Source organism: Saccopteryx leptura, chromosome 10 (assembly GCF_036850995.1).
Source record: "Saccopteryx leptura isolate mSacLep1 chromosome 10, mSacLep1_pri_phased_curated, whole genome shotgun sequence".
Lineage (NCBI taxonomy): Eukaryota > Metazoa > Chordata > Mammalia > Chiroptera > Emballonuridae > Saccopteryx > Saccopteryx leptura.
In genome coordinates this window covers 273,576-554,724 of record NC_089512.1, presented here as the reverse complement: position 1 = coordinate 554,724, position 281,149 = coordinate 273,576, and the positions used below count along the sequence as shown (strand labels likewise).

General features: G+C 58.3%; 2 protein-coding genes across 4 annotated transcripts; both read left to right on the top strand.

The window, feature by feature from the left end:
* The first annotated feature begins 99,549 nt into the window (after positions 1-99,549).
* LOC136382419 (uncharacterized PE-PGRS family protein PE_PGRS54-like) lies at positions 99,550-103,066 on the top strand. The gene is made up of 4 exons (XM_066351618.1): positions 99,550-99,788; positions 99,899-101,737; positions 101,905-102,010; positions 102,860-103,066. The coding sequence occupies exons 1-4, from the start codon at positions 99,550-99,552 to the stop codon at positions 103,064-103,066; spliced, it is 2,391 nt and encodes a 796-aa protein (XP_066207715.1).
* A 32,923-nt stretch (positions 103,067-135,989) lies between these two features.
* Positions 135,990-274,311, top strand: PDZRN3 (PDZ domain containing ring finger 3). 3 transcript variants are annotated; one of them, XM_066350616.1, is made up of 10 exons: positions 135,990-136,317; positions 149,636-149,722; positions 156,102-156,209; positions 257,440-257,687; positions 259,427-259,514; positions 266,133-266,231; positions 267,379-267,441; positions 269,505-269,606; positions 271,389-271,505; positions 272,050-274,311. In XM_066350616.1, the coding sequence occupies exons 4-10, from the start codon at positions 257,623-257,625 to the stop codon at positions 273,517-273,519; spliced, it is 2,004 nt and encodes a 667-aa protein (XP_066206713.1). In that variant the 5' UTR covers positions 135,990-136,317; positions 149,636-149,722; positions 156,102-156,209; positions 257,440-257,622; the 3' UTR covers positions 273,520-274,311. The 3 variants fall into 3 exon arrangements, with proteins under 3 accessions (XP_066206713.1, XP_066206712.1, XP_066206714.1); XM_066350615.1 differs by lacking the exon at positions 135,990-136,317 and adding an exon at positions 136,705-137,588; XM_066350617.1 differs by lacking the exon at positions 135,990-136,317 and adding an exon at positions 138,157-138,235.
* Positions 274,312-281,149: the final 6,838 nt, after the last annotated feature.

Here is a 281,149-nt window from a genome sequence, read left to right as displayed (position 1 = left end):
TGGTGGGGGTGGGGGTCAGTATTGGAAGGGAAGCTGGAGGGGGACACTCAGAACTAGAGGGTCACTGGCCATCTTTGCCGGGGGGGGGGGGAGGGACGGAGTAAACCACAGGGGGTGAGAAATGGGAGTGTTTTGAAGATGTGACATTTGATAAACTCCCAGAAAGGTGTGAGGAAGGAGGTTTGCCTCTGTCTCCACAAAGAGAAACAAAAGCATTCGACTGGGAAAGGCCAGACTGAGACAAAAGAACAGTACAGTTTCTCACGGACACTAATTCACAAGTGATGCTGACCAGCATGACCAACCAGGGACACCGCAGCTGAGGAGAAGCCACCACGGCCGGAAGACCCCGTTCCGGGGGACAGAAGCGCCAGTGGGGACGACAGCAAGGATCGGACCCATTTCATGATCAGCAGCAGCTCGTTAGACAGGAGTGGCGTGTTCCGTGGCTACAGCTGACGTGAAACCCGCTCTGATTGGCTGTCAGGCACCGGGCAGGGTTTTCTGTTCGCTCTCACAACCACCCTGTGAAATGGGCTTTACTGGTTTTGTTTTACGGAGATGTCGATGGAGGGAGGCTCTAGTGCAGGGGTCCCCAAACTACGGCCCGCGGGCCGCATGCGGCCCCCTGAGGCCATTTATCCGGCCCCCACCGCATTTCCGGAAGGGGCACCTCTTTCCTTGGTGGTCAGTGAGAGGAGCATAGTTCCCATTGAAATACTAGTCAGTTTGTTGATTTAAATTTACTTGTTCTTTATTTTAAATATTGTATTTGTTCCTGTTTTGTTTTTTTACTTTAAAATAAGATATGTGCAGTGTGCATAGGGATTTGTTCATAGTTTTTTTATAGTCTGGCCCTCCAACGGTCTGAGGGACAGTGAACTGGCCCCCTGTGTAAAAAGTTTGGGGACCCCTGCTGTAGTGTTTGGCTCTCTTACCTGGTGGGCCTGGTGTTTTTATTCAATGTTAGAGATTTCTTAGCTGATAGAAAACTTTAAGTGAGGATCTATATCCGTACACGTGCTTGGTCACATGGGGGCGGCCGCCGTACGGAAAAGCCCCCACCCCCGGGGTCCTGAGACAACTTTCCATAGATGGTTCTCTGCAGAGCCGGGAAGCACAGCTTACCTCAATCCTACGCCCAAGCTTCAGTGTGCACGATGCCCCCAGCTATATTTATTGACAAAATAATACTTCTGAGTCAAAACACTCTTTCGAGCACAAGAAAACAATGCTGTGAAAACCCACATCTACCGATTTTACTGACATTTTGAAAAACAGACGACCGTGCGCAAACGCGTTTCCAGCGCCTTCGAGAGAAACGTCACGCCAGACTCCAGAGGCCGCAGCAGCAGGGGTTCCTGTCACTTCGGCTTTTTGGTTTTGATGGGAAGCTTCCAGCTCCCAGCCCCGCACGAACACCGAGCCTGGCCCACGTGCAGTCGGCCCGGAGAGATTTCATTACAGTTTTTATGAAAGGGCAGAGAAGTCAGCTTCATCGCCTGCAGACTGAAGGCCTGAGCTCTGATACAATCTCTAAAAAGATATTGAATTCTTTTTTGACACACGGGCAAAGTGAATTTTGGCTTTGTGTTGGGGGGTTGGGGGGGCGGAGGAGAGGTCATGAGAAATGGAGAGAAAGAGAAAGCCTGTCACGGATGGTCACACAGTGTGCACAGTGACCGCCCGTGTCCCCGAAGCCATCGTCCTCATAAATCCCCAGCTTCCCCCTCGGCCTGGACTCTGCCGATCGCTCACAGATGAATTTGCGTGGAGACCGTACCCTTGACCTTCGAATTCTAGAGACCAAGTTTTACAAGGACCCACATTCCACGATGGGCCGCTTAGCCTGTGTCCCCAAGTTCTCACGTCGTAGCCACAGAAAGCGCAACATGCCAGCCCTTCCCGGGAGCAGGAGGGGGACACCCTCCAGGCGGGATACCACCCACACTGTCCAGAGACCGATGGAGGTGGACCACCCACGCTGTCTGGAGACCGATGGAGGTGGACCACCCACGCTGTCTGGAGACCGATGGAGGTGGACCACCCACGCTGTCTGGAGACCGATGGAGGTGGACTTCGGCTTCCCCTCCTCCCTCCAGGCCACCTGTTTGGATTCTGCCTCCACAGGTGTCACATGTCATCGTAGCGAGATGGGTCTTCAAAGTCAGAGTTACAGAATCGTTTTTCTCTCTTTAAACCCTCTGTGCAGCTGGTCGACCCTCCTCCCTTCAAAACACATCTCGAGAGAACATCGCGTGTCGGCACTAGCTCGCGTGCAGCATTTTCTTAGACCTTTCCGATGACTTTCCTTTTTGTAATCAAGCCTATGACAGGCCCACAGGGTCGTGTTTAATTAGAGCCTCCCTCCCCCCTCCCCCCTGTGCTGAGGATTTGGTTGCGTGAAGAATTCTAGATTATACGACCTCAGGATGCTGAGGAAGGAGTCTTCCCCAAGAGGAGTCCTGTGCACATTCAATAACGGTCAAAGCAGGTACATCCCACACGTGAGGGCGCATATGGAAGAGAGCTGTCCGCACACATCTTTCCACGCCTGAAGAGGATGTGTCGAATCGGTTTTACTCAACGTTTTATCTACTGAGTACATTTTGTGACGATTCTTGTTGGCATACTTAATTCTGTAGCTCCTCAGCTCACCGACTCTGTCCCAGTGGAATGCCGTTAGTCAGTCCCAGAGGCAGAGCTGGTTTCCTACCTGTAGGAAACTACGGACGTAGCCTTTGAAAAAGGCTTAGGGCATTTGTCATCTCAGAACGTGGGGATGAACCCTGGCCGTTTCCATGGAGAAGTGGAGCTCGGATGGGCCACCTGTGGCGAGAGCCTGAGTTTCCCTGGATCACGGAGAGAAATGGTACCAACGGGCATCGTAGGCGCTCCAGTGAGCTCAGACGACCTTAATCACAGTTTCAGAGAACAGACGTGTCTAAAGAAAAATCTTAACGTCAAAAGAAGAAGACTGGACTCACAGAACTGTCATCACCAAAACATGGTGCCTGCATCGTAATCCCCTAGGAGGGGGAGAAGTGTTAACAAAGCCATGTAGCAATATTTAAAATATAGATGATGATGCACTTGGAAAATTTTAACACACTCATACACACTTGTATTAGGGCGATAGGATCAAAGAGGTTTTGATAGACTATGAAGAGGTCAACCCTGTCTCAGGCGGGCGGTCAGCAAACAGAGCTCAGATCAGAAACGGGTCTCCTGGTTTTCTTGCTATTTAAAAAATAAATTAGCCTGACCAGGTGGTCCCGTGGAGGATAGAGTGTCGGCCTGGGGTGCTGAGGACCCAGTTTCTAAACCCCAAGGTCACTGGCTTGAAGCCCAAGCTTGCTGGCTTGAGCAGGGAGGGGGTCACTTGCTCTGCGATAGCCCCCCAGTCAAGGCACATATGAGAACGCAACCAATGAACAACTAAGGTGCTACAACGAAGAATTCGCCTCTCTCTCTCTCACACTAAAAGAAAAAAATATTTTCCAACGTGAAAGATAAAATAAAAATATTGCCCATAATTTCTAGATTCCTAATTGATCTCAAGAAACACTGAAGTCCGACTCCCGCGTGACCGGCGGCTCCCTCCCCGATAGTCAGAACAACTGGGTCTCTGTTTTGGCCGAATCTGTCATCCTTCATTACATCCTGCCTGCTCTGCGTTATGTCTGCCTGGCTCTGGTGCATATTTAATCGTGTAGCATAAATTATTCCTGACCGAAACCCACAAACCACAACCACAGCCCGGCAGGTGCAAGGCAGAGACCAGACGGCTGTTCACCGCACCATGCCAGCCTCTGCTCCCGACACCATCGAGTGCCTGGCCCCAGGCCCCTGCGCAGCTGGTGCTGTTCCGGTCACTGAGCTCTGTCCCGTGCAAGCGGAGTGTGAACCGGTCTTGTTTGTCCCCCTGCGTCTGATGGCTGGAGTCCAACAACCTGAGTCACGCTGGAGGCCGCCCCGTGCGGACCTGTGAAGACTCCCCCAGCCTGGCTCCCGGGCCACCGCTGGGGACAGTCTCCCTCATCCTTCCTCATCCTGAACTGACTGATGTCTAAGTAACTGACCCCGAAGAGTCACTTGGAGACTCCGGCCACCCCCACAGGTCACCTGGCTGACTCCGGCCACCCCCACAGGTCACCTTGCAGAGAGTCAATCTTGAGGAAGACAGAGAAGGGTGAAGTGGAGGAGAGGGTCTCCATTCTACTTTCTCTCCCGCTTGACCGGCTGGTCTTTGATGGCGTCTTACTCCTCTGCCTGCCTCACTCCGTACTGTGTCCCCGAGGCTGTGGTTAATCAGGACGCAAGTTCAAACTGGCCTGAGGAACGTTTCTGGCTCCCAGGGTGGGGATGGTGCTGAGATGGTGGGCTCTACGTACAGTGGGGTCCATTTCCCTGTAGCCTCTGCTGTCCTCTGATTTCCCGGGTGGGGGTGAGTGGTTCCCAGCTCACGTCTGCACCACACGTCCCACGGAGCGGTAGAAACTCTCTCTTCCCTTCATCGTTACATTAGAAGTCCTGACTCGTCTCTCCCTGGACCGTTGAAATGAGGTGTTCACCCTGGACCAATCACCGCGGCTCAGGGGTGCTTTGTGCCTGCGAGTGCGTCCCTGAACTAACACTTCGTGCAGGAGAAATGGGCGATGTCAATTGTTTTTGTGCCGATATAGGAGCTGGTCAATCCCACAAGTGGCCGGCTGATGTCAGGGGAGGAAGAATGTCCGGTCCAGGGCAGATGGGGTCCGAGATGGAGCAGTGTCAGCACCCAGTGAGCCACCTGCCACGGCCACTAACTCTTAACAGGGCGCCTTATGTTTTTCCGGGACTTTATACTTGCCTAAGATTTATAAGTATGTGTCATTAACACGAGTTCATTTATAACTCTTTGGGACATATAACACATGTTTTTATTACTTATTACAAACACAGGAATTTTAGGCTGAAAGTGGTTCAGGAACTCGCCCAGGACTGCAGAGTAGCTAGTGGCAGAGCTAGAATTCAGTTCTCTTACAGTTTGGGGAGGAAGCTGTCATGCTCTATCCAAGACCACCTCTGCCCTTTCTAGGTGCTCATCAAACACGAGCTAGATGAAGGTGATCTTGTAATCGGGCTTCTGGTTCAGGAAATTAAAACCACCACGAGAATAATTGCCCCCCCCCCCATAAAACCCTACTGTGACTGCTCTTAGTTTGAAATCGCTCAATCCTGTGAGTCCAGATGGTCAAGTACACCTGCAGGTAGACACCTTACCCACAACCACAAAGCCCCACGGAAGGGCCAGAAACACCCCACCTTCGTTGTGATAGAATTCTAGGGTTAAAGGGGAATACACAGTTATAATTAAGAAGGAATTCTTCACGCTCTCCGAGAAGTCAGGGTATTACGGGTTGAAAGGGGAGGGGGTTGTCTGGCCGCACAGAGCACAAGGCTTCGATGAGAATGTCATCACGCCCTGGCCGGTTGCCTCAGCGGTAGAGCGTCGGTCTGGTGTGCGGGGGACCCGGGTTCGATTCCTGGCCAGGGCACATAGGAGAAGCGCCCATTTGCTTCTCCACCCCCCCTCCTTCCTCTCTGTCTCTCTCTTCCCCTCCCGCAGCCAAGGCACCATTGGAGCAAAGATGGCCCGGGCGCTGGGGATGGCTCCTTGGCCTCTGCCCCAGGCGCTAAGAGTGGCTCTGGTCGCGGCAGAGCGACACCCCGGAGGGGCAGAGCATCGCCCCCTGGTGGGCAGAGCGTCGCCCCATGGTGGGCGTGCCGGGTGGATCCCGGTCGGGCGCATGCGGGAGTCTGTCTGACTGTCTCTCCCCGTTTCCAGCTTCAGAAAAATACAAAAAAAAAAAAAAAAAAAGAATGTCATCACGTCATCATTCATGGCTGTCGTGCGGCAAAGGTGGACAATGACCCCTCCCAGAGCGCAGAGCACAGCGGGCCCACAAGGACCTTTGGGGGCTCCCAGATTTCAAGTACACAGGCCGGACTCCCCGCCCCCTGAAGAGAAGACATCACAGCCTGGCTAATTCATCGTCTTGAGCAGAGAGAGGGGTTTGCCGGCAGGAGAGGGAGGGAGGCGCTTTCGCTAGGCGTCACGTGACCTTGTTCAGGGTGAACCTGTCGAACCACAGGCGGGTTTATCCGATTCTGACTCCACATCCAGTCACGGTGAACAGCAACAAGAAGAAGAAATATACAACGAAGAGAAGGTGTTCCCTCCGGGAAAGCCGCTGAAGGAACAGCTGGAAGGGAAGCAGAAACCAGACAGGACGTGCAGGTGAGGGCTGCCGTTCAAGCAGAAGGACACAGCTCGTCCCCGAACCCGAGGCTGCGTGTTAACTCAGAAGGGAGAGGGTTTTAAGAAAGCCACCTGACCAGGGAGCTAGGAGTCCTGGTTTCTCCCCACAGCCACTCAGGATCTCTTAGGAGGACAGGCTCCTACCTCCCGTCTGACTCCTCTGCAGCGGAGACCAAGCACCTACGCCCCTGCAGGTCCCGGGGTCTGGGGGACACTCACACCCTGTGTTAAAGCCAACGTGCATTTCCCTGCTGGCCACATCCAGCTCCGAAAGCACCACGTGCAGTGCACGCAGACTCTGATCTTCTTATTAAGGAACCACTGGTGATTTGTGATCCCTGTTGAGCCCCAGACGTGTTTCCGTCTCCTGTGACATTTGCGTTATCTTTCCACACTTAACTAGGCCTTGGCCAGGTTGTAGGTTTGGGTCTTTCCGGTAGGGAAACAAGGAAGCCAGAACTCTCCATCCGGTTCTTTTCCTGAGAATGGGTAGCTCCGTCCTGGTCCCAACCCAGGTCCTCTGGGGCGAGGAACAAACACGGATTCTGACTCAGGCAGAGGGGACGTATCAGAAGTACAGGAGGGCCGGAGATGTTGAGTGTGACAGGAGCCCGGTGGCCCCTGGGGCGTGGGTCTCGGGGATAACAGCCCCTCACGGCGTGGGCATGGCGACGAAGTCTTCCCTGGTTTCCCATCTTTGTGCAACGTCCCAAAGAGTCTAATTCCAGGAGATACGCTCTCTTCAGCTCAGCTTGGACCGGCCTAGCAAAGGGGAGTCAGTCCCACTCAGGAAGCAATGGGTGTCCGTGCACGGGGGGTGGAGGGGGTTGTGATTCTCCCTGGGGAGGCCTGGGCGGGGCCAGCCTCGCGACACAAAGGTCCGTGGACCCCCGTTCTGATCTCATTGCATCCGGTTTGTTCTAGAGCGCACCGTGGCAAGCATTGGTTCATTCACATGTGTCCCACCATCACCAGTCAGGAGAAAGGATTTATCTCTAACTGGAGACTCTTTGCTGGGACAGCTCACGGCCCGCCATTCTCTGAGCGTGCCCTGCAGAGGTGCACGCCCTGGGAACTCCCTCCCCCGAGGTGAGCAGAGATCCAGCTACGGCCCGTCTGAGACTCAAGGGGACACAGCACCTTAAAACAACAGACCTGTGCGGACCGCCTAAATCCTACCCGGTGCCTCAGAACAACAGCCAGTGACTCAACATGTTTCAGACACCAGACGACTGATTTCAGTCATATGTGGAATCTGAGAAACAAAATAAACTAGCCAACTAAATAGAAAGAGACTCACAGACACAGAGAAGGGACTGACAGCAGCCAGAGGGGAGGGGCTGGGGGGGCTGGTTGAAAATGGTGAGGACGAACAAGTACAGCCTGCCAGTGACAGTAAACGCAGACACGGGGACGTAGGGGGCAGCACAGGGAATGTGGTCAGTAATTCTGTAATAACTGCGGATGGGGCCAGGCAGGGTCTGGACTGAGCCGGTGACTGGTTCCTAAGTTACATAAATGTGTGACCACTACACTGGACACCTAATGCGAATGTAATGCCGTATGTCGGCTCTAATGGAAAAAGAAATATGTGCAAACGACAGGAGCCCCCAGATCAATCCATAAATCAATCGCCGGGATTCACTCAGGGTCCAGAGTGCTTTGCAAACAGAACAAGCTCTCCGAAGACCAGACTTGGAAAGCGGCCCTTGTGTTAACATGACTCTTGCTTCTGGTGGGGAGTCAGTCTGATCTCGGGGAGAGGAGCAATGAGACCTTGTCACACAGCCCTCTGTCACCGCCAGCAAGGATTTATGAGAGATTATAGAAAAACAAGCAGAGTAACAGTTTCCAATAACCCCGCCCCCCAGAGTAAGAAATCAGACCCCCTCCTGCTCTTCCTCCTGTGTTGTCCCCTCCCTCCAGTTCTGTCTCTGTCTCCTGCTGTCCCCTCCACCATCAGTGCCTTCATTCCCCAGGGAGCACCCCACCCCACCCCACCCGGGGCCATGCACGGTCCTCCACACCAGTAATGAACTTGACAGGCCGTTGTGTGCTGTCCTGAGCCAGTTAACTGCCCCGCTGCTCACTAAGGCGTGTCCTCCCTCTCTCTCTCTCTCTCTTTCTCTCTCGTGGTTCTACACCAGGGGCACCCAGCACAGCAGCCGTGGGTGCCGGTAGTTGAGCTAAACCCTCAGTCTGACCACAGAGTGTCTGTCCTCTGACCGACGGCAGGGTCTGGGGAATTATGGCCCAGAGGCTGGAGCCCACCGGCCGCATCCTTCTCTGCGCCGCTGTTTTCTTGGCGAACAGCCACGCCAGTCTGTGCCTTGTCCGCTGCGAAGGGCAAGGTCATCGTGACACCAAGCACGTGGCCCGTAAAGCTGGCATACTCACACCTGGCCTTGCCCAGAGCAAGTCCACCGGCCTCTGGCCTGGGGCTTTGCTGAGTGTCCGGCGAAGTGAGGGGCAGGGCTGCTCATCCTCCACGAGCACGTCACCTGCCGACCGGGGATGTCACAGAGGAGGTCTCGGCAGGGTGTGGAATCCAGCAGGTGCCCAACGGGCGCCGCACTGACGTCTTTCTGTAAATAATTCCGGGAGGGAGGAGGCCGCCCCCGGGCAGGGAGCTCCCAGACGCGGAGGGACATCGCGGAGTGGCCGGACCGGCCTCGGGCTCCCAGACGCGGAGGGACATCGCGGAGGGGCGGGACCGGCCTCGGAGACTTTCAGCCGGAGAGGCGCGTGAACGCACCTGCTCCAGAGGTTCCCTAACAGGGGCCACGGCCAGTGTTCATCGCGATGGGCTTTCCCTAATTACCAACAGAAAGAGAGGAAAATTACAAGTGAGATGTGGGTTTGAGGCAGGTGTTCCCATCCCGACCCGACATGGATCACGTGTCACGCACGAAACGCTTCTCGCGGCTACACCCGTCCATCCGCGCACGTGCGCCTTCCCGCTGCGCCCGGCTCCCCGTGGATGGCGCCGCGGGCTGCGGGCGCCGCTGTGGCTCCGGCATCGGCGTCCTGCTGGGCGGAGCAGAACTCGAGCCCCGGTGTTTGCTCCCCAGGGTCCTGTGTCCTCGGTGCCGGGGAGTCCGGGACACCCGGAACCACGGAGCCGAGCAGGTCCCAGTCCGGGGCACACAGCTTCCACAGGGGCCTCGGCACGTGCGTGGTCACGGGCGGACACGTGCAGGAAGGGGGCCCAGTTTCGCCAGAGGTTAAATTGTGTCCATTTGCTTTGAACTCGGGGCCTCACTTTGCATTTCACTTGGCCTTTGCCCCCCTTTCCCCAAACTCTCCAAGCCGGAAAGCACCCACTCGACTAGGGATCGCTCCGCAGAGCCTTCCGGGAGCGAGGGGTGTCCCATCGGTTTGAGCGAACATCACACTCCGGAGCCACCGCGGTCGCCAGCGGCATCAGCTGCCAAGCAGGTTGGGATCCAGAATCCGAGGCTCCCAGAGGGCGGGGCAGGCGTTCTGGGGAAATCCAGCCCTGACCCTGCGACGTCATCGTGGTGACGTCATCACGGTGACCCGGACCCCTCACCCCCACCCCAGGGGATTGCTCAAGTGCAAGCACACCGCGTGGGGCAGGTGTGGGCACACGCCCGGCCCCACGGGAGCCAGGATCTCCTGTGACAGCGGCGTGGGCGGGTCCCAGGGCTCGTGCTAGGGCCCAGTGGGGGAGAGGTGCTCAGTCCACCTGGGAACGCCCACAGAGGGGACGTCCGGTTGCAGACGCACTGCTCAGGGCCTAAGTTAACCTTCTGATGTGCAGTCATTTTAGCCAGAATCCTGATATGATTAGCAATGTTGCCTAGCAACCGTGAGGTATTACCTTCATCAGGTTCCCGGGGGAACAGAGCTAGAAAATTAACCGAAAGGTTATGTTGTGCAGAAGAGGAAAGGGTTCTTTAATCCTTCGTCCACAGCTGTCTTCTGAGCCCCCAAACAGGCAGACATCAGGATGTCCCATCAGAAAAGAGAGGAGTGTTGACGTGTTCCCCTCAGGCTCCAGAGGGTCTGAATTACTGTAATAACATGAATCAAAAGCCGTCTGAGTAGCCACCACCTTCTAATTCTCAACCCCTCTACCCAAGTACCTCCTCCTCCTGGAAGCCCTCCATCACTGCCTCCTGGGTTTCTTCTTGGTGCACCTTCCACGAGATGACAGTGACTTGATAAAGGTACAGCCTGGGTCCTTCTGGGGTCTCTCCCTCGGTTGCCTCTTCGCCGCATCCTCTCAGACGTCCAGTTTCCCGTCTGGAAGCCTGTCCTTGCTTCAGACCCGGGAGCACCTGACGGAGAAGCGGACGAACGCAGGCCAGTGCCCTCGGCTGAGTCTTCACGGGCCTGAGTCCGCGTGCAGCTTGTACGCCGAGCACGCCTCTCACTTCAACTAACGGTTGAGGGTCGTGGGGCGGGAGCGCTCTCCCCTGAAACTCAGACCTGGACCTCTGACCAGTCCCTGCCGCAGGTCCGAGAGAAAGTCCTAGGGAACCTTGCTGCCCACGCTCCAAACCCTGCGGTTTCATTCAGATGCCGTTTCAAATGCACAAGGACCTCAGCACCCCCCGCGGCTGGGACAGGCCAGTGTCAGAGTCACTGGGTCAGGGAGACCCAGCAGCAGGTTGGCACCTGGCGTACAGGGACAGCTTCTCTCTTTCCGTGCAGGTCACATCCCAGAAATGAAAGGGAGACATTGTCCCCCTTTGGTCCAAGGGAAAAGAGGCCCTTCAACAAAGATCTAAAAATTTAGGGGTCTACCTAAGAGAGTTTGCAAGCCAAGTAAAGAAAAATATGTCTTTCCTTACGAGCTGTTTTCACTGCGGCCTGCAGTGTCCGGCAGACGGACGCATGAAGGCGGCAGTTCTGAGCCGACGCCCGCACTCCCTCCCGCAGGCCCGGGTGGTGGGCCTCACCCCCTCGTTCCTTTGATGCCATTCTTCAGTTAATGAATTTTTAAACTGCAAGCAGGAATCGGCTTCCCGAAATGAGAATCGTCTAGGGGTTTTTGCAGCCAGAATTCTGCTGTGATTCGGGGAAAACTCACACAGGTGTGAGGACATGCTGGGCGCAGAGAGCGGGCCCGGCGATCCCGTCCGGCTGAGGTCACGAGGAGCCCGTGCTCACGGGACAGGCTGTTCTGAGCACGGGTCTCGGACGTCAAGGGGCTGAGCTGAACACACACCACGGGCAGGTTGGCCTCGAAGCCGAGAGGAAGGGTCTAGAGGCTTCCTTTAATGTGGCTTAACATTTCTTACTCTGCCCGTGTGTGCTCTGGGAACAAAAGGAGGGAGGGAGGAAGGAAGATGTATAAAACCCTGGCTGTCCGGGCTCCTGCTTTTCCTGCTGATAGAGAAGACAGAGCTTCATACAGGTGACAGAGGTTCTACGTGGCTTCCCGAGCTCAGAAGCAGGTGGCCCAACGTTGTGGGTGCTGAGAACTTGTCACCCAAGTCCCAGGCGGGAGGGAGGCCGTGTCAGAAGCTGCTCCTTGTAGGGTGGCTCACTCCAGCGCTGGTCGTGTGACCACAGGGGTGTGCGGTGTCCTCCCCAAACAAGACATCGTCGGGCATGCAATGATCCCATCATCTGCAAGGATGACTGCTTCGTGCAGCTGCATTTTCACAGAGACCAAGAGGGACAAGTGGAATCCCCTGTGGTTCTTCTACCAAGTCCTTCTCCGCAGCCCCTGAGAAGAACCACAGTAAAGAGGAGGGGCTGAAGCAGATGTTGTCAGGAAGGGACCTGACTCGCAGCACCGTGGAGATGGAAGCCACAAGGACACAGCACCATCTAGCCCAGGGGTCTCAAACAACTCAGCATGTGGGCCGCAGAGCAAGATCACAGCCGTTCGGCGGGCCGCACTAGGTCTACAAGAGGCAACTGTTACGCAACACTTTTCAGTGTCACAAAATGACCAGAAACTATAGTTCGCATCACAACTGCTGTTAACTAAGCTAATATCTAGCTAGGATGCTAGAGAAATGAAAAATACAAGTAGGCCCCTAGGCTTACTTAATTTTATCCAAAATATTTTGAACTTCGTGGATTAGTCTGCGGGCCGCACAAAATTGTTTGGCGGGCCGCATGCGGCCTGCAGGCCACGAGTTTGAGACCCCTGGTCTAGCCCATCGGGAGGGCTGGGAGCAGCGGGTACTGTCCTGCACGTACAGACCTGACGTCAGGTCTCAAACTCAACAGAAGGAAGTGATGTCACCGAGGTGTGTGTTCCCAGAGGTTCACGAGTGTGTCATTTATTCTACATGTAAGTGGAAGCTAAGTGGCCGGAATGCTGTGTGGCCACCCTTGAAGCAGAAGTAATAAGCCACCGTTGACCAGGTTAAGATCGGGGTCCCCTCCTAATGTGCCAGGTGCTGGTCAAGGGGACAGATAAAATCTGTCTTCTGGCCCTGGCTGGTTGGCTCAGTGGATAGAAGGTCAACCTGGTTTACGGATGTCCTGGGTTCGCTCCCCAGTCGGCACAGGGGAGAAGTGACCATCTGCTTCTCTTCCCCTCCCTCTCCCCTTCCCTTCCTGCAGCCAGTGGCTCAGTTGGTTTGAGCATCAGCCCCGGGAGCTGAGGATGGCTTTGTTGATTCAGGCATTGACCCCAGATGGGCATGCCAGGCGGATCCCGGTCGGGGTGCATGTGGGGAGTCTGTCTCTCTGCCTCTCCGCCTCTCACTGAATACAAAAAAACAGCAGTAGCTCAGGCATCAAAGCCCCCAGACCGCATCCTCGCCGCCAGAGCCAGCGTGGGCGAGCCTGGGGCTGGTGTCACTGCGGATCCCTGCGCCATTTCCTCTCAGAAAAAGGTTTTCTCTTCCCTCTCTCCTCCCTCTTTCTCTGGATCCCATTGAGACGATGGAGGAAAACAGGTAACAATCGTTTCTTCAGAGGCTATTTTCATGGGCTCAGAGCTCAGACTCTTCCTGCCAAGACCTCATTGTGAGAGCTGGCGGGTGACTCCTGCCTGTGTGGAGGCGAGCCCCCCCTCGAGGGCCCAGCAGAGCCAGTAACTTCTGTGCATTTTTTCACGAAAAAGAATGTCCTATGTCCTACCCCGTTCTTCCTGCCTGGGTCAGGAGGGACCGTTTGGATGGTTTATGGCTTCTACCAGCCAAGAATACAGCGCCCAGCCTGTGGGCGACACGCCTTCTGTGTGTTTGAATTAAATCGCACTGTCCTCTGCTTAATTCAGAAGTACCGCGTGTGTTTACCACCAGGCGTGTTGCTCCCCACGGACGCTTCTGGGGACAGAGGTTCTCTGAACACAAGCCCCTTTCAATTGTATTAGGAAACAATTTCTCATCTTATTTCTCTCTGCTGGGGGAGGAGAGATGATATAAGAAGACATTTTTGTAAGTAAAAAATTGTCACTGGAATAAATGCACTGAATTATAAAGATAGAAAAATGATGTGAAAACCCTCACCTTTGGTGAACACGGCTCTGAGGAATGGTGGTTAGATCGGCTCGGACGTTAAGTTCCAGTCCAGTGAAAACACACACATTTTTAATAGAGTTCTGAGCATCCTTCGCTTGATAGAAGAACATTTTCAGCTATCAGTTAAGCGTTCCCAGAGTGTGCTTGCCCACACCCACGCCACACCCACGCCCACACCCATGCCCACACCCATGCCTATGCCCACGCCCACACCCACACCCATGCCACAACCACGCCACACCCATGCCCACGCCCACGCCCACGCCCACACCCACGCGACGTCTTGGATCTTTTGAAGCCCTGCTCCCCCCCCACATCCTGGCTCTTCCCGGCCGGCTGGCTCACACCAGCACTCCAGCTCGGCACTGGTGCTGGTGTCGGGGTGGGTGAGCATGTAGGTTCTGGAGTCAGACATGTTCCAACTCAACTACTGAGTGACCTCGGACAGGAGACTCAGACTGGGTCTCCTCACCTGTGCGTTGACGACAGTCCTCACACCTACGTCACAGGCTGGACACATTTGAAGACTGTCTATGTCTCGTGTACAACATGCGCTAAAAGCAGAAATCTGGTGGTGGGGGTGAGAGGGTGGAGCGGAACTCCCTCCACAACCCGAGCGGTGGTGCAGTCACAGATCTGTGCACGTGTGGTGGCTGTGGGGGGGGGAGGTGCCATCATAGGAATAGACCGTGTGTGTGATGTTAATCAGGCTACCGTGGCGTGCAATAACATTTCTTCCACTTGCTGTGTACTGGACTATTCACTTCATCTCGCCTCAGTTGTCCATCTATAAAATGGGGATAATTATAGTTCCTACGTCTTAGGGTTTTCTTCAGAATGAAATCTGACTCACACATTCCCGTGTTGGTTCTCAAATGTATTATTTGAGACATAACAGTGTCTTCATCTCTATAGGAGGAAAGATTATTTCTAAAAAAATCACTTGTTTCCTCCCCCCCACCCCAAGTTTGCGAAGTTCTTCTGAATTTGAGAATAAAACAGAGACCCCCCCCCCCGACAGCCCTCCCCCAGGACAAAACACAATTTCCAGGGAGAGCCTTTGTGTTTCAGGCTTAGGGGCTCTGAGTTACTGTTATTGAAACCGAGGCCGTAGAAATCTATTCCGTCCCCGTCACTTCTGATGAAAACTGCAATTTATGATAAGTTTCATAAAACCTGCTTAATTCCACCTTTACGAGAGACCCTGAGGATGGATGGCGGGTGTGGAGATGGAGACCTTTCTCATCGGTCATCTTGTGGAGAAGCCGGAACAAGCCCCAGGGGCGTGGGGCTGGCGGGGGTGTGTGTGCACATGACCGACGAGAGGTAAATCAGTCGATGCTTTAGAAATTGAGATACAAAACTCTTGATCTGTAATAAAGGGGGCAGGGCTGGACAGGGACGGGGGCCACTCAGTGGGGAGCAGGACTATGACCTACCCTGAGCTGGGGGTCTCGGGGCCCCTGCGGAGCTTCTGTGAATCACTGATGCCAGCTTTCTCTCCGTTGTGTCCATCTTCCCAGGCCTTTGGGGAGTGATGAAGTCCTTGCCTCATGACCTGATGGGCCCCCAGGCAAAGTCAAATTCTCTCCCTGCATGAACACTCTTGCTTGGTCAAGCCCTCCACCCCCGGCATGATGGACAGAAAGACGCCCCCCCCAACTCTAACTAAAGTTTGCACAGCCCAGCCCAGGGCACACGGGCAGGTTAGCGCCTCCATGCGTGAAATCTCGTCCAGACAACGTCTCCTGCCAACAGTGGGGAGCCCTGCCCAGCCCTGTGCTGTCCATTATCACTTAGTTCCGTTCTCCCACACGATACCCCCAGGAGCCTCCCCCCCCCCCCGCTGATGTCCCAGTAACCCTAGAAACCCCCCGTCCTAGTCTCCTTGGCCACAGTGACCCTGACCTGCCGTCAAGTCCTCATTTGACAACTGTAGCTACTTTCATTTTAATTCTTAAGATTTTTTTCTGTGGGGCTCAGGATGAATAGCAAACACTCTATCAGGCCCCCAAGGTACAGACCCCCGATGTGCCAGGTCTCCTAAGGAGCAGAGGATGTCCACCAGGACCTGAGCGTTGACCCCCATCTATCCTTACTCTCAGCGTTGGAGACCAGCAGTCAGCAACTCAAAGCTGCAGAGACCCTGAGAGTAAGGAACATGGACTGAGCGGCGTGTGCGCCGATGAGATGTGGCAGAGTCTCGGTGAGGCACAGAGCCCGTGCGCCGGGTCAGAACCTCAGGTCCCGACTGAAACCGAGGTGCTGACCAAACAGCCGTGTCTGTCCCGCTGGACCCAAGGCAGCCCATCTGTGGCCCCGATCACAGACAGTTTCTCCAGCGAAGAGGCAGAGACGAGGGTGGTGTCCGCTGGACCGGGCTCTGAGACCCCTACAAAAGAAACCTCTTATTGCAAAACCTCGGCTACCCTTCACAAGCTGAGGAATTTGGGGTCAGTTCTTACATCGTCCTGAAACCCAGGTGTGTTCTGAGTTTGATTCTGGGTTTAATTCTGGTGATATCTGCACAGTGAACAATGAGTGAATTCCCACCACACCTGAGAGGACACAGGTCAGACAGAAACTTCTTCAGGAGGCAATGCGAGTACGAACTTACCAATTGCTTGGGAATCAGAAGATTTTTTTTTTCCTCCACTGTTCTCTCAACAAAAGATGCTTGCAGTGGGTCAGCCCCCAAAGAGAGAAGTCTCTCACAGGAGGGGTTAATTTTTAGTGGCACGTGATGGGTTACCATACCCTGGCCACTTGCATTCGAGAGGATTAAATCCTGTCACAGAAATTCAGTGTCCTGTCATTCTGGTCACAGTTCCTGGTGACAGTGTGATTATACACGTCATGGTGTGGCTGATGTTACTAACTTTGTTTTTTTTGTTTGTTTGTTTTTTGGGTTGTTTTAGTGTACAATTGAAAGGTTTTTGGTCTACTCTTAGGGACATCTAAATATCATCACAGTCCATTTTAAAATCCTGTCATTACCCCAGGAAGAAGCCACATACCCATTAGTGGTCATTCCTAAACACCCCACCCCAGCCCACAGCTCCAGGCCACTGGCAGTCTCTGCTGTGTCTCAACTGGCCGTTCTGGACATTTCATATGGATGAACCATAAATCAGTGGTCTTCTGTGACTAGCATCGTCCCTTACGGCTCCCTGAGCCCCGGTGTGGTGTTCTCAGTATCTGTCCGTGTTGGAGCTGGTCTCTGTCTTGTTCCATTTTTATTGTTGTGTAATAGTCCACTGTCTAGAGGTCATGCGTGTTATCTGTCCACTCATCAGCTGATGTAAGTCTGGGTTGTCCGACTTCTCTGTATCGTTTGACCTTTAGATTGAATACGTCCTAGTCAGTATAAATGGTATTCTATAGTTTTGATGTGTGTTTTTCTGACAGCCGGTGTAACTTAATTATCATTGAAAACAAATACCATGGAAGATACTAGAATAAAGTGTGCACATGTCACACTCTGACTTGATTAAACCAGGGATTCCAGAAAAGACGGAAAGATTTCGAGGGGAGCAGAGCCCCTCGTGTGGCCTGGGTGCTCAGTCTGCACCACAGACACCACGGATGTTTCACAGGTGTGACCCCATCCCCTCCCACAGGTCCTGTCCTGGGGACTTCTGTGATTGCCGTTGTGTGGATGTGGGGTCTGGGGCAGGTGAAGGTTGTGACATGGCTCCAGACCCACCACACCGATGTTCGCCCTGCGTGGACACTGGCTTGGGTCAGCTTGCCTCCCAATGATGCGACTTCACTTCTATATGGCTCTTCTCGGACTTCTGAGCGAAATTTTACAGGTAGAAGAGAAAAGCAAGTGCCGCTTACTGGTTAATCACGCAGCGGTCATTCACGTCACGAGGGCACAGCCGCTGCGGCTGTGAGCGTGACTGTCACGTGGGCTGTGAGCCCGAGACTCAGAGTGCAGGAGAGTGATCACCACGTCCATCCTGGGTCTGACGGAAGCTGCATCGACTTGTTCACTTACCTCCTCTACATGGCGGAGACTAAGCCCAAACCTCCAGGTCCCACGTGCATGGCGCTCTTTGGACTTTCCATGGGTTTTCCTGGGTTTGTTTGCCGTAACTTAAATGTAAATTATTTCTATGATGGTCACCAAAGCACAATGAAATCTCACTTCATATAGTTTTAGTGCTGAACCCACGAGGTTACCGTGTATTTATAGGCTCACCTTCGGACAACCTCTGTCCCCAGTCCACAGCCCCGAGCGGGAAGAAGATTTTACTCCGATGACCAGTCTGGATCTCCTTCTTGGGGGTCCCCGTGCCTGGTTCTGTCAGCCGAGACTGTGACCGGCTGGTCTCCTTGTTCTCGCACAAGCTGAGTGGAGGAGAGGTGATGACGTCCTGCAAACACGGACTCTCCTCTGGCCAGGACCGGAGGGCGTGTGAGGCTGCCACCCCCGGGCGAGTATGCCCACGGCGCTCCGTCCCTTTGGCGTTCTACACCGATGGGTGTAGCTCTCAGAGCCTTCCCCTGGGGGCCGTGGCCCGGTGGTCTCTCTCTCCAACGGGAAAGGGGTCTCTGCTGGCCACATTTCTAGCGGTTTTCATTGTCCCTTCTCTAGCTTCTTCCCGAGTGTCGGCTCTGGGTCCACTCGTTTGAAGAACCCACTGCCTGCTGAGGCTTCTCTTTGTCCCGGTGACGGAGGTAACATTCTTTCAGACGTTTAAGAGGCCAGTTGCTAAAAAATAACCTCAGTAAATGCTTTTGGGAGGTCAAGCATGTTTTGTAACAAAAACAAAATAGAATAAAAAAACGCTGGCTTATAGACAATCTACTTGCAACTAAACTTTACATTTTATTTTTCACTATTATCGTTCCATTCCACACTTTCTATAACTGTTACCTTATTGCTTCTATTTTCCCGTGAACTGATTGCCCTGGGTCACGTCTGTGGTCAGAGAGACTCAAATTGAATTAATAAAAATGTCAGTTTTGCTCAAGAGCTTCTCATGAGTGTATGGCTTTTAACAACGGGTCCGTAGCTGCTCCTGTGAGTAAGCAATGTCCATGCAGGATCCACGGTGGGGGGGGGGGCTGGCTAGTTCTTCCCCCCACCCCACCCCCGCCGGAGCCCATTGGGAGGGAACCATCCCTTCTACACATGTTCCAGGGAGGGCAGCTTGGTCAACAAGCCGATCACCCACGCCTTTCTCCATTTTGATTGTTTAAAAAATCATAGCAAATACCGCATCTGTTAGGGACCATGTTTAAGCGACATGATCAAGCATGATGTCAGAGTTCCCTGCCACAGCCGTGCGCGAGAAACAGCAGGGAGAGGCGGCACTCAGCGTGCTGACCCTGGGCCTTTCCCCGAGTGCCGTCCAGTAAAATGTCCTGATTTCCCTCCGTTCTGAGGAATACGAGCATTTCCCCGTATTCCTCGGCGCGTCAATCAGCCTGTACCGTTGGTATCACTGGAGACTACGATAAGTATAGGAGAAAGGAACCCACCCAGAGGAAGGACGGGGCGTGGAGAAGGTGGACCGCACAGAGGCACAGCTGACGTGCGCCGAGTTGGTGAGCAGAACAGTGACCCGTCTCGTTCCGTCTCAGTCAGAAGTGCCCTCTGTCTGTAGCGAGCGCCCCGGAGCCATGGGACGATCGTGAGGTGCCTGTGGGTTCTTGAATGCAGATGATTCACGAAGCTACTTCTCCTAAACCAGAGGTGGATTTAACGGCAGGTGCACCAGGTACGTGCCCTGAGCCCCGACTTCTGAAGGGCCCCACAAAACCCCAACTTGACACTTTTTTCTAATGACACCAATTTTGGTTTCCTATGTACAATTTTAACATGAATAGTACATAATATTTTTTATGTATTTAAAAATATGTTTAACATGTATTTTTATTTTCCCTGCCTCTCTCTCTCTCTCTTTTTTTTTTTTTTTTGAGAGGACGAATATTTTCTTCTGCACCCAAGTTCTCAACTGACTTTAATCCTCCGCTGCCTAATCCCGGTCCAGTTCTCGTGCCCCAGGTGAAAACATGGCTGGGTGCCTGACCAGAGGTCCCTGGCCTCTCCCGCCCGGTCACAGAGCACGGTGTTTCCTCCCCAGGGTCCTAGAGCGCCGTGAGCACCCTCTGACCAGGGACGAGCTGGCGGTGTCCGGAGTTCACAGCAGCTGCTATTAGGATATTAGGACTGCCCAGTCTCTCTCTCTCTGGACATCGTCATCGTCCTGTCCAGCTGGACATCTCCTTTAACCCAGCATCATCGCCGTGTCCGGCTGGACATCTCCTTTCCCCCAGCGTCATCGCCGTGTCCGGCTGGACATCTCCTCTCTCCCAGCGTCATCGCCGTGTCCGGCTGGACATCTCCTCTCTCCCAGCGTCATCGCCGTGTCCGGCTGGACATCTCCTCTCCCCCAGCGTCATCGCCGTGTCCGGCTGGACATCTCCTTTAACCCAGCATCATCGCCGTGTCCGGCTGGACATCTCCTTTCCCCCAGCGTCATCGCCGTGTCCGGCTGGACATCTCCTCTCTCCCAGCATCATCGCCGTGTCCGGCTGGACATCTCCTTTCCCCCAGCGTCATCGCCGTGTCCGGCTGGACATCTCCTCTCTCCCAGCGTCATTGCCGTGTCCGGCTGGACATCTCCTTTCCCCCAGCGTCATCGCCGTGTCCGGCTGGACATCTCCTCTCTCCCAGCGTCATTGCCGTGTCCGGCTGGACATCTCCTTTCCCCCAGCGTCATCGCCGTGTCCGGCTGGACATCTCCTCTCTCCCAGCGTCATCGCCGTGTCCGGCTGGACATCTCCTTTAACCCAGCGTCATCGCCGTGTCCGGCTGGACATCTCCTCTCTCCCAGCGTCATCGCCGTGTCCGGCTGGACATCTCCTTTAACCCAGCGTCATCGCCGTGTCCGGCTGGACATCTCCTTTAACCCAGCGTCATCGCCGTGTCCGGCTGGACATCTCCTTTCCCCCAGCGTCATCGCCGTGTCCGGCTGGACATCTCCTCTCTCCCAGCGTCATCGCCGTGTCCGGCTGGACATCTCCTCTCTCCCAGCGTCATCGCCGTGTCCGGCTGGACATCTCCTCTCTCCCAGCGTCATCGCCGTGTCCGGCTGGACATCTCCTCTCTCCCAGCGTCATCGCCGTGTCCGGCTGGACATCTCCTCTCTCCCAGCGTCATCGCCGTGTCCGGCTGGACATCTCCTCTCTCCCAGCGTCATCGCCGTGTCCGGCTGGACATCTCCTCTCCCCCAGCGTCATCGCCGTGTCCGGCTGGACATCTCCTCTCCCCCAGCGTCATCGCCGTGTCCGGCTGGACATCTCCTCTCCCCCAGCGTCATCGCCGTGTCCGGCTGGACATCTCCTCTCCCCCAGCGTCATCGCCGTGTCCGGCTGGACATCTCCTCTCTCCCAGCGTCATCGCCGTGTCCGGCTGGACATCTCCTCTCACCCAGCGTCATCGCCGTGTCCGGCTGGACATCTCCTCTCCCCCAGCGTCATCGCCGTGTCCGGCTGGACATCTCCTCTCCCCCAGCGTCATCGCCGTGTCCGGCTGGACATCTCCTCTCCCCCAGCGTCATCGCTGTGTCCGGCTGGACATCTCCTCTCACCCAGCGTCATCGCCGTGTCCGGCTGGACATCTCCTCTCCCCCAGCATCATCGCCGTGTCCGGCTGGACATCTCCTCTCTCCCAGCGTCATCGCCGTGTCCGGCTAAGGATTCCACTGGTTCCTTTTCTTTCCCCTGTGATAATCAAGGCCCTTTAGAAGTCGCGGCTCGCTCTCCCACATAATTAGATGCGAGGATTAGAAAGTATCTTACACAGCCCTTCGCCTCTGATCCTTCCCGTCTCCTCTGGCTTTAATTAATCTGTGTGGAGTGATCGGGCTTTTCTGCCTTCGGGCCTCTGTCCGTGTGGGTGTGGGGGTCAGTCTGTGTGCGCGGACACGCAGCCACATGCGCGACGGTGACTGCTACCTTTCCACCGAGTGTGTCCAGGGAGAGTCCCGAGGAGAGAAGCCAGGAAAATACTCTGTAGGTGAAAATACGTCCGTGCAGGAGTGAGGACACGGCGAAGTCGCCTCCGGTCCTGGACCTTCGCGTGACACCCTCTCTGTAGTGACCAGAGCGGGAGAAGGGCGTGGGGTCGAGCTGTCTGTACTGACCAGAGTGGGAGAAGGGCATTGGGTGGAGCTGTCTGTGGTGACCAGAACGGGAGAAGGGCGTGGGGTCGAGCTGTCTGTGGTGACCAGAGTGGGAGAAGGGCGTTGGGTGGAGCTGTCTGTGGTGACCAGAGCGGGAGAAGGGCGTGGGGTCGAGCCGTCTGTGGTGACCAGAGCGGGAGAAGGGCATTGGGTCGAGCTGTCTATGGTGACCAGGGCGGGAGAAGGGCGTGGGGTCGAGCTGTCTGTGGTGACCAGAGCGGGAGAAGGGCGTGGGGTCGAGCTGTCTGTACTGACCAGAGCCAGAGAAGGGCGTGGGGTCGAGCCGTCTGTGGTGACCAGAGCGGGAGAAGGGCGTTGGGTCGAGCTGTCTGTGGTGACCAGAGTGGGAGAAGGGCGTTGGGTCGAGCTGTCTGTAGTGACCAAGGCGGGAGAAGGGCGTTGGGGTCGAGCTGTCTGTGGTGACCAGAGCCAGAGAAGGGCGTGGGGTCGAGCTGTCTGTGGTGACCAGAGCAGGAGAAGGGCGTGGGGTCGAGCTGTCTGTACTGACCAGAGCCAGAGAAGGGCGTGGGGTCGAGCTGTCTGTGGTGACCAGAGCAGGAGAAGGGCGTGGGGTCGAGCTGTCTGTACTGACCAGAGCCAGAGAAGGGCGTGGGGTCGAGCTGTCTGTACTGACCAGAGCGGGAGAAGGGCGTTGGGTCGAGCTGTCTGTACTGACCAGGGCGGGAGAAGGGCGTGGGGTCGAGCTGTCTGTGGTGACCAGAACGGGAGAAGGGCGTGGGGTCGAGCTGTCTGTGGTGACCAGAACGGGAGAAGGGCGTGGGGTCGAGCTGTCTGTGGTGACCAGAGCGGGAGAAGGGCGTTGGGTCGAGCCGTCTGTGGTGACCACAGCGGGAGAAGGGCGTGGGGTCGAGCCGTCTGTGGTGACCAGAGCAGGAGAAGGGCGTGGGGTCGAGCTGTCTGTGGTGACCAGAGCGGGAGAAGGGCGTGAGGTCGAGCCGTCTGTGGTGACCAGAGCAGGAGAAGGGCGTTGGGTCGAGCTGTCTGTACTGACCAGAGCCGGAGAAGGGCGTGGGGTCGAGCTGTCTATGGTGACCAGGGCGGGAGAAGGGCGTGGGGTCGAGCTGTCTGTACTGACCACAGCGGGAGAAGGGCGTGGGGTCGAGCTGTCTGTAGTGACCACAGCGGGAGAAGGGCGTGGGGTCGAGCTGTCTGTAGTGACCAGAGCCGGAGAAGGGCGTGGGGTCGAGCTGTCTGTACTGACCACAGCGGGAGAAGGGCGTGGGGTCGAGCTGTCTGTAGTGACCACAGCGGGAGAAGGGCGTGGGGTCGAGCTGTCTGTAGTGACCAGGGCGGGAGAAGGGCGTGGGGTCGAGCTGTCTGTACTGACCACAGCGGGAGAAGGGCGTGGGGTCGAGCTGTCTGTAGTGACCAGAGCCGGAGAAGGGCGTGGGGTCGAGCTGTCTGTACTGACCAGAGCCAGAGAAGGGCGTGGGGTCGAGCTGTCTGTGGTGACCAGAGCAGGAGAAGGGCGTGGGGTCGAGCTGTCTGTACTGACCAGAGCGGGAGAAGGGCGTGGGGTCGAGCTGTCTGTGGTGACCAGAGCGGGAGAAGGGCGTGGGGTCGAGCTGTCTGTACTGACCAGAGCCGGAGAAGGGCGTGGGGTCGAGCCGTCTGTGGTGACCAGAGCGGGAGAAGGGCGTGGGGTCGAGCTGTCTGTGGTGACCAGAGCGGGAGAAGGGCGTGGGGTCGAGCTGTCTGTACTGACCAGAGCCGGAGAAGGGCGTGGGGTCGAGCCGTCTGTGGTGACCAGAGCAGGAGAAGGGCGTTGGGTCGAGCTGTCTGTACTGACCAGAGCCGGAGAAGGGCGTGGGGTCGAGCTGTCTGTGGTGACCAGAGCGGGAGAAGGGCGTTGGGTCGAGCTGTCTGTGGTGACCACAGCGGGAGAAGGGCGTGGGGTCGAGCCGTCTGTGGTGACCAGAGCGGGAGAAGGGCGTGGGGTCGAGCTGTCTGTGGTGACCAGGGCGGGAGAAGGGCGTGGGGTCGAGCCGTCTGTGGTGACCAGAGCAGGAGAAGGGCGTGGGGTCGAGCTGTCTGTGGTGACCAGAGCGGGAGAAGGGCGTTGGGTCGAGCTGTCTGTACTGACCAGAGCCGGAGAAGGGCGTGGGGTCGAGCTGTCTGTACTGACCAGAGCCGGAGAAGGGCGTGGGGTCGAGCTGTCTGTACTGACCAGAGCAGGAGAAGGGCGTGGGGTCGAGCTGTCTATGGTGACCAGGGCGGGAGAAGGGCGTGGGGTCGAGCTGTCTGTGGTGACCAGAGCCGGAGAAGGGCGTGGGGTCGAGCTGTCTATGGTGACCAGGGCGGGAGAAGGGCGTGGGGTCGAGCTGTCTGTGGTGACCAGAGCGGGAGAAGGGCGTGAGGTCGAGCCGTCTGTGGTGACCAGAGCGGGAGAAGGGCGTTGGGTCGAGCTGTCTGTAGTGACCAAGGCGGGAGAAGGGCGTTGGGTCGAGCTGTCTGTGGTGACCAGAGCGGGAGAAGGGCGTGGGGTCGAGCTGTGTCCGCCGCTCTCTGGTCTTTGTGGTTTACTGCCAGCAGGTGTTCCTGAGGGGAGCGTCCCCTCGTTATGGAGAAATGCAGTGTGAGCCCCTCTTTTCAACCGGGGGGGGGAGGCTGGCGATCAACTGTCCGCCCCTGGGAGTGTCGACAGGCCACATGTGTGAAGTCCCCACTGGAACGGCCAGCACAGGGCCCTCCGGGTGCTGGTGACGTCACAGATGCCACACCTCAGTGGTTACTTTCAATTTACAGTAGAAGAGAAGTCGTCCTCATGAAAAATAAGGGTGAAAAGAAAAGTACAAGGAGGGAGCCAGGTCCACCCCCCGAGCCTGAGACGCGGTGTGTCGTGAAGCTCGCCGACGCTTCCATCGGCCAGAGCGATGAGCTCCCCCTGCTGCTGTGGAATGACCGCTCCTCCTCTCAGGCCGCCTGTCGTCCGAAGGGCTGTGAGGCGGGTCCTCGCGGGATGCTCCCACAGCAGGAAACCGCCGCGTGTGAGCGTGACCGTGTACGGGTCACTCCTCTTTCCCACGAGAGATGCCGGATCCCGCGGGCGAGTGTGAGGCCGCGTGGGTGGCGGCCTGGCCCCCGAGCTCCTCGGCTGCTGGTGGGACTGGACTGGGGGGATTCTGAGAGCCGCCACCAGCCCACCAGCTGGCGAGGGATGAGGCCAGAAGTATTAGGAGATCAGCTCAGTGACGCCATTAAGAAAAGCAGAAGAGACGTCCTTGTTGGAGTAAAGATTTACAGAGCAAAGTGGAGAAGAAAATACGACGGATGCGTCCAAGGGGGAGGGTCCCCAGTCCACGGTGCCTGCCGGGTGTCTGCATGTGCCCAGCTCTGCGCCAGGTGCCGAGGGCAGGGGCTCCTACGGGGACTGGGGGGGGCAGAGCCGTGGCTCTGAATTCAGTGCAGCCCATCTGTGGAGTCGAGCACAGCGCCCGCCGGTCACTCAGGCATTAGTCAAGGGCTTGGGAAGTGGAAAGACAGACCCCTGCCCTCGGACACCTTTCTGTCAAAGGTGGTGGACAAGCACCACATGTGTCTCCTCAATACACAGCGACCAGTGTGACCCATTCCAGCACCTAGGACCCCACACAACCCCCCCCCAGGGTACGGTGAGCAGGAAGCCACCTCTGCCTGTGACCGTCTGTCCCTGGAGCCGTGGCACAGAGTGAACGTGTGGTCAGCCTGAGCTGCTACAAACTCTCACCAGGTCATTCTGATATTATGACAGAGCCCCTTCCCCTTTTGGGGGGCATTATTATTATTATTATTATTATTTTAGTTTTATTGAGGCATCATTGGAAAAATAAAAATTGTGTACCTCCAAGGTGTACACCATGGTGTTTGGATCTGAGTATACATTGTGAAGTGATTGTCACAAACTAATGAACGTTTCTATCACCTCAGACTGTCACCTTTGTGTGTGTGTGGCGGGGGGACATTTAACGTCCACTCTCTCAGCAGATTCAAGGGCACGTCCCAGGACTGTTAACTGCAGTCACCGTGCTGCACCCTAGGTCACCTGGAACTACCTGTTCTGCACTGACCCTCGTGCCCCTGGGCCAGCACCTCCCTTCTACACCCACCCCCACCCCAGCCCGGGCAGCCACACTGTGTTCTCTGCTTCTCTGCGTGGGACCTTCTTTTTTTTTTTTTTTTTTTTTTTTTTTTTTGTATTTTTCTGAAGCTAGAAACGGGGAGAGACAGTCAGACTCCCGCATGCGCCCGACCAGGATCCACCCGGCATGCCCACCAGGGGGCGATGCTCTGCCCCTCCGGGGCGTCGCTCTGCCGCGACCAGAGCCACTCCAGCACCTGGGGCAGAGGCCAAGGAGCCATCCCCAGCCCCCGGGCCATCTTTGCTCCAATGGAGCCTTGGCTGCGGGAGGGGAAGAGAGAGACAGAGAGGAAGGAGAGGGGGAGGGGTGGAGAAGCAGATGGGCGCTTCTCCTGTGTGCCCTGGCCGGGAATCAAACCCAGGACTTCTGCACGCCAGGCCGACGCTCTACCACTGAGCCAACCGGCCAGGGTATGCATGGGACCTTCTAAAAGTCCACGGGCAGTGAGATCCCAGCACCTGTCTGACTGGTTCATGTCACATACGTCCTCCAAATTCATCCATGTTGTTGCAAAATGACACGGTTCCCATCTTTTTAAAACCCGAGTGATTTCTGTCACACGTACACAGACACCTCATTTTCTCTGCGCCACGAGCCGTCGTCAGACGGGTGAGCCGTCCCCTAACCTGGCAGCTGTGAGCAACGTTGCCACGGACGGGGGTGCAGGTTTCTGTTGGAGACACCAATTTTGTTTCCTTTCTGTGGACGCCCAGACGTGAGATGGTTGGGTCATGTGGTACGTCTGTTCCCGATTTTTGAAGGACTGCCATCGTATTCCATAACATCTAACCCCGATTTACACCCCCACCGACAGTGTCCAGGAGTTACGTCTCTGCGTGCTGTCAGCACTTGTTGTCCTTTGTGTCTTGGGCAACAGCCACTCTCCCAGGTGCCAGGTGACATCCCACGTGGCTCCGGCTTGCGTTCCCCTGGGGAGGGGGTGGCGAGGCTCTTTCCGGCAGCTGCTGGCCATCTGTACGTCCTCTCTGGAGAAGTGTCCACTCAGGTTCTTGGCCATTTAAATCAGGTCCTTTGTTTCCTGGCGACTCCGTTGTTGAGCTCCTCACACGTCTCAGCTGTTAACCTGAGCAGGGTGCGTGCGGAGGTCTCTCTCTCTCAGTGTGTCGTCTCTCCACGCCGGCGCTGGCTCCCTGTGTGCGCAGGGGCTGAGCCACCTCGAGATAAACCCCTCAACCGTGGTGCACATGGTCCTTCCGGTGCCCCTGGTGCCCGGTGGCCTCCCTGCTGCTAGTCCTCAGGGGAGGATTTTTGCATCAAGAGTCATCAGGGATATTGACCCGTAATTTTCCTTTCTTGTAGCGTCCTGAATCTGGCTGGAGTATGTATCAGGGTGATGCTGTCCTTGAAAACGAGAAGTGTTTCCTCCTCGTCGGCTTTTGGGAAGAAGTAGCGCTGGATTGGCTTTAATTCTTCTTTTTCGTGTCTGACAGAATTCACCGGAGAAACCGTAAGGGTCTGGACTTCTCTTTGTTGGCAGATTGTGTGCGCGTGCGTGCGTGATTCGCTCTCTTTCGAGTACTCTTGTGTCCAGATTTTCTGTTTCTTCACGACTCAGCCTCGGTGGTTTGCCAGTTTCTGAGAATTTGCCCCTGTCTCTTCGGTCATGCAGTTCGTTGGCATATAATTGTTCCTAGTAGTCTCTTCTAATTCTGTATTTCCGTGACCTCAGTTATTTTTCCTCTTGCCTTTATAATTTTATGTATTTGAGTTTGCTTTTTTTTTTTCCTTATTCTTGTGAGAGGTTTGAACGTTTTGTTTCTTTTCAACACAGCAGTCAGTTCCATTGATCTGTCCTTGTAGCTCCTGTTTCATCTCATTCCACGCTCATGTTTAGTGTTTCCTTCTGCTAACTGTGGGCTGAGTTTGTTCTCTGTCTACTTCTTGTTTATCCGAGATCTTCCTCTTCCCCTAATGTGGGCGTTCGTCAGCATAAACTTGCCTCTCAGAACCGCCTTGCTGTACCCAATAGGTTCTGGTACATAGTGTTTCCTTCTTTATTTGACTGTTTGATGTCCCTTTTGATTTCTTCTTTGATCCATTGGTTGTCTAAGACTGTGTTGTTTAATTTCCACATATCTGTGAATTTCCCGATTTTCCTCCTGTAATTGATTTCCAGTGTCATGCCATTGTGGTCAGGGGAAAAACAATACTTGCTATTACTCCAATCTTCCCACATTTGTTAAGACTTGTTTGGGGGGCTCGGCTGTGATCTGTCCTGCAGACCACCCCCCGCGTGGGCGGGGCGAGAATGTGTATTCTGCGGCTGGTGGTGGAAAGTTTTGTGTATTCCTGTTCGGTCCCCTGGCTCCAGGCTGTCATTCAAGTCTGCTGTTGCCGTATTGACTTCCTGTCAGCGTGATCTATCCATTGTGGGGAGCAGGGCATTGAAGTTCCTTGCCATTATCGTGTTGCTAAGATATGACTCCCCGATGCCAACAGACACCTATGTCAACGCTTGTAATCGCAGAGCCTGGATGTGGTTGCCACGGTTACTGTTTCTCTCCTCGGGCGTCACGTGTGGGTGAAACGATGCTCATTGCCCCTGTCGCACTCCCGAGGTGGCTGCTGGTTAGAATCACTGGCCATGTCTCCTCTGAGGTTAGCAGGGCAGGAAACAATCTCTCAGACCGAACACCAACATTTCCCTTCCGTGTTGCATGGCTTTGAGGAAGTGAGTTCACGGATCACCTCTCCTTCTATCCTGACAGTGCATTATTGGGGGGGGAGGCTCTTTGCACTTTCCTGCACCGTAGTCATAACCAGAGCTATCCTGAGTGTCCTGACACTTGAGTGTCAAGTCTCAAAACATACGAGGTCCCCCCAGATCGAGGCTGCCCTGTCCTCTGTGACGCCGTGGACCCTCCCCTCCCCCTCCAGGCAGCAATTGCAGGCTTCTCCTTCCCACGAACACGTGAAACGAGCGGTAGACACGTGAGAGTGTAATCCAGCATTAGTCACGCAGGGCAGACGGTGAGTCTGTCTGGTCCTCTTCTGCACCTCAGCAAGGGGAGCTCTGCCCTGCGCGCCTGCTCCACAGCCACCAGCACTGTCCCTCAATCACATGGTCACTTGACCCGAAAGACAGATGAGCCAGGTGGGAGAAGCGGAGGCAGAGGGAGGAGGGGGCGCCCCCTGCAGGGCTTTCCCATGGGGCTTCCCTCGCAGGCCCTAAGGGGCGCGGGCAGGCTGCACGCCCGCAGGTGCAGTGAGTCTAAGGGGCGCGGGCAGGCTGCACGCCCGCAGCTGCAGTGAGTCTAAGGGGCGCGGGCAGGCTGCACGCCCGCAGGTGCAGAGCGAGTCTAAGGGGTGCAGGCAGGCTGCACGCCTGCAGGTGCAGTGAGTCTAAGGGGCGCGGGCAGGCTGCACGCCCGCAGGTGCAGAGCGAGTCTAAGGGGCGCGGGCAGGCTGCACGCCTGCAGGTGCAGTGAGTCTAAGGGGCGCGGGCAGGCTGCACGCCCGCAGGTGCAGAGCGAGCCTAAGGGGCGTGGGCAGGCTGCACGCCCGCAGGTGCAGAGCGAGTCTAAGGGGCGCGGGCAGGCTGCACGCCTGCAGGTGCAGTGAGTCTAAGGGGCGCGGGCAGGCTGCACGCCCGCAGGTGCAGAGCGAGCCTAAGGGGCGCGGGCAGGCTGCACGCCTGCAGGTGCAGTGAGTCTAAGGGGCGCGGGCAGGCTGCACGCCCGCAGGTGCAGAGCGAGCCTAAGGGGCGCGGGCAGGCTGCACGCCTGCAGGTGCAGTGAGTCTAAGGGGCGCGGGCAGGCTGCACGCCCGCAGGTGCAGAGCGAGCCTAAGGGGCGTGGGCAGGCTGCACGCCCGCAGGTGCAGAGCGAGTCTAAGGGGCGCGGGCAGGCTGCACGCCCGCAGCTGCAGTGAGTCTAAGGGGCGCGGGCAGGCTGCACGCCCGCAGGTGCAGAGCGAGTCTAAGGGGTGCAGGCAGGCTGCACGCCTGCAGGTGCAGTGAGTCTAAGGGGCGCGGGCAGGCTGCACGCCCGCAGGTGCAGAGCGAGTCTAAGGGGCGCGGGCAGGCTGCACACCTGCAGGTGCAGTGAGTCTAAGGGGCGCGGGCAGGCTGCACGCCCGCAGATGCAGAGCGAGCCTAAGGGGCGTGGGCAGGCTGCACGCCCGCAGGTGCAGAGCGAGTCTAAGGGGCGCGGGCAGGCTGCACGCCCGCAGGTGCAGAGCAAGTCTAAGGGGCGTGGGCAGGCTGCACGCCCGCAGGTGCAGAGTGAGTCTCTAATACATGTTTGCAGGTCTGAGTCCAACTGGCCAAATATGCCATGGTTATGTAAATATGCACAGGAGATGCACCCTGCCATTTCATTTTAACCTAAATATTTGAAGAATGAGGCAAAAGAGAAAAGTAATGTAAAAGAAAGAAGCTAAGTAATGCAGACAGCACCATCCAATCAGCCCGTGTCTCAGAGCGAGCGGCCCCGGGGGAGGCGTGCCTGTCCACCGGGCCGATGTCCTGGTCCCCGAGGGAACGCTGTGGTCACAGTGACATCGTGCTGAGCGTGGACCTGGGACCCACTGCGTGCATCGTGCACATGCCGTGACTCAACACGAGTCGGCTCCATCGTCTGCTGCTCAGCTGCAGAAGCCCAGGTCGAGGTCAGCGTCGGGGGAAGGCTGGCCGTGTTGGGCTTGCTGAGAAATCCCAGGTCAGTTCCCGGGGCGGTGAGTGCGTGTGGTTGCCGCAGAGCGTGTGTCCCGCCACCCAGGATGTGAAGAGCAGAGCTGTCGAGCTGTGGTACCCCGCAGGGCTGAGCGGTCAGGGGCGAGATGGGGGGGCACCCGGCTACCTGTGTCCACCTCACCCGACGCCTTTAGCCTGGGCCCCTGAGGAAGACGGGCCTCCCCGTGCGCATGGTGCTGTTCTCAGTCTGAGCTCCGAACATGGCGCTCGCGAACACGGACCCCCTTATTTCATTGTAACTAAATTTGAGACACAGAGCCCAGCTGCACAACCAGGAGCTAACCACATGGGCTCTGTGTCTTCATCCGCAAGACCAGCAGGAGGGGGGGCTTTCTGATCACTGGTGTCCACTTCTCATTCTGCACACATTAAATCCTGCTCCAGCCTGACCTGTGGTGGCACAGTGGATAAAGCGTCGACCTGGAAATGCTGAGGTCGCCGGTTCAAAACCCTGGGCTTGCCTGGTCAAGGCACATATGGGAGTTGATGCTTCCTGCTCCTCCCCCTTCTCTCTGTCTCTCTCTCCTCTCTAAAAATAAATAAACAAAATTTAAAAATAAAATAAAATTGTAGTCACACATACATAACAAAATTAAAAAAAAAAGAATTAAAAATAAATAAATAAATAAATAAAATAAAATAAAAAAAGGCCCTGGCCAGTTGGCTCAGTGGTAGAGTGTCGGCCTGGCGTGCAGAAGTCCTGGGTTCGATTCCCGGCCAGGGCACACAGGAGAAGCACCCATTTGCTTCTCCACCCCTCCCCCTCTCCTTCCTCTCTGTCTCTCTCTTCCCCTCCCACAGCCAAGGCTCCATTGGAGCAAAGATGGCCCCGGGCGCTGGGGATGGTTCCTTGGCCTCTGCCCCAGGCGCTAGAGTGGCTCTGGTCGCGACAGAGCGACACCCTGGAGGGGCAGAGCATTGCCCCCTGGTGGGCAGAGCATGGCCCCTGGTGGGCGTGCCGGGTGAATCCCGGTCGGGCGCATGCAGGAGTCTGTCTGACTGTCTCTCCCCGTTTCCAGCTTCAGAAAAATACAATAAATAAATAAATAAATAAATAAATAATCCTGCTCCGTGCGCAGAGGGACCCTAGCGGGGGATGGTTGGGTGACGGCTTTGTTATGAGAGTCCGAGCCAGGAAGCCATTTTCGGACGTGTCACAGTTAGACGGAACTGGGCATGTGAGCTCACTGAGGGAATTATTGAAATTAGTGCTAAAGAGACTCTGTTTTGATGAGTTGTCCCTTGACAGAGATTCTTAAATAAAGACACGGGACTCCCTTCTCGGGCACAATGCCCCGCACAGTTGGCAGATGGAGAAACACCTGTGTTGAACTGTCCTCTTGTCGAAAGTCTTCTACTGTCCGAGCGATGAGAACCTCATGATCATTTTTGATTAAAAAAAAAAAAGAAGAAGAAAAGAAACAGTTCTCATTTGTGGCTAAGGGATTAACTGGAGGACATGTTAGAAAAATAACTACAACCATTTTTATGCACTTGAAGAATTTGCTGGGCACCTCTGAGACCCCTTTCACAATGAATGCAAGAGGAGTATGAAAGGGAAGCGTCATTTCTGGTTCCCCCCTGGGGGGCACCGGGACCGTAGCCCTCCCCACACGAGGTGCAGCGGAAGAGCCGCGCTGCGGTCACATGTTCTGCTGCTCCCATAAGACGCTTGCCAGAAAGTCCCGACATGCTTGCCGGGGACATGTCGGTGTCTGCACTGATACAGGGCTGTTGAATTGTACTCTTGCTATGGAAGAAGTTTCCATTTCAATCTGGGTCTCAACACTGCCTAGACTTGGAAGGGAAGACTGGCCGTCATTGGGGGGTTGGGGGTGGGAAATCTCTCCCAGTTAAACTCTTAGCAAAACATGCTTTTCTGGCTGCTGTCAGTCCTGCCTCTTCGAGCAGGCTTAGCTGCTCTCTTAGCGGCCCCTTTGCCCGTGTTCCTGTAGAGAGCTGGGAGGAATTACCGGGGCGCAAGGTTAACGGGAAGGAACAGGACCGATCCTGAGAATGCAGGTGATCGTAGAATTAGAGCTGAGGTCATCTGTGTGCAACCGGCCAGCGTCACGCCGTCTTCACCGTGTGGCTTTCGTTCCCAGCATCTATCCTCACTTCCTGGCCCGGCCCCCTGTTAAGACCTCCTTTAAAAGTGTTTTCTACTCAATACCTCAGAAAAAGGGTGACTCAGAGGAACCCAGCATGGTCAGTGTTGGGCTTTGCACTTTCAAGAAGCATGATCATTGTTCTGGGCAAAGGTGACTGTGTCGTGAGAGGGCGTCCTGACCCGTCTAGCGTCCCCCAACCCTGTCACCACCCCAGTGCCCCGGGGCCCCTGAAAGGGAAGTGGAACTGGGTGGGGGAAGGGGTGAGTGGGGGTCACAGAGGAGCCCCGAACCCTCAGACCGCGTCCCGAGGCGAGGACAATGGGGAACTGAGAACAGGGGGGCGGGCCTGTCCCTGGTGTAGCAGAGCCCCCCGCTCCCCCCCCCCAGCCCACACACCAGATTCATTTTCTCTTTTCTTCAGCGATGAAACATGCGACTTTTCACTGTGACACGGCTTCCCAGGCAGAACCTTCTGATCGCATGACTGTGGAAGGCATGGCCGTCCTTCCTCTTGACCCGAACGAAGAAGAGTGGTGAACACTGGGCACAGAGGGGAGTGGCCGGCGGAGGAGGCCGCAGGCAGGTGAAGCCACCTGGCCAGGGCAGCGCGCTCTGCCCTCAGCCGTCACCCCGGCACAGAGCACAGCACCCCCCGCCCCCCGTACACGAGAGGAGACGAGCTGTCCTCTTATCAGGGATGTCCCTGTGACGTGTGACGAGACAGCTCGAACACCGTCCTCACGGACCAGGTGAAACCCGAGAGGCCCAGACGTTGCCTCCGCCATGCAGCCCAGAGTGGATGCAGAAGAAGTTCCTGCAGGACATGTCATCGCGCGAGACTGAGCCGCCTCAGAGTTTCCATGGCTACCGCAGAGTTTGGGAGGCAGCGCGGGAACGGAGACACCTCCTCCCAGCGCTGAGTGTGGCGCAGGGGTGGGGACAGCTCAGCCTGTACCCCGAAATGACAGACGGCAGAGGCTTGGGAAACGTCTGCCCGTTGGAAACAGCGGAGCCTCTCACGAGCCACGTGGACTGATGACCAAAATCCAGACAGGACGAGAGACCCCAGGAGACGCAGCGTCCACAGAGGGACGACCGATTAGCCGCGCACTCGGAGCTCACGTGCCCTGATGCTAATGACCCCCCTGGAAGGTCAGCAGCCCAGAGAGAAAGGGAGGGAGTCGGGGATCCCCAAATCCATGGAAATGAACGTTTCCCTCTTAGAAAAATAAAACACTAACATTCTAAAAACTAAAAATGTTCTCCGTTCTTAGATTTCTTGGTGAGTTATCTGAGACTTGTACTCGCCGCCCAGAGCAGTCAGTGGGCGGCAGGTTTTAATTTTATTAACATATTTTAATATTTTACTTACATTATTACCTATAAATATATACTTATTCATCTGATTGTTTTAATAGGAACAGCTGCGGGATATTGAGTTTTCTCAGGCACTCACCACGCTGTCTGCTGTCCTGAAATGTCTGCCAACGTCCTGAGCACTCCCGTGTTTTACGTATTTGGTGAATTATTCTCGTCCGTTGACGCCGGGGTTACATAAGTAAATTGTGCTCCATAAATCTTACAGGTAAATTTTAAAACAATTCATCTCATGGATTGAATAGGTAGATGATACTACCTAACGTTCCGATGAACATCCTGTGAGCTTTACACCAACTCAGCCCTTGAAGGGACACAGTCCCCATTTGGGCCGATTTTGGAAACGCTCTTACGTTTCGGTGACAACATTGGACAGAACTTTTCTAAGCTCCTCGAGTGGTGTTCTGCAGATGACAGATGTTTTAGTGTGGTAACCACCATCCGGAACCTTCCGATTCCCCTTTGATCACCTCGGAGCCCGTGCCTCGGAGCCGTGATTAATCCACACCAGCCTCCTGAGTGCTGCCGGCCCTGGCCGCCGGGTGACCCTGGCCAAGGCCACTGACAGCCAGCCCCGTGAGTTCCCTGCAGTCCTGACAGGGACACAGGTGTCCAGCAGAGGACGCCACCGTCTGAGAGACCCGACAGCCGCTGCATTGACGCTGGTGCTGATGGGACACAGACAGGGGAGGGCGAGCGGGGGCCAAATATTCCAGAAGAGGGACGGACACTGGACGCCTCAGGCAGAGCAGAGAGAACTGGGTCTGCGGAAATCCAGACTCCGAGCGCCCGAGTCACAGCAGACGGGGCAGGAGGGGAACAGCACGGAAGAGGCGTCAGTCACACCGAGGCAGATCCCAGGAGATCTGGGCCTGAAACCCCTTTTCCCAGAAACCACTGCCGAGGTCTGTGGGGCAGAGACCTCATCCTGAGGCAAGAGTAACGAGAGCAGAACCTGTCGGACTCCCGACGGGTCTTCCTGACACTGCCTGTGTCCTCAGTGTCCTCAGCGTCCTCAGCGTCCTCAGCGCCCTCAGCGTCCTCAGCGTCCTCTGTGTCCTCAGCGTCCTCAGCGTCCTCAGCGTCCTCAGCGTCCTCTGTGTCCTCAGCGTCCTCAGCGTCCTCAGCGTCCTCTGTGTCCTCAGCGTCCTCTGTGTCCTCAGCGTCCTCAGCGTCCTCTGCGTCCTCAGCGTCCTCTGCGTCCTCTGCGTCCTCAGCGTCCTCAGCGTCCTCTGCGTCCTCAGCGTCCTCAGCGTCCTCTGCGTCCTCAGCGTCCTCAGCGTCCTCAGCGTCCTCTGCGTCCTCAGCGTCCTCAGCGTCCTCTGCGTCCTCAGCGTCCTCAGCGTCCTCTGCGTCCTCAGCGTCCTCAGCGTCCTCTGTGTCCTCAGCGTCCTCAGCGTCCTCAGCGTCCTCAGCGTCCTCTGCGTCCTCAGCGTCCTCAGCGTCCTCAGCGTCCTCTGCGTCCTCAGCGTCCTCAGCGTCCTCAGCGTCCTCTGCGTCCTCTGCGTCCTCAGCGTCCTCAGCGTCCTCTGCGTCCTCAGCGTCCTCAGCGGCCCCGAAAGCTGACGCCCGGGAAGGCGTCGACCCAGGAGTGTGTCCAGTCGGGGGCGTTCCCACCTACCGGTCACGTTAGAGGAGCATGCGCGGTGCGCTGTGTTGTTCACGACTTACACGAGGCCCGAGCTCAGAGACTCGCGGTCCTGACCCGTCTCGGTGCGCTGCGTGGTCCTGACCCGTCTCGATGCACTGCGGGTCCTGACCCGTCTCGATGCACTGCGGGTCCTGACCCGTCTCGATGCACTGCGCACAGTCCTGATCCGATGCACTGCGTGGTCCTGACCCGGCTCGGTGCACTGAAAAGGTAGAAAAACAAGAGAACACTGTATGTGACGTGACCTACGTGGTCACGCCCTTGGGTGCCGGGTCTCAGCCCCCCCCCCCCCCGGGCTCTGAGGGTCCCGTGCTCTCCTCTGGGGTCTCTGGAAACTCGTGCACTAGTTGCCTCCAGACACAGGGAGGAGGAGGCGCCCCACACATTCTGGTTCTGGGCACAATAAAGACAAACCCAGCGCCTTCTGTACTGTCTCTCACGGGTGCCGGTCACCTGGTGTGCAGCTTCTGACCCGAGAGCCAGTGGCCCGGAGTCCTCCGCCCAGCACGCTCATCACCCACACAAGTCTCCCGTGGGGCCTTCGACCGGGAGGGGTCACTACCCTCATTCACAAGAGGGAAACTCCCGGTCAGTTCCCCTGTCCAGGGTCAGGCGTCCAGGCCTTGGCGGACCTGGGACTCTAACCTGAGTAATCCAAGGAATTAACCGCTTAGAAGAATCGTGCGTGTGAGGAACTGGGAACACTAGTGATACCGGGTTTTATCAACACTGCATAGCTCTGTAAAAGATTCCGTTGCGTGGCCCTGGCCGGTTGGCTCAGCGGTAGAGCGTCGGCCTAGCGTGCGGAGGACCCGGGTTCGATTCCCGGCCAGGGCACACAGGAGAAGCACCCATCTGCTTCTCCACCCCTCCCCCTCTCCTTCCTCTCTGTCTCTCTCTTCCCCTCCCGCAGCCGAGGCTCCATTGGAGCAAAGATGGCCCGGGCGCTGGGGATGGCTCTGTGGCCTCTGCCCCAGGCGCTAGAGTGGCTCTGGTCGCAACATGGCGACGCCCAGGATGGGCAGAGCATCGCCCCCTGGTGGGCAGAGCGTCGCCCCTGGTGGGCGTGCCGGGTGGATCCCGGTTGGGCGCATGCGGGAGTCTGTCTGACTGTCCCTCCCTGTTTCCAGCTTCAGAAAAATGAAAAAAAAAAAATAAATAACAAAAAAAAAAAGATTCCGTTGCGCGTGGCGTCTTACCCCGTAGAGCTGCGGACACCTGTATTTGCCAGACTTGCTTGTGCAGGGATGACGGTGCCTCCTCCGTCTCCCTGTGGGTTTGTGACATGGACACGCGGAGGCTGGTCCTCGGGACATTTGTCTGCGCTGCGTGCCACGTGGAGACACGGGTTGGTGAACACACAACCCAGGCGGTGGCACTGAGTGGCAGGGACTCCTGTGAGACACGAGCCCCCTCCCTGAGCTCCCGGGGGGATGGGCTGAACTCTCCTCTCCCAGGACGCTGCTCAGCGCCTCAGACACGCGAGGCTGCAGAGCTGTCCTGCGGTGCCCCCGCCCGGGCTGTGCCCATGCCGCGGCTTCTCCTCAGCGTGTGCCGGGAGAGAGAGGGGCACGGACCAGCAGAGGCGCGCACACGGGCAACCTGCAGAGAAAGGGGCGTCGTGAGTCCCCACCGCCTGTAGCGGCCCCCACAGGCGTCCTCAGAAGGCCGCCTCTGTTCTCTTCCTCCTGTGGTGTCTGCTGCATTGCTCCCGGATCTGGTTTTCTTTTGTAATAGACCTGACACGCATTTTCTTGACGCCTGGAAAATTAGATGCAACCCCACAGACCCCCCCCATCCACCCTCTTTTCCTGAAACTTCCATGACAAACCCTGGACTGATTGGCCCTCAGAGCCCAGAATGCCCACGGCCTCATCCATCCAGCTCATGCATCCAGTGCAGACAGGAACGACCCCACCACCGTCTCTGCCGCGGCGCCTGCCCGCACCCGCCTCGTCCTGCGAGGGGTTGATGTGCCGTGCATGGCTCTGCCTGCTGCCTCCTTCACCTGATCCCCCGTCTTTGCCTTTTTATTCCCCGTGCTGAATTCCTGCTTCCCCGGTGATTGCTCCCAAACCCTCCTGTATTAACCTTAGATTTTAAACTTTGTCATAAAGGCTTTATTGACCCATTTTTATTACACGGGAAAGAAAAGCATATTTGGGCTTCAAACCCCATTTGATTATAGGATTTAGCCGTTTGGTTTTAAAGTGGAAATGCATAGAAAGGGTATTTTATTTTATTTTATTTATTTTTAGGGATTTGAGCAATTAAAAATTTTTTTTTTGCAGCCCAGTGGTGGGGAGACTCTTGCTCAGGTTGCTAAAGGGAGAATGTCACAGCAGAACTTCTCCCAAGCAACAAATCATATATTTTTTTTAATTTTTAAAAAGTTTTAGCCCTGGCCAGTTGGTTCAGCGATAGAGTGTTGATCCAGAGTGTGGAAGTCCTGGGTTCGATTCCCGGCCAGGGCACACAGGAGAAGCGCCCATCTGCTTCTCCACCCCTCCCCCTCTCCTTCCTCTCTGTCTTTCTCTTCCCCTCTTGCAGCCAAGGCTCCACTGGAGCAAAGTTGGCCCGGGCACTGAGGATGGCTCCATGGCCTGCGCCTCAGGCACTAAGAAGAGCTTGATTGCTGAGTAACAGAGCAATGCCCCAGATGGGCAGAGCATCTCCCTCTAGTGGACTTTCCAGGTGGATCCCAGTCAGGGCACATGCAAGTGTCTGTCTCTGCCTCGTCGCTTCTCACAAAAATAAATAAATAAAAATAAAATAAACAAACAACATTTTTGGACATCCTCAGACTGTGACCCCGGAGTTGACCCTGCTCAGCTGACAAGTACAATCTACATTCGTTCTGAAGTTAGTCAGCATGTTTAAGAATATTGTTCCTCTTCAAGTCTAACACTGAGGTTTCCTGGGACAAGTCCCTATTTTTAAAAGTGATTGGATTTATTTTTCAATAACATAATGAATCAGAGTTCAAAATATAACCATAGTACTTTTATTTGGGAATATACCTTGTGGCAGATCACAGAAAAACCTACCCTAGTGGCTTGAAAACCTGTTTGGGTGGGGCGTTTCGTGAGGCGGTGGGTGGGGCTCAGGGTGGGGCTCAGGGATGTCAGCAGGCACACAGGCTGGTCTGTCTCCCCCACCTTCATCTTGGGCCTGCATCTTTGTTGGTTTACCTCATGGTCACAAGAGGGCTGCGGTGCCACCGGCCTTCAAGTCTGCATTCCAGGGAGGCAGGCAGGAAGGGGGAATGCAAAAAGACACGGGTTATCTGTTTTCCTCAGTGAGATGCTGCCTTTATTTCAAACCAGAAAGTCCTCCCAAGAACTTTGACCTCAGTAGCAAAGCTGATGTCATGTGTCCAGCTCAACACCTCCTCAGAGCCAGGGGATTGAGTATTGCAGGGTGGTTGTGTGCACAGTGACAGCCGACAGAGGTGAGCAACGGAGAGTGACTTCGGAGTGTTCCATCCGCTGTCCTTCCGATCGGTTCCTACTTCAGGGCCTAACAGATGACCTAAGATACTAAGAAAGACAAGAGGGTTTTTATAACATCAACGAGAGTAAGATGTTCAGGATGGGCGTGGCGGAGCGTGGCGGGCTCTGGGGTAGGTTTGACCCTATTTTGAAAACCGATGGCGAAGGGGATTAAACTTGGTCCTGTGGACGGATAGTCCCCACTGGGTGTTACATTAGAATCACTTAGGGTTTGTTTTTGTTTTTTTATTTAATATGAACAGCCAGATAAATAAGAATTTCTAGGGGTAAGCATTAACTATCTGTACTTAAATTTTTCTCTGAGTGATTGTAACGTGCAGCCATGGTTCAGAGAGGTGTCTCTGAGCTTTCTTGGGGTCAGGGGATGGAGATGACAGAGCAAACTGCAAATACCGTCAGCCATTTATAGATTTGTTCAAAACACAGATACGGGGGGTGAGGGCGGATTGCCTTGTCAATCAACGTCCTTTATCGAAGACTTGTGTAAACATGAGTGGTCCCCAACCATGAATGGAAATTTGTAACTTCTCCTTAGAAGTTTTATCTGTAGTGTTCACGTAGTGAATCGTGAAGACCCTGGCAGCTCAAAATACAACAGTGTCAGTTGTGAAGGACGTGTTTTTAAAGAATGTCTGTTGGAATCCTGATTTGTTTTAAAAACCTGAGGTGTTTTGATATGTGCCATAGAACTACAAACTTGGTGAATTATCTATTGAAACTTAATATCCGATATAACATTTGAATTGGCCAGAACAGACTCATGTCTCTAGCAAACAACCCAGAATCAGGGGCTTTGGAAACAGTGATTTAGTCTCCAAAACAAGGAGGAACGGGAGCATAGGGAGGCCGGGCAGTTTCGGGGATGAGGCCTGGACTGGACCCTGGTCCATGTCTCGCCCACCTGCCCAGGACCCTGAGCAACACCGCCACCCATGCCCAGAGGAAGCGAGGCCACAGGCAGGAACCACGGGGAACTGTGTCGGCCACAGCTGCTCAGACACTTGGAACTGAACCTCTGAACAGCCTAGGAAGAGCCAGGTACACTTCCCCAGAGAAATGCACAATATCACCTTTTTTACGTATCCTTTCAAGTGTTTTATGAATTCAGCTTTGAAAGTCCACCACTCTGTGAACTCTCTTGACTCGCCTGGACCCCTTTCCATAACAACAACAAGAAAAGTTATTCGACAGTCCCAACGGTCATGAAATTCTTTGTACGCTACTCCATCCACCCGTGACGTCAAGCAGGCGCTCGCTCTCTTCCTGAGAGGCGTGTGCTTACCATCGCTCCACATAGGTCGTCACGGTGTTTGGAGAATGTGCTCACGGCCCCCATGGGGACCAGCTTAGCCCTGCAGACAGGTGTCATTCGGGCTGAATAACGTCACAGTTGCTGTTTTCTCACCTGGAGCTTGAAGATTTTCAGGTCAGGAGTTCTGCACTGATTCCCAGCACGCTGTAGCTTTTGGCCCAGTGACGTCCTTCAGCTCGGTTCCTTCAGCAGCCGAGTTTGCAACCGTCTGCTGGGTGGCATATCTTTCCTGTGAAATTTAGGGGTTGTGGATACACTGTGGTTCAGCAGGCTCGCCTGGGGCGCTGACGTGAGCAGGTGTCCGAGGTGTGCCCACCCGGGTTCAGCAGGACTTGTCCGCCCTGGGCAGGAGGGACGCAGGGGTATTTGTGCCTCACTTACGATTCCGTGACCCTCACTCACTCTCCCGACAACCGTCTCACTTCTGGGCCTGGCTTTCCCTGACTGCCCAGTTTATCAGGGAACCTGTCCCTGTCTGGTCCCACAGACGGACGTGAAATCCACCTGAGCTATGACACCTCCTGGGGTGAAATGGGAGGGGGCCCCCGGAAATCGTTCTGCTAATTCAGCTGCGCCGTGCGGTGACTCTGTATCACACCTGTGGTTTCCCTGTTTCTATGCGTGATCCTCACAGAGTGCGGACGGCACCTGCCTCTCCCAGCGCCATGTTGTGTGACGTAAAATATAATCAGAAAGCCTCTCCTTCATCTTGTTAAATATCTCTCCTGGTTTGTTCCAACCATCTCCTCCACCCATGAAAATCTCTTTGAATCCTGTCTTCTCCTAAGGTATATGCTGTCTGTCCTAACTCTGAACCTTTTATCAGTGTGTTTACACAACGTGAGGACTGTTGTCTCAGGTCACGGGGGTCAGAGCACACCGCGCTCAGCGGCTGGCTCAACCGGGTGACATGCGTGGACGCGGGCTTCCCTGTGCTCGGTGATGGTGTCAGCCCTGTCCTGGGGCAGCACCTCCTCGTGGTCAAAGGTGCCCGCTCAACAGCGGAGACAGCACGCACCCCCAGCGCCTGTCAGACGGGGCGCACCGTCTGCTCCAGCGACCCCTCCCCTGAGGACGTCTGTCCATGGTCAGGCTTGTGTTTTGGCCGGTTCTGGGTTCAGTGACCTGTCAGCTCCTGGTCAAGGTGGCGTTTCTCCACAACACCTTCTCTCAGCCCCCTTTCCTTCCTTTCTGTCTCCCGCTCTCTCTGGACCCTCCCCGGAGCCACCGCAGCCACGTGTGGGGCACCCCATACACTGCAGTACAGGCCACCCCCCACTGCTGGTGCTCTTTCCTTTCCTGGGACCCCCACAAAACTGCAGGCTCCCTGGAGACAAGACCTGCCTCTCGCTGTGACGTTCCACAGCACGTGGCCCCAGCTGACGATCAGTAAATGTTTACTGAGTACGAGTCATGCTGAATAAGAAAAGAAAACACCACTTGGCTTTGGTGGTCACACCACTAGAATTTTTCCAAATTATCATGAATTACTCCAGCAATGGTAAATATGCTCTTCCAAAGACGGGCCGTCCACGGAACCAGAGCATCCCCCGGCCCGATTCCCACCAGAACCCCACGACTGGACTTCCGCTGAGCTGGGCTCTCGCCTGCCTCCCTCTGGAGCTTGTCAAATGCCAGAAAAGGAAATTTCTTTCTGGGACCTGTTCTCAGTAAAAGGTATGTTGGTTTCTAAGGTTACGGATGCTTTCATTTGATTCCTAAATGTCCTCAACAGGCCATTTCGTTAATTAAACAAAGAAAAGAACCAAATGGGACTGAATCTAAATCTAAACCCAATGCCGTGGTCCGTGGTGTACGGGAGGGCCAGACATAGGTGCCGCGGAATGGCCGACCCTCGTCCTGGGGTCACCTGCCCATCGGGGTCTTACCATCCGCTGGGGCTACTTTCTCAGTCCTGATCGGCACCCCTGGCCCCTCACAGAGTCGGGGACCCCACCTGCTGTTCCCTGGGGAAAATCCAAAGCATGTGACAAACGTTCTGTTTCCCTTTTGTGCTCGAGTCTTCCTGGGTTTTTCTTGGCAAGGCTAATTTCCGGCGATATAAACTGAAGTTTCACGTTCCTACAATACAGCGCATGAACAGGAAGAAAAGGGACCGAGAAAAACGATGCTTTCACGGAGCCAATAAACAGCAGACAGACGGGCCCCGCATCACCCTGCCGGGCGTCCGCGAATAAATCTCACGGCTCGGACGCGCTGAGGGAGGATCTGTCTTTGTCTCTGTGGTTTAAGGGAGATTTTGACAAGAAATTTAATAACACGAAAGAGTAAGTGCGATGCAGCACACGGCGGTTTTTTTCACGGAAGAACTGGATGAGAAGGCTGCTGGGTCTGAGTCACTCTCCTCCACGCGTTCTTTCGAATCCGTTGCGTCTATTGGTGAGGACGGTCCCCACTCCGCCTCCACGACTCGTGCGTTTCCAGTCAAGAGGAAGGGCGACCCACTTCCCCAGACTGCTAGGTGGACGGTCAGAGCCCACCAGCACCAAGCAGACACATCAGAAATGACCACCCCATAAACACAAGACATTCCTATGAGCTGGACTTAAACATAAATTATTTTCTCATCATCAGATTTTGGATAAGTTGATGAAAACTAAAGGCTCATCTTTTCTCTGGTCCACCCTGCTTTTCCTGGTCTCGTTGGCACGCTGCGGTCTTGGCCTCAGGACTTCTGTTAGCAGTGAGTTCTGACCTTCTGTGGCCACTTCCGCACAATGGGGAGGAGATGAAAACATCACACACCTCGGCCCACCCCGCAGGCCGCACTGGTCACGTGTGTGCGTTGTGATCACACGCACACTTCACGGAGGAACAGTGACTTCTCCCTGAGCTTGTGCGAAATTAAACGTGTCCGGGGAGAACGCGTGGTCCGCACAGGTGAGAAGCACGTCCACGGTGTCTGAATCCTGCGTGCCCGCTGTGGTGAATGGGACCACTGTCCCCCGTGAGCAGCGTCACTGAGTGGACATCAAGACCCGGCTCAGAGTCTCGCTGCTCCGCTGACTCGCTCCTTCTGTTCGCTGAGCTTTAAGCGAAGACCAAAATGAAGGCGGCGGCCTGTCGCCATGGAAACCGATGAGCGCACAGGTGCGGATGAGAGGGAAAGTGGTCTATGCAAGTGTCACCGGACACCTGAGAAGATGGGGGGCTCCTATCCTCAAAACCCACCGCCCCCGGGTGCAGGCAGGGGTCTTAGAAGGAGGAGGAGGAGGGGAAGGAACAGACGAGAACAAAGGAGCCCAGAGGAGGGGTGGGGCGTCTTTGCTGGGGGGACTCGGATCACCGGGGGAAGGCCAGCGCGTCTCCCGGAGGAGTGGGCGGGTCTGAGGGTCAGGACGTGTCTCCTCGGTTGTTACGGGCGCTGAAGCTGGCCTGTGAGGTATAAGCTAGGGGCCGTGTCCTCTGGGACAGGTGTGCACAGACTGCCACATCGAGGCTGTCCTCTTGGCCTTGAGCGAGAATCAGAACTGCCCGCCTCAGCGTGGTGGGGGCCGTGGAAGGAGGGGGGCACCTGTCTCTGCTTCTGCTGATGCTGCTTGCTCCGACGTTAACCCTTGATGTGCGTCCGCCCACGGGAACATTCCCCTGATACTGTAACAAGACCCTGGCCAGGGGCAAAAGCCCAGGACTGACTACAGACTTCTGATTCATTACAGAATAAGTCACTGCGATCACTAAGTGGTGACATTGAACCACGGTCATCAGAGCAACAAACTGGACTGAACGTTTTACAGAAATTCTTTTATAGGCTGACTTTGTTCATACATTCTTACTTAGCTCTGTTGTATAGCTGGTTAGACTCGAATCAGTTAATCAATGATATATTTATTCCAGGTTACAATACCAGCTTTGCAACCTTATTCTGAGGATTTGAGATTACATGTGAGGGGGGATGACCCCAACAAGCTAGACATGCTCGTCATAGGTTTATAGGTTGAACTGCACCCCATGCAAGACTCCTAACCCCAGTTCTCCAGGACGTGGCTCCATATGGAGATAGAACCTCACAGAGGTGATGCGTTATCATGAGGTCACTGGTGGAGGGACGAGTATGCCACTAGGACCAGAGCACTCATAACACCCGGAAATCCGGGTGCAGAGATCCGTGCAGAGGGCAGACCGTGTGCGGGAACATGCCAGCACGCGTAGCCAGCGAGGGGACCCGCGCCGTCCACCCTCACAGCCCAGACAACCCCTTGACCTTGAACTCCGGCCTCTCGACTGTGAGAAGATGAGCCTCTGTTGTGAGGCTCCCCCCCCACCCAGTCCTTTGCTGCAGACGCCCCAGTGGACAAACACGTGGGTCAATAAAACTGGTGTTTCCCACACGCACCCTCAGTGTCACTGTCACCACGTCCGAGGACGCCTGCTAGGAAACGGGCCTGGCTCTCGTCCACCCTGAGCTGTGGCCAGCAGAATTCACCGTGCCCGTCCCTCTTTGCACCCGGGCCCTGCTGACTGTAGGCCCAGGAGGTGGCTCCAGACAGAGTGAATGCCCCTGGCTGGTCTTGGTGACCCGGAGTAAGCTGGGGGTCACAGTGACTTTGTCAGGGGCCCCCGCAGTACGGCGCCGCCTGCCTCGAACTGGCTTCATGTCGAGGGCGGCAGCGGAGCGTGGGAACGCAGCGTGTGTTCAGCTCGACGTGGCTGGACCAGGTGGGAACCAGGTGGCCTGCTGTTCTCGCTGCCGCGCGGGAGCTCTAAGTTCCTTCCCGCACAGGTCTCAGCATCACGGGTGCCGTCACCCCACCGCCAGGGCCTTCCTCGAGTGTAAGGACGAGACGAACCATCGCGCACAGACTCTGGCCTCACGGAGCGCCGTGCGTCCACACTGCGTGGACAGCGCTGTCAGAGCCCCAAGTTGAGACCCTTCAGGCTGCTGCGCGTGGCCGGGGCGGAAGCGGGTCCCTCCCAGGAAGTAGCGCAGGCGCCCGTTTCCATGGTGTTGTGTGCGCGTCCTCTGGCTGGGGGCCCAGCCCCCCTACCCCCCCCAACACGCGGGGGCGATCCCTCTCTGAGCCCGTTTCCATGGTGTTGTGTGCGCGTCCTCTGGCTGGGGGCCCCGCCCCCCTACCCCCCCCAACACGCGGGGGCGATCCCTCTCTGAGCCCGTTTCCATGGTGTTGTGTGCGCGTCCTCTGGCTGGGGGCCCCGCCCCCCTACCCCCCCCAACACGCGGGGGCGATCCCTCTCTGAGCCCGTTTCCATGGTGTTGTGCGCGCGTCCTCTGGCTGGGGCCCCGCCCCCCTACCCCCCCCCAACACGCGGGGGCGATCCCTCTCCGAGCCCGTTTCCATGGTGTTGTGTGCGCGTCCTCTGGCTGGGGCCCCGCCCCCCCCGCCCCCACGCACCGGGGAGGGGGCAATTCCTCTCCGAGCCCGTTTCCATGGTGTTGTGCACGCGTCCTCTGGCTGGGCCCCCCCCCACACACACACGCGGGGCGATCCCTCTCTGAGCCCGTTTCCATGGTGTTGTGCACGCGTCCTCTGGCTGGGGCCCCCCACACACACACACACACGCGGGGCGATCCCTCTCTGAGCCCGTTTCCATGGTGTTGTGTGCGCGTCCTCTGGCTGGGGGCCCCGCCCCCCTGCCCCCCCCAACAGGCGGGGGCGATCCCTCTCTGAGCCCGTTTCCATGGTGTTGTGCGCGCGTCCTCTGGCTGGGCCCCCCACACACACACACACACACACACGCGGGGCGATCCCTCTCCGAGCGGCGTGTATGCGACCCACTGGGTATCTGACCCATGGCGGCCCGCGGCCCAGGCGTGAATGCCGCCTATTTGGGGGACAGCCTTCTCATCTCACCTGTCTCTACTCTCTATCCCGTGATTTATTGTGATGGGGTTTGACTGCAGCCGGCCGAGCTGTTGGTTTACAGCCTCCTGTCCTGTCCGACCCACTGGAGGCCAAGACCAGGGACGCAGACTGCGATGGTGGCAGCAGAACACGTTCCTGAAACACCGGCTGCAGATCTGCAGTCAAACCAGGTGTCGGTGGAATGGCTAACGGGTGAACGTGGTTTTCTTCCCTGAGGTCAGCCTCACGCCCGTCTCCTCGGACCCGCAGAAAACTCCGCGGCTGCGGCTGCCAAGAACTGCACAACATCTTCTTGCCGAAAGAATTCTCTAGGCCCCGAAGAAAACTCCGTTCCGCAAGCTAAGTAAGCTCGAGTCAGCGAAGCAGGTGCCCACCACGGGCGCCTGGCGCCGAAATACATTTATTAGACTGAATTACGGTTCAGAAGCAGACTGACAATGCTTCACACAATTTTCAGTCATCTAAATCACTTGTATTATCTCTTTTTTAAATTCGTATCTACGTAAAATACAGATAAAATACACATACACAGAAACTCACTCTTCTTGGAGCTCTTTTTTTTAGTGTCAGAGACAGAGAGAGGGACAGATGGACAGACAGACAGACGGGAAGGGAGAGAGATGAGAAACATCAACTCATAATTGTGGCTCCTTAGTTGTTCATTAATTGCTTTCTCATACGTGCCTTGACCAGCCGAACCAGTGACCCCCTTGCTCAAGCCAGCGACTTTGGGCTTCACGTGTCTATGACCCCGTGTTCAAGCTGGTGACCCCACACTCAAGCCGGTGGGTGACCTTGGGGCTTTGAAGCGGGGTCCTCAGCATTCCAGGTCAACACTCTGTCCACTGCGCCACCGCCTGGTCAAGCTATCCCTTAAATCCTTTCATCTCTTTATCTTTAAAGACTCTGTTTACAGAAATGTGTTTAAATGTTTTCATGAATTCTGGGCTTTTCTTAAAGTCCGCAGGGGCGCCCTCGCCCTGTGCGTGGTTTGCAGAGAAGCCCCGTGTCTGGTCAGCCCGCCGAGGCCAGGGCAGCGTCTCTGGGTGCCCCCGTTAACCTCCATGGCGGGGCCAGCGCCCTGAGCCTGCGTGTGTGATGGACGACGTCTCCAGCCCATCTGGACGCAAGCTTGCGACGGCAGGAAGATTTAGTGTCTCCCGTGCGCCCTCCACATAAAAAAATGTGCTGGGCTTGTGGGAGCAATTAATCTGAGAAGAATAAATTTAGAAATTCTCGCGGTGACTTCAGAGGGTGGAATTCGTTGTGGTTTTACTTCACATGCGCGTTCTTCCCGAACGGGCACAATTTGGGGGCGAGAGGTGGCGGCCTCGGGCGCAGGGACACAGCGGGCTTCTGTTCTCTGCGTGGTTTCTCCGCACAGGTGCGTGTGAGCCGTGCGCGCGGAGGACACCCACCAGCACTGGGCGTTGCACCTGTGGCCTGTGGCCCCCACCGTGAGCCCAGCGCGGAGGACACCCACCAGCACTGGGCGTTGCACGTGTGGCCTGTGGCCCCCACCGTGAGCCCAGCGCGGAGGACACCCACCAGCACTGGGCGTTGCACCTGCGGCCTGCGGCCCCCCACCGTGAGCCCAGCGCGGAGGACACCCACCAGCACTGGGCGTTGCACCTGCGGCCTGCGGCCCCCCACTGTGAGCCCAGCGCGGAGGACACCCACCAGCACTGGGCGTTGCACCTGCGGCCTGTGGCCCCCACCGTGAGCCCAGCGCGGAGGACACCCACCAGCACTGGGCGTTGCACCTGCGGCCTGTGGCCCCCACCGTGAGCCCAGCGCGGAGGACACCCACCAGCACTGGGCGTTGCACCTGTGGCCTGTGGCCCCCACCGTGACCCCAGCGCGGAGGACACCCACCAGCACTGGGCGTTGCACGTGTGGCCTGCGGCCCCCACCGTGAGCCCAGGGCGGGGGGCTCGGAGAAACCACCGAGCAAAGCGCATGGAGGGCAGCAGAGGCCACGCTCCTGGGAGCCCAGGGATGGTGGCGTCTGGCTCTCGCATCAGTGAGTCAGGTGTCTTTCCCCTTCGCCAGAAATCTGTCGTGTGCTCTGCTCCACAAACGGCCCAGGTCCTCACGCCCGAGCCCACGTCCCTTTTCCAGGGACACTCCCCAGCATTCGCCCTCGACACGGCCTCCCGACCCCGCGATGTCTCCGGGCGAGGCTCTGTGTGGGGAGCCCGTCCCTGGCCTCCCAGGCACATCCCTGCTTAGCACACGCCACAACACGCAGTCCGCCCCGCGGGTCCCCAGGCCTGTGTCTGTGCCGGCATCTAGCCAGCCTCTCTCCACGAACGTCAGAAACAAGCGGAAAAGGACGATTATCAATGAACTTCAGTGTTTGTATTGGATTCGGCAGGCCTCTCGGCGCCGTGGACGTGGGTGTGTTCCGTGGTCAGCGTGTGCGATCTGCCCTGAGATGAGGGTCATCGCTGAGCGACTGTGAGCCACACAGCCGTCACGTCCACTGTGGGGGACCCTCGGGGCTCCTGGGAACTGGGGACGCCAGCGAGAGCAGGGACGTCATGACCTCTGAGTCTCCTCCGAGCTCAGTCTGGGAAGCTCTGAGTCATGGACGGACGGGGGACACATTCAGTCTGTGGACGGGGCTGTGGTCAAGGCAAGTCCTCCGTCCAGTTAGAGCAGCAGTTCTCAACCTGTGGGTCGCGACCCCGGTGGGGTCGCCTAAAGCCATCGGAAAATACATAATGCATATCAGGTATTTACATTCCGAATCATAACTGTAGCAAAATTACAGTTATGAAGCAGCCACCAAAATTATTTTTTGGTTTGGGGTCACCGCAACATGAGGAACTGTATTGCAGGGTCACGGCATTAGAAAGGTTGAGAAGTTAGAGGAAGGTGTGATCGTGGGGACAGGAATGTTGTCACCCAGCGCCCTCCAGTGGCCACAGCTGGAGTTTCCGGCCAAAGGAGGTTAAAAGTGTCCTACTCCGTCTCAGGGATGGGGACAGGTGAGCTGGAGCGTTTGGGGCGCCTGACGCTGAAGAACAAAACCCCGAGGCTTCAGACGGGACGCTGCTTCACACGAGATTCGCCCTGAGACGCCAGCCAGTGAGGGTGATGCGCCTGTCGGTCCTCGTCCCGGGTTTGGAGAAGTCCGGGAGCGCGTGTGCACCCGGGCTTGTCTGTGACAGTGACGTTCACTCGAGGGCCAGCAGGAGGGAGGGGCCGGGATGTTGTCGGTGACGCAGACGTGCTCATCAGTTCCAGCCTCGGTGGTGAATGCGTTTTTCTTATGCATCCTTCTGAAGCAGGGGAGGGGCCTCTGCTGGGTTTACCCCACCTCCTCTGAGACGGGCCAACAGCGCCCCGCCCAGGGAGCCTCGGGGGCTCGCTATGGCACCTTCCTCAGGCTGTCACCTCCCGGGGCCCTGGCACCCAGGGGAGAGCCGACTTCGGTCAGCAGCCTCAGGCAGGGTCAACTCGAACACAGAACGCTAAGAGGGACGTCGTGGGCTGGCCCTCGTTTCACACACCCAGGACCAGAGCTGCGTGCAAAGCTTCAGAAGGTGCTCGGAGATCCCTGACCCGCTGTGGAGAGGGACACACGGGAGCAGCTGCAGAGGGGGCCGTGCAGGCGCAGGTGAGCTGGGCTCAGCTCAGCGGGTCCACGTGGCTCAGCCTCCCTTTCCTCGTCTGGGAAACGGGCCAGGAACGCCTACTGCGTGGATGTCTGACAAGGTCTGTGTGTCCCCCTGAGCACAGTGCCTGGCCTGCTGTGGGCACCTCCTGACTGTCCTCAGGAGCAGGGCGGTTGTGGCCGATCTCTCTGCTGCCCTCGCAGGCCGTCCCGACATTTCTGGGAACTGCACTGGAAAGTGTGCTGGGTTTCGGGCCCCTTCGCAGGGTCGGAAAACACTGGAGGTGTTTCTTTGCGACTGCTAGATGTCCCGCTGCTGATGAAAAGCAGGAAAGCATTCCCAGACGGCCGCCACGGAGCGGCAGGGTGTTCTCAGACAGAGCACCTGCCAGAGTTTGCCAGAGTCCCCACCTGGCCCTGTGGCCTCACCCCCGGACACCGATGAGCTTGCATTGGTTTGCTGGTCCCTGTTACCACTGAGGATTGTCGCCCAGACACCACCCGGTGGTTCTTACACCAGCGTGACCTGGGGAGGGTTTAGGAGCAAGAGCGGTGATTAAATTCCAGAGCAATTAAACCACAGTGTCTGTTTATGCCTAGATTTTAAAAAATAAAAACTCTCCAGGTGTTCGAAACCACAATCGGGTTAACAAGAACAGCCGGGCAGCGTCCTAGCTCCGAGCTTGTTAACCTTTGTCCCAGTCTGACCTAGATGTGGAGACCACTGGATCCGGACGCTACCTGCTCAGATACAACGACACCTTGATGATTCACAGCAGACGAGCACCCCGTCCCATCTCCAGAGTCTGGGCCCTGGGTGGACTCGAGGTGACCACCACTCTGCTTCTTCCAGAAACAACCCTCGTCCCAGGAAAACACAGCACACACGGCCTTTGTCACTCCCGCCTCCTGTCTGCATCTCATTAGTCACCAGTCCTCTGTCCCCTTAGGGGAGGCCCCACTGTGTGTGGGTTCCATCGCACTGACTGGGGACAGGACTGCGACCCATCCCCGCCCTGCGGTCAAACCAGATAGAACCGTTAATTCCATCACGAGGGGCGTCGTGTCCAAGCTTCGAAACATTTCTTTCCTCCTCTCTCTGCAGAGTCAGGGGTCTCGTAGACGAGTGTCGTCTATCGACAGCTTCTGAAAAGTTCATTTTGATGCTCAACCTTTTAAGTTAAAAAGTTTAAAACAGGTTTGACTTCCTCATGTTCATTCACCTGTTGCAAAATTTTGTATTTCTGTCAACTGTGCTGTCTAGAGAGTTTGGGGTGAAAAGAGCAAAGCAAAATTAACTGGACATAAATCAGGGAGCGCCCTACCCTGGGGACATTGGGCGTTGATGGACCTTTCTGGCTGTCTCCTGGGGGGGAGGGTGCCGCTGTGCCCCATGGGCAGAGCTCAGGGCTGACCTTGCATAGGACGAGCCCACCCAGAAACCTGCCCTGAAGCTTTTCCATGTTTGCTCTTTGTGTGGATTTGTGGGATTCAACCCCTCGACCACCTGAAAATCAGCAAGGCTTCAAAATGGGCATGGTCATTTTTTCCCCCTCATCTTCAAAGTCTTTTGTGCTCTGAAATAAAGGATTATGTGCAAATTCTGGCCACTTATTCTGTGCCGGGGAGAGGCCACGGTGCTGCAGGGCCTCAGGCGGGGAGACAGCCCCACCCGTATTGCGTGATAATTCTGCTGACGCTCTGCACTTCATCCTTGTGGACACAGCAGCTCCTCCCTCGTGGGAAGCCAGCCCCTGGTGGGGGGGGGGCGGCCAGTGCCTGTCGCTGGCACATGTCCAGGGGAGTCGGTGCCTTTACGGTGATCAGGGAGCGCATCGTGGACAAAGACGGGGAAGAGCGGCCCAAGTCTGGCACAGGGGACGCCGCCACCCCCAAGGCCCAAACCCTCTGGTTTTGGGAGGTCCCAGGTTGGCGCTCTGGGTCCCAGAGTGGGAGTCCTCACGGCCACGGTGATGCAAAGTCCAGGGCTGTGTAGAAAAAGGCTGCCTTTGAAATACGACGTAAACAAGGTGAAACCCTCTTGTTTGGTCAGATCTCGCTCTAAGTGTTCTTGGTGAGGGGCTCCTGTCTCCCAGTGCCTCCGCGCGGTCCCCAAAGCTCAGGGCACGTGCCTGGTGCAGAGACCGCAAACCAGAAAGCGCGTTCAGGCTAAAATTACAAGGAGGCAGAATGAGTAAGACGTTCCAGGGACCAGACCAGACAGAGAACATCCCTGGGCACCACCTGGCCCACCGGCCACCCGCTTGAACCTGAAGGACAAATGAACTCTGAAGTCACTCCACTCCAAAATTCCTGCGGTGGGAGTTTTAGTGAGAACACTGTCCATCGCTGGGCATGTTTCCAACAGGCAGGCTTTCCCCCCGTGTGACGGAAATCCGCGGTGACTCCCGTTCTTCAGACGATGCTGGACTCTGAAGTCCGGCCCGAGCCTCCCATCCCCTGACGTCCCAGCGCCACCGGACCTCTGGTGGCCAGGAGGCACCTGCGCCCGGCCTCTGTCCCTGCAGACAGCTCGCTCCTGCACCATCCTCCTCTCCCCACTGTCTTCTCTGCGGCCCGTCCTCACCCCCCCCCCCCCCGGGAGCTGTTCATTCACAGCCCCGGGGTGAAGCGGCCAAAGGGGACAGGTCTGGAAGCCAGGGCCACGCCACCAGCCTGTCCCTGTGGGCAGTCAGTGTGACCTGCTCCCCCTCCGCGGCCTCTCCTCTGATGCCTCTGTCACCACAGTGTCTGCCACCCGCGTCCACTGCGTGGAGGGTACAGGGTCACATGAACTAGTTCACAGACTGGGTTCTGCAGAAACCCCGTCACGCCATGCGTTTCATACGTATGTACTTTCCTGGAACACCTGCTTTATACACGCAGTGCGTCCACCTTCGAGGTTCCTGCCTTGGGCCCTCCTGCCCCCCCCCCCCCCGCGTCTCCGCCCCCCCCCCCTCCGCATCCCCGCCCTCCCCCCGCGTCCCCGGCCCCTCCCCCCATCCCCTGGGCGTCCCTCCCCCTGTGTCCCTTCATGCCCCCCCCCGCGTCCCCGCCCCCCCCTCCCGCGTCCCTGGCCCCTCCCCCCATCCCCTGCCCGCCCCTCCCCCTGCATCCCTTCATGCCCCCCCGCGTCCCCGCCCCCCCCGTGTCCCCGCCCCTCCCCCATCCCCTGCCCGCCCCTCCCCCTGCGTCCCTTCATGCCCCCCCCCCGCGTCTCCGCCCCCCCCCTGCATCCTCGCCCCCCCCCCCCCCCGCGTCCTCGGCCCCTGCCCCCATCCCCTGCCCGCCCCTCCCCCTGCGTCCCTTCATGCCCCCCCCCGGGTCCCCACCCGTCCCCACTGAGCGCCGCAGCCCCACCTTCGACACCCTCTCCGCCTCCTCAGCCCCGAACACGCAGACGTCACTGTCCGTCTGCACAGCCGAGCTCGCCCCCTGTGTCTAGGACAACAGGACCTCCCAGAAGGTGATGGAAAAATCACTTCTGCTTTTGCATCAGTGATAATAACAGACTGTTGTTCTCATAGGAGAGGAGACGTGTAGCACGTATGGGGCATCCCGACTGGGGCCGCGGTCCTCACACCCTGCTGGGGTTGGTCTGTCTCCTGGCAACGGGGAGCCTCCCACCTGACCTTCGGACGCCTGGCCCCACGATCCTGTCCTGCACGCTGGGTCTCCATCACGTCGCCGGGGCGCCCGTCTCGTGCAAGCCAGGTGTGCCAGACACCTGCGGGGGCCCCAGCGGCACCTGGCTGCAGCACCAGGCACCATAATGCCGAAGCCACGGCAACAATAAATGCTACTTGCCTGTCGAGCGCTTTGCAGGTCGCCCCTCGCTGTAGCCGTCAGAGGGGACCACAGGCAGCCAGGAGTGAGACCAGAGCCGGGTCAGCCCCAGTCTGAGGGGCGCCCTGCCTCCTGGGAGGGGCTTTGCTGTCCCCGCTCAGGTCAGCCACACCTGAGCCCAGGAAGCGGGGGAGGGGTGCAGCACGCAGGCCCCACGGGTCCTGAGTGGGGAGGACGGGTCCAGCCTGCACACGTGACCCCGTACCCTGACCTCCGGCCTGCGCCACGGAACCGGGTCCGCTGGGCTCTGTTGGCCTTCAGCCGTCAGAACCAGGTGAGAGACACGTTTCTGAGACCTGTTTGTCTCCCCGGCGGCTTCGCGCTTCCTGGTGCGCGGATGTGCTCGCGCTGTTTGCGCCTCTGCGGTGAGTTTTAGGCTAAAGGGGTTTAAACTCCCAAACGTGTCACCTGCTTTGTGGTGTGAAAAACCCCGAGTTCCTGGCAGGTGCGGGAGCAGGACTTGATCTCAAACCCACGTTTGCAAATAAGAACCTTCTCCGGTCCTCGTGGGTGTTGGGACCGTTGATGGTGCTGCCCTGCCTGTCTCTGCTCCTCACGGATGTGACTGGCAGGACGGGAGGCTGGGTCCCTGTAACGCTGAAGGCCTTGTGTTTCCGGTTGTCATGTGCGTGAACCCAGTGTCTGGACTGGGCTCATCTGAGGAGTGGTTTAAATGAACAGTCATGTGTGTGAACCCAGTGTCGGACTGGGCTCAGTCTGAGGAGCGGTTTGAATGAAGGGAAACTAGACAACCATCTAAGCCAGCGGTTCTCAACCTGTGGGTCGCGACCCCGGTGGGGTCACTTAAAGCCATCGGAAAATACATAATGCATATCAGGTATTTACATTCCGAATCATAACTGTAGCAAAATTACAGTTATGAAGTAGCCACCAAAATTATTTTTTGGTTTGGGGTCACCGCAACATGAGGAACTGTATTGCGGGGTTCACGGCATTAGAAAGGTTGAGAACCCCTGATCTAAGTCGACATTTCCTTTATTTCAAAGTCCCGACGGGAAAACTGGAACTGGCTGGAGAGGTGCAGACAGGACGCTGCCCGCTCAGGAGGCCTTTCATCAGAAGTGAGCGCGTCAGTTTGCCACTGAGGAGCCCGCGGTGGGCGGTCTCTCTCACGACCCCTCTGTGAGCACCCCTCCCCACCCCCTCTGGGGGTCCCACTTCCAAGCCGGGACCCCTGATCTCAAACCACAGGGTGTGAGAACCGCCAGGTCAGCTATGAGGGCCCAGGGCCCTTTCTGACCCAGAGGTGAGATGGAGACAATTTGCATTTCTATCAGGGGCCCCGGGGCTGATGAGGGGGGAGGTGTAGCTGGCAAAGGGGACATCAGTGATCAATAATCTATTCCACGTTGAATCTGTGCCTTTTCTGAAATGCAAACATCGGGGTCATGGGAGTCCAGCATCGCCGCTCTGATGTCCGATGGAGCATCAGCTGACAACCCTCCATCCTGAGAGGGCCGCAGTGCTGACCGTGGCCGGAGTCTGAGCTGGGCCACACCCCGGGCTTGTCCTCATCCTTGTCCCTGTCCCTATCATCCCTGTCGTCCCCGTCCCTGTTCTCCCTGTGTGAGCTGCAGTGCCCGCCGGTACCAGCAGGTGGCAGAACTCCCCAGCATAAGCCTCACGGTCCCTGTTTATCTGAGATGATGGGAACTTCCGGAAGGATGTATCAAAATCGCTGAGTGTGGAGCAAAACTAAAGTGAGGCAAACATCTCAAGGTGACGGGTCCAGCCCCCTGCCCAGGAGAACGGATGCCCCATGCCCAGGGTGACGGCAGCCCCTGCCCAGGAGAACGGATGCCCCCCGCCCAGGTGTGACAGGTCCAGCCCCCTGCCCAGGAGAACAGATGCCCCCTGCCCAGGTGTGACGGCAGCCCCCTGCCCAGGGTGACGGCAGCCCCCTGCCCAGGTGTGACGGCAGCCCCCTGCCCAGGAGAATGGATGCCCCCTGCCCAGGAGAACGGATGCCCCCTGCCCAGGGTGACGGCAGCCCCCTGCCCAGGAGAACGGATGCCCCTTGCCCAGGGTGACGGCAGCCCCCTGCCCAGGAGAACGGATGCCCCCTGCCCAGGAGAACGGATGCCCCCTGACCAGGAGAACAGATGCCCCCTGCCCAGGTGTGACGGGTCCAGCCCCCTGCCCAGGTGTGACGGCAGCCCCCTGCCCAGGAGAACGGATGGCCGCAATACGGAGGCTTCATCTGGCAGGTCTTGATAAAGCAGCAGTTCAATCATAATGATCTCAAGTGGCATTCCGTGCTGGCTGTGCGGTGGGCTGTGTGCCCCTCCGTCCTCAGAGCCAGCCTGTCTGATCTTGATCATCCGTTCACGAGAGGAAAACCCAGGGCTCAGATTCCACGTGTCCTTCAGGTTACTGGTCAGGCTTCCCGAGCCACGAGGCTGTTCCCAATCTCATCACGCGTGACGCATCCGCCCTCCACCTCCTCCCCGGCCTCTCCCGGCGGTTTCCAAGGTCCTGGTACCTGGCATCGTGGCCTATGTTCCTCGTTCACAGGGGTGTCGTGATCATTGAAATTTTAAGTCAGACGATTATATGAAAGCAACTTGTTTGTTTTAAGCCATATTGCCACCACATACTGTGTAGTCAGCTGAATGGTGGCCCCCCCAAAGGTATGTTCACGTCCTACCACCCAAAACCTGGGAGCGTGGCCTCATTTGGAAAGGTCGTGGCTGATGTCGTTGAGGTGAGGAGGTGGTGATGAGCTCACCGTGGGTTACCCCCGCAGGGGCCCTAGGTCAACGGGGACATTCCGAGAACTCACAGGGCAGTGGGGCCGTTGAGGTCGACACTCAGCTCCCCGGCCTGACTCCAAACCTCGGTCTCTCCACCACTTTCCACACCTCCCATGTTTATAGCAATAGACACGCCTTCCGTGTAGCGCCCGGGGCCACGGCTCCTTCTCTTAATGGCAGGGTCGCAAATTGCGTCTTCGCTATAGTAACGGGGAGAGATGTGTTTTTGGTCTCTACAGAGGATAGAGATTCTGTTCAGACACCGCCCCTGGGATGTGGGGAGGAAACACAGACACGCAGGGAGCGTGTACGGCCTCCGTGTGTAAGAACACGCTCAGAATGACAGACACGCGGGGAGCGTGTACGGCCTCCGTGTGTAAGAACACGCTCAGAATGACAGACACGCGGGGAGCGTGTACGGCCTCCGTGTGTAAGAGCACGCTCAGAATGACAGACACGCGGGGAGCGTGTACGGCCTCCGTGTGTAAGAGCACGCTCAAGATGACAGACACGCGGGGAGCGTGTACGGCCTCCGTGTGTAAGAGCACGCTCAAGATGACAGACACGCGGGGAGCGTGTACGGCCTCCGTGTGTAAGAGCACGCTCAGGATGACAGACTCACAGGGAGCGTGTACGGCCTCCGTGTGTAAGAACACGCTCAGAATGACAGACTCACGGGGAGCGTGTACGGCCTCCGTGTGTAAGAGCACGCTCAGAATGACAGACACGCGGGGAGCGTGTACGGCCTCCGTGTGTAAGAGCACGCTCAGAATGACAGACTCACAGGGAGCGTGTACGGCCTCCGTGTGTAAGAGCACGCTCAGAATGACAGACTCACAGGGAGCGTGTACGGCCTCCGTGTGTAAGAGCACGCTCAGAATGACAGACACGCGGGGAGCGTGTACGGCCTCCGTGTGTAAGAGCACGCTCAGAATGACAGACACGCAGGGAGCGTGTACGGCCTCCGCGTGTTAGAACACGCTCAGAACCTCGCATTTCTCAGATGAGCTGCTTTGCTTTTCATTTAAGACACTTCCTTCCGGAGTCTTCTTTTCCGTCAGTGCTCCTCACACGCGTCCCCCCCCCCCCACAACAGCCCCCACCAGGTCGGGCTGTGCGTCCTGAGCAGGTGCCCAGCTGCCCACGGAGCTGGATGGCCACGGCCCCGACACAGGTACGCATGTGGCAACTCTGGGTTCGTAGTCGGTGGATTTTGGTTCAGGTCCAAATGCCAGCTTAGTGACTCTGTGAACTTGGGCATATTCAACCCCAGAGCCGGGAGTGGAGGGTCTGGCTGGTGTGTGACGGGGAGATTTTGACGAGAGAACTCATGGGGTCGGGGGGAAGGGGAGGGTTAACCCGCAGTGTGCTCACAACACGATTTCACCTACCCCGTCCACCTGACCTTCGTGCAGGATGAGCTGGGTCTGCTCTGCCTGATCGTGGCCGAGCTGTCCGTCCGTCTGTCCGTCCGGGACACTCACTGGGCTGCAGGGGAGGGAGCCCCATCGCTCCTGTGCAGTTAATGGCACGGGACTCCCGGCCCCAGGGGGGTGACTCCCGTCCCCAGTGGGGTGAGTCCTGTCCCCAGTGGGGTAACTCCTGGCCACAGTGGGGTGACTCCTGTGCAGTTAATGGCACGGGACTCCTGGCCCCAGGGGGGTGACTCCCGTCCCCAGCGGGGTGAGTCCTGTCCCCAGTGGGGTGACTCCCCTCCCAGCCACAGTGGGGTGACTCCCGGCCCCGGTGGGGTGACTCCCATCCTCAGTGGGGTGACTCCCATCCTCAGTGGGGTGACTCCCAGCCCCAGTGGGGTGACCATTTGCCAGAAGATGTCCCCATTAGCCTCCTCGCCCACATCACAGACCGCTATGTGCCCTGTTCTCTTTGCTCGGTTCTCTCCATACGACTTAGAACAGTTACGACTTGCAAATGAGTGTTTGCAGGACCGACCTGTGCCGGGCTGCGTTTCACAGTCTGGGCGGCCCCTGTCGGCGAGCGTCCTCGGGAGGAGGCGGCTCCTTCTCACACAGGGAGCCGGGATCCGCGTGTCCCCGTGCATGTGACGCTGCCTCCTCCTTCCCAGTCGCTGTGACGGGACTCGGTTCAAGGACACGCGGCCTCGTGTCTGCTGCGAGCTCTCAAAGTGCGTTCCCAGCCCTGAGGGTCAGCTCGGGCGATCCAGCAGCCGTCGGCCAGAGCCTCCGTGTGGAGCCAGCGCCAGCCTGGACTCAGACGGGACTCCCGCGGAGCCTCGGGAGGGAGCACCTGCCGTTTCACGGACGTTGGGCAGGGAAGACGCATCCCGGCGTGAAGTGGGGGGAGTGGGGACCCGCCTGAGAGAGTCCCCCCGGTGTGAAATGGGGGACAGTGGGGACCCGCCTGAGAGAGCCCTCCCCCACCCGCCGTCCTGGAGAAAACGCCCGTTCCTGCCCAGCGGCTGAGCCGTCCACCTCGCACGCCGTCCCAGCGTGCCCAGGGTGTGTGTTCACCCTGCTCCACGTTCCTGTCATGCCCCCCTGCTCTCTGCCTGGGGGGCTCCCTCTGCCCGGGTTCAGCGTCACCTCGATGCCCTGACGTTGATGCCCAGGGACCCATCTGTCACCTGGCGGGCCGAGCTCCACTGCTGTGACAACTGACCACCTACTGGCTCCCGCTGGCCGGACGCTGTGCCAACCCTCTGCCCTCGGAGGAGAGATCAGGGTGTGGTAGTTACCATGGTGGCTGCTGGGGTCCAGAGGCCCACAGTCTGGGTCTGAGTAACTCTGGGCAGGTCGCCCATCTCTGCTGCTCTGCTTCCCTTCCCAGAAACGGGTGAGCGGGCGGCTCCTGAGTCCTGTTTGTTCTTTTTCTTCTTTTTCAACTGAGAGGAGGGGAGGTAGACAGATTCCTGCACACACCCCCAGCACATCCACCAAGCAACCCTTGTCTGGGGCCGACGCTCTGCCCACCTGGGGCCATGCTCTCAACCAAGCTAATTTTAGCACCTGAGATGGAGGCTCCATGGACTTCTCCTCAGTGCCCACAGCTCATGCGCTGGAAGCAATCGAGCCTTGGCTGTGGGAGGGAGACAGAGAGAGAGAGAGAGAGAGAGAGAGAGAGAATCGAGAGGGGGAGGGGTGGAGAAGCAGATGGGCGCCTCTCCTGTGTGCCCTGGCCGGGAATCAAACCTGGGACTCCCACAAGCTGGGCTGACGCTCTACCACTGAGCCAACCAGCCAGGGCCTGTTTGGTTTCTGTTTGGAACTGAATAGCAGATTTTGTGAAGAACACTTCACACAGCATCATGCTCATGGTGAACTTCCTACCAGCATCAGTTGTCATAATTAATTGTTATTCTTACTCTCATTTTTATAGATGAACACACTCTCTTGGATGGAGTTGCTACTTTTTCCAATTCAGCAACATACCTGCGTTGTTGCTCACCTGGCGAGGGCCTCGCTCGGCTGTGGGCTGTGGGGACGAGGCCTCGTTAGGAAAGGTGCCCGTTCTCGCCTCGCACTAACACACACACACACACACACACACACACACACACACACACACACACACTCGAGAAGCCTGGGAAAGCACGGCAGTGTCAGGAAGAGCCGTGCGAGCTGGGGACCCCACACGTTGGTCCATAGTGGACCCCTCGCCTGCATGCAGGGCACAAGCCACAGTCCCCCAATCCGCCAGCGTCCACCCCACTTCCTGCCCTTCACCCCCCGGGTCCACATCCAGAGCCTCTGCTGGGAGAGGTGCACGCAGGTGACGGTCCCCGTGAACAGTCCCCCACTCTCTCCGTCTGGGACGGGATGGTGGTGCCTCCCCCCCCCCCGCCCTCTGCAGCCTGGCTGTGTCCAGTCGGGACTCGGGCAGCTCGTGGGAAGGGTCCACTTGATTTCAAGGGTGCCGCCTCCCCCCCTCCCCACCCACAGTTGCAGATTCCTCTCTCCTCAATCACCACTCCCGCCTCGGAGAAGCGGACGTTGTTGCTGAAACCTGTCAGGAGCAGCCTCTGGCGGGCAGGTTGTGTCATCACGGGGTCCGCCTCACAAAGCCCCGGGGCCCCCCGGTCTGTGGGGACAGCTGCAACGGTCACGTCCTCAGTCACCAGAAGCCCAGGGCCCTGTGTGCGTGCGGGAGAACAGCACCCTCCCGCCCCCGAGCACCCTGGGGACAGCACCCTGGGGACAGCACCCTGTCCCCTTCCGCCCGGGTGACGTCTGTGTCGGGGTGTCAGCGGGGCCGCGTCCTCCGGCAGAACAATCGCTGGCTCCCTCTCCCAGCCGTCCCGGGAGGAACGGCCCCCGCGGCGGACGGCACGGAGCCCGGCTGGCACGTGGCCACGGCCAGACCCCCCCTTCCGGAGGAGGCAGATCGTGAATCAGGCTCCCTGCCGGCACACTGCCCTCCCTGGGTTGAATTTCACTCTGTTTCCACGACTTTTCCTGAGGGCCCATCCGGCTGCTCCACTAACAGGCTTAGCAGACGCCCTTTCGCTCGGGGGCCCCCTGGCCGCCCCGCGATTTCCCAACGTCCCTTTCCCTCGGTTCCTGGCGAGGACTGGAGAGTCTGAATGGCTTTCAGCTGTTAGATTCCCCAGGACAGACACGGGCCGGGGAGGGGACGATGACGATGAGGACACCAGGCATCACGTTGGTCAGACTCAGAGGGAAGGAGGAGGAGGAGGGGAGGAGGAGGAGGAGGAGCAGGAGGAGGAGGAGGAGGAGGAGGAGGAGCAGGAGGAGGAGGAGGAGGAGGAGGAGGAGTAGGGGAGGAGGAGGAGGAGGAGGAGCAGGAGGAGGAGGAGGAGGGGAGGAGGAGGAGGAGGAGGGGAGGAGGAGGAGGGGAGGAAGAGGAGGAGGAGGAGGAGCAGGAGGAGGAGGAGGAGGAGGAGGAGGAGGGGAGGAGGAGCAGGAGGAGAAGGAGGAGGAGGAGGAGGAGCAGGAGGAGGAGGAGGAGGAGGAGGAGGAAAGGAGGAGGAGGAGGAGGAGGAGGAGTAGGGGAGGAGGAGGAGGAGGAGCAGGAGGAGGAGGAGGAGGAGGGGAGGAGGAGGAGGAGCAGGAGGAGGAGGAGGAGCAGGAGGAGGAGGAGGAGGAGGAGGAGGAGGAAAGCAGGAGGAGGAGGAGGAGGAGGAGTAGGGGAGGAGGAGGAGGAGGAGTAGGGGAGGAGGAGGAGGAGGGGAGGAGGAGGAGGAGGGGAGGAGGAGGAGGAGCAGGAGGAGGAGGAGGAGCAGGAGGAGGAGGAGGAGGAGGAGGAGCAGGAGGAGGAGGAGGAGGAGGAGGAGTAGGGGAGGAGGAGGAGGAGGAGCAGGAGGAGGAGGAGGAGGGGAGGAGGAGGAGGAGGAGGGGAGGAGGAGGAGGAGGAGGAGCAGGAGGAGGAGGAGGAGGAGGAGGAGGAGGAGGAGGAGGAGGAGGAGTAGGGGAGGAGGAGGAGGAGGAGGAGCAGGAGGAGGAGGAGGAGCAGGAGGAGGGAGGAGGAGGAGGAGGGGAGGAGGAGGAGGAGGAGCAGGAGGAGGAGGAGGAGGAGAAGGGGAGGAGGAGGAGGAGCAGGAGGAGGAGGAGGAGCAGGAGGAGGAGGCAGCTTTCCTCCTGCAGTGAGCACTGCAGTCTCTGGACAAGGACGTCTGTAAGACTTGCTGGACAACCCGTGACCAGCAGCGTCCGAGCAGTGAGAACACTGAGGCCCCGAGCTCAAAGTGAGAGGCCCGGCCTGGGTCCAGGGGGTCCAGACTCAGTGCCCCCCCCATGGGAACAAGGCAGCGGTCTGTGGTGAGGAGACGGGATCTCCAGTCAGCCTTTAATGCCATAAACTGGAACAGCTCAGTTTATCAATTCTAATAGCAAACCCAGGGGAAGTTTTAGGTTTGGCTACATAGAAAACACACATACACACACACACACACACACACACACAGGCGGGGGAACCCACGGCCATCCTGACTGACAGGGAACCAGCCTCCCTGGGGACCAGCAGGTGTCGGGCTGCCACGCCCAGGTGTGACGGGGACCAGGCAGGGCAGGTAGATAAGAAAGCCACAGAGTCCCTTGTGGTAGAAAGTGGAAGGGAACAGGGCCCAGCCGCTGGACCCGAGCCGAAGAGCGTGGGGCTCCCCTTGCCAGCCCTGCGACTCTGCAGAGGAAGGGGGTGTCGGAGACTTCCCTTGTCGGCTCAGACCCTGTGCGGGTGGCAGGCCGGGCGGTGGCCCACCTCGGTCTGGGGGTGCAGTCCCCGCTCCGGCGTCCTCTGCCTCGAGTTCACAGGCAGTTCCCCGCCTGCTGGCCGTGACCCAGATTCAGAACTCATGCCTGACGTGACATCGGGGTCTCAGTGATGCTGTCTGTAAAATGGGTTCAGTGGGAGAAAACTGCTGGTTTACTGGACTCTGCCCGGTAACGTCCCGTATGTGCACAGACCCATCTTATGTGCACATTTCACAGCTTTTAACCTCTCCCTGCAAGTCCTCCTAGAAGTCAACGTGAAGGGTCCGGGCTCTGGGTCGCCTCAATTTCCTTCCAGCAGAAAAGGCACGCCGTGTCGCAGGAGGGATGGCACCTCTGTCCCTGCCGGGGGGTCTCAGCACCTCACCTCCCACCTGGGGACCCCGGCTCTTGTCCCTGCCGGGGGTCTCAGCACCTCACCTCCCACCTGGGGACCCCGGCTCTTGTCCCTGCCGGGGGTCTCAGCACCTCACCGCCCACCTGGGGACCCCGGCTCTTGTCCCTGCCGGGGGGTCTCAGCACCTCACCGCCCACCTGGGGACCCCGGCTCTGACGCCATCGCTGACGCTGTGGTCACATGAATGACGGCTGCAGACGCTGTCTGATGTCTCAATGCACGACGCCTGCGGCCTCGAACTCCGCGTTGTATCAGAGCGAAAGCTAACCTCGGCGCATGCCTCCTCTCCCTGGCTTGTGCGTTTCGAAGCCCTGATTTAATTCCAATGGTCGGAATTCTGTTATCTTTGGCTTTCATTGGCTTCTTAATCCAAACCATCGATGCGAACCTGCTTTTAAAAATCCTCTTTCAGAAACCCCCCTCCAGACCGAGCCCCTGCGGTGCCCACATGGGTGGTTCCTGCTGAGTCTTTGGAATAAATCTCGGTCTGTGGTCAAGTTGTCAGCTCCAGCCCGTAACTCCTAGAAATCCGTCCAGACAGGCCCTCGGATGCCTTTCTCCAAAGGAGCCATTGTAGTATCGGCGGGGCGAGAGCATGAAATGACCCGAGGGCACATCAGATAAAGAGGCCAGATCCGTGCGGGTGAGCTCTGCCATGTCCCCCTCGAGAGGGGTGTTGTCAACCCCTCAGCGGAGCCTTCCGCTGCCTGTCGGCCATAAGCGGGGAGTCCCTCCCACTTCTCGGGGTCCTAGGGGGACGAAACCGTTTCCTATGCAAACCCCTCGATGTGGCTGGAGTGAGAGAAACTTCCACTAGACAATCATTCGGCCAGAATAAAATGTGCCGTGGAGAGCAAGGCAGACGTTAAACCCGCACGTGCAGCCAACAGGTCTCCTCTTGGAACAAACTGGAATCGCGACAGTAAACCGTGCAGGGCGGGGGGCGGGGGGCGGGCGGGGCGGGCCCAGGGACATGTGATGAGCGGTCACAACCCAGGCTGGACAGCCAGAGAGAGACACCACGCAGCTCTGAAGTGTGCGTGACACTGCTGCGCGCAGGGCCACCGCCCCACGCCGCGCCAGGGTTCTGGAAGCAATCTGACTCCTAGCCGCCCTGCCAGCCCAGCGAGACAATCTGTGCTCGCTCGTAGCTCATGGTGTTGGAATGTGTGTTCACTTCCGCACACACATCCAGCAGGCTGGCGGGCTCCTGAGCTCACAGGGCTCCCCCGGCACGGCCAAATAAGGAGCTCCCGGAGTGGACGTGCGGGCCGCCGACCTCTCAGCCGTTCAGGGCGCTCTATAAATACACGCTCCCGGGCCCCCTCCCACGCCAACACAGCCAGTCTCTCCAGGGGTCAGAGCAACACTCTGTACTTTTACCACATTCATAAAACGCACCCCAATAAAGAGTCGCTGGGGTCCGACCTGGGTCAGGACCTCTCTCACTCTCCCTTTGTTCTTTTTAATTATTTTTTTTACTGATGGATTGATTTTTTCTAAAGGAAGGGAGAGAGACAGGAATATTGATCTGTTCCTGTATGTGCCCTGACCGGGGATCGAACCTCTGCACTTCCGGACGACGCTCTAACCAATTGAGCTCTCCGGCCACGGCAGGACCTCTCTGTGGCAAGTGGCTGATGACACAGGGAACCGGTCCATCTGAGGGGTGGCACGGCCAGTCTGAGGGGGGGAGGGGCGGGGGAGCTTCAGGCACAGCCAGACCTGAACACTCCAGCTGTGTGCCCAGGGGCGCAGGGCTCCCTCGCTGTGGACTCCGCTGTCCTCGGTGCCTCCGCGTGGTCCTCGGAAACGTCAGAAGTACTCCGTGCGTTGCAGGCACACGAAGCCTTCCCTGTTTGCTCACCTTGACTCAGCGCTCACAGCAACCCTGAGGCAGGAATCCCAGCCTCCCTCCCACCTGAAGGGACAGAGGCTCAGAGAGGCGGAGCGACTTATCCAAAGTCACACAGTTGTTGAAAGAGACGGAGAGGAGACTTGAACTCAGGGCCGTGTGAGTGCAGCGCCCGCTGTCTTTTTCTTCTTACGGGTCCGGAGGTGACGCAGGCCAAGGATCGGTCGTTAAACACCACGTGTCGGGAGGAGGGTGTGGTGTGGTGTGAGGGAGGGCATCGGGTTTGCACTCAGAGATGCAAGAGGAAGGAGGATATGAAACAAGAGGACAGCTGTTGAAAAGGAAGTGACAGGTGACAATGAGTCCCAGATTTCTGGCTTGGACTGTCTAGAGACACATGTAGACACGACCCCACGGGCCTTGCCTCCTGGCACCCCACCCTTGCGGGACCCGGATGACGGGGTTCCGTCCACGGGGAACACAAGAAATGGGACGTGAGCACAGGCTGGGCGTGCACTGGCGTTCCGGGGCTGGTCCCTGGACCCCTTCTGCCGGAACGCCACCTGGGAGCTCAGGGTGGCCACGCGGCAGCGAGCCCGGTCCCCCGGGAGCTCAGGGTGGCCACGCAGCAGCGAGCCCGGTCCCCCGGGAGCTCAGGGTGGCCACGCGGCAGCGAGCTCGGTCCCCTGGGAGCTCAGGGTGGCCACGCGGCAGCGAACCCGGTCCCCTGGCCCTGGCGAGCTTCCTGACACCGTGTAACCGCACGTGTGACCTAAGCAGCAGCAGCCAACCCACGGACCCGGGAAAATCGCGTCACAAGGTGTGGGGCTGGAGGGGGTGCTTAGGCAGCCAAGGACGCCCGAAACGAACTGGAAAGCTGTCCTCCAGCCGGTGACGGGACCCGCCGTTCAACCCGCCGTGCGCCCCTGCCCGGCTGGCGGTGTCTCGGCTGCGATCGTCCTTCGTTGCCGGGTCCTGTGGTTCTTCAACCAGGAACTCCCATCAGAAACCATCGGTTCCCCTTCGGTTTCTGCCTCTGACGTTTATCGATTGGTCTCATCGTATCTGCCCTTTTGTTTCAAACTGACTGTAATTATTATTAATGTGGTCAGGGCATGCACCAGATAGATAAGATTCGTGGTAGATAGATCTAAGGATGACCAGTAAGGGGAGAAAGACAGTAAGTACCTATTAATGTGTCCACATTCAGCAGAAGAGGAAGGCATCTCCTGACGCGCTGCAGGACGGGTTCTGAGACAGGCACAGGCCTCCTGCTGTTCCGTTCTCCCAACGGCTGTGGGCAAGCACCCTTGCCTCCCATTTGACAGGTGAGAAACTGAGGCACAGAGTTCTTGTGGCTTGTCCGTGGCCTCCCAGCGAGCCAGTGACCGCTCAGGCCACCCGCTCGGCTGCCCCGCCCGAGAGCCCCCACGCAGACTTACAGGGGACGTCTTCAAACGCGTTCTTGTTTCTCCTCACCTGCTTAGTTATCTTATGTGAAATCTGAAATAGATGGGCTTCCGAGTACTTTGAACGGGAAGAGCCGTCACCAGGTTATGGAACCGCTTTGTAAAGGACAAAAGCAGGAAGCCGGAGATGAAGCCGCTGTTGCTGAGCTGGACAAACCTGCATTCCAAGGAAAATGATGGTTTTCTCCACGTTAGAAACAGAAACGCAACACCCGGCTTCCGGCGCCACCATCGCCGCCGTCACCGAGGTCACCATCCCGTAAAAACAAGACCACACCGCTCGCCTGGTTCTGTCCTTTTTTATTTATTTATTTATTTTTATTTTTCTGACGCTGGAAACGGGGAGAGACAGTCAGACAGACTCCCGCATGCGCCCGACCGGGATCCACCCGGCACGCCCACCAGGGGCGATGCTCTGCCCACCAGGGGGCGATGCTCTGCCCACCAGGGGGCAATGCTCTGCCCACCAGGGGGTGATGCTCTGCCCCTCTGGGGCGTCGCTCTGCCGCAACCAGAGCCACTCTAGCACCTGGGGCAGAGGCCAAGGAGCCATCCCCAGCGCCCGGGCCATCTTTGCTCCAATGGAGCCTTGGCTGCAGGAGGGGAAGAGAGAGACAGAGAGGAAGGGGGGGTGGAGAAGCAGATGGGCGCTTCTCCTATGTGCCCTGGCCAGGAACCAAACCCGGGTCCCCCACACACCAGGCCAATGCTCTACCGCTGAGCCAACCAGCCAGGGCCTGATTCTGTCCTTTGATGGTTGCGTTTCTTCCCAGTGTATACTCTCAAAGACGTGTCATGCTTGTGTAAGAGTCCTTCTGAGATGCTGACGCACGCTGACCCCTGCACAGACGAAGGTGTGCGAGCAGGTGGTCCCTGAACGCCGTGCACCCAGCATGTGCCCCCGCTGCCGCCCTCGGAGCGCTCCCAGCCCAGTGTCCACGCCCACGTGTGCGCTGGACGGACGTTTCCAAACACTCCGTGTGACCAGCGTCCCGTTGCCTGTAGACCGGAGCAACTCACTCAGATCTTCACCCTTTATTTTCACACGAGTGCAGAGTGGGAAGCGAGAGTGTTGATTTTAAAGATCAAGAACTTTGAAGGCTCCTTAGAGCAACGAGGCTGGAAGGTGAGGGGGGTGACAGAGGTGACATTTTAGCCTCAGAAAGATGGCGTTTGCTGTTAACTGGTCGGCTCAGAAGGGGAAGGCCAACATTTTAATGTGTGGGATGGATGTGCTTGGGCTTTGAACCTAAAAGGCAAAAAATATCATTCAGAATCTTAGAATTTTTAGTTTTTACATTAAGAATGGAAAATTTGGAATCACAGAATTTCTTTTTGAATTCTAACTCAAAATTAAACAGCATTCATAAGAGATTCAAAATCACATTTTCAGTTTAAATGCAGGTTCAGTCTCAGACTGTTTCTCCACTGGAGAATTTCCTGTCCAGTGGAGAAGCGTCCGTGTAGGACCTTCATCCCCTGCACCCTCACGCACACCCTGGTCAGAGACAGGACCCTGGCCAGGTGCACTGGTCAGCTGTCTGCCCAGATGAGTCCAGTCCGGGAGACGGGCTTCCAAGCCCATGAAGCCGGCTTGACAGGAAGCAGCTCAGAGTGTTTGTTGGGAGCCCAGGCTCTCCTGGGGCTGGGGGGGTCCAGAGTGGACACCCCCACTGGGGCCTGTAGAGGTCACGGCTCCCGCGCCTCCGGGCTGCACGGGGCACTTCTAATGGCATGAGTACAAAGCTCTCCACTTTGTTGTCGTTTAGCTAGAGAAAGAGAGGGACAGACAGGAAGGGAGGGAGATGAGAAGCTCCAGTTCTTTGTTGCAGCACCTTAGTTGTTCATTGATTGATTTCTCCTATGTGCCTTGACCGGGGGCTCCAGCACTGACCCCTTGCTCATGACAGCCGACCATGGGCTTCAAGCCAATGACCTTTGGCTCAAGCTAGTGACCATAAAGTCATGTCTATGAGCCCAGGCTCAAGCTGGCAACCTCGGGGTTTCAAACTTGAGTCTTTGGTGTCCCAGGTTGACGCTCTACCCATTGCACCACCACCTGGTCGGGCAAAGCTGTCTCTCCTTCCCAGCTCGTAGATGAGACGCACGCAGACGGAAGGCCTGTGGCAGTGGTCCATTCACGCCTCTCTGACGGTGGTGTGTGAAGCAAACCTTTGCCTCCCAGACCTAGCCCACTGCAATGCTGTCACCAGCAGGGCCACGGCCCGCTGGGCAGAGTCACAGCCTGGCCACCTGGTAAAGAGCATAGTGTTCAGACCTGCGAGTGCTAACGGGGGTGGCAGACGCTCCCCTCGGCGTGTCCTGCCTCGCTGCCTGGTTCCTCTCTGCATCAGTGGTTCCCACCGCCTAGGATCCCATGTCCCGGCTGGATGCTCACCCGTCTTCCCAGGAACAGGAAAATTCAAAGCAGGAGAAGATGGTCCTGTCTTTCCCCACCCTCTCTGTGCCTCTGCACCGGGGGGTAGGGAATTCAGGAAAAGTACGAAAGCCCCCCCAGCGTGCCCGACAATGTTTGCTGCGATCCCAGGATTCAAACCACAACAGAGAGTTGCTTCAAAGTCGCCCCTCTCCTGAGTTCTCAAATTTTACTTAATAACAAGGCTTTGCCTCCCCTGAGTCCACTGGGTACCAGGAAACTTTTCTGTAATTGAAAAAAAAAATTACATTTTAAGTATATGTTCTTCCCCACGCCGCCAAAATATAATTTACTCTTAAATATAATATTTGAAGAGAAAACAAAGATAGACTCTCAGAACTTGGTGGTTTTTTATTTTTTGTGTTTTTTGTTTTTTTTTCTGAAATGGTTTTGGAAACTCACAGCTTAACTCCGACCCCGCGATGTGGAGATGTTGTGCTGGAAGGGAAGTCGTTGACTAGAGAGGAACTCTCTCTTCTGAAGTGACAGGTCCTGCGTGTCGCACTGACGGGTTTAGAGGGAGGAGAGGGAGTCCTGACACGGCTCTGGTGCAGCTCCGTGAGACTCCAGACCCGGGCGGGAACGTCTGTGCGCTCACGCGCCACAGAGGTGGCGGGGTGGGGAGGGGACGTGGGGAGGGTCTGAGCCGCAGACAACCGCAGCAGAAGTAACGAAACATCGAGGTGACCGTGGGGAGGGTCTGAGCTGCAGACAACCGCAGCAGAAGTAACGAAACATCGAGGTGACCGTGGGGAGGGTCTGAGCCGCAGACAACCGCAGCAGAAGTAACGAAACATCGAGGTGACCGTGGGGAGGGTCTGAGCTGCAGACAACCGCAGCAGAAGTAACGAAACATCGAGGTGACCAGCACACTGGGCGAAGGTCAGAGAAGAGGAAGGTGATTTCCCCCAGCCGTTGACGCCTGTCAAAGCAAATGCTATTTTTATCTCCAACCGAAGCGCTTTATTTCTTCCTAAAACTTTTTTCTCCCAAATCGAGTGCGACGGCTTTGTCCGGTGGAGGAGAAAGGGAAACACAGCCTTGTCTGCTGACCTAACACCTCCGCTCTCCCTGTCTGACCAACAAACACCTCTACTCTCCCTGTCTGACCACCACAGGCAGCGGGCAAGCTGCGTCCCCCCCCCCCGCCCCCCAGCTCACTTACTTACCTTTGTGAGGAAAGACAGAGACAGTGTTGTCCGGCCAGCCTGGGGGACAGTGTGGGGCTGCTGGGGACTGTGAGGAGGACATGTGGGTGTCGTGTTGTGCCGTCCTGTTCTGTCCCCTCCCAGGGCCCCCATGGCTGCCAGGGAGCTCCTTTCCCGCCCGCCGCCAACGCCCCTGCTTTGGACCCTGGATGGTGTGTGTTCACCGAGAAAGCCACGTGGAGAAACGGGAATGTGGGCTTCAGTCCCCTCTGCCCCCTTTAGCCTCGTCTCATCTGCCAGTCACTTCCTGAGCCACCGCTGTTACCGGGGAAGTGTGATTTCTAGTGGTGAGGTCATGGGACGGCCGCTCCCCTACTGATGGGAAGCTCCTCTTGGGATGAGAAGCCAGGAATGGCTCAGAGCGGCTCCTGGTCCGAGAACATCTCTCCACTCAGCGCCTGAGGCCTGGGACCAGTCCCAGCAGCATGGAGTGAAGGGAAGGGGACGTGAGAAAGCACAGAGATGGGACAGGACAACCGGCCTGGATCCAGAAACCCTGTGTCAGGGACAGCCTCCCTCCTCGACCTCACGTCCACAGCGTGTTGGTGGCTCAGCCTTGGTGACCACACAGTGTCCTCTTCAGGGCTGACCAGCAATGCCACCAAAGCCTCCCACACTTGCGCTGAGTCTCCTGTCCGTCCAAACTCTACTGTTTCTTTACTCCACGGCCCACACAGCTCCTGCTCTCACCACGGGACGCCCTGCACACTCGCGAGCGTGTGCCGTTCTGGGCTGCTGGGCTCTGTGCGGCCCCGTGTGCGGCCCCGTGTGTGGCCCCTGCAGAAGCGGGGGACCCACAGGCCAGAGACCAGCTCACACCACACAGGCTTCCTTCTCTTTCGTGAAGGCATCTGGAGGCAGCTGTACAGTGCAGGCTGGGGGGGCTGTCTCCCTGAGGGGCTGAACACCGACGTGCATTTCCTCCTCTCCGGTGACTCCGTCACCCGCCCTGAGGTTTCTCAGCCACCTGGTTCAAGGCGACCCAGGCTGCACACCTGGGGTCCAGTTTGCAGGAAGGGGTGGACACATAGTGCTCTAACGGAGTGTCTCAGCAGGAACACCCACAGCCCTGCCCTTACCTGGGGCTGAGAGTGATCCCAGGCCTTGCCCAGTCGCTCAGACCCTAGGGATACGTCTCACCAGTATGTGGTTGCAGGGGTGCGTGCTGCTTGGGTGATGGGGGCAGGCACACTTCCGGTGACCACTGCGTACGTCACAGGCCTTTCTGGGAGAGCTGGGATACAGAGAGTAAGACCACACATACATGCACACACGTGCACACATAAACATAATGCACATGTGTACACATGTGCACATACAAATGCCTACATACACAGACACATGTGCACGCACAAACACAATGCACATGTGTACACATGTGTGCAAACACATGCATGCACACATACATGTGCACGCAGACAGTGTACATATGTAACATACACACAGACATGTGTGCACAAATACAGCACAGACATGCACACATGTGCACACACAAACACATGCACGCACACACAGACACACACATGCACACACACACCACAGCCACCACAACCAGGGAATTTTATCTATAGCCCGCAGATACTCCTTTTCTTACTGCACCAAACAGCACACCGAGATGAGGAAGGGGCTGCTGGTCAGCTGGGGGCTCGTCGCCAGACTCTGGCTTTCAGAACCTTGCCACGATCTGTTCCCAGGACGGGCGAGACTTCTGCCTTCTTTACCATGGAAATTACACATGTTCTGAAACGTTCAGTAGGAAGAAATCCTTCCTTACTCAATTTTTATCTTTAAAAAAAGTTTGTGCAAAGGCCTGGCTGGATTGTTTGGTTGGTTAGAGCTTCATCCCTAAAAATGTTTGTGCAAAAAAACCCCTGAAACCCCATGTCATTATGCCCTACATGTATGTATGTGTGCATGCATTTGTGCGTGCACTGTGTCCATGTGGGTATGCCTTTATGTGTGTGTGCATGTGTGTGCTCTGTATGAATGCTTGTCATGTGTGCATGTATGTGCATGCCTATATGTGTGCATGCACTGTATGAGTGCTTGTGTGTGTATGTGTGCAGCCTGCATGTGTATGTAATGTGTGCTTGTCATGTGGGCATGTATGTAAATGCCTATATGTGTGCATGCACTGTATGAGTGCCTGTGTGTGTGCACGTGTGCAGCCTGCATGTGTATGTGTGTAATGTGTGCATCATGTGGGCATGTATGTGCATGCCTATGTGTGTGCGTGTACTCTATGAGTGCTTGCGTGCACATGTGTTTAAGCATGTGCACACGTGCATGCGTGTGTGTGGACTGCACGCCCACTGGGAGAGTGCAGAGAGGAAGGCGTGCTGCGTGGTGACCTCCCCCAGGGGCTCCCAAAGCTTTGATCAGAGCTGCTTGGCGGGACTCAGCCCTGCGGCCCCCCTTCCAACGGAGCCCCTTACACACACCATTTACTGCTCAGAACTTTAAAGCTTCCCCCTCGGGTTCTAATTCCACTGGAAACTTTTTAAGAAACTTTGCGTTTAAAGCCAAGTTTTAAGATGGCTCAAAGAAGGGCTTTATTTACTGCTCACAAGGGACCATCGCTTTCTTCTATTTTTCAAGCCTGTGCTGGTCCCAGAAATCTCGTTTTCAAGCAGATAAAATCTCTGCTGCTCTGAATGAGGGAGGGTGGGGGGGGGGCCTGGAACTCTGACCACTGACCCACCCTGCCGCCTCCCTGAAGTCCTCACAGGCTGTTGGAGGAGCCCCTGCCTCCCTTTGAACACCGTCTGACAACCACACTTCATCGACTCTTTGTTCAGGACCTGGGGTTCAAGACGGGGTGGGGGACACCCAGGGAAACCTGCCCCTTTCCCGTGTAGTGCCCAGTCCTCTGTGCCGACTCCGTGACCTCCGTGTGGCAAGGAGAGAGCAGGAGGCCAGCGCCGTGCAGACAGTGGGGGCGTCACTGGGAGACTCGTGCGAGTGTGAGGGCCAGACGGGCAGTCCCCGGTGCCCAGCCCTGCTGACCTGCGTCCTGCTCCGCTGTGAAGTGGATGTTGTGCTGGGACCCAGTGGGGTCGTCACCGCCCACTAAGGGGCCGCGGGAGCTCGGTGTCCCTCTGTGAAGGGAACGCGCCTGCTGGCTCCGTGCGCGCTCCGGGCTCTGGCCCTCCACCGTCCCCTGGTGTTCTCCATCCCTTCACCTGCATCCCTCCATGCGGCTGGTCTGCATCCCTCTCCCACCAGAGCCAGCGTCCGGAGGGCAGGACCTTTTACTCGCTTTCGTTTGCTGTCACCCCTGGAGCCTAGGTGGCATGGAGTAGCCGGGCCGCAAAATGAGTGTTGAATGTCTCAACAGCTGCTTGTGGAGAAGGAGGGACGTGTGTGAGGAGCCACACGCGGTGCCCGGCCGTGGAGGGTCCTCCACCCACTGTGTTGCCTGCACCGGGTTGTCACGTCCCCACAGAAAGTCGGGTCACCAACATCGTGACCTCACCAGCTCCGCTCGTCTCAGGGGTCTCTTCAGCATGCTCCCGTTACCGCAGGGAGTCCTGCTGACCACGGGGCACGTGGGCTGGGGACACACCCCGGCTTCTTTGCGGGGAGCTGGCAAGGTAGAAAGTCACCCAGTTAGGGTGAGGCAGGAAGATGCCTGGAGAGGTCTGTGCTGCAAGCCCGGCCGGCCAGGCTGCTGCAGCCACACAGACCTGCGGCTCGGGGGTTACTCAGCGCTGGCTGGACCTGCGGGTTGTGCTGGCACTTACGTGGCGCCCGACGGCGGTTAAACATCAGTCTCTTCCAGCCGGTCTGCTGCTCGCAGGACAGGGGGCTCCCGAGGTCTGAGCAAGAGCAGGCGAAGACTCAGGTTTCTTCCCAGAGCCACCACACGGAGGCCCAGAGGCAGCTGGGGGGGGCAGCTGGCCCCTCCCTGACTCATCTGCATCTGTCTCCTCAAGGCCGCTTCTGGGGGGGGGGGGGGCTGAGACACTAGAGTCAAGTGTGTTATTCGTGAAATCGGAGGCGCTGACAGAACGTTGTTACCAGAGAACCTTTTCGAGTTGGGAGGATCTTTAGAAAAATCTTACCTGACCTCTTCATTTTGCATAAGAGACACAAGAAAGTGGAACGAGCGTGTTCAAAGTCACACAGTGAAAATCACCGGAGCAGAACCCAGTTCCGCGGCTCCCAGACCCACCATGATCCTGTCGCGTCCCCTCTGTCCCGGTTACTGCCCTGGTCCTACCCACTCAGCACCGCCCCTGCAGGGAGGGCTGCCGCCTGAAGTCCTTCCGCCCAGCTCCGGATCCCTGCGCCCCGTGGGGGGGCACCCTTCTCCTGGTCCCGTCCCCCCTCCGCCCCCCGCCCCCTGCCCTACACCCAGAGGCAGTGGGATTCCATGAAGCCTCTGGGACTGAGTCACGTGGTGATGGGCCCAGGCCCGCCTCCCCGGCCCCCCACGCAGAAACATTCCTCCCCGCCCGCGGATATATCCGCCCCCACCCGCGGAAGCATCCCTGGCATGGGGGCCATGACCACACTAGACAGCAGACTCCTGGACTCCGGTTGAGTCATGGGGGGGCAGGAGCCCCTCCTCCCCCGAGACCCAGGAGCGCACAGACAGACAGAGAGACAGACGGCCCATGCGGGCACCGAGGACTCGGAGGCTCCAGCAGTGTCAACTCAACGGCACTTTTCAAATCAGAAGCGTTCGCGCAGACGCCAGAGTATTGCTGGAGATCAGTGTGCGGCTCAGGATGACCTCACCTTGCACCGCTGCCCGAGGGGTTCCGATGGGGTGAGACGTTACACAGAGCACCCGGCGCTGCCAGGGAGCGCGCAGCGTGCCAGGGAATGTGAGCCTGCGGCCCGGGGCCCCCTGCCCGGGCCGGCGTCCAGCAGGGCGGCCCCAGCCTCCGCCATCGCGCCTGCGCAGCCTCCGCACGCCACACACACACACACACACACACACACACACACACTCAATACACACAGGCACACACTCATATATACACTCATAGGCACACAAACACACACTCACACACTCAATGCTCTTTTTAAACTTTTGCCAACAAATACATGCATCTCATTTCCTCCGTCTCCAGATGTGGTCTTTTAAACACTCTCTAGGGCAATGACTGCGGGGGGGGGGGGGGGGGGCGTACTGTGGAAACGGAGGAGCTGAGTGGGGGCCGGCTGTGCCCGCCCTCACTGCCGGGGCGGGTGCTGGGGACCCAGGCCGCCGCTCTCAGGGTCTCTCTGCCCTTGGTTCCCGCCAGAGACCTAAGTCCCCCCCCCCGCCCCCCGCACTCAGCTGGGGGGGAGGAGGGAGAACACACGGAGAAGACCTTGCACAATTTCTGCCCACGCGGCCCGTCCTCCAGCCTGTGGACGGACGCCCGGGCTCACAGCTCTAGTGCCTCTGGAGTTGGAAGTGGACTTGGGACATTGGGCGGACTCCTTCGCGGCTGGACAGATGGCGTTTCACAGTGTCGCCCGCGATGGGATGGGAGACCCTGTGCGTGGCGCCGCGGTGTGAGCACGGGAAGCAGCACCGGCCCCGGCGCAGAGCCGCCGCCTGGGTTATTTTTAGCGCGTCCACGTGACATGACTCATCGTCAAAGCATTTCTCAGCGTCGGAGCCGAGCCCTTCGCGGTGATTGATGAGGTCGTGGCGTGCGCACGTGACTCTTGTGTTAGAAACCGCAGTGTGCGGACAGGACTGCGTTTCCTCTCCCGCTCGGTTCCCGCCGCCCCTGGAGGCGAACCCCGAAGGCCGTCCCGTCCCCCGCACTCTGCCGTCCACCTTCAAAGGCCGGCCGTGCCTGGGTGTCCGCGGTCTGCGCGCGGAGGTGATATTCTCACAGAGACAGATTATGTGCAAACATCTGGAAGTCATCCTTTCTGCGCACATGTGGGCGTTTTGAGGAACGTCTGCAAGAGGATCAAAAACAAGATTAAACCCCATCTGTTTGGGTTTAAACGACATTGTCTCCGTAGTTCAAAGTTGTTTCCCTTTGTGTGGAAAGCCCTGCCCAGCTGTTTTCTATCCTCCGAGCTCCACGTTATCAGAAGGGTGTGCACGGGCCGCCCAGCGTCGTGTGTTCGGAAGAGGGTTCGGGAACAGGAACTAGGCCTTCTTGCTCTCGTCTCTCCTCGCAGAGGACGGATGTGGGGCCTGCCCCCTCTCAATAGAAACAGTGTCTCTGCTGTGTGTCATCGTGCCGTACGTCAGGTCTGCGCCGTGTCGGCCAGTAGCTGATTACAACTGACACTGATACGAAGCGTCAGAGGCAGAGACTACAGAATAGACACGTGACCCTGAGAGTGCTGGACTGTCCGGCAGGGGAGTGCGCCTGTCAGAACGTACCTTGCTTAGTAGAGACGCGGGCGCGGAGGGTGTCGCCTGGCCACCTGCTTCGGTGGGACACCCGGCACATCAGTACGGCGACAGTCCCACCTGCTCACGATGCTCTCTGTTTTACGGGGCGAGACTTATCTGCACAGGAAGCGCTGCTGGTGTGTCAGAAGGAAAAGTGGGAGCAGGACAGGAATGGAGGGGCCCCTCCCAGTGGCTGCGTCGCTGCTGTACGGTGACGCCGTTCCTCCGCAGTCCCCAACTGTTTCGGGAGGCAGCCTTCTACACGCTTGTGAACAGCCCGAAGGTCCCTCTGAGGACCTGTTCCTATTGTCACACTGGCCACAGGAGCATGACACACCCCGGAGTGTGGTTCTTCCTCACCAAACAAACTGCTGTCCACAGTTGGTGTTGAGGAAGCGGTTTCGAGGGCTGTCAATACGCATCCTGAGACCACACCGTGAGCCGTGGGCGTGGCCTCAGTGTCCACCGCCACAGTTCCTTATCGGTGGATTCTGTCTTTCTGTGTGAGATACCAGCTCCGCTCGGCGCTCAGTGCTCAGCCCCGGGACCAGGGTCCCGGCTTCCCTCTCCGGTTTGGCGCTCACATGGAATCGCTCTGGCTCCTTAACCCCCGTTTCTTCCTCTACAAAGTGGGGCAATACTGGCACCAAGTCGCTGGCAGAGCCCAAGGAGAAAAGACACTAACAGCAGCGAGCTGAGCACCCAGCTCACAGTCACGCTCAGAAATAACGTTTTCATTGTTGGCGGCCCATGGCACCCCCACTCCAGGGCTGCCCGAGCGCCCAGACCCTCAGGTGCGCAGAGCCGCAGGTGCGGGGATGGGCCGCGTCTCCGTCCTGGGCCGCCTGCTCCCACCTGCGCCCCCTCACACCTCTCCTCGCTGAGACCAAGGCCCCATCCCTGGACAGAGCTCACGGTGCCCCCTGGAGGCCGATGGCAGGATCCTCACGGCCACCGTGGCCCCAGGACGCAAAGGGGAGCGGGTAGCAGGGGTGGTACTCTCGGTCCTGCCATCTTGCCTCCTCTGAGCCCGGACTCGTCCTCTGTTGTCTTCTGTCACACTGTCCTGCGGCCTCTTGGGACCCTTAACATGACGTCCCCATCGGCCTCCCCTGTCGTTCCCTCTGACGGCCGCCATGCTCACGCCCTCAGCTGCTCCTTCCCAAAGCCTCCGTCGCTCCGGATGCAGGGGAACCCCCTCCCTGCGGCTGACGCAGGGTCAGGGTCTCTGCCTTTCCGGGGACAGAGACAAGTCATCTTAGCAGATACAATGACGGGCTCTCTGTGTGCTGGACGCTGGGCTTGCCGACGTGCCCATTCCTGTCCGGTCATCACCAGAGCCTGTGACGGGCATGCGGGAGTGGTCGGCAGTCCTGCGGCTCAGGTCATGGCTGAGTGTGGGCTCCCACGGCAGCTTTCTGTGCAGTGCTCCCCTGGACGGGCAGTAGAGGGGTTCTCGGATGACAGCAGCGGTCCCGTGTTCCCGTGTGGACTCACAACCATGCTGTGGGGTTTCCAACACCGTTTCTCTTCCTGCACAGAGGTCTGTCCCTTTATAACTTCCAGGCAGACCGACCTGGACGGCGCTTTTGAGGTTTTGGACAAAGGTGACCCCGAGGCTCATGGAAGAGATTTGAGCTTTCTGAGAGCTGAGGGGGGCGTGGCACGGAGCCCACAGGACATGGCGGGGGGCTCTGCGTGTGGCTCCGCTCCACGAGGGGAAACAGAAGTGGGCACAGAGGCACTTCCCGCAGGCTGAAGGGACCCCCATGGTGTCCTGAGAGGACTTGGGTCTCCAGGTCCCAGGAGGGTTTAGTGAGCTGGACCCTCCGAAGAGAAACACCGAGGACACCGGGCGGCAGGTGGTGGCCATGGGGCGAGGGGACAGACAGGGTCCAGCTGCCTCTCGGGCTTCATCCTGTTCCTCTGCGTCACCGGGTCCCGTCTGCTCCCGTCCACTGTGGGTCCCGCGTCTCTGCCCGAGGCGTCTGCCTCGATGCTGCCCCGGCCCCAGAGCAGGCCTTCCCTGGTGCTGCTGCCCCTGTCCGCCCCCCGAGGGGAGGGAGCAACCCGCCCCCAGAACACAGGCCCTCTGTTCACCGGAGGGCGTTTTCTGTGAGCTGAGTGTTTGACAAGGAACAGCGGGAATGGATTCTGAGGGATCCTTGTCCCCCCCCCCCCAACTCCTAAACGTTGAAAAAGAATGGATAATTAAACAAATGAAGGTTGACACTTCCCTATCTCTGCTCAGGGCTGACCCTGAAGCCAGGCGGTCTCCTTAAGATGCACCGTTCCCACGAGCTTCCCCTCAAAACTAAAATCCAGCACCGCTCCAAATTACTCACTCCTCGTCAGGTGGGGTGCTGGTGGGTGGCTTCGTATCAGAAGAAAAGCCGGCTTTATCGTTTGGAAATACTCTGTGGATATTTATAAAGGAAGTAACCAGGCAGAGTGGGTGGGGACAGGGAAGGAGATGGACCGTGAGCCAGCTTGATGGATGAGGGGGTTTATTTTACTGTTCTCTCTACTCTGTTTATTTGAGTTTTTCCATAACAAGAATTTAAGATAATTTAAGATGTGAACACACAGCAGCCCTGCCCAGCCTGCGGCCTCAACGGATGGCTCAGTTCTGTCCTGTCTGACGTTTCCAAGCCCAGAGCTCCCAACTCGTCCATCAATGTGGGGTCCCCCCCCCACCGTGGTAGAACACGCTCCCGGGGGCGGGCAGTGGGCGGCATCAGGGGTCTCGGTTGGGGACCAGGTGACAGAGGGTCTGATCCAGGTTTCCATCCCAGATGCACCGTTTTCTCACCGGGACACCGGGGGGGGGGGGACATTGCCGGATTACCGACATTGTTGGGTCCCGGTCCCCACTGAGGCCAGTCAGGGGACGGGGAACAGACAAGCCCAGTGGCACATTCACTTATTTTAGCTCTGGCTTGGCTTGTGTTTGGGGACACTAGCTGATAGGACATTTGACTCATGTCCGCCCGTTGTGACCACCGGACAGTGTAAGCTCATTCTCCTCCCTCCATACACGGATGGAGAAAGAACAGCGTCTGTTCTGACGTATCTATGAATTTCTTCCTGCCGATTTCTTCTGCGGAATTGAAAACCAGCCAGTGCGCTCTTCCAGGCGAGAGAGATTGAAAACGATGTGGACCCCACAGAAAACGCCGGGCCAAATTTTATAGAAATCCAAAGCGCCTTTGAGGTATTCCCCGCCATCCTCAGGCCTGATGACCGGCCGGCCGGCCTTTCCTTTTCTCTGATACATAATTCCACGGCACTGCTGTCCGCCGAACGCCATGACGTGTGCTGCATTCATCCTTACCCAACCGTCGTAAAAGAGCGCGGAGCAGGACACCTCCCAGCTGGGGAGACTTGACAACCTGGAGATACAGCAGTTCACTTTCATCTGGGCGCCGAGGGCAACCGCGGAGTGGGTGGGTATCTCGGGGGAATGTTCCTACCTGCTCCTTTGAAGTTGGGGACAGTGTTTAGAAGCTGACAGGGTGTGACTGACTGTAGAGAAAAATCCAAAATGAGGTCCCTGGCGTATCTGCGGCCAAGGGAGGAGGAAGGGGACGAGAGAGGGACGTTCTGAGCAGAAGACAGCCAGAAATGATTTGTCTGCGGTTAGATTTTTTTTTTTTAAGGGAAGCCTAAGCTTAAACTTGAAAATCCAAGGCGAAAGCAGCACCATGGAAACCGGGGAAGCCCAGCCCCTCGGCGGCCGGAGCACAGACAGATCCGCCAGGACACGCAGACACCCCAGATGGCAGGGCTCTGAGGACGCCCTGTGCCCCGCAGCGGGGCCGCCAGAGTCATCCTGCCAGAGGGCACGCGCACACCACACACACACACACACGCGCGCACACCGCACACCACACACACACACTTACACACACATACACACACACACACACACACACTCACACACACACACACACACACCCTGAAGCTCTTCTCTGCAACACAGACAGAGTAATTACAAACCACATCCAAAGCACAGGTGCTTATGAAGAGACAGCTTGTGGGCGTGGGCGGGCCCGCCACCCCGAGGCGCATGGGGCAGTGCGGTGACAACCCGAAAGTGCCGCACGTGGGTGTGGCGGCCATTCTGGCTGGCGGCCGGTTGCGTAGGGACCCGCGGAGGTATTGTGGGAAGGTCCCGCCCACCCGCTCCAGATGAAAACTGGGGAGTCATCCCCACGGCTCCTCCTCGGCCGTTTCACTCACAGACGCCATCGCCACACGCTTGTTGCTCCAGCTTCCAGAGGACACCCCAACCCCCCACCCTGTGCCAACCCGCCCAGGCCTCTGCCTCGATGACGGCACCCATCCGGTCCTTTGAGGTCATTGTCCTCATGTGGAGAGTAAACTCTTCAACGAAGGTCAGACCCGGCCCCTCTCCTGCTCCGGTTCCGGGCGGCTCCCGTCTGCACCAGGAAGAAACTCCTCTCTCTGGCCCTCGGCCTCCCGCTCCGTCTGCTCAGTCTGGCGTGGTCGCGCGGGAGGAAAGAAGTCATATGTATTGGGGGTGACGTTCAGCCTCTCCACGTCCCTGCAGACCCGCTGACGTAGGTGAGGCCTCCCTGAAGCCCAGCCCCGCGTTGGATAAACCCGTTCCCGGTTCCTTTCCCAGCACCAAACCCGCCGGCCCACAGCGCGCGCATGGTAAACGTGGGCGTGGTTTCTGATCACGGGTAAGTGGCTCTCCCGGGCCGTGAGTGTCACAGGCAGACGCCACGTCAAGTGTATGCCACATGTGGCATCTGGCACGCGGAACAGGGCGCAGGACGCAGCAGCCCTCTGCCCAGGCTCCTGAGGGAATGAATGAATGAAACCCTCCAGGGTGGGTTCAAAGCCTTGTGGGGGGGGCGGAGTCACGGGGCGCACCTGCTCTCCTGTCCCCACCCCGGTCCCCACCACACGGACTCACTCAGGTTAGGGGCCCCCGGTCCCAGCATCACGGAGGAAAATGGCCTCTTCTGCTGTGAACCTGCGTGCACTCGGCCAGGGGGCAGACGCCAGGAAGAAGGGAAACGATGAAAAGTCGTGGCTCAGAGAAACTCAAATCAAGTGACTTACGATAAATCCAGATGTATTCGCAATCACGGTCAGCGGTGGACAAAACCCGCACGGGTTAAAAGGCACAGGTGCTGAGCTTTACATACAAGTAAAATAAAAGGCAGAGTTTACAAAAGACATGGGTAAAACGTAATGATGCAGAAACTAACCTCGGCCACGTAAGAATACAGCCCAGGACAGCGGTAACCCAAAGCAGGGAGTTAGCGGAAAACACAGGCATCCCATAAGACGGACGAGGAGAGCGTCGTTGTGAATAAGCAGGGTGTTTGTCAGGAAAAGAGCTGGGTGTAGACTGGCCCCCGTGGGCACCGTGCAGCGTTTCAGAACTCGTGTCCGACAGGGACATAATGAACAATAGGGACGACCCAATCTGCACCCCGTGGAGGGTCTAGCTGACGGGGGTCTCGGGTTACCACACAGCTCCCTTTCTATGAAGTGACACGCCCTAGCCTAAGTCACTTAACTGTCGTCACACACTTGCACTTTGAACAGTCCCAAATGGCGTAGGTGCGCGTATTGGGGGCGCCAGCTCCCTTATCCGTACCCCGAGTTACCGCGTTTTCTTCCCCCGCCCACGACCCAACTAGCTCGCCCACGTAGCCCGTACGCATGATGCTAACAGCGTGAGCCGAGAAGCGCTCACATCTCAGTGTTTTAAAAGTGTTCATGGAAGTGAGCATCATAAACCCAAAACGTGGTGTGTCGAGACAGTGGTAACCCCACGGCCCTCAGGTACCAAAAACTGATAAGGAAATGGATTCCGAGGACACCAGCAGCAGCTTGGTCTAAGGCCTGTTTAGAACCCTGCGCCCGAGAAGATAGTGCTGCTGGTCCTCTCCCAAAGGACATGCAGCACAGAGCTCTAACTGTAGTGTGCATGAGGCACAGACATTGAAAACCTGGGTCACACGGGCATCAAAGTGTCCAACATCAGAGGGTCTGCATCACACAGACGCAGCCACAAGCAGGATTACACCAGAACTCGGCAAAGCGGGCAGGCACGCCCCCAGGACGCACATCTAGAAATGTTAAACATTCTGTGACCAGCACTTAGAAGAGAAGAAAGCGAATCACGCCCCGTGTGCAATGAGGTAAAGGCCCCGTGTGGAGGGAAGCACCCCTGGAAAACACATCAGAGGAGTGGGGGGCTCAGGAACCGGAAGAGCAGCAGAGAGAACGGAGGCCACGGAGGGAGTGGCGTGGACACACTGTGCTGGGGACAGGGACACACAGACACGCAGCCACGAGGGAAGCACCCCCTGGAAAACACATCAGAGGAGTGGGGGGCTCAGGAACCGGAAGAGCAGCAGAGAGAACGGAGGCCACGGAGGGAGTGGCGTGGACACACTGTGCTGGGGACAGGGACACACAGACACGCAGCCACGAGGAGCCCGGAGCTGGCCCTCTGAGGCGCTTGCAGATGAGACACACTGGTGGCCAAACACAAGCGGGAGACGGGGGCTTTAGGAACCTGACACGTGGGTGACTGGCCAACCCACGGTCTGACTTGGATGATGACGAGGAGGTTGGAAAGGGGTCCCGTGCTGGCAGCTTGGCGGGAACCCAATAAACCATCTCTGGGGGACTGAGGACAGTAGGCTAGAATGTTACCAGTGTTTTGTGGTTTGAGGCTGAAAATAGAGGCTCTGGACTTAACCTGACCGAAAAGGAAGCTTTGGCAAAGCCCAAGAGTCAGGCTGCAGTTTCTGTCGCTGGTTGGTTGCGTGTCTGAGTCCTGCTGTGCCTTCTGAGCAAACGGTCACATTGATCACAATGGTCTCATGGGCTCTGATGATTAAATCTTGAAATCAGAGCCGAGAGGCTTCAGGAATCCCTTTCCTGCCACAGTGAGTTTGTCCAAACAGCAGACAGACAGAGCTCCACGTGGTCACCCTGGGAAGGGAGCTAGGAAGCCCTTTGCCATTTCCAGAGCAAACCTCCAATCAGGAGGCAATTTCCATCGTCGGGGACGTCAGTGCAAAGACCTTCGGAATCGGGGCTCAGCTTCTCCCGCAGTCTTCAGTGTGTGGGAACTAGATGGACCGTGAATTTTATTGCAGAACTGACCGCCATTGCGCAAAGCCCATCGTCAATTCTCAGTACTGTGTCTGTTGAGATGTTTCCCCAGTAAATGTGTGGGAAATATATCATCCCGGCCAGTGGTGACCCTGCCTTCCCTCAGCCTGTCCTTGCCTTTCTACATGTGGACAGTGTGTCCCGAGAGGGGCCGCTTCCCGGCGAAGAGCAGGCCCCGCGGAGCTGCAGGACTGTGTCTGCACTGTGTCTGTGTCTGCACTGTCCCTCTAAAGAGAAATAGTCAAGACCATGAACTTGGAGACCGGGAGAAAGGCTGCACTGTCTTTGGAAATCTGTGCCTTTATCCTGAGGGCGCCCAGCCCCCAGACAAAGGCCAAGAAGCGTCCATCTGATAAACAGTCCCGGGGACACGGCCGGTGAACACAGGGGAAATTGTTCAAGATTATTAGTCATCCGGGAAATGCAAGTTCAAGGCACAACGGGATAGGGCTGTGCTCAGCGGGACAGTGCCATCACAGGGACTAGCTGTAGCACATGTCACAGAGGGTGAAGACCTCCCTTACACGCAGGTCAGACCCTGACCTGCTGGGACAGCTTTGGGAAACAGTGTGATATCATTCACCAGGTTCTGTATGCGGGAGCTCTGTGACCTGCGTGTCTATGCCCTGGTGTGCGTCCGAGAAATGTATTCACACCTGCAACAAGAAGCATCCGTGTGTGAGAACATCTCTAGCAGCATTATTTATAATTGCTGCCAACTGAAACTGATCAAGTGCCCGTCAACTATAAAAGGTCAATAAATTTCTGCAATTAATTCTACAAGCAACGCACGTGAACAAACCACGAATGACACGCGTGAGCCTTGGGAACGTAGCGTCCAGTGAAGGAGGCCAGACACGTGATGTGGTCTCACCATGAACCATCACGTGGTCCCGACAGGGAGCCCAGCCCAGGAAACACTGGTCCCCGTCTGCACTGTCCTCTGGGTGCCAGTGGCAGCTGGAGCACCGACTTCTGCAGCTTGTCACCTACGAGGTGGCTCCAACTGGGATTTCCTCAATATGTCTGTAAGATGGGAGACTGACCAAGCTGTCACCAAATCCCGGAAGTTGGTCCTAACCAACCACGCACCTTCTGGTGTGGCCTACAACACTGGCCTAGACGGACATGATCTAGACACAGAAACTCTGTGAGGCCTGACGGGGGCCCATGACCGAGTCCCCACAGAACACGGCCTGGTGCCCCCGTGTGTCGGGAGGTCGGGTGCGAATCCCAGAAAAGCCAACTAAACTGCCATTGAATTGGTTCAGCTGGCAATTCGACTGAAAGGGGGTGTGTATGAAAATTCCAGATGGTTGTACTTCAAATGTGGGATAATTTTGAAACTGTTTTAACTTGTACAGCTAAGTAATGGCAGATGGAAACAGCCGGTGACTATGACTAGCCGCTGGGTCCCAGGGCTTTGTAACCCTGAGCACCAGTGAGCGAACAGCCCACTGACCAGCAGGGGGCAGCCTCACCCCCACCTCGGCCACCGCCCTGGGCCACCCTCCAGCTCTGAGGCCACCAGCTCCCGAAGGTGAACGCTAATTGCTCACCAGCTGCCCGATTTGTCGGCTGTGGTACGCTTCCTGTTATGACGCACTCCCCTTTTACAAGAGTTCCACTCAGCAGCATGTGCACGGTGCTGCAGCGCCTTAGCCTCGTGCCAGGTGTCCCTTCTTCTGTCCCACTCCGTGCTGGCCTCGTGCGAGCCGGCCATCGCGTGTCCGACGGGTGCAGACAGTCGGCTGTTGTCCGAGACGTCTCCTCCCTGCCTTGTACGCACAGCCCCGCACAGACTCGCTCACCACCGCCCTGCGGACACAGGGGTTTATTCCCGCCACTGTGCCCAGACCAGCTCGGGCACGGAGGCCTGCGGAGTCCCACGCGCTATGTGGCTTGTTTTGTACGTGAAGACGAAACTCCTGTACGTCAGCGCTGTCTGCCTGGCAGTGTTGCCGGCGTGAGTGTGGGAAACGGCTGAGCTCAGAGAATGTTGACTGCACCCCTACTGTGCGCCAGGCACAGGGAAGGAGCTTCATTCTCAAAGCCGCGGTCCACAGCTGTGCCACTGGACAGCGCCCACTGGCCAGTGCCCAGGTGGAAAGTAACTTAAAGTAAAATTTAAAATTCTGTTCCTCGGGTGCCTGGCCCCCTCTCGCGGTCTCTGCAGCATGCTTGCCTGGTGGCTTCTGCGCTGGACACGGAGTGGGGAGACAGCCGTCCCAGAACAGCAGGTCTGATCCCTGAAGAGACCCGGGCCGTGGAAAACCAGCCAGGCAGGCGAGCGCTGTCGGGGACCCATGCTGGAGCCTTCACCCCGAGGCTGAGACTGGGGAGCCGTCAGGAGGCGGCAGGAGAAGTCCTGAGCAGCAGGGGGTCATAGCTCTCAGAACACAGCCTGGGTGTGAGGGAGCCAGCGGCTTGTGTTGGAAGGAGAAAGGCGAGGTGATGTGGGGGGGGCGGGGACAGGGTCGCCCGCGGGGTCTGGAGCCTCTATGGGCAGCGAGCGGTCAGTCGGGCTCAGCGTCTCTCCCTCCCTCCTAGGCCCGAGCTCAAGTGAGGTCCTGGCCGCAGCCCCTGCAGCTGTGTGGGGGTGGGTGAGTGGAGAGGGGAAACCAGCCCCCTGCGGCCAGCAGCTCGGGCCAGAGCCAGGCTGCTCTGCTCACGTGCACCTCCGCCAGGAGGACCGCCCACCCGCCATGCCGCCCACCACACAGCTGTCCCCAGCAGCCTGTGGGTGCGTCCCCGCCCCCGGTGAGCAAGGAACACCCCTGCCAAGGAGACTGAACCGGATCCAAGCTCGCAAGCCCTAAGCTTTGAACTGATGTCCAGCCCTCTGCGGTCCCAGCTCACAGTCGCTGGCAAACACGACTTCCGGCTCTCACATAAAAGGCTGGGGGGTGAGGGGGTGGGGAGGCTGAGAAACCCACGTTTCATCCAACGGCTCCCACAAAAAGGGGACGTGGATGAGCAAAACACAAACGAATTCGAATCATCCCAACGGCATTTTGGAAAAGGTGCACGCTTTTAACATTTCAGAAGACGAGGTTTGGCAGAAATGCCTTGGGGTCTCCGCCTCCAGAGGGTTAGGGAGAGGGGGCGGGTGTGTGATTGCAGCTGGGAGGGCCGGCTGGTCCTGTCCAGGGAGGGAGAGGACCAGCATGTGGAGGCTCTGCAGTGGTGGGTGTTCAAACCCGGGGCTTTTGTAAGGGAGGGGGGGGGCTCAGCCTCACATGATTTTATTTAACTCGAGTGCAGATAATCGGCCTGTTGTGCGTTCCCACACCATGTGCTCGGGGCCAACACTCCTCACATTCCTCACCGGGTTATCTGGGCCACAACCTCTCACTTATGTCCTGGGGAAGCGTCACTCAGAGAATTCAGAAAAGCACCCCCCCCCAAGCTCGGGGCGGGGGCGGGGGGGGGGGCTCAGACACGCAGAACAGCCCCTTGTTCCTCCCAGGGGGCAGTTCTGTTGTGACGACACATTATACTTTCTGTGTGACGCCATTTGACAGAGGGCCCAGGCCAGGCGCGCTGACCGCTCACACTGGGGTCTCCTCACCAGCCGGGTCACGGGCAGGGAAGGGGTCGCGGAAGCACCCGAGTCCCCCTGGCTGGCAGGGTGGCAGGAGGGGCCTGCTGGGTACAGCACAGGGTGTGACCTCAGACAAGTCGCTGCGTGGCCCAGGCCTGGCGGTCGGACAGGTGGTGTGACTCCTGGGTCCTCGTCTGTGAAATGTGAAATCTGGCAATGTCCACCTCGTGGGGTCATTTGGGAGTAATGTGTCATTTATGTCCGCTGCGTAGCATGTGGCGTGGGGCAGGGCACACGCAGAAAGTACCCCAGGAGCATCAGCGATGGCTTTTGTCACTGGGATGTCACATGTGACCTGCCTGGCATGTTGCAGAGCCCAGACAGAGACGTATCCTGTCCCTACGCTCTTGTTTCCTGAAGAACAACCGGCATGTCCCGCCCCCGGGCTGGTGACTGGGGTGAAACTACTGAAGGTGAGCTCCGCCCTCGCTGGGCTGGAAGCGCGCACGTGGTCCTGCGTCTGCCGCGCACGTGGTCCTGCGTCTGCCGCCCACGTGGTCCTGCGTCTGCCGCCCACGTGGCCCTGCGTCTGCCGCCCACGCGGGCGTCCCGTCCTCGCTCTGCAGGACAGACACCCCTCCCCTCAGCGCACCAGAGCTCACCCGTCCCATCCTCGGGCCCCACACCATGTCCTCTGCTCCTCTGTGTCTGCTTCAGTTCCCCACGTGGGAGGGGTCACGTGGTACTGTCCTCCTATGATGGGCGTGTCCCTTCGCCCAGTGCCCCCAGGGTGGGCGGAGCTGTTGCAGACGGACCGCTCTTCCGTCCAGGCCGCGCGGGTTCCGTTGCCTGGACACGCCAGGTCGTTATGGGTCACTGGCCGTGGATGACGAGGCCGCCGGCCTCTCGGCGCTGTGGCTCTGGGCTGCAAACGCCCCTCCAAGACCCTGATTTCAGGTGTTTTGAACAAATACCCAGAAGTGGGATTCCTGGGCCACAAGGAAGTTTTTCTTTAGTTTTCTGAGAACCTGCAAGGTTTCCATAGGGGCTGCGGCATCTGGAGTCCCCGCCCACAGCGTGCAGGGTCCGCACACTTCCCCGTGGGCCGCGTGTCACAGCCCCCTGATGGGTGAGGTGGTGTTCCTGCGACTGGCGTTTGCATTTCCCTGGTGACGAGTGTGCCCATCAGCCGTCTGTGGGTCTTTGGGGACATGCCTGTTCGAGTCCTGTGGCCCGTTTTTACATCGGCTTTTTGAGTTTGTCATGTTTTTTCTGTGGCGTTGAGTTCCTTGTACATTTTGGGCTTTGACTTCCTACCGGATCCGGGGTCTGCACACGTTGTCCGCTTGTCCATCAGCCGCCCCTCCCGCTGAGCCGAGCCATCTGAGTCGAGGCCTCAAGCCTCTGTTCTGCTTCTGCTCCTGAGATGTGGCTTCAAGTCTCCCTTGTCAGCCTTTGATCCATTTTGAGTGGATGCTGGTGGTGCCGTAGGAGAGGACCCAGTTCCCCTGGTACCCGTGGTGGGGGCCCCAAAGCCCTGACGTGCCCGCCTGGGACCAGAGAATTTTAGGGGGGGGCCCAGAAAGTCGTCCTCACTGACTTCAGGGCCCAAAACTTCAGCTGATGAGCCTGGAGTCCTCCATGAAAACCCTACTTAAGCTGAGGTCACTCTTACCACCCAGGGGACCGCGTCACACAGGTGTGGCCCACAGGGAATGGAGCACTGCCCGGGAACCAGTGTGGCTTTCTCCAGGGTGCAGGGTTCCCCTGACAGGACGCAGGGCACCCACTCGTCCTGCTGGCTCTCGCCGTTCGGACCCCAGCCTCTGACCAGAAACTGTACAAAGGCTGAGGTTGCCGGCTCTTTCCTGGTATGGGAGCTCCCGCATGCCTGCCGCATGAGACTGTCTTCTCTTCCATTCACACGCCGGGCGCGTTGGCCCCAATGGCAGCCTGGGTGTGCGCCTCCCGTGTCCCCCGCCCAGCGGGGCCCAGCAGCCTCCACGCTCCATGGTGCCCGCCCCAGCCTGCGTCGAAGCGCCTCGCTGTGCCGGACGGAGGGAAAGACAGGTGCCTGCTTCTGTAAAGAAGTTGCATCTTGATTCCTCGGCGCTGACTTTGAAAGCTCTCAAGGCAGCACCTTTCTGAGCCACCTCGACGCCGTGTTGTGAGGGTTAGAAAGGTTGGCGGTGGCTCCGTTCTCCAGAAGCAGGTGCGATGCCCTCGGAGGCAGAGACATGGGTGGACGGCATGGCGTCTCAAAGCCACATGCCCAGGGGCCAGACGGGCTCCGCGGGTGAGGAACACAAGAGACAATAACCCTTCTGCTGAACTGCGTTGCTCCCTGCAAACACGCAGACCAGACTGTTGTCACAGAGAGTCAGCAGAAGGGCGTGGTGGGGACTGTGGCAAACTGGAGGGGAGACACCCCCTCGTGATGGGGGCAGCCCCCCCCCCCAGCTGACGGCTGCACTGGGCATCGTGACACTAGGTGCTTCTAATTTTCTAGAGAAGCCAGAATCTCAGATTTTTACGTTAAATCTTCTGATTTTTGAATGTTGGTGAGGAATGTGATCCATGAAGTAGGAGTCAGGGAATTGGTTCCTCTGCATAGACGGCGAGGGGAACTTTGTGGGTGACGCACTGATTCTTGACCTTGGAGCAGATCGCAGAGGGGCTCCCCGGGGTGGAGTGCCTGTGTGTGTGCTCTTCTGTACGCGTGTTCTGCCTCAATGAGAGCTTTGTAAATGCGCTGGCAGGTACTTCAGATTTTATGGCGATTTTTAAACATTCTCTCAGGCAACATCACGTCGGCCGGATAGCACCCATCTGTGGGCATAATTCAGCCCTCAGGGTCACGGTGTGCCAGCTTCTGTGTAGAGAACTCAGGAAAGAAAATGCTGACTCTCTACCCCTCGTTTGAAGGCTGGGGGGTGCCGGGGGACAAGGGCCTCCCGGCTGCTGGTCCCGGTCACTTTTCCAGGCGTCCACCATGGCCCAAGCATGGGCAGCAAACACCCAGGTGCTGGGCTGTGACCTTCCCGGCCGTGACAGATGTCTTCATGCCGCTCGCCCGGCACGGCCGCCCTGGGTCCCCGTGAGCCGCGGCCTCCAGCTCTCTCTCCGTGGTGTCTCCCCGGTGGAAATTCCAGTCTCGTGTTTCCTCTGGTTGGAATGGGAGCAGCGCCCTGCAACCGAAGCTTGAGGAAAAATGCAGGTCACGCCGGAGAGGAGAAAATAGACGAGCTTTGAAGCCTGAAGCAACAGGTCCAAACGCCGGCCGTGACACGGGCCAGCTGAGAATGCGGCCGAGAGACGGAGCCGCGGGAGCGTGGTCCTCCGCTGTCAGAAGAGGCTCAGGAATTTCTGGTCCCCGAAGCCGTGCGGCCAGACGCCGGGCAGAGCCCCCAAACCCCGTCCAGGAACCTTGTGGAAACGTGGGTCTGACGGACGAGGCGCGGGCGGCGTGGGGGACTGCGCTTCCCACACGTTCCTGAGGGCGCCGTCCCGCTGGTCCCGGCCAGCCGGGCTGCCGAGCGCTGACCACTCGCTCCCTCCGGACCACACGCCCCACAGCCGCCTCCTGGGCGGCGTCCCTGGCCTGTGGACGGTGCACAGGGCCCAGCCTCCTTGGTGGTGACAGAGAGCCACCAGGACAGCCCTCCCGGGGAGCTAGGCCGTCCACGGTGCTCACCGGGGTCCCCAGGGCCAGACGTGAGGCCGCGAGAGTTCACCTGCTTCTCTCTGCACCCTCTGTTTCCACGACGACCAGACTGTCTGGTCGGTTCCTCATCCGAACATTTCAGTCTACGAAGAGCCTGACAGCATAAATGTGTTTTGAGAACACGGATAAACAACATAATAATAAAAAGCACATGACTCCACCAGGAATGCGCCCTGCAGCTCTGTGCCAACCGGAGGAAGGCGGCTTCCCTGTGTGTGTGTGTGTGGGGGGGGAGGGGGGCGTTGCCAGCAGATTCCGTGTCTCAGAGCCTGGGGGGGCGGGGGGGCTGGCTGCACCAATGTTCACCCGGCGTGGTCTGGGGGGGCTGCTCCCATCACGGGGGAGTGCGAATGGGAGAGAATGTTCAGACCCTGGTCAGCAGGGTCTCAGCCCACAAACACTGGGTCCTGCTGAGGACAAAGGTCATCTGGTGGCTGCAAACCTGTGACATCCGTCAGCCACACACAGATGGCGGGCCGGGGTGGTTTGAGGGAAGGGCTCCCTGGGGTGAGCACATGGAATAGCAAAAAATGTAAAGGTGTGCGTGCGCACATATGTGCATGTGTGTACATGCACACAAACATATGTGTGTGTATGTGCACATGTATGCATACACAAGTGTGCACACACATACATGTAGCTTTAATTAAACTATTGATAAGTCACCTGTGAGGGCAAGTCCCCGTGGGGGCAGAAAATCTGATGGCAGGAGCGAGTGTCCGGGCACCGGTGCTCAGAGTCCAGGGCAGAGCTGCCGGCCTCCTCCCCGGACGGTCAGAGAGAAGATGTGGCCATGTGGGCCCGCCGTCCATCACGTTGTGGAGGGAACGCATCACCAACAGGTCAGAGACGGGCACGCTGTGTCCCGAGAAAGCTGTCCATGGACACAGGCAGCAGTCACGGCTGAGGTGACCCCTGAGATAGACACCTGCTTCGCCACACATGTCGCAGGAGTCGCTGTCCCCTGAGGGACCCTCCTCACCGCCAGGACCGCTGAGTGACCCTCCCACCAAAGCTGCCCTGGTTTTCATGGCACCCTGATCATCACCCCCACTTTGCAGAGAAGAGGTTGAGGCCTCACTCCACAACCAGACAGCAGCCGTCCCTCCCACCCTGGCTCCTGGGGGAGGCGTCTTCCCATCTGCAGGAGCCGCAGGAGCCAGACGCACCCCCTCGAAGTCCCTCCTCCCTCCACGTCCTCCTCATCCGACCCTGTGTTCTCCGATTTCTTTTCAGAGGGTGAATAATATTCCACTCTCAAGGCTGTGACTTCCTTCGTAGTTTAGTGAAAACACAGGAAGGCATTAAACACACAAATGTGTTTACGTAGTTTCAACAACCCGGACTCCAGTTGCCGAGGACCTGACGTGCGCTCAGACCTCTGTTCCCGAGCCGAGGACGCGTGAGCCGTGCTCTTCCCATGACCGTGTCCACACCGGCTGCCCTTGGCCGCAACGATGGGCGGGTCAGCAACACGGAGCACGTGCTCTTTGGTTGTGGAGATGATGGTTCCTGGTCACTGTCCTTCGAGCACAGAGACCCGGACGGCACATGCGTGTGCAGTCACCATATTTCTGCGGTGCTTGTGAGGCAGTTTCTCCCGTTATCCACTTCTTTTGGGAAGAAAACAGAGTGAAGAGGGTCACTCGCCCAAAACCACAGTGAGAGAGCTCAGAGCCGCTGAGCAGGGGCAGGCACAGACCTTGAGGAAGCGGCACTTTCTGAGTCTGCTGCCTTTCAGGATCTGTCTTCTCCTCTGGGCAGATAGCAGCTCCCTAATAAGGCTGCCAGCAGAATTAACCAGGACGGTCAGCGGGGAGCCGTGGTCTGGGGCGCCACCCTGCTGTGCACGGAGGGCCAGGTCTCATCCGTCCTGCTCAGACGGCTGAGTGGTCACTGGGCCTTGGGTGGGCGTGTGGCATGCACACCAGCTGGCGACGTCAGCAAAGCCAGGTGCAGTAACACCCTCCCGCACGCCCGGCACTGTGCGGGACCCCTTCCCGGTCACCTCACTGCCCCCCGGTCACCTCACTGCCCCCCGGTCACCTCACTGCCCCCCGGTCACCTCACTGCAGAGCCGACAGGGTTCCAGCCTGGTGGTCAAGTCCCAGAGCCGACTCTGTCCCGCCGTCTCAGGGCCACCGCGGGGAGGATGCAGCCCGTACACATGGTGACTGTGGCTCAGGGGCCCTCCCGTCACGGTAAGGAGAGGGTGGTCACACATTTGTTTTCTTTTTCTTTTTTTTTTTTTTTTCTTTTTCTGAAGCTGGAAACAGGGAGAGACAGTCAGACAGACTCCTGCATGCGCCTGACCGGGATCCACCCGGCACGCCCACCAGGGGCGACGCTCTGCCCACCAGGGGGCGATGCTCTGCCCCTCGGGGGCATCGCTCTGCTGCGACCAGAGCCACTCTAGCGCCTGGGGCAGAGGCCAAGGAGCCATCCCCAGCGCCCGGGCCATCTTTGCTCCAATGGAGCCTTGGCTGCGGGAGGGGAAGAGAGAGACAGAGAGGAAGGAGGGGGGGAGGGGTGGAGAAGCAGATGGGCGCTTCTCCTGTGTGCCCTGGCCGGGAATCGAACCCGGGTCCCCCGCACGCCAGGCTGACGCTCTACTGCTGAGCCAACCGGCCAGGGCCCATATTTGTTTTCTGACTGGACAGTTCTTCCTGCGGCACCGGCAGCCCTGTGGCTGGTGACTTCCCCTGTGGGCATCGGTCAGTGCCGTGCCAGGCCTGCATCACCGTCCCCAGGAAGCACCCGTGCTTTTTGCCGGCCTTGCCCAGCCTCAGTACCTGGCCTCTTGCTGCAGATGGTCCTGGGTGGCGGCAATGAGCTAGCAGGCGGACCAAGATCGGGGACCCAGCTCCCACCTTAGTTTTGTAATGAAATGTTGTGACACTGTCTCTCCATCCACCAGCCCCCGGCACGGCCAAAACCCTTCCGTGAACTCAGTGACGTCCACTTTCTCAGCAACCCTGTCCAGCTCACCAAAGCCCACTGTCCACAGTGGAGGAAATGGCTTCTGTCCCCCACAGCCCAGAGCCACCAAGATAAGGCCAGTCAGGGGGGGCATTGCTCCTTCCCACAGCCACAGACCTCAGCCAGCACCCCCCCCCCCCCAAGCGGAGGTCGCCTTCTGTGGCTGCTGCTTTGCAAAGGTCTCTGAGTCCTTTCTCGACCAGCGAGTCTGCAGACATGTCCTGAGTGTGCTCTGTGGACTGTCGTTTCTCTGCAGCGACTTCGCCAGGTCAGGTTTGGGCAGAAATCCGCAAACAACAAAGCACACGGGGCACGTGGAAGGGGGGGTCATAAAACACCCGTCCCCACCCCACCCCCGCCCTGTGTGTGCCGCACGGCAGACCGCCAGGGCCTCCTGCCCTCAGCCACCTGCGTGCAGCTCAGGGCGGCTGTCTGCGCCTCGCCGGGGGCTGGCCGATGCTGTCCGCCCGAGGCCCCTTCGTGATGACGCTGGGTTGTGAATTTTATTAAGTTTTACAGCCCGACACGTGTGTTTGTAACAAGAGCTATTATTCCCCCCCTCGTGGGGCTGACATTTGTTTTTATAAAACAAAAATTAAATCCCACTCGAAGCTTACGCAGGTTTAAAAAAATGTGTGTGAAAAACAATGGGCAGAAAATACATTGTCAGCACGACCGGCAGGCTCGGAGAGTGGCCGTCCGGCGGGGCCTTCGCGCTGTTCTTGGCATCACTCGAAACGCCAAGCCCAGCAAAGCCGACGCCGCGGCGACGTGGACGGGGCCCTGGACGCAGGGACGCGGCGGATATTTGATGCCGGCCGGGACTCAGACGCAGCCGGGGAGGAATATGAGATTTCACCTCCACGGCGCGGGAGGCTGTCCCTGCTCCACCACAGGGGTGACGGGTCCCGGGCGCAGCCTGTGCGGGGTGCTGAGTAGTGGGGCCCCGCCTGGGCTGCTGCTTCTCCAGACGATGTGGGCCCCAGGGGCACCCACCGGGAAACCCTGTGTTCACCTCTCCTGTCCGCGGGACCCTCAGCCCCAGGCCCGTCCCGTGCTGTGGAGACTCACGGCGCTCACGCTGGGGGGGCCGTCGCAGGGAAGCTTGACGGCTTGACCGGGAGGGGCAGGGATGACTGTGATCCCAAAGGGGTTTTCTGTGGCCACTAAATTTTGAATCTCATATATTTTCACATTACAGAATAGTTTCATTTGTTTATTTACCATTGTTTAAAAATTTTAAAGCTATTCTTAGCTCCAAGGCTGCACAACGCTCAGCGGTGGGCTGGATTTGGGAACTGATTTGGTCTCAAATAGGACCGATGGGGGCTGGGCTGCTTCCCCCAGCCTCTGCCCCAGGGGCAGCCCCTGCAGGCTGGGCAGGAAGAGCCACGAGGCAACGTGGGCGTGGCCGTTCTCACAGTTCTTGCCGCTCAGCTCACAGCACCGTGTCCCTGGCCCAGTGCCTTTTCATGCAGATATTTCCAGTATCGATGGGTGAGCACTCCATGGAGTGTTTAGAATGCCATGTGAATTCTGTATGTATAAATTAAAACATGTGACACCACACTTGTTTTTGTTTGTTTTTTGTTAAGTGAGAGGAGGGGAGGCAGAGACAGACTCCCGCATGCGCCCAACCGGGATCCACACAGCAAGTCCACTAGGGGGCGATGCTCTGCCCATCTGGGGCTGCTGCTCTGTTGCTCAGCAACGGAGCTCTTCTTAGCACCAGAGGCAGAGGCCATGGAGCCGTCCTCAGAGCCCGGGATCAACCCGCTCCAATCAAGCCATGGCTGCAGGAGGCGAAGACAGAAAGAGAGAGAGAGAAGTGAGAGGAGGAAGAGTGGAGAGGCAGATGGTCACTTCTCCTGTGTGCCCTGACTGGGAATCAAACCCAGGACATCCACACACTGAACTGATGCTCTATCACTGAGCCAACCGGCCAGGACCACATGTCTTAAGGAAAATTTTACTTAAAATAACACTTGGAAATATTATGTCCTATTTTTTTAAAATTATTTTATTTTATTTATTTTATTGCATTGAATTCACACCCAAATCTTCTTTTTCCCCAGAAATCGGGCTTCTAACTGCCACGCCGTGTCTTCAGTGGAGACACGGCGTGCAGCCTGTGGTCACGGCAGAACGCGGCTTCTCAGCGCGGCACTCAGTTGCAGGAGCAGGTGCTGTGGTTGACTCTTGTGGTCGCTGGCTCGGCTGATGGTCTGGGGGAGTTGTGAGCATCCGCGTTTTTCCCCAGAGGATGGACCCCGTCCTTGAGCGGAATAATTGTTCCAACCAATGAGTTCAGCATCAGAAGTCACAGCTGCCAGATGACGTGTGAGCGTGTGAAATTAGGGGACGTATTTAGCTGCCCAAATGTGCGGTGAGAGGGAGTCTGTGGCGATGGTCATCCCGTGGCGGCCCTGGGACAGGCCTGCCTGAGACCGTGTGACGTGGTCATCGGCCAGTGTGGACTCCCGGGTCCTGGGCCCTCCGAGGATATGCAGAGGGAGGGGTCCTGTCAATTTTTAAATGTCAAGTGTTGGCCTCTTCCAGTGTGTTATTTCGACTGACCTGGCCGTCTCTGCCCCGTGATTTATGGGGCCCCGCACACGAGGGGCCGTCTCAGTAACACGAGCCCCGCCCGTCTCAGGGACCCAGCTATAGCATTTCACTAGGAAACCGGCAGGCTCTGTGCTCGGGCGTGCTCGGTGTTGCTCTGCGTGCCTGGTCCGGGTTAGGTTGTACGAGAATGTTAGTGTTCAGTTGTGCAGACAGACTGGAGGGGAAGACGGAGAACGAGAAGACAGCTGTGAACGCCACTGACATTTCTGATGCAAGGTTGTCACAATCACAGTCTGTCAGTGCTGTTCGAGATGAGAGAGGCTCTCATTTAATTCAGTGTTTTTCAAACAGTGTGCTGTGAGACATGGTCAGGTGTGCCGTGGGGAAATTAAACATGGGTCCCCAAACTACGGCCCGTGCGCGGATATGGCCCGCGGAGGCTATTTATGCAGCCGCCGCCAGCCGCCTCCATCCGAACATAAACATTCCCCTCACAATCCCTCCAGCTATCAGCGACAGGAAGAGTGGAGGCACAGGGCACGCTCACTGACCAATCACCTTCTAGGATTCATCCCGACCACTAGCGATGAACCAATAGTAAGCTGCCTCTCATCCACACCCAGGAAGGTCCCCACTGGGGCTGCCACGCACTTGTCATTGTGTGGCCGCAGCCAGTAGTTGAAGTTGCTACTCCTCCCCATGGTCCCGATTTCTAATCCTGGTCAGGACTGGAGGTAAATGTTGCCACCACTAGATGAAGCCTCAGCCTCAGCTGGTTATGTCTATCCTGACGGTGTATATAGATATTTGACCTTTTTCTTTTTAAAAGAGGCCCCCGCAGAGGGTGATATACAATGCATCACAATGTTATCTAACTTTAAAGCTAAGGTTTGCTGATCTTCCTTTGGACAGTTTTTGGTTATCTGTTGCCAAGGAGTTCCCCATTCTGGCCAACAAAGCTATTTTGACATTGCTCCCATTTTCAACCACATATCTATGTGAGCTGAGCTTCTCAAGCTTGACTGTGATAAAAACTAAAAACAGAGAGACTGAGAACTGTTGAGGAAGAGCTTCGTGTGTGTCTTTCTACCATTCCTGCCAGGATATCCCTTTTGTGTTCATCGAAACAGGCCCAGGTTTCACACTAAGTGAGTATAAATACATTTAGAAACTATATTATTAACTGTATGTATAATATGTACTCTGTTAGAGTGTCATTTTGGTAGGTGGTGTGCCCCAGGATTTTGTAAATGTAAAAAATGTGCTGTGGCTCAAAAAAGGTTGAAAATCACTGGTTTAATGAATACAACTTCAATGTTCATTGTATGATTAGCAAACAGGTATGCAGGCTCTCACACGTACACTCACACATACACACAACAGCTGTGCGTGTTGTTCTCTGGGGAACCAGCGTGTGTGTGTGTGTGGGGGGGTCACTCACTTGTTGGGGTCCCCTGGTCGGCTCTAGACCCCTTTCCCGTCCGCACGACCCTCCCGTGTCTTTAAAAAATGGAATCTTTGAAATTAATACAATGTTCTGTGTTACATACTGAAGTGATACTCCTGCCGCGATCAAGTGTTTCATCAGCTGCTGGATGAGGGAGCGTTTCTGGTGTCAGGTCAGAGGGCAGGTGCGAGCCGCTGTCTGCAGGGGGCGGGTTTGTGAAAACTGGCAGCTGGTCCTGTCTGGTGACACAAAGTGCCTTTCTTTCCCGTTTTGCTCTCGGCCTGTGTCACAGAGGCCAGTTTCTTTCCCTTTTTGGGGAGAGTCGGGCGGGTAGGGTGTGAATTTTTTTAATTAAGCATGGTTCTCAAAGCCCAGTGCAAGGGAGCAGCCCGGGGGTCCCTGCGTCCCCTCTGAGCCCCACGTTCAGGTTAGACAGAAGACAGACCGCCGGTAAGTCGGAGCGAGAAGAGACGCACCCCGAATTATTACGTTTACACTGACGATGAGTCAACAAGTTCCTTATACACAGAGCCGGACAGCTGGGTATGGTTAGACAGAAAGTGTTTAGAAAAGATAAGTCAAATAAATAACATTTAAATCCTCTTTCAAAAAGAAAAAAAAAAAAAGAGAGAGAAGGCAGAAATATGTTACAAAGAAAAGCGATCCTGTTCTATTTTGGGCTCAGGCTGGCAGGATGCTGAATTTCTCCGTTGCCGTAAATTATGTTTATGTGAGGGTTGCGTCCACCTGGGCTTCCTCTCGGCGTTTGCTGAAAGGAGCCAGGGCCTGTCGTCCCCTGGGACACCTCGCGAGTTCCTCCAGGTGCCGTCTTTCTGCCTCGGGGCGGGGATGAGCTGGCAGGGTCAACACGCGGCTGAGAGAGCGTGCACAAGCGAACCGTCCCCGGAACATCCCCGCCGGGTGAGGAGACAGTCCATGGAGGCCTCGTTCCCTCCACCTAAAAATCTGCGCAGCACCTGGGCCCCCGCCACACGTGTGGGGGTTTGAATGGCGTCCAGACGTCTGTGAGGCCCTGTTTTTAATCACGTCTGACTTTCTCTCCTCGGCCCTGTGCACCAAAGCCTGAACCTGCCGTGTGGCCTGCGAGCCTGCCAAGGGGCCCCACCCCAAACCTGTGAAGTTTCCAGAAGCCTTCATTCCCCAATTTCCACAGTTCGGGCGAGAGGCGCCCTGACAGATGGACGGCACCTTCCAGAGGCCGGAGGCCGCTCCCCCCTGACCTGAGTGAGTGACAGGCTCGCTCAGCCGCCTGGAGGGGTGGAGCCGTTTCACTACGAAATAGAGAAAGCGCAGATCGAGCATGTGTGAGCGAGGAGACGTGGATGAGCTTCGGAGCACAGGGTGTGGGGCCAGCGGGCAGTGTGGGCCCGTGTCCCTGAGCCCGGTCTCTGGGGAAGGGAGCGCAGGGTGTGGGGCCAGTGGGCAGTGTGGGCCCGTGTCCCTGCGCCCGGTCTCTGGGGAAGAGAGCGCAGGGTGTGGGGCCAGTGGGCAGTGTGGGCCTGTGTCCCTGCGCCCGGTCTCCGGGGAAGAGAGCGCAGGGTGTGGGTCAGTGGGCAGTGTGGGCCTGTGTCCCTGTGCCCGGTCTCTGGGGAAGAGAGTGCAGGGTGTGGGGCTGGGGCCAGTGGGCAGTGTGGGCCTGTGTCCCTGAGCCTGGTCTCTGGGGAAGAGAGCGCAGGGTGTGGGGCCAGTGGGCAGTGTGGGCCTGTGTCCCTGAGCCTGGTCTCTGGGGAAGAGAGCGCAGGGTGTGGGGCCAGTGGGCAGTGTGGGCCTGTGTCCCTGTGCCCGGTCTCTGGGGAAGGGAGTGCAGGATGTGGGGCTGGGGTCAGTGGGCAGTGTGGGCCTGTGTCCCTGAGCCTGGTCTCTGGGGAAGGGAGCGCAGGGTGTGGGGCCAGTGGGCAGTGTGGGCCCGTGTCCCTGTGCCTGGTCTCTGGGGAAGGGAGCACAGGGTGTGGGGCCAGTGGGCAGTGTGGGCCCGTGTCCCTGAGCCCGGTCTCTGGGGAAGGGAGCGCAGGGTGTGGGGCTGGGGTCAGTGGGCAGTGTGGGCCTGTGTCCCTGCGCCCGGTCTCTGGGGAAGGGAGCGCAGGGTGTGGGGCTGGGGTCAGTGGGCAGTGTGGGCCCGTGTCCCTGCGCCCGGTCTCTGGGGAAGGGAGCGCAGGGTGTGGGGTCAGTGGGCAGTGTGGGCCCGTGTCCCTGTGCCCGGTCTCTGGGGAAGGGAGCGCAGGGTGTGGGGCTGGGGTCAGTGGGCAGTGTGGGCCTGTGTCCCTGAGCCCAGTCTCTGGGGAAGAGAGCGCAGGGTGTGGGGCTGGGGTCAGTGGGCAGTGTGGGCCTGTGTCCCTGAGCCCGGTCTCTGGGGAAGAGAGCGCAGGGTGTGGGGCCAGTGGGCAGTGTGGGCCTGTGTCCCTGCACCCGGTCTCTGGGGAAGGGAGCGCAGGGTGTGGGGCTGGGGTCAGTGGGCAGTGTGGGCCTGTGTCCCTGAGCCCGGTCTCTGGGGAAGGGAGCGCAGGGTGTGGGGCTGGGGTCAGTGGGCAGTGTGGGCCTGTGTCCCTGAGCCTGGTCTCTGGGGAAGAGAGCGCAGGGTGTGGGGCCAGTGGGCAGTGTGGGCCTGTGTCCCTGCGCCCGGTCTCTGGGGAAGGGAGCACAGGGTGTGGGGTCAGTGGGCAGTGTGGGCCTGTGTCCCTGAGCCCGGTCTCTGGGGAAGGGAGCGCAGGGTGTGGGGTCAGTGGGCAGTGTGGGCTTGTGTCCCTGAGCCCGGTCTCTGGGGAAGAGAGTGCAGGGTGTGGGGCTGGGGCCAGTGGGCAGTGTGGGCCTGTGTCCCTGAGCCCGGTCTCTGGGGAAGGGAGCGCAGGGTGTGGGGCCAGTGGGCAGTGTGGGCCCGTGTCCCTGAGCCTGGTCTCTGGGGAAGGGAGTGCAGGGTGTGGGGCTGGGGCCAGTGGGCAGTGTGGGCCTGTGTCCCTGAGCCCGGTCTCTGGGGAAGAGAGTGCAGGGTGTGGGGCTGGGGCCAGTGGGCAGTGTGGGCCTGTGTCCCTGAGCCCGGTCTCTGGGGAAGAGAGTGCAGGGTGTGGGGCTGGGGCCAGTGGGCAGTGTGGGCCTGTGTCCCTGAGCCTGGTCTCTGGGGAAGAGAGCGCAGGGTGTGGGTCAGTGGGCAGTGTGGGCCTGTGTCCCTGTGCCCGGTCTCTGGGGAAGGGAGCGCAGGGTGTGGGGCCAGTGGGCAGTGTGGGCCCGTGTCCCTGTGCCCGGTCTCTGGGGAAGGGAGCAGGGTGTGGGGCTGGGGCCAGTGGGCAGTGTGGGCCTGTGTCCCTGAGCCTGGTCTCTGGGGAAGGGAGCGCAGGGTGTGGGGCCAGTGGGCAGTGTGGGCCCGTGTCCCTGAGCCCGGTCTCTGGGGAAGGGAGTGGGGGACACGGGCTGGAGAGCAACCAGAGACGCCGTGACTCCGGAGAAGGACGTGAAGCCGAGGGCAGGTTCAGGACGCCCGTCCGGCACAAACAGGGGTAGTGAGGGCCGCTCGGGGGCAGAGGTCGGAGATGTGGAGAAGAGGCTGGCCGGCGTGCTGTCTGATCTCGGGGAGATCCTCTGTTCTGCAGGTGTAGCCCCCTCCCCCAATAACTTGACACTGTCCGAGTTCATCTTTCACGTGCTTATTCCCTCGTGCGTGCAGTGTGGTGTCCGAGCGGGAGGACCAGCTGCCAGGGCGCCCGGAGGTCATCCTGCCTGTTGTTAGGCTTTGTGGGGGGCTGTCACTGCCCTCGAGCCTGCGGCCCTCAGTGCGGACCCCGACTCTCCCATCCCCACGGGGTTGGCCTCCCTCGCTGCTGCTGTGGGTCTCCTGGAGTCGTGTCTCCCCGGGAGACCGGCCGTGGCTTCCCGCGTGTGGCTGCTGCCTTCCAGACGTGTCTGTGGGGAGTCCGTGCGGCTTGCGGGGAGGACGCCATCCCCCGCGATAGGCGTGCCCGCAGCCCACCCCCGGAGCTGCCGTCGCCCCAGGACGGGTGTGGCGTCACTTCCTGAACGAACGGAGACAGTGACGGGCTTCCCCACTGCAGGCTGGGTCATCCGTGCCTCCCGTTCCTGTGGCCGTGGGCACTTAGCACTCCGAGTGTGCTGTGTGCACCGTCACCCACCTCACAGCGACCTGGCACTGAAGATGGCACAGTGACCCGTGTGCAGACATGTGGGACATACGAATAAGGAGCTGATCGGCCAGGGTCACACAGCCAGTGGGCGGCAGGGACCCTGAAATCCAGACTCTGGGAGCCGCTGATCAGATCGGAGAACACGTGATCGTCAGGTGTTGATGCTGTTCAGCTCCAAAGCTGCGGTTCTTGTGAGTGAAAGGGGGACATAGAACCAGAACCAGAGCTCCGCTGGGCTCGGGGCCCCACCCGCTCGAGGGGCGTGCTTGCGCCCAAGGGGACGCGCATGCGCCCAAGGGGACGCGCATGCGCCCAAGGAGACGCGCATGCGCATGCGCCCAAGGGGACGCGTCTGCGAGGGTCCAGGGACCGTCAGACACCCCATGCACAGCAGCGGACCTGGGCCAGCTTCCAGGAAAGCTAAGCGCTGAGCATTGGAAGGAGCTCTGACCTCACAGGTAAGCGTGTGGTCGTTCGCAGGAAGAGAGCGTGTTCTGCAGACCACCAGCTGCGGCTGGAGTCAGCTGCCCAGGAGTGGACGTGGGGAGAAACGTCCCGAGCACAGAGATGACTGGAGGCTCCCCAAGTGTGATGACGTTCTCAGGAGGCCCAGTCTCGCGACAGGCCCCCCCGTACTGGGACCGTGCCCTCATAAGCGTGGAAGCCACCCAGGCAGGTGACCAGTAGCTTCGCCGCCTGAGTTCCAGCCTCCTTGCGACCCTCCTTGTGACCCTCCCTGACGACTGAAACGGAATCGGGCTCCCAACTCTAGCTGACCACATGCTCCGTGAGGGCGGGCCCGGTTGATGATTCGTGCAGCCATGGCGGACCCAGGGCTCAGACCACAGTGGTTCTAACACCTGCTTCCCGTTGGTCACCGAGGACGCCGCCTGGTCCTCGCTCTTTTGGGGCACTTGGTCTAGCGAGGGCCACACAGTAGCCACATAATAAAAGCCAAGTGCGAGATGACAAAGTCTGACCACCGCTATGCAGGAAGGAGCTGGGGACGTGGAGAATCTGACCCCGGCCAGGGGCTCAGAGGAGGCTCCCGGTGATAAAAGGTGACATTGAGCTGAGGTCCAAAAGGTCAGTCAGGTCAAGTAGAGAGGAGGGTGCGTTTCAGGCCCTGTGGTCAGCAGGCCCGGAGCGCTGGGTGAGGGGCCCGGGCTCAGTGTCAGCTTGTGGCTGATTCACAGCCGCTCAGCCTCCTGAGGTGGCGTCAGCATCGTCGACTCCGTGTCACAGACGAGGACCGTGCCCCGGGTGACGCAGCCCCAGGCGAGCTCTGACCCCAGCCTGTGTCTCAGGCAGGAGAGCTGGGCTCCCTTGGTGGAGGGAGAGAGTCCTTGGAGTCCTGTTATCACTGAATCTGGCAAGTGTCGTGGGCACAGCCGTGGGCACAGTTCCCAAACCAGGAGCGAAGCCCCCGGCCGGGTGGGAGCTGCCAGCAGGGCGCAGAGTGTGAGGAGGGCGGCGGGCGGATCAGACGAGGCGGAGGGTTTGGTGCCCAGGCGAACACGCCCTCGAGAGCAGGGCTGCAGACACAGAGGACAGTCCAGTGTCAAGTGGACAAAACAGAACGAAAGGCACACTCGCGAGTTCAGACGGTCACTCTGTCCCCAGGACCCCTCCGTCCCTGACCCGCGTGAGCCACAGCCGTCCTGAGCTCGTCCCCACCTGTCGGTGTCCCCAGGGCTCAACCGCCACTCGACACTCATGCCAGGCGCCTCGGGAACTGGGGGGCCCTGGGAAAGCCCTCACGGTGCACAGCCACGATGCACCCGCAGACCCTGCTTGGACAGCCTGCTCGGGGCGTCAGCTGGAGGAACTGCGTGCCCTCCCCCCCCCCCTCCATGCTCGTATTAGCATGAATCCCAAATCCTGGCCGTTCTAAGTCCCGGGACCGCTCACCCCTCCAGCAGGGGTCAGGTCCTCCTGAAATGGTCCCCCGAGGATGTAGCCAGTGGAGCCGTCCAGGGCACAAGGGGCTGCTAGTCCACTCCCAAATCCCCCCGCTCCTCCCTCCCTGCCTCCCCCTCGCTCCCTGTTTCCCTCTCCAGCCCCCCAACCCCCCGGTCCCCTCCCAGCTCCCCACCCCACCCCAGCTGCTCTCGGAGAAGGTTGGCGGGCCATGAATCACGGCGGGCTATTTTTGCTCTCGCTCTGAGAGTGTTTACAGCGTTGGAAACGCGGCCTGTGGTTGAATGCTGTGTATATTTTCAGAAAATGGACTGGTTTCCAGAGTCTGTGGACGACCCTCGGGCCCACAGAGGGCTCTCTGTGTGGGCACGGTCCCCCGGGGCACGTCCTGACCTCTGCCCCGCCTCTCCGGTCCCGAGACTGCTGACCGGCTGGCTCCCTCACAACGCCGACTTCAGGGGCTGGGACTCGCAGCTGTGAGAGGAGAAATTCAAAAGTCGCCGTCAACGAGGAATCCGGAGAAGACGCTGCCTGTGGCCTCATTCAGTCCCCCGCCTTCCGGCCGGCCGGGCTGTCCCAAGCGTCCTGGACGCCTGCACCAGCCCATTAGAATACGGCTCCTCTCGAACGTATTTTGCCATGAAATATGAACATAGCAATTACAGAATTTTCCATTCAGGGGCCCTATCGGGCTCCTCGCGCGGTGGGTTCTCCGAGAACAGCTTTTAACTCTTTTCATACGGGTTCAGCGGAGACCCTGGGAGATCTGAAGTAGCTGGTAGTCTCCCTGCTCCCAAACGCGTCAAATTCTCTCCTTTTTTCTCTCTCCCTTTCATTTTCGTTTTTGTTTTTTTTACTACAAGTTTTAAAGTTAGATGAAGAGCGATGTTTCAGCTGAGAACCGGTTGAGGGTTCAGGCTCACAAAGTGCTGCTCAGAGGACAGATACCTCCCTCCCCCCAGTTAAGCAAAGTCCCTCAGCTTGGCTCTCCTGGAGATACAGGTCTGCTCACCCTCTCGGGAGTGCGTGCTGACATCCGAACGCAGTTCTTCACAGCTCCCCGCTGAGCAGGGTGAGTTGAAACCTGCCCACGAACGTAACATTCCTGCCCGAGCACCGTGAGCTGGCAGGACCCGAGCTTCCGAGGAAGGGCTGTCCTTCCAAAGGGCCTCCCACTCATGACCTCGCCCTTCCCGGTTCCTTCCTGTTCTAAGGACAGACTCGTCCTGTTGGCAAGACTGGAGGCAGAATCTTCTCACAGCCTCTCTTGCTAACATTCTCCCCATCTGTTATCCCGTCTTTGGAGCCGAGGAGCTGACCTTGCCCCCCCCCCTGCGCCCCGGTGTGCCCCGTGGACCAAGGTCCTGCTGTCCCTCAGGGGCTGTGCTACGTCGTCCCAGCTCTGTGTCACTCAGCTTCATCACACACCCGTCCCCAGAGACCTGGGGACGGAGTGTCATTCGGAGTAAGAAGATGCCAGTGCTCTCGGCCGGCTGTGAGCACAGACATCGGCGTCCGCTGGGTCCAGGGTCAGCGTCACTCAGGCCCTGGGCAAACGCTTTGCTTTGGGAGAGCGTTGCCAACCTCCCCGGTCATCAGTGCCTCCATCTGTAAAGCAGGGAGTAAAAACATTTCCACAGGATTTTAAAAGGATAAGTGAGCTCAGAGTCAGAAGAACACCAGCGTGGTCCTTGGCACCGTGGGCTCCCGTGAGCGTCAGCTGCTCTGCTACCTCTCACCCCCCGGATGACAGCATTCACTCTACAGGTGGAGTGATCCCTGCTCAGCGCCCAGCGTTGAGCCCTGCATGGAGAGGGTCAAAACAACCTTTCAGGAGGTGACTACTCGCTGTGCTCGTGGGGTCGCCAGGGTGTTTCCAACACTGCAGCCACGTGCTGGGGAGGCAAGCTTCAAGCCTGAGGAGCAGGAAGGAAACGGGTGAGGAGGGTGAGGAGGCAAAGCAGCCCCCGGAGACGGGCACGGATGGAGCTGCGGGAGCCGGTCACACCTGTGCCGGGGAAGCCGAGAGCATCACGCTTGAAGAGATGGTTGTTGGCCTGACCTGTGGTGGCGCAGTGGATAAAGCGTCGACCTGGAAATGCTGAAGTCGCCGGTTCGAAACCCTGGGCTTGCCTGGTCAAGGCACATATGGGAGTTGATGCTTCCAGCTCCTCCCCCCTTCTCTCTCTCTCTCTCTCTCTCTCTCTCTCTCTCTCTGTCTCTCCCTCTCCTCTCTAAAAAAAATGAATAAATAAAAAATAAAAAAAGAGATGGTTGTTGAGCAAGGGTCTGTGTGTCTCACCTGACTGGGCGGTGGCGCAGTGGATAGAGCACTGGACTGGGACGTGGAGGACCCAGGTTCAAGACCCTGAGGTTGCTGGCTTGAGCACAGGCTCATCAGGTTTGAGCAAAGCTCACTAGCTTGAGACCAAGGTCACTGGCTTGAGCAAGGGGTCACTCGCTCTGCTGTAGCCCCACAGTAAAAAGCACATGTGAGAAAGCAATCGATGAACAACTAAGGAGCTACAACAAAGAATTGATGCTTCTCATCTCTCTCCCTGTCTGTCTGTCCCTCTCTCTGTCTCTGTCACACACACACAAAAAAATATTTGTCTAAACAATTTTTTCTTAACGAAGAAAACTGAGTAAAGAGCTCACAGAATGGGGGCGGGGGGGCGGGAGAGGCCGGGTCTCGGCTGCTGTCCTTTTGGCCCGTTGACCGACCAACTGGCTGCTGTCCAGCTTCTCTGACTCTGAGCTGACCTTGTGCGCTATGATAACAGTAGTTAACATTTTGGCAGAATTTGTGGTGTCAGGAACCCTGTCCTGTTCATCGCTCTGTCCTCAATGCCGAGAGCAGTGTAGACATGTCACCGTGTTCCTCGCCGTCTGTTGAGTGAATGTTGATGGACAGGAGGGCGCCTCGGATGAAGCCACGAGCCCGTGTCCAGGGTGCCCTGTGGGGCCAATCACAGGCCTCAGGAGAAGGAAGTCATCTTTCCTCCCCCCCCCCAATCACTTCTCTCCCCTGAACTTTGCCTGATAAGAGTGGCTGGTCTGGCTGTCTCTCTGGGTCCCCAGGAGACCGACGCAGAGATAACAGCATGACCAGCATTTCTGTGCTCACGGGGTCGTGTCTGACACACAGGCCCGCGGCCTCTCTGCTGGCTCAGCTGAGGAGAATAAGCGGGGGAGGTGGGAGGCGCCGACAGGACCCTTCCCTCCCCCCACCCACCCCCACGTGACGAAGCTGCTCCCCCAGACGGCTCCGGACCCGGCGGCCCAGGACGGAGCCCTGTGGGCAGCTTGGGCTCCGTGTAGTTTGACCTCTGCGTTCAGACCTCGTCGTGAGATGACAGCTTAGGGGTCCAGTAAAACTCAGAGAGAATGTCAGCTTCGGAGGGAAGCAGAGCTGTTACTTAAATTAGGCGTCTGTGGTGGTGGGAAGATGCAGAGCAGAGGCCAACTGCCCGCTTACGGCGATGGTCTAATCGCTAAGTTCCTGCCTCAGTGCAGTGGTTGTACTTGGAGGACAAAAGAGCGAAGATAAATTCTTTGCCACAGGATTTCAGGCGGGTCCTCTGGTGAGGTTTGAGAGGAGCTGATTCAGGAGACGGGGGGTTGGACACCCTACCCACTGCTCGGGGTGAAGCTCGCACCCCCGTGCCGGGCAGTCTGCGTGCCGTCGGACTGCTGGACGGTTCCGCGGTGTTCAGAGCGCCTGTGAGCTGCAGGCGTGCTGAGGAGCGAGACGGGCTGGGGGTGCCCATCCCACTCGCCGCGTAAACACTTCCCCTCGAGGCTGCGCCGTGAACGGATTTGGTCCAGTCTCTGCTTTCCACCCAGGGGAGACTCACGCTGTGGAAACAACTGAGCAGGCACGCAGCCACCCGGGGACAAGGGGTGCGGCCAGCTTCTCAAGGCATTCTGGATCTAAGATCAAACGAGACAGAAGTGTTGAGGAGGTCTGGCGTGGGGGCCCCCGACCATCTCCTCTGCTTCCCCTCCGGCCTCAGGGAGCCCATCCTCCACCCAGAGGGCAAAGTGAGCTTTAAAAAATGCAAACCAGGTGATTTCTTTCCAGCTTCTCACCTGTGTGCTTCCACCACAGGCCCAGGGTAAGATGCAGAGTCATTAACTGGGATGGACCCCACGCTGGACCTGCTTCCCCGCGCCCGCCCCCCTCCTCTCGGACTGCTGTCTGCACCCCGCTCACAGCCCTGCTCTCCTCCCTTGCTTGCAGTCCCGTTCCCTGAGCTGGTCACGCTCGTCCTGCCACAGGGCCTTTGCACGTACTCTGCTGTTGGATCATTAAGTTAAACAGCACAAAAGGTGCTCTTTGAGCAGGTTAAGTCTTTATCCATGGAAAGCAAATATAAAGTTTTAATCCAGGGGACATCTCTTTCGATTAGATTTTTACAGCAAAACAAACGTTGTTTTCACAGTACATGTGATGACACAGGTGTCCCAGTGGGGAGAACAGCGACATGGCCCAGCATGTCTGCATTCTGTCTTGGCCCAGAAGTAGGGGTAAAGTCCTGCTGTAGCCCTGAGCTGACCATGGGTGGGGGGAGCCCCTGGACCCGGCGTGGCTGACCTTGTGGAAGACCCTTGTGGAAGACCCTCACACGGGCTTTGGCCAGCTGCAGGGAGTTTGAAGATGAGCCTGCTCTACATTCACGTCCTGGGCTGCCTTCATCTGGAATTTTTGGTTCATGGAGGAGCAGACAATGTCAGCTGCTTAGAGCTCCCTGCTCACTAAAAGCAGTTCCTAGTTACGCCATCTTTTTTAATTGATCGTCATTTGTTTGTGCCAAATGAGAGGCATAATTGGGCTCTAATTACCCTGGCATCTGAGTGAGGAGCAGTGTAATTTTCCATTTGGCTCCAAAGCATTCTCAACAATGAAGTCCTGTGTCTCCTGCTGTCTGATTGAGGGACGTGGAAGGAATGAGTGAGTGGAAAGACCTCGGTGGCGTCCTCACGGCGTCAGCGGTCCAAGGCCGCCGCCTCACCTGTGGCTCCGTCTGGGCTCTACCCAGAACCGAGATGGCACGCCCGTTCGGGCAGGTATGAGCCACCAGCCGCCGCCGTGAGGGGGACACACACGCTTTGTGTGCCGGCCGTCAGTGTGGAAGGACGCAGACACCGTCCCTAATGGCCTGGTGCCTCTGTCCTGCTGGACATCAATCTGAGGCCTGTCCACCTGCTTCAGAGACCTGGACAGAGAGGCAACACTCACACTGAGACCGTGATTAACTCACAGGACCTTTGATAGTTTTCAGGACATTGCTAAAGCGCATCACCTCCCAGGGGCCAGGGAGGAAGCGGTTTTGTGCGTAAGATGCCAGCCCCCAGTGGACAGCAGGGTCCCTGGACGCCACCGTGGACGTGGTTGATCCGCCCCCTTGTGCAGATTAGGTCATCTCTCAGCATCTCCTCTTCCTCATCTGTGAGCTGAGCTGACAAAACCCCACCCACACAAGGTGACTGTGAAGGTCACATTAGTGCACGTCTATAACAGCGCTTAGAACATGGGTATAGAGCACCCAGGCCCGCGATGGCAGCTGGTGGGCGGAGCTCTCAGAGGTCGTGGGCCCCAGACCCAGTGACGGGCCCAGACAGCAGCTGGCACACAATGTCTTGGGACGGCCAGGGGCCCACCCCCCGGTTCTGCATGGCTCACACACCAGGAATGGATTTATGTTTCGGAAAAATGGAAAGAATAATAATAATTAGTTACATGTGCAAATTATAATAAATTCAAATTTCAGCATCCGAAATGAGGTTTGTTTGGAAGAGACCCACGCCCACCATGCGCCCGTCGTGTGCGGCCACGCATCACGTGGTCCTGCCCCTGCTGCTGTCCACGGTCGAGCCACGCAGCTGCGACAGGCTCGTGCGTCCTGCAGCGCCGCAGTGCCCGTCTGGCCCTATACAGACCAGGGGAGCCGAGCCCGGTGTGGGTGTTACAGCGCCACGGCCCGGACCCCCGAAGCAGTGCCCCGGTGTGGGTGTTACAGCGCCACGGCCCGGACCCCCGAAGCAGTGCACAGCGCCATGGCCCGGACCCCCGAAGCAGTGCCCCGGTGTGAGTGTTACAGCACCGCGGCCCAGACCCCCGAAGCAGTGCCCCGGTGTGGGTGTTACAGCGCCACGGCCCGGACCCCCGAAGCAGTGCCCCGGTGTGAGTGTTACAGCACCGCGGCCCGGACCCCCGAAGCAGTGCCCCGCTGTGGGTGTTACAGCGCCACGGCCCGGACCCCCGAAGCAGTGCCCCGCTGTGGGTGTTACAGCGCCACGGCCCGGACCCCCGAAGCAGTGCCCCGCTGTGGGTGTTACAGCGCCACGGCCCGGACCCCCGAAGCAGTGCCCCGCTGTGGGTGTTACAGCGCCACGGCCCGGACCCCCGAAGCAGTGCCCCGCTGTGGGTGTTACAGCGCCACGGCCCGGACCCCCGAAGCAGTGCCCCGCTGTGGGTGTTACAGCGCCACGGCCCGGACCCCCGAAGCAGTGCCCCGCTGTGGGTGTTACAGCGCCACGGCCCGGACCCCCGAAGCAGTGCCCCGCTGTGGGTGTTACAGCGCCACGGCCCGGACCCCCGAAGCAGTGCCCCGGTGTGGGTGTTACAGCGCCACGGCCCGGACCCCCGAAGCAGTGCCCCGCTGTGGGTGTTACAGCGCCACGGCCCGGACCCCCGAAGCAGTGCCCCGCTGTGGGTGTTACAGCGCCACGGCCCGGACCCCCGAAGCAGTGCCCTGCTGTGGGTGTTACAACGCCACGGCCCGGACCCCCGAAGCAGTGCGGCTGTGGGTGTTACAGCGCCGCGGCCCGGACCCCCGAAGCAGTGCCCCGGTGTGGGTGTTACAGCGCCGCGGCCCGGACCCCCGAAGCAGTGCCCCGGTGTGAGTGTTACAGCGCCACGGCCCGGACCCCCGAAGCAGTGCCCCGCTGTGGGTGTTACAGAGCCACGGCCCGGACCCCCGAAGCAGTGCCCCGCTGTGGGTGTTACAGCGCCACGGCCCGGACCCCCGAAGCAGTGCCCCGGTGTGGGTGTTACAGCGCCACGGCCCGGACCCCCGAAGCAGTGCCCTGGTGTGGGTGTTACAGCGCCACGGCCCGGACCCCCGAAGCAGTGCCCTGGTGTGGGTGTTACAGCGCCACGGCCCGGACCCCCGAAGCAGTGCCCTGCTGTGGGTGTTACAGCGCCACGGCCCGGACCCCCGAAGCAGTGCCCCGGTGTGAGTGTTACAGCACCGCGGCCCAGACCCCCGAAGCAGTGCCCTGCTGTGGGTGTTACAGCGCCACGGCCCGGACCCCCGAAGCAGTGCCCTGCTGTGGGTGTTACAGCGCCACGGCCCGGACCCCCGAAGCAGTGCCCTGCTGTGGGTGTTACAGCGCCACGGCCCGGACCCCCGAAGCAGTGCCCCGGTGTGAGTGTTACAGCGCCACGGCCCGGACCCCCGAAGCAGTGCCCCGGTGTGAGTGTTACAGCACCGCGGCCCAGACCCCCGAAGCAGTGCCCCGCTGTGGGTGTTACAGCGCCACGGCCCGGACCCCCGAAGCAGTGCCCCGGTGTGGGTGTTACAGCGCCACGGCCCGGACCCCCGAAGCAGTGCCCTGGTGTGGGTGTTACAGCGCCACGGCCCGGACCCCCGAAGCAGTGCCCCGGTGTGGGTGTTACAGCGCCACGGCCCGGACCCCCGAAGCAGTGCGGCTGTGGGTGTTACAGCGCCACGGCCCGGACCCCCGAAGCAGTGCCCTGGTGTGGGTGTTACAGCACCACGGCCCGGACCCCCGAAGCAGTGCGGCTGTGGGTGTTACAGCGCCGCGGCCCGGACCCCCGAAGCAGTGCGGCTGTGGGATAAGGGAACAGAAGGCGATTCCCAGATGCAGGAGAGGAAATCAGCGTCGTGTCCTGGAACCAAACAGGCCCGGCTCGGGTCCTGGCTGCAGACACGGACGTCTGCTGACCTTGGACGAGTCACACACACCTGTAGGCGTCCAGCCTCCTCCTCAAGACGCAGACTCTGAGATGACCGCCTCCCTCGCGTTTGCTTCCAGACCACAGTAGATGACGCAGGAACTCGAGTTTCCGTGTCCTCCCAGCCAGGCGAGAAGGAGGCGCAGGACCCACACGATCGAACTAGAGGACCCCGCGGAGGAGACGGCCCAGAAAACCCGCGGCCCTCGGCCACACTTGGCCTGCTGAGTGTGCCCGGTCGGCACTGTGTTCGTGGTTATTTGAGGAGATGAACTTGACGACAGAGGCTGTGTCTGCTGTGGTCGTCGTAGGGCGCAGGGTCCACGGTGTCTCCTCTGGGACGAGATGGCAAACGGTCTCCTTGCTGCGATCCCATGGGGCCGGCACTGTTGCTGCCGTAACACAGGCCCAGCCATGGTCCCTGCAGCGGGGGGAGGGGGGGTGGCTGTCACCGTAGAACTTACAGGGGACAGGACACGTTCGGTCCAAGGGCCACCATTTGCTGCCTCCTGACCAGGCAGGCGGAGTTGCACCGAGGATGCGTGACAGACACTGCCTGCAGACGTCAGCACAACCCCTCACGCCCCCTCTCTGCAAAGTCCATCCGGTTCTGCTCACCCTGTTTGGTGCTCACTGACGAGCCAGCCAGACAAGCATAGGGCAGAGAAGATTAAAAATATATATATTTTAAAACTTAAATAAAGGAGAACTGGGAGTTGCAGGTTTGGATCCAGAACGAAAGAAACCCAATCTGTCTGAACGGCTGTGGCCCAAACAGGAGAACGTTTCCTGATTGTGGGAGATCACTTCGGCTTTGAGTCCAAAGGGCTGGAGTGGACGTCCCCCGCTGGTCACTCCCTCTCTGTGTGACACTGAGCAGTGACGTCCCCGCCGGTCACTCCCTCGCTGTGTGACACTGAGCAGTGACGTCCCCGCTGGTCACTCCCTCTCTGTGTGACACTGAGCAGTGACATCCCCGCTGGTCACTCCCTCTCTGTGTGACACTGAGCAGTGACGTCCCCGCTGGTCACTCCCTCTCTGTGTGACACTGAGCAGTGACGTCCCCGCTGGTCACTCCCTCTCTGTGTGACACTGAGCAGTGACGTCCCCGCTGGTCACTCCCTCTCTGTGTGACACTGAGCAGTGACGTCCCCGCTGGTCACTCCCTCTCTGTGTGACACTGAGCAGTGACGTCCCCGCTGGTCACTCCCTCGCTGTGTGACACTGAGCAGTGACGTCCCCGCTGGTCACTCCCTCTCTGTGTGACACTGAGCAGTGACGTCCCCGCTGGTCACTCCCTCTCTGTGTGACACTGAGCAGTGACATCCCCCGCTGGTCACTCCCTCGCTGGGTGACACTGAGCAGTGACGTCCCCGCTGGTCACTCCCTCGCTGGGTGACACTGAGCAGTGACGTCCCCGCTGGTCACTCCCTCGCTGGGTGACACTGAGCAGTGACGTCCCCGCCGGTCACTCCCTCTCTGGGTGACACTGAGCAGTGACGTCCCCGCCGGTCACTCCCTCGCTGGGTGACACTGAGCAGTGACGTCCCCGCCGGTCACTCCCTCTCTGGGTGACACTGAGCAGTGACGTCCCCGCCGGTCACTCCCTCGCTGGGTGACACTGAGCAGTGACGTCCCCGCTGGTCACTCCCTCTCTGTGTGACACTGAGCAGTGACGTCCCCGCTGGTCACTCCCTCGCTGTGTGACACTGAGCAGTGACGTCCCCGCTGGTCACTCCCTCGCTGTGTGACACTGAGCAGTGACGTCCCCCGCTGGTCACTCCCTCGCTGGGTGACACTGAGCAGTGACGTCCCCGCTGGTCACTCCCTCGCTGGGTGACACTGAGCAGTGACGTCCCCCGCCGGTCACTCCCTCGCTGGGTGACACTGAGCAGTGACGTCCCCGCTGGTCACTCCCTCGCTGGGTGACACTGAGCAGTGACGTCCCCGCTGGTCACTCCCTCGCTGTGTGACACTGAGCAGTGACGTCCCCGCCGGTCACTCCCTCGCTGTGTGACACTGAGCAGTGACGACCCCGCTGGTCACTCCCTCTCTGTGTGACACTGAGCAGTGACGTCCCCGCTGGTCACTCCCTCGCTGGGTGACACTGAGCAGTGACGTCCCCACTGGTCACTCCCTCGCTGGGTGACACTGAGCAGTGATGTCCCCCGCTGGTCACTCCCTCGCTGGGTGACACTGAGCAGTGACGTCCCCGCTGGTCACTCCCTCTCTGTGTGACACTGAGCAGTGACGACCCCCACTGGTCACTCCCTCGCTGGGTGACACTGAGCAGTGATGTCCCCCGCTGGTCACTCCCTCGCTGTGTGACACTGAGCAGTGACGTCCCCCGCCGGTCACTCCCTCGCTGGGTGACACTGAGCAGTGATGTCCCCCGCTGGTCACTCCCTCGCTGTGTGACACTGAGCAGTGACGTCCCCGCCGGTCACTCCCTCGCTGGGTGACACTGAGCAGTGACGTCCCGGGAGCCTCGGTTTCCCGGTCCGTGAGGTGGAGAGCGCGGGACCCCAGAGCACTGTGGTCACGAGGACAGACGTGTGTGTGCACGCCTCAATGTGCTGACGATGAAAAGTGCATTCCGAACACGTGGGATCTCGGGGGGCAATTCGCCTGCGTCTGCTTTTAACCAGTTTTGAAACCTTTCAAAGATTTTATTTGTTTTTCTTCCCCCAAGATCAGCAAAACACCGTTTGGCTCCAACCAACTTTCATGAAAAATTCAAGACCTTCTGCTAATTACACATTGCCTTTCAGATCACTGCACGATGCAGAGCACGTGTGCTGTGACCAGGGCACGCACCTGCACGGTGTGTGACTGGTACCTCTGGGAGCAAGCGTGCCACGTGAGGTGGAGGAGGGGCAGCGAGTGACCGGGAACCGGTCTGAAAGGACCTCGGTTTACAGACACAGTTAACCACGTGAGACGACCCTGGCCAGATCACGGTCGTCTCGACGGGCAGACCACAGTGTAGAGAAGGTGGAGTTCACTGAAGTGTTCAAGGGCGGGGGTGGGGTGATTCTAGAGCTGTGGGCTTCAGGTCACCCAGCGCACGCTGGCCCCCTCTGTAACGGGAAGTGATGCTGATGGAATTCTCTGTCCTGTCGGAGCACAGAGAGGCTATTTGCCTTTTGGGCATTTTGTAGAAACAACCAGATAAAAACATTCTAACAAAATCAATCCCCTCTCTGCGTGGGCAGGCGCTTGCACATACACACACACACGCACACGCACACACACACTCACACATGACCAGTGCCATGAACTCATCATGTTGCCTCCCCTCACGGTCTGAGCCTCGCTTGACATCGGCTCCTGTGACGACCGCAATGTCCTCACTAGTGTCCCCTCTCCTCCCTCTGACTGGACATTTCATCCGTCCTTAAACACAGACTTCAGACTTGAGCCGGAGAAATAGCTTCTCCATAAGCAGACACGTCCTCTGTTGTTATGAACAGTTGCATTTTACCAAAACAAACGGTTGTCCGCATAAAACAGAATTACTAATCTTGCCAACTTTAGATTTGTTCTTTCTTTTCTGCTGTTTCCCATCACCTTGGGCTCTGAGTGGCGAGGCCGTGAGGGGCAGCTGGGCTGTGTGACCCCGCGCTCTGAAAACTGGGGTCTCTCCAGAGAAGTGGGAGGGCGGTCTCTCTCCCCGGTCCGCCCGCTCTGACTCACGAAAGGAGCCTGTCTCGCCACCTGATGCGCTCGAGTTCCAGGCCGAGGTAAACATTTTTGGACACATTTTAATCTGCACGTCTGAGACACAGCAAGTCCTTGATGACAAACGGACCGTCTCTTATTTTACTGTTTGTTGATGGGACTGTGTCACCCACAGAAAGAGGACCCCAAACTCAGATGCCGGTGGAGGCGCGTGAGACAGACACACGCTGCATGCGCTCCTGCGAAGACGGGTCCCCTGTCCTGTCTCTCCTGACAGAGGTGGTCACCACACACGGTTTCCACGTCTGCGAGTCATGGACCTGGAGAAAGTTTTCCACCGTGTGTGACGCGCTTGCGTCAGTGCAGGGACGCACGGCAGTGTGGCCTTGGCCCGGGTGGGGGCAGGGCCGGTGGCGGGCTCACCCCCAGAACCCAGGCTGCTCAGCGGCCAGGTCTCTCAGGAACCGGAAGCTTCCTTCCGCAGTCAGAGCCATGCCAGGCACCGCGCCGCACTCGGCGAACGTCACCTGCTGCTGCTGCGGGTGTTGCTGCGGCCACTGGCTCAGGCAGGTGCTGCTGGACATGAGAGGCTGAGCCGAGCCAGGGGGCGGGACTAAAGAAACAACTTACTCCCACGTTCCCGTCACGCCGCTGCTGTTTGTCCTCTGCCTCCTCCCCCAGGACTGTGCCCCACCACCACCACTACAGTCCACAGCGTGGAGGCTTGTCCTCTGACTCCTCCCCCAGGACTGTGCCCCTCCCCCCCACCACAGTCCACAGCGTGGAGGCTTGTCCTCTGCCTCCTCCCCCAGGACTGTGCCCCCCCACCACAGTCCACAGCGTGGAGGCTTGTCCTCTGACTCCTCCCCCAGGACTGTGCACCCCCCAGCACTACAGTCCACAGCGTGGAGGCTTGTCCTCTGCCTCCTCCCCCAGGACTGTGCCCCACCACCACCACCACAGTCCACAGCGTGGAGGCTTGTCCTCTGCCTCCTCCCCCAGGACTGTGCCCCCCCACCACAGTCCACAGCGTGGAGGCTTGTCCTCTGCCTCCTCCCCCAGGACTGTGCCCCTCCACCACAGTCCACAGCGTGGAGGCTTGTCCTCTGCCTCCTCCCCCAGGACTGTGCTGCCACCACAGTCCACAGCGTGGAGGCTTGACTCGGGCCTCCTCTGTCCGCCGGCTCCCGGAGCCCTCGGTCCAGCAGCGTGCCGGGCGGTGCGCACCTGAGGGGGGAGCAATAGCCCAATTTTCAGTAATTTTCTAAGCCAGTTGTCAAACACAGTCGTTATTTAAAATCAAATCCTTTAAACGTAAAATTCAACAAATGGTATTTTTTAAAAGATAGTAATGATGTTAGTCTTGTTTGGTACTTAGGCAGTGCACATTAGTTGGGTCATAGAAGGATTTTATAAAGCTTTAATGTCAATACAACTTGTTCTTCAGGCCACATGAATGCTTGCCAAAAATTCAGTTATCAAAACAAAAGAAATGGCGGGATGATTTCTATTTTTCACTGCAATCACTCTAATATGGGCAAGCTAAATGTTAAGCCTCAAATGCTTATTTGTAGCAAGTGAATGTAGTGGACATCTATAGACTGACTACATCGAACTACGGAGGAAGAAGACACATTCTTCTCAAGCTCACACAAAACATTCACCAAGATAGAGCACATTCTGGGCTGTAAATCCCACCATAACAAATTTAAAAGAATAGAAATCATGCAGTGTCTACTCTCAGATCACAGTGGGATTAAATTTCAAATCAATAACAGAAAGATAATTGATAAATTCCAAAATATGTGAGGATTAAACAACACTCTTCTAAATAACACATGGGTCAAAGAAGAAATCTCAAGAGAAATTTTAACATATTTTGAACTAAATGAAAATGAAAACACAGCTTATAAAATGTGTGGGATGTAGCAAAAGCCGTGTTCAGAGGGAAAGCCATAGCATTGAGTGCATTTATCAGAAAAGAAGAAAGATCTAAAATTGATCATCTAAGTTTCCACCATAGGAAACTAGAAAAGAAAAAGAGCAAATTAAATCCAAAGTGAACGGAAGAAAAGAAATCATAAGAATCATACCAGAAAGTGATGAAATTGAAAACAAGACATTAATAGAGAGGATCAACAAAAGCCAAAGCTGGCTCTTGGAAAAGAGTGAAAAATCAATAAAGCGCTTAGCCAGACAAAGGAAGGACAAGAAGGAGAGGGCTCATGTCACCCTCGCAGCAGTGAGAAAGGGGCATCATCACATACCCCACGGAGTAAAAGGATAGTAAGAGAACATTATGAATCACTCTTTGCCCACAATTTGATAATGCAGATGAAATGCACCAATTCCTGAAAAGGCACAATCTGCCAAAATTCAAACAAGAAGAACTAGATGATATAAATAGGCATCTATCTATTAAAGAGATTGAATCAATGACTAATAACCATCCTAAACGGACAGCACCAGGCCCAGATGGGTTCACTGATGAATTCTACCAAACAGCTATGTGTATGTATATATGTATGTATACACACACACACACACACACACACACCACACACACGTGGTACCTTGAGACGCGAGTTTAATTCATTCTGTAACCGAGCTCATAAGTCAGTCAACTCATATATCAAACAAATTTCTCCCATTTAAAATAACTGAAATAGATTTAATCCGTTCCAGCCCTGTGAAACATCCCCAAACCATCCTAAATTATGAAAAAAAGACATTTTTAATTAAAAAACACACATTATACTTTGCCAATGCATAACAAAATATATGAAATAAAAGAAAAAAGTGTTATTTAGTACTGTATTCTTACCTTGGAGACAGATGAGTGCGGCTAACGGAGGTGAATAGTGGAGGAGGAGGGAGGGAGGGAGGGATGCAGGCACTATAGACACATAAACTAAAACTGCACTTTCTTAACACTAAATGTAAACTAAAACTGCATTTTCTTTACTTTAAACAAAACTAAAAATGCACTTTCTTTACTTAAAATGAAACCACAAAAACTTAATTGTAAAAAAAATGCACTTTCTTAACTTTAAACTTAACCTAAGCTTAACATTAGGTATTTTTCATTTAATCATCACCTGTTTTTGCCTTTTTGGCTGCACTTTTGGCACTTTCACTTGCAGGACTTTTGAATAAAAATTTATCCAAAGAGGTTTGCTTTTGCCTGCCTTTTAAAATGTTATGGAAATGTGACAAACAAGTGTCATTAAAAAGTGCTGAAGCACGACCAGTTGAAACTTTTTCTGGGTGTTTCTTTTCAATGAAACTTGAAAGCTTCTCCCACATTGCCAGCATGTCTTTAATTTCACTTGTAGAAATCACCTCCTCCGTCTCTACCTCCTCCTCACTACTAATCTCTTGCAGAAGCTCCGTATGTTGCATCATCTGTAGCTCCTTCAACTCCTCAGTTGAGAGTTCCTCCTCATGTTCCTCGACGAGCTCATTTACGTCACCCTCATCTACCTCCAGACCCATCGACTTTCTGAGGGACACAATCTCCTCCAATGCTTCTACCTCAGTCTCAGTCTCTGGTTTGAATCCTTTGAAGTCCCTGTCTGCAAAAATATTAGGCCATAACTTTTTCCATGCCAAGTTCAAGGTTCTTCTTGTAACCTCTTGCCATGCCAAGTCAATAATGCGTAAACATATCATAATGTTGTAGTGATCTTTCCAAAACTCTCGAAGGGTTAGAATTGTATTCTCAGTCACCTCAAGGCAGCGGTGGAACAAGTGCTTTGTGTAAAGCTCTTTAAAGTTGAAAATGACCTGCTGATCCATAGGTTGCAAGACTGAAGTCACGTTGAGTGGGAGGTAGAGGACTTTCACGAATTTGAACTCATCGAGAATGTCATCTTCAAGACCAGGTGGGTGGGCTGGAGCATTTTCAAGGATTAGTAATGCTTTCATCGAGAGTTTATTTTCTTGAAGACATTTCTTCACTGCAGGACCAAAGACGAGATTTACTCATTCAATAAAAAACTGCTGCGTAACCCATGCCCTAGCATTGGCACACCACATAACCTGCAGTTTTTCTTTAAGAATCTTGTGAGTCTTAAAGGCTCGAGGATTTTTGGAATGATACACTGTCAGTGGCTTTACTTTACAGTCACCGCTAGCATTTGCACACAATGCAAGGGTCAGACGGTCCTTCATGGGTTTATGGCCTGGCAGCTTCTTCTCCTCTGCGGTGATGAAAGTCCTCTGGGGCATTTTTTTCCGAAACAATCCTGTTTCCTCACAGTTGAACACTTGTTGGGGGATGTAGCCTTCCTTTGCGATAAGCGCAGCAAAACATGCGATGTACTCCTCAGCTGCCTTAACGTCAGCACTCGCAGCTTCACCATGCCTCACCACCGTGTGGATGCCAGATCTCTTCTTGAAATTTTCAAACCAGCCGTGACTTGCCTTAAACGTATCTTCTGCTGCCTCTTTTGAGGTTGATGGTTCTTTCTTCTTCAAGTCGCTGTAAATAATACGTGCCTTTTCACATATTACAGTCTCCGTCACTGTATCTCCTGCCAGCTCTTTCTCTTTCACCCACACCAGCAGAAGCTTCCCCATTTCTTCATGGATATTTGTCCTTAATTGGGACAGAATTGTAGTTCCTTTCGCTGGATTTGCACTTTTGATGGCATCCTTTTGTTTAAGGATGGTACAAATTGTAGATGTATTGCAGTCGTACAGCCTTGCCAGTTCAATCACTCGTATACCATGCTCATGTTTTTCTATTATTTCTTGCTTTACTTCTATCGACATCATTCTCTTCTTCTTCTCACTACTGCCCTTTACACTCACTTTCTTCAGCCCCATGATAGCACACAAAAAAAGTTAGTAGAAAATGCAAAAATGATGCATGAACAAGAACAGTGCATGAGATTTGACGATTCTGCGGGAAATACGTGAGAAAGAACGAGATGCTGGTGCTGCCGATACTGGACCCGTGCGCTAACGCGCCAACTAGCGGCAGCTTCCCGAATCACGACTCGTATCTTGGAATTTCACTCGGATCTTGAACAAAAATATGGACCAAGTCGCAGCTCGTAACTGGAAAAAAAAATTAATATGTTGGTCTGCTCGTATCTCAAGGTACCTCTGTATATGAATATATACATATATATAATATATAATTCAGTCTATGGGTCTCTTACCTCGGTTTAATTTATTCCTGGATATTGTATTATTTTTAGTGTAATTGAAATGGGATTATTTTCTTGATTTATTTCTAATAGTTTGCTGTTAGTGAATAAAAACACAATTGATTTTTGTATATTGATGTTCTACCCTGCTGCTTTACTGAATTTGTTTTATTAGTGCTAACAGTTTTTGGTGGAGTCTTTAGAGTTTCTTTACATAGCTCATGTCTGCTGGAAAGAGTGAAGGTTTTACTATGTCCCTTCCAATCTGGATACCTTTATTTGCTCATTGCTCCAGCTTAAGTCAGTGCGGAGAGTGATGAGAAAAAGGACAGACAGAACGGAGAGCCCAGAAATAGACCCACACACATACATTCAGCTGATCGTTGACAAAGGAGCAGAGACATTCTCTTCGACCAGCGGTGCTGGGCCAGCTGGACATGCACACGCAGGGACATGAGCCTAGACACACACTGGACACCCTTCGCAAAAACTGACTCATAAGTGATCACAGGCCTGAATGTCAAAAGTAAAACTTAAAAAAACTCCGAGGAGAAAACACAGGAGGAAACCCAGATGACGGTGGGCATGGTGACACATTTTTTTTAGACACAACCCCAAAAACATGACCCATGGAAGAAATAATTGATAGGCTGGACGTCATTAAAATTTAAATGTCTGCTCTGCAAAGATAATATCAAGTGAATTAGAGGTCAAGAGGAAAGCCCGCAAAATATACTTACAAGGCACAGCTGCTAGAGGACCGTCACCCAGAATATCCCGAGAACTCTTCAAACCCAACAGCAAGAAAACAAACAGGTGTCCGCTAGGGTCTTTGGCCCATTTTATATGTATCATTAAGATTAACTGTAGCTATTTTTTTTTACTTTTCAAATGTGGCTGCTGGACTCTTTGGACTTGGACCTGAGGCTGGGGGTCGATGTGGGTCTCGAGGTGACACCTGTCAGTCAGCACACGTCACACTTACTGCCTTAGATTTCCCCAGTTAGTGAGGATGCGTGAAGCTACTCAACTTCTAAAATGTAACTTCTATTTCTTGCTCAGGAACTCCGTAAAATTTCAACCTGAACGTCTGGAATATTAATTATTGTACAGGCTCACCACGCACGTCAGCGTCCTGGGCTGATAATATAGAGGCATCCCATAGCTGAAAAGTAAATTAAGGTTAAGAATATTTTGCAAGTTTTCTTTGTTTCTTGAATTATGGCAAAATATGCATAAGACGTCCCATGGTGTCATTCTCGTGTGCAGAGTTCCGTGGCGTCAGGCATGTCACATTGTTGCCCCACCTCTGTCACTGTGGCTCCCGAACACCTCGTCTCCCCACACTGACACCCTGTGCTCCCCGACCCCGGGACCACCCCTGTTGTCTGTCTCTGTGACCTTGACTCCTCCAGGGACCTCACTGAGTGACACTGTGCATTATTTGTCTCTTTGTGTCTGCGACAGTTTTGAATTTTGTCTCTCAGTGGTATACTTCAAACTCTGACCCCCTGTCCAGAGGAACATTGTTCAGAAGAAAGGACAAGTTGTACTTTGGTGAATATCGGACAAGGGTCAACTTCCATGACGCCTCTTTTTGCTGAGGGAACATTGAAGTTTTAAGTGAAAAACGGGGTTGGGAGTTCCGCCAGGAGCTGTGAGGTGACGCCAGCCTGACCCAGAGGCACCACCAGGTCTGTCCCTGGGTGTCTGCGTTGGCTCGTGTCACTGGTTAGCGGAGTGGACGGCACCCCGACAGCCGCAGCGTCTGGCGTGCTGGTCTCTGCCGACGAGCCGATGTTCCCTCGTGCCGCACTCGGCGTGGCTTCCGCGGGGAGGGAGGATGGCGGAGGGTGACTTCGATCAGATCTAAGTTTACATCCCGGGCGTGTGGGCTGTGGCTGTTCACATTTCTTCACCCTTCTTTTTTCCAAGAGAAAAGTCAAATATTTTAAAATGTTATCAACAACCAGCTCATTCCGTGATGACATGTTTTCTTGATGCTACAATAATTGTTTACCTCATGTGCGCCTGTAAACACTTCACTACAAGCCTGTGTGTTTATAAACAACCGGCAAAGGGAAGGACAGGGACCAACGTGAGGAAAATCAATAAACCCTTAATTAAATCCCTCTGGACAGACGGCCTGTTTCCTTCGAGGTTCACCCGGGGGGAAAGGAATGTTTTAAGTGGGGGTGAGAGGGGTCCTGAGACCCGATTCCAACATGCGTGTGGAGGGTTCTTCCACCAACAAGCTGCCGCCGGCCAAGCCGGGGTCTGGGGAGGGGGCACCTCGCTGACCTGTCCCCTGGGGACAGAGGAGACCCCACCTCGGAGGACGGCCACCGGCCCAGGCCAAGCCGGGGTCTGGGGAGTGGGCACCCCGCTGACCTGTCCCCTGGGGACAGAGGAGACCCCACCTCGGAGGACGGACACCGGCCCAGGCCAAGCCGGGGTCTGGGGAGTGGGCACCCCGCTGACCTGTCCCCTGGGGACAGAGGAGACCCCACCTCGGAGGACGGCCACCGGCCCAGGCCAAGCCGGGGTCTGGGGAGTGGGCACCCCGCTGACCTGTCCCCTGAGGACAGAGGAGACCCCACCTCGGAGGACGGCCGCCAGCCCAGGCCAAGCCGGGGTCTGGGGAGTGGGCACCCCGCTGACCTGTCCCCTGGGGACAGAGGAGACCCCACCTCGGAGGACGGACACCGGCCCAGGCCAAGCCGGGGTCTGGGGAGTGGGCACCCCGCTGACCTGTCCCCTGGGGACAGAGGAGACCCCACCTCGGAGGACGGCCGCCAGCCCAGGCCGTGCCAACCAGACGGCAACACGACTGAGGTTCCTCGGCCCCTGCTCGGGTCTGATCAATGGGTCGGAACCGCCCGGAGAACTCGGGTCTGATCAATGGGTCAGAACTGCCCGGAGAACGCGGGGAAGCCGGTCACTGCTTCGTGCTGAGGGTGTTCAAGGTTGAGAAACAGCCGCTGGGTGACGAGACGCAGAGGTGAGTCCTGCAGCCAGGAGCCCGCGCGGCGCCCCAGATGGGGAATCTCCGAGAAGGGTTGAGCAGCTGTCCTTCTGGGTTCTCCAAGGCTCTGCTGTGTTCATGGGACGGACTGAGTCATCAGCCAGTGGACATCGGGTCAGCCTCCAGCCCCACTCTGGTCCCCAGAAATCAGGGTGTGAGACTGAAACTTCCATTCTCCAAACTCAGGGTGGTTCCCACTGGCAACCAGCTGCCACTCCTGGAGGAGGGGAGCCCCTAAGCCACCTCATTAGCATAACAAGGGACCCCTGTTGGTGTCACTGCTGAGCAAATTCTAAGGGGCTTGGGAGCCGTGGACCAGGATGGGTCCCCTGTGGACAGAGACCAAATGTATCCAAGCAATCAGTATATTCTGACCCTCTGAAGGACGATCTGTGTTTCCTATAAATCATGGTTTCCCGGGTGGGGGTGGGGGGATGGGAAGTGAGATAACAGGGAGAATTCTGAGCCGCACTTCACATTAGTGCCAAATTCCCTTTAAGTTACTGAAAATGAGAAATGGAATAAGAAAGGAAGTGGCTGTGGCTGTGACAAGTGGCGGAACCAGAGGGGATGTCGCCCGAGTCGTTGCTCTTTGACGGATGACACCAGGCTTGGGGGGGGTCACAGCGGGAGTGGAGGGCTGGCCGGGCCAGCTCTGTCACCCTCACTCCGTCCCGCCCACATCTGCTCCTCGGAACACAGAGCTTCCCTTTGTTTTCCCTTCCTAACGGCAGGAAGTATCTGCATCTCCAAGGAAAATATTTACGTGTTTTTAAAGTGGAGTCTAAGACCCATTGGACACGCAGATTAAAGCACTCGTATCCGCCTCCGTCTTCCTTCCCCACCAAGACAGGCTGAGGGTCATTACCAGCGGAGAACAGCGTCCTCTGATTCTGGCCCCCCCGTGCTTGGCGGATTCACGCTCCTCCCTTTCACACTAACTTCGTCCAGTGTGACACGCGTGTGACCACAAACGGGCAGCACGGTGCCACCAGGCGAGAGGCAGGAGGGGTTTGGAAACCTCAACATGACACTTGTCATTTTGACAGAAAAGGAATGGGTGGACCAGGGGGTGTGTTCAGGGTTCCATGTTCAAGTCAACCGGGAATTGGAGAGTCATTTTCCCCTGAGAACCGCTGGCCTAGCGTCCTTTTTCCCACGTCCATGGGGCAGGCCCAGGGGCCCATCACAGATCCCCCACCGCACCCTCCACGTGGGGACCAGAGCAAGCGGGAGAAATTCAAGTCACGGTGGGCCGATGCGCCTTGTACACATGACTGAGGTCCGTGTAGGTGGGGCTGGGTCAGTGTGGTCTCTCGGTGGCTCAGGCGAAAGGGCCGTTGGCTCTGCCCCTCTGAGAACTTGCCCCCTGGCCCCTGCCCATCACCGTGCTGATTAATTGGCTAATGTGAATTTCAAGGGGTCTCATTAGTTAGATTCAAGAAATAGCAGTATTGGTCATGTTGAGTTTAGAATTAATTGTGGAATTTAATCATCAGGAACAGCCGTGAAATTCATTTTTGTCATATTTTCCAAAAAGCTAAATAAAAACACGTAAGAAATAAACATCGCGGTAGAGCGTCGGCCTAGCGTGCGGAGGACCCGGGTTCGATTCCCGGCCAGGGCACACAGGAGAAGCGCCCATTTGCTTCTCCACCCCTCCGCCGCACTTTCCTCTCTGTCTCTCTCTTCCCCTCCCGCAGCCAAGGCTCCATTGGAGCAAAGATGGCCCGGGCGCTGGGGATGGCTCTGTGGCCTCTGCCCCAGGCGCTAGAGTGGCTCTGGTCGCAATATGGCGACGCCCAGGATGGGCAGAGCATCGCCCCCTGGTGGGCAGAGCGTCGCCCCATGGTGGGCGTGCCGGGTGGATCCCGGTCGGGCGCATGCGGGAGTCTGTCTGACTGTCTCTCCCCGTTTCCAGCTTCAGAAAAATGAAAAAAAAAAAAAAAAAAAGAAATAAACATCAAGACAGTTTCTGAGTGTGGCCTTCTTCAGGCTGGACAAGGCTGAGCTCGAGGAAGGACCCATGGAACCGGGGTGCGGGGTCCTCTTCTCCTGCGGTTTTCTCTTGACGAGCTGTCCTCACACACGTCCACTCCAACATGAGCCTTCTTCTTCATTCTGCTCGCGGTCACTGTCATCCGACCGCCACCGGGTCAGGACAGAGGACGGCCATCGGTCACTGCTGTCAGCACGGCTCTGGGCCACAGCTGCAAGTGAGGCCCTCCCTCACCTCCCCCACGAGGTCGGAGCTGGACAACCGTGGTCAGCCTGAAGCCTGCTCTATGGGACCCAGACTCCCGGGCCCCTCCCCGGGGAGTCCCCTCCGTGTGAGAAGAGTGGCCGCGCTGTCCCTGGCTGGGCAGCTGTGTCAAAGCAGCAGCCTCGGGTCCTCAATGGGGAAAGGGGCCCAGGGTGGCCGCTGACACCCCCACCACAGAATCTTCAGCCTCCCACCACGGGGGCCCGGGGGCCTACTCTGTGCCCTCATGACCACGGCTGGGCGGTCAGCTCCCGGGTGCTGGAAATGCTGCCTGGTACTCCCATGTCCTCAGGGCAAGAAGGGGCCCCTGGCCCTCATCTGTCCGATGGGACAGCCGTCCCTACCACGTCAGGGCTGGCGTGAGCACCTCCCTGCTACACGCGCCTAGAGCGAGCGAGAGAGAGAGATACTGTTATCACCCAACTAAGGACAACACTGCTGGGTGCAGAGCCCTGCTGAGCTGGCTGACCTGCAGCCACGGGTGTCTGACCCCTTGCTGGTCCCCCCAGCGCATCCGCACTCTGGTGACCTCACAGCCTGTCCCGCCGTCTCCTACAGCAGGCCCCCTGAGCCGTGGGGAGCCAGGTGGGGGTGAAGGGTCCGGGGAGGCTGCGAGGCTGTGGAGCTGGGTGGGTCTGCAGCTCCTTTGCGAACGTGGAGCTGAGCACCGCACTTCTCACGGGAACATCGCCGGTAGAGACACCTGGGTGGGGTGTGGAGGTGTGAGTGGGTGCGCAGGGACAGGAGCTGGCACACACGTGCTCACAGACGCACACGCTCAGGTGCGGAGCTCTGCCCACGTGCAGCTGTTGGCTGGGAGGTCCTGTCATCTCTTGTGCCCCTGGGATGGAGTGAGGAGTGCAGTCTGTCCCCCAGTGTCTGCCCGGGGCACCGCGGGCGGCTGGGGCCAGGTGACATGCCCCTGGGATGGCGTGAGGAACGCAGTCTGTCCCCCAGTGTCTGCCCAGGCACCGCGGGCAGCTGGGTCCAGGTGACATGCCCCTGGGATGGCGTGAGGAACGCAGTCTGTCCCCCAGTGTCTGCCTGGGGCACCGCGGGCGGCTGGGGACAGGTGACATGCCCCTGGGATGGCGTGAGGAACGCAGTCTGTCCCCCAGTGTCTGCCCAGGCACCGCGGGCAGCTGGGGACAGGTGACATGCCCCTGGGATGGCGTGAGGAACGCAGTCTGTCCCCCAGTGTCTGCCCGGGCACCACAGGCGGCTGGGGCCAGGTGACATGCCCCTGGGATGGGGTGAGGAACGCAGTCTGTCCCCCAGTGTCTGTCCGGGGCACCGCGGGCGGCTGGGGACAGGTGACGGGCCCCTGGGATGGAGTGAGGAGCGCAGTCTGTCCCCCAGTGTCTGCCCGGGGCACCGCAGGCGGCTGGGTCCAGGTGACATGCCCCTGGGATGGCGTGAGGAACGCAGTCTGTCCCCCAGTGTCTGCCCATGTACAGCTGTTGGCTGGGAGGTCCTGTCATCTCTTGTGCCCCTGGGATGGAGTGAGGAGCGCAGTCTGTCCCCCAGTGTCTGCCCGGGGCACCGCGGGCGGCTGGGGCCAGGTGACGAGCTCCTGGGATGGCGTGAGGAGCGCAGTCTGTCCCCCAGTGTCTGCCCGGGGCACCGCGGGCGGCTGGGGCCAGGTGACGTGCTGACACCTCAGAAGGTCTGCTGAGCTGAACACAGGACAGGCCTGTCCCTGCCCCAGCTGCTTGTCGCGGGGAGGACAGCCACCTGTGTCAGGGGTCCTCCCAAGGACGGGTGAGAAGATCTGAGAAACAGCTGATGTTTATCAAACGCCTACTGCGTGCAGGGCTGAGATAGCCAGTCACCACAACGTCACTCTGAGCTGATCATGGCCGTTCCATTCAACAGATGGGGAAACTGAGGCTCAGAGAGATGCTGTAATTGCTGACGGTCACCCGGGCATCTCAATAACTCAAGTGTAAAAACCAGATCTGAATGCAAAGTACACGCTCTTGGTAAAATACCTGTTACTGCATTGCACACATGTGCACACCTCGTGTGTGTGTGCCAAGTGCCCTTATTGCAAATGGTCTGTGAGCTCACCAGCAGAGTGCCGTGAGCCCTGAGCAGAGGCCAGTGCTGGGGCACAGGGGTCAGAGGGGACGTGGAGGGGACGAGCTCTGAGCACAGACACGGGGGGACCGAGGGCACGGCGGCTGTGCTGAGGGAGCCCCGTGCCATCTGCAGATGCTCGTAGCTCAGACAGCGGGGGCTGGGCCATGTGGGGGGCATGTGTTACCCCGATGAACTTCAAGTACGACTGCAAGGATCATTTTTAACTTCACTTGGAAGCGGGTTGCACAGGGTGGATAAATTAGGTCCCACGCAACTTTGCCTGAGAAGTGCAGGGTTAGACGCAAAGCGCAAACCCACCTGTTGCTCTGAAATGTGGACAGGCACCCACTTCAGCCAACATCGGGTGCTGGGCGGGGCGGGGCTGGCTTCACCGGGGTTCTGCGCCGGCAGCGAGGACCCCACTGTCCCTGGAGGCCGACCCTCCCCTGGGGTCAGCAGTCAGGACCACAACGGGACTCACACGGCCGCTGCCTATCGCTGGTCATCCCCTTTACGACGTCCGTTGATGTGTGAGTCAGCACTGCTCATTGAGTGGCTCACGTGGGTGTGGGAACGGTGAGCACAGACGGATAATCATGATGTTGCCACAGAGGGGACTGCAGACTGTCACAGCCGGTGCCCAGTGGGGGTCCCCCGGGGGTCCCCAAAGAGGTAGCAGGGGATAAGTGAGCCCTCGCAGCGGGGGAGGAGCTGAGTCCGAGGACAGCAGTCAGCGCAGCTGGTCAGCGGCTCTGAGGTGGACTGCCCCACCAGCAGTGACCCTGCCCCCCAGGGAGTCGGTGAGGTCCACAGAGACCCTGGGTTGTCGCCCTGGGGGTGGGTGCTCCCAGCACCAGGGAGTAGAAGCCAGAGAGGCAGCTGAAGGTGCTCCAGGGCCCAGCGCAGCCCCCAAAACCAGGGCTCGTCCAACCCCCAACGCCAGCAGCCAAGGTGCGGGAACTCTCGGGGGAGACCCAACACAGGTCCCGTGCGATGGGTGCTCTTCACGGTCTCAGACCTCATGGACACACCTGGCCAGCAGGACCGGACCAGTCCTTAGTGCCCTCAGCCCGGAGGCAGGCTCGGCGCTCAGCAGCAGGACCAGCCTGGAGACCTGGCCGTGCAGGTCACAGGGTCTCTGCCTGTGGTCTGAGAGGCCGTGGCTGTGTTCAGTCAAGTGTCACTGACGTCATCGTGGACGCCTGCCCGCCTGCTGGTCACGTGTGCTCGCTGTCATCGTGGACGCCTGCCCACCTGCCTGTCACGTGTGCTCGCTGTCATGCTAAGGGGAGGAGGGGGAGGGCAGGCTGACTCCCTGCTGCTCATGCGTCGACCTCCACACTCAGACGCCTGGGCAGCTATGACCCAGGGAAACTCCGGCTCTCCTCACGCAGGGAGAGTGCGTTCTGGGGAACAGCTGGCGGAGAAGGCAGGGGCTGAGGGGGTTCCCTGGGCCCAGCCTCAGGACGAGGGCAGGGTCGCTGCAGGGCTCAAGCAGCAGTGGGTCAGCCTTTCCCATTCCAGAAAGATCTGGCGGAGGGTGGAGGTGTGAGGGGCGGGAGGGAAGAGGGTTGGAGACTCTGCCGCCTCTCGTCCGGGCGGCAGACGTGGGGCTGAGACAGGAGGGGAGCCCGTGGAGAGTTCCAGGGAGAAACCGCAGTGCCCGACAGAGTGGATGGACTCTTTCCAGGACGGGAGAAGGAACTGAAGGAAGCTGACCGCCCTGGCCCAGGGGCACCCTGTGCGGAGACGCTGGTCCTCGGGGACTCACAAGTTCATCCTCTTCTCCGGGAAAAGCCGTCTGGGCCTCCCCAGCGAGAGGCTCAGGATGCGCACGAGTCCCGGGTGTTCTGGGCGGCTGACCCAGCACCTGACCCGAGCCAGGGGAGGGCTCAGTGTGTGCTTCGAGACTGACCGGCTTCGTAGGAGGCAAAGGACCCTGGGTAATTGTGCCAAGAGGACAGCCCGGTGCAACCAACCGACGACGCCCGCCACATGCCCGCGGCGCACCAGGGGACGTGCCCGCCCTGTGTCTGTGCCGGGCACCGCCTGGCCCTGTCGGCGTGCCATGGGCGTCACTGAGCATCCGGGGTGTGCCAGCCCTGGGTGTGCCGGTGACCAGGACCTGCCTGTGCCGCTGCCCACTGACCGCTCTGCAGCTCCTGGCAGCAGAGGGGGCACACACGCTCCCCTCCTGTCTACAGTGGGGTCCCGGGGACGAGGGCATACGAGCCCCGGTTACTGGGCTCCTGCAGAGACCTTGGGGGTGTTCACTCGGCGTTGGGGCTCAGAAGAGTGCCGGCCGGTAACGTGCTTTCAAGGAACTGCCCTGGTGACTGCGGGCCCCGTTTTTCAGCAGAAGACATCACATTATTGTTCCTTCACGTGTCTGTGGTCGTTGCAATTGTCCTAGTGACTAATTCACAGAACAAAGAACAACTCTGGGACCCCAGGCTGACCCCTGTGACCGTTCGCTCAGCTCACTGGCGCCTGGACGTGGCCTCACCACATGCGGGCGTCCAAAGTGAGCCGTGGTCCCACTTGGCACACATCGCTCTGTGAAACAGGCAGTAGTAGTAACACCCGCCTTTGACGGACGGGGAGACTGAGGCGGGAGGCGGGTCGTGTGGGGAGGCGTTCCGGGCTGCCAAGTCCACAGCACCCTGTCCTCTTTGTCCAGAGTACGGCCACCTACCGAGCATGCGTTTATCAAACAGTCCCTGTCATTCTGTGCCGCCGTGATGGTCTCAGTGGCCAAGTTTAACTGATCTTATTTTCCCAAAAGGGCAGTGCATTCACTTACAACGGGGGTGCTGAACCGAGGCCCGAGGGCCGAGTCCGCCTCTCTGATGGCAGAGCTTCGTAGGAAAGTCTCTGCCACTCCTGGACACGTGGTCCGTGGCCCTTGTCTGCGGAACCGTCCTGGCAGGGACGACGTGGCCCTCCAACCAGAACTCCTGACTCCGATTCTGTACAAAATGTTTGCCAAATCTGCGATGAAATTCTTTCCAGTGAACAGACCAGTGGTATTCAATGGGTCAGGGTCCTTTTCACTGTTAATTTACATGTGTACATTACGTGCTCAATCCATTAATTACATTTTCATCAAATGACACCAAAAAAATAAAAGGCCCGAGTCCACCCGTGGGGGATTCCCGCGTGGAGAGGGAGACGAGCAGCCCCAGCCGCAGTGCAGCGTGACCTGTGAGGCCTCCGTGACTTCCCGAGAGCCTCTCCCGAGTCAAGCCACCTGGGGTGCGTTTGGTTCCTAGGCTTCACCCCCAATTTCATCTACACACTGGCTTGTCCCCAGCGGCGGGCGAGCAGGTCCTGGTCCATCCGCGGAACGAAACACAGCCTGGGCTCCAGAGTCGGGCACACGCTCTGTGTCCCCAGAGTTCACGGAGCAGCCAGACGGGCACGCGGGTGCCGGCTCTGTGTCCCCAGAGTCCACGGAGCAGCCAGACGGGCACGCGGGTGCCGGCTCTGTGTCCCCAGAGTTCACGGAGCAGCCAGACGGGCACGCGGGTGCCGGCTCTGTGTCCCCGGCGGGGCCGGCACAGCCCGCGGGTCAATTACAGGTTGCTGCGGAGATTCCCGCCGCGACCGACACCCCCGGCTCGGGCCTCCGGCTCTCTCTCCCGTCAGGATCTCCCTCCTGAGGCCTGGCCTCCCGTCAGGACCTCGGGACTCGGCTGCCGTCTGCGGGGGCTGGGCAGCGAGCCGCTGGACACATTTTCCATTGGGCCTGCACTGAAGAATGTTACCGTTGCTGCAGATTTTCCATGACTGCTCAGTCCTGGGAAAAGAGGCCCTCGGTGGCTGGTGAAGGTTTCTGTTCAGGGCAGAACACAGCACTAAAGGGCCCGGCGACTTTTGCCGGTGGAAACAGGACAAGCAGTTGGGCTGGAAACGCCGCACCACGGGAGGACTGTTCTCCTCACTGTTTTGTCTTAGCTTTCTCACTGCCCAGGGCCCGCTTGACCACGGTTTCCGGATAAGATTTCAGAGAAAGGCCAAGTCACATTTCTCCCGGTAGGCTGACATCTCAAGAACATTTTGCTGAAAGCCTTCCCAGAAGAAAAGAAGCTATTCTTTGTCATTAAAATGATAAAATGAGAAGGGAAGAAAAAAAAAAAACCCCTAAACAAAGAGCAAAAGCCTCTTCTATAACACAGTCAAATGGCATTTACATGAAATCAATTTAGTTACACACTGTGGGGGAGGGGCCTCGGGAAACCACAGGTTTGAGCTCCCAGGGATGAAACGCTGAGCCCACCTCCGGCTCTGGGGGCGCTGGGTGACAGGCTGCCACGCTCAGGGTCCTGCCTGTCCCATCAGGCCGCCTGGGTGACACAGGGACGCAGCGCACAACGCTCCCCCCGGGGAGGGTCCAACCTCACACAGGAGAACCGTCGGACCTGCCCCACCAGCCCCAAATAATAACTCTGAGCACCTGCGTCCAGTCTGCAGGGGTTTCCATGTATAAAAATTAGTTAATTAGCGTTTATTACCGTGGGTTAGGCAAGCGCGGCTTATTATTACCATAATTTCACAGACGGGGTAGATGGGAGCGGAGAAGGAGCCAGGAGGAGAATTAAGATGAGCGAGTCCCTGAGTCACAGGCCTGAGCTGCGGGACGGGGAAGAACCGTGTCCTTAAATAAAATGCCATCGAGTGGAACTTGCATGTTGCTGAGCAGACTTCCCAAACTGAAAAGGTTTGCTTTATTAATGAGACCCGTGCTGGGACTCTGTTCTTCATCTGAGAATGGGACCCGCTAGTTCTGATGACTTTGCACCTCCCCAAACATCTGCAGTGACCGCCCTCCACTGCTGATGGAGGGGTCCTGCGGGGGGGGTCCCACGTTATCACGGGGTTTCCCTCTCCTAATGGCCGTTCCTTGCTTTTTCCTTCTTAGGACTAATCCAGGGTCTCCCATGTGGCGGAAAACTGAAAACCGTGTTTGGATCAGTGACTGACTGTTTGGGTCGGCTGCGTTCGGTGTCCACATGAGTCAGTGCCCACAGTGGCAGGTCTCCTTCTGCAGTGCTGAGGTTCAGTCCCACTTCAGGGGTACGCCATCGTGTGGTCCAGTGGGCGGAGGGTCTGCGGTCGCACAGCTTGTCTGCAGTGTGCTCACCGGAAAGAGCAGGGGCTGCCTCCTGACGTGGTCTCTCCTTCAGAGGATGGCTTCAAGCAGGGCTGTATTACGGTGGCTGGGGGTGTGACAGGTGTGTTTGAGTTTTGTTCCTGGGGCACGGCACACGTGCACCCACCCAGTGGGAGTGCCGACGACCTCAGTGAGGGACCCCAGAGGCAGCTGGTTTTGAGGACCATTCTGTCCTCTCCTCTCATGTCTGTGGTCTGGGTGAGGCTATCCTCTACCCCCGGTTCAGAGACGGACACACGGCCGAAGGCAGGACCTGTGTTGGAATTACTGGGAAAAGAGTGCTCTTGACAAGCTAGTGAGAGGCAGGGCCTGCGGGTCCCCACGCCGACCTCCAGGGAAGGGAGCCCGTGAGAGGCAGGGCCTGCGGGTCCCCACGCCGACCTCCAGGGAAGGGAGCCCGTGAGAGGCAGGACCTGCGTGTCCCCACAAAGACCTCCAGGGAAGGGAGCCCGTGAGAGGCAGGACCTGCGTGTCCCCACAAAGACCTCCAGGGAAGGGAGCCCGTGAGAGGCAGGACCTGCGGGTCCCCACAAAGACCTCCAGGGAAGGGAGCCCGTGAGAGGCAGGGCCTGCGGGTCCCCACGCCGACCTCCAGGGAAGGGAGCCCACCCGGAGGAGCTGCACGTGTTCATCAGGCTGTGCAAACTTGTCGTGATCACACTGCCGTGCACTTCGACACCCGAGCATCTGTCCAGTTCTCGTGGGGACATGCCGAGGTGTGGGACCGCTGGGCCCTGTGGCCACTCCGCGTTGAACGTTCTGGGGAAAGGCCGGAGCATTTAGTGAGGAGGCTGCTCTGTGTGCAGTCCTCACAGCCACGTGGGAAGCTCCAGAGTCTCCAGGGCCTGGCCAGCCTGTCACTGCCTGTCTGCCTGATATCAGCCACCCTGGTGGGCGTGACGCGGTGCCTGGCGGGAGGCCTGCCAATTCACAACCGCAGAGTGACCCAGCAGCTCCTACGAGAGCTGGTTGTTCAGAACGCAGGGCAGCTCTTGTGTGGGAACAGGGTCATAAACACTGGTATGTAACCAAACAGGCCACACTGACTCTGACCTCTCATGCCGGTGACATCAGCCTGTGATTAGGGTCCTAGTGCAGAGCTGACAGGGACCTGGAACAGGGAGCCCGTCCTTGTCCACACGAGCTATCACGTGGGCGCGATGCCCCCACCCTGCTGTGCCCTCGGCTGCCCCAGACCCGGCCCTCCACCGGTCCCATCCGTTCAGCCCTCACCAGGTGTGCAAGCCCCCTGGTTGGCACCTGCCCACTTCCCCACCCTCACCTGACTTGCCTCCACCACCACCCCCTCCGGCTTTAAGTTCTGGGCCTGCCTGCATGTAAATAAACCCTCAGCACCTCCGCAGTCCTGCTGTCCACTGCCGGTCACTCCGTCCCTCACGTGACACTTACACTCCTCCCAGCCCTAGGCTCCTCTTGTTTCCCGCCCGGCTGTCTGTCATCCTCAGCCACAAACAGCCACACGTGGTCACCGGGGCTGACGTTCTAGGAGGGTCCCCCCACCCCATACTAAAATCAACCGAGCAGGAACGCCTCAGGCAGACTCTCCTTCGCCTGCAGGTGCCCAGCCCCCCTCCCTGCCCTGTGGTCTGGCTGCAGCTTCTCATCGATGCTGGTGCAGGCGAGAGGGCACCCAGGGAAGCGCCAGCCCCCGTCTGCGTTGGCGCTGTGGGAGCTGTGTGCGCTGCCAGTCTCAGAACCAGTTTGGTTTGAAGATCATCACCCTGTCCGCACTGGCCCACCCTGTGGCTAGACAAGCCCACACAGCTGTGTTGAAAGAACCTGCTTCTTGCCCATTGGCTGAGAACCTGTGAGCCGCTTGACAGGCCCACTGAGGGAGGGCTCCTGGCACGTGCTTCCCCCGAACAAGGCGGACAGAGTCCGCCCGGGCTTGGGGAGAGGGCCCAGGGCAAAGCCAGGGAGAGGAAGTCCTCCCACCTACAGATAGCAAAGGCCACCACGCTGATTACAGAGCATGGTCCACGTCCAGTGACAGCTTCTTAACGGTCCGGTCCGTCCCAAACAACTGACCCCTGGACAGGAAGGCATCCTGTCACTGGGCGAAGCAATTAGCTAGGGAAGGTCAGTGGCTTCGCTGCCACCAAAGGGGCGCAGGAAGAGCAGGGGACCAAAGGGGAGCTGTCACCCCGTGCTCCAGGCCCAGGGCCGCACTGCGAACCCCGAGTCCACCTGCCCAGCTCACTTCAGAGTCCGCACGGCGTGCACCTCAACCTCAGGAGGAAATGTCACCCGGTCCGTGGGGATGCCGTGGGCACCAAGGTCTCCGCCTCTCTGGGCGCTGCTGAAAACTGCCAGTGAAGTTCACTGTCCTGTTGGAAAGGCCCAGACATGTGGACAGCAGCTTCCTATCTGGCCAGACGCCGCGACCAGCGGCCTCGGTGTCACCTGACAGCTCGGTCACCTGGAGACTGTCCAGACCCGCCGGGTCTGCAGGCGCGTCCGCGCTGAAACCCGAGCATCACTCCTGCACACGACCCTGCAGGACCCCCTGGTCCTGGGCCCAGCCCGAGCTCCAAGCTGGATTGGTCGGGTGGGGGCCCGGCCGCCCACGCGGGCGCAGAGCGGGCCCCGGAGCCGCGGGCTTCCGACTGTCCCGGACGGACGCAGCAGCGACCGTAAGTGCCGGCATAGCGGCTCCAGCGCTTTTCGCGGTCCGCAGCCAGCCACGCGGAGGGGGCGGGGAGGGGGCGGGGAGGGGGCGGGGAGGGGGCGGGGAGGGGGCGGGGAGGGGGCGGGGAGGGGGCGGGGTGCGGCCTGCAACTTGGGCGGTGGTCCCGGAAGGGGCTCCGCGACGCTGGGCGGGGCGACAGGAGCCTCGGAGAGCTTTTCTCGGCTGGAATTTGCCTCCTGGAGCGAAAAGTGTGTATGAGAGCGAGAGGAGCCCCCAGAGAAGAGTGTTTCGGCTGCATTCTGGGGGCCCGGCCCCTCGACCTCCCCGCCGCCTCCCCCGAGCGGCGGGCGGGCCGGGCGGGCGGCGCCGGCGGGATGTGTGTGCGCTCGCGCTCGCGCAAATACGGCGGAGGAGCCCTGGGCCTTTTCCGAGAAGTCTGCAGAGTTGGGCTCAGTCCGGGGAGAGCGCGCGCGCGGCCGGGTCTGCGCTCCTCGCAGGGCCGGCGGGAGGGAGGGCGCCGCTCTCCGGCGGCGACCCCGGCCCGGCCCCACCATGGGCTTCGAGCTGGACCGCTTCGATGGCGACGTGGACCCGGACCTGAAGTGCGCGCTGTGCCGCAAGGTGCTGGAGGACCCGCTGACCACGCCGTGCGGCCACGTCTTCTGCGCCGGCTGCGTGCTGCCCTGGGTGGTGCAGGAGGGCAGCTGCCCCGCGCGCTGCCGCGGCCGCCTGTCGGCCAAGGAGCTCAACCACGTGCTGCCGCTCAAGCGCCTCATCCTCAAGCTGGACATCAAGTGCGCGTACGCGGCGCGGGGCTGCGGCCGGGTAGTCAAGCTGCAGGAGCTGCCAGAGCATCTGGAGCGCTGCGACTTCGCGCCGGCGCGCTGCCGCCACGCGGGGTGCGCCCAGGTGTTGCTGCGGCGCGACCTGGAGGCGCACATGAGGGACGCGTGCGACGCGAGGCCCGTGGGCCGCTGCCAGGAGGGCTGCGGGCTGCCCCTGACGCGCGGGGAGCTGCGCGCGGGCGGCCACTGCTGTGCTCGGGCCCTGCGGGCGCACAACGGCGCGCTGCAGGCCCGGCTCGGCGCGCTGCACAAGGCGCTCAAGAAGGAGGCGCTGCGCGCGGGAAAGCGAGAGAAGTCGCTGGTGGCGCAGCTGGCCGCGGCGCAGCTAGAGCTGCAGATGACCGCCCTGCGCTACCAAAAGAAGTTCACCGAGTACAGCGCGCGCCTCGACTCGCTCAGCCGCTGCGTGGCTGCGCCGGCCGGCGGTAAGGTAAGTGTCCGCCCGACCTCTGCTAGGCCCCGGGTTCCAGGGCACCTCCCGGTCTGGTTCTCGGGGCACTGAGATGTCCCTCACTCCCTGCCTCTCCTTCCGCTGCTTCCAGCCCTGTCACCAGGAGTAGGCGCTGAGTCAGCCCAGGCTTGGAAACTGGTCTCTGAATGTTGCTAGGGGCACAGGGTGAAATACGGTACAGCAGCAGGGGGGGGGGGGGGGGGCTGGGGGAAACTGGAAGGAGCCCAAGACCAGGGGAGAATGCCAGAACAGGGTTCACGTTTTCCTGCTCAGACCAGCCAGGGGATCTTGGGGTAGGCTCTTCACCTCCCTGAAGGGGGGAAAACGTGGTTCCCGTGCACGCAGCACCCGGGGTGAGCTACATCCAGGCGTCCTGGGAGCCCAGGGCCGGGACACAGTACTTCAGTAGAAGCAGGCCAGGAGGGAGGCCGCTGCGGGGAGGGCTGGATGCAGACGTGGGCTTTGCTGGCCGCTAGCTGCTGACCTTGAGCAAGCTGCTGACTGTCTCACGTTGGGAATCTGGGCTCCCCAGCAGCGTGACCCAGGATGAAACACCACCAGGCCCCCTCTGTGGCGTTCATCACGGGATTCCAGGCAGAATTAAAGGAGCCGCCATCAAGTGTCACGTAATAAGAGAGACAGAGCCCCGGGGATTTGAGCCCTTCTAGAATTTGGGCTGCTGGCTGACCAGCTGGGTGACCTTGTGGCTCGGTCCAGGTGCACCAGTTCCTCTGCATGTGAAGTGGCTGTCAGCCTTCAAGGAGCCAGGGCTCTGTGAGAAGGACCTGGCGCTGAGCCTGGGGTGGGTGGGGTGGGGTGGGGGAAGGTCAGTGCTCAACAACTGTTGCCTGCAATTATCTAACCCTCTGAGCCTCCCCTCGTCCTGGGAGGTGCTGTAATCAGCACACCAGTCTGGAGGCCACTTTGCTTTGGGCCCTGTGCGGGGCCCTCCTCAGCTGTTTCCTCACTGATCAAATAAGGCAGCTCTGATGCTTCTCATCGCGTGGAGGAAGGAACTGAGGCCCAGGGAGGGGCAGTCACAGGCCTGGGTCACATAGTTTTGAGGTGCCAGAGCTGGGTTCTGAACCCACACACGTGCCCCTCTCTCCAGCCGAAGCTCTTAACCACTGCTGTGTTGCCCCTGGGTGTAGCCACAAGGACCCTTTATTGAGTGTTTACTGGGTGTCAGCAGCTGTGGCCGGGCTCTGCGTGCATTGTTTAATCCTCTGAGGCCAGCGGGCAGGCTCAGAGAGGTCACAGAGTGTGCACGGAGTCCAACAGCAACTGGGGACAGAGTGATTCTGCCTGAGCTCACAGCCTTGCGGGGTGCTGACTTGCTGGCCGGTAGTTCTTTGTTGTGGGACGTTTAGCAACCTCCCTGGCCTCTATCCCCCCAATGTAGACAACCCAGAATATCCCAGGTATCATCCAGTGTTCTTGGGGGGAGGGGATCGCCCCCTGAGAACGAGGATTTCCCTGATTGCAAAGGCCACTACTTCAACACGGGCAGGACACCCGCTGTTGCCACTCCGGTCACCTGTCCCTTTGGCTCCGCAGAGCAGAGGGGGACATCTCTGCCTGAAGGCCCCCAGGCCTGTGTCTGCTTTTCCTCCTGCTGTCTCCCCTCCCCCCACCCTGCCTGCACACTAGGCTGCAGGTTTTCCAACCCCCCTCTGCACCGCCCCCGTCTGACTGTCAGCTGCAGCCCGAGCAGCTGGCCAAGCTGGGTGCAGGGCAAATATTTACAGCTCCGAGCTCCCCAGGAGCGCAGGAGGGACTAGGACTCCCCCCCCAAACAGGGCAGAGCCAGGCTTCAGGCAGGCACTGGGCTTGGGGAGAAGGAGGTCCGAGTTTCTGCTGCCGAGTTGGTGCTGTCCTATGAGCTCATCCTGTGGTTGTAGGTGACACTTGTTTATACATAAGCCATTGACTGTGCAGGGGTTGACACGTCATTCATTGTTGGGCTCGTTTATTATTTCTCCTGCCTCTCTGTTTTCTTTCTGGGGTGTTTGGGTGAATTTTCTCTGAATCGAAAATGTGATACTGGAACGGAAACTGGGGCGTCGGAAGCTCCGAGCGGTGGGGTGATCAGGGGTGTTCGGCTTGGGCTCCGGGTGTTGCTTTTTGAGTTGAGGATGAGGCCCCTGGGGCTGGAGCCCTTTGGGGCCAGCGAGAGCGCCAGGAATGGCCCTGCGGAGAGCTGTGTGGATTCTGCTCTGGCTCAGCCCCTGGGCCCCAGCCAGGCCTTCAGGAAGTTCCTCTGGCCCAGGTTAACCCTCTGTGGCCCCAGCCAGGCCTTCAGGAAGTTCCTCTGGCCCAGGTTAACCCTCTGTGGCCCTTGCTGTTCCCGCATGAGCTGCTTAAGAGCTTGTTTATTTCATTGGACAGACTTGGCCTCTGCTGGACACTGTTTATTTTCTGCAGGGAGAGGGGCTGGTGTCCCTGGAAACTCGCAGACACAACAGCTTTGTCTCTTGGTGAGCAGTGATGTTTCCATCTGCTTCAGGCTGAAGGAGATAAACACTCAGGATTTTCCATCCCAGCGTTTGAGGGCCGAGCCCCTGTCCCGTGAAGTGACCTGGTTACTTCTCTCAGCTGCTCAGGGTTTGGGATTTGCTGGTACCCCTCTCAGGTTGAGCTAGAGCAGCGCTTCTCAAACTTCCTCGCTCGGAGAGCTTGTCAGAGCAGCCCTGACTCTGCTCCGAGGCCCTGCTCCATCCCGGCAGGCGTGAGGTCCGCACTCGTGACAGGCCCCTGGGAGTCCGGTGCACCCGTCACACATGCAGCTTCTCAGCCAGACGGAGCTCGGGCTCACTGTGGACGAACCTGCATCAGGCTCCTCCACGCGGCATTTATCTGACCGATCCTACATGCTAAGGGGGACCAGGGAAAGTTCTGGAGCCCGGCCTGCCTAGCAGATCCAGACCACAGACGGCCTAGAGAGGCATCTGTGCCCGTCGCGAAGGCGCGTCTGGGCCTCCATGGATGCGGCGATGCCAGGCGTCTGGGTCCCCGCGGGCGTGGCGATGCCGGGCGCCTGGGCCCCCGCGGGCGTGGCGATGCCGGGCGTCTGGGCCTCCATGGATGCGGCGATGCCAGGCGTCTGGGTCCCCGCGGGCGTGGCGATGCCGGGCGCCTGGGCCCCCGCGGGCGTGGCGATGCCGGGCGCCTGGGCCCCCGCGGGCGTGGCGATGCCGGGCGCCTGGGCCCCCGCGGGCGTGGCGATGCCGGGCGCCTGGGCCCCCGCGGACGCGGCGATGCCGGGCGCCTGGGCCCCCGCGGACGTGGCGATGCTGGGCTCGCGTGAGTTAGAGACTCACTGACTGAGCCACCTGGTCTGAGAGCAAAGGCGTTCCACCGCAGAGCCCTGTCTGTCTGGACGTAAGCTCCTTGGCCTTGTGGAGAACTGGGGACTCATCCCTGATGCCCTCTGCTGCGTCAGCCCCACACCGTCTCTTCTTAAATCCGTTGGTCTCACCTCCTGCACACGCCTAGAAGGTGTGCGCCACGGCAGAGGACCACCACTCCCCACACCAGGTTTCTGACCTCTGCGCGCTGAGCTCGTGGGCTGCAAGGCTCTCGGGCGTGGTGTTCAGGGTGGGTGTTCAGTGCACTGTAGGGCGTTGGGCAGCATCCCTGACCTCTCCCCACGACCTGTCAGCAGCACCCCCAAGTTGTGACACCCACAGACACCTCCAGACACTGCCACACGTCCCCCGGGGGACAGAGCCAGCCTGGTCTCCGTCACTACCCTCTCTCGCCTGGCCCCAGCCGCCCCCTCTTCTTCTGCCCTCTGGTTTGTTCCTTGCCCGGCACGGCAGTGAGCTCTCCGGACTGTAAGTGGGAACTCACTCTTCCTCCTCAGACCCTCTGAGCCTCCCAGGTCCTCCGGGGGCTGTGCTCCAGCACACTGCACATCCTGCCGCCTGCACCTGCCTTCCTCTCCTGCCTCTCCTCCAGCTGCCCAGAGGACCGCCCCCTCCCCCTGGGCCTTCGCACCTGCTCTCATTGCTCCCTGGGCCAGTCTCTGCGGCTCCTTCTGTCAGTCCTGCCTCTGCCTTTCTGTCAGCACGGAGTGTCCATCTCTGGGAGACATGTGTCCCTCCCACCCTAGTGCCACTGCCTCCAGGAAGCCCTCTGCGTCTCACATACTGGGTCTGGTCCTTCTTCTGCAGGGCGTCTGTCTGTCACAGCTGTGTCTGTCCCAGGAGAGAGCACACTGTCTTCCTCATCTCTGTCCTCGTCTCTGTCCTTGGCTCAGATTGAGGACACAGCTCCTGGTGTGTGTGTGTGTGTGTCCAGGGGATGAAGTCGAGAGAGAAGGGACTGTCTTGTCAGCTGCAGAAACTGTTCGGGTTGCTAACCAAGAGTGAGCTGTGTTCAGAAAGGACGTGTTTTCTGTGACCCCCGAGCTAACAGAATTGCTTCCAGGTGTTTCCGAGGTGCATTCCTTTTGCTCCGCAGCCACACCCGGAGCACGGAGCACGGAGCCCGAGTCAGACTGCAGGAAAGGCGGGCGGCCGGCGGGCAGTCGCATCAGATGGCGTCCCGGGCACCTCGCAAGGTGTCCGTGGGGGGTTCTGGGTCCGAGGACTTGCTCCTGAGAAGCCTCGGCCCATTGTCACTGCCGGGCCACCCGACACGGCAGCCACACGGGCGACTCAGAGGACACTTGGGTGTGGTTCACAAGAGTGTTCCCGGGACAGTCTGACGCGCACACTGTTGAGATCCTTGTGTCGGCGGCTCCTCCTGGGTCAGGAACGATGCGTCTTTGTCAAACGGTTGGGGGAGGAACAGTCGACTGAGACGGCAGCTGCGCTCTGGACCGCAGACCCAGGATGCCGAGGAGGGAGGCAGATCTCACCGTGGAGCTCCCGGGCACCGTGCAGTGTCCCAACTTCTTTTAAACTTTTATTCATTGTTTTAGTGAGGGAGGGAGGGAGAGAGAGAGGGGGACATCTATTCCTGTCTGCAGCCTGACTGGGGATCGAACCAGCAACCTCTGTGCTTCTGGACGATGCTCTCTGGCCAGGGTGAACCGGCTTGTGTCTTCTTCATCAGATAGACTCGTGTCTGTGTGTGTGTGCACACATGTGTGAGCACACACAGGTGCGTGTGTAAGAGATAAATCATCAGAGGTCACAGAACAAATAGGTCAAGGCCAGATGTCGCACAGTCTGAGTGAGGAGGTGGGGTTGGAATCCAGCCCCTGACTCCGGGCTCACACACCGGCACACAGTGAGACAGCGCTTTCTCCCCATGTCCCTGGGGAGTCCCATGTGCCAGCTCTGTGTGGGGCGCAGGGGCAGCCTGTAGCCTCCTCCTCAGAAAGCTGCTGGGAGGGGGGAGCCCCCCACCATTGCCGCCCAGGTGGGTGGAGGAGCAGACATCCCGCATCCTCCTGCTGCTCCGCTGGGTCTGTGGGGTCAGGTCTGTGGTGGGTGGAGGAGCAGACATCCCGCATCCTCCTGCTGCTCCACTGGGTCTGTGGGGTCAGGTCTGTGGTGGGTGGAGGAGCAGACATCCCGCATCCTCCTGCTGCTCCACTGGGTCTGTGGCGTCAGGTCTGTGGCCGCACGCGTCTTCCTCGCTGAGGTCCCCTGTGGGGGCTGCAGCACAGAACAGCCGCCGTCGAGGAGAGACAAGTGGGTGACAGGAAGGAGAGTGCTGTCCTGTTCCTCTCTAACGCCCGTCTCACCAACTTGGGGAGACAGTGAGTCCCCCAGAGTGAGCTTGAGGCTGAGCCCTGTGCATCCTGTGCGCCCCGTGCCAGCCTGTGGGCGCACCTTCACCCGGAGCTCAGAGAACCACCTGCCGTTGGCAACAGCACAAGCCTTACAGTTCTTTGTCCCCCGAGCTGCTCGCTGTGGGCCAGGCCGTGTCCCCCAATGGCGGCTGCTCCTGTCCCGACTGTCCTCGTAAAGAAGTAGCAGAGGGACCTGAGCGTCCTGCTCGTTCCAGGAGCATCAGGACAGGACGCCGTGCAGCCCGCGAGAGGGCCAGGAGGGCCTGGTGAGCCCTGTCCCGAGCTGGGTCAGGGGACGCAGAAACGTGTCCTGGGCTGAGAGGTCACCCTGGAACTTTCCTGGATGCCGTTGGCAGGTGACGGTGTCTTTGCTGTGACTGCGCCAGGATGTCCTTTCACGCTGTGGCTCAGGGCTGGTGCGGGGCGTGTCAGAGGCGGGCTCCCGGGCACCTGCTGTGAGCTGCGTGGGGTTTGCCCGGAGCCTGGGGCCAGCGGCATTGGGGTCATGAGCCCTCCTGCTCTGCCGTTGCGGGCCTGGGGGTGCTCTGCTCGGAGCCTGCCGGCCTCGCCTGTGAGACGGGCGTGCGTGCAGACGCGCTCTGAGGCGCCCGGAGATGCTTTGCCGTCGCGGGCCTGGGGGTGCTCTGCTCGGAGCCTGCCGGCCTCGCCTGTGAGACGGGCGTGCGTGCAGACGCGCTCTGAGGTGCCCGGAGATGCGAGCCTGAAGTCCCCGCACGGGCTGCAGCCATCGTGTTGGGGGGAGCGGGTGTCGCTCGGGCTGCTTGAATACAACAGGGACAACGTCCACACGTTTGACCCGGAAGCCCTGGGAACCTTGACGTAATTCTCAACACTGTTTTCAAAACTCTGTTTGGCTGGTGGGTGAGCTTTTCGTCTGTGGAAAAGCCATTTCTGCTCCGTTGTCTCTGAGCCTGTGTCCCCTCCGTCCCCTCCACACCGGCTACGGGGCATCCGCTGACTCCCGTTCCACGGAATCAGTTTGTCTCCAGGCGTGGCCCCTCCTCCCAGGCCTGAGCACTCACTTCCTCCTCTTTCCTCCTCCAAGAGCCCTTCCTGTGGACCTGGGGGCCGCGTGCAGGGTGGGCTGCCCCAGCTGCGTCCGCGTCGAGAACGGTTTGGACGACAGAGGACGCGGACATCTGTGCAGGGAGAGAGGCTCCGCTTCCCGGGACACAATGTCTCCAGGCTCGGCTCCCCGGCCCCGCCCCACACATTTTTGCTCTTTCTGTCACCAGGCAGCAGACAGAGCTGTGACCCAGCTGCGCCGTCTCTGGGAGCTCTGCGTGGTCCGAGGCTGAGGGGTCACTCTCCCCAGATGCACAGACCAGCGGTCAGTCACAGTTCCCAGAACCGCGGCCGCTCTCTGGCCTGCAGGCTCTGCTGGGGCTCCCACAGCAGCAGGAACCAGGAGCACCCGTCACCGGGCAGCGAGGTTTTAGAAAGCATCCACGTTGCCAGAGGCAGGGACGGACTCCAGGGGCCGCCACGCTGACCGGGAGGGGGCACGCGTCCAAGGGCCCCAGCTGGCCTTGCTGCGGAACGGTGACACGAAGAGGCACTTTGACTGAAAGAAGACACTTGCCTTCTTGGGCCCTTAAAAAACAAAGGAACAGCTGCCGTGAGATGTCTTCTGACAATCAAAGGACGTTTGCTCTTTCCTGTTCACTGTGACTTTTATTCTTTCCCTCAGGTTCTGGTCCAGTTAGACCTGGAGTTGAGAGGTGGGCAGGTCACGTTCTGGGCAGTTGGAACGTTGCTCTCGTATGTCCATGGACAAGGCTACGATGGCGTAGCTGCTTCTCGGGGAATCTGTATCCACTCTTGCACCCCAAGCTCCCATTCCTACTGGGGCTCCCAGCACGTGCTGCGGACGACTCGACCACTGTCAGCTCTGGGCAGCTTCCCCCAGGTGGACGTCTCTGCCTTCCTCGGTCACTGCTCACAGAGACCCTGCAGTGCATGGGGGGCCCAACACCCTTAGAGTGGGTCCTGGCGTGGACACCTGGGCGCCGAGGGTCTGTTAGAGCCCCCTGCCCTCCCCATGGAGAGAGTGATGTCATGGAGGCGTCCATCCACTCCACCAAACCCCAGGCTCTTGGTGAGAGACCCTCACTGTCCCGGGTTCTGGCTTCTGAGGACACGTGCCGTCTGTGACGAGTGACAGAACCTGGGGCAGCTCTAGAGAAAGCTCTCAAGGACGTGACATCTCACGCCCACACTTGTGCTGTTTTCCCCTTTATTCTGACCTGTCTGTGCTCCCAGCCCTGGAAGACCCGCTGACGTGGTCGAAGGTGGAGCGTCCCCAGGGTCTCAGTGTGACAGACACGCTCCGCCTCTCAGCCGTGGGTGCACAGTCCAGAGGAGCCTGGCTTCAGAGTCTAATTGCAGCGCTAATTAGACGTCTAATCCTTCCTGACATGTTACTGCGAGGGCGCCGTCTCTGGGGGCAAAGGGATCTGGGCGAGGTGCAGAGATGCCGCAGCGGCTACAGAAGGCAGGTGTGTGGATTCTCAGAGCCCGAGTCCCCCGTGTAGGGCAGGTGTGCGGGTCCCCGAGGGTGAAGGGAGCGCGTTCAGTACCTCGGGCCGCGGAGAAGACAGAGCACGGCTCACGCACGCACGCACGCTTCTGAGACAGACACTGCCGTTCCGTCATCCTCGGGGGAGAGGCGCTGTGGGTAGCTCAGTGTCCAGGTGCCGGGAAAGCCGCTTGGACAGCATTTGCCCAGGTCCACGTCTCGTCTCCTCCGTGGGTGGATGTCACCGACTGAGAGTGGTTTAAACACCCTCTTTCCTGACGTGCTTTGAGCCCGGGTGAAACAGTTCAGCAGACGTTCATGTTAACACTGCAGACACGTGATGTGAAATGCAGCCTTGGAGCCGCTCTGCTCACGTGTCCTCTGCGGAACCAGAAACAAGGCTACGCAGTGAGGTTGTCTTGGGGGAGGGGGAGGGGGAAGCGGACTCCAGCTCAGGGAGTTGGACCGAGGAGGTGAAGGAGCTCACCTGTGCCTTTCTCCTTTACTTTTTCTTTTTATGAAAAGATTTTACTTATTGATGAGAGAGAGAGAGAGAGAGAGAAGGGGGGAGGAGCAGGAAGCATCAACTCCTATATGGGCCTTGACCAGGCAAGCCCAGGGTTTCGAACCGGTGAGCTCAGTGTTCCAGGTCGACACTCTGTCCACTGCGCCCCCACAGGTCAGGCTTGTCCCTGCCCTCATCCCGTCCCCTCCACGTGCTGCCGCTCAGCTGCCAACAGCCCTGGTGTGGAACCAGTGCTCCCCCTGGACAGCACCCCAGACCAGATGTCGTCGGAGACGGGCACCCCTTCTTCCCCGTGATGAGGCCGTGACGTGGAGACAGACGGTCGGTTCCACTGTTCTAGAACCTTCCGCTGAGGAATGTGGTTGTCTCACTCGTCCCTCAAGAGACCAGGGTGTCCTCGGGACCCTCCCGGGCTAGGTCCTGGGGGGCGATCGGTCCCGAGAAGGATGTGGAGTATCGTCCTGACGTTGGTTTCCTGGGTAAGACCGCCTGTAAGGAGTTTTTTATGGAATGTTTTGAAACGCCAGCAAACGAACCATCCTGGGAGGGTTCTGTCCTGTGTTGCACACTGAACGGGAGTCGTGCCGAAGGTGACGGAGGCCTAGAGTGGGGGGTGTGGGCGTGAGTCCGGCACGCCCGCCTGCTGGCTCTGACATGAGGCCGGTCCTCAGTCACTCTCCTCGGTCCCCACCTGCTTCGTGAGGGACCCCGCCCGGCGATGAGATCGGTCTGGCTCTGATGTACGGGGAAGCTCTGAGGCGCTCGGCACAGCTCCTGGCACAGCTCCTGGCACCGGGAGAGCAGCCGGGAAGTGCCGGCTGTGGTCATTGTTGGTGCGGAGTCATGAGGCCTCTTTATTTTCCTTTCATCGTTTTTAAAAGAAGACCTGGTTCTCACACAGGATTAAAGCTGACTTTTTAATGAGGTGGTTGTGCGTGCTGCTTCGTGCCGCGTGGGCGTTGGTCAGCTAGAGCCCCGGGCCGCGTGGGCGTTGGGCACGGTTTCCAGGTGGACGAGTGGTGAGCAGCAGCGTGGACCGGGTGATGAGCCGCTCTCGTGCCCTCCCAGGGCAAAGCTGAAACAGACTTACCGAGAGTTTCCGGTTTGGGCAGAAAGAGAAACTGTTTCAATTTGCCAGTCACCATCTTTACACTGTTAAGCTGTGAGGTTGAGAGTTTAGTCTGTTTGCAGGGACACTGTTGCCTGCTACCTGGCGGCTCAAATTCATCACAGAGACTGCAGTGGAGATGGGCACTTCCCCAGGCCAGGACTGGGCAGGGGTCTGGGCATGAGTCCGGTGGGGGGAGGGGCGGTCAGGGGGACAGTGTAAAATCGGCAAATAGGTTGTCCTGGTGGTTCTGCTTTAAGCGCAGCTGGTTGCTAGAAACTTGCTTCTCTTTTATGTTAAAATCCTCTGTATGTCGAGTAGGTGGCCCTGCAGAAGTGAGCGGCTTTGTTGTGTTGTGTTCTTATAGGATGCCCAGTCCTTTCATTGGAAACTGCCATTTTCTTTTCTTTTCTTTTTTGTATTTTTCTGAAGCTGGAAACGGGGAGGCAGTCAGACAGACTCTCGCATGCGCCGATTGGGATCCACCCAGCACGCCCACCAGGGGGCAATGTTCTGCCCATCTTGGGGCGTTGCTCTGTTGTGACCAGAGCCACTCTAGCGCCTGAGGCAGAGGCCAAGGAGCCATCCTCAGCGCCCGGGCCAACTTTGCTCCAATGGAGCCTCGGCTGCAGGAGGGGAAGAGAGAGACAGACAGGAAGGAGAGGGGGAGGGGTGGAGAAGCAGATGGGCACCTCTCCTGTGTGCCCTGGCTGGGAATCGAACCCGGGACTCCTGCATGCCAGGCCGACGCTCTACCACTGAGCCAACCGGCCAGGGCCTGGAAACTGCCATTTTCTGATGATAAATAATCATTTCTGCTTTTATGGGGTTCTAGTAATCGGTGGTTAGACTTACATGAAAGTTTGGAAGATGTTTGAGTTCTGCTGTTAGTGACGCGTCCTGAGGAAAGAGCAGTAGCTGTGCGGACTTCCAGCCTGGAGGTACTTCTGCACATTGAGGCTCATTAGTCGTGTGTCTGTGTGTGAGTGTGTATTGCACTCCGGTGGGCACAGCTGTCCGGCTGCTGTGAGCTGGGCTGCACAGGGCAGTGATGGAGTGTGCCCGGGCCCTGGGGGTGGGGTGGCAGATGGTCCAGCCAGAGAGCTGAGCTTGGGCCCCCCAGGTGCTGCCCTTTACTCCCCAGAAAAAGCAGGAAACAGTAAATATCACAATAAAAACTTGTGTGTGATAAGCCGTCCGTGTGTATAAGAGCGCTTATAATGAAGCATTTTGTATTTCTGAAAATGGAAAATGCTGCATTTAAATATTTTCATGTTTAAGCAGAAAATGTGAGTGAAGCAATTGTGAGTTCACGGTCAGTACACACACGTGAGGTTGTGCAAAGTGGGCGCATTTCAGCCCCGTGTCAGCGACTTTGGTGCTTACGCTGCACCTGTTTGCACGTGGCTTAACCTGCTTGTAGACATCAGTCTGCGGCTTGAGCGCATCTGTCCAGCAGGCCTGGCTCCTCCTCTCCATCCTGGGGACAGTGACCGTGGCCTGTGAGACCACCTGGCGACTCTGCCTATTTGGTGTGCAGGCTGCACGATGACCGGACTGTCTTGAACAGAGGGTTTCGGTTAAACCCTGCTGCATCTCCCGTGGGCACAACCGTGTTCCCCTGTGGGATGTCTACCCTTTCAGTGGATGCAGGAGTCCACAGTGTCGCCTTGGGGTTGCACCTGGCTTTTCATGTGCCACCCCTGACATCTCTCCAGCACGGGCCACATGTCTGCTCAGACAGCCAGGAGGGCGGCTGTTGGCACCGTTCACACCTAACGGGACATGCGGTGGGAAGCAGACAGGTGTGCTGACAGCACACGCTCCCCGGTACGTCCGGGGAAGATGGACTTGCAGACCAGAGTCGGGACAGAAGGTGCTCACCAGGCCTCTGACCCCTCCAAGGGGCCTCATGTGGTCACTCCAGGGCCGCGCAGTGTCTGACGTGTTTGTCATCTGAACTCTTGGACCCGGTGGCCCCCTCGGTTCAACTTCCCGAGACACACAGAAGTTGTAGCGATCAGCTGGGGTCCCGTGAGTCCACTCAGGAAAAGCCTCCTGCCCCCGGTTTACCTTGTGAGTCACTCGCCCTCCTCTGTTCCCTCAGGGTGACGAGACGAAGAGCCTGACGCTGGTCCTGCACCGTGACGCCGGCTCCCTGGGCTTCAACATCATCGGCGGCCGGCCATGTGCGGTACGTTGGCTGCTGAGTGACCGGCAGGGGCGGGGCGGGGGCGGAGCCTGGGCTGCTGAGTGACTGGTGGGGGCGGGGTGGGGGCAGAGCCTGGGCTGCTGAGTGACTGGCAGGACGGGGTAGGGGCGGAGCCTGGGCTGCTGAGTGACTGGCAGGGGCGGGGGCGGAGCCTGGGCTGCTGAGTGACTGGCGGGGGCAGGGGCAGGGGCAGAGCCCGGGCTGCTGAGTGACTGGCGGGGCGGGGCAGGGGCGGAGCCTGGGCTGCTGAGTGATTGGTGGGGGCGGAGCCTGGGCTGCTGAGTGACTGGTGGGGCGGGGTGGGGCGGAGCCTGGGCTGCTGAGTGACTGGTGGGGGCGGGGTGGGGGTGGAGCCTGGGCTGCTGAGTGACTGGCGGGGTCGGGCGGGGGCGGAGCCTGGGCTGCTAAGTGACGGGCGGGGGCGGAGCCTGGGCTGCTGAGTGACTGGCAGGGCGGGGCAGGGGCGGAGCCTGGGCTGCTGAGTGACTGGCGGGGGCGGGGTGGGGCGGAGCCTGGGCTGCTGGGTGACTGGTGGGGGCGGGGCAGGGTCGGAGCCTGGGCTGCTGAGTGACTGGCGGGGGCGGGGCGGGGGCGGAGCCTGGGCTGCTGAGTGACTGGCGGGGCGAGGGCGGGGGCGGAGCCTGGGCTGTGGAGACTTGGCTGTTGCTGCCACGTGCCTGCACTTGGGGGTTCCATTCAGTTGTCTCCTGCGGGGGCATCGTCCACGATTGCCCGGATTCGGGGTGATGTCCGCTGTGGGCAGTTGAGCTGACCGGCATGGTGGGCAGGCCGTGCAGGGGGCACAAGCATCCCGGCAGTCGGGGACGGCCTCGCTGTGGGTCTGCAGGCTTAGCTTCTCCTGCCCCGCGGCTCCTGTCCACCTCACTCAGCCCCTCGTTCGTCCGGAGAGAAGGGACGCTTCCTGTCTGTCAGGTTGACTGCGGGGACGTGTCTGTGCCGGGCTCTGGGGTGGCCGTGGCCGGGCTCTGGGTCTCAGCTCTGGGAGGGAGGGGTCCCTGGTGTGTCCTCGCTCCTCGCTCATTTGTTTTGCTGACCGTTTCCTCGTTCATCAGCCTAAAGGGAAGCTAGTCAAAGGAAAGGAAGAGAAAACCTAATTCATTTACGGAACGAACATGGAAGGGGCTGTTTGCTGAGGGCTGGGTGGTCAGGCTGGTTCCTGTGGCTGAGTTGTCCGGGGGGGGGGGGAACATCAGGCATGAAACAACACCATCAGTGAGAGACTGGGTGCAGTATAGGGGTGGGGTGGCGTCGTGCAGGAGATTTTGGGGAGCAAGGGGTGTTGTGAACCAGGTTGACCAGGAGAGACAGGGAGACAGCAGAAAGTGCCCCCTCAAGGCCTAGAGGACCAGAGTGTCCGCTGCAGGCTCACCAGCCTCACGTGTCTCCACAGAGACCCCAGCCCCGCTGTCCTGTTAGCCCCCGGCAGCAGCGTCCTGGGCGGCCTCTGGAGATGAGTTCTGAGCCTGAGGAAGAGCTGGCCGGGCCAGGAGGCCACACACAGAGAGCATCGTTAGTTGAGCGCTCCTGACTGTGCAGAGGTCGGGCGTGTTTAGTTAGCTGTTCGTCCACTATGTGCACGCTCTCAGGACACGTGTGACCAGCCTTATACATGCTGCACGCAGAGAGGAGCACTTTAAACAACAAAATGAAACTCTGAGTGTGAATCAAATTTCTAACAATTCTTTCGTCATTTTGATGCATTGCTGGCACACACCCACCTTTGGGGACCGCTGAGCTGACAGTGGACGGGCCCAGGGACGCCCACCCGGGCCTGCAGCAGGGACACAGTGGGACAGACGGGACGGCGGTGGCCGAGCTTGGCCGGCGCTGAGGGTGGGGTAGGAAGAGGCCTGAAGAGAAAGATGGATAAGTTCCCTCCCCTCCGCGCTTGGCCAAAGCCAGGGCGCAGATGCAAACCAACACGGATTGTTATCGGAAACGCAGCGTAGGGAGAGGCGGCAAAGCGTCAGTCAGTGGGAGGGTTCCTCGTCCCCTGATGGAACGTGCACGTGAGAGAGGCCACCTCAGCGGACGAGGTGACCATGAGCGCACGGTGGGGGCGTGCCTCCCCGTCTCCCTCTGCTTTGGTGGCATTCTTAAAAAGCCGTAGACTACGTCAGATTGGTCTTTTTATCACTTCTACCTGTTAACTGGGACCCCCGGCTCCTGGCGGGGTGAGTGTGTAAGTGACCAGCCCAGGAAACCCCAGGTCTGGCGCGGACGAGTTCACCAGCTCCCCTGTCAGGACGTGTTTGCCGTCTCGTGAGGGTCCCTCGCACTTCGGGGAGTCAGCTGCTCGGTTCAGCTTCGCAATGACCGACCTCTGCTGCCGCCTTGTCGCGGTTTTGAGAGACACCTTCCGTAAACCAACATGCATTCGCCGTTCATTGGACTCTTTAGACGTCCTGGCAGCCTGGACCAGGACGGTCTGTTCTCTGCCTCACTGGAGGGCGTCCGGGCACCGTCAGACACTGCGTGTCAGGTCCAGACCCCGCAGAACCGTCACACGCCTGTGCTGGTTTTCCCGGTGCTCATAACTTTAGTCCATTAAGTGTACAGTAGCTTCATCTAAAGAAAGTGTACACACGTTACTTTATTAAATACTCTATTGCTAAAAAAAATAGGCTGACCATCACCTGAGCCGTCAGCAAGTCCTGATCTCTCTGCTGGTGGAGAGTCTGCTTCCGTGTTGACGGCTGCTGCTCCCAAAAACGATTTCACTGCAGCGTGCGGTGATGTCTGACGGCTTTGACCCAGAGCAGAACTACCCTGAGGACGAGTCAGCCCTCCCGGGCCCTGCGGCTGCTCCGTCAGCTGAGTTTACGGGATGGTCTACATCCTTCGTGGTCACGTCGACAGTCTTCCCGGCCCCTCCCCCGGGCGCGGATTCCGTCACAAGGAACCACTTCCTTTGCTCGTCCGTCCGTCTGTCCGTAGCAGCCCCCCCCCCCCACCACCACTGACGTCCTGTCCTGAGGTCCCAGCAGCTCCGTCCTGTCTCCGGGCCTCACTTCTCTCTCTGGTCCTCCTGCCGTTTCCGCCAGGTTGGCAGGGACTTCCTGCACCGCGGTCCTGAACCCCCGGTCACCCCTGCGGGCTGGAATCCACGTCCTACAGATCCTGTGAGTGCTTCCCATCAATCACGAGTGTTCAGTTTGACATCTAGATCGGGAGTCCTTTCTAGAAGGTTTTCAGTGCACTTTGCCTTCACCCACTAGAGGAATCTGTCCGTGGCAGGTATAGCCTCACAAAATGTATTTTTTAAATAAGACTCAAAAGTTGGAATTACTGTTGATCCATTGAGCGCTCCACCAGGTGCCCTGTCCACGAGCAGGAGCATTTGAAAGGAGCCCCCCCACCCCCAGCAGCAGGTCTCAGCTGTGGGCTTGAAACATCAGGGAACGTGCTACAAACAGCTGAGCTCTCCCCCAGCTTTGCTGCTGCGTTCACAGAGCTGGGGGGGTCGCTGGAGCCTCTGCTGAAGGGACCGGGTTTTCAGATGGTGAAAACGGCGGGGGGGGGGGGCTCTGACATCGGCTTTCTGTCATATACGGAGGCTGCTTGGCATAACCACGCCACCATTCATTGGTTCTCACGGTCCTAACACAGAACAGCTGGGCTCTGCGCCCCTCCTGTCCCTCCGCCCCGGCCAGAGCGTGTCCCCCTCAGGGACTCCCGGCAGTTCTCAAGCCAGGAGAGCACGCCCGTCCCACACCACGTCCATCCACCTGGCTGCACCACTGACTCCCGTTGTGTCGGGAGAGGAGCCAGAGGACCAGGGGCATCGTTTCAGAGAAAAACCAAGCTGCGGGGGCTTTCCGGGCGCCGCCCTCCTGTTCCGACCCCTCACGGCCTTGATTCCACCGCGTGGCGTCTGCTGTCGCCGGTGCTCTGGAGCGTGCTGGCACGTCTGCTGCCTCTAGAGAATGACGACAGCGCTGGAGGCAGTTTTCTGCAGAATGAACCGAAGCCAGAACCTCATCTCGACCTCCCGCTCGCCCCAGCCAGGAAACCCGGAGCAGCCGAGCCTCGGTGAACACAGCTCTCTTTCACGGGGCGTGCTGACATCACCGCGCGGGGAATGCAGGCCCGTCCGTCAAGCCTTTGTGGTCCGCGGAGACTTCCCAGCTTCCCCGGTGGGATATTCCATCGCCTGGAATGTGGGGCTTCTGAGTCCATGTGCGTTTCTGAGCGTTTTCTGAATGGGAGGCAGGGCTGCCCCTCAGAGCAGGTGTGAGGGAACAGCCTGCCCTTCGCTGGAAACTGCCCTGTGCCAGTTCAGCTGTGTGACCTCGGGGGTGCTGCTGACCCTCTCTGTCTCGGGCTTCTCGTGTATGGAGTGGATAATCACAGTACTTACGACTGTGGTTCTCGTGAGCATCACACGGTGGACGTGGAGCTCACTGGGGACGTGGGGCCTGGCGTGTGCAGCGTGCGAGGGGCTGTCTGTCACCCGGGGTTTGCATCACCTAGATCTGCACCTAGGGGCCCGTGCACAGGGAGGCTGCTGGAGGGAAGCAGGAGGCCCGTGGACATCCAGGCAGTGAGGGTGGCCGCACGGGGGTCTGGGGACAGCCAGCTGAGCCCAGCACCCATGTCCTGTGGGATAAACATCAGGAAGAACACTGAGTGCGCATCTAGGTGGGAATCGGGTCTGTTTGGAAGCGTGTCTCTAACGGTCTCCCTGCGGGGCTGGGAGGGGGCATCTGTCCCCGTCCCTGCTGCGCTTGAGCCGGTCTGAGGACCCCTCAGGGCGTCCCTTTCCCTGTAGCCTGGCTGACCGGGGGCCTCTCACGGCTGTGGGCAGAGGAGAGTGCGTCTACTCATTAGGTTGTAAGTGTCGTGTTTGCGTGCAGAGTGACCGCTGTTGAGGTAGGTCTTACGGCGTTCTGCGGGCAAGCCCCGTGGTGCCGGGCGGGGGTTTCTTGGGGCCTCGGACCTCCCTCGTCCGATGGTTCTGTTTGGAGGAAACGCGTGCCGTGTGTTCAGTGTGCAAACCCGGCTGTTGGTCACAGGACTCGGTGGTGACAGCGTCGAGGCTGCTCGGGACACTGGGCGTGAACAAGCTGTGAGGAGGGTTGTGAGCTACAGAGAGCGTCTGACAGTGGAAGAGGGAGGGAGTTTGAGCAGGGACCTCTCCTGTCCCGGAAGTTTCCATCCAGGGATCTGAGGAGACTAGAGATCAGAAATGTTTAGGGTTGGGATGGCGGAGGTGGGCTTCCCCTAATGCAAATCTGAATAAACCTAAAACACCTGTTTTCACGAGAAGATTATTAGATACTGGAAGGCTGTTGAGTCTAACTAAATGATTGAAGCATTACTAACACGACAAAAACCCTCCTCAGTGAGGTCACTGGATGCCCTGGACCAGGCAGGGTGGGCACACGCTCTGACGGGCACTTGGCAGAGTGGACTTGGGCATGTCCTTGGCCCCAACACTTCCACGGCTGGGGTCTGCCCTGCGTAAATAATCACACAGATGTTTCCACGTGCAGGGGGGAGGGTCGCCACCTCCCCCCCCCCCCGCCCCGTCTGCTGCCACACCGGGAGCTCAATGTCCCCACGTTCAATATCCGGTGGACGGTGGGGCTGAGGGAAAACTTGCCGCGATTCTTATTTTATGTTTTTAATTGCATGTACTGGGATGAGGCAGGGGAACAGGATTGTACCGGCTTTAGCGCACAGTTCTGCAGCACGTCTTCTGTGTGCTGTCGGCTTCAGCGCACAGTTCTGCAGCACGTCTTCTGTGTGCTGTTGGCTTCAGCGCACAGTTCTGCAACACATCTTCTGTGTGCTGTCGGCTTCAGCGCACAGTTCTGCAGCACGTCTTCTGTGTGCTGTCGGCTTCAGCGCACAGTTCTGCAGCACGTCTTCTGTGTGCTGTCGGCTTCAGCGCACAGTTCTGCAGCACGTCTTCTGTGTGCTGTCGGCTTTAGCGCACAGTTCTGCAGCACGTCTTCTGTGTGCTGTCCGGCGTGCTCGCCACCCCACTCCAGGCTCCCTCCGTCAGCACCCACCCCCCACGGGGTTTCAGGGTTCAGCGAGGTGGCCACGTGAGAGAGACAGGCAGCCGTGGGGGCGGTGGCGCAGTGGAGGGTTTGGAGAGACACCCGGATGCCGGCACGGCTGCGTGGGTTGGAGGAGGCAGGGCTCGGTTTACACTCGTCGGTGTGGTTGGGTTATTTTACCACACGCATGTGTGCGTTTCACTTGAAGACAGAAACTGGGGAGCAAAGAGCTGCCGGGCGTTGCCCCTGAGCTGTGTTACGGCGCGGGCTGCGTTTCCTGGCCGGCCTGGCGCCTGGTACTCACATGTGGTTATTTTTTTCTTCCTCTGAAGGACAAGCAGGACGGGTCATCCAGCGAAGGCATCTTCGTGTCCCGGATCGCGGACAGCGGGCCCGCAGCCAAGGATGGAGGCCTGCAGGTTCACGACAGGATTGTGGAGGTGCGTGGGCGTGGGCCTTGGGGTCGCGGCTCCTGTCTTCCGCTGTCCTCTGCCCAGTGACGCGGTCAGGGCCACACGGGTGCTGGGCGGGAGCTGTGTCGTGTGGCACCAGAGGGCACTTCGGCAGAGCGGTGAAGGTTGTGGTTGTGACTCAGAGCAGCCGGGTCGCGAGGGGCGTGTTCGCCACCTGGCTCTCTGCTCACGGCCGTGTGTGTGGTGCAGCTTCCTGCGAAGGCCCTTGGTGAGCTGAGTGCCAGCTCGCCCCAGATGTGCAGGCTGCCCGCGTCGGTCACCGGGGCACCGTTGTGTCAGCGTCAGAGTCACTGCTGTGCCCGGGGCTCCCAGCCGCCTTGTTCTGTGTTTGTCTGCGCCTCCTGCTGTTGGCGGCAGAGGTGGTCCATCCGGGGACGTGCAGCAAGGGCTGGTGCTCCGGACGCTCGCACACCGCCCCCGATGTGTCCACTTTAGTTCCTCACTCGCCGTTTGAGACTGACCTGCAGCAGGCTTGTGCATTCGCACTGGGGGGGGGCTCCCAGCATTCACACTGGGGGGGGCTCCCAGCATTCACTCTGGAGGGGCTCCCAGCATTCACACTGGAGGGGCTCTCAGCATTCGCACTGGAGGGGCTCCCAGCATTCGCACTGGGGGGCTCCCAGCATTCGCACTGGGGGGGCTCCCAGCATTCGCACTGGGGGGCTCCCAGCATTCACACTGGGGGACTCCCAGCATTCACACTGGGGGGGGCTCCCAGCATTCACACTGGGGGGCTCCCAGCATTCACACTGGGGGACTCCCAGCATTCACACTGGGGGGGGCTCCCAGCATTCACACTGGGGGGGCTCCCAGCATTCACACTGGAGGGGCTCCCAGCATTCACACTGGGGGACTCCCAGCATTCACACTGGGGGGGGCTCCCAGCATTCACACTGGGGGGGCTCCCAGCATTCACACTGGAGGGGCTCCCAGCATTCACACTGGGGGGCTCCCAGCATTCACACTGGGGGGGGCTCCCAGCATTCACACTGGGGGGGGCTCCGAGCATTCACACTGGGGGGGGCTCCCAGCATTCGCACTGGGGGGCTCCCAGCATTCACACTGGGGGGGCTCCGAGCATTCACACTGGGGGGGGCTCCCAGCATTCACACTGGGGGGGCTCCGAGCATTCACACTGGGGGGGGCTCCCAGCATTCGCACTGGGGGGGGCTCCCAGCATTCACACTGGGGGGCTCCCAGCATTCACACCGGGGGGGGGGGGCTCCGAGCATTCACACCGGGGGGGGGGCTCCGAGCATTCGCACGGGGGGGGGCTCCCAGCATTCACACCGGGGGGGGGCTCCCAGCATTCGCACGGGGGGGGCTCTGAGCATTCACATGGGGGGGGGCTCTGAGCATTCGCACTGGGGGGGCTCCGAGCATTCGCACTGGGGGGGCTCTGAGCATTCACACTGGGGGGGCTCCCAGCATTTGCACTGGGGGGGGCTCCGAGCCCTGCGTGACCCCTGGAAGAGCCCGTGCTGCGGGGGGGGGGTGCACCCTCTGCCTCCGTCTGGCTCTGGTTACAGTTTGGTACGAATGCCTGCTTGCTGGGTTTGCCATGTGATGCTCTCTCGGTGGGGAAGCCTGTGTGCTGCACTTGTGGGCTCCGCTGTGAGGAGGAATGGGAGCCGGATCCCAGGTGCCGTGCTGAACCCACAAGAAGCTCTCACGTAAACAGGAAACAGCGCAGATGCCGCTGGGTGTTCGTGCTCGCGGCACGCTTGGGTGGCACCCGTGTTTCTCGGGGAGTTTCCGGGCCCATTTCCAGAGCGTGGGCCGCGAGGGGGCTGTGACCCCGAGCCACGTGGGAGGACACGTGGGAGGACACGCGGGGACAGCACCACCTCTGCTCTCCGGTTTCCGGCAGACGCGTCCCCGGCACAGGGCCATGGCCTCTGGGGGGCGACCCTTTGAATCGGACTGGGAAGGAGCTGTTTGTTATAAATCACTGTACGGGTCAGTCAGAGGGATTCTGAATTCATGTCTTTGTGTGACCGACATGGGGCTCGTGCAGGTGTCTGACCGGCTGTCTGGGGCTCGGTGTGCCCCGTGTCAGAGGGCCGAGGGGGAGTGTGTGTTTTATGTTGTCTCACGAGGAATATTCAGGTGCTTGTAACGTTGTGCAGTTTGTGTTTCTTTAGCAAAATCTCCCCCCGAGATCAGGAGTTCCCATTTATTTTTAGGGACACATTTTTATGTCTTGAGCTGAATGCAGCACATCGATGCAGAAACATGGAAAACATGCAGGAACTTGTCAAGGTGAAACAGAAACTCTTAGTGACCGTGGGCGTGGCGTGGACAGGACTGTGTGTGGAGTCGCTCTCAGTGGACACGCCCGTGCATGGCTGGACCCTCCCCCGTGTGCGAGCAGCGTGAACACGCATCTTCACGCTTGCTCCAAACTGCGGCCCACAGAGGGGAGTCAGCCCGCGGAACCGGGGACTCACTGTGTGTCAGCCACTGCGTGGTGGCTGACGGTGGCCGCCTGGCGCCCTGTGTGGCCACGTGAACTGTCTGCGTCACTGCTCCCGAGAGCCTCGGCCGAGGTCGTGGTAACGTGACGGGGACGTGGTGACAGGGGAATCGAGCAAGGGAAACAGTCTGTCGTCCTTCCGGGAGCTCAGAGCTCCTCCGTGCCGTCCACCGGGCAGCAGCGCCCTTTCCTGGGTGGTCAGTGTAGAGGACGGGGCCCCCCTTCCCTCTGGAGGACGGAGCTGGGGGGGCGTGTCTGCATCAGCATCTCGGCACCTAGGGGACGGGGTCACACCGCCAGGGCGTCACACACCAGGTCGGACAGATTGTTTCCGGAGAGCCGATCCCTTGTCCACAACCTGCTGCTGCTTCCGGTTCCCAGACACACTCCCCTCTGGCTCCCGCGCTCCTTCCGTTTGCTCTGTTTGGACGAAGACTTTCTGGATTGCTTAAAGAACTAGGAGAAAACATCTGTCCGTTTGACTCGGTGCACACACGTACGTGAGTGAGTCCGAGCGAGCGGCTGTGGAGACGTCAAACCAGTTACTGTGACATGTGCCTCTGTGTGCAGAATCCCTCACGGGAGACCACGGCTGAGGCGGGGGGGGTTCCAGCTGTTGGAATACTTTGTAAGAAAAGCCTGTGGGGGGGAGGGATGGCGTCTGCGAGGGGCGGGGCGGTCCCTGTCCGACCAGACGGGAGTCCTTGTGAAGCCTGTTCAGAAGGAGTCGGGGTGAATCTGTTTGATACATGAAGTAGACCTGAGACCCTCCTCTGCTGACGCTGCGGGATTTAACAGAACAGGCTGGGAATTTTGATCAGAGAGAACAAGGGGGAAGTTTTTTTTTCTCCTTGAGTTTGTTTGAAAGTTAAGCCCATCTAAGTGTTTGTTTTTTTGTGGGTTTTTTTAGCCATAATTAGAACATTAAAGGCATTTGGTATGAGCTGTTTCTGGCCTTTGGTTATAATTGATCCCAGTTCTAAACGATCATGTACAACGTGAAAGCACGAAGCCGTCGAGGTTTTAAGGACTCGATGGGGAATCTGGGTGTTCCAGTCCCGACCAGCAGGAAGGAGTGAGGTGCCGGGCAGAGCGGAGAAAGGACAGTCCTGTCGTCTCCGAGGACCGCAGACAGGCCGTCGCTGCAAGCCGTGGGCGCCCACGTCCTCGCAGGAGGGAGACGGCGCCTGGTCAGCGTGTCCCGCCCGCTGGCTTAGCGAGTGTTTCTCCACCGGGCACCCACGTGCCTCCCGGAATCGCACCAGCCTTTGTTAAACGCTGGGGTTTTCCCTGAGGCCAGCGTGCTTCTGTCTGGTCCACGCTGAGGAAGCTGCGCGATGGGCGTCGTGTTCCCGCTGCAGAGACGAGGCCGGCACAGCGACCAGGGAAGGTGTGGCGGCCGTAACGCCCACCGGTCCTGCTCCTTGGAAGTGCCCTGAGCCTGTGTGGGCGGGAGGCTGGGTGGCGACGGCCCCCAGGGTGGGTCCCCCATCCTGTCTGCGGGAGGGGAGGGGTAATGGCCGAGACCAGGCTGGGGAGTGCGTGGACATGTAGGGTTTCGTCACTGCCCTCTGTCTGCTCCGTGTAGCCGGTCTTCACAGCGTGGTGCTGCAGGCCTGTCAGCCCAGCCGGGCTCTGTGCCCAGGGGCGGTCAGGCCTGCAGGTGAGGATGGGATGACTTGCTCGCCCTGTCCGGGGCCTGTCCCGCGCCCGCAGAGCCACCCACGCCGGTGCTGCCCGGCCTCTGGGCTCCTGCTGGGGCCTGTGGCAGGCTCTGCGCTCTCAGAGATTAGAGTCCATCCTGAGAGCACGAGGCCCTTCAGCGTTCGAGAGCCGCAGACGCGGAAAGCGGAATGTCGGCACCATGGGCCAAGGTCGGGCGTCCAGCTGCAATGAAGCTTTGTTTTTATCCATTTTTGGGAAACGGCTGTCACGATGCTCGGGCGACCACGTCCGAAGCACGCACGAGGTTCAGGGCGCCCGGCAGACGCTGGGGCCCTGTGACTGGCGGGTCCTGCAGGGAGCGGCGGGCACACGTGTTTGGTGCTGACCGCCAGGAGAAACCATATTCCGGAACACCCCGAGTCGCATCGCAGAGGGGCGGCCCTGGTGTCTGGCTCGTCTGTGTTCCTGTCTCCTTCTGGGGTTTGCTCCACCGAGCTGCTCTCCGGCTCCCTGTGGCCACCACTGCCTGGGAAGTGCTCTGTGCAGGTTCCTGCTGACGGCCAGACCTCCTTCCTGACATCCTGCCCGGGTCCCTCCCTCTGCTGGCTCCTCTAGGTTCTCACCTGTCGAGCCGTGGAGCCAGCGCTGTTATTTGCATATAACTCGGCTTCTGCGTCCAGCACCTATGGGCCCTGCGGGGAGGAGGCGCCTGCGAGGTTTGCAGGTTCTGGGGGTGGGCAGGCAGGAGCAGCTCAGTGGGCCAGATCCCACGGGGCCCACGGGGTCCACAGAGCCCACGGGGTCCACAGAGTCCACGGGGCCCATGGAGCCCACGGGACCCACGGAGCTCACGGGGTCCACAGAGCCCACGGGGCCCACGGAGTCCACGGGGCCCACGGAGTCCACGGGGTCCACAGAGCCCACGGGGTCCACAGAGTCCACGGGGCCCACGGAGTCCACGGGGCCCACAGAGCCCACAGGGTCCACGGAGTCCACGGGGCCCACGGAGCCCACGGGGCCCACGGAGTCCACGGGGCCCACGGAGCTCACGGGCCCACGGAGCTCACGGGGTCCACAGAGTCCACGGGGCCCACGGAGTCCACGGGGCCCACGGAGCTCACGGGGCCCACGGAGCTCACGGGGTCCACAGAGCCCACGGGGCCCACGGAGTCCACGGGGCCCACGGAGCTCACGGGCCCACGGAGCCCACGGGGTCCACAGAGTCCACGGGGCCCACGGAGCTCACGGGGCCCACGGAGCCCACGGGGCCCACGGAGCCCACAGGGTCCACAGAGTCCACGGGGCCCACGGAGCTCACGGGGCCCACGGAGTCCACGGGGCCCACGGAGTCCACGGGGCCCACGGAGCTCACGGGCCCACAGAGCCCACGGGGCCCATGGGGCCCACGAGCCCGGCGTTGCAATGCTCCCGAGACCCGACTGAGCCTGGTACAGAGGGTTTGCCTGTGAGTATGCGCCCCCTGACTTGGAAATAGATTTTCAGGTCACGTAGCCAACTCTGAGGGTAAAAACATTAGAAGCATGAGAGTCGGGTGACATCGTGTCCCAAGGTCTCGGGACATTGGATACTTGGACAACAGACAGGTGGAGCCCGCCAGCTGTCCACACAGGAATAGCAGCAGCTTTAAATAGCCTCCCGCTGTGTGTGTATGTGGGGGTGTCAGGAGCACAGAGTTACTTTATTTGGAAGCGAGTGAGTGAATGTCCCGGCCGGTGAGAAGCAGGGGGGAGCCCGCCCTGCCTTCTTGCTGTTGCTGAGAAAAGACAACAGAAAGGTGTCATGAGAAACGGCGTTTCTGTTTGCCACTCTGGGCTGTGTAAGCGAAGTGTGAGAAGCTGCCATGTGTCTGACTTCAGGCTTTCCCTTCGAGTCAAGGCTGTTCTCACCTGTGTGCCAGGCTTCTGGGGTTGTCTCCATGGGGACTCACCTGTCTGCAGCCTGCGTCCCCTGCAGGTGGACTTTCTGCTCTCGCTGCCGAGGCTCTGACACGGACCGGGGGGTACCTCACGCCGTCACCTGTCCTCTGCCCCCTCGGTGCCCCGGGCCCGGTCTTCCTGCAGGACTGGGTAGCAGCATGAAGTCAGGGCAGCTGAGTTCTGGAAGGTTCCTTCTCTCTGCTGTGTGAACATGCCTCGGGCCTTTCATACGTCTCCCAGGAAAGTCACGTTGCCACGTTGCTAAATTAGTCCAAGTTGTCAGGGAGGCGGTGACCCAGCTGGAACCGTGTGTAGGCCCCTCTGGAGGGGACGGGACGAGGGTTTCCAGCAGAGGCCTCTGACCCCGACCCCCCAGGAGGGCCCTGACCAGCAGGACGCTGTGTGTGAAGCCCGTCCTAGCAAAGACACTCTGTCATCCTGTGTGGCCACCTTCCTGCCAAAACGCTTAGATCTGTGTCCTGCACTCAGACAGAGGGAAGAGCGGAGGCTGCATCGGTCACTGTCCTCTCAGAACGAGCATCGCCCTACGGACCGCACGACTGTCACTGCACGTGGAGAAACCTCTTAGCAGGCATTTCCTCATCTATTTTCCAGTAACCTTGGCTCGCAGAAAGCGCAGACTTGAATTCCTGAGCTGAGACTGAGACGAGTGGAGAGTGGCCGTCTGGGCTTTTCCGTAAACATCTGAGCCAGGAAGGGAAACCGGATTCCTCCAGAGCTGGGCCTCTGCTCCCACGTTGGCCGACCAGCCGGTCGGCTTGGAGCTGAGACGTCACTCTCGGAGGCCAAAGCCACCCGGGCTCACGCTTCAAATTGAGTTTATGACCGAGCGCGGCTGCTCACCGGTCTCAGACCCACGACGGGGGATCCCCAAACCAGAGGCTTTCAAAGGTTTTTGTCTTCAGACAGGGCGCAGAGATTCCTGCGTTAATTTGCAGACTCCAGGGTGCAGGGGCCATTGGGAGGGACTGTGTTTGACCGGGAAGGGCGTCCTCTGCTCGCTGGCCGAGAACTGTGCTGTCATTTCCACACCGTTCACGAGGGACACAGGCTTCTGTCCCTCGCTGCCTGTTAACCTTTCTCACTCTGGAGCAGAAGGGGGTGTGGAGGCGGCTTCCCGGGGTCTCTGATCCTTACCACAGGCTTTGCACACGTCACCCACACACCCATCCTTCTCTCTCTATGTACTCCTCGTCTTCGTAACTCATTCTTACTCCTGAAACCCGGGGCTTCCCTGCTCCCTGGGACGTGGGAACAGCTGTGGGAGCTGTGTCCTCGGGGCCACACGTGGTGGGCGGAGTCAGGAGAGGGCTGTTCTCAGAGGTCACAGGGGTGCCGGGCAGGGCTGCACCCCTCTTCTGTGAAGACCCAGACAGGTTCTAGTTGTCGCTTCGGGGCCCCGTGGCCTGTCTCCATGACTAAACTGCTGCCCAAGCAGCCACTGACCACAGGTGTATAAGCAGGTAAGGCTTCCGGTAGAACTTTGTTGACAAGCCAGCCCTGGGCTGAGTGTGACTCCCGGGCCAGGTGTGAGGTCCCCGGAGGAGGGAAGCTAAGGGCCCAGGCAGGAGCAGGGTGGCGGCCGTGCTGGGATGAGTGTGACCAGGGAGCAGGGCAGGGAGGACTCTCCAGCCCAGAGCAGGGGCCTGTGGAGTGGGCTGCCCAGACAGGAGGGGCCCTGTCCAGAGGCCGCCCCACGGGGAGGGACTGGGGGGCAGATTCTCATTCCTCCCCGTTTTCCCCTGGCGCCTGTGGACGGAGGGGCCAGAAGCCACAGAGCTGGGGAGGTCGCTGACCTGCGCTGTCCTGTCCCCGGGGGCAGAGCAGGGTGGACAGGAGGAGGCTCCCCAGGAGGAGTTAGTGAGACCCACGGCCACGGGGCGGGGTCCCTGAGTCCCAAGGGTCAGCGGTCTTTCTTGTTGCTGCACCTGTGACGCCCAGGGCTCTGTCCCACCCACAGTGTGAGGAGGGTCAGCAGAGACGGTGCTGCCTGCACGTGTCCCAGCCTGGGGTGCCGTGTCCTCTGCAGACCCTCTTTGGGAAGGACGCCCCCCTCCCCAGGCTCCCAACGGACTGGGAAGCAGGGAAGCCCAGCTTGTGGGAACGAAGGAGACGTGAGCTTCTGTGGAATATGAGTCACCACCCGGCGTGAGCGACCCCGCGAGAGGGACGGATCGATTTGGTCACTACCCCGTCACATCACACTGTGAAGTCAGCAAAACGGACATGGATGACCTCCCAGCCCACGTGCAGGGGTGTTGAGAAGAAGGTTCTCGAGATTGTGTGCTGTGCCTGGTTTATTCTGAATTTTCTTTTCCTCTCCATAGTTCAGTTTTGTGGTTCTGTCTCTAGACATTATAGTCATCTCTCTAGACATTGTAGCCATCTCTCTAGACACTGTAGTCATCTCTCTAGACATTGTAGCCATCTCTCTAGACATTGTAGTCATCTCTCTAGACATTGTAGCCATCTCTCTAGACACTGTAGCCATCTCTCTAGACACTGTAGTCATCTCTCTAGACATTGTAGCCATCTCTCTAGACATTGTAGCCATCTCTAGGACTCTGGTTCTTCCCTTGTAGCTCTTGAAGCTGTCGCTCTGTATGTGCAGTGACCCTTGGCCACGAGCGAGCAAGTCTGCAGGGTCCCACGTGTGCCGCACAGACAGACGTGTGTTCTGTCAGCAAGCGTACAAGTCGGCAGGTGCAAAATAAAAAGGGTAAAGAGTGATGATTTCAGCAAGTTCCTTGGGGAAGCTAGGCTGGCGTCTGTTCTGACGAGCAAATCACCATGGAAAGATAAACATCTTAGTTTGGGGGGGGCTTAGAGTTCCACCTGCGTCCCTCAGACGTGCCGCTCTGTTCTGTGGTTTGGATCTTGGATTTCCACGTATGTCCTCAGACAGACCTGTGTGAACGCCTCTCTGAAGCGTCGGGCGGGGCCTCCGTGTCGGGAGCTCGCAGCCTGGGAGGACCGCCGTCCGTCACCTGGGAGTGGCGCTGGGTGAGCGCCACTCGGGTGTTGAGGACGAGGTTGCCCGGCCTCTGTCACGCTCAGGCAGATGACAGTCATGTCCCGTCCGCTGTATTTTCTAACGGTAACACCTTCATCAAGTTGTGAACTGGGTGTTTCAGTGTCACGATCTTTCATTGATTGCAGAGAGAGAGGAAAGAGAAGGAGAGAGGGAGAAATATCGGAAATATCGCTTTGCCGTTCCCCTTATTAGGCACTCATTGGTTGACTCTTGTATGAGCCCTGACCAGGGATCGAACCTGCAACCTTGGCTTATCAGGATGACACTCTAACCAACTGAGCTACCCAGCCAGGGCCTGTCACTGTGTTATTTTAATAAGTCAGTTTACATCATCTTCGTCCTTAACACCTGATGCTGCTTGATGCCCCAGTGTGGGGTGGGGTGGGGGCCACTCCCTGGCCCAGCGTGCGTGCGTGTGCCGTGTGCAGAGTGCGAGTTCCTCTGACGGGCGAGGTTACTCCTGTGAAAGGACAGCACGGTCACTGGGGGGTTAGTTGGGTTTCTCTGTCCTTTCTTCCTGCCTGCCCCCATCCTGCGCCCCATCTCTCTGGATGCTTCCCCCGACTTTCAGATGACACAACTGCTTCCGTGGTTCGGGATTACTGCTGCGACGTTGCACAGAAATGATTTTGACTGACACAGGAGCGGGCATATAAACAACCGGACGGTCCTCAGAGACCGGTCCTCGACTCCTCCGGAGACCAGACCGCAGGCCCGAGCGCCTGTCCCTGCCCCCAGCAGGCGGAGCTGGGGCTCGACCGGACGGTGAGCGGTGAGCTGCCCGCGGCCCAGGCACCTGCCACAGGCTTCCGTCTCTTCACCCAGAACTCTCACGTGAGGGTCCCGTGCGTTCCCAAGCCTCTCGTCTCTCAAACACCCCCCCCGCCACGTGGCCCTGCGGCTGCATCGCGAGTCTGGTGTTGAGTTTGTGGTTTCCTGTTGGACTTTGCGCCCATTTCTCGGGTTTCTGGGAGAAACGGGAGGGACGAGGCTCCCGGGCGGCGCTGGCCTGGGAAGGGGACTCCAGGCGGCTGAGAGGCTAAGGTCCCACCACGGCCGGTCCTGCGGGGTGGTTTTTTCAGACGATCCACCACCCCGTGACCCGCCAGCAGCCCGGGCTGGCTTGTTTATGGGGCAGCTCGGAGTGAGCGGTGGACCCTGTGAGGGTGCCGCTGCCTGTGTGCACGGCTGTCCAGTTACACTTGACATGAAGCGTTTCATGTGAGTTTGGGGTGTGCAGCCCCAGGGGAGACATTTATCTAGTGTAAGAAGATAAATTTATCTAGTGTAAGAAGTGATCCCCCAACAAGTCTAGGGCCCACAGGGCAGCACACTTAGTTATTACCGCAGTATTGACTCTGCTCCTTGCGTTCTCGAGACTTTGTAACAACCGGTCTGTGCTTCTTAGTCCCTTCATCTTTCCCACCTGCCCCCCCCTCCCGTCTGGCAAACAGTTGTTCTTTCTCTGTCTCTATGAGTCGGTGTCTATTTTGCATATTTATTTTGTTCATTAAATTCCACCTATGGGTACAATCATAGGGTATTTGTGTATTTCTCTGCCTGGCTTATTTCACTGTGCATATGCTCCCCAGGTCCATCCATGTTGTTGCAAAAGGTGAGATTGTATTCTTTTTTTTTTTTTTTTTGTATTTTTCTGAAGCTGGAAACGGGGAGAGACAGTCCGACAGACTCCCGCATACACCCGACCGGGATCCACCCGGCACGCCCACCAGGGGGCGATGCTCTGCCCCTCCGGGGCGTCGCTCTGTTGTGACCAGAGCCACTCCAGCGCCTGGGGCAGAGGCCAAGGAGCCATCCCCAGCGCCCGGGCCATCTTTGCTCCAATGGAGCCTCGCTGCAGGAGGGGAAGAGAGAGACAGAGAGGAAGGAGAGGGGGAGGGGTGGAGAAGCAGATGGGTGCTTCTCCTGTGTGCCCTGGCCGGGAATCGAACCCGGGACTTCTGCACACCAGGCTGATGCTCTACCACTGAGCCAACCGGCCAGGGCCAGATTGTATCCTCTTTTATGGCTGCGTAGTGTTCCATTGTGTAAACGTACCACAGCTTTTTTATCCTCTCGTCTACTGATGGGCCCTTGGGCTGCTGCTAGATCTCGGCTCTTGTAAACAACGCTGCAGTGAACAGGGGTGCATTGTTCCTTCTATTTAATGTTTTGGATTTCTTCAGATAAATTCCCAGAAGTGAAACCGCTGGGTCATAAGGCAGTTCTATTTTTAATCGTTTGAGGAAACTTTATACTGCTTTCCACAGAGACTGCACCGGTCTGCATTCCCACCAACAGGGCACAAGGCCTCTCCTTCCTCCACATCCTCGCCAGCACTTGTTGTTTGTGTATATATTGATGACAGCCACACTGACAGGTGTGAGGTGGTATCTCATTGTGGTTTTAATTTGCATTTCTCTGATGATTAGAGACATCGAGCATCTTTTCATATGTCTATTGGCCATGTATACGTTCTCATTGGAAAAGTGTCTATTCAGGTACTTTGGCTATTTTTTAATTGGATTGTTTGGGTTTTTTGGTGTTAAGTTATATGGGTTCTTTATAAATTTTTAGAAGTTAACCCCTTATTGAACGTATGTCATTGGCGAATATGTTCTCCCATTCAGTGGGTTGTCTTTTCGTTTTGCTAATGGTTCCTTTGTTGTACAAAAACTTTTTAGTTCGATGGAGTCCCATTTGTTTACCCCAAAACCATAGAACTCGTAGAAGAAAACAGACAGTAAACTCTCTGACATTCCTCTTGCAATATTTTTGTTGATATATCTCCTCACGCAAGGGAAATGAGCGAAAAACAATGTGTTCACTGTTTTTTGGGCAGTCATCTCGAATTACAGAAGTCCTGGTTTTTGCAACTAGAATGAAATTCTTCGGAGCTTGGGGACGTTCTGTGTGTTAACGTATGCACTTTCTCAGGACCGCCCTGCAGAGCAGCGACCCCTCCTCCCCGTCCTCTGGTCAGCTGGGAGGTGTGGGCCCCTGCGTTGGACATCACGCTGCAGACGATCATGTTGTTTGTGACCAACCTGGAACACAGGACTGGACTGCCGGGCACAGAAATGGGCAAGGCCAGGGGGAAGCGTGGGTGAGTCAGGGTTGGCTGTGGACATCTGGCCGATGTGCTTGTTGGAGCTCGCCGAGTTCATTTGTTGTCAGAGGAGTGTGGCAGCCGTGCTGGCCCCCGGCCTCATTAGTGTGGTCAAGTGCTGGGCTTGGGTTTGGAAGCTTTTCACGGCCTCTGCCAAGAGGGCACTTCTGTCCCGGGCGGGTCCTCTGGTGCTGAGGGGATTAGCGGTCAAGAGGCCCCGAGAGCGGGGTTAGCGTGCGCTTGGCGGGCGCCCGGGAAGTGCTTCGTGTGGGACATTATTTATCTTTGGAGGCGGAGTGTCAGAAGTCGGAGCGCTGGGCCAGCGCGTTCACCCCGACATCTGTTACCTCCCTGTGATGTTAGAATAAAGGGCATCCTCTGTCCCCCCCAGCGTCAGGCCTTCCTGCCTCCCCCAAACCGCTCGTGCCCCGAGGATGTGCTGCTGGTCCCCCGGCACCGGAGAAGAAGCCCTGTGGCTGAGACGTGAGCAGCCCGCCCTGGGCACCCGGGACACCCTTCCATGTTTGTTGTGACTTTTTTTCAAGTGTTCTGTACAGCGCGCTTTAATTTTAGGGCCCAGGGTGGGAATGACCGTGGGGGAGGGCTGTTTTTAGACTTTAGGGGGAATCTCAGGGGTGCTGTGGGGATTGGGGAGAATGGAATCAGCGTCCTTGGCTTTGGGGTCGCACGGTCTCTGCCTCCTCAGGGAAAACAGACAGTACGGGGACCCGCGCCCTTGGCTGTGTGCCAACAGAACTTTATTTAAAAGGTCAGGCACCTGTGGTGGCGCAGTGGGTAAAGCTTCAACCTGGAAACACTGAGGTCACCGGTTCAAAACCCTGGCCTGCCTGGTCAAGGCACATATGGGAGTTGATGCTTCCTGCTCTCCCCCTTCTCTCTCTCTCTCTCTCTCTCTCTCCCCCCCCCATAAAATGAATAAATAAAAAAATTTAAAAAAAAATTAAAAGGTCAGGCAGTGGCCACTGTGTCTATAGGCTGCGGTTTGCCGACACTGCTGACCGCAGGGTCTGAAAGCTCGGGGTGTGACTGAGGTCCACTCTAAGGTCAGTTTGCCCCTCACGTTGTCTCCCGACATCTGTATTTGAGACGGCCACCTGCTGTGCCCCGTGGTAAAAATGACCAATCTGGGGCACGTGGTACATGTCATCCTTCTCCGGTCACACCCAGCTGGCCGCCCTGGGTCCTGGACTGCAGGGGACCGTCACCTGGAGTCCCCGGGCCAGGGCTCTGGGGCATTTCTACAGGCCGGCTGTCACTGGTCTTGCTGGAGCCTGGGTCCCAGGGACACCCCGAGACATGGGGCTGGCAGCCGCCCTTGGCTGCTGGCCTGTGGTTGGTCCAAGTTCTCTGTTCAAGGTGTTGAAATCTAAGTGACGTGTGTGCGTGGCTCTCCGAAACACGGGAGGAGCCTGCACTTCTGCGTCAGAGGTTGTGGGCACTCTAGAACAGCAGCTCGCCTCTGGGCCGGCGCCCTGTCGGGTCGGGGTCAGCGCTGTCGTGCCTGCTGTGCTGCTCTCTCTCTGGGGACCGCTGTCCCCCTCACGGCTGCTGCCTCTCCGCAGTGACAGGGGAGCCTGGACCACTGTCCTCCTCACGGCTGCTGCCTCTCCGCAGTGACAGGGGAGCCCGGACCGCTGTCCCCCTCACGGCTGCTGCCTCTCCGCAGTGACAGGGGAGCCCGGACCGCTGTCCCCCTCACGGCTGCTGCCTCTCCGCAGTGACAGGGGAGCCTGGACCGCTGTCCCCCTCACGGCTGCTGCCTCTCCGCAGTGACAGGGGAGCCCGGACCGCTGTCCCCCTCTCCGCAGTGACAGGGGAGCCTGGACCGCTGTCCCCCTCACGGCTGCTGCCTCTCCGCAGTGACAGGGGAGCCTGGACCGCTGTCCCCCTCACGGCTGCTGCCTCTCCGCAGTGACAGGGGAGCCCGGACCGCTGTCCCCCTCACGGACCGCTGTCCCCCTCATGGCTGCTGCCTCTCCGCAGTGACAGGGGAGCCCGGACCACTGTCCTCCTCACGGCTGCTGCCTCTCCGCAGTGACAGGGGAGCCCGGACCACTGTCCTCCTCACGGCTGCTGCCTCTCCGCAGTGACAGGGGAGCCTGGACCACTGTCCTCCTCACGGCTGCTGCCTCTCCGCAGTGACAGGGGAGCCCGGACCGCTGTCCCCCTCACGGCTGCTGCCTCTCCGCAGTGACAGGGGAGCCTGGACCACTGTCCTCCTCACGGCTGCTGCCTCTCCGCAGTGACAGGGGAGCCTGGACTGCTGTCCCCCTCACGGCTGCTGCCCCTCCGGCAGTGACAGGGGAGCCTGGACCGTTGTCCTCCTCATGGCTGCTGCCTCTCCGCAGTGACAGGGGAGCCTGGACCGCTGTCCCCCTCACGGCTGCTGCCTCTCCGCAGTGACAGGGGAGCCTGGACCGCTGTCCCCCTCACGGCTGCTGCCTCTCCGCAGTGACAGGGGAGCCCGGACCGGCGAGTCACACGCGCTGTGATGGGGACTGTGCAGCATGATCCGTGGGGTCGTCCACACAGGACCCCCGTCAGGTCCCGTCCGCCCTGGAAGAGGACCTCGCCCCACGGAGCGGACGGGCCTTTCTATCGATGTTGGTCGGTGTTGGGGTGACCTGATCAGGCCTCTTCTGTTCTCTGCTGGAGGAGAACTGAGCGTCCGGTGTCACCCAGCGGGCAGTTTGACCACCTGAGTTGCGATACTTTGGGAGAGTTTATTAAAATCTTTGAGCGACGGCAGTTCGTGTGACCACATGCTAAACAGGTCAAAACTTGGAAAGCACGCAGCTGTGGGCAGAGAGAGTTGATGTTTTATTTTTTTATTGTTGGCTTTGAGGAATAGAAAGGCTTCTGAGACCTGAATTCTAGCTGTCACTGCAGCCGACTTGTCTGTGGAAGGGACCTGCTGCCTCAGTGAGCTGTGGGCGTCAGACGCTGCCCGACACTCGGGTGCGGAATTCCCGGACATGTTCCCCAAACCAGAGCGTCTCCCAGTCTGTGCTGCGCAGCCCTGACCTGGGGGCGGCCTGTCCCCGTGTGAGACAGACGGGCTCACAGGACTCCGCCTCTGGGCGGGGGGGCCTCAGAGGGGGGAGCTCTTGCAGCTGAGTCTGCTTGTGGGGACCCCCCTGTCCCAAGATGTAGTGACATCTCAGGGCCCCTCTGGGGCTGGGCTTGGACAGACTGTGCGTGGCCTCTGAGCTGACCTCAACCAAATGGCCATGGACTTTGAAACCTGTCCTTGGGCACAAGACCCGCTTACCTGGGAATCTTGCCCTCGGGAGTGAGAACTGGTCAGGCCGACACCCCCCACACTGGCGTTTTCACTGGACTGTGTCTTCTACTCTAGTGTTTACAGATTTATAACGAAAGTGGAGCTCTTCTTAAATAAACGGCCAGTGACATAGAAGCCGCCATGGCTGACGCTGTCTGTGTTTCCAGATTAGGGCTCTGTCATCAAGGCCGGACTTGTGGTGGGCATGGCTGTACCAGGCCGGAGAGGAGCCCCTTCCCCCACTGCTGGGTGTTGGGGAGAAGGGGCCACAGAGACTTTCACCGAGAGGGGGAGCCAGAGCCCCGAGCACTTCCGTCTGAGGCGGACGAGCCCGCGGGGAGCACTTCCGTCTGAGGCGGACGAGCCCGCGGGGAGCACTTCCGTCTGAGGCGGACGAGCCCGCGGGGAGCACTTCCGTCTGAGGCGGAGGAGCCCGCGGGGAGCACTTCCGTCTGAGGCGGAGGAGCCCGCGGGGAGCACTTCCGTCTGAGGCGGACGAGCCCGCGGGGAGCACTTCCGTCTGAGGCGGACGAGCCCGCGGGGAGCACTTCCGTCTGAGGCGGACGAGCCCGCGGGGAGCGCGGCCGGGCCGAGAGGAGAGGCGTCTCGGAGCACTTCCGTCTGAGGCGGACGAGCCCGCGGGGAGCACTTCCGTCTGAGGCGGACGAGCCCGCGGGGAGCACTTCCGTCTGAGGCGGACGAGCCCGCGGGGAGCACTTCCGTCTGAGGCGGACGAGCCCGCGGGGAGCGCGGCCGGGCCGAGAGGCGTCTTCGTGCCGCTGACGTTCTCATTTCTGCGTGAGGAATGTCACGGTGAAAACCTGCGTTTGTGAAACGGGACCCAAAGACTCGGACACACGGGATGGAGTAGAACGGTGATTATTCGTTCGGTTTTCACGGGAGCAGAAACAGGGGACTCTGGTGATAATGAACGCCAGGCCTTTGTGTGAATACTGCCCCAGGGTCCTTGCCCGCAGTGGGCGCCTCAGACAGAAACGGCAGCTCGTTCATCGGGCGTGGGGGGGGGGGACAGGTGAGGACCCCCGACGCCGTGGGGACACCTGGGAGCTGGGAGTGCGGAGCTCGGGGTCTCCTTCCCGCACCCCCCCTCCCTCGGGGCTCCTGCGCCCCCACTGGCTCCCCCTTGTGGGCAGGAGGGCTCTGGTCAGTCCAGGACCAGCCTGACTCTGGGCAGCTGGCCCCAGGAACGACAGTCTTCCTCTCAGAAACGCGTTCTTTTCTAGAAGGCGCTGAACGCACCGTTCCATCAGGAAGTGAGCACAGGGTTCACAGTGGGGAGTCTGGGGGCAGATGAGGCCCAGGTATGACACCCCCACGCCACCCAGTGTGAGCCCAGCAGTCGGCTCATCCCAAGGACGGTGTGTGTGTGCGGCTCTTCCTTTGTGACTCATACAAATAATGCAGCATCCCTGTAATTACAGTCATCAGATAAAATGTGTCTGCCCACCGTGACACGTCCACTCCGCGTCCCCGAGTCTGTGTGCCCGTGACCTGGCCTGGCCATCAGCACTTGTCTGTATCCTCGGTCATTCCATTGGCCGTTGGCTCATTCGGTCATTCAAGAGGTTCTCAAGCCCTCTGCCCACCCGTCCCCGTCCTCTGTGCCGAGTCACAGCAGTGGGAGCAGTGTCCTGTCCTGTCCTGGTGGGCTCACGTCCTCGGAGGGCTTGACCCGGCGGTGAGCACCGTGAGCTGCAGGTCTGACTCACCCCAGCACCCTCGGCAGGACGCTCCGTCCACAGGTGTGTCTCCGGTGTGAGTCACAGGAGCTCAGTGTCTGTCTCGCGTTGGGGCTGCTTGTTAAATTTTTATGGAATCATGTGACGAAGCTCACGTCCTAGGAGCTGGGGCCGTACAGACTGTGTCACTAACAGGGCTCAGTGGCTGGCAGGGCGGCCGGTGGACTCCCTGCTGCTTTTCTGCTTGTTCGCCCTGCGGAAGGACGGTCAGCCCAGCACTGGGTGGTCGTGCCCACGTGAGTGACAGGAAGGCAGTGTCCAGTGCAGCGCGATCGGAGCGGGAGTGACATGCATCGGCCAGAATGCTGTGGGGCACTGGGTCTTGGCTCCGCTTAGCTCTCCAGCTGCCTCAGAGGCCACGGGAGGGCCTGGCCGGGCGGCTCAGTGGGTGAAGCATTGGACGAGTAAGGGAGCGACAGGTCGACGCTTCTCTCTCTGCTGAGACAGGATGCGGCCAGTATGTGGGAGGAACTGCAGCCTCGCGCTTCTCCAAGGGACGTTTAAGAATAAGAGCCCTTTGTCATGTGCAGGACTTTTAACCTTGAATCTAAAGAGATGAGTTCTTTCTGTCGTCACGATCAGGTCCTGGCAGACGGACAGGTTCAGGTGGCCTGCACCACTTTGCAGGGGGGGTCACCAGGGTGGCTTTTGCCTCCTGGCTTCATGCAGCTCCCCCCGGGGGCTCCTCTGTGTCCCCGAGATCTCGCTGTGTCCCCATCAGAGGTCTTGCTGTTGGGGGGGGGGGAAGCTGCCCGCACTGTCCGCTTTGGTCCTCGTTAGTGTTAGTGTCCCGGGTTAGAGTGAGTCACAAGCTTCACTTTGACTCCTTAAGATGTATTTTGTCAGGTTCAGTGGTGTTTACTCATCCTACCTGCTGGCCCGGCTCTCCATCAGAATGTCCCTCCGCCAAGGCCAGGCCCTGTGAGTCCCCGAAACACTGGAGGCTCTTTGTTAACGTTTAAGTGGGGACGGTGGGAGCTGAACTTGGAAGGCAGAGCTGTTCATCGAGCGTTTATGTTCAAGAGGCAGAAAGCCGAGTGGAGGAAGGTGAGGGAGGTGTGAGAGTGGTTAGGAAACATTTTTCAGAAACGGACCGGGTTCATGCTTTCCTGTGTGTGGTTTTCAGAGTAACGTCCGGCAGAGAAGCCGGACTCACCTTCGGGATCGAGTCGCAGAACTCAGCGGACTGTGGCTCAGAAGCAGTTTCGGGCTTGTTCTGCTTGAGCAGAACTGATACAATCGGTTAATCGCCCGTTTTCCTTTCTCTCCCTGGGGAACTTTTAAACTTCAGAAACCCAGGCCGTGACTTTGAACTTTTATTGTTTAGTTCAGAGATCTGTAGTTAGATCCCTTTGGTCTTGAGCACAGCCGGGTGGGGTTCAGAGGGCTCGTTCCTCCATCGCCGTCCTGGAGACGGGGTTCCTGCACAGAGGAGGGTGAAGGTGTCGTCCAGTGGATGTGGGAGCGTCCACAGCCCTGGTGAGCGGCAAAGAGCCCCAGCCTTAGCAGTGCCCCCTGCCCACTCAGTCTGCCCAGTTCTAGACCTCAGCCCGCAGAACCGCCCGGTCCCGAATGTCCTCTCGAGGCAGGTGTGGTGTCCAGCTGGGGTCCAGCTCTGCCCCTCGAGGTCTGTGCAGCTCTGAATGGTCGAGCCGTCCAGTCGACGCAGCACAAACGTACTGTCTTCGGGACAGAGACTGGGCTCAGGGACCTTGTCAGGGACCCACGTTCTTCCTGCTCGTCATTAGCTTGGTCTCCTCGTGGTCAGTCAGTGACCACCACCGGTCCTGCATCACGCACGCCCATGGCGGCCTCCGGAGGCAGCAGGACACGATGTCCTTCTCCCCGTATAACTGCGAGGTGCTCCCTGGGCACCCCGCTCCTCCCGGAGGACGCGCTGGACAGAGTGGCGTGCACAGGCACACGGTAGGTGACATAAATGACCACGGTCGACTTTGGTCCTGACGTGGGACGTGAGCACGCCTGTTCACCAGTGGAGGTTGTCTGCGATCCCTATGCTGCCGGAGACGCCATCTGTGTAAGCAGCAAGGGGGATGGTTCACGGACGTCTAACTGCCAAACTGCAGACTCAGCCGAACCCTCCTCCTGTCTCATGCAGACGTATTTGATAAGTAACAGAAATCGCAGACAGTCATCGTGTGGCCTGTGGAAATGTCAACCCTCCACTTCTTGCCTTTTTCCCTAATTATGTTCGTTACTTTGAAAGTTGACGCTTCCGGGCGTTTGACTTTTCTGAAGTCGAGAAGATGTATTGAATTCATTTCTTTCTCCATTGTCACTTTACTCTTTGACATAAAAATTCTTATCTCATAGGCTAAGCTTCTGGAAGTGGTTAAGGAATGAAGACACACTTGGCTTTTATGAGAACAGGGATGTTTTTCATTGGAAACAGTTCTCAACAAATAGCATGAGTTTGGAAGCCTGTACAATGTGTCGGTCTTCGCAGGGCCAGTGGACATTGAACTCAGCCGGCCTCATAGAGACGATGTTCAGAAGCCTGAGCTGTCCACTCACCCAGCTTCTAACAGACAGACGGACAGATAGATGGGTGGATAGTGTAGCCTACATTCAACATTATGTAGCATTGTGTATACAATGTAGCAAGCTGACTCTTGGTAAACACCATTGTCATAACAGTGACACTTGCTAGTGGTGGTAACCATGACGACGATGAGGATCTCAGTGAAAACCATGACCCAGGGCCCTGACGCTTCCTGAGTGTACCCTGCGTGCGAGGCAGCCTGCGGAGAACGCTGCTGCACGTCGGCCCCACAAACCACGGGGGTCCCCAGTTTACAGGTGAAGAAAGGGACTTTCAGAGGTCGGACTCACCCAGGGGCACGCAGCAGAGCTAGGATTCCAGCCCACGTCTGGGGATTTCAGACCATGGGTCCAGTGAGGCTCAGCACTGACCAGCAGGGGAGAGTGTGGTGGCCACGCTGAGAAGGAAGGTTCCGGGCCTGGAGCATGGAGGAGCCTCCAGAGGGGGCTGGGTAGACTGGAGAGAAACCACGTCTTCACCCCCAGAGGGGAACAGGGGCGGGACTGGCCTCACCGAGGTCTCAGGCCTGAAAGGAGGGGACGGCTCTGGGGCTGAGGGCGCAGGTGGGTGGCAGGCGGGCTGGGGGAGACCCAGCTCCCGGGACGGCACCCCAAAGGAGGCCGTGCGGCTACGGGGAGGAAAGCCCGGGTGTGTGAGTGACAGGGAGTCAGGACGTAGGGTCAGATGGTGAGGACGGTGACAGGTGACGTCTGCACAGCCCCGGGGGGCAAGCCAGGGGGTCCGGGATGGCTAGGTGACCGCCCCCGGCCACAGCTCTGAGTCACGCGGTGTGAGACGCTGTCGGCTGTGGGCTCTGGGCGGCAGAGCTCTGAAGACGGGAACAGAGGAGCTGGGCAGCGGGTGGCATCACTGGTGCCTGTGGACCCGCAGCCACGCTCAGTAGCCAGACGTGCGCACTCGCGGTCAGAGCCACAGCGGTGCCAGCGTCGGAGGGTGTGAGCCGGGCCTGGCACCTGCCTCTTCCCGCCTGTTGCCTGTTGCGATCGCTGCCCGCTCGGGGCCCCAGTGGCCCTCTCTGTAGTCCCAGGATGGTGCAGTAGCTCGACGAGCACCTACAGCAGGGCGGCTGACCTCCTCTCTAAAGGCCAGATGTAGACAGGGCTGGTATTTGGCCGTGCGGTCTCCGTTCAGACCGCTCCACCGTGCTGCAAGTGGGGAAATTCAGGCATTTGAAAATTATTATTTGTCATAGAAAATCTGGGGGAAATTGAGGTGAGTGGCCCTTGGCTCTCAAACGAAATGGCATAAACGATAGCAGTGAGACTTCAGATTCCAAATTGTCAACACAGCCACATGGGAAAAAACAGGTAACGTATTTTTAAACGCGGGGCTTTTGTGTAAATGTGATTAGAAGAGGCATGTTCTTTCTGCACGTCTGCATGGCTCACTCGGAAGCGCTGTTTTTGATTTCTGCAGCTCATCGACTGCTTTTTTTAGATAGAAAATACAATCTGCCAAACTGCAGCCATGGTTAATAAGCTCCGCAGGAGGGTCTGGAAACATGTTCCCCATTCCTGGACGGAGGGCAAAGCCCCAACGTCCTGTGGTGACGGCAGCACTTGGGAGACATCTGCTCGGAGGGTGAGAAGGGACAGAGAGGTGGCTCGGAACCTTCCGGTAAAGTGTCCTCCTCCTTGGCCTCAAATTAGAAAGAGACAGGAAGTGGGGAAGCTGTGTACCGCGCTGTTCTCACTGTGATGGGGGGAGAGCCTGATCATGCCTGACACCCCAGCTCCACAGACCTCAGAGGGTGTTCTCACTGTGATGGGGGAGAGCCCAGTCATGCCTGACACCCCAGCTCCACAGACCTCAGAGGGTGTTCTCACTGTGATGGGGGGAGAGCCCAGTCATGCCTGACACCCCAGCTCCACAGACCTCAGAGGGTGTTCTCACTGTGATGGGGGGAGAGCCCAGTCATGCCTGACACCCCAGCTCCACAGACCTCAGAGGGTGTTCTCACTGTGATGGGGGAGAGCCCGGTCATGCCTGACACCCCAGCTCCGCAGACCTCAGAGGGTGTTCTCACTGTGATGGGGGGAGAGCCCAGTCATGCCTGACGCCCCAGCTCCACAGACCTCAGAGACTGTTCTCACTGTGATGGGGGAGAGCCCAGTCATGCCTGACACCCCAGCTCCGCAGACCTCAGAGGGTGTTCTCACTGTGATGGGGGGAGAGCCCAGTCATGCCTGACACCCCAGCTCCACAGACCTCAGAGGGTGTTCTCACTGTGATGGGGGAGAGCCCGGTCATGCCTGACACCCCAGCTCCGCAGACCTCAGAGGGTGTTCTCACTGTGATGGGGGGAGAGCCCAGTCATGCCTGACGCCCCAGCTCCACAGACCTCAGAGGGTGTTCTCACTGTGATGGGGGGAGAGCCCAGTCATGCCTGACGCCCCAGCTCCACAGACCTCAGAGGGTGTTCTCACTGTGATGGGGGGAGAGCCCAGTCATGCCTGACACCCCAACTCCATAGACCTCAGAGGGTGTTCTCACTGTGATGGGGGGAGAGCCGGTCATGCCTGACACCCCAGCTCCACAGACCTCAGAGGGTGTTCTCACTGTGATGGGGGAGAGCCCAGTCATGCCTGACACCCCAGCTCCGCAGACCTCAGAGGGTGTTCTCACTGTGATGGGGGGAGAGCCCGGTCATGCCTGACACCCCAGCTCCGTAGACCTCAGAGGGTGTTCTCACTGTGATGGGGGGAGAGCCCGATCATGCCTGACACCCCAACTCCATAGACCTCAGAGGGTGTTCTCACTGTGATGGGGGGAGAGCCCAGTCATGCCTGACACCCCAGCTCCACAGACCTCAGAGGGTGTTCTCACTGTGATGGGGGGAGAGCCCAGTCATGCCTGACACCCCAGCTCCGTAGACCTCAGAGACTGTAGGGGGAGGCAGGGGGCCAACCTCGGCCGATACGGGTCTCGGGAGGAGTTTGGGTTAGTGACACAGTTCTCCAGAACCGGTGAGGTCTGAGCAGTGACACGCGCAGTCTGACACCGACGCCCCCCCCAGTGAGCAGGGGACAGAGTGTACACCACTATGAACCCCTGTGAATGCAGTTTGGGCATTTCTTGTCAGAGCGAGACAGTCCTGACCTGTCACTAAGTGGCAGGGCTCTGCTGTGTGGACAGTGGTGCGGGCGTTCTGGTGGGGTGCCCTGTCCCTGTCAGGGGGTAGGGTCGGGTTTCAGGGATGGGATGCCCAGACACACGTGGGGTGGGTGGGGTGCGACCGGGGAGCTCGGCTTCTGGGGAGAATTCTGCGCTGACCTGCACTCCGGGCTGGCTGTCTCCGTGCCTCAGCTGCTCATCTGTGACGGGGACAGTGGTGGTGCTCGGTGCTAGGATCCTGTGACGGTCCCCTACAGCAGACACATGGTAATGCCCGCACGATACACAGCACTTAGAACGTGTGTGCACATGGTGAGTGTCTCCTCGGGGGGTTTGAAGGGGAGAGCTGCTGGGAGTTAGAGGAGCGGCTTTAAGTCCCCTGGACTGAAGTCACGTGGACACCTGGGACGTGGCCTGGTGCGCACCCTGGGACGTGCCCGCGGAGGGCAGTGTCAGCACTGCGATGTGGACCCCGCGGGCGACAGTGGGCGGGGCTGCGCCCTCTGCCGTGACAGGAAGTGTCACCTGTGACTCGTGGGTGTGCAGACCGCTCACCTGTCCTCCGAGAGCGACACGCAGGTGCTGGGGGAGACTGGGGTGATGTGGTGGGTTTCCTCGTCGCTAGGTTTTTATTTCAGCCGCACATTGAAACTGTGCCCCAGCCTCGGCCCGGCTCAGCCCCTGGGACACGTGGTCCACTATCGTCCTCTCCATCTTGCTGTCTACTTCGTGTTCTATTTAAATTACTCCTTATCAAGGACACAGTCTTCCTTACACAAGGGGCGCTGTCTCAGGCAGGTGTGTGGACTGTAGATATTCAGGGTGGTTACTTCTTTCATGGACCAGCATGAAAGTTCTGGTGGACCGGTCCGCAGACCAGCGTTTGAAGATCTGCTCTAGAGTTTACCATAATGTTTTTCAGGGGGTGGAGAGGGTGTGTTATATGACAGATTGAAAATATTTAGTTTTCACAGTGATGCTATTTTCTGAGCCTTGCAGTGATACTCATCTTACAAGGAACTATCACAATGTGCAAAAATGAGGACATTTACATTCATAATTAGTACTTTTTAAAAAAGTTACCTGCCTGCCTGACCTGTGGTGGCGCAGTAGATAAAGCATCGACCTGGAAATGCTGAGGTCGCTGGTTCGAAACCCTGGGCTTGCCTGGTCAAGGCACATGTGGGAGTTGATGCTTCCAGCTCCTCCCCCCTTCTCTCTCTCTCTCTCTCTCTCTCTCTCTGTCTCTCTCTCCTCTCTAAAAATGAATAAAATAAAATTAAAAATTAAAAAAAAAAAAGTTACCTGCCTGCTCACTTCCCAGATAAGCCTGAGGACTGTGTCCCGCCCTCCCCCCCAACCCCCACCCGGCAGAGCAAACCTGGAGTTCAGTTTCATTTTATAAAAATAACCGGTTCTGCTTCAGAGGTCTGTTTTGGGAAACAGCATTTCTATATATATATAAGGTCTACCAGAAAGTTCTGTCCGTTTTTGGAATAAAACAAAATACAAATTTTTCTTGCCGTCAATAAACTTTATTAAATAATATAATTGCCATTATTATTAATGATTTCTTGCCAGTGTGAGGGCAATTTGTATATCCCATTTTTGAAAAATGTTTTATCTTTTGATGCGAAAAATTGAACCAGTGCTTGTTTGATATCTTCTTCATTTTTGAAGTTTTTGCCCTTCAAAAAATTTTGTAAGGACAAAAACAAGTGATAGTCGGAAGGTGCTAAGTCCGAGGAATATGGTGGATGTGACAGAATTTCCCAGCCTAGTTCTGCAATTTTTTGACAAGTCCCCAAAGCAGCATGTGGCCTGGCATTATCATGATGCAGTATGATGTTCTTCCTATTGAACATCCCGGCCTCTTTTCTAAACTTTGTTTTAATTTGCTACATCAGTATGTATACATTAAGTGATAAAAATAGAGAGGCACACATGCGCCAAATAAACGTGCTTACGTGTCGAAACTTGTGATAGAAACGGACAGAACTTTCCGGTAGACCATATATATATATATATTTGCCCCACACAAAACAACACATTTTAAAGACAATTTTTTTCAAACTTAAAAGTAATACATTTTGATTTTATAGAACATGCAGAGACACACGTGACAGATCCCACCAACTAGAGAAAACTGCTGAAACATTGGTGGTTTTCTACCTTCTATTTTTACACATAGAAAAAATACTGAGATTAAACCATTTCATATACTCTGTGAATTTTCTTATTTTCTGCATTTTTCTTCTTTTTTCTTTTTTCTTTTTTTCATTTTTCTTCTTGAGTTTGAGACACAGATTGAACTAAATCGTGTCCACTTGATACAACTCACTGATTAGAGCTAATTCAGTGATTTGAAACAATGTTTCAACAACTTAATCACCTGCCCTTTTGTATCATTATGAGAACACAGCCCCTCATATCTGTATATATGGATCAGAAATACAATGTTCATCTTTAGACATAAGATAAGACAGTCTATAGTAAGTGGAAGAAAATAGGTTAATTGTTAAAAAGGCTGAGAAACTTCCCGGACCTGTGATTACTTTTTATTTGCAACCACAAGTTTGATTACATAGTTTTAAATTTGAGGCCTTGGAGTTAAAATGTATCATTATTAACCTAAACCAGAACTGAAGACTAGCCACACACTCAAAAACAATTTTTTTTATATACCAACCACAGGAAGGAAGGATTCAAATCAGAAGCTGAGAAATGGTCCCAGAACTCCAACTTCCCTACTTAAAACTAGGGACCAGGTTCCACGCAAAGGTAGCTCATTTTATGAAGTTGAAGCTGTTGTCTTGGATGCGGGACTTTTCCTGCCCAGAAATTGAAAAGGTCGTGGAAGGAGGAATACTTGTGCTGTTTCTTTTTGAAAGCAGCCGGTGGCCCCTCTGTGCTGTTGAGTTCAGACACCAGCTCTGGATGGCTGGAGGGGGCCGGGGAGGGGGGTAGGAGGCAGACCAATCCCGTGCGAGGCCAGCCTGGCGTGGGGCCGGCGGGGCAGGAAACCCCAACACCAGCCCGGCTGTGTGGCCACCACATCCCTGCCCTTTGGGGCAGCCAGGGAGGCTCTGGGGGCAGCGGAGGGCAGGACAGGTTCCTCCTACATGCGGTGGGGGGGGGGGGGGCGGGGATTCCGCACAGGCACTCGAGTCCCTGCTCAGCCCTCTGTGTGGGGACAGGGGACACTCTGGGGCTGGAAGGCGCCCAGATCCTGGGTGCTTTCTGCAGACTCACTGTGAGACCCTGTGTCCCCTGCAGAGCCCTCCGAGGGCATTTCTGAAGGTGACCTTTGTTGCCAGGGACGGAGCCATGTCCAGCCTGGGTGATCTTCTCTCACCTTGTCCGGTGGTCACTGTCAGTAGATTATATGATTAATGTCCCCCCCCCCAGTTTGTCCCCAGGTCCACCCCTGCTTTCAGGAAGCCCTTAGTAAATAATCACCAAAGGAGAAAAGTGACCCCTGACAGGTCATCACCTCTCTGGTTTTTATTCAGGGATCCAACATCTCTCGTTAAAATATTCACATACATTTTAATAGCATTGCATTTGCCAAAAGGAAAAGGACAAAATCATAGTATTCCTTATATTAGCCGTTTATGGTATTTTTATAATCTATAAATTTTTACAATATAGAGTAAGTTACTTTGTGAAAGCTTTGTTGCATTAATGTCTGAAACCATTTTTTGGCAAAGTCTTAACTTCTCAAATGAAAAACATTCATCGATTAAGAATGATGATTGCTTATTATGTGTGGGGTTTCCTTGGTGTTTCTGCCACTTTAGAAATTTCAGAGGTGAAAGCATGCGAGTGAGTTTCACCGTCTTGTGAAAAGGGAGGGTTTTGGAAGTTGGGAGAATTTCTCCCTCCGGCAGTGGGTGTGGGGGCGGATGTTGAGGGGGGGGGCAGCATGGGGAGCCTCTCCCCGCCGTCCTGGGGCTTATCCTGTGCCCCATGCTCTCTCTGCGTCACCGGCCGCCTCCCCGGATCACACGGACCCTGTGTGTGTTAAAAGCAGGACATGTGGCCCTGGCCGGTTGGCTCAGCGGTAGAGCGTCGGCCTGGCGTGCGGGGGACCCGGGTTCGATTCCTGGCCAGGGCACATAGGAGGAGCGCCCATTTGCTTCTCCACCCCCCCCCTTCCTCTCTGTCTCTCTCTTCCCCTCCCGCAGCCAAGGCTCCATTGGAGCAAAGATGGCCCAGGCGCTGGGGATGGCTCCTTGGCCTCTGCCCCAGGTGCTAGAGTGGCTCTGGTCGCAGCAGAGCGACGGCCCGGAGGGGCAGAGCATCGCCCCCTGGTGGGCAGAGCGTCGCCCCTGGTGGGCGTGCCGGGTAGATCCCGATCCCGTCCGGCGCATGCGGGAGTCTGTCTGTCTCTCCCCGTTTCCAGCTTCAGAAAAATACAAAAAAAAAAAAAAGCAGGACATGTGTTTTCATGTACTTCTTAGTTGTGAACGAGGATACGGAAGAAGATGTGAGTTCAGCTGTAAACAGTCCTATGCTGAAGTCTGTTCTTTTTCATACATTTTAAACAAAAGTGGTGTGAGATTCAGAAATAGAGACCTGGGTTCCGCCGGCCCCTCCCTGCCATCTCCCCACATCCTGGACGCTGTGTTTTCCTGGCTCACCTTCCCCCGCCACCTGCGTGTGCGCCATTGCAGGATTCCAGACTGCAGGCCTGCTCTCCGGGAGCCAGAGGTCTTCACGCTGCGGTCGGTCTGGACACAGCGCGGGCTTTTGTGAAGGAGCGCCGACCCTCTCAGGGAGAACAGTGGTTGGCACACAGTGTTAGTGGGAAATTTTCAGTTCCTTCGAGGACAGTGTTGTTTCTAAACATCCTGAACAGGGAGGGTTTCTGCAGACCCGGCTCTCCTGGGGTGTCAGGGCCGAGCTGGGCCGAGCTGGGCCGGCTCCTCCGGGCTCATGTGTGCACTTTCCTCCCGTCTCACGTGACACGCTCGGTTTCAGCAACTGATGCTCCGCCCAGGGGTGAGATGGTGATTCCAATGTTCCTCAAAGACGTCAGCGGCCGGGGTGTCTTCCCTGGGAGAGAAGACTGGCCCTAGTTTAGAAACGACCGCTCTGGCTATAAACCCCTAAATGCCCCTGAAATGCAAAAGCAGACACGTTTGGTGTCCTCTCCACTCGCGACTCATCTGCCCGTCTGGTGATGAGCACTGGGCGGCGACAGTGGGCAGGCGAGTGGGAGCCTGGTGTCCCGCACGGGGGGGGGGGGGGGGGGGGGGGGGGGGGGGCCTCGCAGGGGGCGGGGCTGCGTCCAGAAGACCCCGGAACCCTGCCCGGTCCCCGGCGGTGCGCATGGCTGACGGTGTGGAATCGGGCTGTTGGTTCCTCTTCCTTCATGTCTTGAAGGCTTTTCCAGGTGGACGCACAGAGCTCGACCCCAGTTTTTGAAACTGCTCCTGGGAATCTCACCGGACGGTGTTTTCCTGCGAGGGTGCATTCGGGTTGATTCTGATTTCTCGCTGTCACAGAGCGCCGTGGACAGTGGTGACAGTGCAGGTGGCGACGGCAGTCCCTTATTCAGCACACACAGTGTGCCCGGCGCTGTTCCTACCGCTGCTGTGAACGTGCGCGCGCATGTGTGTGCGCCTGCGCGTGTGTGTGCGTCTGCGCAGGTGCGCGCGCCTGCGCACCCCACAGTGGTCTTGGGAGATGCTCCTCTTATCATCCCGTTTTGTATTTGAATCGAGTAAGGTCCAGGGAAGATCTGTGACTTGGCCCGGGTCCCAGGGCTGGTCAGGGTCACAGCTGGGACTCGCACCCGGGTGGGACCGTGTGGGTCTGCGTTAGAGCATTTCATCTTCCTGGTTCCCTCTGCACGCTCAGGAGAGGGCGCTTCTCAGACTGACCCCGTCGGCAGCGGCCTGAGACCCGGGCGCAGGGCTCCAGACTCTGCGTCTCCAGCGGCCAGTGAGACAGGTGATGGGGCCACAGGTGTCTGCTGCCCACCCACTCCCGCTCCTCTCTGCGGTCACTCTGGCCAGGGGGTCGCACCTGTGCTGGGGCCGCAAGTGTCCGCTATCCACCCACTCCCGCTCCTCTCTGCGGTCGCTCTGGCCAGGGGGTCGCACCTGTGCTGGGGCCGCAGGTGTCCGCTATCCACCCACTCCCGCTCCTCTCTGCGGTCACTCTGGCCAGGGGGTCGCACCTGTGCTGGGGCCGCAAGTGTCCGCTGTCCACCCACTCCCGCTCCTCTCTGCGGTCGCTCTGGCCAGGGGGTCGCACATGTGCTGGGGCCGCAGGTGTCTGCTGCCCACCCACTCCCGCTCCTCTCTGCGGTCACTCTGGCCAGGGGGTCGCACCTGTGCTGGGGCCGCAGGTGTCTGCTGCCCACCCACTCCCGCTCCTCTCTGCGGTCACTCTGGCCAGGGGGTCGCACATGTGCTGGGGCCACAGGTGTCTGCTGCCCACCCACTCCCGCTCCTCTCTGCGGTCGCTCTGGTCAGGGGGTCGCACCTGTGCTGGGGCCGCAGGTGTCCGCTGCCCACCCACTCCCGCTCCTCTCTGCGGTCACTCTGGTCAGGGGGTCGCACACGTGCTGAGCGCACTTCAGCCGTCCCCACCTGTCCACATCCTTCTCCCTCGTCAGAGGCTGCGGTCTCTTTCCTGGAGCTCGAGGCGGGCACTGCCCCCGCCACTCGCATCCTGGTGTCCTTGTGCCTGGAATCGTGGTGTGGACGTGAGCCGTGGAGTCTCCTGGGTTCAGGTGTGAGCCCACATCACGCAGCTTCGCCGGCCTTTGTCTTCCTCACCCATAACGTGGGGACGGTCGTCCTTCCCGGGGTCTCAGGAGCAAAGGGGACGAGAGTCTGAAGAATGCGAATGACCCTTCACTCCTGTGAGGTTCTCAGGACACATCCTCCTCTGCACTCTCTCCTCCCTCATCACTCTGTCTACCTCGGTTCTGCCTCTTGCATTTGTTGGGGCCACAGCGTTGGAATGAGCCACGTGGGGAGTGGACCGTCTGCAGAGAGCGTGGGCACCATGCTCCACCCATCTGCCCGGGCAAATGTTCACCTCAGCCGCCAGTGCCTCACCGAGTGTCTCCAGATTCAGACAGGTGACTGATTACACGTCTCCCTGGGACCGCACCTGTGTTCCCCAGGCAGCTGTCTGTAAGCAGACCTCTGCATCCTTCCGGTAAAATCTGCTAAACAATGTGAACAGTGATGTCTCAGCAGGAATGTCCTGCACAGTGTTTCCCTAATTTGCTGCAGAATCTATCTGACGGAAGTGATCACACACACACAAACACATACCTATATGCACATAGACACACAGACACATACAGACAGCACATAGACACACAGACACACATCAACACACACACAATTATCTGCTCTTTGCTGTTCACATTGTTCCAAGGGAAGCAAAGGCCGTAATTGTATAGTTCATGGGAATAAGTGAGGTAATTGCATAAACTGCTCAGGGAACTTGCTGCTTGGACCCAGTGTCGTCCCCTTGAAGGGAGTCACCACGTGCGTAACAGAGGCAGCTGGAGGAGCGGTGACGAGTGTCTGTGTGTCACTCATTGTACCCAGGGACAGTGCTGAGCTCTGTCGGTTTGCACACACCTCCACCCCACTAGTCTCCACAGGAGACCCGGGAGGTGACATGTAATTAGGCCAGGCAGCCAAGGTCCTGAGGAGATGGGTAGCCGAGGATGGAGGAGGAGAGCTTGGGAAGGACGTCATCAATGAATGTACCCAGGTGACGCGGTGTCCCCTTTGTAGGACGGACCCTGGACCCGGAGAGGACTGTCCACAAGGAAGGAGAGTCGGAAGTGGCCTCCTGGAAGGTGACAGACCTCCAAGTCCTTCGGGCCGGGGAAGTCACTTCACTCGGCCCCTGTGTGGCCCTCGGCGATCACTCACCCTCTGGGCTCAAGCTCCTCGCTGGTCCCACGGGGGAGGTGACAGCATCTGCTGCTATGGAAAATAAATAAAGTAGTGGGTAACAGAGGCTTCCACAGCTACTGCCTAAAGGTCATAGCACCCCACAGAGGCCCCTTCACCCCTTTCAGGATTTTCTCTGGAGGCTTCAAACATCAGGGATAAGAAAACAGTGATGGAGTTTCAGACGTGGCCACAGGAGCGTGGACAGGAGCGCGGCACGGCTGTGGGCACGCCCCCATGCGGCACAGACCCCGACTCTGCCGTGTGGGTTTCCTCTGCCCCCTCCTTCCCCCCCCCTCTCCCCCCCCCCTCTTTTCTCTACTGAACTTGTTTCCTCACCATCCCTAACACAGAATCACCTCCTTGCCAGTGACGACATTCAACCTAACTGAAAATTCGCAACACCATAACTTTGGGAAGTAACTAAAAACATGGTTTCTGTATAGTTTATAGCTTTGTGTCCTTTTTATTTTTATTTATTTTTTATTACTTTGCACGTGTGATCAAGCCTGAGGGTTTGTGTATGCTGCTTGGCTGGGCGTGTTCTCCTTAAATCTGTTCTCATCACACCTGACACTCAGGATCTGACTGCTCAGGGTCAGTGACTGGGGACGGGCACCCAGGTGCGGGCACATTGAAGCACTGTGATGTGTTTCCCTTCAACCAATGTCCTCACCGTCGGGCGGCTGGAGGCCGGGTCTGAAAGGAATGGGTTAGAAGTAGGTTAGACTTTAATAATAAAATAAAACACCAGGGTAGAAGGTTCATGGAGATGTCACTCAGGCGGACGCTGGCCAGTCACTGGCAGCTCCAAGACTGCAGCTTGGGTGGGGGGTGAATACAGACACTGGCCACCCTGTCCAGTGCTGCTCACTCCCGGCTGCTTTACGACCCTCATAACCTGTGAGTGTAATAAGTCGCTCGTGTGAGAGGGCTTCACACGGCGAGGTCTCTGCCCCCCTGCCCCCAGGGCTGTGGGCAGGGCCAGCTCCTGGCAGGACGTCCTGTCCGGGGTCACCTCTGACAGACTCCGCTCCGGGTCCTTTGTGGAACCGAGGGACGTAACATTTTCATGCGTGATGCTTCGTGGTTCCAGGCTGACCCGAAGTAACCAGTGCTTTCTGGCTGGTTACAGGAAGGTTCAAGCCCCCCCCCCCACATCAGAAACCCCCCTTTTTCAGTTTTGGGTAAAATTCTTGCTCTCTATCCAGCATCTCAGATTGGCTGGTGGGTACGGAAGAGCCCAGTGGGGCCCCTGGGTCCCGTCTGGACTGGGTCGAGCACGCGTCTGAAGCCCCAGAACGCCCTCGCCGGAGCCCAGCCTCGTCTAGCGAGCGCCCAGCTGTCTCCGCCGCGCCCCCAACCCCGTGTCCCAGAGGAAGTGAGATCCATATGTTTCTGATTCATGAACATGTAGCTCATGAACATGTAGTTTTGTAAGAGCTCTTTGGTGTCCAAGAAGCATTTGGAGCCTTTTTATGAGACTTTTAACCCCCCACCCCCATGAGGAAGGTAGGACTGGCCAGAAGTAAATGAAATCAAGCCTCGCCGTGGAGGAGTCTGTAGGACCCACCCCGCGCCGTGTGGCCCCAGCCGCAGTGGGAGACCCTGCGAGTCCCAGGGGCTGTGACCCAGTTCTGGGGACAGCGGTGGGCTTTGCAGCCCTGAGACGCCGCACATTGTCCCTGGGCTGTGTGGGGGTCCCCCTGCCACCCCGCCCCCTCCACCCGTCACTAGGTTACAGATCTGACTCGTCCCGCCCCCAGACTCCACCTGGGGCCTCCTTGCACCCCTGACGTCTGTCTTTCCGCTGGGACTGTGACAGAGGCACCTGCAGCCATTGACCAGGCTGTGCCGTTGTTCAGTGGCGTAGTGGGTGTGTGGTCTCTCTTCCTGCGGGAAGGCACACAGGCTCCAGGACGGACGAGATCCTGCTGTGGGTCTAAACGGCTCCTACCCTGGAACCGTGGACACGGCGGGAGCCCTGGTTTCCAGAGCTCGGTTAGTGGGAGCGTTGCTGGGGGGCGGTTTCCTCCTCAGTCCTCAAGACGGGGTTCTGGCAAGCTGGTCAGGAGCTCAGAGTTCCTCGCTCGCCCTTGTCCTGCTCGGAAGACGTCTGTCCCGTCTGCCTGTCCTGGCCCGATTCCCACGGTCCAGACTTCCAAGGAGAGGCAGGGACAGTGCTGGGGCCAAGAGGTCCTGGATGTCCATCCCCGCCCTCAGCTGCTGGCCGGGAGGCACCCCCAAGGGTGAACCTTCCTTCCTGTGGCCGCCCACATGGGCAGGTAGTCCCTGGAGGTGCATGTGAAGAGGTCTGTCTTGCAGTCTGAGATAGTCCTCACTTCAGCATGAGGACAAGCAGTGAACCCACATGTGGACACTTGGTCCTGTGAGTGGGGCCCACTCTGCAGGATTTCTAGAACACAGTAACCGTGCAGTGTTTTTGGCAGGTTGGAAAAGCAGCTGAATTGCGTCTTTGGGACCTTGGAATCCCCACAGGCAGAGACGCCGTGCCAGCATCTCTGGTGACAGGTGTGAGGGCTTGTTTCTGCACGTGACCAAGCCCGTACGTCCGTGACCTGACAGCCAGGTCGGCCCATCTGTCACCAGGGCCCCAGCAGACAAGGGACCAGGGCCATGTAGTGGAGGGCGAGTCCTCTTTGGGGCCGGTCCCCAGGAACTCCTGCCTCACGGGTTTGCAGACAGCCAGGCGCTGTCCTGGGTCTGTGTGACCCTGCAGCTGCCGGTCCAGTCCAGGGGGAGGAGCAGAGGGAGGTCCCTGCAGGAGGACGCTTGCTGGCTTGTCCGTGTGTCCAGCGTGCGCTGCTGCCTCCCCGGCCGGCCTCCGTCCGGGTGCCGGGATGTCGCATCCAGGACAGAAGCTGTCTCCGCCCTCAACGGGCGTCCACTCCGAGGGGGAACTCCTTCACGTGGTCGCCTTGGGGGAGACCCAGGCCTCAGTTCTGTTCATGAAACGGCGGCTTCCGTCCAGCAGCCCCGACAGGCCGCGTGGAGGACGGTCCAGCAGCCCCGACGGGCCACGTGGAGGACGGTCCAGCATACCCGACGGGCCGCGTGGAGGACGGTCCAGCATACCCGACGGGCCGCGTGGAGGACGGTCCAGCACCCCCGACGGGCCGCGTGGAGGACGGTCCAGCACCCCCGACGGGCCGCGTGGAGGACGGTCCGTCCAGCACCCCCGACGGGCCGCGTGGAGGACGGTCCAGCAGCCCCGACGGGCCGCGTGGAGGACGGTCCAGCAGCCCCGACGGGCCGTGTGGAAGACAGTCCGTCCAGCACCCCCGACGGGCCGCGTGGAGGACGGTCCAGCACCCCCGACGGGCCGCGTGGAGGACGGTCCAGCAGCCCCGACGGGCCGCGTGGAGGACGGTCCAGCAGCCCTGACGGGCCGTGTGGAAGACAGTCCGTCCAGCACCCTGACAAGCCGCGTGGAGGACGGTCCGAGCCCCCAGGACAGACGCCCGAAGCTGGGCTCTGGGTTCGAGGGAAGCGCATGTTGCTCAGGACTGTTTTCTGGCAAAGAGAGTGAAGGCCAGCTAGGCCGACACAGACCCGGTAGTTTCCAGCCGAGACGCCAGGACGAGGACCCCGGGAGCCAGGAGTGGGCTTTGCGGTGTCAGGATGCTGGCCGCACCGGGGCTCTGTCTGACACGGCTCCTTCCCGGCACCCGGTCCACAGCAGGCAGCGCTTAGCAACGGGGAAGTCGCCGTCCGTCCCAGCACGGGCACCTCCGAGCCGTCGGCACTACTTGCCTTTTGCCCGTTTTGCGTTAATTTCCTCTGAAGCTAAAACTAGACGGTGTTTCATTAGAACGTGGGGGTTACACTCATGACCTTTACCCCTCAGGGCCTCGGATGGGACCCTGGTTGAGAAGGACGTTGCCATTGTCATCTCTCTCTGCCTCAGTTTCCTCATTTGTAAAATGGAACGCAACTTATAGGCTCAGGGGGATCAAAGGAATTAAAGTGTGTAAAGAATTCAGACCATTTCCTGATGACCCGCAGTGACCACTCAGTCCACGTGAGTTAAGTGGGTCATGTTTGAGTGAGGAGATGATGTTTGTTCTTCATAGTCTTAAATGTTTCTGCATTTCCTATCATGAACACGCCTGCCTTTGAAAGAAGAAAATACGTTTAAGACAGGGCCTCGGAGTAGGGTCCCACCTACGGATATGCGCCACAGATGCGTCACCCCTAGATGACCGGGGAGAAGTTCAGGGCAGATTTTCAGGAGGTGCGGCAGCATTCTGTGCTGACGTTCAGCTTGCAGACCTCCTCACCCCCGTCACGGGGTCAGCAGTTCCCCTGTGAGGGCCCAGACCTCCTCACCCCCGTCACGGGGTCAGCAGTTCCCCTGTGAGGGCCCAGACCTCCTCACCCCCATCACGGGGTCAGCAGTTCCCTCGTGAGGCCCAGACCTCCTCACCCCCATCACGGGGTCAGCAGTTCCCTCGTGAGGGCCCAGACCTCCTCACTCCCATCACGGGGTCAGCAGTTCCCTCGTGAAGGCCCAGACCTCCTCACTCCCATCACGGGGTCAGCAGTTCCCCTGCGAAGGCCCAGACCTCCTCACCCCCGTCACGGGGTCAGCAGTTCCCCTGCGAAGGCCCAGACCTCCTCACCCCCGTCACGGGGTCAGCAGTTCCCCTGCGAAGGCCCAGACCTCCTCACCCCCGTCACGGGGTCAGCAGTTCCCTCGTGAAGGCCCAGACCTCCTCACTCCCATCACGGGGTCAGCAGTTCCCTCGTGAAGGCCCAGACCTCCTCACTCCCATCACGGGGTCAGCAGTTCCCCTGTGAGGGCCCAGACCTCCTCACTCCCATCACGGGGTCAGCAGTTCCCTCGTGAGGGCCCAGACCTCCTCACTCCCATCACGGGGTCAGCAGTTCCCCCGTGAGGGCCCAGACCTCCTCACCCCCATCACGGGGTCAGCAGTTCCCCTGTGAGGGCCCAGACCTCCTCACCCCCATCACGGGGTCAGCAGTTCCCCTGTGAGGGCCCAGACCTCCTCACCCCCATCACGGGGTCAGCAGTTCCCCTGTGAGGGCCCAGACCTCCTCACCCTCTCATGGGGTCAGCAGTTCCCCTGTGAGGGCCCAAACCTCCTCACCCCCATCACGGGGTCAGCAGTTCCCCTGTGAGGGCCGAGACCTCCTTGCTCCTTGGACGTTTTCGTGTGGGTCGGGGTGGCCGTCTGCTCTCCATCAACACGTGTGGCAGGAACGTCTGCTCTGAGGATGGAGTGAGAGGCATCTGAGTGGGTGTCATTCGCTGCCGGTGTTTTCAGGGAATGAACACGGTGTTTGCGCCTCCACAGTTACTTCTGCCAGGTGGTCTCCAGCGCGTAGGACACGGCCGTGGTTTATTGTTTCGTACAGTGGACTCTAGGCCCCAGGACAGGACCGGGCCCTCCTCCGGTGAGGAGACTCGGACACGAGGGTCTGTGTTGCAGGGGGCCAGGCTCAGCCAGGCTCACGGCCGAGCTCCCGCAGACGCAGATGAGTGTGAAGTGTGAGGGTCAGGTGAGAACTCTCAGCCGTGCGGTGTGCTCCCAGATGACCCCACATGAAGTCACAGGCAGAGTTACAAACAGCGCCTCTACAGTCAGGGTCCACGAAACAATTTCACGGCACTTCGCCTGCAGACTTTACACGCGTGTGTCACTTCCCAGGACGGCCATTCTGCCTGCGGTCTGTGTGAGCGGTCACCCTTGCTTTTTTCCAGGTTCTCGGACCCCGCGAGCTACTGGGGGCTCCGCCCTGAACCGTAGCTCACAGGCGTGTGTGTCCACTCACCCGGCAATGGACACTTGTGCCTCCATAGTCACCCACTGACCAATGGCTTTTAGGGTCCGTCTTTTTGAGATCTCTCCCCAGTGACGCCTGACCCTGGTCCCGTAGACGCCCCCCAGGAGTAAACAGCAAGTCTCTGGTGTCCTCCCCTTGGGTCCAGTCACCCTCTGTGGCTGCCAGATCATCTCCAAGTACCCCACTTAAAGCAGCCGTGACCCGTAATTCTCACGGTTGTGTCGGTCAGTGTCTGTTCTTCTGAGGCCACGGGTGGGGCTGTGCCCATGACGGGAAGCATCCCCACTCACAGGTCTGCCGTGGGTGCTGGGTGTGGGTGGGGCGTCCCTGTTCCTGCATCCCTCTTGCACCAGGAGGCTGACTCAGCAGCCGGGCACGGGGTCTCTGGTGTCCTTGTCACTGCACTCAGAAGTCACACTGTGGCCTGACTTGTGGTGGCGCAGTGAATAAAGCGTCGACCTGGAACGCTGAGGTCGCCAGTTTGAAAGCCTGGGCTTGCCTGGTCAAGGCACATATGGGAGTTGATGCTTTCTGCTCCTCCTTCCTTCTCTCTCTCTCTCTCTTTCTCACTCTCTCTCCTGTCTCTCTAAAAATGAATAAATAAAAATCTATAAAAAAGATTTGACCTTTATTTAAAAAAAGAAGTCACTCTGTGACTCCCTCCCCCCCCCCGAGCTGGACCCCACCTCTCGATGAGGGGTCAGCAGAGAACTGGGGTCCATTTCTGACCTCCCGTAACCTCATTTTAAACTGGCTTCCCGAGGTGGCTTCCGTGTGCATCGCACTTCCCTTGTTAAAAAAGATCAATGCCGACGTCGCCTCCCAGGATCTCGTGGTTCAGACCTGAGCGGCTGAGAGAGACTCCTGATCGGGAGAGCTGGGTAGGACGTGAGGAGGGCGCCCAGTCTGGGGAATGACTAGCTTTTCGTTATATTTTAGTAAGCATGGTGACGTGACTGAGGCTGACCCTTGGAGAAACGCCCGTCCTTAGTCTGTCTTGGAGGAAGGGACCAAGCCAGGAACTGGGGCTTTGTCCCGAGATGACGTTCCTTTGGGGAGAAGCTGCTGAGGACGGCGGTCCCAGCCCCTCCCCACTGCGGATGGGCTGTCCTGTGTCTCCCGACAGCAGTTTTGTTGACACCTCACTGTGGCCCCACCTTCTCCAGGACTCGTGAGCCTGTCTCTGGGTCGCAGGGGTCTCTGTGGCCGGGCTCAGAGGAGGGGCACATCGCCGTGTCCCACAGGCCACTGACCGGACAGGCCGGCGAGGGCAGGCGGGGTCAGTGCTGGGCTGGGCCCTGGTTTTCAGCTGAGGAGCAGGGGCAGGTGATTGCGCCTGGGCTCACACGTCCCCAACAGACGCAGCACTGCCCGCAGGAGGCACCTCCAGTGGCCCTGGGGTGACCGGCGGTCAGAGTGACCCCTGAGGCACGACCCTCTGTGAGTCTGTGGTGCTGACAGCTCCAGGCCGGCGACCCCCCCTGCGAGGGAGAGACACGTGTCCCGCGTCCCTCCTGGTCCACTGGCTCCTGGGTGGGACCCGCCGCGGGAGGAGTCGGGGACGGGGACAGCTGACGAGCACATGTGGCATCTGGACGCAGGCCCCTGCTTCAGTCTCTGGATTCTGGATATTGGTGTCAAGAAGCCTTTGCCCTAAAATAAGCCCTCCGTGCTCAAGATCAGAAGCAGCTGGGAATCCGCAGCTCGGGCAGAGTTCAGACGTGCGTCTGCGTGTTTCTCCGGCGTGCGCGACAGATGCTCCCGGATGACACACATCCCTGTCATGCCGGCGAAGCCACATCCTCGGGCCTGCCTGGCCGTGTGGGTGGGCTCGGGACCCCCACGGCATCTCGCGCTGGGGGTCCCGGTGCGGACACCCCTTCTTCATCCCCGTCTGGCCAGCCCCGTGAGCGGAAGGGAGCCAGGAGCTGAGCCCATGGCCGTGTCAGCAGCTCCCGTCAGGAGCCGGGCGCCCGGGCTGCGTGCCCAGCACCTGGGAGTCACAGAGGCGGGTCTTTCTGGCGGTTCCACTGCCGTCCGGGCCCCAGAGGCTGTGGGTCAGCATCCCAGCTGGACCCGCCGGCCTGCCCTGGCTTCCCCCTTCCTTCCTCCTCTGCCCCTCTCTCCCTCCCTTTTTCCTCCCACTCCTGTAAAGACGACCTGGATTCCATCGGTGGTCTCCCCCTTTTCTTCGCTCTCCGTGTGGCTCCCGGACAGCCCCCGGCGTCCACCCTGCATAGGAGACCAGAGGGAGCCAGCTCCACGTCTGTCTGTCCTCTGAGCCTCGTGCCGGTGGGTTCTGTGTGGTGCAGGTCTGATGGGTCTCCCCGCTGTGGGTCCCCGCTGCTGTGAGGGGCGGGCGTGTGGGCTCTGTGCTGCACAACCCTGGGGGCACCACCTTCAATGGGGGGACGTGGGGGAGTGTTCCGGTTGCCATGGCTACCGTCTCCTGCCATTGGGACCCCATCTTGTATGCACCTCAGTTGCCCAGCCTTTCAAAGAGTTCCTGAGCGTCCCTTAGGGCCTGAACCCAGCTGTGATACTAAGTTTGGAGGATTTGGGTTTATCTAATATCATCTAGTCTTCTGAGACTGAATTCTAGGTGCCTACAGCAGCAGCCTGTTATACAACTGTCGCTTTAAGGGTTCTTTTCATATAGGAAGGAGCCCTGTTTGGAAAATCCAGGATTAGAAAGATTTAAAAGAAACTATAATTTGTTTGGAATTGTATTATAACTTTCGTAATAGTCATGTGTGAGTTATTTAACGTAATAACAAGTACCATTTATGAAGTACTTAAGGCGGCCCCGGCACTTAGCAATTACACCCACATGTCTGAACCTATTACCTCCATGACTCTGAAAGGTAACAAAATTACCATCCCCTCTAACCAGACAAGGAGTGCAGGTCAGAGGGGTCGCTGCAGGGTTGCACCACTCCCCGGGCGGGTGCAGAACCAGGCTCCATCTCTCCCCTGCACCCCTGGCCCCATCCCACCCAGAGCTGCCTGCGACAGGACACACGCACACCCTCCCTCCAGCCACCTGGACAGCGTCAGCGCCGCCTCTGTGGTGGCCACCGCCCATGCCCTCAAATACTAAACAGAATGAGCACCGTGTCCCCCGCACGGCGGTGGAATGTGGGGAGCCACACGGAGGGAGGACCTGGCAGAACTCAGCGTGGCTCAGCTCCGGGGGCTGTGCCCAATGTGTGCAGAGTTCGCTGTGGCCTGAGAGCACCCTGCTGCCCTGAGCACCTGCCACAGGTCGCCACCACACATGCTCCGCAGCGCGGCTCCGTAGGGCCGGGACAGCGTCCAGAGCACTACCCACCGTGACATGTATGGACCACTTTCCAGAGGTGGCTTGAAACGTCAGAGCTCAGGATGATCTGGGCCGGGGTCGGTGCCACATTTTTCACGGGTCCCTGTGTACAGGTCTGAGTCCCCCGGCGTGCCCAGGCGCTGTGAAGAAAAGGATGGATCTGACGATACACCACTCGGGACCCAGCACGCGGCTCGCGTAACGAATCAGGTGACAAGAGCAGGGGGAGGCTTGTTTCCCGCCCCCACACATCGAGGAGACGGACGGACTTCCTGCAGACAGTGAGCCAAGAATTCCGTCCACACACGTGTGAGGTGCTCAGCTTCGTCCGTAATTAAGAAAGCACAAAACGGCGATGTTGGCCGAGACGTGCGCATCCGATAGTCGGCAGCATGGATGGGGGTGTGGGCAGGAGCGCCCTCGTTATTTGCTGGTGGGAGGAGCTAGGCTGGTGCAGCCTTTGGCGGGACCTGAGACGTACATTCCTTTCCTCCGGCCGGTAAACGCCGTTGCTAGGTGTCTGCACCGTGGGTGCCGGGAAGGCGTGTGCGGCACATGGAGGTGGGGGGGGACGCTGTCACTCTGCGCGCAGCAAAGCCACAACCACGTCTCCCTCCGCCTGAGCCGAATAAAAGATGAGGTCGGCCTGGTCTCCCTCCGCCCGAACCGAATAAAAGATGAGGTCGGCCTGGTCTCCCTCCGCCCGAACCGAATAAAAGATGAGGTCGGCCTGGTCTCCCTCCGCCCGAGCCGAATAAAAGATGAGGTCGGCCTGGTCTCCCTCCGCCCGAACCGAATAAAAGATGAGGTCGGCCTGGTCTCCCTCCGCCTGAGCCGAATAAAAGATGAGGTCGGCCTGCGCGTGCCCGTCAGCCCTGCAGGCCTCCCGTTGTGCAGGAAGAGTCCGGGAGTCCTTTCTCAGTCTCTCCACACGCAGGGCTTTCATCTGGAGGGCTCCCCAGAGGCTGTTTCCAGGGGTTAAAATGTGGGGAGGGCATTTCAGGGGTGTGGAAGAGCGTTTCAGTTTTTAAAAATTTTCCTTTTATACACTTTTCAGCACCTTCCCCTCCATGCACTCTGTTTATTTAGAATAATTAAAGTTTGATTGCAATCCACTGGGAAGTGGTGCTGACAGTCACCAACTCCGAGGTTTAGCTCTGCATCCTGACCTGGCCACGCCATGGAGTGGTCCATTGTCCAGAGCTGGCCTTTGGGAAGGAATAGCAGGGCTTTTTGGGGCTGAGAGCCACGTCCCGGAGCAGACGGACAGCGGACATCCCGGGCTCTGCCTCTCTGTGGAAATCCATCTTCTGGTCTTGAGTGCAGTTCCTGTGAACTGTGAGGTCATTTTCTCACTTACAGGAACGACGTGGGTGGGACACACTCAGTTCTAGGCACCAGACAGGGCTGGTTTGGGGGACAAGGAGGCTCGCAATGGTCAGAAGCCACACTTGGGCTTTGGATCCATCGATGCCCAACCACTGATGACCCTGGACGGTGGCCTCTCCCTGAGGGGCTGGTGTTGATGCTGGGAAACCTCGCAGGCCTCTGCGGTCAGATGCTAGATGCATATACGCCTCCTTCGCTCTTTCCTGCGTGACCCAGCACAGCTGTTTCCAAACCGGAAAGGGGTTCACGAGCAAGAGCTCGCTGGCAGAGCCGTCAGAGGGGCGTGAGATGGTGCAGGCGAAGGCTCATCCTCGCCGTGTCTGGCCTCCGTGCGTCCCTGCCACACTGAGCAGCCACAGCTCAGTGGCTTGTGCTCCTCTGCCTGAAACCCAGCCGGCTCCGTGGGTCCCTGCTTGGGGTTCTGACAGTTAGTAAATTGGGTTTCAGAACCAGCACTGACGAACCAGCAAAGCAGGTCAGAGGATCAGGACACAGACAGTTGGATTCTCATCCCAAGAGCTGAGCAGAGTGTAGGAGACCCAGACCTGGCAGCTGGCGTTTCTCAGGCCAGCACTGCCTGGAAATACAGGGCTGTGTAGTCTGTGCTTAGAGCCCGCAGAACCCAAGTCTGGACCAGATAAATGGGCCAGTACCTCACCACAACCTTGTCCAACCCACCCCATTTGTGAAGTCTTTTTCCCACCAAAATCTTGATAAAACCATATTTCATTGTCACTGTATGGCCAATAGCCGCGGCCACCATCACAGCCACCTGACCATCACAGGTTCGCATTTAATCCGGACAGACCATAAGGAATCAACAGAGCCAAGAACTGGTGGTCCACTTTCATTTATTCTAGACTCGTATTGGCCAACGAGTAAAAACAAACACACAGGCACCAGAACCCACTCTTACCGGATTTTTCCTTGAATCAAAGGCCCTCACCAGTCTCGGTCACCTCTGTTCCCCATCTCCTTCTCCTGCACAAACTGGCTTCTACTCCAGCACTCCGCTGTGGTGGCTGCCTCCTCCTCCCTCCACGTAGTCTCCCTGCCCCCCTACAGCACGGGCTCCTCCTCCCCTCCACGTGGCCGCCCTGCCCCCCTACAGCAGGGGCTCCTCCTCCCCTCCACATGGCCGCCCTGCCCCCCCTACAGCACGGGCTCCTCCTCCCCTCCACATGGCCGCCCTGCCCCCCTACAGCACGGGCTCCTCCTCCCCAACACGTGGCCGCCCTGCCCCCCTACAGCACGGGCTCCTCCTCCCCAACACGTGGCCGCCCTGCCTGGCTACAGCACGGCTCCTCCTCCCCAACACAGCCTGGTCTCCTCTCCAAAATGGCCTCCTGACCTGTGGTGGCACAGTGGAGAAAGTGTCGACCTGGAACACTGAGGTTGCCGGTTAAAAACCCTGGGCTTGCCTGGTCAAGGCACATGTGGGAGTTGATGCTTCCTGTTCCTCCCCACTTCTCTCTCTGTCTCTCTTCTCTAAAATGAATAAATAAATTAAAAAATAATAATAACAAAATGGCCTCCTAGCTCCTCCTTTTAAAACTTTTTGGCATGAAAGCCCTTCCCCAACACACATTAGCATAACGAAGCCCCTTCCCAGGCAAGAAGGTAATTAGCTGTATCACGTGAGAGCAGCGGCCATCTTTAACAGTGAGCATAAAATCATTTATCTGCCCAGCAGTCACCCACACAGATGATATAGCTCATTGGCTTACATCAGTTGTTGCCCCAGGCCTGCCCCCAGGATAGGACAGGGCAGGGTCACCCGAATCCTTCAAAGGCACTCATTCCAACCCAACTAAGCAGGGTAAGCAGACCCAGGAGGCCAAGTTTTCAGTCTTTTTAAATCTGCCTCTCTAGGCAATCAAAGCACGCCCCACCCTGAAGACGCCCCCAGCTCCTCAGACCCTTTGTCCTGCTTGTCCCAGCCAAAGGTGACCTGCCATTTCCATTACTAGTCACTCTCTTCAGAAGCATCATTCCTGAAATTAGATTAAGTGGCCCTAAGTGGTTCCCTTGTGTTTGACAGAGAAAGGCCATCTGACCCTGGAGTATGACTTGGCTTCTCGGACTGCATGGGCCAGAAGGTTGTCCCAGGGTTGTGTGCAGAAACACAAGACTTTCCTGTTCGGTCCTTTATTCTAAATGTCACCAGCATGCCGACATTTCTGGGGTGTCCACTTTCAAGAGTGATAAAGATTAGTTTATTCAAGAGCAACAAAGACATTACCAGTTACCATTTAATTGTGGGTCGGACTATTCTGGAGGGACCAATTGTTCTGGCTGGTTGTTTCAAGAAAGGCTCAGAAATGTCATCGTCCTAGTCTTAGTTCACCGACTGTCAGGTGGCCCGGGCTGTGGCGGGAGCGGGGACACGTCCTTGCAGGTGGCCCGGGCTGTGGCAGGGAGCGGGGACATGTCCTTGCAGGTGGCCCGGGCTGTGGCAGGGAGCGGGGACATGTCCTTGCAGGTGGCCCGGGCTGTGGCAGGGAGCGGGGACATGTCCTTGCAGGTGGCCCGGGCTGTGGCAGGGAGCGGGGACACGTCCTTGCAGGTGGCGTGTCCTTGCAAGTGGCCCGGGCTGTGGCAGGGAGTGGGGACACGTCCTGCAGGTGGCCTGGGCTGTGGCAGGGAATGGGGACACGTGCTTGCTGGTCAGTTCTGTGTGGAGGTCAGGGAAAAGCCACAGCTGTACTTGGACACGTGGGTGTCCACAGGTTTGCTTGTCAGGGGCGCTGGCAAACAGCTTCCTAGCTGGCCGGAGTCCAGCACGTTGACCATTAACCAGGGCTGAGCGCCAGCGTTGTCACCTCTCAGTACTGCCTTTCGGTTCTGTGGGGCATCTGTGACTCCCTTCTCGCCACGGAGCCGGGCAGGCATCCCCTGGGGGCAGGTGAGCTCCTGTTTCGTAGCTGGACCAGAGTAAGCACTTTTTGGTCAACTGAAGAATTTTCAGAACTGCTTTCTGGGCCTCTCCATGTTTCTGACTTGGAGGTACCAGGCTGTAGGTGGTCGGGCGCTGGGCAGGCAGGCTGGGCTGGACCCTGCAGCTGCCTGTGGAGCCCAGCTGCTGCCCCTCAGCGTCCTAAACAGCCTGGAACGGGATCAACCTCCCTTTTCCCTCCTTCCCTCTGTGTCTGTGTGACAGACTTCTCATTTTTCTGAGTGTCACAGGGTACCCTAAAATAAATGAAGGCGGTAGGGGTCTGTGGTGGGAAATCTGGAAGAGTCTAAAAAATGAAAACAGCTTTTACAAATCTGACTTGCAACATGCAAGCTGAGCTCCTTTTCATTTCAGTGTCTAAAAAAGCAGCTTTTTAATACATTTTAAAGTCTCAACATGTTCCAGTATGTTCCAGTAGTGAACATGTGACCACCTTGTGGCTGGAGGTTTACTGGTCAGTCACATGGGAGCTCTTCTCTGGGTCATTTACTGCCCTGAGCAAGGGAGGGGGTCGTAGGCTTCGTTTAGACGTCAGTTTGGTATTTAAGTGTTTTATCTTAGAAAACAAGCTTTGGGCTTTACTTTCAGGGAACTAAAGTTCCCTAATGTGGCTACTGGATGCCTCTCTTTGGGTCCGTGTGTTTCCGGGATCTTGTCACATAAATACATGTGTGTTACGAGGGCGTGGGCTCATGGCATGTTACCTCCTGAATTGAGGGTTATGAAGCTGGTCAGAGAGCATTTGGTCGAAACAAGACATATTCACCAACAGTTCGGAGCCGTCTGCTGTGGCTGTGGCGGGTGTCCGAGGGGAGTGATCTCCGTCGTTGCCTCTGTGTGGAGTGCAGGGTGTGCCGCTCCCCGGACTCTGGGCTTTTCTGCGCACACCTCCCGCGGAAGCAACTAACGGGATGTGCACGCGTGTGTTCTGCTCGATGACGCTGTCACGACCACGGACCTGTTCGGGACGTGCTCACCCTGCAGGTCCCAAAGCTGCTGCTCCAGCCTCGCACTCACAGAGGCTCCTTTCTGGCCTCCCGGCTCCTGTGTCGTCACCGTCCTGGTTTCTGTGAGACAGAAGTGCTTGTGTGTTTGTCCAGACGCTTGGAAGCCGTGCGTGTAAATATCAGCCCTGTGATTTAACCGTCAGCCTGAAAGGCTTGCTTTGGACGGGCTTCTTTCAGACCGAGCACAAAGAGATGTCTGTCCAGATGTGGCCCCGGAGCCTCGGCCCAAACACAGGGCTTGTTTTCTGTTTGCCAGCGGAACTGCTTTCTACCACACGCCCTGCTTTGTCTGCCGAGGCTCTGGAGGCACCGCAGGCCCGGGAGGGGTCTGCGTTTCCGCCTCTGTCCCCTGATCCGCCCTGGTGCGCCACCCGGTCGGCTTTCGGAATCAGCCGGTCAGCCAGGCTGTTTCTCAGGGAGCCGTGGCACACGAGGAGGGAGAAGCCGCCCACCAGAATGTCCAGAGCACAAGCAGGGCTGCCACTGTCACCCAGCTGCAAGCCCACGCTGAAAGGGGGCCTGGCTGGGGAAGGGTCCGGGGCCCGGGGCCAGGCGGGTCGTTTGGGAGGGAGGACCGGACCGTGAGCGTCGCACCAGCCCCCTGCTTGGACTCCCCCTTCCCACTGGCTGCAGCCTCCTCGGGAGTGTCCTTCTCCTCGGGGGACCAGTACAAGGAAGGCTTCTTTGTTCTCTTGCTGGGGGGGAGGGTGAAAACCGGAAGGCACAGAAGAGAAACTGAGTCACTCCCCTGCCGCCTAAAAGCAGCCTCTGCATCCATGTTGAACTCTGTGTGCTGACAAGTCCTAGCTGAAGGCAGCCCCCTGCCTAGTTTAAGGAGAATTGAGAAGTGTCCTGTCTGTAACTGTCAGCCGTGGCCACGCCCACAGGGGGCCCATCTGGGGGTACGGTGAACACGGCGACTTGGGCATGTCTGGGAGGTGGTCCTGGGCTGAGGTCCCCTCTGGCTAGACCTCCTGTCCTGTCCTCTCTGTGGGGACCGTCCTCCTTGTTTCAGCTCAGCTGGGGCCACTGTCTTTGCTGAAAAGGGGGAATGTGCTCCCTGGGCCAGAGGGAGGCTGGCTTATAAAGACAGATATGCTCCACCCTGGTCCCTGATTGGTCTGTCCTCATGCAAATGAGGCCTCCAAATCTTCGCTCTTCCATTGCCTTGAAAGGCACTCTCTTGATTGGTCAGAATGGAGCTGCTCTGATTGGTCAGTGGAGAAGTTCTGATTGGTCAGGGAAAACCTTTGTCCTATTGGTTGAGACAGGATCCCAGGAGCTCCTTTATAAGGTCAGCTCAGTCGCCAGGGACATGGGGCAGCAGGGAGGTCAGTTTGGGCTTATCCCCGTAGTACAGCTTGTGTGACAGGCCCTTGTGCAGAGATGGCTGCCAGGCTCTGTTTTCAATTTGAGGTCAGTTAGCACCAGGACCCTTCTCATTAGCTGTCTTCTTCTCAGCGTCCACAGGACTAAAGCTCTTCTTAGAGCTGACCTCCGACTGCCCCGCTAGATGCCTCCCCACTGCAGAGGTCAAGATTTGATGTGTCCTTTCTGTGTGTGGGTCTTTCATGTCGATTCCCCCCTAGCGGGGGCCTCCTCGCTGGCCTGGAGCACACGCTGTCCAGGTGTTGGGTATTCAGGCTGTTTGACATTGGCTTTGCTTTTCCAAGCAGGGCTGTCCTGAGCATCCTTGCACGTTTTCTCCTGTGCATTCTGCTGGTGTTTCTTCTCCAGCAGAGACCCAGGGGCGGAAGTTCCCCGGGTGTGTGTGAGGGCACCCACTGTCCACCGGAGCCGCTGCCGCCGTGTGTGACAGCCTTGCTCGATTTCCAGCATGAATCAGCTCCTGGGAAAGGGGGCTGAGGAGATAGGTGACAGAATGGGGCTGGCATTCCCTGAATCAGCAGTGAAGTAATTTGCAAAGCTGAGTGTATGTGGGTTTGAGGGTTTTCCTGATTATCACAGTCCTTGTCTCTGGTAGGACACATTTGTCCCAGGGCCTGGCCCCACCCCACACCCCCCCCCCCATGCAGAACAAGGAATAGGGGGGGAAGAGACAAATGGCTCTTTGTTGTTGCTGCTGCTTCAAAGATAATCTGTTGTTTTCAAAACATTTGCAACTCTTGCTTTCAAGGAAAGGAGCATGCCGCCCAGTGTCCTGCGGGTAGACATTGCAGGGTTCTCAGAGACAGCGACAGAAAGCTCGGGCCAGCACTCAAGGCAGGAAGTTGTCTGTTTGGTATTTACTCAGCCAGACGTCTTCTGGCCAGAATTGATTATTCAGTCAGGGCCCAGAGTTGCTTTAGGCAGTGAGGGAAGAGGCTGAGACCCCAATTTAAGATGAAATCTTTGTGTGACTTCCTGAGGACACACCTCAGAGGCCCATGCTAGTGAGTTAATAAATATTGACAGACCGCCCCCCTGAGCCTGGGCACTGGGGTCTGAAGGGACAGGAGTGTCATCCATCCGGCTCCTTGTTTTTCTAGCAGTGGAAGGGGACACGGGGGAGTGAGGAGAGTGGCCTGGTTCACAGGTGGTGGAGAAACGAGGGACAGACAGAAGGTGGAGGCCACTTTGTCTGCCTTTCAAGGGCAGGGACCGGGCTTGGATCCACCCCAGCACCCGAGGGTGCTCTCCCCTGGTGGGTGCCCACGGGTGCAGTCCCCCAAGCACACTCATGGGTCCCTGGGTGGCTGGTGGCCAGCGTGACTGTGAAGACAGGGTTACTTCGTGATGGGGTCTTGGAAATAAAAGGGGAAAGTCAAACATGTGAAAATGTAAACAGCAGAGTGAGCCTTTGTGTTTTCAGAATTGTTGTTTATAATGCGCCTCCTTCCACAAAGGATTTGGGCAGCTTAGAAGCGAGGCCGCCAGGAGCTGGTTGCAGGTGGGGCCGCGGGTCTGTCTGCAGAGACCGCAGTCCTGATGTGTAAACAGAGCCTCGGAGGGACAACGAGGTTTGTTTGTCTATCTGTCTTCGGGGTAGGAAGCCGGGATGTGGGTAGGGAGTGGGCAGGGGAGGAAATACATATTTATCCTCCAGTTGATCAAATCTGTGGCTTCACCCTCCCCTTCTCCAGCCTCTAGCAGAAAGTGCTGGAAGCTCCCATGTCCAGGGAAGGTCTGTGTGTCATTACTCTGAACTAGGCCTAACCGGGGCGCTGGTCCCGGGTGACTGCTGGGTGGAAGGACAGAAACTTCGTGCCTGCGTCGCCCCCTGGCGGCCACGCGGGTCACTGCGGCCTCTGGGACGCACCACCATCCACCTCGGGTTGCTCAGAGGCGCAGCTGGCACCAGGACCCCAGAGTTTTGAGTGAACTTTGGTTGGCTTTGCTTATTTCCAGTTCTGGTTTTTCTGTGCTGCTCTGCGGATGTCCCCAGAGCTCTAGAGATGACACAGGACTGGTTTCATGCCCAGGGCTCTGACAGCTGTTGTTTCATCAGGCTTGGGGGGGGGGGCATTTTTCAAGCAGGTTTCCAGTGGGCAGCCATGCCTGTCCTGAGGGATGGGCAGACAGCAGGACGGCAGCAGGTGCGTCTCAGTCACGTTTTGTTCGAGTGTGACTACGAAGGCTGACGCCTCAGCCCTCCCCCACATGCAGGGTGAGGTTGGCTACGCTGTCCCTGCGTCCTCTCTCCTTTGCCATGTGTCCAGCTACTGGCTTCTCGTTTGGCTTATTCTAACCAGACCTGACCTGTCCTCCGTCCATTCCTGGTAGCTACAAAGCGGTGCTATTGTGGATTCACACACACTGCAGACCCAGAGGGAGAAGTCACTGCCCTCGCACAGTGCAGGGCAGACCCGTCGCTGTTAGTGTGGCCCTCATGTACACTTTATTGCACATGTGTGTGTGACTGAGGGCATCAGAGACAATGAGAATGGAGTGCATGGTTATACACACACACACACACACACACACACAAGGAAAAGACCACCTCCTGTTCCCGCTGTGCTGTGGCCAGTGTTGACCCAGCGATGCACCAAGAGCAGCAACTCCTGTCACGAGACAAGAGTTCATTTCAGGGCTTTTAATGGCCAGTGGTGTCCGGCTGGGACTGCTGCGACCTGCTAGCTTGTTGTCCTTGTCACGTTACTGTGATGGGCAGTGCCTGGTGAGGTACTCCGTGTGTGACCCTTCCGTCCACTCGTGCATTTCTCCTGATAGTGTCCAGCACTGGAGTGTCTGTGCCGTCACGGACACCCCTCCCCAAGACAGGCAGAGCCCCGCTTCCCGGGGGTGACATCTGAGCGAGCTCTGCCTTCACGGTCCTGGGTCAGTTCTAACTTCCGCTGTGTGGCTAAGTGAAAAACACGCCTGGTCATGAAATTTGTGCCTCTAGTTCAGTTGGACCACATTTCATTAGCTCCTCGGCCGATCAGATATCCTCTCTGGAACAAGGTTTGTTATCGTCACTGTGTTTCGGCTGGTATGTAGGTCTCTTATCTTACTGATGGGGAGAAGTTTCATTTATTTTAGAGATACCAACATTTTCATCTTTGTTGCAAATGTCAGTTCCCATTTTGTTTGCCTTTTTCTGAAATGTTAGAGATACAAAATCTTTAGTAAACAAGTGACTTACTCCATAAATAATACTTAAATAATATGTAGGGTTTCAAGTTTCATAGATTTGATCAACTACATAGAATATCTTCCACAAGACAGACAGTTTGAAAATTCTGCACTGGCCCTAGCTGGTGGGCTCAGTGGTAGAGTGTCGGCCCGGCATGTGGAAGTCCCGGCTTGATTCCTGGTCAGCGCACACAGGAGAAGTGACCTCCTATTTCTCCACCCCTCCTGCTTCTCTCTCTCTCTCTCTCTCTCTCTCTCTCTCATCCCCTCCTGCAGCCAGGGCTCAAAGCATTCAAGTAAGCTGGCCCCAGGTGCTGAGGATGTCTCTACAGCCTCGCTTCAGGTGCTAAAATAGCTTGGTTTCCAAGCAACAGAGCAACAACCCCAGATGGACAGAGAATCGCCCCCAAGTGGGCTTGCCGGGTGGATCTGGTCTCGGGGCACATGTGGGAGTCTGTCTCTCTGCCTTGCTGCCTCTCACTTAATAAAAAGTAAATAAATAAAATAAAAATAAAATTTTTAAAAAGAGAAAATTCTGCTTTTCAGGTTGATAGCTCTACTGGCTTGTCCAGTGCCATATGTTCCTTCTCGTGTGGTTAATGGATGTTCTGGATGTTTGTGTGGGAGCTTTCTATGGGGCGTATTTCTGTTCAGTCTGTTGTGGCCCAGTGTCACTGAGACTGCCAACCACACACCTGGCCTGAAGAAAGAAAGGTGCGTGAATGAGGTTCTGTGGCTTTTGACTCTGAACGACATGCTTTGCTGAGAGTCCTGAATGAAAGTCTTTAACTTTAAGAAGCTTGTATTTATTAGAGGGGTTTTGTTGGGGGAGGACACTTCATATCAAAAGTGTCCAAATGCGTCATTCGTGGGGAACCAGGCACATAAAAGGGTATCGTGCGTGAAGTGTGAGTTACTTCTGAATGAAAAGGGCAGAGTCTTTGCCTTCCGTCCCACAGTCCCAGGCTGCCTCCCGGATGTGGATGTGGCTGCCGGGAGACCTCTGAGAGCATCGTCCCGGGGGGCCGGGAGCGCTGGACAGAGCGGCTGCAGAAGCTGCCGTTTCCCCAAACATCTGCCCTTTGTTCGCCACTTATTCTGCGAGAAGTTTCCAGAAACCCTTCTGGTGAATTCCCCACACATTAGTCAGTCATGTAAATATGTGAACAGTTAATTTACATACATGCCTGTAAGTTTTCCTGAAACGGTTGCCTTGCGTCAGTTCGGTGACCACAGGGCGGCCGACCTGGAGGTGGGGACGCGCTTTGTGGTCGAGCCAGCTGTTGAGCGAGAGCGTTGCGTGCTTCTTCCTGGAACGTGAAGCCCTTGGGAGATGGGATCATTCGACCACATGTCGGGTCTGGAATCACCAGCTCACGGCGGCCGGGGAGAAGCAGCCAGGACCGAGCGTCCAGACGCACCCCAGGCCCGGCGAGAGTCTGCCCGCGGGGCTGCGGGGTGGGGGCTCCAGAAACACAGCGCTCTCTGTTTGGAACCGGGAAGGTCGTCATGGGGATGGAAGTCTCCCTGGAGCTCGTCATTGGACCCGAGCCGTATTTGTGCAGGTGGTTCTAGCCGGGGGGGGGGGGGGGGGGGGGGGGGGGCTGAGTCAGAACAGACTTGTTCTTCCTGAATGGCGCCTTTATGTGCACAAGAGGACACGTGTCCTTGCCTCGGTTCCTCACCTAATGACCCATTATCGCGTAATTAAGCCACAGGTCAATGTTATGTGAATTCGATTGTTACACAACACTTGCTGACTAGCCCTGTGTTCCTGTGTGTCTCTCCAGTACTGTTCTCATGGCGGTGAGAATGTGGTGACCACTGGTGGTCAGCTGGGCGGGGGGTATTCTCGTAGCTCCATCTCCACTCCGTGCCGCAGGCAGGCGTGTGCACGGACCTGTGTGTGCCTCGCTCTCGTCCGTCCAAAGAGGACGGACCAGCTGAGTCCTGTCCTGCCAGCTGTGTCCAGATGTGGAGGTCGTCCCGTCTCGTCCTGCGGACCCGCATCTGTCTGCGGGCTCTCCTGACCCCAGCTTTCTGGCCTGTGTGTCAGAGAGCAGGACTTGACCTGTGTCTACACTTTGTGCAAAAGCTTTCATCGTAAGTGTTTTATTTCCGTCTGCAGTGCCCCAGAGAAGTTCAGAGGTTTTACCGAGTTTACTGAGACACAGTCCCCGTTCCCTGAGACCGTGGGGTTCAGACACAACACGTGCTGTCACGTTCTTGGGAATACGCTCGTATTCCGTGGTTTAGGACTCTGCAGAGGTCACGGGGAAGCATGAGATGACGTCATCTAAATCAAAACTAAGCAAACCAAGCTAAGGAAAGGGTTTTAATTGTCCGGAAGCTGAGGCCAAGTAGACGGCCGTGTAACAGATAAAGAATTCATTTTAAATGAAGGACTTACTTTTTTGAGGGCTGGAATTTGAACCGTGAAGTCATACTTCCTTGGAGTTTAGAATGAAGAATTGTTACTGTGTGTGATGTCAGCACTGCGCGCGCATCCCCGGTATGGACCTGGCTGTCCCTGTGACTGGAGCACACTTCGGGTTAGGACCGCGGCGGAATCTTCTGGGTCCACAAGGGACCCACGTGCACTTGTGCTTGGGAAAGCAGCTCCCTAGAGAAAAACCTTTGAGGGAACCATTAAAATAAGTCCAGATGTAGCCTATAAGGAAACAAGACTATCTTATCTAAACCTTGTTTTCTTCTGAAAAGATCGTTACCAAAATTCTTTGCAAAAATTTTTTTGTTTATTAAAAAAAAAAAATGTCCTCAAGTTGAAATCAGGAAAACCCTGTGATAAAATTGCCTGGGGTGTCGTGTGCTCTGACCATCAGCAGCCATACCAGCCCCAATAATGCGAAGAAACCACGGCCGTGCTTTTAGCGTCTGTGTCTGCGCAGAGGAAGATTTTGACGTTTCTGTTGATTTAAACTGCACGGACCTGACTCCACTCGGAGGGCGTGTCGTGTGTAAGACGTGACTCGGCCAGCAGGTGGCGCTCCAGCACCACGCGTGTCCACCACTCGGACCCCGGTCCTCTGGACTCTCTGGAGATTGGTGTCCTTGAGGGACGTCCCTCCCGGCTGCTCCATCAGCGCCCTGAGCGAGGCCTCTTCTGAGTCTGACCCTGGGGGCCGCACCTGCTGCTCAGAAACAACAAACCACAAGGGAGGAGCTCTGCTCCGGCCCCCCCCCCCTGTGTCTGTGTGTGTCTGTGTGGGGGGGGCTATAATAAACATGAACATGAACGTAGAGTTAACAGAGGCTGCGGAAGGTCATTTTACTTGTCAGCGGTCTGAGCCCGTGGAAAACTAAGTGTGCACGTGACCGTCCCCGTCACAAGAAGCTGTTCACTTGGAAGTCCGTTTTGGAAGTGGGCTCTTCCCCTCGACAGCCTGTCGTTGGGCAGCAACCAAGTTGTAATTTGGCTGAAAGCATGATAATTACCTCAGACAAAAGGTTTTACACTCGACTGTGCCCCGCGAGCCATCTGCATCCCGGGGTGTGGGGCGGCTCCCCTCCCTCTCTCCCCTGTGGTGTGGCCTTAACTCTCTGCTTCATCACGGGCTCTAAGGGCGGGGTCTGCTGTGGGCAACAGCAGAGACGGTGTGGATGGCTCGTCTCAGAATTCAGATGACAGTCGTCACCTGTTTCCCAGACTGAACCTGCCTTCCCTCTGACACCCGAGAGTCCAGGCCATAGCCTCCTCTCTCTCCAGCGTGGCTGTCAGTGCCATTCACACGGCAGGGACGCAGCTCTCTGCTGAGTGGCTCGCTGCTGGAGGGGACGCTGGACAGACTGAGTCCTCTACCGCCCCCGGTGAACGGTGGTGCAGGCCCGGCTCCAGAGGAGCAGCGTTAGAGGAAGGGGGGATGGGCCACAGGACCTAGGAACCAACGACAAGAACAGGGTCATTATAGAAGGTGACAGAGGACAGTCTCTCTTTGGTGATGGGTATGCCACAGAATTGAATGACAAGATAACCTGGACATGTTTTCTTTGAATATATGTACCCTGATTTATTGATGTCACCCCATTAACATTAATAAAAATTTATTAAAAAAAAAAAAAAAGAACATGGTCATTAAGGTAGATGTGATCCTGAGTGGAGGCACCGTCCCGGAAACCCACTTCCCCATCACCAGTGGAAAATACATGGAAAACGCCCTCCGCCCGGGGTGGGCGGGACTTGGCAGGACTTGAATCAGAGGTGAAATCAAGGGAAGGAATTGGTGCAGTTAAGAGCCCCACAGAAATCCAGCTGGTTGTGGGTTTGTGCTTGGATTTTGCGACTTTAATCAGGTTTGTGAAGTCATAGCAACATTTCAGCATGAGTTTGTGATGGTTCCAGAGATTCCGGGGTTTCTGAACCACCCAACTGCACCCCTGCAGGGAAGGGAGGGAGGTGCGGCCAGACGGCAGACGGAGCACAGAACCACGCCCGCTCTGGAGAAATGTGGAGCCCCGACTGCACGGAGGAGGCAAAACCCAACCATGCCAACCGGGCAGGTAGAAACCGCACAGCTCAGCACAGGCAGAGCTGGAGGAGAGATTGTCAGGAGCCACAGAGCATCAGGCCTGAAGGCGGAGGACAGTGTGAGGGTTCAGAATCTGTGGGCTCTGGGGGCTGCCTGGAGCACAGTAGGTGGTTTAAGGTGTGACCCAGTCAGGGAGGCACGAGCCGGCGGGGGTCCAGGCCGGTGAGTGAGACACCAGAATCCCAGATGAGGAGCCTGCCGAGGCAGAGCTGGGGTCTCTGTGTGTGGGGGCACACAGCGGGGGTTCGGGCCATACGTGGAAGTGGGGGGAGGAGGGCATCAGAAAGAAGTCTGAAGGCCAAGTTCAATCTCAGTTAACAGGAAGAAAATCGCAAAGCCCTCCCTGATGTTATTTCTTTTAATTTTTAATTGAATTTATCGGGGTGATGTTGGTTCTTATACACAGGTTCCGGGGCACAGCTCTACAACCATCATCTGTATGTCGCATGAACACTCAGCCCCCTCCTCTGACAGTCTTGATGACCCCCATCCCTGGGCTGAGGGGGTTTCCCAAACAGAGAAAGAGGCTCTGACAATAACAGGAACACCACAGCACAACCCTGGCTGGCCTGCCCTGGCTTTGTGCGGCCGGCTCCAGTGTGTTCATTCTCAGCATGTACTGAGTGATCTGACCGTCACCGCAGCACAGCGGCAGGCCTGTCCTCGTCCACGTAGCCCGCCTGGCTGGTGTGAGCCAGCTGGCTGCCCCGTGGTCTAACAAGTGCCCCCCCCCCCCCAGGCATTGGGCATTTTGGAGAACGCCACCATGTTGAAGTTTCTGTGTTGGTATCTTGCCATCCTGGGAGTCGTGGAATTAGGGTGACCCCAGAAATCAGGGTCAGCCCGGCACACTCCAGGACAGCTGGGCAGAGGCCACACACACTCACAGCCCGGGCCCCGCCCTGGCTCCAAGGGGAGCCCCTGACCCAGGCGGCTCTCACTCAGGAGACAGAACTCCTGCTTTAAGTCAGGGGCTCTCTCCCTGGGTGCTCACGAGGGACCCCGGCAGCCTGTTCCCCGCGGCTGCGCAGAGATCAGCCCATCCTGAGAGAAGGGCCCCGATTCAGCGAGGCTCCGGCCCAGGAGGGGGAGCCAGGCCGTCCATGGAAGTGTCCGCAGGCCAGAGCTCAGCGTCTCCTGAGACGTGGCTGTGGTGTGGGAAGCACTGAGGTCCTGCACCCACGGGTGCCCCGACGCCCCCAGGCAGTGGCTGTGTCCAGCGCCAGGCCTAGTCCTGTTTGCTGCCTCGCCAGGCCCCCTCTGCTGCCTGGTCCTCGGGCGCATTGTGTTTACGCCCCTCGTCTGGAGCCTGCTCTGGAAACGTGGGCTTTGCCCAGGGCTGCGGGTCTCGGCCGGCTGGAGGGGCAGGGCTGCTGTGAGCACTGGGGCTGCGTGAGGTGTGAGCCGCCTCAGGCCCCCACGGGTGCTCGGCCAGGGGACAGGCGGGGACAGGCGTGGGGAAGGCACCGGGAGGCCGTGGGGGGTGGGGGTGGAGGCTCCCAGCCCAGAGCTTGGCAAGCCTCCTGGTTGTTCCAGCAGCTTTAAAATCCAGCCTCTCCCTGTCTTCACTGAAGCCCTGGACAGTTTTTCTTGTGCAAATTTTACAGAGAAGGAAATCCTCGGGTGAGGGGGGTGCATCCTGGGTGCCCCCTTCTCACCCCCAGCTCCGCAGTGGGCCCCCGGGGACCACACACAATGTGAAGGCGTCTCAGCTCTTTGTCATTCTGGTGCCCCCCCCCACCCATCCTTTCTGTTTCCTGGGGTCTCTCAAAGCAAGCCGGGACCAGGTCACGTCACGTGTGACTATGTCACAACCAGCACCCGGGTGACTCCTCCATTTCATCGAACACCCGTCTGTACGCCAACCTCTTCAGCACACGGATGTGTTATTTCCCGTTAGTAAAAAAGCGAGTTAAAAACTCCAGGTTAGTGCACAAACCCCAAATGCCACATTATTTGCAGAAACATGTTACCTCCAACTTTATTAAAGGGACAGTCTTTCCCTCAAATTAGCATGCAGTTGGTTTGACTATATAATCAATAACTCAGTGATTGATTCCTTCACTGATGCAGTCAAGGAAGCTAATCAAGGCCCCACCCCCACCCCCTGGCAGAATCGTTGAGTCTGGGGCGAAGTATTCAGAGGGTTTAAGAGTCACAAGCGGGTAACACACAGACTGAACTACACGTGGCCAGTGTCACAATGTAACTAATACACACTCTGGCCTGATCTCTGCGCAGCTGTGGGGAACGCAGGCTGCAGGGGTCCTTCGTGAGCACCCAGGGAGAGTGCCCCTGATGTAAAGCAGGAGTTCTGTCACCTGAGTGGGAGCTGCCTGGGTCGGGGGCTCACCCTGGTGCCGGGGGGGCAGGGCCCTGGCTGTGAGTGTGCAGTGGCCCCTGGAGGGTGGCGGGCTGACCCTGACCCTGAGGGTCTCCTGGGTTCAGGGGCTCAGGCACCCTGGTGCCGGGGGGCGGGGCCCTGGCTGTGAGTGTGCAGTGGCCCCTGCCGCTGTCCTGGAGGGTGGCGGGCTGACCCTGACCCTGAGGGTCTCCTGGTTCAGGAGCTGGTGGCCCTGTGCGTTTAGGGGCAGCCGGGCCTGCACGACCTCTGCCCACAGCACCCTCAGACCATCCCTCCGGCAGACACTGGGCCTGGTCCCATGGAGGTCACCAAAGTCCAGGTTCCGGGACCAGCACCACGACCACGCTGCGTGCGCAGGGGGGCAGGCGCGGGCTCTGAGGTGGCCACAGGACCACAGAGTCGCTCGGGTCTGAAGGTGCCGTGACCTGGCCCTTGCTCTCTGCGCGTGGGGTTTGCGTGGGCTCTGCTTGGAAGGAGGAACTCGTGCCCCCAGCGTTGGCTGACCTCGCGCTGTTTGTATGAAGAGCGAGAGAACCGGGGAAGGGAAGCACCATCGTCTGGCTGTTAAGGCCCCTGACACAAATGTGCCGTGAGGCTCCAGCCCCGGCGTTTCCTCCGAGGGCGCGGTGCTGGATGGTGAGGGGACCTGCGCCCTGCCCGCCGTGAGTGGTGACCGGCTGGACGGACCCCTGAGACCCTGGGGGAGGGGCGCTGCGCAGGACGGCAGGTGTGCTGGGGCCCGAGGGTGCAGTCTGTTGTTGAGAGAAAACGAATGTGTGTAATGTCCCGGGGAAAGTCCGTTCCTCGCAGGGTCTCAGCTGGTCCCGAGGGTCCTGTAGGAAGAGACGGGGCTTGAGGGGCAAGGCTGTTCCCAAAGCGACCGGACACCGGATCGTCCTCTGTCGTCACAGAAGCTCTGTGGCGGCCCCGGCGGCGATTAGCCGAGGTGACCACGACGTCTTCATCTTGTGCCGTCCAGTCTCGGGGATCAGAGAGGAGGCCGGCCTCCTCCTGGGTCCTGTCGGCGAGAGGCCAGGTGGCGTCTGCGTCCCTCTGCTCTGCGTCACTTAACGTACTTACGTGATGATGGTTTTTCCCAGCGGTAAAAAAAACCCCACAAACCGTTTGTTTTGTTTTTGAAGAGCATGATGTTCTAGTACTAAGACACAGAATTAAATGCTGCGTTAATTCAGCAACAACTGTTTTTGAGAAAATGCCGTGAATTCCGACATCTGAAGCGGTCGCTTAGGGACCGTCTCAATAAACGCAGAGCTGGGAAGGCGACTGCACTGGGAATACTGATGTGTCTCAGCCCGACTGCTGGTGGTGGGGGAGACAGTGTAAACCAGCAGCGTCACCTTGGGGCAGAAGACGTTTCACAGGACGCACACGTTGCCTTCTGAGGCTGAGGGTCTCGGGCTGTTTCTTAGGTTGATTTACTCACATCTTTCCAGTACCTTCAAAATGGTTTTGTTGTGGGGTTTTTTTGCCTGAAATGAAATAAAACTCCTGGCCTTTGACACGCAGAACGATGAGGCACCCGCGGTGTGGCAGCTTCACAACCGCTCACGGCGCGCAGCCCGCTGCCACGCCACCCGCCCAGAACCCGTCCAGAACCCGTCCGGGCTGCACCACCTGCCCAGAACACGTCCGGGCTGCACCACCTGCCACGCCACCCGCCCAGAACCCGTCCGGGCCGCACCACCTGCCTGGGCGAGTCGTCCTCCTCTCTTCTTATTGTGGCAGAACTCATAGCCCGACGCCAGTCGCTGTGGCGGTTTTCTGTTTTTGTTATTTTTGTGGCAGAGACAGGGAGTCGGAGAGAGGGACAGACAAACAAGAAGGGAGGGAGATGAGAAGCATCAGTTCTTCCTTGCAGCTCCTTAGTTATTCACTGATTGGTTTCTCATATGTGCCTTGACTGGGGGCTCCAGCAGAGTGACCCCTTGCTCGAGCCAACGACCTTGAGCTCAAGCTGGCGACCTCGGGGTCTCGAACCTGGGTCCTCCACATCCCAGTTCGACGCTCTATCCACTGCGCCACCGCCTGGTCAGGCTCTGTGGCAGTTTTCTATTCACAAGGTTGTACCACCATCTCATCCAGTTTCAACACCCGTCAGCAAACGCATGTTCTTCTTGTGGGTGGGTTTTGTGGGGCTATTTTCGGTTTTATAAAGAAGCCCATTCACCGGCTGAGGGAGCTTTCTCCTTCCGCCTCCCGCTCCTCTGTGCCAGGTGGTCACCCACCTGCTCCGCCCTCAGGCCCCGGCCTGGGAGTTACTGCCCCGCAGACTCCAGTTCTAGCTGCCGCCGGGCCCCCTTCCCCGTGGCCTGTTCCCCCACCCCGACTTCCACCAGCCTGGGCCGTGCACTCCTGTGACTGAGACGAGGTTTCCACACGGGAGCGCTTGGCCGCGTGTGTGCTGCGTGTTGGCACGGACACTGGCGATAGCCTTAAATCCACCTAAAGGAATCGGAAACGGTGAGTCCCGTGCGGGCGGCAGACACGCCGTTAGTTGCCGGGTGGAGAGGCTGCAGGTCCCCCTGGTGTAGTTCTGGTTCTCATCGCCTCCTGCAGGTCCCCCTGGTGTGGTTCTGGTTCTCATCGCCTCCTGCAGGTCCCCCTGGTATAGTTCTGGTTCTCGTCACCCCCTGCAGGTCCCCCTGGTATAGTTCTGGTTCTCGTCGCCTCCTGCAGGTCCCCCTGGTGTAGTTCTGGTTCTCGTCGCCCCCTGCAGGTCCCCCTGGTATAGTTCTGGTTCTCGTCGCCTCCTGCAGGTCCCCCTGGTGTAGTTCTGGTTCTCGTCACCTCCTGCAGGTCCCCCTGGTGTAGTTCTGGTTCTCGTCGCCTCCTGCAGGTCCCCCTGGTATAGTTCTGGTTCTGGTTCTCATCGCCTCCTGCAGGTCCTCCCAGACTCCCGTCCGAACACTGCGGGGGGATAGGTGGCTCAACACATGTCAGGGTCCCCGACAGTTTTCCCGAAAGGGACTCGATCTAATTGCTGTCCTTTGTACGCTAGCTACATCTTTGAATATCTGCATTGAAAACAAAGTATTTGTGGTCTTATAGTTGAAAAGGGGCATTTCTGCTACCAGTAAGTTTGGAATTGACAAAGAATAAAATAGTTCCAAGGGTCCTAAACTTAGAGCTCGTTCTTAGTGACCAGTCAGAATGCTTGTGGCTTTGAAGCTGACCGACGCGGAGGAGCCTGGCTGTGTCGCAGGAAGGGCACGGGCTCCCGGTCAGGACAGATGGGGCCTCGGCCAGCTCGCTGTGTACTGGGCGGCTGTGAGCGTGGGCATCCCTCAGCCAGCCCTGGTCCCTGCTGTCGGTGAAGGACGATAAGAGGACCCAGTTCCCAGGAGTGTTGGAGGGACCGAGATGGTGGGGCGTCTGTGCCCCGCCCCCATCTGTGCAGGAGAGACTGTGGGGCGGCTGGAGGGGGAAGTGGCCACTGGATACATCCTGGACGAAGGGGGTATGGACTCGGAGCAGGACGGGGTCCGCCGTCTGGCTGCCTTGTGAGGACGGGGGCTGGTGTTAGAGAAGCGAGCAGGTCCCCGGGTCGCAGCCCAGGGGGGTCCCTGCAGAGCTGGCATCGTCAGACTTGGAAAGCTGACTAGAGATGGTGCCCAGGAGAGAACAGGTCAGGGGTTCCTTCCACGTGGCTCAGAGCTGGACAGAGTTCACACTGAACCTGGAATGCCGTTCCGGCTGTGGGCCGTGTGCAGAAACCCAGAGGGGTGAATGGGGGGCCTGGACCAGACACTGCCCAGGTCTGCAGAGGCCGACACGGAGGGTGCGGTGGGCCCGTCGGGGGTGGACACCCCGGTCACTTGTTGTTGCTGAGCGGTGAGAGGTCTGACTCTTCCACACGTTGCAACAGGATGACCAGGGAGACCACATGGCTCTGGCCGTCCAGACTCCCCTGGCTTTCGTGGCCCAGTGCTGGGAGGGTCAGGATGCTCCCTGAAGGGCAGACGTGTGTCCCTGGCAAGGAGGGGCATGAATGGGTTCTGAGTCGTCAGGCTCTGGCCCGGGTTCTGCCCGAGGACGGTAGTTTGAGCTTCTCTGTAATTGGATTGCCTGGTGGAATCACATTACAGGGAGATTACTGGACACCTGGTGCCAACATCTGCGCTGGACACTGTCTTCCGAGCAGCCCCTGGTCCTGCCCTAACCCGATTCCCCCGGTGCCCACCCCCCGTCTCCACGCAGGGCATCCACCTGGCTTTGCGGGGAACCCGTGTTGGGCACAGCTCCTGGCTCTTTCTCAGGCAAGTGCTGGGGAGTCCCCGACTCTGTGCAGCCGGAGCTGAGCCCCCCAGGATGCGTGGGCCTGGGGGAGGGGCGCAGGCTGTCTGTGGGTGCTGCTGGCGGAGGGCAGAGACCCCTGCACGGCTGTTCCTGTGGCCCAGAGACCCCTGCACGGCTGTTCCCGTGGCCAGAGACCCCTGCACGGCTGTTCCTGTGGCCCAGAGACCCCTGCACGGCTGTTCCCGTGGCCAGAGACCCCTGCACGGCTGTTCCTGTGGCCCACAAATGGTGCGGGGGTCTCAGGCCCGCCCACACATGACCTCGGGGTTCAGTGTTCCCACAGTGCCTGCCCGTCATGTCCTGGGTGGTTGGACGTGGGCAGGGGCTGTGACAGTGGACGTGCCGGGGTCGATGTGGGGTTGGACGTGGGCAGGGGCTGTGACAGTGGACGTGTCGGGGTCTATGTGGGGAAGGATGTGGACAGAAAGCAGCCGTCCGTGAAGGGCCCGGGGCGGCCAGCCTGCTCACGGCCCCCACTCTGTTCGAAGACACCGGCCAGCAGAGGGACCGAGCTGTCCCTCTTGGGGCCAGAGAGCGTGGTGTCGGGACACTTCCGTCTGCAGGGGCCGCATGACTTGGAACCGTGAGAATGTCAGGAGCACTGAGCACCCTGGAAGGTCAGGGTTCCCCTCGCTGCTCTGCCTTCGCTGTCCAGCAGGCGCCCCTCCCTGACCAGTGTGTCTCACAGAGCAGCTGTCCACTCAGCGGCAGCCACACTGACCCCGAGGTTCTGTGCAGGTGATAAGAGCGTGTCTTCACGAGTCTGTTCTGTAAGACTTGGTCGATATGTGCATTGGGACTCTGTGCATCAGCGTGTCCGTCCCTGGTCATGTGTGGCGTGGCCCCCGGGGCCCGGGGGCAAAGGCGGCCTCGGTGGTCAGAGGGCTGGATGCTCTCGACAGTTGGAAATTCTCCCATGGCCACTGAGCCCGTGGCGGACACCACACTGCAGCCCGTGCCCCGGCCCAGGCTTGGCATTCGGCTGTGCCGTGACATCGCCGGAACAGCAGCCCCGGGCTGGCGGCTCGCGGCACTTTGTGCCGGGTCCACGCTCTCATGTCGCTCGTATTCAGTGCATTTCTACAACACAGAGAAGTCTGATGTCACGGGGATCGTGGCACGTGCTTGCTCCCATTGTGGTCAGTGTGTGAGGACGGCGCTGTGGTCAGCGGCCACAGGGGACGTGCATTTCTCACATTGACTGCTACGTGCAGTGGGAGTCCACGCCCGTTCCGGCCGCCCAGCACCGGCCTGACCACATCCCCGCAACTCCTGAGGGTCAGAGTCTGGGCAGGCGGGGCTGCTCCAAGACCGCGCTGGTCACGCTGTCGGACACGACCGTGTCACTGAAGGATCAGCGGCGGTCCCTGTCGGCAGGTACCCTCACAGGCCTGTGGGCAAGGCTTCCTCTCCAAAGGGCCACTCAGCAGGTGCCACCCGGCCGCCCTGGCGCACTGACCGGACGGGAAGGGAGGGGACGGTGCACAAAGGACAGAGCTGCATCGTCCCCTCCTCTCGGGAGGGACACTCCACCGTCCCGTTTCTGTTAGTCCCACAGAACAGCTCTGGCAGGACTGGGGCGAGGTGCCCCCCCCCATGCCTGCACCTCCGAGTACAGGAGCCCCCGTCCCGTGGTCTTCATCACCCCAAGGCACCTGGGGTCCAAAGATGCAAATGGAAAATTCCAGATAGGTGGGGGGGCACAGAGGGAAAGAGGGAGGGGGAGAGGGAGAGAGAGGGAGAGAGAGGGGGAGAGAGAGAGAGGGAGAGGGAGGGGAGGGAGAGAGGGAGGGAGAGAGGGAGAGGGGGGGGGAGAGAGAGGGGGAGAGAGAGAGAGGGAGAGGGAGGGGAGGGAGAGAGGGAGGGAGAGAGGGAGAGAGGGGGGGGAGAGAGAGGGGGAGAGATGGAGGGGGAGGGAGAGAGAGGGAGGGGGAGGAAGCACTCACATAACTTTTATTGTAGCTCATTGTCACTTTTCTGCTTTATGAAGTTGTTGTTTACATCTGGCTGCGTAAGTATAAGGTGAACTGGATCACGGATCCCCAGGGCTCGGTGGCTCTGAGGTCTCGGGCATCCCTGGGGTCTGGGAACAGGTCCCCACAGATGAGGGGGCAACCGTGTAAAGGCAGGAAGCTGACAGGGACCCCGGAAAGCGTCCCGCAGGAAGGGTTTGCCCACCCGCCTGCGCAGCATGTGTGGGGCGGGGTCATTTCTGTGACTCCGTCTGAACCCCCAGCAGGGGTACCGAGCACTGAGGCCTCTGCTGTGACCTCGTCAGCTCTGCTGTTAACACTTCAGTGCACCCTCTCCCTGACCGCCCTCCGCTGCGCACGCGGCTTGTCTGGGAGCCGGGCCCGCGGGCTCATCTCGTCACAGTCTGGCTGACGGCAGGGAGGTTACACTCAGTCCCTGGTCGGAGCGTCTCCCCCCAGTTCTCTGGGGACAGATTCGCTGCAGTCTCCCGTAAATGGATTTCTGGGCCTTTCTCGCAGGCCTGCAATGGACATTTTCTCAAGAATGTGTATTTTCTAGTTGACAGCTTTCAGAGGTTTGTTTTTATGCAGCAGACATGATGGATTCAGAGGGGGAAGCCCTGTGGGTGTGAGGTTGAGGGCCACGGGGAGGGATTTCCCGTTCATCTGTGGGAGAGAAGCGGGGGTGGGGGTGGGGGTGGGGGTGGGGGCGCGGGCGGAGGCGTCTCGGTGCGCGGAAGGATCCGCTCGGCGTTCCGTGTGTGCCGTAAACACCTGTTTGTGAGGTGTCGGGACGGACGGGCTCTCGGTGGCGGCTTCACAGGGTCTGTGTGGCCAAAGGGGCCTTTTGAATTCAAGGAAAAGACAATGGAGGCCCCTGCTCCTCAGAACCCCCGAGCTCGGAGCCTGGCGCTGGACGGCAGGTCTGTCTGTCCTTCCCTCCGCGGGCTCAGCCTGTCTGTCCTTCCCTCCGCGGGCTCAGCCTGTCTGTCCTTCCCTCCGCGGGCTCAGCCTGTCTGTCCTTCCCTGCACGGGCTCAGCCTGTCTGTCCTTCCCTCCGCGGGCTCAGCCTGTCTGTCCTGCCCTCCGCGGGCTCAGCCTGTCTGTCCTGCCCTCCGCGGGCTCAGCCTGTCTGTCCTTCCCTCCACGGGCTCAGCCTGTCTGTCCTTCCCTCCGCGGGCTCAGCCTGTCTGTCCTTCCCTCCGCGGGCTCAGCCCGTCTGTCCTTCCCTCCGCGGGCTCAGCCCGTCTGTCCTTCCCTCCGCGGGCTCAGCCTGTCTGTCCTTCCCTCCGCGGGCTCAGCCTGTCTGTCCTTCCCTCCGCGGGCTCAGCCTGTCTGTCCTTCCCTCCGCGGGCTCAGCCTGTCTGTCCTGCCCTCCGCGGGCTCAGCCTGTCTGTCCTTCCCTCCGCGGGCTCAGCTCCCTCCTGGTTGGCAGTGAGAAGCACCTTGGACGCTGTGTCTGGCTTTGCTCACTAATCGCAACGGGAGAGCTATCAACTCGCCAGAGCCCGGACTCTAATGACCCCGTGCCCGACTCTGAGCAGGAGGCTGCCCACATCTCTGGGCTCCCTGCCCTCTCTGCCCAACACCCATCGCTCCCTTCATCTCCAGGCAGTGCCCCTCGCCGTGACCCGCGGGTGGACTGTGGGAGGCCGTGGTCACGAGCCCCTCGCCTGCCCAGGGGCATCTCCCAGCCGGCCCCTCTCGGACCCTCCTGTCCCCTCACTGGGCGGGGACCGTCCCCAGGGCGGAGGGACAAGGGCTGCGCTGTGTGGCTCGTGTGCACGGCTCCGAGCAGCAGCACGAGGTCTGACCACCCCCCCAGGGAGTTCAGGCAGCGAGACGCTGGACGCCCGCGGTGTTGGAAGGTCAGCATTCCTCCCACGGGTCTGTCTGTTCAGGGAGGAGGACGCAGAGGCATTTGCTCTGCTGTGTGGAGGGCGGTGTTGGGAGAGGTGCCTGAGAGAGGTGATTCCCCCGGACGCCAGAGGGAGTGGCCGGCTGCAGAGGTCCTGGGTGCGAAGTGACCCTCAGGACAGGGACGGCGCTAGCCTGCACGCAGGGCCCTGTTCCGCAGCCTTCCTGTCTGCTGATTGGCCGGCTGGAGAAATAGGCTCCTGCTCAGAAAGCCAGCCGGGGACAGAGGGAGCGGAAGTCACTGCCCCTGGGTGCCCTGGCCCTCGAGGGAGAGGCTGGCAGACACAGAGGACACGGGTCCAGAGGGTCAGGGCCTGTGCCCAGGGCCCGGTGGTGGGTGGGGTTTGCGTCCAGGTTCCTGCACAGGAGCTGAGTGACGGGCAGGCTGATGGTCACCAACCACAGCCCCATCCCAGGAGCTGAGACCAGCACACCTGGGACGTGGGGACGGACTTCTGCTCAGCATCTGACGGTCCCGGCTCCGAGCCTGTTCTCTCTGCTCAGTCACACAGAGATGCCGGAGCTGCCCAAGTATTTTTATCTGAGACGACAGCAACTCGGTGTCCCCTCCGTGCACATCAGTCAGCCCGACAGCCACACGCCTGAGAGCGCTGGTGTCCCTGACAGTTTACTCGGGACTCCAGCTTTCTGAACGAGGCCAGCGACCCGTGATTTGTTTTTCTGAGCCGTGATGTAATCGTTAAGTTGCTGTAATGAAGATTGAAGGTTTAATAATGGGAAGTGTTACAAATTCCAATTTAATCATTCCTAAATTGATTAGTGACTCTCCCTGAATGTCTGGCCGCGGAGAACGAGGGCTAAGAGAGACAGAGGGCTCTGGTCCCAGTTTGATAGATGGGCTTTGGTGCAGCTGTAATTGAGTTATCGGGTTTGCTCATCTTCCAAACGATGTTTGCACTGTCTCGGCCATGTGTCGAGGGCCAGAGAAAGGTCATTAGAGGCTTCAGACCGAGGGCACGTGTGGGTTCCAGTGGTTTTGAACAGCAACATGCAGTTAGTCAATTAAAAGAAACACCCAGCCCGAGGCCGCGCTGCAGAGCGGTTGGACGCGAAGTCCCGTGGGCGTCCTTAGGAGGGGCTGCGCGGCCCCTGACAGGGGCTGGGGTGAGCCCCGCGGGCGGACTGAGGACTGGTCACCGTGAGCACATCAGGCAGAACCACAGTTGCAGGGGCTTCTGCTTGACTGACGCAGACGTGCGGTCTCTGACGCGTCACGAGACTTTTCTCCACACAGTATCTTACACATAGTGGGCTGTGTTACGCTTCCGTTTGAAACATTGGAGATTTGCTGTCTCCTTCCTGGTGGCCCAGCAGCATGTCCTGTCTGTGCCCACTGGGGGGACCCTTCTGCAGCTGCGTCTCGCTGCTCAGACACGGTCGTCCTTTCTCTCTGGGCCTCTGTGACAGCTGCCCTGTGGGAGAAATTTTAGCCCAAGGTGTCATCTGTACAAAACCATTAGAATTTGTGAGTAAACACTCCAGACCTTGGGGCAGAGCCAGGGCCATTGTGCCGAGGCTGAGGGCAGAGGAGTGGAGGAGGGGGACAGGCCGGTGACTGTGAGGACGTCCCAGCTGCCCATGGGGTGGAGCTGGAGAGAGGGCACCGGCCCAGGGGGCGGGCAGCCCTCGGTCTGCAGGTGCGGGGCCAGCACCAGACAGCCCAGCCCAGCCGGCAACCGCCCGGAAGGCGCGTCTGCCTCACGCCCACGCAGACAGAGTGTTCCAGAACCCTGTGCACAAGCACAGGCCTCTCCCCAGAGCCTCGTGTGCATTGACTGGGAGCGTGGAGACTGCGTGGGTGTCCTGGGGCCACCAGCACATTTGTGCCTCATCCGTGAAGTCACCAGTGACGTGACTTAAGAAGGAGAATTTATTGTCTCAACGCCACGCGCTGGGAGGCAGGCCTCGTGGTGTTGGCAGAGTTGTGCTCCCCTGACCCTGCGGGGACCCTTCCTGCCTCCGCCCGTGCCTGGTGTTGCCACCGGCCCTGGCGTCCCTCACGCTGGGACGCCTCACTGCAGGTGGTCAACGTCGGGTGGCCGTCCTGTGTCTCTCCATTGCCACCCCGCCCCCCGCCCAGGTTCCCCGGTTTATAGGGACGTCAGTTACATCGCACTCGGGCCCACCGTGATGACCTCACTTTAACGTGTCCTCCTCTGTGAAAACCCTGTTTTCACATCAGGTCCCGTTTGAAGGGACTTGGGATTAGAACTTAACCACAGCCTCTTCAACCCCGTTACAGAGACTGTGTAAAATCTGCAAGACAGGACCTACATTTCTTTTTGTTGCTGAGATCAATTCAGAATGTGTTTATCCCAGATATTTCCATCCAAGCTCCATTTTCTGGGTGTTTACGGGGAGAAGAACGCAGAGCTCTCTCGGTGACGGCAGAGGTGTCGCCTGGGACGGGCGGGTGGGGGGGGGGGCGGGGCACCCTCTGTGTTCTGTCTGTGTGAACGTGAGTGCTGCAGGTCATGTAAGTGGGTTCATGCGTGTATGTGATGTTGTGACTGGCTTTTTCTCTGAGCTTGAGTAACTAGATTGTACGTGACAGTGTTCTCCAACTGCTGGAAACGGACGATCAGAAATGTCTGTCATTAAGAAGGCAGGACCCTAAATGCCAAGTGCAGGAAACACAGCCTGGGGTTGTGCCAACCGGGTCCTCTGGTCTGTGGGACCCGGTGTTCTCACCGTCCCTTGGGGTTAACAAGCATCAGCTCAGGGTCCCCCAGACTCACTGTCCCACAGTCTGGGGGACAGAAAGACACTTGGGAGAGGAAAACGCTCCTGCAACTCAGGGCCTGTCCCCTGTCCCTGTCCCCCTGTCTCTGTCCAGGCATCACTACTGGGTGTCCACCCTGCAGTCACTCAGACGGGAGGGGAGGGGTTGTCTCCGTGGAGACGCAGGTACCGAGGGGAGAGGCTGTCTCCGTGGAGACGCAGGTACTGATCCTGAAGAACGTGGGGTGTGTGCCCGGAGTCCCCGGAATGAGGCCACTCACCCACCTTCCTCTCCTTCTCCTCCTCGATTCCAGGTGGTCCTCAGTTACGTGTTTCCAGGTGGTTGATCCCGGGTGGTCCTCGGTTACGTGTTTCCAGGTGGTTGATCCCGGGTGGTCCTCGGTTACGTGTTTCCAGGTGGTTGGTTCCGGGTGGTCCTCAGTTATGTGTTTCCAGGTGGTTGGTTCCGGGTGGTCCTCGGTTACGTGTTTCCAGGTGGTTGATCCCGGGTGGTCCTCGGTTACGTGTTTCCAGGTGGTTGGTTCCGGGTGGTCCTCGGTTACGTGTTTCCAGGTGGTTGATTCCGGGTGGTCCTCAGTTACGTGTTTCCAGGTGGTTGGTTCCAGGTGGTCCTCAGTTACGTGTTTCCAGGTGGTTGATCCCGGGTGGTCCTCGGTTACGTGTTTCCAGGTGGTTGGTTCCGGGTGGTCCTCGGTTACGTGTTTCCAGGTGGTTGATTCTGGGTGGTCCTCGGTTACGTGTTTCCAGGTGGTTGATTCCAGGTGGTCCTCGGTTACGTGTTTCCAGGTGGTTGATCCCGGGTGGTCCTCGGTTACGTGTTTCCAGGTGGTTGATCCCGGGTGGTCCTCGGTTACGTGTTTCCAGGTGGTTGATCCCGGGTGGTCCTCGGTTACGTGTTTCCAGGTGGTTGATCCCGGGTGGTCCTCGGTTACGTGTTTCCAGGTGGTTGATCCCGGGTGGTCCTCGGTTACGTGTTTCCAGGTGGTTGATCCCGGGTGGTCCTCGGTTACGTGTTTCCAGGTGGTTGGTTCCGGGTGGTCCTCGGTTACGTGTTTCCAGGTGGTTGGTTCCAGGTGGTGAGGAGGCTGCTTGGTTCCCTGTGGAAATCAGGACGGGACCCGCCCCTGCCTTCCTGGGGTCCTGGTGTCTGGAGGCTGCTGGTCCTGCCTCCGCGTAGCCCCCTGGAGCGCAGGCCTCACTGTGAACCTCCAGCCCTGTGCCGTCTCCGCAGCTGCGTCACGTGGGACAGCGGGCGGCTGGTGACCGTCCCCACGTTGTGGCTGGAGAGCACAGACTGGGGGTGTCTTAGCGGATCCAGGACCAGCCCCTGGGGACGCGTCCCGTCCTCCTCAGAGTCTGTCTGCGCAGACCCCTCCCGGGGAGGGCGACGTGGCGTGCCCTGCATGCTCGGGACAGAGGGTTTCTGGGAACCGGAATTTTCCCCCATCCAGCCCTTTGCTGGTGACACAGACTTGCCGCCGGGGTGTCTGGTTTGAAACCAGTTACGTCATGTGAAGATTTTCGGATTCACGTCCAGGCGATGTGACCGCCCTGAAAGTTCACCCTCGAGGTTATGTGCTTGGGGACCAGCACGTGGAGGCCCTGTGTCTGTGACCCCGTCTTCTCTGTCTCTGGGCTCCAGCCCCACCCCGAGGCAGGGGCCGCCCCCCTGGGTCTGCAGCCTCCCGGCAGCCTCCTGGGCGGGTCCGCTGTCACGGATGACACCGGGGACCCGGGGGAGGTGCTGCGTGTCCTGTCTTCGCTCTCCCAGGGACACCACGTTGTCTTACGTTTTGTGTGAATAACTGGCTTTTTCCCGTGATCGCAGCTTGCTGTCCCCGGAAGAACTCTAGGCCCCTCGTGTTTCTGTCTCCCGCCCTGGAGTCCTTTCTGGTGAGAGCGCGTGGGGGCGGGGGGGGGGGGGCAGGCGTTCTATTGGTCGTTTCCGATCGGTTGCCGTATGTCAGATTTGTAAAATCTTGTTAACATTGTGTTTTCTTCGCTGGAGAACTGCTCTCTGGTGGGGAAACAGGCCCTCCAATCACAGCGGCCCCCTGCTGTGACTGCGCGTGTCACGGTGGCAGCCCAGCCGTCCCTCCATCCCGGTGACAGGGCTTTGAGGCCGGCGTAATTAGCGTGGCTGGCTGTCAGGAAAGCACAGGCTTCCGTGTTTCCTTTATTTTAAAGGCGTCTTGTTCTGGGGACGTATTCCAGAGCGTCCTGCAGCTCCACCCCCCCATGTCAGTTCAGTCGGCGAGAGGGCCAGCGATGCATCCGCCCCCGCCCCACAAACTCGCGGGGGAGCAGGTGTAACTTAGCAAAGGCCCCGCAGACCCGTGGCTGTGAAGGGGCCTCGCGTGTCTGAGCTGGGGGGCGTCTGGGTCCAGCGCCGAGCTCTTAATTTACTGGGAGGGATTTAGCAGAAGGAAAACCGCTTCTCGGCACTAAACACACACACGCACACACACACACACGCACACGCACGCACACACACACACACACGCACGCACGCACACACACACACGCACACACACACACGTGTGTGCACACATACACACACATACACACACACACATACACACACACGCACACACACACACACGCACACGCACGCACACACACACACACACGCACGCACACACACACGCACACACACACGTGTGTGCACACATACACACACATACACACAAACACACACACACACACACACACACGCACACACACACACCGTGCGCGGTCATCGTGAGGTCCCGCCGCAGCCCCTGACCCTCAGACCAGCTGCACGGCCCCTGTGTGTCCCCGTGACCGGCCCTGCGGAGACCTTCCTAAAAACCAGAAGGGGACATTTTGTTCTGCTTCAGTTTGGGTTTTATTCTCATATCCGTTCCTCGAATTCCGCAGCCTGGTGACAGCGACCTGGGGAGGGGGGTTGTTCAGACTGTGCCCTCCACCCTGAGCCTAAGGGGGGTGTTTTCAGGAGAGGACGTGGGTCAGAGGGGCCCAGCCAGGACAAGCAGCTCAGGCTCCAAAGGAGAAAGGAAAACATTTATTCTTGATCACGTAAGAAAGCTCACTGAGAAGAGCCCATGTCACCTTCAACGCCAAGCTTTTCATTTGGGAGAAGTGGCCTCGTTAGTAAAGAAAATGGCTGGGCCACACTTCACGATGTCTAATAGGCTCCCCGGGGAGGAGTTAAAATTGTTTGATTCACAAGAAACCTACAGTTCTCAGCGCATCATCCAGAGGAACCAGGGTTCCTGCCTCAGACGGTGGGCGCCGTTCTTTCTGGTCCTGATGACTCGCCGATGAGGGGTGGCCGCCCGCTGCGGGGTGTGGAAGGGCCTCCCGCCGTCGCCATGGGAAACGGCGCCCCCCACCCCCAGGAGGGCGCCAGGCCCCACACAGCGACGTGGACCACAGGATGTCTGCACTGACCCTGCTTTTCCCAGCCTCCTTTCTCTTAACCAGCTGATATTTTTTTTCAATGACAGAATTCTTTTCTTCGTTTTCTTTTGCTATTTATTTTATAAGCCAGTGGTTTTCCACCATTTTATACTTGGGGAACCGGTGAAAATGGGAAAATTACTTCAGGGACTGCGAAGGCAGACCTCACCCTGAGCGTGAGTGGATTCGACCAAGATCTTTGGGTCTGTAATCTTCACACAGCATCGGGGCAGGGAATCGTTTGCGGACCGGCAGTTGAAAACCACTGGTCTAAAGTCAACCAACAGACGCCTGATTACACAAAACAACCCCGGGGATGAGACTCCTAACAATAACGGATTTGATCGTCTTCCCTCACGTGTCAGCACCTTGTCTCACTCGAGGTGGAGGAGGGGCCTGCGTGGACCGCTGCAGAGAGACGGCCGGATGACCGATGTCCGGGCCTGAGCTCACCTTCAGCAGGTAGCTTAGCTGCTCTGAGTGAACTGGCAACAAGAAAACACGCTTAACTCGTCACGTTACGGCTTCCCGCCGATACACGATGCGTGTTCAGTAAACTCATTGTCCTTCGGAACCACAAATAAGACCAGGATTTGGAGGAAAATTACTTCAAGGGGGAAATACTACAGACTGTCAGCCCTGAAGAGAAGGACCCACTCAGGGCTGTGACCTGACGCCGTCGGGCACACTCAGCTGGACTCTTTTCAGAGCGGAGGAGAAACCACTCAGGTGGCCAGTCTGTTGGCCTCAGGTGTGGAAGTGGTCAGCGAGCAGCCTGTGTCGCTCTTCTGTCTGTTGGTCATTTATTCTTCCATAAAAACAGGTGACCGTCATGTGCTTCTTTTTTTTTTTTTTTTTCATTTTTCTGAAGCTGGAAACAGGGAGAGACAGTCAGACAGACTCCCGCATGCGCCCGACCGGGATCCACCCGGCACGCCCACCATGGGGCGACGCTCTGCCCACCAGGGGGCGATGCTCTGCCCATCCTGGGCGTCGCCATGTTGCGACCAGAGCCACTGTAGCGCCTGAGGCAGAGGCCACAGAGCCATCCCCAGCGCCCGGGCTATCTTTGCTCCAATGGAGCCTCGGCTGCGGGAGGGGAAGAGAGAGACAGAGAGGAAAGCGCGGCGGAGGGGTGGAGAAGCAAATGGGCGCTTCTCCTGTGTGCCCTGGCCGGAAATCGAACCCGGGTCCTCCGCACGCTAGGCCGACGCTCTACCGCTGAGCCAACCAGCCAGGGCCGTCATGTGCTTCTAATTGGAAAATGTGATCACTTATCGTAAATGTTCTCGGACAGTAGGCGGGTGATGATTTTTTCCCATAGACTTACTTTGTTTTACTTGTGTTGAGTCTTCGTCGGCTGTGAGCGTTCACTGTCAGGCACCTCAGAGGAGTGAGACCAGCCTCTTCTCTCAGCAGGTGGTCAGGACAACCCGTGGTCGGGACGACAGGTCAGAACGACCGCTCAGGACGAGCACAGCTGGTGTGATGGCGGCTCCCCTGTCGGGTGAACAGGACGAGTTTGTGAACTCAGGCAGGTCGCCCCGTCTGAGCACAATCACCCCGCCAGGCGGAAGGTATCCCCACGCTATCGAGGGAAACACATCTACACATATGTGTACACACATGTGCACATGCATGCACACACAGCTGTCGGCCACTCAGCGACCCAGGAGGCCAGCGCTCACGCTGGGCTGTGAGGACAGTGCCCAGCGCTGCACTTCGGACCTGACTCCAGCCACACACACCAAGGCCGTCCGCGGACGCCAGACACCCCCCGCTCCAGGCTTCTCCCCTGCCCGCGCTCCCGTTTCCTGAGACTCGGAGGTGGTCGTCTGTGCTGGGCTTGTGCTCCCGCTGCCGGCTCCGTAATGAACTCATCTGTCTGATCCCACGGCTGAGCTGATGTCATTGGCTATGTTCGAGCCTGGCCACGGACTCGCCCAGGTCAGCGTGTTCTGTTCAGACGCCATCAGGAAAGTGAGCGGGGGTCAGCCGAGGGCACTGGGTCTGGGAGGAGAGTGAAGAAAACGTACATTTTAATTTTCCTGAATCTGTTTGCAAAAGGCAAATGCAGTTTTGTGCTGGAGAAAAGTGGTCCGTCCCCGTTTAGCCTGGCTCACTGCGTCCCTTCCTCTCGGAGGGCTTTGGGAATGAAGGAAGCTTTTTCATTCTGAGAACAAGGTTTATTAAATGTGTGTGTGTGTGAGAACAATGGAGGCTTGGGGATCCCACGCCTGGCTTCCCGGAGATTTTCATGGTGCCGTGAGGCCAGCGTCCAGAGGCCCTGGGTCTCCACGTGCACAAGCGTGGGGTAGTTCCCTCACTGCGCGCAGCGTGGCGTGACCACTCCGAGCTGAGGCTGGGTCCTGGCTCCAGCATTTCCTGTGTGGGTGGCGGGAACCCAGCCCTCACGAGCTCGCCTGTCTTGTCTGCAAGGGGGAAGCCTGCCCAGGGCAAGGGCTGTGGCTCCCCGAGCACCTGCCAGGATGAACGGGCTCTCCCTGAGGCCGTGTGTCCCCTAGAGCAGGGGTCCCCAACCCCCGGGCCGCAGGCCGGTACCAGTCCGTGGGCCATGTGGTACCGGTCCGCAGAGAAAGAATAAATAACTTACATTATTTCCATTTTATTTATATTTAAGTCTGAACGATGTTTTATTTTTTAAAAATGACCAAATTCCCTCTGTGACCTCTAAGACTCATTCTTGATGCTTGTCTCGTAAGTTCAACAATTATATTTAAAAATACCACAGTTTTTATGCCGGTCACCTAATTTTATTTTGTGCATTTATCCGTCCCACCCTAAAGGCCGGTCTGTGAAAATATTTTCTGACATTAAACCGGTCCGTGGCCCAAAAAAGGTTGGGGACCACTGCCCTAGGGCGTCCGGAGAGGTGAGTCTGTGGTCCCTGAGACTCGCTCCAGCAGGAGAACAGCTCCCGTCCCACCTGTAAGAACTTAAACATGTGAACACATGAACTGCGACTCCCAGACGGGGGCTCCGTTCTCTGGGAAGGTTGGATATTCCCAAACAGTCTGGAACAGGCGTCCAGTTGGATGGAGCTGTAGCCAAAATCAGCCAGGGCGCCGAGACTGTAGAAAGTCAGGACATACTCTCTGGGGCCGGTGAGTCAGTCAGACCAAAGCATCGGCACGAAACAATAACAATAATGACAACAGTGACGACGACGACGAGGAGACAGACTGGCCGATGTCCCGTCTCGCAGAGCTGGGGGTCGGAGAAACAGGCTCCGTCAGTGTGCGCACACTGTGCCCGCCTGGGGCGCTCTGCGTAAGGTGAGGCCACACTGTGTGCATATTTCAGCCCCTCCCGCTCACTCCTCAGTTGGCACTGTGGTCCCGCCCGCCGTCTCCCCAGGGCAGTAAACCCACATCTTCATCACGGTGACGGTCAGTGTTATTCTTGGCCTGGTTGGTCCTTAGCATTTATGGGCTGACGCTGCTCCACCCAGATTAATGACAGCGCTCTTGATGAGGGCAGATTAATTCCGACCACAACCTGGGCTAAGCCGACAGAAGAGGGAAGCCCGGAGCCGGGACCGCGTGGACCTCGGAGCTCCGGACCGGCCACGCCTGAGCTGTTCCTGTCGGCCCCTCCATGACCTCTGATGAGGGGGCGTTGGGTTGGGGACACAATGATGTTCGGACGCCTCTCCCTGCTCAGGTGAGGGTTGGGGTCGCTGGCCAGGGGCTTGTGGGGCAGGGGCGGAGACCCAGCCAAAGTGAGGCTCGCTGTGTCTCCCTGCTCCGAGCCTGGCCCCCGACTCCGGGCTCCTGCGGACTGGGCTGCGGCCCCTGTGTGTGAACTCCCGGGAGGTCCCCGCCCTGCGATGTCCTTGAGAGCACACCAGCCTGCGGCACGGAGCCCAAGGGCGCCATCGTCTGTATTTCTTTTCAAGTTGGTTTAAAAACAGCGGACCTCGTGCGGCCGGCTGTGATCTGAGGGTTTAGGGACACTTTATACCTGCACTTTTCACGGCCTTGGCTGCCCTCTGCTGTGAAAATGTTTGGAATCTATTCTTCAAACAGTGTGGGCCGCTTTGGTTGTTGATTTAGAGCACGGTGGGGGTTTTTAGTGGTTGTTTACATCGGCCACACGGCCTCCCGAGGTGACCAGCTGGTGCTGGACGAGGGTGAGAGGCGCCCGGCACAGTGCGGGACGCGGGCGAGGTCAGAGCGCGTCAGCTCAGCCTCCCTGCCCCATGGCTCTTCCTGGACCACAGTCGGCCCGGGAGGTTTGCAGAACCGCGCCATTCAGCCTGTTTTGCAGGAATTAGGCATTCTCTTCAGGGAAACTTAAAAGAGTTTTCCAAAGTATGTTTTTATGATCACAGCAGCACAGTTGGCTTGGTAAACTCGTCAATGACGTAGTTTCGTGTGGATTTGTGTACTTAACATGTGAGGAGAACCCCACACAGACCTTGGGACCATCGTGCTGTTTGGGAACAGAGCGTAACAGGCTCCCGCGGCCAAGGAAGCCGTTCTGTGACGCCGCATGACCAGCGTGCCCTCGAGCCCCGCCCCACGCACCTGTCGTGTGTCCAGTCTCGGTGTCCCCTCTTCTTCATAGTCCGCTGCCGACGTCACACACGAGATGGGAGCACATGCGTGTGTGGCGGCTGCCCGGGAAAGGGTGCAGAAGGACAGGGACGGCTGTCCTCAGCACACGGGTGTGGCCGGCGGGAGCCCCTTAGGATCGCTGGGGGCGCCTCTGTTACCTCGTGAATAACGTACAAAGCCCGTCCACCCCATCATCTTAGTGACGTGTCAGCGAGCTGGACCACAGTGCCGTCCCCTAAGACTTGAGGCTGAGAGGTGGCCCCTGCAGAGAGCCACGGGGTGGGGGTGCGAGTTCCAGCAGGCGTGGGAAACGGGGCTCTCCCCACAGCGGTTCCCTGCGAGGGTGTTCCTCGCCCCGACGCGGCCCTCAGTGAACGAGAGAGAGGCTGAGAGGGAATCCCCCAGGGTGCGTTCCCACTGGGGAGCTCCATGGGACGGGGTCGTGGTTTCCTGGGGGAGACGGCAGGTGACTGTGGGCACGGTGGTGGCAGAGGAAAGTGCTCGCTCACCCCCACGTGAGACCCACGGCGCAGCACCTACCTGCCGTGGGGACCCTGTCTGTTCAGTCGGGACCCTGCCCTGCCTCGAGGGCGCGTGGTAGAACCGTGGGCAGACCCGGGCCTGTTCTTAGCCACACGACCGCTGGCCCTCCCTGCGTGGGTGCCGGGCTCTGGCCTCAGCCTCGGCCACGTCCACCTGTGCTGCTCCCAGCCGGGCTCGCTGGCCATAGCCCCAGAGCAGCTCGCTTCTACACACGGACGTCAGAGCAGGTCTGGCCTCCTGGCTCCGTATCCACTGCCCCTGCCGGCAGGAGTCCTGTCACTTGTGCGAGGACGGAGTTCCTGGAGGACAACCTGTGTGACGTATCTGCACGTCTGTGGTCCCAGGGCCGTGTGGGGAGGAGCTGGGTGTGCGTGGGATTCCGTGGGCCCAGCTGATGACCTCATGCCGCCCTGAGTGGTTGTGCGTCGGTGAGACTGCCTGGCGTCGGCAGGCTGGTGGCTGTGGGGAAGGCAGGCGTTTACTAATTAATAAGCCCCGGTTAGACGGGGAGTTGGCACTCAGCCACTCTCCAAAACCATTGTGCTGTGGCATTCTCCTCCCTTTCATGACCCTGTGAGGCCCATCTTCACACCCTGAGCAGTGACAGACTCTGGTCTCTGCTGGATTAATCAGTGTGTTCTCTGACCCGTGGCCTGTGCTCCCTGCAGACAGTTAGAGTCAACACATCAGCGTTTGTGGTCGGGGTCCAGAGTTGTTAACAGGCTGACAGGCTGCTCTCTCTCTCGCTCTCTCTCTCTCTCTCTCCACACACAACACGCACATCCACTCCCAACAACACAAACATTGGTGGTATCCGTCTTTCATTACCTGTAAAAATTTGGGAGCAATTATCTCTTTACTGCGCTTGCCCTGAAAGACGCCGTCAGTGGTGGTGTTGCCCGTGGACGGGAGCCAGTTTCGGGGCCCCGGAGCCTGGAGACGTCTCTGCGGCTGCGGCACCGGCACGGGGTGGCGTCTGCAGCGAGTCGTCAAGCCTCTTCCGGCCTGGGACTCGGATTCGGCTGTGGTGGGATGGCCGGGCCGGGCCTGGGGTGACAGCAGGCTCCTGGGCAGGCTCAGCTCCGGAGACAGGTGCGCCTCTGTGAACACGGAGCTTAGCTTTTTTTTTTTTTTCTTTAAGAGCATGAGAAACGTTCTGAGTCATCCTAGAAGTAACTACTGGGGGAAACGTAGTTGACCATCGATGTTGATGGTCTCGTTCCGGGAACGGAAGAGCCAGGTTCTCGCGGTGTCCCCACCAGCCCCCCCCCTTCACTGTTAGAGTTCCCATCTTTCCTGGGGGAGGGGGGCATGGCCCAGAGGGGATAGTCTCCCCCTTCACACGAGCAGAAGGGCAGAAGTGCCTCCTGGAATGCCGCCGGCTGGCGCCCTGACCCAGCTTGGCTGCGAGCTCCTTCTCAGCCTGGAGGGCCCGACCTGCCCTTTGGAAAGTGCACGTTATTTGTCAGGAGTGGGCTGTGCTGTTGTGAAAACCGTGTTGGTTGTGTGTGGCATGTCCTCTCCCTCCCCTGAAAAAGGGAGGTGAACTCTGCTCACTGACGTCTGACTGCCCGGCAGCCTCTGTACCTGCTGCTGGACCCCTCGGCCCACGTCGCTGTCCCCACTGTTGTGCTCAGGACACGGGTGAACTGCGCCCCGGATCCTGCGCCGTGAGAACTGTTTTTACTATAACTTGACATAGATCCGTTGCAAGCTCAGCCAGGGATTAAGCAAGTGCTGTAAGCGCCCGGCGTGGAGAGAGGCGTATGTGTCGGGGGGAGGGACACAAGACCTTCGTCCAGGAGAGTGTTTGTGGGGTGGACGTCCACCATGAGAACCCAGGCTCTAGGGGTCATTGGTGGAACAGTTTCTGAGAGCCAGCACCATTAGAACCCGAGGTCAAACTGGCTGAGTCGTCATCGTCCTGTAAAGTCTTCAGTTTGTAAAACTGGAGCCGAGCGTGGAGAAGGCGCGGTCCGTTGGGGACTCGGGGACCCTCCCTCCTGCCGGGTTCGAGGAGCAGCCCACGCGTGTCGGCCGCTGAGTGTGGACTGACCTCACGCAGGGCGGGGGTTTAAGCCACTGCCTTTCCCACAGCGGTCAGGCAGTGAGGACAGGCACCTCGTACCCGGACTGGAGCACGTGTTACCCCAGGGAGGCTGGCAGACGGGAGGGGACTTGTCTGCGTGGAAGCAGAAGTTCACGTCACTTATTAGAGCCGGATGCGTGATGGGTCCCAGCTTGCTTTCATTGAATTACATGTTCACTAATTTTTGCTGGAGATTAAAAGCTTGATTAAGTTACGGAACACTGTGTGACCTCACACACGTCACCCTCACGTTGGACAGTGAGGCGTGCGGTGTGCGTAGCAAGGTGGTAGCCGGCAGGAACAGAGAAAATGATTATTTTTTCAATATCAAGTCCTCACCCTGATGCAGAAACCAATGCGCTGCACCTGGAGGGCGTGTCCCGCTGTGGCTCGGGGGCCTCGGGGCCGCCTCACTCCCCTGTGAACGCAGGGCCCGGGCCCGGGCTGCTGTGCAGGTTGTAACTTCTCTCTGGTTCTTAAAGGCTGACGTTTAACTGCAGCCACTGGGACCTACGTCAGAGCGTCCAGTGGCCAGACGTGAATTTTAACCAGGCGCTAGGCCACGGGGCTCCTCCTCGCCGAGCCTGACAGTTTAAGGGGCCGGTTCGTTAATGAGACGATGACAGTGCACCCGGTCCCTGCGGCAGCTGCCTGCTGTCTCCGCCTCTGACCCGGACGACAGCGTCACTCGTAGCTCCACTTGTCAGCCCCACGTGAGGTGAACGTGTGTAAGCTTTTCTCACCTGTGACGTCGCCCCGATTTCTCAAAGGCCAGGCTTCCGATGAAACTCAGAGAAACATACAAGAGACGGAGGTGCAAAAACCCGTGAAAATCAGCCTTCTGACCCCGTGCCCCCCGAGCCGCATTCAGGAGAGAAAACAGACGTTCTTTGTAGCAGTGGGAGCTGGTCGGTAGTCATGGTGACCAGTTTTAAATGTGAAGACACCTGCCTGATCAGGCGGTGGCACCGTGGATAGAGCGCCAGCCTGGGACACAGAGGACCCGGGCTCAAAACCCCAAGGTCGCCGGCTTGAGGCCAAGGTCACTGGTTTGAGCAAGGGGTCACTCGCTCTGCAGGACCCCCCACCCCATCAAGGCACATATGAGAAAATAATCAATGAACAACTAAGGAGCCGCAATAAAGAAGTGATGCTTCTCATCTCCCTCCCTTCCTGTCTGTTCCTATCTCTCCCTTTCTCTCTGTCTCTCTCACTAAAAAAAAAAAAAAAAGACAAAACAAACAAACAAACAAACAGAAAGAACGTGAGGCAGCTGTTCTGACTCGGACGCCGCAGGTGTGGGCAACCTCCAGGTGTTTCCGAGGCTTCTCCGACTGGAGGTGTTAGATGTTGGGGTGCCCCCAGGGGCTGCCCACTGATGAGCCTCACCCTCCACTGGTGGCAGGAACTTGTTATCTCCTGAAGAAGAGACCAGATGGAGTTTACACAGACAGCCCCCACCACCGTGGGGAGAACCACCAGGGTAGGTAACTGTTTACTAAACTGTGGCGTTTGCTAAATGCAGCTTTTTCCTGTTGAATCCAAGGCGTGTTTGCAACGCGCGCTGCAGGCCTCTGCTGGGAGGAGGCGAGAGCAGGCGTGGCTGGTGCCCGCGGCGGCGAGACCTGCTGTTCTCACAGGTGCCCCACGGCCTCGGGCCACCGCTGGGCCACGGGGCTCAGCCTGGCTGATCCCGTCCTCTCCGCAGGGTGGCTGGAAACCACGTCAGCCCCCAGGGCGGGATTCCAGTGCCCCCCCAGTCTGAGTGGTTCTGTTCTAAGTGTTTTGGGTTTTTTCTTGTCATGATATTGCCCTGTTGCATCGTTTCCTTTTGTATGAAGTTTGCACGTGGCCCACGAGCAGTTACTTCCGGGGGGAAGGGGACAAGGCTTGGTGGGTGTTTGTCCTCAGGGGCAGCTTGTCTGACGCCCCGAGTAGAATCAGCCCTTCACGGCTTGTCCACAACCCCGGCTCACGCCTGTCCGCGTGTCCGCGGTTTCCCAGCCGTTCAGTGTCTGCGCCCTGCAGCCGCCGGGCTGAGGCTCAGCACCCTGTCTGGCAGACGCTCATGATGAGAAGTTAAGTGAAAAGAAAACACAAAAGCTCCTGAGCATTTGCGTGGACATTGTGAGCCAGCCGCTCTGCTGAGGGTTCGGAAAGCTCCCCTGCGGGTCTGCCCGGTGACCCCTGTGGCGAGAGGCGGAAGGGGGACCCCGGCAGCAGCGTGCCACGCCCGGTACTGCGCTGGGTGTGACATTGGGCTGAGCCACCTGCGGGCTGCGCACACAGGTGGTGGTTTTGTAAAGGTGACAGCCGGGAAGGGTATCTGAGACATCAGAGGGCATTTTTGCTGTGTCAGGTCCCATTGACAGGTGGGGACAGGAGGGAGGAAGAAGGACCAGGGCTGGGAGCTGGTGGGACCGCGGAGACGAGGCCTGTGTCCCCAGGACGGGGGTGGTCGCAGGTCAAACCCCACAGGGCAGGGCAGGGACCAGGGGAGACGAGGCCTGTGTCCCCAGGACGGGGGTGGTCGCAGGTCAGACCCACAGGGCAGGGCAGGGACCAGGGGAGGCGAGGCCTGTGTCCCCAGGACGGGGGTGGTCGCAGGTCAGACCCACAGGGCAGGGACCAGGGGAGGCGAGGCCTGTGTCCCCAGGACGGGGGTGGTCGGAGGGTCAGACCCCACAGGGCAGGGCAGGGACCAGGGGAGACGAGGCCTGTGTCCCCAGGACGGGGGTGGTCGGAGGGTCAGACCCCACAGGGCAGGGCAGGGACCAGGGCTGGGAGCTGGTGGGACCGCGGAGGCGAGGCCTGTGTCCCCAGGACGGGGGTGGTCGGAGGGTCAGACCCCACAGGGCAGGGCAGGGACCAGGGGAGGCAAGGCCTGTGTCCCCAGGACGGGGGTGGTCGGAGGGTCAGACCCCACAGGGCAGGGCAGGGACCAGGGGAGGCGAGGCCTGTGTCCCCAGGACGGGGGTGGTCGGAGGGTCAGACCCACAGGGCAGGGCAGGGACCAGGGGAGGCAAGGCCTGTGTCCCCAGGACGGGGGTGGTCGCAGGTCAGACCCACAGGGCAGGGCAGGGACCAGGGGAGACGAGGCCTGTGTCCCCAGGACGGGGGTGGTCGGAGGGTCAGACCCACAGGGCAGGGCAGGGACCAGGGGAGACGAGGCCTGTGTCCCCAGGACGGGGGTGGTCGCAGGTCAGACCCACAGGGCAGGGACCAGGGGAGGCGAGGCCTGTGTCCCCAGGACGGGGGTGGTCGGCAGGTCAGACCCACAGGGCAGGGCAGGGACCAGGGCTGGGAGCTGGTGGGACCGCGGAGGCGAGGCCTGTGTCCCCAGGACGGGGGTGGTCGGAGGGTCAGACCCCACAGGGCAGGGCAGGGACCAGGGGAGACGAGGCCTGTGTCCCCAGGACGGGGGTGGTCGGCAGGTCAAACCCCACAGGGCAGGGACCAGGGGAGGCGAGGCCTGTGTCCCCAGGACGGGGGTGGTCGGCAGGTCAGACCCACAGGGCAGGGCAGGGACCAGGGGAGACGAGGCCTGTGTCCCCAGGACGGGGGTGGTCGCAGGTCAGACCCACAGGGCAGGGCAGGGACCAGGGCTGGGAGCTGGTGGGACCGCGGAGGCGAGGCCTGTGTCCCCAGGACGGGGGTGGTCGGAGGGTCAGACCCCACAGGGCAGGGCAGGGACCAGGGGAGGCGAGGCCTGTGTCCCCAGGACGGGGGTGGTCGCAGGTCAGACCCACAGGGCAGGGACCAGGGGAGGCGAGGCCTGTGTCCCCAGGACGGGGGTGGTCGCAGGTCAGACCCCACAGGGCAGGGCAGGGGACCAGCGGCGGGACTTCCCGTCCTCCTGCCTCCGAGTGGCAGTGTGGCCGTGGCCACAGGCCAGGACCAGAGTTTGGGGCGTTGGCTCCTGGCAGAGACTTTGATCTCAAGCGGGTGATGAGATGTCCTGGGGGGTTTAAGGCTGTGAGAACAAGCGGGCGCGTGTGGAGGGAGCCGGGCAAGGGGTGCCCACAGGGGCGGCAGCTGCGGCCTCAGGTGACCTGGCAGAGATGGCGGGTCTGCGATGCGAGGGAGCCCAGGGGACGTTCTGAGGGACGGGCCGGGCTGAGGCCAGGGGGCGGGCAGGCGTGGCCTCGTCTGTGCTCTGCTGTCACCGCGCAGCTCCACAGCTGAGAGACCGTGACTTGCTCTCGGACGGGGTCGGGGCCGAGGTCGGGGCCCTGCCCCTGCGGCCTGGCCTCCCTACCCCGCAGCCTCCACCCTCTGACAGCAGGTGACAGCAGGTGACGCCCGAGCTGCTGCTGCCCGTCCTCCCCCTCCCGCTGACCCTGCGCCTCAACAACAGGGTCTGAGAAATGGCACCAGATGTGTCTCCTGGCGGCCGGCCCACGCGGGCCTTGATTGGGGCGAGCTCCGTCATGTCGCAGGGGTGTCTGGCCTCCCGTTGAATGGAGGCTTTATTCTCCGGGCCCCGAGATGCCTCCTGAGGGGACGTGGGGGCGTCCTGAGACAGCTCACCCTTTGTGAGGTGAAGGGGTGACGGCTCGGGGCAGTGGAGAGAACTGTCAGCGTCAGCCATCTGCCGGAGGAAGAGGTACCTGGCTGTTTTCCTCCAGGCGGGGGGCTGCTCGGTTATAAAAGGCTTTTTCACCTTCGTGCCAACTCTCTTCCTGGACAATAAAAGACATACCTCTGACTCAAAAAAAATTTATTTTTTTTAAACTGTGAGACTTCGCTGGGCAGAGGCTTGAGAGGGAGCAGAGGCTGTGGTCACCTCCAGGCCAGTGGCATCTCCCGGCTCTCTGGGCCCAGGACGCCGGGCACAGCCCAGCCGTGAGGTCTGTGACCCGGGACAGTCCCCTCAAGGCCGTGGCTGTGAGGCCAGCACCTCAGAGGTCTTTCCTGCCCCAGGTCACTGCTCAGGAACAGGGCCGTCTCAGAATTTTAATGTTGACATTTTATTCATACGTGGGGGATCTTTCCTGCTACTTGTCAAGCTCTAAACATTACACGGACATTATTCAAACCATGTCCACCCCATAAAACCCGTTCATGTGCCATCATTATCTGCCGCATTAGGTACGTTTTACCTCATCAGGAATTTTACGATATATTAAAAAGAATTTCTGCTTAGCTGAAGTGCGTGAGGGAACGTCCTGCAGACCTCGCTCAGAAGACAGTCGGGTTTATTTGGAACTGCCGGAAAATGGCTTGCGAAATTGTTAGCGTCTTTTATTATTCCCCACCGCCGGAGAACTTGCTTGTTAATTAGAGAAATTTCAGCTGTCCTCGTTGGCAATTACAGCCAGTGTGTCGTCGTCTGTTATGAATAGTCAATGAGAGCTGATTAATATGCATGAGCAGCAGTATATATACAGGCGTGCAGCTGAGCACAGGCAGCTGCCGGAGCCGCAGGGAAGGGTCTGTGCTGGGCGGCTGCGCGGGCGGTGGGGGGTCTGCCCTGCGCGGAGCCTCAGTGCGGAGGAGGGATGCCCAGGGCGGCAGCTGCCTGAGGCACCCGGCCCCGGACGCGGAGGGGCTGCTTCCCCGGCCGGCACGCCGCGAGCCCGCCCCTACCTCGCCCTGAACATGGGCTGCAGCCTCTGTCGCCTGCGGCAGCCGGAGGAGCAGTACCGGCTGCTCTACGAAGTTTGTCAGGTAACGCGGCCCCTTGTTCTGCGCGGGGCAGGCGCTCGCCCGCCGGGCAGGTGCAGCTCCGGGGAAGGAGGTGGAGACTTGAGTGCACGTGTGTGTTCTGAACGGGACAGCCGCTCCCACGTGTCTGCATGTCTTCTAGTCCACCTCTCCCTTTCCTCCTGCTGTCAGAGGCGGGTCACAGAGCTCCTTGACACCCGGCCACACTCGCGTCAGGCAGGTGTCGTGGGAGGGGCCGCGCGTGGCCACGCAGGCTCCAGGGGCTGCATGCGACCTGGACAGCGACGGTGCTTCCTCGCTGTCCCTGCGCCCGGGTTGTCAGGAGGCGTCAGCCGCGACCTCTCAGCAACCTCTCCTGCCGGGACCTGTGCTGCAGGTTCACGCTGCACGCGCGTGGCGCTCCGCCTCTCGCTGGGGGAACTGTAACAACTCCCAGAGCCGGTGGCTTGACCCTGGGGGGATGCCGCCCAGCTCGTGACTCCTGTATCATTGCTAACAGCATGGAATTTCCGTGGAGAGTGAGTGGGGCATTTAAAGTATAACCCAGATAACTAATCAGACATTTGTGGTATTTTCTTTTTATCTTTTTCTTTGTGTTTTTATTGAATTGTTGGGATGGCATGGGGTGAGATAATTACATAGGGTTCAGGGGCACAATCATCTGTGTGTTACATTGTGTTCACCACCCCAAGTCAGTCTCCTGTCAGCATTTATCCCCGAGTGTTTTCTTTTTAAATGTTCAAGTCTTATCCTGAGCTGGAAGGCTTTCTCACTGCTCTTCGTGACCTAACTTGGCAGTTAAGTGTTTTCCCTGTAAGTTACTCTAACACCTTCAAATTTTTCTTCAGTATTCAAAAAAATCATAACCCCTTTAAAGGGAATGTTAACATGGGAACATTAGACTAAGGTTGTTGTAGTAAGAAAAAATGGTTTTGTTTCCTAGTTTATCACAATAAATGGTATATTACTATATTCCTGAAGGGCCAGGCTTAGGTGGAAAAAAAATTTGATTAGTGGTCTGTTGGGTGTGCTTCTCGCACAGGCCACCAGAGGGCGCGGAGCATTTAAAAAGACCCTGAGACCCAGCTGGCCGCTTCTGTCTAATGATGGATGCAGTGACCCTGGGGAACAGAAGGGGTGTGTGTGTGTGTGCGCGCGCCACCATTTGGAGCACAGAGGGCTGCCCCCCCCCCCCACAAGAGCTCACGTGGAGAGGCTGTAACTCTGTTTGCCAGGTCCCCATGTGCAGTGAGCAGCCAGCCCAGTTCTCAGTGGGTCCCTCACTCAGGAGTGACGCAAGGACACTCCTGTCACATTGTTACAACTGTTGTGTTGCACTTTCCCTGCCCTGTGCACAATCAACATAGTGGGCACAATGTAGTTTTAATAACTCAGTTTTTTTCCTTTTAATCATCAAGGCACAGAAATATTCTTCACCGGAGTTGCTGTAGCTCTCTTAGTTACACTGGCAGCCTCCTAAAACTAGCCCATCACACCTCCTGCAAGTCTGCGTTAACCAGCGGCTTATCTCTGCGGACGTGGGCTCCTCTCCTCCCCCACCCCAGCCTCCAAGCAGAGGAAGTCTGAATCCTATTTGTTTGTTTTTTACTAGGTGAATTTATGTGGAAATATTTCTGGCCCAAACACAGTGCGGTAAATTGCTGATAAATGACTTCCATCTGGGATACACTTTGTCAGCAATTTAGAAAGTCATGCAGATTTATTTTCAGGAAATTCACACTACTTTTCGGACCCATTACCCTTGTGCCAACTAAGTAGAATCCCGCTTCTCCTATTGTTTGGGAGTCCTGGACCGTGGCGTAAAGGAATTCACAAAACACTTGCAGGAATTAATCATTGGATTCCCACTCTTATTATGCAAAGCCTTATTAGAGCAGAGAAATGAAGGTTTCCGTAAATTACAGCTCCAGAGGTCCGGTGAGTCTGGCTTCCGTGAGCCCTCCTAACAGCCGCACAAGGAGGATCAAACGTTCCGGGGCTCAGACTTGATTCGTTCCTCACCCAGAGATAATTCAAAGAGATGCTCTTCATTAGGGCCTTCCGCAAGCTGCCCACAGTGTCTTTTTAGGGGCCGCTGTGAGCTTTAATGATGCTGAACAATGGCCTCGTCTCTGCTGCACACACACCCTATTGTACCTTAATCACACTCGACAAACAGCAGCCTGTGAAGTCACCTGGTGTTTAAAGGGCACAGCAGAGAGGGCACGTGTGTTAGTGCGTGCACCTGGCTAGACCGTGCCCGGGGGAGGAGATGTTTGGCAGTGTTTGGAACACGGCCGGGGGGAGCACCAGCCTGGCCTCCTGCCTACCCTGGGGGTTGGAAGGGCAGTTGAGTTAGAGCAGTTCTCCATGCTTTTATGTAACTGGTGTCCGGGACAGCGTGGAGACAGGGTCTGAGCCATGGAAATTTAAACTTTAAGTCAGCGGTCGCTTCATGCTGTGGAGCTTCCGCCTGTCCTGTGGCCTTGAGTGTCAGCCCTGTTGAACCAGAGGGAGAGGAAGCAGGGAAGGAAGACGCCCTGAGGTTGTCAGGGCTGCAGGTCTTCCTCTCGGGTAAATCAGCCGGCCCAGAGATCGTGTGTTCAGGAGGTCAGGGGGCAGCCAGGTGCTCAGGCTGTGGCTGGTCACCTAGGTGTGGGGATGGGAGGGGGGGGGTGTCTGCAGGGATGGGATGTCTGTGGCTCTGTTGGCTTGGTGCCAGTCACTCAGTACAGGCTGCAGTACAGGCCCACACCCCGCCGTGTCCAAGGGGAAGGCCAGTGTGTGGATGCTGGGCGGGAGTCTTCAGATGAAGGCCTCGGCTGGGGAAAGAGAGAACACACTAGACATCATCATTCATTCCCTCCACCTTGTCTGACGTCAGCTAGGGACTCTTGAAGATATAGAAATAATTCTGTTTGGGATTGAGGCTTCAAAGTCAGCCTGACCAGGCAGTGGCACAGTGGATAGAGTGTTGGACTGAGATGCAGAGGACCCAGGTTCGAAACCCTGAGGTCGCCAGCTTGAGTGCGGGCTCACCAGCTTGAGCACAGGGTCATAGGCTTGAGCATGGGATCATAGACATGACCCCATGGTTGCTGGCTTGAGCCCAAAGGTCACTGGCTTATAGCCCAAGGTCACTGGCTTATAGCCCAAGGTCACTGGTTTATAGCCCAAGGCTGCTGGCTTGAGGAAGTGGTCACTTGCTCTGCTGTAGCCCCCTCCTGGTCAAGGCACATATGAGAAAGCAATCAGCTTAAGGTGCTGAAATGAAGAATTGATGCTTCTCATCTCTCTCCTTTCCTGTCTGTCCCTGTCTGTTCTTCTCTCTGTCTCTCTTCCTCCCTCTCTCTCTCTCTCTCTCTCTCTCTCTCACACACACACACACACACACACACACACACACACACACACACAGAGGCTTCAAAGTCAAAACTATAATACCAACATGTTCCCCCAAGTCTGCATGCAGGTGTTCAGATGGCAAGGAAAACATACCCATCCACCTGCAGTGGTAGTCGCCGCAGCAACCACAATGATTTACTGAGCATGTGCTACATGTTGCTCTGAGCTGACTGCCCTCAGTACATTTCCACTCCCAGTAGCGCCAAGAGGTGGGTGATAGTGTCCCCGTTTCAGAGATGAACCAGAGACACAAAGGAATTATGAGTGGGGCTGGGAGCTGTCGCTGTGCTATGATTCCAAAGTCTGAGAGTTCTTCTTTTGTACAAATCATTCTCATCAAAGTCGGTGAGTAGATCACCAACCTTATGTGGAACGTGGGTTAATTTTTTAAATGTGCCCTTACCATGGGAGCTATGGTAAAAACCCCACCTTCTCTGGCCCTGGCTGGTTGGCTCAGCGGTAAAGCGTCAGCTGGGCGTGTGGAAGTTCTGGGTTTGATTTCCGACCAGGGCACACAGGAGAGCGCCCATCTGCTTCTTCCTCCTCCCTCTCTCCTTCCTCTCTGTCTCTCTCTTCCCCTCCCGCAGCCAAGGCTCCATTGGAGCAAAGTTGGCCCCAGGCGTTGAGGATGGCTCCATGGCCTCTGCCTCAGGCGCTAGAATGGCCCTGGTTGCAACAGAGTGACGCCCCAGATGGGCAGAGCTTCGCCCGTGGTGGGCATGCTGGGTGGATCCCGGTCGGGTGCATGCAGGAGTCTGTCTGACTGCCTCCCGGTTTCCAACTTCAGAAAAAAAAAAGAAAAAAGAGAACCCACCTTCTCAAAGAGGGCCCACTGCTGGTCGGCCCTCCATCAGCCTGAGAGTAACTGGGTCTGCTCTCCAACAAGTGGGAGGGTCCCCGAGGCCCCTCAAGTGGGCACGGAGTGGTGGACAGAGAGAAGTGAGCCCCTAGGAGCCCCGAGCGCCCACCAACCTCCCAGCAGTTTTAAGAATCGATGATTTGCTGGTAGGAACAGGAAATCCATCTAAGAGTCATTTGTGCCTTTTTATGCCACTTAAGGGTTTTGAAAAGCAAAAGCTTGGCCCAAAACACGTAGCTTGCCAGAACACTATAGAGGTATATGTATTTGTGACCCTTTCTACATCAGTTAGTCAGTTGGTCAGAAAACCAGTTTCGTGTAGTGAACAGTAATCAGAGTCAAGTTCAAGGAGCAGTCTGGAAGCTTCACTGTGTAGAATCCTGTTTAATTAGCTACATACGGGGCTCAGATGAGCCTCCTGCTCTAGAACAGAACAGCTGCCAGTCTGCTGAGTGCCCATGGCGTGGGGCACGGTTAAGTTTGGACAGAGTTAGTGGTGGGTAATTGGATGAGCATAAACTTGACCTCCATACAGAACAGTTGAATCCGGCTTCGTTTTCTTGCAAGTAGGAATGTGTTTGTGTGAACAACATACCAATTCTGAAAGCTTTGTTTTAGAAGCAGCTTCACATCCTGAATTAACCTGGGCCAAGCGCGTGTGGAAAGGAAAGCCCACCTTCTGACACACGGGGCCCTTATCCACAAGGACTGCGCCTGTGCGTGGCTGAGAAAACCAGTCTTCTCAGTGTGGGCAAGTGGTGGAGGTCAGGTTCTCGCCTGAGCATCCCTAGGATGGGAGGGGCTCATGTGACAGGATTGTCAGAGCAGGGGCCTGTGGGCCTGTGTTGAGTGGGGCTGGCAGGGGTTGTCGGGTAACCTGAGACGATGGAGGAGGTCCTAGCAGCTGTGCAGTGACCTTCCTGCATTAAATCTCCTCCTCCCCGGGGGGGGGGAGGGGCTGCGCCCCCCAGTCCAGGTGAGAACCTGGGGCCGGGAAGGGTCACTGGGTTCTTGTGACAAGAGTGCCCTCTGTCATTCATCGTTGATCGTCCGCGTTCCCGGCATTTCTCAGTTAAGTCACCTACAGAGGAAACTTGTGTGTTTTAACCCAGTTCAAACTTCCCACCAACATCTTTCATTTCCTGTTGTCTTTTGTTCAGTTTAGCAAACTTATCTCTGGCTTCCTCTGTGCGGAAAGAGGTCCTTACTCTGCCATTTTTATTTCCTAGGATTTAATTGCCAAAAACGCAAGGGTCATTGATTATCATGTGGTCATATTGTAACGCTCTTTAAATGCTTTGAGGTTGAGAGGTAGAGGCATTTTATTTCCTGTTTTAGTCGTCTGGTGGTGACAAGTTTGCTTCAGTTCTTACAGTTCTTGCCAGTCTGCCCTCTGGGTTTCTGGGTATGGCTGCTGGTGAGGCCCTCGGGCAGGTGTGGCCTGCTGCTGCTGTCTGCCCTGGGGTGAGGGGGCTGCTCGGGCCCTGAGGCCGGGGATGGGGGGCTGCACCGGCTCAGACCGGGCGGGCAGGACTGCTGGCCTGGTTCCCCTCCAAGCGAGGCTGTGAAAGTGGCTGCGGTGTCTCTGGTCAGTCACCTGATGGTCAGGACTGGGTCCTATATTAGTAGGAAGAGGGCTCTGAAAGGGCTTCCCCGCCCTGGGCGGGCAGCAGACAGGACACATGGCCCGAAGAGCACGTGGTGTGGGGCCGGAATCAGTGCTGAGTGTGTGTCCCGTTCTCTGGTCTGCTGAGGCCCCTGGTTTTGCTCGGCCAGTGGGCCAGCCGCGGGCTGAGCTCTCTGTCCAGGCGCTGTGACTGGTCAGCTGGGAGGACGGGCTCTGCAGCCTCCCGTCCGCTTGCTCAGCCCCCTGGTCAGAGGGCTGGTAGGATACAACTTCACAGCGGGTTCTGCAGCTCCCCGTCCGCTTGCTCAGCCCCTGGTCAGAGGGCTGGAGGCTCCTTCAGCAGCGGGCTCTGCAGCCTCCCGTCCGCTTGCTCAGCCCCTGGTCAGAGGGCTGGAGGCTCCTTCAGCAGCGGGCTCTGCAGCCTCCCGTCCGCTTGCTCAGCCCCTGGTCAGAGGGCTGGAGGCTCCTTCAGCAGCGGGCTCTGCAGCCTCCTGTCCGCTTGCTCAGCCCCTGGTCAGAGGGCTGGAGGCTCCTTCCGCAGCGGGCTCTGCAACCTCCCGTCCGCTTGCTCAGCCCCTGGTCAGAGGGCTGGAGGCTCCTTCAGCAGCGGGCTCTGCAACCTCCCGTCCGCTTGCTCAGCCCCTGGTCAGAGGGCTGGAGGCTCCTTCCGCAGCGGGCTCTGCAACCTCCCGTCCGCTTGCTCAGCCCCTGGTCAGAGGGGCTGGAGGCTCCTTCAGCAGCGGGCTCTGCAGCCTCCCGTCCGCTTGCTCAGCCCCCTGGTCAGAGGGCTGGAGGCTCCTTCAGCAGCGGGCTCTGCAGCCTCCCGTCCGCTTGCTCAGCCCCTGGTCAGAGGGCTGGAGGCTCCTTCCGCAGCGGGCTCTGCAACCTCCCGTCCGCTTGCTCAGCCCCTGGTCAGAGGGCTGGAGGCTCCTTCCGCAGCGGGCTCTGCAACCTCCCGTCCGCTTGCTCAGCCCCTGGTCAGAGGGGCTGGAGGCTCCTTCAGCAGCGGGCTCTGCAGCCTCCCGTCCGCTTGCTCAGCCCCTGGTCAGAGGGCTGGAGGCTCCTTCCGCAGCGGGCTCTGCAACCTCCCGTCCGCTTGCTCAGCCCCTGGTCAGAGGGCTGGAGGCTCCTTCCGCAGCGGGCTCTGCAACCTCCCGTCCGCTTGCTCAGCCCCTGGTCAGAGGGCTGGAGGCTCCTTCCGCAGCGGGCTCTGCAACCTCCCGTCCGCTTGCTCAGCCCCTGGTCAGAGGGCTGGAGGCTCCTTCCGCAGCGGGCTCTGCAACCTCCCGTCCGCTTGCTCAGCCCCTGGTCAGAGGGCTGGAGGCTCCTTCCGCAGCGGGCTCTGCAGCATCCTGTCCGCTTGCTCAGCCCCCTGGTCAGAGGGCTGGAGGCTCCTTCAGCAGCAGGCTCTGCAGCATCCTGTCCGCTTGCTCAGCCCCTGGTCAGAGGGCTGGAGGCTCCTTCAGCAGCGGGCTCTGCAACCTCCCGTCCGCTTGCTCAGCCCCTGGTCAGAGGGCTGGAGGCTCCTTCCGCAGCGGGCTCTGCAACCTCCCGTCCGCTTGCTCAGGTCAGAGGGTTGGAGGCTCCTTCAGCAGCGGGCTCTGCAACCTCCCATCCGCTTGCTCAGGTCAGAGGGTTGGAGGCTCCTTCAGCAGCGGGCTCTGCAACCTCCCATCCGCTTGCTCAGGTCAGAGGGTTGGAGGCTCCTTCAGCAGCGAGCGGGGCTGGAGTGGATTCACAGCCCGGGCACCGAGGCAGCTGCAGCTCTGGGTGGGGAAGATCTCTGTTGTTTAACTCAAGCCCGAGCCCCCCACGCTCCCTGACCGGACAGGCACTGGCTGTGCTCTGCAGGCTCTGCCCGCCCCTGGGTCACGGGGCATCACCAGCCTGTCCATTCTAACGGGCCCGAGTCTCTCTCCACAGCGGGTGGAGCTGGGCCTCAGCTCCCCACTGGTGAGACCACGCTGGGCTCGGGGCCAGCAGAACCGCTTGTGAGAGGACCTGAACCAGGAGGCTCAGCACCCTGCCGAGTGCCCTGGTCAGGGTTCACCTCGACTGGGCGCTGCCGGTGAGCCCGGTCCACCGGCCTGCCTGGTCCGTGTGCTGCTCCCTGCTGACCCTCTACCTGCTGACCCTCCCCCTGCTGACCCCCACCTGCTGACCCTCCCCTGCTGACCCTCCCCCTGCTGACCCCCACCTGCTGACCCTCCCCTGCTGACCCTCCCCTGCTGACCCTCCCCTGCTGACCCCCACCTGCTGACCCTCCCCCTGCTGACCCTCCCCCTGCTGACCCTCCTCCACTTGCTGACCTTCCCCCTGCTGACCCTCCCCCTGCTGACCCTCCCCTGCTGACCTTCCCCCTGCTGACCCTCCCCCTGCTGACCCTCCTCCACTTGCTGCCCCTCCCCCTGCTGACCCTCCCCCTGCTGACCTTCCCCCTGCTGACCCTCCCCCCTGCTGACCCTCCTCCACTTGCTGCCCCTCCCCCTGCTGACCCTCCCCCTGCTGACCTTCCCCCTGCTGACCCTCCTCCACTTGCTGACCCTCCTCCACTTGCTGCCCCTCCCCCTGCTACCCCTCCCCCTGATGACCCTCCCCCTGCTGACCCTCCCCCTGATGACCCTCCTCCACTTGTTGACCCTCCCCTGCTGACCCTCCCCCTGCTGACCCTCCCCCTGCTGACCTTCCCCCTGCTGACCCTCCCCCTGCTGACCCTCCTCCACTTGCTGACCCTCCTCCACTTGCTGACCCTCCCCTTGCTGACCTTCCCCCTGCTGACCCTCCCCCTGCTGACCCTCCCCCTGCTGACCCTCCTCCCCTGCTGACCCTCCCCCTGCTGACCCTCCACTTGCTGACCCTCCCCCTGATGACCCTCTACCTGCTGACCCTCCCCCTGCTGAGCCTCCACCTGCTGACTCTCCTCCACTTGCTGACCCTCCTCCACTTGCTGACCCTCCCCCTGCTGACCCTCCCCCTGCTGCATCTCGTTCAGGTGCCCAGAGGCAGAACCCACAATTGCCCCGCAGTCCCTGTGGTTTGAAAGCAGAGTAGGGGCTCTCACAAATTGACCCTCAGTGCCGGGGGTGCTGGGGTCCCCCTGGGCTCTCTTTCCTCCAAGGAGGAAGCAGAGGCTCAGGGGACACGTGTTCCCATGGTGCAGCCGGCCAGGACCGGGCCGTGGAGTCACGGTCTGACCGCCTCCCTTACCCTCTGACGCAGCCGTCTCTGTGGGGGGACCCTCTGTGGGAGGGTCAGCCTCGCCCGTGTCCTGGGATTCTCTCGGGGGGTCCTGTCCTGGAACAGCTGTCTGTTCTCCTGGGGGGGGGTCAGGAGCGACCGTGTTGACATCTGGGTGAAGGCACCCCAAGAATATTTTTAGTCCAACCTAAGCCAGGGCTTAAAACCTCTCATTGGCCCCTGCTGGAGCCTCCGTTGGTTGGAGAATCTTCCTGGTACTCGAGGCTGCAGGTTCGATCCCCAGTCAGCGCGCGTGCCCGAGTCCCCCGGTGAGTGTGCGGCCAGTGCACCAACAGGGTGGTGTTCTCTCTCCCTCTCTCTCCTCTCCTCTCTCTCTAAGAACCAACAAACTTCTTAAATATGTTTTTTAAACTTTTACTTTTCAGTCTATGGTTTATTATTGTCTGTTGCTTCCAATGGAATCTAAGTTTTAATTGGTGTGAAAACATAGGTGTGACATTTTACAGAATGAAATCCCTGCTCCTGCATTTAATTAAATGAAGCTTATAAACGTTAGGTTTTATCCGGGGGCATAATCGATCGCAGGCTGAAGTTTGACTTGCCTTAGGCCTTCATGCTGAGTCTAGAAGTAGTAGTGATAGAAATAGAGCTGACCGTAGATGCCGATCCTCTGAAACCAAATGTCTTCCCAGGAAAAAGAGGCATATTTTTTTAATTTGGAGAGAGTACAGACCATCTTTTCCAATATCCTAAACTGCTTGCATTTACATCATAGAGAACTTGGCAAGGTTTGCGGGCTCCCATTCTGAAAGGTGATACGTAAGTTACCGGCAGTGGGCTTTGCGTGGACAGTGGCGAGCACTGAGGGCAGCCGCTACCCCCGCCTCCTCTGGGTCCCAGGCGCCGTTCTCCCTCCTGCGAGCACTGAGGGCAGCCGCCACCCCCACCTCCTCTGGGTCCCAGGCGCCGTTCTCCCTCTGGCGAGTGCTGAGGGCAGCCGCTACCCCCGCCTCCTCTGGGTCCCAGGCGCCGTTCTCCCTCCTGCGAGCACTGAGGGCAGTCCGCCACCCCCGCCCAAGAGCAGACGCTGCTCTGGTGGTTTCCGTCCGACTTTGTCTCCGGGCGTCACCGAGCTGTGGCTTCACTTTGGACCTGGAAAGTCTCTCAGGTGACATGCCCTCAGCCAGGGGGAGCAGGTCTAAGTAAACACAGTAAATCCTTTCTGGATGAGTGAGTGACTGAAGGGTGGACAGGTGGTTTGTCAGTGACAGTGGCCCCCAGATGGACAGACCCCTTTGCTCTGTGTTCATCCTAAGCACTGTGGAAAAGGCAGTCACCCACGCCTCATGCCGGGAGCAGCGAGCACATTACTGCAGCTTAAACGGGAGCTGAGGGAGTCATCCCACACCCTCGGCATAATTGTCCTGTGGGGGGGACCTTACGCTAAAGGACCTCCGTCAAGTCCCTTGGTGTCAGTCAGCAATGCTGCAGTGTTTGCCAGAGGCACCTGATTGAACTGCCACCATGATTGCACCTGCGTCCAGGAGGACCAGTCTGAGCCTTAGGTGAATAACTTAAGCATTTATTTATAATAAAGTTTGCAATCAGCACTTCTTGCTCCAAAACATCCCATTTCCTTGGTTGCAGAGCCGCTTAAACGGTTGTAAAAGCGATCTGCTCAATTGGGCGAGTTAATGATATTTAATTTGACCGGGCCAGCGGTCCCCGGTGAGCATTTGTCCGTGATTGCAGCCATCGCCGCTGCCGTTCCCATCACGCAGACGCAGCGTTGGTCCCAGGAGGAGAGGCTGTCATTCTCCGCGGCGGACGGCGTGAGTCATCTCCACGCCGAGTCTCAGCGAGGCGATTCCGAGACGGCAGAGTGATAAGTGTTATGCGCACGAGGTAATTTAAAACAAATTTGGTCCCACAAATGGAGCGGCGAGGTTAGTCAACGGCTGCCACGTCTCCTCTGTCGGGAGAATGTAACGATCCCGAAAACACCTTGTCAGGAAGCTCGTGTGGCCTCAAGCCTGTGCAGTCCGTCGGCCGCGGCCCTTGAAGAATCCCTAGAAATTCAAGCAGTGTCGCTGTGGGTGTGGGTGGTGGGGGCGCGAGACGGGCACGGCATCTCTGTGGGTGGGGGGGGGGGCGCGAGACGGGCACGGCGTCTCTGCGGGCGTGGGTGGCGGGGGTGCGAGACGGGCACGGCGTCTCTGCGGGCAGCGAGCCAGGCTGCCTTCTGCTCTGTGGTGCACAGGTTATCTCCCTCTGGGAACATGGGCGTCCTGGTGTAGGAGCCCCATTAGCTCGGGTTTCTTAGTGACTTATTGTCTGCCTGTTGGGCAGTGTCTGTGGATCATCTCATTAAACGTGATCCTACTCCTGACAGTTCAGCTGCATTTCTGTCGTCGGCGAGGAAAGTGAGACTCGGCAAAAACTGCGGAAAGCCCAGAGTCGGGATGCCAGCGTGGGGGTCCCTGTGCCCTCACTGAGCTGTGAGCCAGGAGGTCCCCTGGGCTGTGGGGGCCTGTCTGACCCAGGTGAGGTGATCACACAGGAGGCGCTGGGCTGTGGGAGCCTGTCTGACCCGGGCGAGGTGATGGCACAGGAGGCACTGGGCTGTGGGGGCCTGTCTGACCCAGGTGAGGTGATGGCACAGGAGGCACTGGGCTGTGGGGGCCTGTCTGACCCGGGTGAGGTGATGGCACAGGAGGCACTGGGCTGTGGGGGCCTGTCTGACCCAGGTGAGGTGATGGCACAGGAGGCACTGGGCTGTGGGGGCCTGTCTGACCCGGGTGAGGTGATCACACAGGAGGCGCTGGGCTGTGGGAGCCTGTCTGACCCAGGTGAGGTGATCACACAGGAGGCGCTGGGCTGTGGGGGCCTGTCTGACCTGGGCGAGGTGATGGCACAGGCGGCACTGGGCTGTGGGGGCCTGTCTGACCCAGGTGAGGTGATCACACAGGAGGCGCTGGGCTGTGGGGGCCTGTCTGACCCGGGTGAGGTGATGGCACAGGAGGCACTGGGCTGTGGGGGCCTGTCTGACCCAGGTGAGGTGATGGCACAGGAGGCACTGGGCTGTGGGGGCCTGTCTGACCTGGGCGAGGTGATCACACAGGCGGCACTGGGCTGTGGGGGCCTGTCTGACCTGGGCGAGGTGATCACACAGGCGGCACTGGGCTGTGGGGGCCTGTCTGACCCGGGCGAGGTGATCACACAGGAGGCGCTGGGCTGTGGGGGCCTGTCTGACCCGCGCGAGGTGATCACACAGGCGGCACTGGGCTGTGGGGGCCTGTCTGACCTGGGCGAGGTGATCACACAGGTGGCGCTGGGCTGCCGACGTTGTCCCCCCAGGCACAACAGTCAGAAGTGCGTTTCTGAGGACTCGGCCCTGGTGGGGGTCTGGTGTGGGAGGGGAGGGCATCACAGTCGGCCCGAGTTCCCGGCCTCCCTTGGTTTCACCGTGGTTCGCTTTGCTGCGGCCTCAGCGTGGGTGCCGGGGCTGACGCTGCCTCCGCTCTCTTCATGACGCCCGCTGGGGCAGTTCAGAGAGCCTCCCGGCTGTTTGCCCGCGACCCTGCTCGCCGAGACCCACCCAGGCGGGTCCTTGGTTCATTCTTCAGGCGCCATGGAAACACGCACTCAGGGTCCGGCGTGCAGGCAGTGAGAGCCGTGCTGACCATCACTCTCTGGAAAAGGCCCGGTTGAGATGCACTCCAAGTCCGAGAGGCACTTTCCGTGACTGTTAGTGGAAGGCTGTCCCCAGGACAAGTAAGAATCTGTTCTGCCCAATGTCACCATCTATGTGTGGGCTGCTGGTAGTTAACATCCCAGTTAAATGGCCTGAAGTAGCCCTGGCTGGTTGGCTCAGTGGTAGAGCATTGGCACAGCATGTAGACGTCCCAGGTTTAATTCCTAGTCAGGGCACACAGGAGAAGCGCCCATCTGCTTCTTCCCTCCCCATCTCCCTCTCTCACTCTCTTCCCCTTCTGCAGCTGGGCCCCAGAACTGAGGATGGCTCCATGGCCTCACCTCAGGTGCTGAAATAGCTTGGTTGCTGATCAACATAGCAGTGGCTCCAGATGGGCAGAGCATCTGTGGTAGGGGGCTTAATGGGTGGATCCCAGTTGGCACACATGCAGGAGTCTGTCTCTGCCTCCCTGCCTCTCACTTATTTTTTTAAAAAAAGAGAGAGCCCTGGCTGGTTGGCTCAGCAGTAGAGCGTCGGTCTGGCGTGCAGGGGACCCGGGTTCGATTCCCGGCCAGGGCACATAGGAGAAGCGCCCATTTGCTTCTCCATCCCCCCCTTCCTCTCTGTCTCTCTCTTCCCCTCCCGCAGCCGAGGCTCCATTGGAGCGGAGATGGCCCGGGCGCTGGGGATGGCTCCTTGGCCTCTGCCTCAGGCGCTAGAGTGGCTCTGGTCGCAACATGGCGACGCCCAGGATGGGCAGAGCATCACCCCCTGGTGGGCAGAGCGTCGCCCCTGGTGGGCGTGCCGCGTGGATCCCAATCGGGCGCATGTGAGAGTCTGTCTGACTGTCTCTCCCCGTTTCCAGCTTCAGAAAAATACAAAGAGAGAGAGAGAGAGAGATAGGCCTAAAGCACAAGACACACATCACTGATGAGACTGGCTCATGCGCAGTGGTCTCGTCAGAGAGCTCAGGTCTCCCCTTCTGCTCTGTGTCCTCCGGGTGCCGACACCCTCGGGGTCCAGCTCCCAGCAGGGCCCAGGTGCTCCCCTGAGTCCAGGCCGCACACGCAGGTGCCTCCGACACACAGAGCCTGACCTCCTGCCTGACCTCCTGCCTGACCCCCCGCTCGACGGGGAAGCAGAGCCTCAGAGCTCCCTGCAGGTCCGGCTCCCACGCCCCAGCCCGAGCACCTCGCGGGCAATGCCTACACCAATCTGGGCACAGGAGCAAGACCCCAGGGAGGCTGAAGCTGGTCAGACCCCCCAGGGCCTCCCCAGGGGGCGGCAGCAATGGAAACCAGAGCTCTGGGCAGAGGAGAGGCGGGGACAAGGAAGGTGCTTGCTGACACTGTCTGCAGTGGCCTTTTCAAGACCTGCTTGTGCGGGCAGAACTAGAGGCTCCTAGGATGGCTTCTCGTTTCGACACAACTGGAAGACACCTGGGAAAAAACCCAGGTACATTCCAGTGGCAAAGGCCTGGTATTTACGTAGGAATAGTGAAAGCAGAGATTTGACATGTCTTAGTGTCTGAGTTCTTTGTGGGTAAGACCACCTCTGGTACAAGCCATTCCTGATGACTGTCGAGGGTGGAAGACCAGCATGGCTAGCTGTCAGCTGGCCACACCCAGATCTCCTCAGGGACACGTTACTGTCACACTGGAAAGCCCTATGTTATTGGATTCCTAGTGTCACGCGTTGATGTCGAACAGGGGTCGGGAACCTATGGCTCGCGAGCCAGATGTGGCTCTTTTGATGGCTGCATCTGGCTTGCAGACAAATCTTTAATAAATAAAACAATAACGTTGCCCTGGCCGGTTGGCTCAGTGGTAGAGCGTCGGCCTGGCGTGCAGAAGTCCCGGGTTCCATTCCCGGCCAGGGCACACAGGAGAAGCGCCCATTTGCTTCTCCACCCCCCCCCCTTCCTCTCTGTCTCTCTCTTCCCCTCCCGCAGCCAAGGCTCCATTGGAGCAAAGATGGCCCAGGTGCTGGGGATGGCTCCTTGGCTTCTGCCCCAGGCGCTGGAGTGGCTCTGGTCACAACAGAGCGACCCCCGGAGGGGCAGAGCATCGCCCCCTGGCGGGCAGAGCATCGCCCCCTGGTGGGCAGAGCGTCGCCCCTGGTGGGCGTGCTGGGTGGATCCCGGTCGGGCGCATGCGGGAGTCTGTCTGACTGTCTCTCCTCGTTTCCAGCTTCAGAAAAATACAAAAAATAAATAAATAAATAAATAAAATAATAACATTAAAAATATAAAACATTCTCATGTATTACAATCCATTCATTTCCTACTGCTCATGTTTATGGGTGCGGGTGGCTGGAGCCAATCACAGCTGTCCTCCGGGACAACACCAAATTTTTATTGGATAATGCATAACGTACACGGGTCATTGTATGGCTCTCACGGAATTACATTTTAAAATACGTGGCGCTCATGGCTCTCTCAGCCAGAAAGGTTCCCGACCCCTGGTGTAGAATTTGGCTGAGAGCTCTGCCTCGGCGTGAACCTCACAGATACCCAAGGAGCTTTCTGACCTGCCTCCCACCCACGCCATCCGTGTTCTGGTCTCTGAGCAGGGGTGGGGGTCAAGGTCAGCTGGTGTGGAAAGCCAGAAAGAATTCCTTTGTATCCTTTCCTATTTTCTCAAAGGAGGAAGAGTGAAGACAGTTGTGTGTTAACCGCTGGTGTCCCCTCCCCTCCAGGGCGGAGGATTGAAGCGTGGGGTGGGTCAGCCTCTCCCACATTTACTGCACTCGAGTCCTCTTGTAGCCCCGAGATCTTGTTCTGCCCGACTCCCTTGTGATGTCAGTAAATTACTCAAGTGGACTGAGTCCGAACCATCCATGATCCCACCTGCACGATCCATCTGGGCTTCAGTACGAGGAAGGAATCCGACCTCTTACTCCTTACCTCCGACAGTTGTTTATGAGAGTTCTTGTCCCCGTGGGGCCCGGTGAAGGGGTCTTAGGAGGAAAACAGGAAATGAGCTGCAGAATCAATAGTCAGTTCTGCACGGACAGAGAGAAACCAAGTGAGGACGAGCTTCACAGGCGGTGTGCTTGGACTGTGTGTGCCGGACAGGAAGGGCTCAGGGTTTGTTTTAGCATTTATAAGCAAATACTAAAAGTGTGCATATTGGGAGAATGTGCTATGTAAGGGATTTAAATTTAGGATTAAATCACTACGTTAGGTGACATGCATGTGTCGGTGTTTCTCTGCAGAGAATGTTGGAGAAGCTGAGGAACTTGTGAAGATCTGTATTCTTCACAGATTCCTTCTCCGTGACTTTGTTTTCCTTTAAAAAGCAAACCAGCCGCTGAGGAAGTGACACTCAAATACCTGGGGGCCTGGTGACGCTCATGCAGGGAAGTCATCGGACATCACCAGACTGTGGGGCCTCAGCGTCCTGTTCCTTTGCAGGGGGGGGGGGGGGGCGGGGATGGAAAATTAAGCAGATGGACGTCCATGTTGCCGGGAATGAGTCACTTTCTAAAAATGAGGGTCTGGCGTCTGTGTCCTCTGTGTACGTTCTGAAGATGCCCATGTTGAGTTAGTGCTGATGGTGCCGTTAGAAAGTCCGCTGGACGCAGCGTCCTGAGTCTCACCCACCACTGGCCACCACGATGGCCTCGTGTCACCTCCGTGATGTTGTCGGAGGAGGGAGATGAGGACTGGGATGACGACAGGACGAGCTGTTGTTCCCCAAACATCTGCCAAAACGTCGGCAACGTGAGCCCCTTCGCAGTACCCGCCCTGTGGCCTGTGTTGTTGTTCGCTTAATATTTCAATTGGCTTTTTAAAGAAAGGCAAAGGAATGCATTTAGAAAGGAAGCTTCCTGTCACTTCCACTAATGTCACCCAATACAACCTGGAAAAATACCCGCCATCAAAGCTTAATGTAATTAATTTCTAGTGAGCTATTATCCCTGATAACAGCTCTGGGCCTGGGGCTGCTCTCAGGCCTGGTGAGGATACTGTGCTGAAGATCCCGGGGCAGCTGACTGCCCACTGTGAGGGTCAGTGTCCACTGCAGACTGGCTTCCGCCTGGCGCCCCTCCCACCGGGCGTTCCGAGGAGCTGGAGCCGGGGGGGGGGGGGCAGGGGGGTCTCGGGTGTCCCCGTAGCTGCTTTCACACAGAAACCGATTCTCCAGGTGTGACTTCATCAGAATCTCCCCCCACCCTCTGTACTGCGGCAGGTCAACGGCAGAGACCTGTCCAGAGCGACGCACGACCAGGCCGTGGAGGCTTTCAAGACGGCCAAGGAGCCCATCGTGGTGCAGGTGCTGCGCCGGACGCCGCGGGCCAGGGTGTTCCCGGCTCCGTCCGAGTCGCAGCTGGTGGACGCGGGCACCCAGACCGACATCACCTTCGAGCACATCATGGCCCTGGCCAAGCTCTCCCCGCCCAGCCCGCCCGCCCTGGAGCCCTACCTGCTGCCCGAGGAGTAAGTACCGGTCGCACCTCGCTGCCGTCAGGCGCTGCGGAGGCGGGGGTGCCGCTTGCACGTGGCGGGAAATAGCAGCGGTTTTCCCTCCAAGGTGCCCATTTTTAACTTGACTGTTTATAGAGGCAGTAAATTGAAACCTGCTCAAAACTGCTCTGACATATTAATTACTAAGCCCTGGAGCAGAGTTATTCAAATTATATTCTAGGAATAAAATTACTTACTAGCGTCATAAAAGTTGTGTGAGAATAAAAGTCAGTCACCACGCACAGCAGTGGGGGGTGCTGTCGCGGCGGGAGGGGGCGCGGGTGGCTCCTCGTGAGGGACGCAGAGTACGTGTGAGTGGAAGGAGCCCCCGGAGGCCGTGCCCTCTGCTCGCCTGGGTCCCGTCCCATGCCCGGGTCTGTGGGGGGACCCGTGTGCCACATGTGAGCTCTGCAGTCACCAGGGAGACAGCAGCTGTGAGGCCACGTTCACCGTCACACGCACCCCCTCACCGCCTGCCCCTCGGGGTGGCGCCGCCCCATCGAGTCCGACCCCCCTGGTGCGCAGACCGACGCCCAGTATGGTCGGTCCAACACCTGACGTTGCCGAGCAAACTGCCCCTCACTCTCGATGAGCCTTCCGGCCACTCTGGACGCTCCTGTGGTGACCCATCACTGCAACAGCCTCCGACCAGGGAAACCCCTGAGTCCTCCTACATCCAGTTAATGTGACCTGACATGTCCCCAGGGGCGACGTGAGAAATGTCAGGGCCTCGGGAGGTCAGACCTCTCCCATCTGGCTGCAAGGTCAGAGGTCAGCAGGAGCAGGGTCGGGGGGTGTGGGGGTGGTCACTGGACGCTGCCCGGCTGCCGTCCATCTGCATCCCCAGCACTAAACGCCCAGCAGGCTGGACATTGAAAGCCCCGGTTGAACGATCACTCGAGCATGGCCTGCCCTTCCAAAACCACGTGCCAGGGCCGTGCGTCCAGAGCCTGGTGACCGCTGTGCTGACCGTTGAGAACAGAAGGTTGGGGTCCCCGCCAGCCTCCGGGGAGCTCAGCGTCCCCATCTGACACCTTCAGAGCCGCTGACCGAGCTCTGCTGCCTTTGCTCCCAGCAGGTCCGTCCACAGTATTCCCGGGACGGACTGGGCTCTCAGGACGGTGTCACGTGAGCTGTCCTGGAGACACAGCTCAGGTCCCCTAGCAGTGTGCGTGTCTATGCCCGTGTGTGTACACACATGTGACCTGTATGTGCTGTGTGCCTGTGTGTACACATGTGCACGTGCACTATGTGTGTATGTCCTCTGTGTGCACACACACAGGCATGCGTGCAGGGGCGTACACTGCACACCTGTATGCAGTACCAGGCAGTGACCGGGAACAGGTGCCTTGTGAGCGTGGCAGGAAGTCAGAGCACTGTCCCGGTCAGTGGCAGTTCTGCCCGTGGCCCCGTGCGCCACGTCAGAGCCCAGCGCTCTTTGTTGCCTGAAGTCCGAGCCTTTCTCCCCCGAGAGGAAGTCTGACCGGGAGGCAGTCGGGTGAGCCCGTCTCGTGCCGAGAGACTGAGGAGAGAGCGGGCGTTTGGGTCACCTGGCCAGGGGGCTGGGGTTGTCCTGTGTCCCGCACCTGAACCCTCCTGGAGGAGGCAGGCGTCGGCTCAGGGGTGCTGCGGTGGGTATGCGGCCGGCCGGGACCGGTGAATCCGGGCGCCGTACCAGCACCAGCGCCTCACAGCCCTCCCTCTCTCTGCAGGCACCCCTCTGCCCACGAGTACTACGACCCCAGTGACTACCTGGGAGGCGTCCACCAGGACATGGACAGGGAGGAGCTGGAGCTGGAGGTGAGGTCCTGTCCCACGTCAGGGGCCACCTGATGAGGAGTGAGTTCTCTGTGAGCACAGAGCCAGGTCTGGGGGATTTCTCCCCGAAGCACGCAACGTCCAGCTGCCCCAGAGGCCTGAGGACTCTCTTCCCTCTGCAGCAGAGCTGACCGCCGGGTCGGAGCACACGTTCACGTGGTCTTTATTGTTGTTTGATGCACAGGAGGTAGGGTTGTGAGTCCTGCTCTGGGTGTGGGGTCACACGTCTGCCCCCTGGGGTCTGCAGTGCCAGGTTCCCGTGACGGCCGGGACGCCTCGCCGTCCTGAGTCACCGCGCATGCATTCGTGCTCGGGAGCAGGTGACAGCCAGAGGGGACCGGCCACGCCCGCAGCTGGGGGTCTGCCCGCTGATTTCCGTGCGGAAAGTTTTCTAACACTGATCTTGCAGAAATTAAGCAATTCAATAACTCCTCATGAGTGTTTTGCGAGGTCGAAAATGACTGGAGATTCTGAGCTTCACAGTGTCCCAGTGGCCTCCACACTGTGAGATCCTAGACGACAGCGGGTCACAGAGCTCTGCTTTCACTGTCCTGTAATAAGACTGAAAGGAAATAGAAACCAGCTGTGAAGAGCTGGTCATTTCGGCCCTCGCCAGGTTGCTCAGTGGATAGAGCATCAGCCGGGTGTGCCAGGCTCACGGGTTCAATCCCTGGTCAGGGCACACAGGAGAAGCGACCATCTTCTTCTCCACCCCTCCTCCTCCCCCTTCTCTCCCTCTTCTCCTCCCGCAGCCAGTGGTCCAAGCGTCGGCCCCAGGCACTGAGGGTAGCTCGGTTGATTCGAGCATCGGCCCCAGACGGGGGTGACCAGGTGAATCAGGTCAGGGTGCACGCAGGGGTCTATCTCCCTTCCTCTCAGTTAAAACAAAGAAAATACTAGAGAACTCATTGGAAATTCTTTGGAGTTTTGTAGAGTAGGGTAACAGGGTCCCCTTAAAAAGACGCCTGAAATTGAGGGGCAAACCCTTTGGCGTCGTGAGGGCAGCAGGTGAAAGGTCTTGCTCGGTTTCATGGCCGGCAGTCACGCCCAGGCTGCCCCCGCACACACCTGGGAGGCGCTGAGAAGCGGAGGGTGGCGGGTCCCTGTGCTGTGATGAGGAGAAGATGGTGACGTTCCTCGGGCATCCCCTTCAGGTCACCAGGAATGTTTGTTTCAAAACAAGACCACAGTCACAGAAGCTCGAACCACGCCGTCCCTGGCCGCTGGGGCACAGCAGGTGCCGACAGATCAGGGTGTTTGTGCGCTGTGTGTGTATTCTAGAGTGTGCACACACACAGGCATGGCAGAGAACTTGTCCCTACGTCTGACTGGAACGGAGGTCACTCTGACACGGAAACTGCTGTCCACATGGACTCAAGCACTGGTCATCCAACAACTGCCCCGGGGAATGTAGTCTTGGACCTTCCAGAGAACTGGAGATTCTGCCTCTTGTTTACAATGTCCCATCTCCCCAACCGCAGGGCTGGTCCGTGCAGCCGCTGCTGACCCCGGACACTCGTTCTGTATGTCGGTAATCCACGGTGTTTGCAGTGGGGGGTCCGACATCCGGGGCGTCTGGGAAAGGTCAGTTTGAACAACAGTGTCCTGGAGGACGTCTCAGACCCTCGATTGTATACATTAGCCTGACGGGAGCCCTGGCCGGGGGAGGGGACTGTGGGCAGAACTGCCCAGACCCGCTGCTGCTGCTGCCCGCCCCTCCCCCCGCCAGCCTCTCCTGGGCTCTCGCTTTGCCAGACGGGCTGTTAAGCAACCTTGTGGGAAACACTGCTGTTCGATGAGCGTCGTTGTGTGACAAAGTAGAGGTTTTTACAAGGCCACCTGCTGTCTCAGGAGCCACGCTGATGTACTGTGTGGACTTCGTAAGTCTCGGGTACGTGGACAGTCTGCGTGTGCTGCACTGAGGCCACAGTTCTGTGTTAGCCCCCGGCAGCTGAGACCCCTACGGACGCTGCGCCTCTCCCCCTGGCAGGGGCTCCGTCTCTAACGGCTGGAACGGCGGTTCTGCACGGTCACTGCCCCTGGTATCGGCCCAGTTCGACCCACCCTGCCTACTGTTTTTTCCACTCTGCGTGGCCGCAGCGATGTTTGCTCTTTCCCTGTAACCCACTCGCCTTGGGTGAAGTCAGGTCGATTTACGTGCAGGATGCTGTGTCGGTGCCCCGGGCCAAGTCAGGGCCTGGTGCCGTGAGCGGTCGGAGCGTGGGCTTTGACACGGGCGCTGTCTCACTGCCTGGGCCCGCTCCTGCTCCACCTCCTGCCCTCGGCCCTCCCTAAGGACAGCAGCTAGTATTAGGGGGTGTTAAACTGACCCAAACTGAGTCTTTTCCCCTAAAGTAAGAAGCTTTCTGTCTGAACTACTGGGGAGCATCGTTTGGGTCGGCATGAGCCCCTCTCAGCGGTTCCCTGGAAGCCGTGTGGGACCCGAGGGCCGTGAGAAACTGAGGACCGTGGAGCCCTGGCCCGCAGAGCTACAGAACCAGTCTGCATTTTAACAGTGTCCCCAGCGGCACGGAGAGTCGGGGGCCCTGACCTCGGGCCACGGTCAGGTGCCGAGGTACAGCTTCCTCGGGCGCCATCGTGCGGGAGGCCGGGTGGGCCTCGTCTGGGTCACTGCTGTGGCCCAGGCCTCTGACCTCCCATCGTGCTGTGGGCCTCGTCGGGGTCACTGCTGTGGCCCAGGCCTCTGACCTCCCATCGTGCTGTGGGCCTCGTCGGGGTCACTGCTGTGGGCCTCGTCTGGGTCACTGCTGTGGGCCTCGTCGGGGTCACTGCTGTGGGCCTCGTCGGGGTCACTGCTGTGGGCCTCGTCGGGGTCACTGCTGTGGGCCTCGTCGGGGTCACTGCTGTGGGCCTCGTCTGGGTCACTGCTGTGGGCCTCGTCTGGGTCACTGCTGTGGGCCTCGTCGGGGTCACTGCTGTGGGCCTCGTCGGGGTCACTGCTGTGGGCCTCGTCGGGGTCACTGCTGTGGGCCTCGTCTGGGTCACTGCTGTGGGCCTCGTCTGGGTCACTGCTGTGGGCCTCGTCGGGGTCACTGCTGTGGGCCTCGTCGGGGTCACTGCTGTGGCCCAGGCCTCTGACCTCCCCACGTGGGTGTGCAGAGCGGAGTCCAAGGCCTTGTGGTGACTCGGCCCATGTGCACGTGAGCACAGTGGCGACGTCTTCCTTTCCGTGAGGGAACAGCAGACAGTCCACGTGTTGAGAGAACTGGTCAGTGTTATGATTTGGACCTTTGATGCTGATGTCAGCCCTGCTCCCCAGCGTCCACTGCGCCTGCCAGTGATCCCGTGTGGCCTGGAATGAGGGTCAGCGCCTCCTGCTCCGGGGGAGCTCGCGTGCCTCCGGTGCGCAGACGCTGCGGCCACTATGCAGGAGGTCTCGTCCCCAGAAACCCCGGTGTGTCCCCACCCCCGCTCTTCAGGAGGGTGAGCGCACGGAACCGCGCGTCCACACCGGGTTTTCCTGGTACTCGAGCGCCGGGTCACGAGCAGACCTGTGGGCGTGGGGGAGTGGCACCCGGTGTCCTGAGGGGGGGACTCGGGGAGCACCCCGAGCTCCCTGCCTCGCCCCCAAGGACACCCTGCACCCCAGGACGTGTGCAGAACTCTGTCTTCGCAAGGGGGCTGGTGCGTCCATCTAGGTTCCTGGAGGGACCCTGCTGAGAATGGAGTTCCCTGAAGCACCATCCTCCCCGTTTCCCCCCCTCGTCCGCCTCCAGACCATCGGCCTCCCCGCCCTGGACCCGACGGCAGGAGCAGCCTGTGTGGACGGAGGGGCAGCCTCGGTCCATGACTCAGGTCCACGTCCACACCTTTCAGGAGGAACGGGCTCCGTGGATGTGGTAACAGGGAGGTGCGTGAGCATGTCAGGACGCCCTAGGAGCCAGCGCACAGAGAGCACATATTGTCTCTTTTAAAGCAGAAAATGACCTTGTTTACAGACGTCCCGTCCCTGCTAGGGGGAAACTGCTTGGAGGTAGAAAGATTACGCCACACATACCCCAGGGTTGAGCAGCCAGATTCACCCATAAATTTTAAGGGCTGAACACCTGCTGTGGCTTTCTCTGTTAACAATAGAGAAAGAACACAGACGTCTGGAGAAGGCTTCTCCCTTCGTCTGTTTCCCAGTGGATTCACAGCAGCTCCTCCTGTGCAGGCCGTGGGCTGCTGCCCCCTGTGTGTGCCGGTGACGTGACTCGGAGACCACGGAGGGCCCGGCGCACTGCCTGCCAGGGGGCCTGGGCGTTCTCCACACCTGGGTCCTGAGAGCAACCTGCGTGGGTCCCAGGGAGAGGAGAGTCCTGGGGGGAGCACAGGCCCCCCAGCCTGTCTGCAGACATTTCCTCAGCCTCGGGCACAGCCCAGGCTCCAGCAGGACCCTCCCGGCCAGCTCACCCCAGAGCCACCTCCTCACACTCTCCCAGTGACGTGGGGACTTGGTGTCTGCACCACCGCCTGCTGCCACCTCCGCCTGCGTGGCTCCCCCCGGAGAAGGGGCCCAGCTTGCTGCTGCCGCCCTGTCGTCCGCCTCCCACGGGCGCCCTGGGAGAGCAGGCTCCGGTCTGACTCAGTCACTCGCTTGCCCCCTGCCCGGACCACACTGGCAGATCGTGGACGCCTTGTTACCATCTCCTGAATCGAAGGGGATGTTAGGAAGGTGGAGGAAAAGGCAGTCTTGTTAGAGACATCTGTACGTCCCACCTGGCACCACTCACAGAGAGGGCATGGAGAGCATTTAAAGTGCACAGCAGTCCTGGTCCAGTGAGGTGGAGAGTTCTGCCTCAGTGACCCACCTTCCTGCAGGCCGGTCAGCCACCAGATCCGTCTAGAGGACCCTCTGAGGACAGCAGCTGACGGGGAAGCAGGGAGCTGGACTCACCTGGGAGCCGTGGCCCCTTCATTCTCCTAATGGACTATCGTCTCAGTTGCATCTGAGACGTCAGGCTCCGCTGTTATCCAGTGTCCATCTAGACCACCGAGCCGTCGAGGGAGCTGTCCATTATTCATACGGTCCGGGCAGCGGTCTCTGAAATCCTATCTCCGTCCTCGCCAGCAGATGGGCGCCACCTCTGTGCTCTCAAGGACGAGCTCGGGTGTGCGAAGCTCTGCCCCACTGTCAGAATGAAATGTTGAGAGTTTGCAGAACAGCCAGTAATTCTGAGGCATTGTCATTTCCACTGAGCCCCAAGATACTGTATCTGGTTATAAGTCGTCCGAGCTGCCTTGGGACATGTAACCGTGCCTGTCCCGTCCCTCAGTGGGGATCCTGGTGTGGACGCAGTGACCCCTCAGCGCAAAGCCGCTGGAAGGAGGCGGAATTGGATCTGAGCTCCGCACCCACGGCAGACTCCCCGGGGCGGCAGCAGGACAACTGACCACAGCCGGCCAGGCCACGGCAGAGCTCCCGCGGGACCTTTTCCTGGTTTCCCACGGTGCTGACGTGAAGTGTGAGCTCACGCCAGCCTGCGGGCCTGCCTGCTCCGTCCCACCACCCGCCTTCTCTGTCCTGCTCCTCGACCTCACACACCGTGTGGGCCTCACCGGCCAGCACCTCTGTGCCTGCAGTGCCTGTCCCCACTGTCCTTCCCCAGGGCCGGTCAGGGAGCCTCGCCACAGAGAGGCGGCATCCTCCCTACCCCCCACAAAGAGCCTTCGAGAGGAAGGGGTCCCCAGAGACGGGCTCAGAGCCCCTCCCCCACCTGGTTGTTGAGCAGATAACAGTGTAAAACCCAGCGGGGCTCTGTGGGAGGGAGGACACAGGCCAGGAAGCCCCGCACATGGGCGGCAGGGACAGTGCAGAACCGTGTGCCCAGTGCCGGGCAGTGTGTGGTGAGGCTGCGTGGCCGGTGGGCAGTGTGTGGCCGTGTGCCTGGTGCTGGGCAGTGTGTGGTGAGGCTGTGTGTCCAGTGGGCAGTGTGAGGTGAGGCTGCGTGGCCGGTGGGCGCTGTCCGCGGCCCAGAACTCCCTCCCGCGGCTCCAGCAGCTCCGCGTCCTGGCCTCGCCCTGCAGGGGACTCCCTGGACACGTAGCCTTCCTGCTCGTGTGTCTCACGTGTGGGCTCACCCTGCTTCTATCTTATTTAATTTGCAGTAATAGCAGCTGAAAGTAATTTCTCCACTGTAACTATCACAGCTGCTGCGGGAGGCATTAATTGCTACTATCGCGTTACCCTCCTTTCTTAGATCAATTTACATGTAATCTGTTTGCAAGTCCTACCACTGTGCATATTAAGGCAACACAACGTGAAGTCGTCTCACCAAACAGGCCGGGAGGGAGAGGGCTGGACGGTGTGGGCTGTGGACGTGTTCTCGTTTGTGGCAGACGTGGAAAGGAGGCTTTTTAAAAGCCCTGCCTCCCGAAGTCTCGACGCTGCTTGAAATATGGGTAATTTTTCTTTTGGGGGATCAATAAAATAACTATTTTCAAAATGACTTTATATTGACTGAAAGGTCAGGAACGCCCTAGGCATCGACCCCACGTCCATAATCACTTTCTGTTCAGTGAGTGGACCCCCCTCGCAGCTGGCCGCCTGGACGTCCTGCCGCGGCCCCTGGGGCCTCACGGACACTGTCTCTTTGCCAGGAAGTGGACCTCTTCCGCGTGAACAGCCAGGACAAGCTGGGCCTCACCGTGTGCTACCGGACGGACGACGAGGACGACATCGGGATTTACGTGAGCGAGGTAGGGTCCTCCTGGTCCTCGGGTCGGGACCAGTTACGTGAGCGAGGTAGGGTCCTCCTGGTCCTCGGGTCGGGACCAGAGCGGTCCTTCTTCCTTCCCCGTGTTGACCAACCCAACTCTGCTCACTGCGGCTTCTTTGGAAAGACGGGCACACTTCTCTCCCCTCCACCACGCCCTGTGGAGCTGGATCCGTAACGGGGTCCAGTTCTGATGTCGGCACATACGGCAACACTGACCTCGAGAACCCTACAGACGGGCCGTAAACAGTCTTGTTGTTCACCCCGAGGAAACCACAAACGCTAGTCCAGTCTTGGGCTCATCAGTGGCTGCTGGGTGGAGCCACCACACTGTCCAGGACATCAGTGGCTGCTGGGTGGGGCCACCACACTGTCCAGGACATCAGTGGCTGCTGGGTGGAGCCACCACACTGTCTAGGACATCAGTGGCTGCTGGGTGGAGCCACTGCCCTGTCCAGGACACTGTTTCCCTTGGTGCAGTGAGTTCACAGGAGGTAGTGGACTTCACTGCATGCAGACGGAGGCTGTACTGTCCCTGCTGGAGAAGACAGTGCAAAGCTGTGGTCTGTCTCCCTGGGAGGAACTGGGGGTGTGTCCGCGGGCTCAGTGACCTTCTGGACGTTCCCTACCCCCAGGCTGCAGTGGGTCCATCAAGATCACGTTTGGGGGCGTGTTTCCCACAGTCCTCTTGGCCCCAGTGTGCAGTGGGTCCGTCATGATCACGTTTGGGGGCGTGTTTCCCACAGTCCTCTTGGCCCCAGTGTGCTTTAGCCGTAGTTGTTGTCCAGAACTTAAAAGCAGCCTTTGGTAACACAGTCGAGGCGTGGTTGCCAGTCACCAGAGTGAAGGTGGGACGTCACCCCGATTCTCATTTCTGTGAGGCAAGCGTGCTGGCCTCGTGTCCCCGAGCCTGTGCACCGGCTGTGGGACAGGGTTGCCATGCAGGGACCCCCACACACGCCCTGGCAAGTGGTGGGAAGCAGTTGCTCATCCATGTTTCCTCCCTGTGGGGGGGCACTGAGTCCCGTCCGGGGTGGCAGCAGGGCTGAGAGGGACAGCCCTGGGGAGGTGCCGTGGTTCCTGCGTGCACAGTGACCACCTGGTGCTGAGACGTCTGCCGTGTGTTCCAGATCGACCCGAACAGCATCGCAGCCAAGGACGGACGCATCCGCGAAGGAGACCGCATCATCCAGGTGGGCGGCTCCCGGGGCTCTGGGGTCCTGGAGACAGGGGACAGCGCAGGGGTGGGCGGCTCCCGGGGCTCTGGGGCCTTGCCCGCCCCCAGGGGAGAGGGGACAGCGCAGGGGTGGGCGGCTCCCGGGGCTCTGGGGCTTCCGCCTGTCACCAGGGGAGACGGTCCTGGGGACAGTGCAGGGGTCAGTGGATCTCAGGTTCATGTGTCCCACACCGAGCCTCTGTGTGCCGGCAGATGAGTGGAACTGAGGTGAAGCGCACAGCGGCGGTCAGCGCACAGTCAGTGGTCAGCGCACACTCAGTGGTCAGTGCATAGTCAGTGGTCAGCGCACAGTCGGTGGTCAGTGCACAGTGTTCAGCGCACAGCCGGCAGTCAGTACACAGTCAGTGGTCAGCGCATAGTCAGTGGTCAGCGCACAGTCAGTGGTCAGCGCACAGTGGGTGGTCAGCGCACAGTCGGTGGTCAGTGCACCGGGAGTGGTGGGGACAGGGATGGGGAGAAGGTGGTGCCCGTCCTCGGCGTTAAGTGGGCTCCCTCGTCCCCCTCGGTCCTGTGTGGACCGGAGACAGCACGTGACTGGGTCAGACCAGGCCAACAGTTTGTAACTTGGGAACCAGAGTAATTCTTCACTGTAGATTTCTCTGCAGGATTAATTTTAGAGCAACTGTTTCAACTTTGGCCTCCTCTCTAAAATGGGAACCGCTCACAGTTGTGGAACGGCTTCTGAGGATGCTTTATCCCTGAGCGGTTGCTCTTTTGAGTCAGAGTGAGACAGTCTCCCTGCCTGCTGGTCTGACCTCACTGAAAGGGGTCTCTGGTTCATGCGTGCCACCCCTGGCCTCTGCCTCCTCTCACTCTGACCCATTCCTCTCCTCACCGGGACTGATTTTGTCTTTGTCCACTGCTTACTCCACATTTCCTCAGCCTTCATCCCAAACCTCTGCTGTTCAGGGTTCCCCCATCTGGTGGAGCGAGCGCCCCAGTCCTCTGCTGCTCAGGGTCCCCCATCTGGGGGAGCACCCCAAACCTCTGCTGCTCAGGGTCCCCCACTGGTGGAGTGAGCGCCCCAGTCCTCTGCTGCCCAGGGTCCCCCACTGGTGGAGCGAGCGCCCCAATCCTCTGCTGCCCAGGGTTCTCCTCTGGTGGAGCGAGCGCCCCAAACCTCTGCTGCTCAGGGTTCCCCACTGGTGGAGCAAGCACCCCAAACCTTTGTGACATGGGCACAGCTGGGCCTTTCTGTGGTTGCTGCAGGTTCCTATCCACACTGACCGCTGGCCTGGCCCTGTCTGCCTCCATTGTCTCAGCTGCCCCAGTTCTCCTTGGTACCCGAGATCCGTCAGTCCACCCAGTATTCACCTCTGTGTTTGCCGGTTGGGTCACTGGCACAAGGAGTCAGTGGAAGGCTCACCGTCCCACTCAGGGGGACAATCCCTGTGACCCCTGCAGGAATCGTGCACCCTGAGACTGAAACATCCACACCAGCAGAGCCCCAAATTCTCAGGACAGGAAGCAAAAGTCCTGCTGGAGGGTGACCAGGCGTGACCGTGAAAGGCCCCCTCCCACGAATCACCTGTCCTGCCCGAGCAGGGTACAGTGCCGGACTGGAGACACCGGCCACCTTGTGTAGTTCAGTTTCCTTCCCTGGCCTCAGCGTCCCTGACATTCCTGTCAGACCTGGTGTGGCTTCTTGTCCCATGGTGTCCGAAAGTACCTGCGATAATGCTTAGAACCTTCCGTGGGTCCCCATGCCCGAGCATGAGTCTGCGCACATTGCTCACGTCTCTTCCTCACACACCTCCATTCACATTATGTCTCTTCCTCACACACCTCCATTCACATTCACACGGCTGCACTTCGCACTGGCCTTGGACACCTGGGGGCTCAGTCCTGGGCCAGACACTGCATCCTCTGGGCTAGGGCTCTCCTGAACATTGGTGTTCTTTTCAAGCCCGGGAAGTTCTACATTCTAGCCGTCAGTGGGTAACAGAGGCAGGCCTGAAGCAGCGCAGGGGTCCATGTGATCTAATCCTGCATCTGTCCACTCTCCACCTTCCTTTAAAGATTAACGGAGTAGAGGTCCGGAACCGTGAAGAGGCCGTGGCTCTCCTGACCAGCGAAGAAAACAAGAACTTCTCCTTGCTCATCGCCCGGCCGGAGCTCCAGGTGAGTCACACTCAAGCAGGAAGATGGGTCTGTGTTTCTGAACCAGACACCCAAGTCCTGGTCCCTGCAGAACGCTGCCCAAGTCTCGGGTCCGGACCTGAAAAGGTGCTTTCCCGCTGAGACCGGGAATCTGTGCTGTGTGCTCAGCACCTAGGGCTGGGGCTGCCCCCCACCCAGCAGCAACACCGTGGCCCGGCCGTGCGTTAGTGCAGGGACAGAGGGAGGGAGAAGAGGAAGAGTGGGCTGGGAAACACCAGGGTCATGGCCGTCAGGGTGACTGACTTCAGGTTCTGACCGGTGCCCCAGCCTGACTGACTTCCGGATCTGACCGGTGCCCCAGCCTGACTGACTTCCGGATCTGACCTGACCGGTGCCCCAGCCTGACTGACTTCCGGATCTGACCGGTGCCCCAGCCTGACTGACTTCAGGATCTGACCTGACCGGTGCCCCAGCCTGACTGACTTCCGGATCTGACCTGACCGGTGCCCCAGCCTGACTGACTTCAGGATCTGACCGGTGCCCCAGCCTGACTGACTTCCGGATCTGACCTGACCGGTGCCCCAGCCTGACTGACTTCCGGATCTGACCTGACCGGTGCCCCAGCCTGACTGACTTCCGGATCTGACCTGACCGGTGCCCCAGCCTGACTGACTTCCGGATCTGACCTGACCGGTGCCCCAGCCTGACTGACTTCCGGATCTGACCGGTGCCCCAGCCTGACTGACTTCCGGATCTGACCTGACCGGTGCCCCAGCCTGACTGACTTCCGGATCTGACCTGACCGGTGCCCCAGCCTGACTGACTTCCGGATCTGACCTGACCGGTGCCCCAGCCTGACTGACTTCAGGATCTGACCGGTGCCCCAGCCTGACTGACTTCCGGATCTGACCGGTGCCCCAGCCTGACTGACTTCAGGATCTGACCGGTGCCCCAGCCTGACTGACTTCCGGATCTGACCGGTGCCCCAGCCTGACTGACTTCAGGATCTGACCTGACCGGTGCCCCAGCCTGACTGACTTCAGGATCTGACCTGACCGGTGCCCCAGCCTGACTGACTTCAGAGGGCCGGGGTGTACAGCGTCATGGCTGGGCCCAACGATACAGCTCTGACGACTGGACATTTGCTGAGAGTCAAACTCAGGTGCCCTAGTCACAGATAAAGGTAACTGAGATGATGTTAATTAGTCTGACTACAGTAATGATTTCACTGTGTTTATCAAACATGATGGGTACCTTCAACTTGATACAATTATTATTATTTTCTTAATGAAGGAAACCAGGCAATTCCCTTTTCTAGGGGCCTAAAAGAGCTTCTTCAGGGAAGGAGCCACTTGGAGTAAAGTCCAGCGTGCCTCAGGTTTCCAGGGGAGACGGCGACATGTCACTTCCTCTGCGTTCCTCTGGCGCCTCCATGTAAATAAATGGAAGCATGGGTCAGCAAACGTTTTATGGAAACAAAGTTGACAGGTCCAGTCTGGCACATGGGCTGCTGGTCAGGCCCCTCGATGGTCAGCTCCTTCAGACAAGGAGGCGGGGCAGCAGCCCTCTGCGGAGGGCGGCGTGCAGGAGGCGGGGTACACTGCCCTGGCCCTGCCCCACGGCCTGCGCCCCCGGTGAAAACACAGCAGCGGACGCTGGTGACCTCCGCTGGGTGGGGTGGTTTTCTGACATACAGCACAATAGGCAGACTGCCCTAGAAATGTCTTTTCTCAGAAAATATGAGTTCATTGAATGAAAGCAAAAGAACTCTTCTGAGGTGTGTTGGTGGCTGCTTTTCCCCAGCTGGACGAGGGCTGGATGGACGATGACAGGAATGACTTTCTGGACGACCTGCACATGGACATGCTGGAGGAGCAGCACCACCAGGCCATGCAGTTCACGGCCAGCGTGCTCCAGCAGGTAAGCCGCAGCCCGCCCCCCACCCCCACCCCACCCCCTTCACCGTGGGAACCCTCCCGCTGGGAGGCGGCAGGAAAACCAACAGGCTTTTTTGTTTGCCCGACTGAAGCACCAGCCGTGCGCTCAGGAGAGAGAAACACGCCAAGGGACCCTGACCTTGGAGTTTGCTGGGAAACGTGTGTGCGGCATCAATGTAGAGCAGAGAAGTGATCATGTTTGCAGAAGTAAAGCAGTGACCCCCTGAACCCCACCCCCACCCAGTTTAACCAGAGCTGCGCCTTCGCCTGGCCTCTGCCACGCCCCCTACGGACTGTCCAAGCTAGAGAAGGCCCTCGGCATCCATCCAGGTCAGGGGCCATCACCCTCACTGTTCAGAGGGCATCAGTGGTCGCCTACCTGGGTCTGGCTAATTCCCAGGCCCTGTCCTGTCCTGAGAAATGGAGGCCCGCCCCACCCCAAACCCTTGTCCTGCAGGAGGTCACACCTGGTAGCTGCAGAGCGGCCACCTCACAGTGACCGGTTTTTCTCGCTTTCCATTGTGCAGAAGAAGCAGGAGGAGGACGGGGGGACCACAGACACGGCCACCATCCTGTCCAACCAGCACGAGAAGGACAGCGGTGTGGGCCGCACGGACGAGAGCACACGCAACGACGAGAGCTCTGAGCAGGAGAACAACGGTGACGAGGCCCCCGCGTCCGCCCCGCTGACCGGGCAGAGAGCACGCACGTGCAGCCAGGACACACTGGGCAGCAGCGATCTGCCCTTCAGTGGCGAGTCCTTGCTCTGGGCCGACTGCGCCGATGTCGCGGAGTGTGAGCGCTTCCGCCGGCTGCTGGAGCTCAAGTGCCCGGGACGCAGCGCCCCTGAGAGCACAGACGGGGAGCTGGGGCTGCTGGACGCCGAGCTGCTGGAGCTCAAGTGCCCAGGGCAGGACGTGGACACGGACACGGGTGCTGGCAGGGGCGCCCCCGAGAGCGTGGACAGGGAGCTGGAGCTGCTCAACGCCGAGCTGCGCAGCATTGAGCTGGAGTGTCTGAGCGTCGTGCGCGCGCACCGGGCACGGCAACTGCGCGAGGCCTGGATGCTGCACCCCGGCGGCTTCCGCAGCTGCGACCCGGAAGCGGAGAACCGACGACGCGAACTCTCGGACATCACCGAGCTCCCTGAGAAGTCGGACAAGGACAGCTCAAGCGCCTACAACACTGGGGAGAGCTGCCGGAGCACCCCGCTCGCCCTGGACATGTCCCCCATCAGCTCCCTGAGGAGAGGGGCGGAGGGGACCTTGGGGGCCTGCGGGCCATCCCCTGAGAGTCCACTCTGCATCACGGAGGATGCAGACGTGCTCGGGGCCCCTCAAAGCCCGGAGCGAAGCTCCACCGACGGCCCGGGCCCTGCGCCCGCAGTGCACACGCCCCATAAGCTGGCGCACATCCCGGCGCACGCGCGGCGCTACCGCAGCTACATGCAGCTGGTGCAGCAGAAATCGGCGGTGGAGTACGCGCACAGCCAGGTGAGCCTGCTCGGCATGTGCAAGGACTTCGGCGCCGCCGGCCAGCCAGAGCCCCGCACCGAGTGGAAGGTGAAGGTGCGCAGCGACGGCTCCCGCTACATCACCAAGCGGCCCGTGCGCGACCGCCTGCTGAGGGAGCGCGCGCTGCGCATACGCGAGGAGCGCAGCGGAGTCACCACAGACGATGACGCGGCCAGCGACATGAAGCTGGGCCGCTACTGGAGCCGCGAGGAGCGCAAGCAGCACGTGGCGCGCGCCAGAGAGCAGCGGCGGCGGCGGGCACTCCTGCTGCAGAGCCGCGCGGATGGACCCCGGGAGCAGCCCGCCGAGGACGACCGGAGGGAGGTGAGCATCCTGGAGTTGAGCCACAAGAAGATGATGAAGAAGAGGAACAAGAAGATTCTGGATAACTGGATGACGATCCAGGAGCTCCTGACCCACGGCACCAAGTCCCCCGACGGCACAAGAGTGTACAACTCCTTCCTCTCGGTGACTACTGTATAAGCGTGTGTACATAGACAGCACTCCCGGTGGGGTAGCGAGTCCTGCCTCGTTCAATGCGGCAAGCCTTTGTATGATATATATACCATAGCGTCAAGTTTATAGCCCAACTCTGCACTCCAGGCTCAGAGCTCTATTTTAAATGGGGAAACCACCCCGAACTCTCTTGGGAGGCAGTATAACAAACGGCCTTTTTTCAAATACCAATGGTACTTTTTTACTTGTTACCTTTTACATAAAGTGTTTAAATTTCAGAAAGATCTTTTTATTAAGCATACTTTCACAGAATAATTTGTTTAAACTATATTCATATTAAAAAGTTTAACACGCTTTTTTTCCTGCAGAAAACACAAATACACCGCCAGTATGTATTTTTAACAGAACCCTATTTTATAATGTTACTTTACTGAATGTGTGTCATAGGAGTGGCCATTAATATATTATTTAGGTCAGGGCTTTAACTCAAAACCACCAAACTGGTGAACGATTTGACACACATCACTGAACCAACCATGTTTGGATGTGTGTCCCAGTTCTAAGCTTTCTTCTGATGGAAGTTCCCAGGCAAGTGTAAGGGTTTAAACAGAAAGCCAAGTATCGTGCAGCTTTGCGGAAGTTTACAGTGTATTTCCAAAGCGGGCAGTGCTCAGGGGCACTGCGGGTTGTGGGTGAAGTGTGCACTGCCCGTCTCAGCGAACCTTGGCTGTGAAGATTTGAAGGGAAGGGTCTTCACAGGCAAGTTCACAAAGTCGTGATTACCTGCAAACACTAAGTCAAATAAAGTTCAATAAATTATTTTCTGTTTGATCATGTTTGGAAGTGATTTCTCATTTTTGAAGTGGTGCTTCTAAAATAAAAAGCTTTTGGCCATGTGTATTTTCCCCTTTGTTGTATTACCTGTTGCTTTTCAGATCATCAAACCCTTCATTCTGCCAGGAATCTAAATACAGCTGTAAAACCAAGGTCCTCCAGTGAAGAGTGAGGAGTCAGACTCACCCCAGAAGCCTGCACTCCAACGGTCTGTCCTGCAGAAAGCCTCCCCTGGCCAGTGTCTATAAACAGGAGTAACTGTGAGCCAGCTGATCAGTCAGGGTCATGTTCACAGTGAAATTCCTTTCGGCCACTGCAGCCGTGGCTGACAGCCAGCGGTAATTAGCACTGCTGGTGAGGATGCTCAACTTGCCATTTCTAAGGTGCATATTTTCATAGAATAATGAGGGTCATCAAAGAGGTGGGCTTCAAAACGTATCTTTCAGCATCCAACAACCCCAGGATCCTAAATAATGAATTTGCTGTAAATTATTCCTTGGTTATAGAGTTCACAACAATTCCAGCTATATAGTACCTACGGGGAAAAAAAAAAAAACAAAACGACCATGCGAGGAAAGGTATCGTTTGCATCTCAGACATAGATTTCTCCCACAGAACCTATTCCAACCAAAATTCCTCCTTTGGGCCCAAAAACTTGAGGCTAGTTAGCAGTCACACTCGCAATAGAACCGCTTAATGATAATAAGACCCTGGAATACTCACGCCCCCTTATGAAGATGTCTGCCCATCACCTCTAAGAACCAGGCGCTGCAGAGCCCATCACAGCTGCTGTGTGATTCTGATAACCCTCCAGAGATGCGTGCACAGCGCAGGCTGCTGGCTTGGTGTCCAGCGGTCTCTTAGTTGAATTTTCAGCAGCTTGGGTCCTTGTGTTCCGGGAGAAGGTTCTGGTCCCAGCCTCACCTCACACTCTCCTTCCAGGGAACCAACACCAGTCAGGTGGGCTACAAAGTGCTGCAAGGTGCATCTCAGTGTCAGTCTCTTTGGGGAGAAGAGCTTTGCTCACCTGCATGTTCTCATTAAAGTTGGGAGTGAGGTGGTGCACGGCCTTAGGAACAAGGGGTTCCACGTAAGCGACCAGACCAGGCAGCATCAGGGTCAAGCAGGCTTCTGATCGGGCCCCTGGGCAGCTCTGGATTTGGAGGTCTCCCCTGTGCCACTCCTGGCAAAGTGGAGGGAGATAAAAACTAATCTGGATCCTTCCGTGCCAACTCAGTAGACACGCCTGGTCATAATTAGCAATGTAATGCAAGGTTTCCCAAGTCTAATTTAGCAAAGCAATTCCTAAAGGAAATTGGAAGAGACTTAGAAACTGTCACTTTATCAGTGAGCAAAAGACTAAAGGAGACAAGGGAGTGTGGGGCACTGACGAGCACGCCGGACCCGACAGGAAGCCTCCCCACAGGCCAAGGGCCGCCTCTGGGCACCCGCACCCATCCACCCTCGGCTTTCTTGGACTCGTAGCCTTCAAGAAGGATTTTACTCCTGTGGATGTTGACAAATGGTAGCAGGGACTGAACCCACTAAACCTGTTTCTCTGGCATCAGGGAGGTTTAAACCCACATCTCCAGAGAAGAAAAATTACTTTTTCAACCCGCTCCATGGGGACCTTCCCCAGCATCTAAGTCTGTGGCCCGATGTGAGCTGGCCGCACAGGTGTCGTGCTCAAAACGCCTGTAGATATGGAGGGAGACCTGCTAGAAAGACCACTGGCTCATCTGAGGCACGTCAGTGAACCATGTGATCAATGGAAGAATGGGCAGAAAGCCATGTTCTTAACAAAAATTGATTGATTTTAGAGCAAGAGAAACATCAGTTTGTTGGTCCACTTATTTATGCATTCACTGGTTGATTCTTGCATGTGCCCTGACCAGGGATCAAACCGGCAACCTTGGTGTGTCGGTGTGTCAGGATGATGCTCCAACCAACTGAGCTACCTGGCCAGGGCCCATAAAGCATCCTTTTGAAACCTTGAAAGAAATGGGACATTTAATATAGCGAAAAGGGATGTTGGTATCAATCAGTCACTGTAGCCATTAAAGTAAGGATTTAGGGCTCTGGTTGTTTTCCCCAGTTGCTGAGGGATGAAATTTGACACTGACCTTTCCCATTGTTAAAACTCACAGGTCAAATGCTGTAAATTCTGTCTTCTCCCACCAGGAGGAAGAATCAAGAAAAGGTTATTCAAGCAGAGTGCCTTGTAAGCAGTACTCAGTGGGATGCTATGTTCTCAGTCACAACAGTAACTGCTATTTGGAATAGGTGCTGTTCTGAGTGCCGTCCAGAGACGTTCCCTATGTGTGCACAACAGCGTATGAGCGGCTATTATCCTCATTTTGTAGACGAGACGAAGGCACAAGTGACTTATGCAAGGTCACACAGGGAATGGGGGTGGAGCCAGGACTCAAGCGCTTCACTCAGCCACAGGGCTCTGAGTGATGGGCGGCATCAGTCCCTTGTAAACAGGAGTCGGTACTTCGAGACTCAGAACTTTTAATACAGTAATAAGAATGATGAGTCTTTAATATCTTCATATAGGCTTTTTCAAAATTGGTTCATTGCCCAAAGTCAGGAAGTTTGTCATTTTTCATAAGAGCTGAATTTAAACCAACACAATTCGGTTCCAGGGTCCAAATATTTATTAATCATTGTCACAGCCCCTGTTAATGTGGCCTACTGTCCCACAGCTGTTTCTCTCTAGAATGATGAAAGTGGGAGTTTCAGTCAGTGTCAGAAGCAGATCTCCACCCCGGAGTAACTGCACATAACCGGCTTGTCTCGGCAGAGGACAAGTGTCGCTTTTGCCTGGCTGGCGTCCGTCACCACTTCCTGCTGTTGGACTTCACGTTTCCTGTGGGTCCCTCGCGCCCGTGGCCCCTGCAGTCACTGCCGGTGGAAGGGTGAATCCAGGACCCAGGCTCCGCCCAGCAGACTCTGCCCTAGGAACACGGACCTTTTCTACCTGAGCCAGAGGATGCAAACTCAGACGCAGGCCGCTGGGCAGTCTGTCTCTGCAGCCACCTCGGCTGCGCCTTTTCTGAGAGATGGCTGTTGCGTCAGTCATCTGTTGCCATGGTAATGCCGCATGACAACCGGCACAGGTCTTCAGTGGCTGCAACAGAAAGTTTTCCTTGTGTGTGTGGGGCGGGGGCTACCCACATGGTGAGGGACGGCTGGCTGCTGGCCGGACTGACCCACCAGGCAGGGCCCTGGCTCTGCTCATGCCGATGGTCCAGCATTCTGACCTGGTCAGTCTGTGGTGACTGCCGGGCACAGAGGCGTAGCCCCAATACACAGCCCATATACAAAAAGTGAAATTCCAACTCTTCTCTTTAAAAAATATTTTGAAATTATTTAGATTAACATGGAGTTGTAAGCAGTACAGCCAGATCCTGCGTACCTTTGTGTGATTTCCTCCAAGGACAATGTCTCACAAACTCTACGGTGTCACAACCAGGACATTGGCATGGACGTGACCGCTGACCTTCAGCTTTTCCCATTTACTTGTACTCATGTGTGTGCGTGCACATGCATGTGTATGTATGTGTGTGCGTGTGCATGTGTGCGCGTGCAGTTTTGTGCACGGTTATCACGGGTGTAGATTTGCAGATCTCTCACCAGGACACGGCACAGGAGAACCATCTCTCACTAAATCCAATGCGCTGACGTCTCCTGACTGGGGCTGCTTCAGCTGAGAGCCAGTTAAGGCTCAGAGCCACGGGGGACCAGGAAGTCCGGTTCTGTCTCAGTCCCTGCAGGACCCCTGCTGTGCTCCTCCCCTGGCTGGGGGTGGGGGGTGGGGATGCAGGCACAGCCATCTATCTGCCTGCGCTGTGGCACCTCCCCTTAACACAAACAGCCCTCACCTGCCTTCTCTGTTGTCCCGGCAACCTGAAACCTCCCCTTCCTCCCCTTCCTGCAAGTAGGAGAGCCACCTCCAGGGGCCCTCGGTGGCCCTGACCCCCCCCCCCTCCCCAGGGCTACTGGTCTACCATTTCCCTCCTAACTTTTCCATTTTCTGCTTTTTCGCTGCCTTTTGGCCGGCTTCTTCCCAACGCTGCCTATAATTGAGACGCAAATAGTAAAATAGACATAACCAGCCATCTCACCCAGTCACCACTTACGAATGCAGCTCAGTTAATTTGTTTAGTCAGACGTAGAGGGCAGTAAAAAGTGATTGACTAAAAACAATTAAAACAGTAAAAGTAAATTGTTTGTGTCCATTAAAACCTGCTGAGGCCGTCAGTTGAAAATTGGGGGCCTCAATGTGAAAATTAAAACTATTGATTCCCCCCATGTATGTGAATATCAGAGTTGTAATTTGTTTCGTTTTTACTGGCTGGAAGCCCCTGAGGTCAGAATGAAGGTAGGTCTTCAATAAGCTCTCTTGGTGGACTTAATAAAGATATGGAAAGGCAAATATGATAAGAAATGGCTGAGATGTTTTAGGAGAGAATTACTTTCTCTGATCGGCACTGTGCTGCATGCTAATACTTTGCAATTTATTGCATTTGGGGCTGTAAATGGAAAATCTATCACAGAATCTATGATATTCAGAGGTTGACATTTTAGGGCTTTGCCTTAATTTATGTGAGCGTGGCAGGTTTTTTATTAGTGTCATTTTATTTTTTTATGTGCCACACTAAATCTTGTATTCCTCAAACTATTATTTTTTTTAGTGTTCAATGAAAATACCAGGATGAAAGGAATTTCATGTGGGTGATCTCTACCTGTGAGAGGAGAGCTTGGGGAACCCCTTGGGTCAGATGAAGAGGCTTCAACCGGGACACGATGCTGGAACTGAGAGGCCACAGAATCAGGGCTGCATGTGTCCACCGCATCTCGGGTGGGCGTGACGTCACATCAGGTTTTCAGTCTTCATAAGTCACGCATTGAGAGTGCAGACTCCTTACACTTGGTAATTAAGTGAATGATCAATAAATAAATCAGACTTCTTTTGATCTTCAGATATAAATCGGGCGTAGTTTTCAAAGAAGGGTTTATAAAGTTAGGGAATACGGCAGCCCTTTGGACATGGCATTTAGGGGAAGATAAATGGTGATGGACGAAGACTTGACTTGGGGGGTGAACACACAATACTGTGTACAGAGAAGTGTTGTAGAATCCGGCACCTGAGGCCCTGGCCGGTTGGCTTAGCAGTAGAGTGTCTGCCCAGCACATGGAAGTCCTGGGTTCGATTCTAGTCAGGGCACACAGGAGAAGTGAGCGTCTGCTTCTCCACCACACTGTACATTACATCCTCACAATGTATTCACGTTGCAAAGCTGAACCTTTGTTCCTCTGGCCAATCTCTCCACGCACAGCCCCTGGAAATGCCTTCAACTCTCTGCTCTATGAGATGGACTTTTTTCAGAGTCCACATATAACCAAGATCACATTGTATTTGTTTTTCTGTGTCTGGCTCATTTCACTTAGTATTCTTCAAGGTTCATCCATGTTATATTTTTCATTTATTTATTTTATAGCAAGTGAGAGAGAGAGGGACAGATAGAGACAGACAGACAGGAAGGGAAAGAGATGAGAAGCATCAAGTCTTCATTGCGGCTCCTTAGTTGTTCATTGATTGCTTTCTCGTATGTGCTTTGATGAGGGGCTTCAGCTGAGCCAGTGACCCCTTGCTCAAACCAGATGAGCCTGTGCTCAAGCCAGCAACCATGGGGTTATGTCGATGTCTATGATCCTGACTAAAGCCGGTGACCTCGGGGTTTTGAACATGGGTTCTCAGTATCCCAGGTCAACACTCTATCCACTGGTCAGGCCCATCCATGTTATTTCAAGGGGCAGAACCTCCTTCTTGTTAAAGGCTGGACACTGGTCCATTGTATGCATACCCCACGTTTTGTGTATTCGTCTGTCTCACTACGTTATTCCAGGTCGCCAAGACGTGACGACAACCTGAGGAGGGCAGGACACTCACCCTGGTTTCACGGGGGGGGGGGGGAGCTCCCGGGGGGGTCCCTAGGCATTGTCTGCAGGTATTCGGATGCGGGAGGCCAGCAGTCTGTGGACGTGCCTCTAAAAGGAGGGGTCCAGGTGCCCTGAGTGGGGAGTCTCAGGGCCACACCTCAAACACATTCTCCAGAGCAATGATTCTTACATCTTTGGGGATCAGAAATCTTTGAGAATTTTCTCAGGACAATATGCACACCTTCTTCTGTTTGCTGGAAAATGTCTTCATTTTATGGTCTTAGATTAAGAATTTCTGCTATGACCTGACCGGTGGTGGCACAGAGGATAAAGCGTTGACCTGGAGCACCAAGGTCGCTGGTTTGAAACCCTGGGCTGGCCCGGTCGAGGCACCTACGGGAAGCAACTATGAGTTGATGCTGCCTGCCCCTCCCTCACTGCCTTCCTCTCTCTAAAATCAATAAATAGTTAAAAGAAAAAAGAATTCCTGCTACAATTTTCTTAATGCAGCTGGGAGAAAAGTTTCACCTGGAGAAAGAATTCAGCAGAAAAGCACCCAGCTTCCTTTGCGAGGCCTTTTCCTGGTACTGGGGGGGAGGGGGGTTGCACAGCCTGCGAGTGGTGGTGCCGTGACCTGGTGACCTCTGGCCAGCGTCCAGCTGCAGGATTATGCAGGTGAGTGCAGTCTGCTGTGCTCTCGGCCCCTCCCGACAGTTCTGGGGGGCCACAGTTCTGAGCTGATTCAGGAAAACACTCCTGCGCGTTTCAGCTGGTGGAGGTGAAGGTGAAGGTGAAGGTGGGTCGGGTGCTTGGAGCGGAGAGGTTTATCCTGTGCCCAGTGTGGAGACCACATCACAGGAGCCAGCCAGGGGGC

What these genes read in the sequence shown, in the direction of transcription:
- LOC136382419 (XM_066351618.1), top strand. Translation starts at nt 99,550, where the DNA reads ATGTGTGAGCGAGGAGACGTGGATGAGCTTCGGAGCACAGGGTGTGGG. An exon ending in TCCGGGGAAGAGAGCGCAGG is followed by an intron (nt 99,789 to 99,898) that starts GTGTGGGTCAGT and finishes TGTGTCCCTGAG; the next exon opens with CCTGGTCTCTGGGGAAGAGA. An exon ending in CCTCGAGCCTGCGGCCCTCA is followed by an intron (nt 102,011 to 102,859) that starts GTGCGGACCCCG and finishes GGTCGTTCGCAG; the next exon opens with GAAGAGAGCGTGTTCTGCAG.
- PDZRN3 (XM_066350615.1), top strand. Translation starts at nt 136,866, where the DNA reads ATGGGCTTCGAGCTGGACCGCTTCGATGGCGACGTGGACCCGGACCTG. An exon ending in CTGCGCCGGCCGGCGGTAAG is followed by an intron (nt 137,589 to 149,635) that starts GTAAGTGTCCGC and finishes CTGTTCCCTCAG; the next exon opens with GGTGACGAGACGAAGAGCCT. An exon ending in TCGGCGGCCGGCCATGTGCG is followed by an intron (nt 149,723 to 156,101) that starts GTACGTTGGCTG and finishes CTTCCTCTGAAG; the next exon opens with GACAAGCAGGACGGGTCATC.